At 40.2% G+C, this 283543-nt stretch overlaps 4 protein-coding genes, 1 long non-coding RNA gene and 2 other non-coding genes across 8 annotated transcripts; 3 read left to right on the top strand and 4 right to left on the bottom strand.

Moving 5' to 3' along the window:
* Window positions 1–10835: 10835 nt before the first annotated feature.
* On the bottom strand, window positions 10836–10907 carry TRNAE-UUC (transfer RNA glutamic acid (anticodon UUC)). The gene has a single exon. It is a non-coding gene; the product is annotated as a tRNA-Glu (tRNA).
* Window positions 10908–55925: 45018 nt separating this feature from the next.
* On the top strand, window positions 55926–151368 carry GLDC (glycine decarboxylase). The gene is made up of 25 exons (XM_005906907.3): window positions 55926–56427; window positions 56969–57047; window positions 76284–76419; window positions 84158–84322; window positions 87373–87450; window positions 88663–88810; window positions 89143–89339; window positions 91031–91127; window positions 94098–94203; window positions 95421–95560; window positions 96667–96747; window positions 99117–99214; window positions 99696–99780; window positions 99954–99995; window positions 100961–101103; window positions 121066–121141; window positions 126586–126711; window positions 128165–128314; window positions 130504–130616; window positions 131894–132035; window positions 134469–134580; window positions 141502–141597; window positions 144844–145016; window positions 146418–146498; window positions 146988–151368. Exons 1-25 carry the CDS (start codon window positions 56173–56175, stop codon window positions 147129–147131), a joined length of 3063 nt encoding a protein of 1020 aa, XP_005906969.2. The 5' UTR covers window positions 55926–56172; the 3' UTR covers window positions 147132–151368.
* On the top strand, window positions 94285–94391 carry LOC138989064 (U6 spliceosomal RNA). The gene has a single exon (XR_011465297.1). It is a non-coding gene; the product is annotated as a U6 spliceosomal RNA (small nuclear RNA).
* A 7486-nt stretch (window positions 151369–158854) lies between the features above and the next one.
* UHRF2 (ubiquitin like with PHD and ring finger domains 2) lies at window positions 158855–231694 on the bottom strand. 2 transcript variants are annotated; one of them, XM_005906908.3, is made up of 16 exons: window positions 231243–231691; window positions 224600–224833; window positions 215168–215427; window positions 195114–195332; window positions 185240–185349; window positions 183167–183353; window positions 177496–177619; window positions 176993–177100; window positions 174116–174220; window positions 172128–172234; window positions 168595–168757; window positions 167778–167918; window positions 165890–165983; window positions 165416–165573; window positions 160881–160979; window positions 158855–159874 (listed from the first exon to the last, which is right to left on the bottom strand). In XM_005906908.3, the coding sequence occupies exons 1-16, from the start codon at window positions 231393–231395 to the stop codon at window positions 159728–159730; spliced, it is 2409 nt and encodes an 802-aa protein (XP_005906970.1). In that variant the 5' UTR covers window positions 231396–231691; the 3' UTR covers window positions 158855–159727. The 2 variants fall into 2 exon arrangements, with proteins under 2 accessions (XP_005906970.1, XP_070231966.1); XM_070375865.1 differs by lacking the exon at window positions 158855–159874 and adding an exon at window positions 159894–160224 and having other exon boundaries at window positions 231243–231694.
* Window positions 231646–238862, top strand: LOC138988911 (uncharacterized). Its single transcript, XR_011465170.1, has 3 exons — window positions 231646–231784; window positions 235850–235991; window positions 236521–238862. It is a non-coding gene; the product is annotated as an uncharacterized lncRNA (long non-coding RNA).
* Window positions 238863–271082: 32220 nt separating this feature from the next.
* Window positions 271083–271566, bottom strand: LOC102287366 (DNA-directed RNA polymerases I, II, and III subunit RPABC2). Its single transcript, XM_005906910.3, has one exon. It carries the CDS (start codon window positions 271491–271493, stop codon window positions 271110–271112), a length of 384 nt encoding a protein of 127 aa, XP_005906972.2. The 5' UTR covers window positions 271494–271566; the 3' UTR covers window positions 271083–271109.
* A 4818-nt stretch (window positions 271567–276384) lies between these two features.
* Window positions 276385–279547, bottom strand: TPD52L3 (TPD52 like 3). The gene is made up of 2 exons (XM_070376123.1): window positions 279181–279547; window positions 276385–276389 (listed from the first exon to the last, which is right to left on the bottom strand). Exons 1-2 carry the CDS (start codon window positions 279545–279547, stop codon window positions 276385–276387), a joined length of 372 nt encoding a protein of 123 aa, XP_070232224.1.
* Window positions 279548–283543: the final 3996 nt, after the last annotated feature.

The raw sequence follows: 283543 nt of genomic DNA, 5'->3' as shown, positions 1-283543 counted from the left end.
GTTAACTTCTGGAGTCAGCAGCTGCTGGGAAGTTATCTGAGAGTTCTTAGATTAAGATTTCCTTTCGGTCAATGGTCAAGTTGGAGCTGTCAGTCTGCACTAAAAATTGGCCAGATGCTGCTCTGCAGACCGGAGCTGAGAGAGATGAATGGACCCTCCCCAGCAGTTAAGGTTGTCCTGTGCTTGGTATCAGTCCCTGTAGAAATCATGTCACCCTTTTACCAGTCCTCCCCATATCTTACTTACACCACACACCCAGACTTGGTTCCAAGGTGGCTCAGTAGAGTCTTCCTTATACAACTTCTACCACCTAGAAAATCTACAGTCCTCTGATAAACAGACAACACTAGGAGCACTGAAGCGTTGTCATCCCAGACCCATGATCATTATCATCATTATCTGTAATGGCCCAAATCTAGCAAGCTTAGCTGGGCAGCAAAAGAACATCAAGTTAGACTCTCCCATCTCCTGGCTTATCTTTGATACTCACAAATTCCAGTAGCCCACAGTCCCAGAGGGAAGACATGGAAGAAAAAGAGTGAATGAGTTAATTACACAGTCTATTTGCCAAGACCAGCCTGGTCCAGTGTCCCAGACTGTGTTCCAAGTTCCCTTTGCTACTTGACTGTGTTGTTAGCAGTTTGGGTATGTGTGCCAGGCTTCCTAGGTCTCAGATGCTGGAATCACTGGAGCTTATTTTTAGGCCCAGTTCTGACTTGTAGATGAATTGCTATGCCCTGCACAATAGTGCATTTGGGTGGTCCTGGTCCTTACCTGGGAAGCTCAGGTCAAATCAGCTTGTTTCCATTGATGTTCATCCTGTAAAAGTCCTTTTCCACAGGCATTTATATGATTCACAAACAGAGGGCATGAGCCTTCTGCAATCTTATGCCATGTTTGGCCCCTCTGAGCTGAGACTTGATTATCCAATTTTCTTGTTGCCAGGTACCAGACTACACTGCTAGCCCATAGCCCAATGCCATGAGTCAATGAAAATGTAAGAAGGCATATTTTGGGAGGCATTTTTAGATCCCTCCTTACAATTATGCCCAACGGGCAGAGTTCCCTTTTCCATGCATAGTTTTACACAGCTTTCTTTAGAGCTGCACAGCTGTGCCATTCCATTACACTCCTGTGTAGGGGGCCCCAAGACCACACCCAGGGTTCAATGATTCACTAGGCAGACTGACAACATTCAGCACATAGTTGTACTCACAGCTAAGATTTATTGCAGTGAAAGGATATAAAACTAAGTCAGCAAATGGAAAAAGTGCATGGTGCAAAGCCTACAGAAAACCAGACACAAGCTTCCAAGAGTCCTCTCCCAGTAGTCGCACAGGACACACTTAATTTCTCATCGACAGGTTGTGCCAATACAGGTGGAATATTGTCTACTGAGGAAGCTTGTTAGAGATGGTGTCCAAGGCTGTTATTGGGACCTGGTCATGTAGGCACCTTCTGCCTAACACATATCAAAATTCCAGACTCCCAGGAAGAAAGCAGGTATTCAGCATAAACCACACTGGTTTACAAACAGTTCATGTACAATAAGCCACTCTTATCAGTCTGTGAATGGTGGGAATCCTCCCCGAAACATATCCTCATAAGCAGGACTTTCCAAGGATATGCCAGCTCTTGGCCCTTGGCCAAGGCATCTTTATAGTAAAATTATCAGTAGAACCTCCTGCAACAGGGTGAGGGCAATCTACCATACTGATCTCAGTTACGCCCTTAGGGGTCCTTTACTTATCCAGTTAAAACAGGTCCCATTAGCTACACAGACCTACATAAAAAAGCCAGATGACTTCATCCTTAAGTTTCTAAGTTTCTAATTAACCTTTTTTCCCCTAGTGCAAGGCAACAATACAGGCACAGCCAGTAAGTTGAAGCTGACCTGAAATCCTTCCAGAGCTGAGGGAGTGTGATAGGACACCGAGACAAGCACAACCCCAGAGATCGCACGTAGTAACCAGAGAAACAAGGAGTTCACAAATATTGGGGCATGCCGAGCAAGACATACATTAGTTAGGCAGCACAGGTTATCAGGGCCCCCATGTGGCCTCATACTGTAAGACCTCCCACTCCGGGTTCTCAGTCCAGTTCAAATGATGCAGTTCAGTCCTTGGTTTCAGAGGGACGGCCTGAGGCAGTCAGTTCCAGTTTTACTTGTCTATAATTATCAGTTCAACAGCTTCACAAGTGTGGACAACATCTATAGGTGTTCTTCAGGAAAGTGCTGGCATTGGGGTCACCCCCTGCATCTCATGTTCAGTGCCTAGGCTCAGCTACCAGTTTAATTCAGAGTTCATATTTGAAAAAGCACATAATTATTCCTTTAGGAAGAGGGCAAGACTTCCAGGAACAGCTCTGAAAAGCAAAGATCATTAATACCCTTCCTTCTCCCCTGTTCCCAGGGCCTGGGCTTTTACTTTTCCCTCCATCATTACAAAATCAATTGTGTCCTATTCAGCAAGAGTAACAACATTTTTTCAAGTCTCCCCTACTCTCAGCTAGACCATTTGTCTGGAACAATTGTATGCAAGAGGTATAGAAGCATTTTCACAGAAAACATTTTTGTATAACTTAGCCAGAAAGGCACAACATATTCCAAAATGGTCAGACTGAAACCCCGAATTTTCAAAAAATAATTATAATGGACTTCCCTGGTGGTTCAATTGGTAAAGAATCTGCCTGCGATACACAAGACCCTGGTTGGATTCCCGGGTCAGGAAGATCCGCTGGCAAAGGGATAGGCTACCCACTCCAGTATTCTTGGGCTTCCTTTGTGGCCCAGCTGGTAAAGAATCTGCCTGCAATGCAGGAGACCTGGGTTTGATCCCTGGGTTGGGAAGATCCCCTGGAGAAGGGAAAGGCTACCCACTACAGTATTCTGGCCTGGAGAATTCCATGGACTGTTTAGTCCATGAGTTCACAAAGAGCTGGACACAACTGAGTGACTTTCACATTTCTTTTGTCCTAATCATTTATCCAGGGAGCAGTCTAGAAAATGTCAATCCCTTTCTGGGGACAGCTGCTTTTAATAATCAAACTGCCAGGTGAGAGAAGTAGAGTCAGGCTATCAGACTGCCATTGCAAACTGCAACTAATTTAGAAAGCTGAACACAAGTCAACAGCAGTGAGACAGCCTGAAATGGGGTCCACAGTCTGACCTTTAGTAGTGGGAGGTGTCACACTCCCTATGATGTGCCCTTCCCCAAATTGTAGCTTTTGCAGGAATCATGTTAAGAATGCACTGAGTCTCTGTATCAGAAATATAGAGCTGAGCAGCAGCTCAATTTCAGATGGCCACATCAGAAATAAGCCCTTTTCTGTAGACAGAAATGGTCTAGCAAGCATCCATGATGTTTCTACAATTTAGTCTACAGAGAAGTGTCCTCAATGTGTAACTATTCCAGATCTGAGTTTTCTTTTCTGAGCAGAACTTTGTTAGCTTTTAGTTTGTCACAGTTACTGAGGGTGAAATAGCCCAGACCAGGTTTCAGCTTAGAGTCAGGTGTAGGCAATTAAGCATCAGGATTCCAAAAAAGCCAGCAGCTTTTCTTTAGCAGCATATTCAAAGCCCAGATACCTCAAGGCCAGATAGCCTGTTCCAAGTGCAACTGACAAGTGAGGCTTCTGACACCCTTTTTATCTTGTCAACCTTAGAGTCCAAAAAGACCCATCCAAAAATCCCCATCAGGCTGGAAAATCATCAGCCTTAATGGGTCAGACATCTAATTTTACAAACACTCATTAGCTACTCAAATCCACTTTGTAAAACTCCAAAAGTGTATTTCATCTGAAAAGTGCCTCTCTTTTCATGTTGTTTCCTTTTTTTCCAGAAGTTACAGTAAGCAAAATGTATAATAAATATCATTAGTTACAGAGACTTATTTTATTTTCAATACTCAAAGGGAAAAAAAATTCAATCCACCTACCAGCGGCAAAAGACATTTATTTATTTGGGTGTCCCACTAACACTTTTTCTTTGCAGCTTTCTCTGACTGGGATGATCCATCCAGCATTTGTGAAATTACAGGCATATAACATACGTGTGTGCTAAGTCGCTTCAGTCATGTCCGACTCTGTGACCCTATGGACTGGGTCAGTCTCCTCTGTCCATGGGATTTTCTGGAGTTATTTGCTATTTCCTTCTCCAGGTGGTCTTCCCGAGCCAGGGATCAAACCCACATCTCTTAAGTATCCTCCATAGTCAGGGTAGGGGTGGGGGGGGTTGGTTCTTTACCACTAGCGCCACCTGGGAAGCCCCAAGCATGTAAACATATAACTTTTTCCATCGATTTTTATCCTACATCCAGATGCAATAGCCACAAAATATAAAGTGATTTAAACGCCCCCCACCCACCTTTAAATAGAAATTTACTCAACCCTCTACCAGTAAATTTAACATTTACAGGGTTAACATTTGCACTACCAAGGAAGACTCTTAGCTAGAATTGGACAGGGAGGAGGGACAGGACTACTGTAACAGTGATGGTAACTAGGCTGAAGAAACGGCTGGAATGGTTTTGTCCCTTTTCCCTCTCTGGTTCACTTTGCTCTAGCCATGGGAACTGAGCTAACATTTGTTCCTTCTACTTGGAAAAAAGAGCTATATGAATTTGTAATATTTCTGGGTCATCTAAACTCACCTTTGGGAATTTAGGGGCCCTTTCTCCTCCCACATGAAGGGAAGAACAAAATACAAAAAGGCATCACCTTTCCCCACTGCTGCACTTTCACACTTTTTAATACAGGCTGTACTTTCTGCCCTCACTTTAGCCAGCACAACCCAAAATAGCCAGGAGCTTCAGCAAGCCAACTCTTCTAGAGTTGGATCTATCATTTTCAAATTCCATAGGTAACTTCTACCTCTCAAAAAATACTGCTGTTTCATCTCATGCATGACTCAAGAGCCAGCCTAGTACTAAAGCTGTATTATCCCTCACTCTTTCACCCTTACTTTTCTCAAATAGTTTTTGCCATACCTCAGTGATTCAGAGTTGGGCTAGCAAATCCTATTTCTGACACCAACTGAGTTAAGGGTCCTTGAGACGACTCTCCTCCAAGGTTTGATGACTTAATTGGGAGGAATGACAATGTTCAGCATATAGTTGTACTCACAGCTAAGATTTATTACTGTGAAATTATACAAAACAAAGTCAGCAGACAGAAAAGGCACATGGAGCAAGAATATTAGAGCCCAAGACTTTACTGGGCAGGAAAGGAGGGTGGCCACTGGTCATTAGGCACCTTCTACCTAACACATACCCAAATTCCAGACTCCTAGGAGGAAAGCAGTTATTCAACATAATCCACACTGGTTGTACAAAGATTTTAGGTACAGTGAGCCACTCATCAGCTCTGTGGATGGTGGGAACCCTCCCCAGTCAGACACCAGCAAAAGGCCAACCTTGTAAGCAGGGCTTCCTAAGGATAAGCAGGCTTGGATCTGCTATGTTAACTCTTTCCTACACAACCCCGCTGACCCTTAATTTAGCTGGCATAACCATGAGGCTTAGGCATCCTTAGGCAACATAGTGTACCCAGGCCCCCAAAAAGCCTAAGGTGACAGCACAGCCCCCGAATCTGAGATAGCCACATCTTCACAGTAATTACCTGCCTACAAGATTCCATTAATGCCCAGTGTGATAGGTTGAATAACAGCCCCCAGAGATTTCCAGGTCCTAATCCCTGGAATTTGTGAATGTTCATTTATGTGGTAAAAGGGATTTTGCAGATGTGATTAGGTTAGGGATCTTGAGATGAGGATTATCCATCTGGGCCTAAATGTAATCACAGGTATCCTTTTAGAAGGAGCCCCGAGGGAGATGTGACTAGAAGAGGAAGCAGGAGAGGTAATGATGGAAGCAAGAGACTGAAATGATTGAGGAAGGGGTCGTGAGCCAAGGACTAGGGAAACCCGCCAGAAAATGGAAAACACAAGGAACCTGATTCTTCCTTAGACCCTCTAGAGGGAGGGCAACTGTGCTAACGCCTTTATTTTGGTCTAAGAACTGTAAGACAAGATTGTTTTAAGTCACTAAGTTTGTCATATTTTGTTACAGCAGTAATAGAAAAGAATACACCAAGTCTTGCTTCTTTTCTGGAAATATCATTTCCATTTAATAATGCATGCTTGCTGGGCAATACCCACTTTGTTGGCATTTTTAAATTTTTGACCTATTCCAGAATGGGCATGTCAGAGAATAACATATCATGTTATTACTTACTTAGTTGGCTTCTCAGTGTCCACCAGCACTCAATAACAGGTTGATAATTTTCCCTCAAATAGAGTATACCAGGCAGTGATGTTGGGAAAATGCTGTGTCCAAAAGCCCAGTGGGCACCTCTGCCTAGTGCACAGATAGAGTCTAGTAACTGTCAAGCACCAATACCTGAAGCTCAAAAGGCTCATTAGAACTAACCAGTCGAAACAGGAGAGCAGGCTGTATAGCCTACCAGATGGTTTTCTAAGTATCCTCTTACTACCACTTCCTTAACCTGTTCATCCCCTCTCCTCCATTTGCCTGTACAGCTCTACTGGTTTCACACAACTGGGATGAAAGAGCCAGGTGGGCTCCTCGTTGTAGTCATCCCACTAGCACTGTTTAATTTGTGGCATTTCCTCACTGGGAACATTCCTAACAATCAAGAGAAGTGTATGTTCGCAACACATCTATCTGTTCCCGCATTACATTCAGGGGTATCAGATACAACGACTTGGGTGTGTTAGCTTTCCAGTGAATAAAAGATAATACAGGTAAGTTTCCAGGGCCTCTTTCACCATAGATAAACAGGTCAACTCTTGACAGGAGTTACACATCTGCGAGGACATGGTAGCTTTATAAGAAACATAGTCCTTTACTTGGCAAAGGCATTATTTTTTCTATGACTGATGGAGGACTTCAGTGTGGTAAATTCATCTTCATTGTCCCCCAATTTTTTTTTTCCAAGAAGGCTCTAAATTTTGTCAATGTTTATTAGTCACACCTGCTGGCAAGCATCTGCTAACACTGCAATAAAGACATCAAATCAGAAACTTTTGATTTGTCAACCAGCAGACACGATTTACACGGGGAACACTTTGGACATCAAAAAAACTTTTCCCCTAACACTTTATAAGCATTCATAGCACCAAAAAGTAACATATCATTTAGATTATACATTTTTACAATGGTAACATTTAACTTGACTCAGAGCCTTCACTCACTGGTTTAGCCCAAATTCCATTCAGACACTGTTTAGAGAAACAAAGACTGAGGAGTTGAACATAGATACTTCAGGGATTATAACAGCTGCCCAAAGACCAAGTCATTTCTTCAGGGAGTTCAGGGCAGAGCAGAGGAGGTCAGCAGTAGCAGGATGGAAGTTTCTTAAAGCTTTAGAGGTCAAGGTTAAGAGGGAGGGAGGGACAGGTCAGAGGGTATGATGGGAGCAGCTCCACACAAAAAGCACAGGTTTGTACTTACTTTGAGATTTATGAAGCTGTCTGGTCAATTTCAACAAACAGCTAAGATACCATTCAGGAAACTGGCTTCAATCCTACCTCTGTAAGCCTCCAAATATTCACTAATAAGCATACACCAACCCATACAGTCTGTTTTCAAGTATGACAATAGGAAGAACCTTACTTCTCCTTCTTGTCCACCATTTAGGCAAGAGCATGCACCACCAGATCCTAGACAGTCGTCTTATAGCCCTTAACATGTCCCATGTACTCCATCTGCCTTTCTTCCAAAAAGACTTCCTAATCTTACACCTCCAGAATGAATGCCAAGTAACGCTGACAGAGTAACAAGGTTCGAGGCCACTGGGGAACTAGCATGGAGCAGTTCCCCCTACAACTACAAAAATCGATTTTAATTTGATTTAAACATTGCTTTTACTCTGATGACACCAACAATAATGCAGAAAGAGCTCCGGAGGTATGTTCAAAGTAGCACTCACCTATGGCTTTTCTTCAGTTCCACAGTCTCTGAGGCAGTCAATAGTGCTTTGTCAAATGCATCCTTTAGGTTTTTCTGTGTGAAACACTCCATGTATTTGACAGCCTTCAGGTCACAGGCATTTCAGCAGTCTGAGGAGTGAGGCATTTCAGCAGTCTGAGGAGTGAGACATTTCTGTTTTTGAAAAGTTTCTCGATAATAGAGGGTGTCCCATTTCTGAGATCAATTTTGGTTCCAATGAAGTCTTCAAACAATGGTGAATTATCTCCGGTATCCACTTTTCTCTCACATTTTTCAAATAAAGGCTGAAGACCACTGAAAAAGACTAGAAATATATGTTTGTGGATAACTGAGGTGTTGTTCTGCCAAGTATTTTTTGCCCTGCAGGATCAAAAAGTCCATAAGTGTATAGCTTTCACTAGTAACTGTGACTGCATAGTTATCAGAAACCACAGCATATATTCAGACATTAATATTTGTTGTCTGGCATACCAACAATACCATCACTCACAACACAAATTGTCTGCATTGCTGAAGTATTTTTTACTTCACTTGAAATATTCCAAATATAATTTTGAGTTCAGCTTTTTCACCTGATTTGAAGGACCTACCTGTTTTTATCAGCCTGAAGGGGGCCCAATAAAAAAGGGAGTGTAAGGGGGTTTACGCTTTAGTGGAGAGGTGGGCCAAACTGACCAGATGATGGTGGTAAGATCACATGCGGGAAGCACTGCAGAAAAAGTCTTAGCAGGAGTAGCAAAGTTCAGCTGGCAGCTCACTGCACCAGGCTGACAGTCCCAACAGGAGTGAAGGACAGTGGTGGAATCTAGCTGACCCGACTTCCCTAGCTCCAAAAGTGAGCACCTTCTGGTGCCTCCAGAGGCCTGCGTGAAAGAAGCAGTGTACATATGACTCCACCACCGTGACAGTAGCAATTGTCTGGGCGAACAAATCATGACCCCAGCTAAAAAAAGTGGGTGGACCATTGTACAGACAATGAAGGTGTCAACCGCCAGACCGTTGTTACAGAAACATTCCCCAGGGGCCCAGCGTTCTGTGAGTCACGTGGCGTGTACAAGAAAGGTGCATAAACGTTAATCACTTGACCATCAACGGCCACAGAGAGTGTCTTACCCCGACACCTGGTGCCACGTGAATCTCCACGGCCTAGAGTAGTACAGTCACGTTCCTCTGTCCAATTCCCTCCTTCCCGCTTCACTGAAATAAGCACTCCCTTGGCCTAATTTCCGGCACCTGAGGCCCGGGAAGCCCTGACCAGGTGAGTTGAAGAGAAGGGAGGGACAGACATGAAGGGAGCTGTGGGAGGCGCCTTGGCGCTGCACCTGACGCGTCCTCATAGCTACCTGGACCCAGAGGTGACGTGTGACGTCAGAGGCGCGACGTCAGAGCCCGCGATATGTGCAGTATCGCGGTATCTATTCTGGACTCGAGGAGTCCTACTGTCGTCTCCTTTGCGCGAGGAGATGATCTTCATTATCTCCATACATACGAATACATTAAAGACCCAGTGCATTTAAATTCTAAATGCCTTCAAGAATCACCATTGAAATTCGACACATCATGATACTTTTTGTTATTTCCAGAAAAACAGAATTCTTTGACGCTCTTTAATTGGTGTAAAAATCTGTAAGGAAACTCCTTGTAGTCCAATTTACCATTAGCTCCCATATTCTTGGAATATGATTTTTTGAGGTTAATATTACAATATTTTCAACCTATCCTGTGACAGATTAAACACCTAGCTCCGAAAATTCTGTGATTTTTAGTTCCAGTATCTTCCTGGTGTTTTTCAACTATACTTCAAAGCCCTATTTTTCCCCTAGTTTTATTGAGACATAGTTAACATATAACATTGTATTGGTTTAAGGTGTACAACACAATATTTTGATGTATATATAGTGAAATTATTACCTCACTCATTTTTATGTTATTTTATGTTATACATTTTTGCCAAGATGGTTTTCAATAATCCTACAACATGCAAAATAAGTTTGTTCATTTCTGTTAATTTCCAGGAGTAAATACTCAGAAATAACTGCTACATTGGAGCCATTCAGAAAAGTATTTTGTATAAACCAAAATTTATTGACTTGCTGAGAATAATTTCTTAAATGCATTTATTTGGGCCAGTGAAAGTTATATGAAGCTCAAGTTTTTTGGTTTGTTTCATGTTCATCTAACTAGTTTCTTTCTCAGATAGGTGAAGGAAAGTTAATAAAAAATCTGCAGAGCTCTATTTGAACATGATCCAAATTATCCCCTAAACATTGCTGCCACTTTTACTTTAAACTTCCATGTGTTTTTCTTTGTGATTTCTGGGTAATGATATATCAGACTGTATACTTAGGGCTTCCCTGGTGGCTCAGTGGATTAAGAATCCGCCTGCCAATGCAAGAGACATGGGTTCAATCCCTGATCTGGAAAGATCCCACATGCCAGGGATCAACTTAGCCCATGCACCACATCTACTGAGCCTGTGCTCTGGAGCTGAGGAACTGCAACTACTGAGCCCACACTCTGTAAACTACTGAAGCCAAGAGCCTAGAGCCTGTGCTCCACAACAAGAAAAGCCACTGCAGTGAGAAGCCTGTGCACCACAACTAGAGGGTAGCCCCCACTCGCCACAACTAGAAAAAGCCTGCAAGCAGTAAGGAAGACCTAGCACAGGTAAAAATAAATAGATAAATAAAATTATATATATATTAAAAAACCATATACTGGAGATTTAGAATTATTAAAATTACCCATGAGTGAATGAATCTTTGGTGAATGATGTAAACTTTTGAAAAGCACACTTTTTAATATAAAAGAGTTTCATTTGTTTGTTTTTGTTTTGGCTGCACCTCGAGGCATTCAGGATCTTTGTTCCCTGGCCAGGGATTGAACTGGGCCCTCAGCAGTGAAAGTGCAGAGTCCTAACCACTGGACCACCAGGGAATTCCAGCTTCTGTTTTTAATTTAATAATAGTGTTGTTTACCATTCTTTTATTTACTCTCTTGTATGATGGCAAGATACAAGTACAGTATCTAGATGACGCATATCTTTCTAAACCAATCACATACAAGTGATAGCATTCATTTTTCTGACACCAAATGTCTCTATTTAGTCCACACTTTGGTCACCTGGTTTTTATTCCTTCCAGTACTTCTCAGTTCAATATTTGTGCTTATTGTCACTTTATCATAATAGGTCTCTGTTCCCCACAAGTCTTGGAACACCTACCCCTCTCGCTGTCTGGAGCCTACATCATGGGTATCCCATTGACTTTCTTCCCTTTCTGCCAACTCATGCTTGCCATTCATTCCCATCCCACTGCAACATACCAACTAATATGTTTTTCCCAAACCTCACTCACCACTATACCTTGAAAATGACTATTCCCAGAGGTGTAGAAGAAAGAAAGCCCAACTGACCTCCATCTCAAGGCTGACAGCTGTTGGTAGATGCCAGCTGGAAGCTCAGCTTGGGCTGCTGGCCAAAAGCCTCAGTTCTCCCCATCTGGGTTTATTTGGACTTCCTCACAGCAGCAACTGAAGTCCAAGGAGGAACATTCAAAAAGGACAGGTTTTGAGGTGCCTTCCACTGTAGCTAATTCCATTTATAGCCAAGCCTATTCCTTTGCTTTAAGAATCAGATATGAATTGTTTGCTCAGAAGTGCATGATGCCAGGGCAGCTCAAAGAGAAAAATATTCTTTGATAAAATTGTTAAACCTAAATACCACAGGAGAAGTTACACCTGATTTTGAAACATGTTTTAACAAGGCAGCCTGAGGAAAGAATGCCAACCAACCTTCACCTTTTAAATATTAAGGTGAATGAATTCTGGCCCTAAGATGCATTGGTAATCAAGGACCATGAGGAAAGGACAAGCTAAACTGAAGGGTTAAAGGTCTAAAAACACATGGGGGTCAGTTCAATGTGTATTGTCTTAAGGGCCATATGGATGACCCGTTTTTTACAGGTGGGAGGCCTGCACTGTCTTAAGCCTGAGAGAGAGCCTACTAGAAAAGAGAAGTGGAAAAAAGGTCAGTGGATTTCCACAAATGAGGAAGAGTTCTAAATGACCACTTGGTGGTGAAGGTCCTCCTGGTAGTGAGATATTATGGCTGTAGACACTATAGAAATTATTGGCCACAGGAGGGGAAAATGAAAAAACTGGTCACAGGGTCTGGAGAATATTCTGGGGAACTAACTCTGGAGATGGTGGTTTCAGAAAAAGGACAGAACGGGCGAGGGACACGACTGAGTCTGGCACCGAAAGACCTCCATGCCAACGCTCCAATGGGCAGGGCCATCAACTTCTGACCTCCAGAGGACTGCCTATGGCCTCCTGTGATTGTGCATCCACCGAGGAAAGCAAGCACCAGTAAGCCCGGCCCTAGCCAGTGACTCGGAGAGGGCAATGGCACCCCACTCCAGTACTCTTGCCTGGAAAATCCCATGGACGTAGGAGCATGGTAGGCTGCAGTCCATGGGGTCGCTAAGGGTTGGACATGACTGAGCGACTTCACTTTCACTTTTCACTTTCATGCATTGGAGAAGGAAATGGCAACCCACTCCAGTGTTCTTGCCTGGAGAATCCCAGAGACGGGGGAGCCTGGTGGGCTGCCGTCTATGGGGTCGCACAGAGTCGGACACGACTGAAGTGACTTAGCAGCAGTAGTAGCAGCAAGTGACTGCCTGCATGGCTCAGGTTCTTCCGGGCCCGCTCTGTGCAGCACAGGGACTAAATCCACAGCCTGGAAGTTTCTTGCACCTTTGTAGCAGGACTGACTCAATCCTCACAGAAAGGAGAGCTATTCACAGGAAGGAGGAACCAATGCCCAGTTACCTGAGAGATGCCTTTAGAGAGAGCTCTCTGGAGTCAAGGTACCCACTCAGAAATAGGTTTCTGTTCCCAACACAGGCCCTCTGAAGCAGTGACATCAGAGGCGTGGCCTCTGTGCTCAGTTGGATCTGAGAGGTTGCATTGTGCAAAGGGACCCCCTTAGCTAAGCTCGAAGTCCTACAGCCTCTGTGAAATGGGAAGGTCCTGTTGTGTGAGTCACTCAGTCATGTCTGATTCTTTGAGACCCCATGGAGTATCCGGCCAGGCTCCTATGTCCATGGAATTTCCCAGGCAAGAATACTGGAGTGGGTTGCCATTCCCTTCTCAAGGGATCTTACCGACCCAGGGATCGAACCCTTGTCTCCTGCATTGCAGGAAGATTCTTTACCATCCAAGTCACCAGGAAAGCCCAAACATACTTGCCTAGACCCCTTAAGCAAAGACTGAGTCCTAAGCTTCAGGGTGCACAAGTGGTGTGTTTTGGAGGCACCTGTGTGGAGTGTGTTCTGTCCATATAGGTGTGAACCTTCAGATGGGAAACCTGAACAGGAACTTTTACAGGAACACTTGGACCAAGCTGAAATTGAGAAATTTGGAAGTGCAGGTGCATCCTGGTTCCATTCACTGTATCAAAGTCAGCCTGTTTCTGCACTTACAACATCCTCCAAGGTGTCAAGTTTAGGTCTTCTGTGCTGCCAGAGGCAGGTGGCACGATGTGCAAACGTTCAGCAAAGGTAAATTGAATTTTCTTAACTGCCTGAAAGGATCTCATTGCCAGTCCCAGTGGGACTTTCTTCTATAGTGTTTCCAGCTGAGAAGGATTAGCCCAATCTAAATGCTGGTCAATGGATTTGGGCAAAGTTTTAATTGCTGTTTCCTATTTCAAGCTATACTATACTTTGGTGAAAAGACTCAATTTCAATGCTACAAAACTCAGCTTATTTGAAAACCTCTGTGGTTCTAGTCCCAGATGTTTTCTTTGTTTTGAGGGGTACAGTGAGGATACAGGAACATGATATTGATGGCTGTTAAGACAAAAACATTGTTTATATACAAAACTTTTGAATTTGCCCCAGACTAGCACACAGTTGGGTATATTCCTAATACAGTGTACAATATCAGGCTTCTAACTCAGGAGGCAAAGCAACATGAGCAATAAACATAATGATGCTAGCATGGATAAATTATCTACAATCACTGAGTAAATGACTCATCTTCCAAGATCCCTCAAAGCCATTTCACTGGGTTTTTCCCTCCATCAACCTAAAAAATAAATTTCTTCTTCCTGACATGCTTTCTTGACCTCCAGGACACTCATTCTCTTGGTTTTCTCCTACTTCACTTCCTACTCCTTCTCAGTCTTTTTTTGCTGACTCTCTTTAATATTGCACCTGTTTAAGTATTCCATTGATGGACTGCTGATGTCTGGAGGGGTCATACAATTGACACATAATTCATAAATTTTTATTCCATAATATTAGTTTTTCTTGCCCTAACTTAAGCAATGTTACTAATTATGTATTTATAATTAATACTTTGCTATTACTTAGGTCTTATTGACAGTAATCATATAAATCAGGGGTCAGCAAATAATAGCCATGGGCCAAACCTGGTTTACCAGTCTTTGAATATAAAGTTTTACTGCAGTACAGCTATGTCCACTTATTTATGTATTATTTGTGGTTGCTTTTGAACTTTAACAGCAGAGTTGAGCAGTTGTCCTAGAGACTGACCCACAAAGTTTAAAATACTATTTATTGTCTATTCCTTAATGTTTTAATCATTTAGGCCAACCCCTGATCTAAATGATTAAAAATATAAAATGTAATAATTGTGTACTAAGTGTATAGATTGTAATGTATTTTCCCCAAGAGTAAATTAAATTACTGTATAACTTTTAAAATTGTCATACACTTTTGAAAAGTTATTTTTTCTTCTAAGTTTCATAATTATCTTCCAAAATCAAAAGGCAAAATATGTTATAATTAAAGAATATAAAGATTTTAAGTCAAAATTATTTAGACTTTTTATTTTAGACTTTAGAATTTTTGGAAAATATAATTAAATCTTACTAAATATTGTTCTGGAAATAAAACTAACATGATTTTAGTGTTCATAGTCCATCCAGTTGCCAATTTTAGTCATTAGCATATTTCATGTATATTAGGTCTTGACATTCATATATAGGACTTTAAAGAGAATATGAATTGTGTGATACTCCTAAGAGTTTCTCAGCCACAGCTGTTGCGAATAGTGTGCTAATAAGCTAAATCATGAGTAATTCTGGAACCACTCATTGAAACAGGAAGAGAAGCAAGAAATCAGTGCTCCATACTGTTATGTAGCTGTGCTTTGTAAGAATCCCTTGCATTCATGCTATCTGAAAGGATTTGACAAAGTAATTTGTTACATTCTCCTACTTAAGTGCTTCTTCTACTCAAAGCCTTTCCATTCTCTGAAGCAATATTCATCTCCGATGTTGGTCATACACAACCGAGGAGACTTCATAGTATTTGGACACAGTTGTATTTTCTTATGCTGGGTTTTTTATCTCCTGAGGCCTGAAAGGTAGCAGAATGTACCACCCTAAAATATGTCACTTTGGCATCAGGACTGCTTTTCGCCTAAGACAACTGAGAAGAAGCAGATATAAGGAAGGTTTTCTTTTGTCCTCCTATTCACCTAAAAGCAGGACATAAATTCATTTACGTGTCGCCCCTCTTCTCTCTACCAGCAAGGGCAAAAGCTAATTACCGGAGACAACTCTAGATGCTATGCTTTTCAGCTCCAGAGAGAGCACCAGAGGAATCTCCATAAACACATTTTACCTTCCAGTAGCCTTCCCACAATCTGCTGTCCTAGAAACTCAAAATCTTTTCCTTTGTCTTGTCATTTACCTAAAATTTATTGTTCTTTGGTTAAGACATTATATAGACTGAGTTTTAACTATTTCTTTGAGTATGCACGATGTGCATGTTAATACACTCTTTTTCTCTTCTTAGTCTGTCTCGTGTAAGTTACAGGGCCCCAGCCTGAGAACCTCAGATGACTAGAAGGAAAAGAAAAGTCTTCCCTCCTCTATGCTGCTGCTGCTGCTGCTGCTAAGTTGCCTCAGTCGTGTCCAACTCTGTGGGACCCCATAGACGGCAGCCCACCAGGCTCCCCTGTCCCTGGGATTCTCCAGGCAAGAACACTGTAGGCCTTAGCAATTTAGCATGTTTGTGATTATGTGGTGACCTCTGTAGTGCAGGGTCCTCTTGCCCAGGTCAAAGAATAAATACTGCCTTGCTGGGTACCTATGAAAGCCCCAAGCCAGCCACATCTTTCCAACAGACCATGGAGCACAAATGTGACCATGGTAAAGACATGGCCATTGGGGAAAAAATGAAAACCCTTATGCTGCTGTTAATTTAAAGTCACCCTGTACTGACTCACAAGACTGTACATTTCCTTCTTCTGGGAATACCAGGAACTATTTGATGGCAGGAATCTTCTACCAAATTGCCTACATATATGACTAATTACTTGATATATTATCACCAAAAGCCTATAGCCTTTAAGAGGGCACACCATAGAAAGGACATATTTAGAGTAGTCAGCCACTCCCCAAAAGATCTGTGCTCCAAAGAAAGACATATCTTCATGTTAAATGAACCCAAGACTGCTCCCTACATGTGGTTTAATGAATTTAACTTCTTTCTAACTTTTCAATAATTGTAAATATATTATAATAGTGTGTGTGTGCCTGCATGCTAAATTGCTTTGTCGTGTCCAACTCTGCAACCCTATGGACTGTAGCCCACCAGGCTCCTTTCTCCATGGAATTCTCCAGGCAAGAACACTGGAGTGGGTTGCCACGCCCTCCTCCAAGGGATTTTCCTGACCCAGGGGATTGAACCCGAGTCTCTATGTCTCCTGCATTGACAGGCAAGTTCTTTACCAATTAGTGACACCTGGGAAGCTTATAATAGTGTAATTTCACACTATTCAAAGGAAGCCTAAATCAAAGGCTAGGGAGCACAGTATCTGAAATAAAGAATCCTAGTCTAGCTGGAGGCACTGAATAAATATTAAAATTTAAATATGTGTAACTGAAAGCACATCTGTTTTAACATGTAGATAATATAATTTTCCCCTCAAAAAAAGATTGCAGAATGCTATAAATGTATTACAGCTTGCTAAATTACAAATAAATGTGTGAAAAAATAAATACATATGTGTGTATTTAAGGTTTCAAGAACAACTGCCCATTTGTCAATAAATTAAAACACATATATACAGATACATCTATATCTTTATTCTATATGTCTGTGTGTGTGTGTGTATATACACATGCACATATTTTCAAAAGTGCCCTCACGAAGTTTCAATTAATAAAAATGTGTGAAATGTGAAGAATTTATTCCTGAATATTTTGCCTGAGTATATTTGTGGAGTATAAGCCAGAAGACAACCTGATAGTGTGAATAACTGTGTCTGATGTTGAGTATTCTATAAATTTTTTAAAAGTCAACTTTATAAAACCACATCTTAGGAGTAAGAAAAGAAGCCTAACTCTGGGTTGATAAGAACAAATCACAGGCAAGAAATGGGTAAGACATTTGGCCCTGAAGCCAGACTCCTAAAAGGGGAAAAGTTGGGATTTAAAGATCTTAACGTGCCTGGACTTCCCTGGTGGTCCAGTGGATGAGAATCCGCCTGCCAAGACAGAGGACATGACTTTCATCCCTGGCCTGGTAAGATCACATGTGCTACGGGGCAACTAAGCCCATGGGCTATAACTACTGAGCCTGTGCTCTAAAGTCCATGAGACGCAACGACTGAAGTCCACGCACCCTAGAACCCGTGCTCTGCAACACGAGAAGTCTCCACGATGAGGAGCCTGCGCACCCGCACCACAAACTTTATTGTGTTGAATTCCATAAAATGTAGGGTTATTTGCAACACTAGTTTGCCTGGATAGCATACAATTATTACAGATTTTATAAAATTGTTGTTAGGAGTAAAAGAAAATCTTGGCTAAGAACAAAAGCTCAGGAACTAGACAGATAGGTGTCAAATCAATGAGTTCTTTTCTTTGATAAATGATTCATTAATGAATCATATCGGTGTTCTAAAATATTTATTCTAAACTTGGGAATTTTGCATTAAAATACCTGTCCAACTTAAAGAGGTAATTAAATATATTACATAATGAACCAAGGAAATTTAATATTTTTCTTTAAGAAATTAATTGCATGCATGTTTTTCTATTGTGATGAACACCATTTAGACACAAAACTGGAGTATTTGGGGGCTTAGCTTATTTTATTGAATCCATATAAGATTTTGAATTCCTGATGTAATAAGGAATAGCTAAAAGTTTAAATGAACATAATGTAAATGTTATATATGTAAATGAACATAATGTAAATGTGAGAGTCCCTTGGACTGAAAGGAGATCCAACCAGTCCATCCTAAAGGAAATCAGTCCTGAATATTCATTGGAAGGACTGATGCTGAAGCTGAAACTCCAATACTTTGGCCTCCTGATGCGAAAAACTCACTCATTTAAAAAGACTCTGATGCTGGGAAAGACTGAGGTGGGAGGATAAGGGGACGACAGAGGATGAAATGGTTGAATGGCATTACCTACTCGATGGACATGAGTGTGAGTAAGCTCTGGGAGTTGGTGATGGACAGGGAAGCCTGGCGTGCTGCAGTCCACGGGGTCACAAAGAGTCGGACAGGACTGAGTGACAGACTGAACTGAATGTAAACCCTGTTTACTTTTAGTTGAAATGTATTACAGTTAGATTATAACTAAAATATCTTGTACATTATAAGTATTTGCTCTAGTAAAACTCAAGAATAAAACCACTCTAGTGTTTTTAACTTAGAATTCTTAACATTTTGGTTCAGATCTCAAGAGCACAGTTTGTTTGGCCTCTCATCTTATGAGATGGTCCTGTCTGTGGAGTGTGTTTCTTTCTAAATAAATCCATTTCTTTCCAATTGAAAAAAGAAATTTTAAAAACTACAATTTGCTTTAAGGAAATGGTCCTGCAGAGCAATAGGTTTGGAGGGTCCTTTTAAGGCAGTGATTTTCAAACGAAGTTGTTTGGGCCTTCTAGGCCTTCTAACAGCTTACAAAACAGTAAAGAGGGGTGAGGGTGCAAACCTTCCCCTATTAAAAAAGTTTCCTAGGCACTGTCATTTAGATGAACGTGCATAAACTGAGAGTATGACAGATGTGAATTCTTTACCCAACTTGCTCTATTATAAAAGCCAGTTACTTCATCTCAACTTTACATCTGTAAAATGGTGTTCAGTTCAGTCACTCAGTTGTGTCCAACTCTTTGCAACCCTATGAACCGTAGCACACCAGGCCTCCCTGTCCATCACCATCATTTTTTTGAGTTTACCCAAACTCATGTCCATTGAGTCAGTGATGCCATCCAACCATCTCATCCTCTGTCATCCCCTTCTCCTCCCACCTTCAATATTTCCCAGAATCAGGGTCTTTTCAAATGAGTCAGCTCTTCACATCAGGTGGCCAAAGTACTGGAGTTTCAGCTTCAACATCAGTCCTTCCAATGAACACCCAGGACTGATCTCTTTTAGGATGGACTGGTTGGATCTCCTTGCAGTCCAGGGGACTCTCAAGAGTTTTCTCCAACACCACACTTCAAAAGCATCAACTCTTCGGCGCTCAGCTTTCTTCACAGTCCAACTCTCACATCTATACATGACCACTGGAAAAACCATAGCTTTGACTAGACGGACCTTTGTTGGCAAAGTAATGTCTCTGCTTTTTAATACGCTGTCTAAATTGGTCATAACTTTCCTTCCAAGGAGTAAGCATCTTTTAATTTCATGGCTACAGTCACCATCTGCAGTGATTTGGGAGCCCCCCAAAATAAAGTCAACCACTGTTTCCCCATCTATTTGCCATGAAGTGATGGGACCAGATGCCATGATCTTAGTTTTCTGAATTTCTGAATGTTGAGCTTTAAGCCAACTTTTTCACTCTCCTCTTTCACTTTCATCAAGAGGCTTTTTAGTTCCTCTTCACTTTCTGCCATAAGGGTGGTGTCATCTGCATATTTGAGGTTATTGGTATTTCTCCCAGCAATCTTGATTCCAGCTTGTGCTTCCTCCAGCCCAGCGTTTCTCATGATGTACTCTGCATGTACGTTAAATAAGCAGGGTGACAATATATAACCTCTATGTACTCCTTTTCCTATTTGGAACCAGTCTGTTGTTCCATGTCCAGTTCTAACTGTTGCTTCCTGACCTACATACAGGTTTCTCAAGAGGCAGGTCAGGTGGTCTGGTATTCCCATCTCTTTCAGAATTTTCCACAGTTTATTGTGATCCACACAGTCAAAGGCTTTGGCATAGTCAATAAAGCAGAAATAGATGTTTTTCTGGAACTCTCTTGCTTTTTCAATGATCCGGCAGATGTTGGCAATTTGACTTAACTCAAGTTTTAATTGTTAATTATACCTAGATAAAGGAGAGGGGGAAAATACTTAACTAAAAGGACTGTTTTAAGACGTATGTAAGATAATATTTGTAGAGTTGGGCACATTGGTGATACACAATAAATGATTCTTTTCTCCTTGTACTCTCTGCAATAAAAACTACTGGTAACATTTACTAACAATAGGATGGAAAAGATAACCTGTATATGATTTTTATTTTTTAACTGCTATATGATTTTTATTTTTTAACTGAGGTAATCTCAGTTCAGTTTGGGATTGTTTCTTTTAGAAATATTTATTCAAAGTCTTGGTTTGGCAGTATTATATGTATACAATTAAACAGAATAAAAACATAATTCTTTTCATGTTGTGTTTCTTTTGGTAACCAAATCGTCTTAAAATCTGGTGCATAATAATAAAATATCAGTAAAAACAGTCCTTGAGATAGAGAACCACAGAATTAGTACCTCAGGGTGTATTCTCAGAAATGAACACTAGATGGCAGCTTTCAGACATGATTGTCTGGGTCAATGGCCCTCTTTTCTTTCCCCTCCAGACAAAACGCAAGCCAAGTCTTTCCCAAATGTCTTTCTTTCCCAGTGGATCCCAGTTCCCCATGGACCCTCTCACTTGCCTCCATCAGAGCAGTAGTTACTAATCTAGAAAAGAAAGCATCTGTAGAGGTTTCTGGAGAGAGAAGATTAAATTTTTAGAGAAACCACAACATGAACTAACCTGCCAGCCTTTCCCTCTGTTATATTTTACTTGACTATTAAAGGAATAAACACAATAAAAAGTGATTTCATTTCTGTAGTGATGTAGAGGGTGGAACAGGGTGAGTAAGGAAGATTATTGAATCAGTTCTAAAGAACTCATTATGTAGTTCTTAATAACAGCTTGTTTTAAGAAAAAAAACAAAAACAAAAAACAAACCAAAAAAAAAACTCTCTACCCTCTACCTATTTTTCTTTCATTCACATCTTACAGTATTTATTAAATATTTATAGTGTACAACTTGGTACTTGCATCAGTCTGTTGCTGAGGGTGGGAGATTATAAAATATATTTGGATAAGGTCAATCCTCTATCCTTCAGACCACTACAGTCATTGGAGAAATAAGACATTGACATAAATATCAGCGTAAGGTACAATTTCTGGCAGGCACACTTTTGGTACCACAGCACAAACAAAGTCATATCAAGTGGCATTCTCTTTGTAATCAACAGATTTGTCCTTTTCTTTTGCAGATCTCAAGTATATTCAAAAGTTTTACTCAGCTCATTGTGGTTCTCTAGTACTCTTGCCTGGAGAATCCCATGGACGGAGGAGCCTGGTGGGCTGCAGTCCATGGGGTCGCTAAGAGTCAGACACGACTGAGCAACTTCACTTTCAATTTTCACTTTCATGCATTGGAGGAGGAAATGGCAACCCTCTCCAGTGTTCTTGCCTGGAGAATCCCAGGGACGGCGGGGCCTGGTAGGCTGCCGTCTATGGGGTTGCACAGAGTCAGACACAACTGAAGTGATTTAGCAGCAGCAGCAGCAGCATACTTTCTATAGTACTTTCTATAGCAACTGCTCTATTTTCCAAAGTCTAAATTTTTTCCCTAGCATTTGACAGAGCTCATACTCGTAGTCTCCTTAATGATTTTTGCCTCATTAATGTATTAATGTTTGTGTCCCCCACCAAAATTCCTACGTTGAAATCCCAATGCCTGATGTGATGGTATTAGGAGGGAGAGCCTTGGCAGGTGCTTCGGTCATGAGGATAGCGCCCTTATGAATGACAGGAGATTAGTCTTATAAAAGTGGTCCAGTGGCTCAGACTCCACACTCCCAGTGCAGGATGTCTGGGTTCAAACCGTGTCAGGGAACGAGATCCCACATGCCGCAACTAAGAGTTCAAATGCTGCAACTAAAGATCCCACATGCCACAAGGAAGATCGAAGATCCTGCATGTCGCAACTAAGACCTGGCACAGCCAGATAAATAAATATTTTTAAAGAAGAGAGAGAGAGAGAGACCCCAGAGGGCTTATCTGCCTCAACTATGTGAGAACAAAATAAGAAGACATAACTATGAACCAGGCAACCATTTTAGCACATTGATCTTGGACTTCCCAACCTCCAGAATGGTGAGAAATAAAGTTCTGTTGTTTATAAGCTAGCCAGTCTGAAGCATTTTGTTATGGCAGCCTGAATGGACTAAGAAAATGAATGACCCTTTTTATCTCTGCAAATTGTACTGATTTCTTATGTTTTATCTTCTCAGAAACTTGTAACATTTTTCGTATCTCTTCACTACTTCTTTCTCAAAGTCCATCTTAAATTCATTTCCCTTCACCTTCTGCCTATTTTATTAGAGCCCTAATTGTAATTTTAAGCTCAACCTTCTGAATAGTGAGTTGTATTCTAAAGTGACCATGAATCAAAAGATTCCTCAGCTCCTGTTATCTTCTGCTAATGTTTGGACACAGCCTTGGGAATTTCTGGTTGCTTTTTTTCTTTCAAGTGAGGTTTATTTTCAACAATCTGAGGTTTCACTATCTTATATATTCTACTTTTTACAGAAAGGAACTTTCTCCTGACTAAAAAATATATGCACCAAACCACATCAAAGCATAGTAACAAGAGGCTTCAAGGCCACTCCATGAATGTCAGGCCCAGCTGTTAAGTGTTACAGGAAGCTAGCTCAGCCTTAGTTGTTTCCATCTTAGGGATTTTTCACCTCAACTAACTTCTGTGTTATGAAATCACTGCAGATGGTGACTGCAGCCATGAAATTAAAAGATGCTTGCTCCTTGGAAGAAAAGTTATGACCAACCTAGACAGCATATTAAAAAGCAGAGACATTACTTTGCCAACAAAGGTCATTCTAGTCAAAGCTATGGTTTTCAGTAGTCATGTATGGATGAGAGAGTTGGACTGTGAAGAAAGCTGAGCACCAAAGAATTGATGCTTTTGAACTGTGGTGTTGGAGAAGACTCTTGAGAATCCCTTGGACTGCAAGGAGATCCAACCAGTCCATCCTAAAGGAAATCAGTCCTGAATATTCATTGGAAGGACTGATGCTGAAGCTGAAACTCCAATAATTTGGCCCCCTGATATGAAGAACAGACTCTTTTGAAAAGACCCTGATGCTGGGAAAGATTGAAGGAGTGAAGAGAAGGGGATGACAGAGGATGAGATGGTTGGATGGCATCACCAACTCAGTGGACATGAGTTTGAGTAATTGGTGTTGGTGATGGACAGGGAGGCCTGGCCTGCTGCAGTCCATGGGGTCACAAAGAGTCGGACATGACTGAGCGACTAAACTGAGCTGAACTGACTGAATTTCTATGTAGGTGCCCTAGTGGCCAAATCCACTTTAACCCTCAATTTTGGGTATGTGGCTTTGACAATGAATTCTAACATGAAACGCCCTTTCTCTCCATGCACTGTCTGATGTATAAAAGAGTTCCAAAACTGCTACTCCTGTGAGGGTTCAGGGTCAAAGGTGAAGAGGTAAGCAGAAAGAAGAGGGGCAGGCTATGATCTGCAGGATATGGCCCACTTCTTTGATTTCTAAGTGCCCAGGCCTCCTTTGCCCCTACCTCCCTTCCACCTGGCATGGCCTACAGCCTCCTCCCAAGTTCCTACAACTCTCCTGATTCCCCCGCTCTACTACCCCTGGAGCACTCCCAGTCCAAGGGCCTGGGACACTGTGCCTAAACTTTCCTCATGGACAGCAGAGATAGAGATAGCTTTACTGGAAAGGAAAAGGACTTATTTTTAATAGAATAGAACCTGGGACCCCTTGGTTTTTCTTTGCATGCTCAGTCGCTTCAGTCTTGTCTGACTCAGCCCACCAGGCTCCTCTGTCCATGGGGATTCTCCAGGCAAGAATACTGGAGTGGGTTGCCATGCCCTCTTCCAGGGGATCCTCCCTGGTTTTTCTCTAGTCAGAGCCAATTTACTTTGCCGTTATTTCCTGCTTTTTTATTTTTCTCATCTATGTGTTGGTTAGAAGAAATTCTATCTGCAGTTTTCCATATGTTAACTTACAGAACTGATTTCTAACATAGGTAATTTCTTCCTAATTGGAAATAAGTCTATAGCATTTACTTATCTAATGTGAGATACAACACACATGTGAAAAACTACAGAGAGCATCATACAGCATTAAAATAATCATAAAACAATAAAATAATCATAAAACAAAACCCCTTAAACAGTATCCACAACTATATTAGTTTTGCAAACGCCCCACAACTGCCCCACTCCCCCTAAGATCACAATCCTCTCTCCTCCAGAGAAAAATTCCACTCTGACTTCCTCCGATTTTCCTGTTTTACTTTCCTCTCCTCTCCATTTCTAGTATCACTACCTCAACATGCATGTCTAACAGTACACTCGGTTCTGACTGTCATCAAGGGTTACCTACCTAGATTTATATGCTACATATTTTATTTGTGTTTTGATTCTTTCCCTCAACATTGTGATATTTATCCATGTTGCATTTATCTGTAGTCTGTTCCTATTCATTGACATATGGTTTTCTATTGTATGACCGCAGTATACTTTCCCATCTCATGTTCACAGAAAATGGGATTGTTTCTGTCTGGGGCTATCAGGAACATTCTTGTCCATATATCCGGGAGCATAGGTGCTTGTAAATCATTGATGGATTTTGTTAAGATGCAAAATCTGGTTCTTAAGGTCTATAGTGACAAACTGCTGGGAGAGGCTAACGTTTCTAGTCTAGAGGCCACAACTGAGTAACAAGGCTCAGTGGACAGCTGGGAGTGAATGTGGTGGTCATAGGGTTTCTGGATCTTCAATGTTCTAGACAACGTGAAACTGTTTAGTACATTGATATATCTATTTACACCCTCCCTAGCAGTGTTTGGAGAAGGAAATGGAGAAGGAAATGGCAGCCCACTCCAGCATTCTTGCCTGGAGAATCCCAGGGACAGGGGAGCCTGGTGGGCTGCCATCTATGGGGTCGCACAGAGTCGGACACGACTGAAGTGACTTAGCAGCAGTGTTTGAGTGTTCCTATTGTTCATCATCCATGCCAATGTTGGTTACTGTCAGATTCCTAATATTTGTCAATCAGAGGGGTGATTTAAACTTGCATGTTCCTGGATATTTATGAGATTGAAGGACTTTTTAAAATTTATTTTATACAAAGAAATCCATTTGGATTTCTTCTTTTTAGAAAATGTTAGAGGTTCCCCTCACCACTCTTTCTGTGTTTTTCTCATTGAAAAAACTGCTGTCCCTTTGACCACCGCTGGGGAGGAAAAACTTTTCCTCCAACCAAACCTCCGAAATTCCAAAGAGGAACCTGAGAATTAAACTGACAAAAGACCATTCCTAAGAGTAAAAGGTTTATTCATACACATATGAAGGTAGCTAAGGAAGTAGTCAGCTTAGTGAAAGGTTCCAGTTAGAGGCTTATATACCTAACTTGGACTTCCCAGGTGGCTCAGTGGTAAAGAATCCCCCTGCTAATGCAGAAGTCATGGGTTTAGTCCCTGGATTGGGAAGATCCTCTGAAGGAGGAAATGGCAGCCCATTCCAGTATTCTCGTCTGGACAATCCCATGGATAGAGGAACCTGGTGGGCTACAGTCCATGGGGTCCCAAAGAGTCGGACACAGCTGAGCAACTAAACAACAGCAACAAGCATTTGTACTTTAGGTGACTTGTTAGAGAAGCTTTTCAACCATCTAAGTGAGAATGAACCTTGTAAGTATGTTGTGTTTGTTTGGAGGATACATTGCTTACCGTTCTGACAAGAGGACTCTTGAATTACACTTAAGTTGGTGAAATCAAGAGCAAAACATCAGAAATTCTGCCTCCATTTTGCTACCAATTTCTCCTGTTCTAGGGACAACAAAACACAACAAAATCAGGATAAGGATGTATTTTTTTCCCCTAAGCTTTACAGTTCTTTTAGAATTTTTAGAACTCACTAAGATTCTCTTTGGACTTCCCTGGTGGCTCAGATGATAAAGCGTCTGCCTACAGTGTGGGAGACCTGGGTTTGATCCCTGGGTCAGGAAGATCCTCTGGAGAAGGAAATGGCAACCCACTCCAGTATTCTTGCCTGGAAAATCCCATGGAAGGTTCTCTTTCTGTTTTGTTTGTTTCCTTTTGCCAAATAACCTTCCCACCGCCCCCCTTTTATTTTCCATGGCTGACAGAAATCTACAGTGAAATACACTCCATCACAGCAAATGAATTAAACTTGGAAGAAAATTTTCCTTTCAATTTTCCCAACCATACTGAAGGCATTTCTCCCTGCTGCAAGTCCTTTTAATAAAGATGTATATTAAAACTAATGAATACAATTAATCAATAGGAAAGTGAGCAAGGATTTGCAGTATGTTCCCAGAGAAGAAAATATAAATGGCTACTAAATATAAGATGCTCATTTCCCAACAGAAATGAAAATTAAAACTACTACGTGATATGATAACAATATTATCAAACCATTAAAGACAAAAAAAAGCATGCTAATATTTTGTTAATAAGTTTCTGGGAAAATATATATTCATTGCTGGTGGAAGTTAAATTAGTACAACCCTTACAGAAGGCAGTTTGACACTTGCCCATCAACATCTCAAATGCATATAACTTTTGACATAGCAACTAATTTCTAGAAATTTATATCATCATACACTTGCACAATTACAAAACAATTTATTTTTCATTATAGCATTGTTCATAATGGGCAAGACTGAAAAGATTCCAAATGTCCATCAATAGGGGATTGGTTAAAAAAAAATTATAAGCCTCCTCATAGTATAAGCAACCTGTTGCCTGTACAGTTTTCCCTAAAGGACATTGGAGACAACTGTTTCTAGTGGGCGTTCATGACTGGCCTGCTGTCCCCAGGGTAGGCTCCAGACAGGTATGCATGGTGCCTTTGGAAAGCCCCAGGGCACAATGGCCAGGGTCCACATTGGCCAAGTCATAATGTCCATTCGCACCAAGCTACGGAACAAAGAGCATGTGATGAGGCCCTCTACAAGGCCAAGTTCAAGTTCCCTGGCTACCAGAAGATCCACATCTCCAAGAACTGGTGATTTACTAAGTTTAATTAGGATGAATTTGAAACCATGGTGGCAGAAAAGCAGCTTATCCTGGATGGCTGTGGGGTCAAATACATCCCTAATCGTGGTTCCCTGGACAAATGGCAGGCCCTGTATTCATGAGAGCATTGGTGCTGTCTCCTCCTTAATCATGCTCACCAAAATAAATCCTACTTCCTGTCAAAAAAAAAAAATTATAGCATAATCCATACCGTGGAATACTATACAAAAATACAAAAAATTATAATATTATATACTCATATGGATCCCAAAAATGTTTTTAAATGAAAAAAGCAGCCTACAGAACATTGTGTAAAATGTACTGTATGTGTAAAATGGAGAAAAAGGAAAATAAGTGTATTTGTATTTCTTCCCAACTAGTTATTCCTGGGATAGGGTGCCTGGGGAACAGAGCAAATAGGTTTTGAGGATGTGAAACAGATTTTTCACTACATGCCTTTTTACATTTCAAGATTTGAATCATATGAATATAAAACCTTTTACCAAACAGGTTAAAAGTAGGTTAAATTTTTAAAAATCATTATAACTCTTACCTTTAGTAGCAGAAGTTCTGAGAGCAATTCCTTAGAATTAAGTTCGCTTAACAATGAAGAAACGGAGAAGGCAATGGCAACCCACTCCAGTACTCTTGCCTGGAAAATCCCATGGGCGGAGGAGCCTGGTGGGCTGCAGTGCATGGGGCCGCTAAGAGTCGGACATGACTGAGAGACTTCACTTTCATTTTTCACTTTTATGCATTGGAGAAGGAAATGGCAACCCACTTCAGTGTTCTTGCCTGGAGAATCCCAGGGACAGGGGAACTTGGTGGGCTGCCGTCTATGGGGTCGCACAGAGTCGGACACGACTGGAGCGACTTAGTAGCAGCAGCAGCAACAATGAAGAAAAAGCAGGAGGTTCGTTTACAACAACTTCCAATAATGTGATAAGAAGTACATTGAACACATTATTTCATGATTCAGAGTGACAGAAGAACACTGAACTGCAGCCCACAAACAGCATTAGCACAGGGCTACCAACATGTGTACTGGACAGATAAATCATGTATTTTATCTTTTAAATTTATATAGAGGAGTTACTCATTCAGTCAGTAAAACATATTCCACCATTTACTAGACTGGTTCAAAAAAGGATTTGCAACAAGATAAAGTTAAAGACAAACAGGAAATTATTTGTTTATATTTAAGCATTTTCTTAGAAATATTTTTCATGACATTTGAAATGATCAAACAGCCTCAATGGTTATTTGCTAAAACAGCAATTTTGGTGTTGCATGTCTGAAGCAGAGACAACTTCACTTTAAAATGGTCTGCTTACTACTAATAATAAAAAATACTCTTCTTCTTGAAGGATCAGGTTTGAATTATTTGGTTGGTAATCCCAAAGTAGCACAAAGATTAAAATATGTTTCAATAAAACAGCAAACCTAATAACCAGAGTAGAATATTTTTTTGAGATTTTGGAAGCATTCATTTAGATATAACTGGAGAATATTATGTCAAATACCATGAAAGGAGTAGATGGGATGTGACAGGTCCAATAGTAAGCATCCAGGGACGGTAGGTAACAGTGGACGGTAGTGAAGGATCAGTCCAATTACCATGGTGTGGAGATGGAAATCAAGGACTAGGAAGGGGTTTTTTGTTTTTGTTTTTAAACTTGGCAGCTAAAAATCTAAAAGATCAATTTATGTTTATAGTTTATATACACATAACGGCCATGGGGCAGGTCCAGTACGGGTGAAAGATCAGTTTAGAGTTAAGTCTCGTGGGATGCAGAAACTGATAGAAATCCAGAAAGAAGTCCTGTGAAGTCCAAAACACGTTAGCGGAGGAGAGGGAGATGGTTGTTCTTCGAATGAGGTAAGCCCCCGGGACACCTAGGGTGTCTAGGACTCTGACTCACTCCCAGGAAGTCCCAAAGGAGAGAGAAAGTAACAGTGACGTGGCCGAATGCACTGAGTCACTAGGATGCGCGCTCCCCGCTCCATCTCTCTTAGGAACACGGAACAGAAGCCCGAAATCCTGGGAGTACCTCCAGCCTAGGGCATTCTTCCTTCCACCCTCAGGATGGGGATCATGATAGTCTCTTAGCAGATGCGGGCGAGGACGTCTTATTGGATTCCCTGACCTCCAGTTCCATGACAACCTTCTCCCCAGCCCAAGAGAGGCAGACAGGCGGGCGCCCGCCTCTCCGCCCTGGAGAAAGAAATTCAAGTGTGGTTCGGGTGACAATGCAGGCGACAGTCGTGTGCTGCGTAGGACGTAATCCTGCGCTGCGCATGCGGCAAAGCAAGGGAACCAAAGCCACGCGGAGACAGAGGCGCAAATACCCCTGAGGTACCACTCTCCATCGCAAAGTCGCGCGCTACGCGGTATCACGTGACACCCGAGCCAGCCGTCTGTCACGTGATCCCTTGGTGGCGGCGGACAGTAGTAACACTTAGATGGTCACATGATCCTCCGATGGTTCTCAGGCCTCAGGTCAGCTTCCATTACCTTTAGGTGTAACTGAACTGGCACCGTCCTCTCAGTTCTCCTTGCTCCTGGGAGATGGGGATGCCCCTCTTCATGAATGGGAACGATGTTTGAGCAGGCGGGAGAAACAGGTGCATAGGGCAGCGAGCGGAAGTCCGCACCCACACTCTATGACCAGAGAGTAGCCACGCGTGTCCCACAGTGCAATAGGCTCCGTTGCGGTCCTGCGGGGACGCTGCCTTGTGGTGACTTCGGAACACGCTTCCAGGGCAAGGGAAATGGGGGCCCGACTCTGCCCCGAGTGGTATGTTGTTTCTCCCATGGCCGGCAGTGACCATGTATTGTGCGCCTTTGCTTCAGTTCTGTGGCCAAGGGCCTCCGCAGTCTGCTTCCCGGAATGCAGAAGTCTTCCGGAGGTACCTCTTTGTGCATATGCAGGAAAAAAATAGTTTGTAAACAAATTGAAAGAGTAGTCCAAAGCCTTACCTCTAAGACTCCAGGCCACCCAGGCTTCCTTGTCAAGTTAAACCAAACATTATAAGGAAACCATAATTGCCAATTATTTCCCCTGTTTTCTTTCTTTATTAAAAAAAAATGTTTTTAATTGAATTACAGTCAATTTACGATGTTGTGTTAGTTTCAGGTGTACAGCAAAATGATTCAGTTATACATCTATGATCTGTTCTTCTGAAAAGAATTGTAGGTTGTTATATACTATTGAATAGTTTGATGTGCCATACAGTAGGTCCTTATTGTTTATGTGTTTTATGTATGGTAATGTGAATCCCAGACTCCTAATTTGTCTTCCCCTCCATCCTCTTTGGTAACCCTAAATTTGTTATAGCCATAACTCCCACATTAATCAAATAATTCTAGAAAAATGGGCAAAAACTGGGAATACATTTTATGAGGGTTAGTATAACTCTGATAGGAAAACTTGACAAGGAAAGCAAATTTAAGGAAAATGACAGTTTCAGTTTTACTCAGAAATATAGGTTTGAAAACTGATAAGCTAAATATTAGCCTGATTTAGTATTGGGCTCCTAATTACATTAGGAGAATAACACATTCTCCTTCAGAGGGCTATGAATTTGAAGTGAAGTGAAAGTCGCTCAGTCGTGTCCGACTCTTTGCGACCCATGGACTAGTCCACGGAATTCTCCAGGCCAGAATACTGGAGTGGGTAGCCCTTCCCTTATCCAGGGATCTTCCCAACTCAGGGATCGAACCCGGGTCTCCCGCATTTCGGGTGGATTCTTTACCAGCTGAGCCGCAAGGGAAGCCCAACCTAAATTTATCCCTGTATAAAGAGTCTAATGCATGTAAAGTACTCAGATAAACAGTTGTGTTCTCCTCACTGCCCTCTGCAAAAGAAACCACATGTACCAGCAAGGACTATTCACAGGATAACCCAGATCTCTCCTTTCTTTGATTTTGATTGTAATCATATCACTTTGCCATGGGATCATTTATTTTAGAATTTTAGGAAATTTTCTAGTTTCTCAACTAACCCCTCATTGCTGCCAAAAGCTCTGTTGGATTTTTGGTAATCATAATTTCCCAAAACCTGAGATCCAATAACAAAACAGTGTTATAATGATCTTTGCTAAGAGGGAAGACACGGTTAACTAGAACCGCATCTAATGTTTCAAAGTGAACACTCAGTTCAGTTCAGTTCAGTCACTAGTGAACACTGCTGCTACTGCTGCTAAGTCGCTTCAGTTGTGTCTGAGTCTGTGCGACCCCATAGACGGCAGCCCACCAGGCTCCCCAGTCCCTGGGATTCTCCAGGCAAGAACACGGGAGTGGGTTGTCATTTCCTTCTCCAATGCATGAAAGTGAAAAGTGAAAGTGAAGTCTCTCAGTCGTGTTCGACTCTTAGCGACCCCATGGACTGCAGCCTACCAGGCTCCATCCATGGGGTTTTCCAGGCAAGAGTACTGGAGTGGGGTGCCATTGCCTTCTCCAGTGAACACTAGATGGCACTAGTTCAGTCGCTACTGAACACTAGATGGCAGCATTTAAGCGGGATTTTCAAAGGAGTACTTTTCTCCTACTCCCCCCAACCCCCTAAAAGAGAAGGGAACACATTCATAATATCATATAAGAAAGGAATCGCCAGTCCAGGTTTGATTCAGGATGCAGGATGCTTGGGGCTGGACCACTGGGATGACTCAGAGGGCTGGTATGGGGAGGGAGGTGGAGGGGGGTTCAGGACTGGGAACACGTGTACACCCGTGGCAGATTCATGTTAATGTATGGCAAAACCATACAATATTGTAAAGTAATTAGCTCTAATTAAAATAAATACATTTAAATTTAAAAAGAGAGAGAAGGGAACCAAAAACCCCAAAGCCCAGTGATCTTCCTGCTTGCCTTAGTTAGGGACAGTATTTGAGAATGTCGTTTGTCAGTAGCTAAATTAAAAGAAGGGGAATTGGGAGAGGAGAATAATCAATTCAGTTCAGTTCAGTTGCTCAGTCACGTCCGACTCTTTGCGACCCCATGGACCTCAGCACACCGTACTTCCCTGTCCATCACCAACTCCTGGAGTTTATTAAAACTCATATCCATCCAGTCGGTAATACCATCCAACTATCTCATCCTCTGTTGTCCCCTTCTCCTCCCGCCTTCAATCTTTCCCAGCATCAAGGGCTTTTCCAATGAGTCAGTTCTTCAAATCAGGTGGCCAAAGTATTGGAGTTTCAGCTTCAGCATCAGTCCTTCCAGTGAATATTCAGGACTGATTTCCTTTAGGATTGACAATAGTAAAAGGTTATTTTAGTATTTGGACTTCCCTGGTGGCTCAGTGGTAAAGAATCCCCCTGCAATGCAGCAGACTCAGATGGAATTCATAGGTTGGGAAAATCTCCTAGAAAAGGGAATGGCAACCCACTCCAGTATTTTTGCCTGGAGAATTCCATGGACAGAGGAGCCTGGTAGGCTACAGTCCTTGGAGTCACAAGAGTTGGACACAACTTAGAGACTAAACCACCACACCACCATCATAGTATTTACTTGTGCCAGGTACTGTTCTAAGCACTTAAGGTAAAACAAAGAGTAAATAAATTGGCAAGCAAAACTCTAGCCCATAAGCCCCTCCCACCTTTAAATTTCTTAGACAAAGTAAGCATGAAGTGATTCCCTCTTTCTCATATTGAATGGGCAGGTAGGTTTTTATCAATCTGTTCCTTCCTCCTTTATCACTTTCATTCATGCTTTTAACAAAATAAGTATTTCTCACAACATTGTAAATCAGTTGTACTTCAACTTTAAAAAATAGCTTAAAAATAAAATTACTTTTTAAAATTTAAATCTCATAATAAAACAAGTATTTCTTATATGTTGTATTTAAGGTACTAAGTGTGTCAGTTTGCAGCAGAAATAGGAAGGTAAAATAATTCACATATGATTAAGCCTCTAACCCTTAAGGGCACTACCAACTGAAAAAGAAAGCACACAGGTATGTTGATACTGTAGAAGAAGGTGGTGTGTGTGCATGCATGCTGTCGTGTCCATCTCTTTGTGATCCCGTGGACTGTAGCCCACCAGGCTCCTCTGTCCATGAGATTTTCCAGGCAAGAATACTGGAATGAGTTGCCTTTTCCTTCTCCAATGGCTCTTCCCAACTCAGGGATCAAACCCCTGTCTCTTTCATCTCCTGCATTGTCAGGTGGATTCTTTACCACTCACGCCACCTGAACAAGGTGGAGTGTGCAGCAAAGGAACTATGATTCATTTTATATTGGGATGAGCATAGAGCCAGAGAGAGAATTAATATTTATTGATAGCACACTACATGCCAGGACCTTGATAGGCACTTTATATCAGTTCAGTTCAGTTCAGTCGCTCAGTCATGTCCAACTCTTTGCGACCCCATGAATCACAGCATGCCAGGCCTCCCTGGCCTCACTCAGACTCATATCCATCGAGTCAATGATGCCATCCAGCCATCTCATCCTCTGTCATCCCCTTCTCCTCCTGCCGCCAATCCCTTCCAGCATCAGAGTCTTTTCCAATGAGTCAACTCTTCGAATGAGGTGGCCAAAGTACTGGAGTTTCAGCTTCAGCATCATTCCCTCCAAAGAAATCCCAGGGCTGATCTCCTTCAGAATGGACTGGTTGGATCTCCTTGCAGTCCAAGGGACTCTCAAGAGTCTTCTCCAACACCACAGTTCAAAAGCATCAATTCTTCAGTGCTCAGCCTTCTTCACAGTCCAACTCTCACATCCATACATGACCACAGGAAAAACCATAGCCTTGACTAGACGGACCTTTGTTGGCAAAGCAATATCTCTGCTTTTCAATATGCTATCTAGGTTGGTCATAACTTTCCTTCCAAGGAGTAAGCATCTTTTAATTTCATGGCTGCAATCACCATCTGCAGTGATTTTGGAGCCCCAAAAAATAAAGTCTGACACTGTTTCCACTGTTTCCCCATCTATTTCCCATGAAGTGATGGGACCAGATGCCATGATCTTACTTTTCTGAATGTTGAGCTTTAAGCCTTTATATACAGTGTTTCAATTATGAACATTTACTTTCATTTATTTTTAATTTATGTAAGTGGTTGTTAATATTTCCATTTTTGGAAGAGGACATTGAGTCTTAAGCAGGGTAAGTAACCTGCCTCCAGGGCACAAAGGAAGTGATAAAATAAGGCATCTTGAATGAATTAACAGTTGCTGCTCTTTGTTTCAATTTTAAAAGAGAATACAGATGTATTTTTCAGGGTATAAAGTAATAGATATGCATTACAGGATGATAGAGTTTTAACAGGCCAAGTGGAGATTGAAGGTCTAGGAATAGAATGGACAGAGACAGAGGAGCTGGAGGATTGGGGGCTGGAATAGCAGATAATCAGTCTGATAGGAATGTTTATAAACAGTGCCAATTTTGAAGGAGAAAAGAAGTTTAGAAATCTGCCCTGGGATCGAAGTTACCAGTGAAACCGATCATTTAGAAGAGTCCTCTATTTGACCCAGCACCTCTGCTCTAGTTTGTGTTTTCCCTGTTGCCTTCCTCATTCTTATCCACAGAACTCAGGTTGGTGAGGGACATCAAATTCTGGTCCCCCACACTTGAATAGTTTTGACTTTTTCACTCCGATACACACTTCTTCATTCTAAAGCCACCTTCCTGCCAAGCACTGGCCTGTAAGGTGAGTGTGCAGATGCCACTACTGGGTCCCTGCCTCAGGTCCTCCCCTCCAACTGTTAGACTGGCAGATCGTAGAGCATGGTAGGGCATATATGGGCTACCCCCTTTATATTTTATTGCACAGAGTGGTTAAAGCACAGACTTTAGACTCAGATCCACCTTTGATGAAACGAGGCAGGAGAAAAGTGAGAATCCTAGCAATAGAGCCCAGACTCTGAAGAGGCAAGTGCTCAAGTTGTCAGCAACATTGTGCTGTGGGTTTTCTTAGTCTCTATGTGCTTTGGGAAATATGGGGGCCCACCCCCAGGCTGGAAAGGATTAAGGGCAGGAGGACAAGGAGGCAACAGAGGATGAGATGGTTGGATGGCATCATCAACTCAATGGACATGAGTTTGAGCAAACTTCAGGAGTTGGTGAAGGACAGGGAAGCCTGGCATGCTGCATGCCAGGGAGTCACAGAGTCAGACACAATGGAGCAACTGAACAACACCAACAGCCCTCAGGCTGCTTAAGCCCCTAAAGGCATACGGTTTCTGCCTCTGGCTCCTCTGGAAGATCTTCAGCCTCTAACTAATGCCCTCACACAATCTGTTTTCATGCTGGGTTGATAAACACAGAGAAGATAGAGGAGAGTGAGTGGTTAAAGGGAAGACTGTATGCCCTGAATAAGGAAGTCGTGAAGTCCTTGGCAATGAAAAAGTTATAGGAACAGGACTCCGCTCAGGAGTGAATGAAATTGGGCAGCATGGAAGTGGAAATGTTAATTAAAAGGGAAGCTCTGATCTGTAGTGTCCAGGCTCTGGTCGTCCTTGTCCTCAGGTCAGAGGCTAACACTGTGTTTCTGCAGAGGGAAGACCTTGGGGAGGTGATCTTGGAGGCTTGAGTTAGTTCCTCGTAAGATTTGCGTAGGAGCCTGGTAGGCTGCAGTCCATGGGGTCGCTAAGAGTTGGATACAACTGAGCGACTTCACTTTCACTTTTCACTTTCATGCATTGGAGAAGGAAATGGCAACCCACTCCAGTGTTCTTGCTTGGAGAATCCCGGGGACAGGGGAGCCTGGTGGGCTGCCGTCTATGGAGTCACACAGAGTCGGACACGACTGAAGCAACTTAGCAGCAGCAGCAAGATTTGCATATTACTCCTCCAAGCTGAGGGGGAGAGAACCCAGGCCAGGCCCAATTCTCCTCCGACCCACCATCTGCCTTTGAGACCCACTTTATAGAACTAAAGTAGAATCCAAGCCCTGGGGTTGTTGTAGAGAAGGACCAATTCTAACTCCATGTTGGAACTTCTTCTTTGACTTGTTTTTCACTGATTTTGTTAAAGATACATAATGGCCTTCCTCAGAGGACCCTGCCCCTCTTGTTGTTGTTGTTCAGTTACTAAGTCGTGTCCAACTCTTTGCGACCCCATGAACTGCAGGACGCCAGGCTTCCCCATCCTTCATCATCTCCCAGAGTTTGCTAAAACTCATTTCCATCGAGTCAGTGATGCCATCCAACCATCTCATCCTCTATCGCCCTCTTCTACTGATGTCCTCAATCTTTCCCAGCATCAGGGTCTTTTCCAATGAGTTGGCTTGTTGCCTCAGGTGGCCAAAGTATTGGAACTTCAGTTTCCCAGTCCTTCTGATCCTTCATCAGTCCTTCCAATGAATATTTAGGGTTGATTTCCTTTAGGATGGACTGGTTGGATCTCCTTGTTGTCCAGGGAACTCTCAAGAGTCTTCTCCAACACCACAGTTCAAAAGCATCAATTCTTCAGCGTTCAGTCTTCTTTATGGTCCTGCTCTCACATCCATACATGATTATTGGAAAAACCATAGCTTTGACTATACAAACCTTTGTCAGCAAAGTGTCATCTCTGCTTTTTAATATGCTATCTAGGTTTGTCATAGACACAACTGAGTGGTTTCACTCATTTTCACTTTTCACTTCCCTGGTGCTGGCCATTCCTAGAGATGTTTTTCAAGACTGATGGCCCTCATTGCCTCTTCCTCTCTATTTTGCCTTTTGACTTTAGTTCCTCACCACTTTTCTCTGAGGTTCTATAAACGAACCTGGCATCTAGACCTCAACAAGATGGTGATTTTGAAACATTTGTCCGCTATCTTCACAGTCTGCCAGCTTTCCGAATAAAGTGGTATTCCTTGCCTCTACACCTCGACTGTCATATTTATTTGGCCTGTCATGTGGTGAGCAGAGCAAGCTTGGACTCGTTAACAGGGCGAGGACAATCAGAGGCCAGGGCTCTCCAAGGACTCCCAGCAAGATGTTGAGGAGTCAGAATGTACCTGTGACATGGCCCACTCAGATTCCATGTGAGGAGCTGTAGTAAATTAAGAAATACATTTGGTCTTTGTCCTCAGTTACTGGCATAAAGCTCCTAAAACTTTGGAGGAGTGTCTTTTAAAAGTTATTCATACCAAAGTTAATGCTGACCTAAGGTGGAGTCCCTAGATAGCCGTGGGATGGGGTTAGCCACCAGAAAGACCAAGTGATCAGAGGGCAGAAACTTTCAACCCCACCCACTGACCTCCAGGAGGGGAAGGCAGAGGGAAGCTATAGATTAAGCTCTATGAAAATTCTTGAACTACCAGGTTTGTTGAGCTTCTGGGTTGGTGAACACATTCACGTGCAGGGAGAAGGGCGCCCTGCAGTTCCAGGGATAGAAACTTCTGTGCTCAGGGCCCTTCTGGACCTTGCCCTGTGGACCCTTTCATCTGGGCGTTCATCTGTATCTTTTATAATATCCTTTATAATAAACTGGTAAACATATGAAGTATTAATAATTAAACTGTTTGAAATATCAATATTTTACTACAGATTTTATTTTCCTCCTGAATAAACTAGATAATCAGGAATTCTGTTTATTCCTCAGTTTTAGTAATCAAGATAACAAAGAAATGGCAAAGATAGATAGCAATGATCATTATTTCTTTGGACTGCTGTCTAGACTCTCCCCCCCACAGTGAGTCTCTCCCATTAGGAAGCTTCCATAAGCCACTTATCCTTATCCATCAGAGGGCAGACAGAATGAAAGCCACAATCACAGAAAACTAATCAAACTGATTACATGAAGTGAAGGCAAAGGCAAATGAAACAGGGCAAAATAGAATTTTGCCAAGAGAACTCACTGGTCATAGCAAACACCCTCTTCCCACAATACAAGAGAAGACTCTACACATGAACACCACCAGATGGTCAATACTGAAATCAATTATATTCATTGCAGCCAAAGATGGAGAAGTTCTATACAGTCAGCAAAAAACAAGACTGGGAGCTGACTGTGGCTCAGATCATGAACTCCTTATTGCCAAATTCAGACTTAAATTGAAGAAAGTAGGAAAAACCACTAGACCATTCAGGTATGACTGAAATCAAATCCCTTATGATTATACAGTGGAAATGACAAATAAATTCAAGGGATTAGATCTGATAGATAGAGTGCCTGATGAACTATGGACAGAGGTTCATGACATTGTACAAGAGTTAGTGATCAAGACCATCCCCAAGAAAAAGAAACACAAAAAGGCAAAATGGTTGTCTGAAGAGGCCTTAAAATAGCTGAGAAAAGAAGAGAAGCAAAGGAGCAAAGGAAAGATATACCTATCAAAATGCAGAGTTCCAAAGAATATCAAGGAGAGATAACAAAGCCTTCCTCAGTGATCAATGAAAAAAAAAATGGATAAAAACAATAGAATGGGAAAAACTAGAGATTTCTTCAAGAAAATTAGAGATACCAAGGAAATATTTCATGCAAAGATGGGCACAATAAAGGACAGAAATGGTATGAACCTAATAGAAGCAGAAGATATTAAGAAAAGATGGCAAGAATACACAGAAGAACTATCAAAAAAGATCTTAATGACCCAGATAACCACAATGGTGTGATCACTCACCTAGAGCCAGACATTCTGGAATGTGAAGTCAAGTGGGCCTTAGGAAGCATCACTACAAATGAAGCTAGTGGAGGAGATGGAATTCCAGCTGAGCTCTTTCAAATCCTAAAAGATGATGCTGTTAAAGTGCTTCACTTAATATGCCAGCAAATTGGAAAACTCAGCAGTGGCCACAGGACTGGAAAAGGTCAATTTTCATGCCAATCCAAAAGAAAGGTAATGCCAAAGAGTGTTCAAGCTACTGCACAATTGCACTCATCCCACATGAATACTCAAAATTTTCTAAGCCAGGCTTCAACAGTATGTGAACTGTGAACTTCCAGATGTTCAAGCTGGATTTAGAAAAGACAGAGGAACCAGAGATCAAGTTGCCAACATCCACTGCAGCCATGAAATCAAAACACACTTGCCCCTTGGAAGAAAAGCTATGACCAACCTGCTGCTGCTAAGTCGCTTCAGTCATGTTCGACTCTGAGCGACCCCATAGACGGCAGCCCATCAGGCTCCACCGTCCCTGGGATTCTCCAGGCAAGAACACTGGAGCGGGTTGCCATTTCCTTCTCCAATGCATGAAAGTGAAAAATCAAAGTGAGGTCACTTAGTCGTTCCCGACTCTTAGCAACCCCATGGACTGGAGTCTACCAGGCTCCTCTATCCATGGGATTTTCCAGGCAAAAGTACTGGAATGGGGTGCCATTGCCTTCTCCTATGACCAACCTAGACAACATATTAAAAGCAGAAATATTACTTTGCCGACAAAGGTCCATCTAGTCAAAGCTATGGTTTTTCCAGTAGTCATATATGGATGTGAGAGTTGGACTGTAAAGAAACTTGAGCACCAAAGAATTGATGCTTTTGAACTGTGGTATTGGAGAAGACTCTTGAAAGTCCCTTGGACTGCAAGGAGATCAAACCAGTCAATCCTAAAGAAAATCAGTCCTGAATATTCATTGAAAGGACTGATGTTGAAGCTGAAGTTCCAATACTTTGGCCACCTGATGTGAAGAGCTGACTCATTGGAAAAGCCCCTGATGCTGGGAAAGATGGAAGGCAGGAGGAGAAGGGGATGACAGAGGATGAGATGGTTGGATGGTATCACCAACTGGATGGACATGAGTTTGAGCAAGCTCTGGGAATTGTGATGGACAGGGAAGCCTAGCGTGCTGTAGTCCATGGTATTGAAAATAGTTGGACATGACTGAGTGACTGAACTGACTGGCTGATTGTCTAGACTGAAATTCATTCATTCATCCCTATCTCAAAAGTCTTTCAGGCACCCACTATTCACCAGATACTTCTCTAGGCACTGAGGTTACTGCAGATACTGAAACATGCCCAAATCCCCAGCTGTATCCCTGCCTTACATTTGTTAAGAGACTGACAAGTTTAAAAAATTGTATAATATTACATGGAAAGTTGGTAAATGCTACAAATAAGTAAGAAAGCAATTACAGAGAAGAGGGTATATGGGGAAAGGATGTAGTATTAAACTGTTTTCCCTGTGAAGGTGCCTCTTGAGAAAAGTACTGAAGGAAAGAGAGCAATATAAAGACCCTGTCATAGCAGCATTTCGGGTATGTTCAAAGAACATCAAAGAAACTTGTGCAGGTGGAATGGAGTGGAATGGGGGAAGGAGAAGTGGTAAAGGTGGTAACAGATGAAATAGGAAGTCAGATTTATAGGGCTTTGAAAACCACCGTGAAAACTCTGGCATTTTCACCAATTCACGTATGTGGAGTCATCTCGAAAGTCTTTATTTTTTTTAACCCTTTCTGTTATGAATTATGGTTTTCCCTGGTGGCTTAGGGGCAAAGAATTTGCCTGCAATGCAGGGGACTTGAGAGACATGGGTTCAGTCCCTGAGTTGGGAAGATCCCCTGGAGTAGGAAATGGCAACCTACTGGAGTAGAATACTTCAGTATTCTTGCTGGGAAAAAATCCCACAGACAGAGCCTGACAAGCTGCGGTCCCTGTGGTCACAAAGAGTCAGACAAAACTGAGCAACTGAACACACACACACATTGTGAATTATAATACACAATGAGAAATAATACACAATAGAGAAAAAAATGGCAACCCACTCCAGTGTTCTTGCCTGGAGAATCCCGGGGACTGGGAAGCCTGGTGGGCTGCTGTCTATGGGGTCGCACAGAGTCAGACATGACTGATGTGACTTAGCAGCAGCAGCAGCAGCAGCAGCAAACTAATTGAACTCGAGGAGGGGGTCATGGGAACCTTCACCATATAGCTGGTCAGTCAGAAACACAGGAGATAGATAACCTGGACTTGCAGTTGGCATCTGAAGTGGAGGCAGTGTTGTGGGGCTGAGCCCTTAACTTGTGGGATATGATGCTATCTTCAGGTAGATACTACCAGAATTAAATTGTAGGACATTCAGTTGGTATCCCCTGAGGATTGGAGAATTGCTTGATAGTATTGGAAAACACTGTCAGAGTCAATGGCCATAGCTGAACTGGTCACAGAGCTTTGGCAATGTTTGACCTGGTTCTGGCCCCAAGTCCCTCTCACTTCATCCCCTGCTGTAGGCCTTGACCTAGCCCAGATTCTGGAGTAATTCACTACTCTGGTCTCTAAACTGGGAAAATACTTAGCAGGTTAGTTTTCTGCTCAGCCTAGGGTGGGTATGGGTGGTGATTTACCTGGATCTTATTCCCTGGTTTTAGTAGTTGGGATTCTAACTGGAGTTTTAGTAACAGGCACTCTGTATCATTCAATGACCATGACACCCAAACTACCTTAAGTTCTAAGTCGATTTGTTTGTTCCCCTAGTGCCTCTATGGCCTCGCTGATTCCTTACATTATTGGAGTTTATCCTCAAATCTAAGTGACTGGGCCTTTCTTTGGAGTTACTGCTTGCTAGAACTTCTGCCTGCTAATAGCCTTAAAAAAAAAGTTAATTGAGGTCAAGCTCTGGCTGCTGGTGGTGAAAGATCCTCTTCCCACCCCACAGTGGCTATTGCTAAACAGCTGAACCTCTCAGATTCCAATCTCCTGAAGGCTCTGCACTCCCATTCTTATGTCACCCCCTGAACTGTGAACTGACCCCTGACCCTTCTCATCCCACAGGTTCTCCAAGTCCCCTCCTCGGGAAGCACCACCACCACCACAGCCAGTCCCAGTCTCCAATACCCACCCCCTCCCTTTTTTTTTCTGAGGACTGTATTTGTATGGGCTCTAACTTCTTCAGACCTATGGATGAGCTGTTAATCTCCCAATATAGTATCTTTATATCCATTGTACTTGCTTTTCAAAATGGATAGAGGAGATTCTATGTACTATCTCTGGTCATTTTCTCTGGAGACACTGAGATTTGAGGGAAAAAAAGAAAATGACCCATGATTTATTTGCTCTTTTCACAAGCTAAGCTGACCACCAAGTGGACTTTGGAATTGACTCTATGATACCTGTTGGTGTAAAACTCTGAACAGAGAGTGCTGGATTGCACCACTGAGGTCAGCAGTGGCCAGGGAAACCCATGTGAATGTGTCATTCAGTGCCAGAAGGGTCAAAGTCAGCTGACTTTTAAAATTTTCTCTGTCACTGTTCCCTCAAGCCACCCTGGGATTTTTCCTCCCCTTTATCATCAAACATCTCCAGCAGATGATTGGAATCTGTGGCGTACCTTCCCACGTACCTCCCAACTTCAGCCCTGCAAAGACAGGCTCTCAACATGGGGTAACTGCCTCTCAGCAGTCAGAGGGGTCTCCTCTGTGCCAGCTCCAGTGGATCTTTCTCCGGTTCCCTCTCCCCTGACCTCCCTGGGGCATCTGAGCACAGTACCCCTGATGTGTCTAATGTTTTTTCCTCTATGGTCTCCAAGACTAGGCCAACCTATGTCTCCTCTCTCTTTCTCAAGACTTTTCCTTCCTTCCTTCAGAGTCTTTGCTTTCTTTCCTCAAATGTGACCCTCAAGATTTGTTCTAATCAGTTTGGTTAAACATCTCCCCATAGAGCTTACTTGGACATGATATTTTAATATATCCCCCCACACCTGAAGTAGGTGGTTCTTAGGTCCAGATCCCTAGATGTGACCTCTGATCCTACATTATCACTGACCTGCTGTGTCCTTTTCTTGAGTACCCCCCCACCCCTCAAACATAAAGGCAAAGTCAGCTTCCTAGCCCCTGAACTCGCTTTTCCCCTGAACAGCCCTTTTCCCATTATGTCTGCCAGCATCCTCCCATTTTCTAGACCCAAAACTTGGGAGTAACCTTTTATTCTTTTTCTTTTGTCCCTTACCTACAAATTGTAAGGGTCTTCCTTATATCTTAATGATATCAAATACTATTTTTGTTTTAGGAAAAGATTTAAATATTTTCAGAAGTGTGTTTTTCCACCGTAATCCCCCTACACTAATATTAGGTTCAATTATATGTACTTACTTTATTACAGGGTCAATGTCTCCTTTTTAAATGATTGGATTATTAGTATTTAAATATAACCTTATGTACTTTTTATTTTGACTGTAAGGATGTTTCAAAGCTCTTCTCTTCTTTTCTACAAACACAGAGGCTGGAAAAGCAATGCCTTCCCAGTATACAGAAGTGCCATGAGACTGAGTCTGACCAATAAGATTTAAGAGCAAGTCTGCTGACTCATCTATTAGGTAAGGCTTTAAATATATGATGACTCAATTTCTTAATCCAATTTCCATATTTTCTTTTTTTTTAAATTGAGGTGTAATGACGTACATTATATTAATTTTAATTGTACAACATAATGACTTGGTATATGTATATACTGTGAAGCAATCACCACAATAAATCTAGTTAAGATCTATCACCACACATAATTATACTTTTTTTTTCTTATGATGAGAACTTTTAAGATCTACTTTCTTAGAAGTTTTTAAATATACAATATTGTTAACTATCATCACCATGCTTTACATTATATCCCCAAGACTTACTTGTTTTATAACTGGAAGTTTGTGTCTTTTGACTGCCTTTACCCATTTCTCCCACTTCCCTACCCCAACTTGTGGCAACCACCAATCTATTCTCTGTATCTATGAGTCCAGTTTTTTGAAGATTCCCCTTATTAGTGAGATTATATGGCATTTGTCTTTCTCTGGCTTATTTCACTTAACATAATGTCCTCAAGCAGGGGAGGTGGGAAGGAAAAGTAGCTGCTTCAAGGGTATGGATTCTCCTTTTGAAGTGATAACCATGTTTTGGATCTACTTGGTGGTAGCATTTGTAAACACTGTGAGTGTACTAAATGCCACTGAGTTGTTCACTTTAAAATGGCTAATTTTATGTTATGTGAACTTTGTCTCAATCAAAAGAAAAAGAAAAAGAGTCCCTGGACTTTCCTGGTGACGCAGTGGATAAGAATCCGCCTACCAATGCAGGGGGCACAGGTTTGATCCCTGGTCCAGGAAGATCCCACATGCTGCAGAGCAGCTAAGCCCATACTCCAGAACTACTGAGCCAGAGTTCTAGTTCCCTCGAGCCACAACTACCCAAGACCCCATGCTGCAACTACTGAAGCCCATGCACCCAGAACCTGTGCTCCAACAAAGAGTAGGCCCTGCTCACCACAACTAGAGAAAGCTTCTGCAAAGCTACGAAGACCCAGCATGGCCAAATAAATAAAAAAATTAAAAAAAAAAAAAACTGAGTCCCACTAGAAGAAACATCATCCGGCCCTACTTGTTCTCCCCAGGAAGAGGAGGGATGGGGAATGGTGCAGCAGTGGCATGTGGCTACGTGAGTCACAAACTGATGAAAACCAGGAATTCTCCACCCTTTTTGTTGCTCCTCTCCCATGTTTTACTTAGGGGGTCCAGAAGATACCCTGGAGAAGGAAATGGCAACCCACTCCAGTATTCTTGCCTAGGAAATCCCAGGGACAGAAGAGTCTGGCAGGCTACAGTCCATGAGGTCACAGAGGGTCAGTCACCACTGACTCTGAAATGGACTGGCCTCACATCAGACCCTAGAGAAAAGGAAAGCAGATAGTTGTAGCTGAGGGAAAGCCTGTCATAGAAAGATTTCCATTATTATAAAGGCAGACATAAAATACATATGAATAAAGTTAGTTATTTGATACAAACATAAAAGTTCATTGTTATATAGCTGTTTATAATCATTAAAAATAAAATTCCCACTGTTCTGGCTTGTGTAGTAATGATAAAGAGGAATTTCAGCAGTCTGTCCAGAAAAATCACTTCTGGACACTTGCAGGACCTCAGCTGAGAGCTGAGTGGATTTTCTGTTAAAAGGAATTCACACTGAGTTGTTAATGAGGCTTGGCATGGCAGTAATTGCTTTTAAAGGAGAAACTCCTTTACACAGATGTATCTCTAATTGGTATATAGTGGGAAAGGTTATTTTTGGACAGGGGCCACCAGTATTCCTCTGTCCTCTGTTCCTCTACCCCACCTTTAGTCAGCCAGGAAAGAAAATTCAGGTGCTAACTTTGCATCTAAATCCATTGTCATTTCTGCTTCTCTCAGACAACAAAGCATCATGTGGTGGGGGCGGGGGTGGGGGTGGGGCCGGCACACAAAGCAAGCATCTCCTGGGATCCTGTGAGCCAGGCCTGCTTGGCTCTCTTACTGGGAATCTATCAGTAGAATGAATATGTCTTAATCCTATCTTAAGTAAAAGAGCCTGTGATTTCACAGCACAACATTAAGCCTGATACCACAATGTCAGCATTCACAGTGCCATTATCTAGACCTTGTTTAGATGACAAGAAATACTCCACAGGTTTCCTGTCACTTACGACCTCATCTGTCTCTGGTGGCTCAGAGGTTAAAGCATCTGCCTGCAATGTGGGAGACCCAGGTTGAGTCCCTGGGGGGAGACCCAGGTTCGAACCCTGGGTCGGGAAGATCCCCTGGAAAAGGAAATGACAACCCACTCCAGGATTCTCACCTGGAGAATCCCATGGACAGAGGAGCCTGGTAGGCTACAGTCCACGGGGTCACAAAGAGTTGGGCATGACTGAGAGACTTCACTTTCACTATATTGTCACCCTGCTTATTTAACTTATATGCAGAGTACATCATGAGAAACGATGGACTGGAAGAAACACAAGCTGGAATTAAGATTGCCGGGAGAAATATCAATAACCTCAGATATTCAGATGACACCACCCTTATGGCAGAAAGTGAAGAGGAACTAAAAAGCCTCTTGATGAAAGTGAAAGGGGAGAGTGAAAAAGTTGGCTTAAAGCTCAACATTCAGAAAATGAAGATCATGGCATCCGGTCCCATCACTTCATGGGAAATAGATGGGGAAACAGTGGAAACAGTGTCAGACTTTATTTTTTGGGGCTCCAAAATCACTGCAGATGGTGATCACAGCCATGAAATTAAAAGACGCTTACTCCTTGGAAGGAAAGTTATGACCAACTTAGACAGCATATTCAAAAGCAGAGACATTACTTTGCCAACAAAGTCCATCTAGTCAAGGCTATGGTTTTTCCAGTGGTCATGTATGGATGTGAGAGTTGGACTGTGAAGAAGGCTGAGCGCTGAAGAATTGATGCTTTTGAACTGTGGTGTTGGAGAAGACTCTTGAGAGTCCCTTGGACTGCAAGGAGATCCAACCAGTCCATTCTAAAGGAGATCAGCCCTGGGGTTTCTTTGGAGGCAATGATGCTGAAGCTGAAACTCCAGTATTTTGGCCACCTGATGCGAAGAGTTGACTCATTGGAAAAGACTCGGATGCTGGGAGGGATTGGGGGCAAGAGGAGAAGGGGACGACAGAGGATGAGATGGCTGGATGGCATCACCGACTCTATGGACGTGAGTCTGAGTGAACTCTGGGAGTTGGTGATGGACAGGGAGGCCTGGCATGCTGTGATTCATGGGGTCGCAAAGAGTCGGACACGACTGAGCGACTGAACTGAACTGAAATGAAACAGCAACCTCCTCCAAAATGGCTTAATCATACAGAAATGAACAAATAAAAGGAAATATCCAGTTCTAATGACATAATGTGGGAACCTGGACCGTCATGGTCACCTGAGAGCATCCATGTAGAAATAGAAAAGGAGTGCACTGCTTGGGCTTGAGGGGTTTACAGAGAAGCATCTGGGGAAATGCTCTAAAATGTTTCTTTTCCTCCTTTCATCCACCACATTATACTTTTCTCTCAAATCCATAGAAACCACAAAGCAGAATAAATGCAGTTCAGTTCAGTTCAGTCGCTCAGTCTGAATATCTGCATATCTGCATATCTGCATATCTGAGGTTATTGATATTTCTCCCGGCAATCTTGATTCCAGCTTGTGCTTCCTCCAGCCCAGCATTTCTCATGATGTACTCTGCATATAAGTTAAATAAGCAGGGTGACGATATACAGCCTTGACGTACTCCTTTTCCTATTTGGAACCAGTCTGTTGTTCCATGTCCAGTTCTAACTGTTGCTTCCTGACCTGCATATAGGTTTCTCAAGAGGCAAGTCAGGTGGTCTGGTATTCCCATCTCTTGAAGAATTTTCCACAGTTTATTGTGATCCACACAGTCAAAGGCTTTGGCATAGTCAATACAGCAGAAATAGATGTTTTTCTGGAACTCTCTTGCTTTTTCCATGATCCAGCAGGTGTTGGCAATTTGATCTCTGGTTCCTCTGCCTTTTCTAAAACCAGCTTGAACATCTGGAAGTTCGCAGTTCATGTATTGCTAAAGCCTGGCTTGGAGAATTTTGAGCATTACTTTACTAGTGTGTGAGATGAGTGCAATTGTGTGGTAGTTTGAGCATTCTTTGGCATTGCTTTCTTTGGGATTGGAATGAAAACTGACCTTTTCCAGTCCTGTGGCCACTGCTGAATTTTCCAAAGTTGCTGGCATATTGAGTGCAGCACTTTCACAGCATCATCTTTCAGGATTTGGAATAGCTCAACTGGAATTCCATCACCTCCACTAGCTTTGTTTGTAGTGATGCTTTTTAAGGCCCACTTGACTTCACATTTTAGGATGTCTGGCTGTAGGTCAGTGATCACACTATTGTAATTATCTTGCCGTGAAGCTCTTTTTTGTACAGTTCTTCTGTGTATTCTTGCCACCTCTTCTTAATATCTTCTGCTTCTGTTAGGTCTCTACCATTTCTGTCTTTTATCGAGCCCATCTTTGCCTGAAATGTTCCCTTGGTATCTCAATTTTCTTGAAGAGATCTCTAGTCTTTCCCAAATGTTGTTTTCCTCTATTTCTTTGCATTGATCACTGAGGAAGGCTTCCTATCTCTCCTTGCTATTCTTTGGAATTCTGCATTCAGATGCTTTTATCTTTCCTTTTCTTCTTTGCTTTTTGCTTCTCTTCTTTTCACAGCTCTTTGTAAGCCTCCCCAGACAGCCATTTTGCTTTTTGCATTTCTTTTCCATGGGGATGGTCTTGATCCCTCTCTCCTTTGCAATGTCATGAACCTCATTCCATAGTTCATCAGGCACTCTATCTATCAGATCTAGTCCCTTAAATCTATTTCTCACTTCCACTGTATAATCATAAGGGATTTGATTTAGGTCATACCTGAATGGTCTAGTGGTTTTCCCTACTTTCTTCAATTTAAGTCTGAATTTGGCAATAAGGAGTTCATGATCTGAGCCACAGTCAGCTCCCAGTCTTGTTTTTTGCTGACTGTATAGAGCTTCTCCATCTTTGGCTGCAAAGAATATAATCAATCTGATTTCGGTGTTGACCATCTGGTGATGTCCGTGTGTAGAGTCTTCTCTTGTGTTGTTGGAGGAGGGTGTTTGCTATGACCAGTGCGTTCTCTTGGCAAAACTCTATTAGCCTCTGCCCTGCTTCATTCTGTATTCCAAGGCCAAATCCTATTGTATGTGCAGCTCCAACTCTCAGAGTCCTGGGCTGATTCTCTTACCTTAGCTTGATAAACTAACACGATAATGGAAACTAATAAATGTGGCTGGGGGCGTTTACTATTCCTCTTTGCAAGGCCCGTCTCCCATACCAACACCTGTGGCCCCGAAGTGGGGTCAACCCATCCAGATACATGGCCTGATAATGTGGGGAAACGCTTTCCCAAAGAAAACCATCATATTCTTACCAGAAGCAGAAGAATAGTTCAGGTAGGAACTTCAGCTATTCACTGCAGTGATTAAAAGATCTTTTTTATTTACAAGACTTGATGGTGTTGTTCAGTCACTTGGTTGTGTCAGACTCTTTGCAACCCCATGGACTGCAGCACCCCAGGCTTTCCTGTCCTTGACCATCTCCCGGAGCTTGCTCAAACGCATGTCTATTGGGTCAGTGATGCCATCCAACCATCTCATCCTCTGTCGTCCCCTTTTCCTCCTGCCTTCAGTATTTCCCAGCATCAGGGTCTTTTCTAATGAGTTGGCTTTTCTCATCAGGTGGCCAAAGTATTGGAGCTTCAGTATCAGTCCTTCCAGTGACTAGTTGGGATTAATTTCCTTTAGGATCGACTGGTTTGATTTGTTTTGACTGGTTTGACAAGACTTGATATGCTAGTTTAATGACGAAGCCACCTCCTCCAACAGAGAGGACCTAGGACTTAGGACCAGAAGACTTGTATTCTAGCCCTGTTTCTACTGAAACAAATTATCTAACAGTCCACTCTTTGCCCTCACTGTGAACCAAAGGACTTAAATAAATCACTTGTTTATAAATCAACATTTGAAGTTCCCTGCCATTTTAAATGAGCTTCCCTGGTCTTGCTCCCGACCCTCACTATGCTCCAGGCATATCAGTCTTTTAGCTGCTTATTTATGGCTGTTCTTTCAACTTTTGAACCTTTGTCCATGCCATTCTCTCTTTGCCTGGAAAATGCCTTTCCCTCTACTTGTCATCTGATTTGATATTCAGATTTCAGTTTACATATCACTTCCTCAGCAAATCCTTCCTTGCATTGTCTATCTAAATTAGGTTGCCCTTGTCATATCTCTCAGAACACTTTTTTTTTTCTCTTTAGATTGATTACCAGAATTTGTGGTCTAAATAATATAACATGCACATACTAGGAGCAGTGTTCATCATCCCACCCTCCCTCCCTTTCCCTTCTCCATGTTAGGTCCATACGTTTGTTCTCTACATCTTTGTCTCTGCTTTGCAAATAAGTTCATCTGTACCATTCTTCCAGATTCCACATGTATGCATTAATATATGAGATTTTTCTCTCTCTGATTACTTTACTCTATATGACAGTCTCTAGGTACATCCATGTCTCTGCAAATGGCACAGTTTTGGTCCTTTTAATGACCAAGTAATTTTCCATTGTATATATGTACCACATCTTCTTTATGCATGCCTCTGTTGATGGATATTTAGGGTGCTTTGAAGCCTGGGCTATTACAGTAAATATTGCTGCAATAAACATTGGGGTGTATGTATATTGGAATTATGGTTTTCTCCAGGTGTATGACAAGCAGTGGGATTGCTGGGTCATATGGTAGTTCTAGTTTTAGTTTTTTAAGGAACCTACATTCTGTTCTCCATAGTGGATGTATCAATTTACAGTCCAATCAACAGTGCAAGAGAGTTCCCAATTCTCCATACCCTCTCCAGCATTTATTGTTTGCAGATTTTTTTTCTTAAATGATGGCTATTCTGACCAGTGTGGGGTGATACGTCATTGTAGTTTTGATTTGTATTTCTCTAAGAGATGGGAATACCAGACCACTTTACCTGTCTCCTGAGAAACCAGGGTGCAGTCCAAGAAGCAACAGTTAGAACCAGACACAGAACAATGGACTGGTTCCAAATTGGGAAAGGAGTATGTCAAGGCTATATACTATCATCCTGCTTATTTAATTTATATGCAGAGTATATCATGTGAAATGCCAGGCTGGATGAATCACAAGCTGGAATCAAGATTGCCAGGAGAAATATCAATAACCTCAGATGTGCAGATGACACCACCCTTATGGCCAAAAGCAAAGAAGAACTAAAGAGCCTCTTGATGAAGGTGAAAGAGGAGAGTAAAAAGCTGGCTTAAAACTCAACATTCAAAAAACCAAGATCTTGGCATTCAGTCCCATAACTTCATGGCAAATAGATGGGTAAACAGTGGCAACAGTGGCAGACTTTATTTTGGGGGGCTCCAAAATCACTGAAGATGGTGACTGCAGCCATGAAATTAAAACACACTTGCTGTTTGGAAGAAAAGCTATGACAAACCTAGATAGCATATTAAAAAGCTTAAATGTTACTTTGCTGACAAAGGTCCATCTAGTCAAAGCTATGGTTTTTCCAGTAGTCATGTATGGATGTGAGAGTTGAACTCTAAAGAAAGTTGAGTGCTGAAGAATTGATGCTTTTGAACTGTGGTGTTGGAGAAGACTCTTGAGAGTCCCTTGGACATCAAGGAGATCAGACTAGTCAATCCTAAAGGAAATCAACCTGAGTATTCATTGGAAGGACTGATGCTGAAGCTGAAGTTCCAATACTTTGGCCACCTGATGTGAGGAACTGACTCATTGGAAAAGACCTTGATGCTGGGAAAGATTGAGGGCAAGGGGAGAAGGGGATGACAGAGGATGAGATGGTTGGATGGCATCACCGACAATGGAGTTTGAGCAAACTCTGGGAGATAGTGAAGAACAGGAAGGTTGTTAGCATGCTGCAGTCCATGGGGTCGCAGAGTCAGACATGACTTAGTGACTGAACAATAATAATTAGTAATACTGAGCATCTTCTCAGGTGCTTCTTAGCCATCTGTATGTCCTCTTCAGAGAAATGTGTAGTTAGGTCTTCTGCCCATTTTTTGACTGTGTTTTTTTTTTTCTTTTTTTTTTGAGCTGCATGAGTTGTTTGTATATTTTGTAGGTTAATCCCTTGTCTGCTGCTTCATTTGCAAATATTTTCTCACATTCTACGGGTTGTCTTTTCATCTTGTTTATGGTTTCCTTTGCTGTGCAAAAGTTCTTAAGTTTAATTAGGTCCCATTTGTTTATCTTTGTTTTTATTTTCATTACTATAGGAAATGAGTCAAAAAAGATCTTGCTACAATTTATGTCAAAGAATGTTCTGCCTATATTTTCCTTTTAGAGTTTTATAGCAACTAGCCTCACATTTAGATTCATTTGGGTTTATTTCTTTTTTGGGGGGCGGTATTTTTGTGTATGGTGTTAGGGAGTATTCTAATTTCATTCTTTTACACGTAGTTATCCAGTTTTTCTTTTTTGGGCATGAAACTTGTGGGATCTTAATTCCCCAACCAGGGAATGAACCTAGGTCCTCAGCAGTGAAAGCATAGTGTCCTAATTACAGGACCACCAGGGAATTCCCTCTTCTAATGTCTTTGGATCCTTTCTTTTCTATTAAGCCAAGAAAGTTCTAGTATCTTAATGTAATTTAATGAAGGCCATAACTGAGTTCCTTGGTGGCTCAATGGTGAAAAAACAACAACAACAAAAAACCTGCCTACTAATGCAGGAGACTCAGGTTCGATCCTTGGGTCAGGAAGATCCCTTGGAGAAGAAAATGGCAACCCAGTCCAGTATTCTTGCCTGGGAAATCCCATGGACAGAGGAGCGTTGAGTGCTACCATCCCCGGGGTTGCAAAAGAGTTGGACATGACTTATCGACTAAACAACAACAATAATAATTTGAGCCTGGTTTTAGTCAACGAACTCAGCAGACCCTTAGAGCCACTCCTAACTGATTGAATTAATACACTAAACTCAGAATATCTAGTGCTGCAAACACACGAATAATTTCGATTTTATATTCCTTCTTCCTTGGTCTAGAACTCACCCCTACAGAGAAATCCTCCAACACTAATGTACTTTAGCAATGTCTTACAACTGTTTCCCTGCGTAAGTGTCTCCTCTGGTGTCAGACATCTTACTCACCTTCCTAGAGTATGTTGCAATCTGACTTTCCCTGTGGATCTAGAGGTAAAGAAGCATTGGCATACCTCTGTAAGGTTGATTTTTTAGTGAAGCCATTACAGAATCTTCAAGCAAGGGATGGGAAGGGAGGCAAGGAATCGCCAGCATCTCAAAGAGGGAAGAAGGGAGTGTTTCAGGTTGCAAAGGGGACTCAGTGGGATTTGAGGGTTTAAGATAATCAAATTCAATCCAAATTACCACGATGTCCCCATTCCAAGTCTTGGGATTTTAAATTAATCCCAAGCTTTCACATATGAGCCCTAATAAAGCTGTGAATTCAACTTTTATGATAATTTGGTAATCAGGAGGATCAAACAGTGAGTCTGATTTGTGGTGGCTCAGAGGGTAAAGTGTCTGCCTGCAACACGGGAGACCTGGGTTTGATCCCTGGGTCAGGAAGATCCCCTGGAGAAGGAAATGGCAACCCACTCCAGTACTCTTGCCTGGAGAATGTCATGGATGGAGGAGCCTGGTAGGCTACAGTCCACGGGGTTGCAAAGAGTTGGACACAACTGAGCAACTTCACTCACTTTCTCCCTGAAGCTACAGAAGTTATAGAGCTTGAAATTCTCTAGTTCTCTGAGAAGTCATTTCATTTTTTTAAATTAAAAACAATTTTTTAAAGTCTTCATTGAATTTGTTACAATATTGCTTCTGTTTTTTGGTTTTGTTTTTGGTATGATCCTAGCTCCCTGTCTAGGGATTGAACCTGCACCCTCTGCATTGGAAAGCGAAGTCTTAACCACTGGAACTGCCAGGGAAGTCCCTGATCTGTCATTTTGCTGGATAGACTCTCCATGGCATTCAGAAGCAGCTATCCCTCTCTATAGTCCTTGTTAAATCATTCCCACTGGAAGGGTCTAACCTAGCAACTATTTGGTCTAGCAAAGACTTGTCTTCAGTAGGAAATTTATTCCCCACTGATATATATATTTTTAATTTATTTATTTTATTTTTGGCTATGCTGGCTCTTCGTCGCTGTGCGGGCTTTTCTCTAGTTTCAGCAGGGAGGGCCTACTCTCTGGTTGTGATGTGTGGGCTTCTCATTGCAGTGGCTTCTCTAGTTGCAGAGCATGGGCTCTAGGGCACTCAAGCTTCAGTAGTTTTGATTCCAGGGCTCTAGAGCGCTGCCTCAATAGTTGTGGCACAGGGGCTCAGCTGCTTTGCAGCATGTGGGATCTTCCTGGATCAGGCATGAAACCCATGTCTCCTGCATTGGCAGGCAGATTCTTTTATCAAAGCACCACCTGGGAAGCCCCAGACTGATAATTTAAATAACTTTCCATTTCTGCCTAAGACTATCATGATCTCATTCTCCAGTAGTGATAACATTATCATTGACTTCAAATAGAATTCAGCCAAATAGCTAATCCCTCTAAGCTTTAAGATTACTATCTTAAAACTACTTTTGGGCTCAGTTATAGTCTTTGTTAAAGTTTATTTAGGAAAACAAACAAAACACTCAAAATATTTCAAGCAATACCTGGCTTAAAGTATCAGGAATAGGTGGATATAGAATCACTGGAAGGACTGGAAAAGCAAGAGACAGGGTAGATAGAACACCATTATCTTCAGGTCAACCACTGAAGCTCTAGTCCAGGACAGCGAGAAACTTCTGCTGCTTCGTAGGTTGGAAAATCACAGAATGTTCCCATTGGCTTCCCTGGTGGCTCAGATGGTAAAGCGTCTGTGTACAATGCGGGAGACCTGGGTTCCATCCCTGGGTCCGGAAGATCTGCTGGAAATGGCAATCCACTCCAGTACTATTACCTGGAAAATCCCATGGATGGAGGAGCCTGGTAGGCTACAGTCCATGGGGTCACAAAGAGTCACTTTACTTTCACTTTTCCATTGGTTAACACAGCTGCCTTGCTGCACAAATGTGGATGGCTGGTAAGGAATCACTTCATGTCTGCTGCCATCCATACATCTCTCTGCTGCTGTCAGAAAAACAAGAAAATGGTTTCTACTTTTATTCCATTTTCCAATTCTCACACAAGTGTATCTTGTTGACAGAAGACTAACATCTAGAAGCCTGGAGCCAATCTGGGAATTATAGTTCTCTCGCTTCCAGCCCCTATGATCCATAGAGAATAGTCAGGAGTGGGGAATAAATGCACACTGCTTCTGTCTTATCCCATGGCAACTAGCACCAAGGATATCTCCCAACTTTTATGAAGGCTGTAATTTCAATTCCAAACTAGTGAAAAACTTCAGAGATATTCAGCCAGGCCTTCCTAGTTCATCACTCACCCCCTACCCTGCCTGCCACACACACACATTTTGCCTACAGTTTTCTGATTTCTAGTTTCCTGCCTCTCTGCCTACTCTCTGCGCCTGTGAGTTACAGAACCCAGGGTGTGCAGAATAAGACTGAAAGAGGAAGCTTAGAGGAGAAAGAGGACAGGTTCTGTTTTTCCCTAATCTTAGTACACCTAATGTTCTGTCCTTCACTCTTCCCCCTATTAGAGTTGGAATTCTGAAAGCTCATTCTGGTAAAAATCTCAAGAGATAGCTAGAGAGATTAGATTTCCAAAATATCCAGGTATAAATAATTTTTCAACTAAGGTGACAGTGCAAAATGTATACCTTTGTATTTTTTGCATTTTTTATATCACACACAGAAACACACAGCGCCCCCCGCCCCGCCGCGGTGGGAGGGAGCAGGGCGGGAAAGGGGGAAAGAGAAGAGTTCAAGGCTAGTGTTATGGTTGTAGTTTCAATGTACGATCTCTTTTTAAATACTATCCAGCTCTGTTAGATGCGGAGACCGAAGCTCAGAGGTTGGATAACTTGTTCATGATCCTACTACTATATAAGAACTCTCATCTGCGCATATTGGTTTCCACGAGGTATGACAGGGAGATACCCTAAAATTAACAGACTAACCAACTCTATGAGTTTGGCCTCCCTGTCGGAATCACCTTCCATTTCAGCTGAATCCCCCAGGCACTTCGCCTGTGGCCTCTGGCACCGAGCGCAGGGAGCTCTCGGTCCCTGCACCCACTAGAGATGGAGCAGGGGTAATTGAGGATGGAAGGCTCTGCGAGAAGAGCAGCAGGAGCCCGCGGAGGGCCTGAGGAGGGGGTAGGGAAAGGGGGCGGGGCAGGGCAGACCCTGCCCCGCCCTTCCGTTCACTCCCATTGGCCGTGCGTTCACTGGGCCTATCCCACTGCCCACCCCCAGAACGACGCTTAAAGTGTGCGAAGCAGGTGCTTCGAGAGGAGTAACAAGTTTGCGCGCCTGTCCGGAATCGGCGCGGCACCCATTCATTGCCTCTGAACATCCATCTGTCCCTTCGGTCATCCTTCGGGAAGGGGCTCCAGACACCTGGGAGCAGCCGCCACCCAGGGGACTACGACCAGAAAAAGAGCAGAAAGCCCGGCTGAGCCTCGCGGGCCCAGGCAGGGGACGGTGACGACCACCATGCAGACGTGCGCCAGGGCCTGGGGGCTGCGTCTGGGTTGCGGAGTCGGGGGCGGCCGCCGCCTGGCTGGAGGAGCTGGCCCCCGGTGGGCGCCGAGGGGCCGTGACAGAAGTAGCGGCGGCGGGGATAGCGGCGGGGCCGGGGCCTCGCGCCTCCTCGAGCGCCTTCTCCCCAGACACGACGACTTCGCTCGGAGACATATCGGCCCCGGGGACAAAGACCAGAAGGAGATGCTACAGGCCCTGGGGCTGGCGGTAAGGACCCCAACCCGGCTCTGCCGGGCCTCACCCCCGCCCCGCCTTCTGCCCTCAAGGCCTCCTGGCCCCCACCAGGAGCCCCGCTTCGCTTCGCTTGGGACCTGCACCCTGGTCCGGGGCTCTGGTGTGGAAGACAGCGCGCGTGCTCAGTCCGCGTTCCCCAGACTTCTCCCACCAGATTACTTTCTCCTCCACCAGCTCTTCGCGCCTCGAAATCGTGTATTTTACAACCTAGTTAGGCCCTGCTGATGAGCTCTAACTTCGCAAGAGAAGGACCTCCCGATTTATCCAATTATCTCCGATTGCCCACTGAAATCCAAGCCAGAGTGGCCGAATTACTACCCTAATTATTTTACCCCGCTCCGAGTGATTTTTGTTTGTTAAAGTTGTCCTTTTTAAGAAGAAACTCTTTTTAAAAATTAGACCATTTAAGTGAAGTCCCCACAAGCCTTTGTATATGCAAAATACAGAGGTGACTTTTAGCTCAGAAGCTCTTTCCTCTGCCTTCAGTGTTCACGAGCTTGAATTTTAATTTTAGAGCGTTGATGAACTGATCGAGAAGACCATCCCTGCCAGCATCCGCCTGAAGAGACCCTTGAAAATGGATGACCCTGTCTGTAAGTAACCGGGAGACTCCATTTGCTCTGGCCTGTTTGTTTTCTGTGGTCTCTGAAAGTCCATCTGTGGGTCAGGATTGCTCAGGAGGGAGAATGTTTATTAAGCTAAAACAGCGCTGGGTACCTACCGCACGGGGCGGGAGAGGGTGCAATATATTCGGCTCCCTGGAATAGTTCTCTGTCTCAGCGCTCCTCAAGGAGCCAGCAAACTTCCTGGGGCAGGGGCAGGGGTCGGGGTGGGGAAGGCAATGCACCAGCAAGTGCGGAGGATTCCCAACTCGCCAGGCACCTGTCCAGGTATGATTCTCCGATCCTTTGGCTTGGAAGATGTCCCCACTTCTCTGCAGATCGGGGTACTCAGAAGGGAGAAAAGACTGCCTACAGTCTTGAAATAGGAGAGTGACAAAAATGGGAGACCCAGACATCTGGCCTCCTACCCCAAGGTTATTTACATCACAGTAGCTTCCAATTGTTCCATCTCAGATCCAAATTTTATTATTTATACCCACTGAAGGGCACCATTTAAAGTCTGAATGATTTTTAAGAAATCTTAATTTACCCATAGACTCTCTTAGAATTTTATTTTATATTTTAAAATATTTTAATGGTCTCAAGATTATTTGACATCTATGACTGAGCAAGAATTCACACAACACACACAAAATTCAAGTGGGGAGGCAGAGCTGAAATTTTTTTTTTTTTAATAAACAGGAAAGTATTCTCCTGGTTTTGAATCATAATAATGCTATGTCTTCTGAGGTCAAGGGAAGAGAAGACAATTGGTTTGCTTTAGGTCTGGGGACAGAAAAGATATGTGGAAAGTAGGCTTTATTTTGTTTTCAAGTATACAACTTGAGTTATAAAGCAGGTCCAGCCCCCAGCTGACTAATGCTATAATTCAGGCTGTGCTGAGGGCTGCTCCCTTTATTGGTTTCAAATCTGAACCATTTCCCCTGATGGAAGGGACCTTGTTCATAGAAGAAAATATGAACTTTTTGTCCGCTTGAACTGATTGATACCTGGGGATGGCTGGAAGCCTTATCTATTTCAACTTTAGGAAATCAGAATCCTGATTCATTGGATGTGTAGTATAGTTATGTTTTTAAAGCAAGTCTTCAGTGAGTATTTTAACAAATAAATTTCTTCCTGAGTCTTTCAAAGTCACAAAATGTTTAGGTCAGCCCTTTTACTATATACTCTAAAATGTTCTTTGAGAGCATCAGAGTCTAGGAACCATGTCCAAGTTATCTAGCCTCTTGTAGTGTCACTGTTTGTTTCCAGCTGAATAATTTGAACCTTGGGAGATTCCATTTCTCCCCCTTCCTTTGGAAGCAGACTTCTGATAAGTAATTTATAATTTATGTGTAAACTTTAAACCCAGCTTCTGTGAAGTTTGGGGCTGCTTCCATCTGGTTAGACTGAAGTGACTCAGAAAATATTGCACTGGCAGGAGTCTCCCTTGCCCTGAAGTAGATTGGCTCTCCAACAAAGCTTGCTTCTTGGAAGTGAGCTGGGAGTGGGGATAGGGAGGATGGGGGTTCAGAATGCACCAGAAAGGCATCAGTGTTTTACTCTGCAATGGTTACTGAATGTGTTCCACGTGGGGAGGGCAAATTGGTGCAGGTAACCTCTAGTAGAAGCGTTTTCATTTACTCGTGGAGCATCGTGATCCAAACCTGGTTTCACACAAAAGCTGAGTGCCTGTGTTCTACCATAATCAGAGGAATCCTAGACCAAATATATGTTCACTGAGTAGAGAGAAAACTAAGAGCTAGTACATGTCTTAAATTCCTCATTGCTGAGTAAAAGAGGATTGTGAGAGCTGTAAGCAGTGTGGAGATACTTGGGTTCTTATTCATAACTTTATGATCTCAAACCATTATGTAGTACTTAGCATGTACTGGGCTCTTTTTAAAATGTTTTTCATATATTAATTTAATCCTTATTACAACCCTATGAGGTAACTATCATTATCAACTCTGACTTAAAATGAACATACCAGTCCTTCCCTAGTGGTCCAATGGTTAAGACTCTGCACTTCCAATGCAGGGATCTCTGGTCAGGGAACTAGGATCCCACATGTGTGTGGTGTGGCCCAAAATAAATACAAAAACCATGGCATACAGAGAGTAAGAATCATGCCCAAGGTCACCACTGGTAAGCAGTAGAGGCAGAATTCAACCCATACAGTGCAGGCCCTGTTCACACTCCAGTCCTCTTCATTGTCCCCTAAAGTAGAAAATCCTTGTCCTGACTCTTCCTCAGTATCCAGTTTACAGGTGTGCACAAGCCCAACACACTGGAAACACTCCACCAGCTACCCTAGTGGAAATGCCACAGTAGGCTGAGAGTCCAGGTCTGAGAACACTCAGGCCCACTGCCAGGGCGAGGGAAGGGGTAACAGAGGTGCAGGGTCAGAGCTGGGTGTTGAAGGATGAGTAGTAATGCTCTGTTGGATGAGGCCAGGGGAGACTGCTGTAGCCAGAGGGAACAGATTGTACAGGACAGAGTGGGCTGACAGAGTCAGGGAAGCATGGATGGTTCGGCTGTCATGCAGGAGGCTCCCCTCCGCCCTTGGACATGTAAGGAAGTGCCTTGAAAGAATGCCTTGATCTCAGCCTTGATCTTCACAGTAAGCCATACTTTAGAGAAACAAACAAAGCTACTTGTTCATCCCATTCAAGTGAACCCCACCCTCCACTGGCATACACAAAGGAAAAAAACTAGGATTTATGTCAATGGAAACATTCGTTTCTCCGGATGGTGCCATTATGAATGATTTTAGATTTCTTTTTATTCCTGTTTTTTCTAGATTTTCTACAGTAACTATGTATTTATTTTGCAATTAATACAAAACTTAAAATACTTTATGAATCACACCACTCACTTTCAGCTATGATATGTTTCTCTGTGTAATATTTTCAGTGAAGTCATATCAAGTGAACCAGACTGAAGTAGCCCATAACTTCACAGAAGCAGCAGGGTTTCAAGTTTACAGAAAATTGCACATTGCTTATTTTGAGCATGCTTATTAGGAAGAGAGAGGAGACACTAAACCCTTAGATGTTCAAGTTATTCGACCCGAACTGGGCAGCTGAGTTGTCAGAATGAGACTTTTGATGGACTTGTGACAACCTAATGTTCCAAGCAATATTGTTTAGAGTGATTTTGCAGTGAGCAAAGGGTGCAGTGTTGTGCAATGCAGCTGCAGGTGGCAACTCTGTCACCCAGGTGACCCACTCTTCTGAACTGACCCCAAGGACACTGGCAGGGCATCTGTTCTCCTGGCTGTGGACATCAGTTATCTTTCAGCTGGATTAAGTCTGTTGTCAGGTACAGCCTGCAGTCTGTGACAAATCTCTCCTTTGGCCATTTCTGGCTTCTTGAGATCCCAGCATATACAAATTATTATTTCATCTTTAGGATAATTCCAATGAATTCTTATACAACTGTGGAAATAAACAAAGACCAGCCAAATGAGAAAAGCAAAGGCTGTTTATTCTGAACTTGCTATAGAAGTCAGCCTTTTGTTTTACAGAGGAGTAGGAAGGCCTTCAGGGGCACCCTGGTGGCCTGAACAAGATGTAGGTAGGCCAACAAAAGCAAGTCTTCCATCTAAAGCAGGATTTTCCCTGTGATTGCTTAAGTCTGTTTGTTCAGCTTTGTCTGGTTGGTTCTAGATTGGAAGCAGGCACCAAGATTAGTGTAGTTGTCAGTTATTAATCAAGTCCTGGCTCTTTTGGGCTGATTGCTAGAGAAGTTATTGTTTATTTTCTGCCATTGTCGCTGGAGATAGCAAAAGACAGCTTTCTGCAAGTCTAGTCTGTAGCAAGCTGGCTCAAGGGTGGTTTATTGTGGATTAGGGGGTTGGTTTCCTGAGCAGGTTGCTGCAAGTGGTAGGTGAAAATGTTATAGTTATATATGGTCTGGCCATTGTCTGTTTGTATGTTTAGACTCTCATAGTAGTCTGTTGTCCTTATATTTTTGTCATTAATTCTTATGGGGCAGACCCCTACTGATCTGACTGAAAGCTTGTACAGTCAACCTATTGCCTAATTTTTAAGTGTTTATGACCATTTACTATTGGCAGGGCATTGCAAGGATAAATGTATGAATAAACATAATCACTATCTTCAGTGGGCTTACGTCTTACTGTGACTTGAGTTCAAAAGTTAAAATGTCCAAGATGTCATAAGAACTATGAATAAAATGCTGTAAATGTACAGAAATGATGTGAAATTAAATAGAAAAACTGGGATTTCTGAAAGCAGTGTAAAAAGTTGAAATATATCTTTTATAGATATCTCCTATATCTACAGAAACAATGATAATATCTTTATATTGACTATGTATTTTGTGTGTGTGTGTAAATATGTAATTATAAGAAGGAGAAAACTCAAAAAGGCAGTACCTTCAGTGAGAAAAATAAGATGGCAAAATTCAATGTGCTAGGCATGATTACAGAATATTTGAGTATTATTATAGTCTCATCTTTGATGGCATCTTAACAGAATAATTACACTGATGATTTCGGGGATTCTGGGATGTTTTTCAACACCACAAAGCAGTATTTCAATTCTCAGGGGACATCCTACAATTTAAATCACTTCTGACACTATCTACCTGCATACAGCATCAGACTTCACATATTAACCCCCCATGACTGCCCCCACTTCAGATGTCAATCACAAGTCAGGACTGTCACCTGTGCTTCTGACCTGTTGTGCTCAGTCCCTCAGTTATGTCCACCTCTTTGCAACCCCATCAACTGTAGCTCACCAGGCTCCTCTGTTCATGGAATTTTCCAGGCAAGAATATTGGAGCAGGTCACCATTTCCTCCTCCAGGGGATCTTCCCAACCCAGGGATTGAATGAGTCTCTTGCGTCTCCTGCATTGACAGGCAGATTCTTTACCACTGCAGCACTGACTAATGAGCTATGAGTTGGATCCCTTCCTCTGGTTCAATTAATTTGCTAGAGTGGCTCACGGAATACACAGAAATGTTTCCTTATGTTTACCAGTTTATTAAAAGGATGTTATAAGGGATACAGGTGAACACCTAAATGAAGAGATACATAGGATAGACAAGAGGAGCAGGGGGTGGCTGAGATGGTTAGATAGCATCACCAGTTCAATGAACATGAATTTGAGCAAACTCCAGGACAGAGTGAAGGACAGGGAAGCCTAGCATGCTGCAGTCTGTGGGGTTGGACATAACTTAGAGACTAAACTGCAACAACATAGGGTGGGGTCTGAAAGGGTCCCAAGCACAGGAGCTTTAGTCCCCATGGGTCTGGGGTGCATCCCTTTCCCAACACAGGAATGTAGTAGCCATTCTAGAAGCTCATCAAATCTGTTGTTTTTATAGAGCTTACTCTTCAGCCCTCTGCCCTTCCTACTTCTAGAGGTCAATGGGTGGCCCGGAGAGTTCCACCTTTCTAATCACTTGGCCTTTCTGCTGACCAGTCCCATCCTGAGGCTACTTAGGGACCCCACCCTCATCTATGACACCACCCTTATAGCAGAAAGTGAAGAACTAAAGAGCCTCTTCATGAAAGTAAAAGAGGAGAGTAAAAAGTTGGCTTAAAGCTCAACATTCACAAAACTAAGATCATGGCATCCAGTGCCATCACTTCATGGCAAATAGATGGGGAAACAATGGAAACAGTGAGAGACTTTACTTTTGGGGCTCCAAAATCACTGCAGATGGTGACTGCAGCCATGAAATTAAAAGATGTTTGTTCCTTGGAAGAAAAGCTGTGACCAATCTAGATAGCGTATTAAAAAGCAGAGATATTTCTTTGCCAACCAAGGTCCATCTAGTCAAAGCTTTGGTTTTTCCAGTAGTCATGTATGGATGTGAGAATTGGACTCTAAAGAAAGCTGAGCGCCGAAGAATTGATGTTTTTGAACTGTGGTGTTAGAGAAGACTCTTGAGAGTCCCTTGGACTGCAAGGAGATCCAACCAGTCCATCCTAAAGGAAATCAGTCCTGGATGTTCATTGGAAAGACTGATAGTGAAGCTGAAACTCCAATACTTTGGCCACCTGATGTGAAGAACTGACTCATTTGAAAAGACTCTGATGCTGGGAAAGATTGAAGGTGGGAGGAGAAGGGGACGACAGACGATGAGATGGTTGGATGGCATCACCAACTCGATGGACATGAGTTTTAACAAGCTCTGGGTGTTGGTGATGGACTGGGAAGCCTGGCGTGCTGCGGTCCATGTGGTCGCAAAAAGTCATACACAACTGAGAGACTGAACTGAACTGAACCTCATCTATTAGCAGATACTCAGGTATGCTCAGAAGGGCTTGTTATGAATAACACAAGATACTCCTGTCACTCAGGAAATACCAAACACAAAGACTAGTGATACTTTTTATTATATCAGATAATGTCAGACAAATATGTATGTGGTGGTGTGTCCAATAGAAGTGAAAAAGTGAAAATATTTAAAAGATGAATTCTACAATAAATTATAATCAGTGTTTTTCCCTTCCTTTTGAAATTAGAACACCAAGTGAGAAATCTCACTCTTTGTAAAGTATCATTTTAAGCATTAACATGTTTTGGACTATCAACCTAAATAAAGAGGTAAATTGAATAAAGAACCTAAATAAAGAGGTCAGAAAGCTCAAATTACCAGAAATTTGAGTTTATTTGGAAGTAGCAGAGGAATTACAGTTTGGGAGACACATGCTATAGAAGCTGCAAAGTTAGTTGAAGGTCTAGGGCAGGTTGTGTTTATGGGCAGGGAGCACAAAGAGAGGGCCATCCAGCTGGAACCCAGACAGTAAGTTTGTTGGCTTGATTATGGAGAGATTTTTGGTGGATGTTCATTGGTCTGAAGATAAGTCCCAGCCTTCTAGAAATCGGGTATTTACAGGAAATCAGTCTCTCAGTTCTCAAGTTCCATTCTTCTGAGGGAGCAGGTATGAGATTCTCCATTTTCATATCCTTAGATTCCATTTTGGATTGGAATCCTTTCACAGGACTTTCTTATTTTTTGACATACAAAGATACAAACATGCTGACATAAGGTGATGAGGCACCAAATAGGTCATGTGATTGAGACAAATAACTTAAAATATAAAACAGCTTTTCCCACTTGATCTTGGTAAAGGATCATGGAATCCAGCATCATCAAAGATTTTATATAAATGAAATTCTTTAACAATATTTTAAAGTATTGTCTCTTCTTTGGAAAAGTTGCTCTATTTCTTATCTCTTGCTTTATAAGAAATTACTACAAAACACTGGCTTAAAACAACAACAAACATTTATTATCCTCAGAGATTCTGAGGTTGGGAATCCAGAAGCAACTAAACCAGGGGGTTTTGGCTCTGAGTTACTCATGAGGTTGTGGTCCCACACTGGTGGATGCTCAACCAGAGCTATAGGAGCCAGTTCCAAGATGGCTCATTCACATGGCTGGCAAGTTGGTGCTAGCTGTCAGTGGGAGGCCCTGGTGCCTCCTCACACAGTTCAGTCCACATTCTGCTTGAGTGAGTGTCTTCACAGCATGGCAACTGGATTCATGCAGAGCCAGTGATTCAAGAGAGAAGGAAAGCCAGGCAGAAACTATCCTTTTTATAATCTCGTCTTGAAAGTCCTATAGTATCATTTATATCATATTCTGTTCATTAGAGTGAATCATTAAGATTGGTCCAAATTCAAGGGAAGGGGAATTAGTTTCCACCTTTTGAAGGGAGAAGTGTAAACAAGATTATAGACATGATTTTTAAAAATAGACATTCCTTTTCAGAGCAGTTTTAGGTTCACAGCAACATTGAGCAGAAAGTACAGAGAGGTCCTGTATAGCCCTTGCCTCCACATATGCGGAGACTCCATTGTCAACATCTTCCACCAGAATGGTACATTTGTTATAACAAGTGAACCTACAGAGACACATCATCATCACCCAGAGTCTATAGTTCATGTTAGGGTTCCCTCTTGGTGTTGTACATTCTGTGAAATTGAGCAAATGTATACTGACATGTAGCCACCGTTATAGTTAGCATAAAGGGTTTTTCAGTGCCCTAAAAATCTTCTGCAAACATATTTTTTAAACTACCACATTCATCTAAGTTAGCATATACTTAGTATTATAAATGATAATGAATCTTGCCTAACTTTAAAAAAATATTCAGTGCTATAAAAATGAAGTCAATTATACCATGTTTTAAATATGGCATTACTCTTGACTGTTAAAGTACATAGGGCCATTTGCTCATACCCTAAATCTCCCAGCCTAGTCCCCTTTGTTACCATTGGGTTATAAGCTACTGTCCCCAAATCTACATCTATGACCCTCTCCATCTACTTTCATTCCTCATTTATTGAGAAACTTCAATAGAAAATAAGATACTGCTTAGGCACTGAGAATGCAAGAGTCAGGAGGTAAAGGGTGATAAAGATATGATCCCTGACTGTAGGTTCAGATACTGAATAGCTCCTCAGTTCTACAAATAGGGTGAATGCTTGGGTTGAGGTTATGGCATGAACAGAAGGGTGAAAGTGTGGACACGTATGGTGAGTTAACTACGTATAGAATACTTAGCTGCCGAGACGTATAGAAAGCAAGGTATGGTGGGCCCAAAGCTGTGATAAAGGATTTGTTTTCCTGTACATAATGGGGAGACATTGACAGTTATGACAGAAGGAAGTATACATTCAAATTGTGTTTGGCCGAGTGCCTCTGAGATACAGGCAAGGAGACCAACTGGGAGCTTATTGGAGAGGTTAGAGGTGAAATTTAAAATGTGCGTTAGTTCAGGTCTACCAGGAAGCAGTCGCTACAAGGATATTAGATATGCAAAAGTGGGAGCAGGGGAAGACTGGGGAGCTTTTAGATTGTGATGCAGGTCTGACTCAGGTGGAGAAGGGGGATGAAAGGAGAATTGGGTAAGAAGAATCGGAGACTGCAACACAGATCTAAAAAATTTTGGTCAGTCTGCGTGGAGTCCTTGAGCCAAAGTCATCCACCAGAGGAGTCCCACATCTTTACAGAAGTGGGCCTGCATTCGTTCTACTGGGCTTAGTAAGTGGCTGGGAGTAGCCTGGGAAGTATGCTTTGGTACAAACATGGTGGTTGGCCCAGAGGGGCAGCAGGTTGGACTGCAGGTCAGTTTCTAGGCTGAGTGTCTTGGGGTGATGGTGATATTAACAGCATGAACAGGGAGAAGAGGAGGGTCCTGGAGGAAGACGAGACTGTGAATCTTGTTTGAGCAGAATTGAATTTGAGGTGTTGGTGGAATATGCATTTGAAGAAGCTGAAGCAGTAGTTGAAAATACAAGTCTAGAGCTCAAGAGAGAGACTAGAAATGGAGTTACAGATTTAGTGACTCTTCTGAATGAATTCATGAGAGTGAGCAAGATTTCCTAGTGATGGAGTATTGGGAAGAAAGTAGAAGCCATGACATGGGGAAATAAAGCATGGAAAAGGATGGATTGCAGAGTAGCCTGAGATGAAGTAATCCAAGAGGCCAAAGGATAAATCTTAAGTCAGGCCTTGTGGACTTAGTGTCAAATTCTGAACTTTTCTTAGGGATCAGAGAGAAGAAAGTCTACCTGATGACATTAGGACACTCTGTGGTGGGAGGAGTTTAGGGACTGCCTGTCTAATGATCTGAGTGAGAGACAGAAAGGGTGAGACTGAGTGATAGAAAAGTGAGAAAGTGACCATCTGAGTAGTGAGGAACCTAGATCACCTTGCATGGAAAACCTGCTGAGATTTTTTATAAGTTGTTTCTTTTTTTTTTTACTGTGTTGGGTCTTAGTTGCTGTCATGGGCTTTCTCTAATTGCAGAGGGAGGGGTCTACTCTAGTTGTGGTGCGTGGGCTTCTCATTGTGAGGGCTTCTCATTGTGGAGCACAGGCTCTAGGCACATGGGCTTCAGTAGCTGCAGCATGCAGGCTCAGTATTTGCGGCTTGCTGTCTCTAGGGCACGTGGGCTTCAGTAGTTGCAGCCCGTGGGCTCCTTAGTTGTGGCTCGAGGGCCCTAGAGCATGCAGGCTTCAGTAGTTGTGGCACACTGGCTTGGTTCCTCTGCAGCATGTAGGGTCATCCCATACCAGGGATGAAACCCCTGTCCCCTGCATTAGCAGGTGGCTTCTTATCCATTGCACCACCAAGGAAGTTTCCTGCCGAGATTTGATGCCTTGAATCTATAAAGTTTGCGAGGGTCCTCTCACCCAACATCATTTAGTGACAGGGGAGCAGAAACAGAAATGGGATGTCTGAGTTTAGCTGAGGTGGAGGATTGGTGAAGTCAAGTGGCCAAGGACTTCAAGGCCCGCACAGGCTGGGAGCTGTGAGGCACACTGGGGTGGAAGGTCAGTTACCACCTTATGGGAATGAGAGTGGGGGCCTGACTGCTAACCTGAGTCAACTCAGAGCCCTAAGGGGGCTGGTCAACAGTGAGGTTGTGAGCTGCTTGTCGGAGGGTAGGTGCTCTGGCTTCTATTCCTTATATCCTCTTTTCCCCCCACCAAATGACACTGTGCTTTGCTTTTAGAAATCTTAGATCTGGTTTTGACTACTGAGGTTTGTTTTACTTGTTAAATGTGCAGTATTTTAATAAAAATGCACACTGGGGATTTACTTTGTAAGGATTCTCAATGTCCATATCACCAATATACTAACTGATTAAACAATAAGGAAAGAAAATTTTGGAAAATATGAAATTATTGTACTCACTGCATTATTTCACAGAACTTGCTTCATAGCTGCAAGTTTCTATTTAGAAATGTTTTTCTGAAGCTTGTGCCTTTAGGGATGTGAGAACAATTTGCACATTGATTTGTCTTCGTGGATTCTGTAATGCATGACTTATTGTGAATATTGAGCTAATTATATGTGGGGATTTAGGTGAATTTTCATTCACTTGCATTTTCTGAGCACCTACTATATGCCTAGCAAACCATTATGCCCCTGCCCACAAAGAGGTTATAATTTAGTTGGTGAGATTCTGGGGTGGATTACAAATTTCTCCATATGCCTATACTCTTTGTGTATCTCCTGGGTGAGAAGGTAGAACTGTAGGGACAAAGAGCCATCAGAAACGTGGATTAGACATGCCTTGGCTCCTCTAAGCTGGAAGTACCTGACTGAGGGTTCTAATTTCTGAAGGTCATGAGGGGCTAGGTGAGGTTGGGTGTTAATTGGCTGAGCAAGGAGATGGGAAAGAGCCTGGCAGGATTGGGGGTGGGGCATCAGGCCTGTGTGGTGCTGCCCAGACCACGTCCTGATACGTGGGATGGGCTCCCCGCTGTCAATCTTGCAGAGTTTCCATGTCCTTCTGCAACCCACTCCAGTATTCTTGCCTGGGAAATCCCATTGACAGAGGAGCCTGGTAGGCTACAGTCCATGGAGTCGCAAAAGAGTTGGACACGACTTAGCGACATGCAAAATTCTGCATTATACAGAGCTTATGGGTTGGTTTACCTTCCTGGACTGAACAGATTCTAAGATTCAACAGACTGTGGTTGGGCAATTTCTTCACCAGGGAAAGAAACTTGACAGATAAGAGGGAGTAGCGTTTATGGGCTGAGTAAGTGGGGTTAAGCCTGGCTTAACCCCACTTATTTATGGAGGAGGGAGAAAGGTGACCTTAGAGAAAGGCTGCACATGGGGATGGAGTTAGAGGGCAAATTCTGGCTTCCACTTAGGAAATCAGAAAATCCTGATATATGCTATCATCCATGGTTTGTTTATGTTGAATTGAGAGCCCCTGACCCCACGCCATGGTTCCTGAGCAGCTTTGAATCCAGGGATCTACAAGTTGGCAAGAAAAATGCTAAGTCAGTCTCTGTCCTCACATTCTAGCCCCAACTTTTCCCTGTAGCCTCTGGCAGAAAAAGGCCTTTCTGGGCAAATTCAAATATGAGTTTGTTGGTTTTCAGTCCTGCTGATTTCCTTGGAGTCCTTTTCTGAGCATCTTGCCAAGCACATGAAGGGCAGGGCGTGGGAGGATGGCTCTTGCTGGTTGAGTGGCTGCTCCACTCTGGGTGCTGCTGGGCTACGTGGAAAATGCTCTGAGGACAGCCAGCCACTGCGGGGACTGTAGGTATCTTCACCAATTTATTTCACAAGGAGGATTTTGTTCTGTGCATAACATTTTAATTTACAAATTTTGAATAATAACACAGGCATATTGTCTTGAACTTAAAAGCGTGAAAACATACACAGGAAAAAGCAAGAAACTTTCTCATTTATCAGAGCTATTCTGTTAACATATAATATGCATAGACATTAATTTTTTAATATAAATGGTAAAATTATATATACTCTGTAATAACTTAGGCATATTAGTTTTAGATTGTCTAAAAAGCAAAAGAAAGCATTTTCCCATATGATTGTGGCAAAAACAATCATCATATTGAGTGTTTGGGGAATGGGTTAAGAATGGGGAATAATTTGTATGTATTTGCATTTGTGTGTGTGTGTTGGAGTGTAACAGGTATCTTGACCCATATAGCCTACCTGCTCAACATTTTCCCAGTTTTTGTCAAAGTTCACATATGTGGGAAATTAAAACCTAGACCTAGCAATTTAACAGCTAAATCAGCTTATTTTCTATCAGAAAGTATATTTGGAGTAGTGGTTGGTACAAAGTTCTCCTTGATATTTTAGGTGCAAGTGACAAAGGAAAGGCTCTTTTGTGGCATTATGGAAGGAGGAAGCATTCGTTCTGAATTCTGAGAAGCAGGAACAGTGAGAGACCCACCTACAGATTCTTGGGGAGTAGTACCCAGGTCACTGAACTCTGTTCCTGGTACAGTAGGACCAGGGCATTATGCAATGTGCTGAGGTAGAGGAGTAAACAAGGTCAGAAGCAGGCATTTATTCCGCAAGAAAAGAACTTACTGTTCAGATCGCTGAAGGATTGAGGCCTTTCATAGCTGGGAAGGCACAGGACTGGCTGCTCTATGAGGCCCTAGGCAGGCATCAGGGTGTCTCTACATAGTTTTGTATTTTTTTATTGGAGTATAGTTGGCTTACAAAGTTGTGTTAGTTTCTGGTGTACAGCAAAATAATTCAGATACATTTATATGTGTATATGTATGAATTATATTGTTTTTCATATTATTTTCCATTATGGTTTATTATAGGCTATTGAATATAGTTCCCTATGTTAAACAGTAAGACCTTGTTGTTTATCCATTGATGTGTTTTTTAATGGACATTCCCTTTCTCATTCTGTCTCATTTCCTCCCTGGTTTGTTTCATTGTCCTTCACATTCAGGAATATGGTTACTGGAATTGGGCCTGTTTACAGGAGGAAGCTGTTTTTGTCAAGTTGGAAGGACAAGAGTGAGGAATGTGCGCTGTTGTGGGGTTCACTCTGGGGGGAAGTTGATCTTGCTTCCTCTCCTCTTTGTCCACACAGCTTTCCTTGGGCTGTGCTGTCCAGCATTTGTATGACACAACTGCCTTTTAAAACTGCTTGTCTTACTATATGGGGGGAGAAAGCTGCCACTTTGGAATGAAGCATCCCACGCTATTTTCTCTAGAAAGGAATTCATTTCCAAGGAAGAAAGGAATGTATGTAATCTGTTGTAAAGTACAATGGGGTATGTTGCATGGTTAGGATTGGGGCTTTTATTTAGACCAATCATGACCCCGAACTTGCTCTTAGAGACTGTTTCTGCTGTGTTCCATTTCAGATAGGTTCAGCAGTAGACCTCTGATAGTGGACTTTCCCTTTTTCTCCCCTTTTCTCCATGCCTGTTGAATCTTGGCATCACTTAACATATTAACTCAAACCTTGGGATCCTAAATGCACTCACTGAGTTGGCTCTTGTGCTGATTGGACCAAAGTAAGATTTCATTAGTAGGTATGAGAAATGGTGACCAGCTAACAAACATTAGAAATAATTCAGACACTCACTAAGTTGTGTGTTTGGGAAGTGTTTTTTATTAAATGTGAATGGTAAAGTCTGAGGTCTAAATTTTTTAGATAAAATTGATTTTTATTGAAATACATTTGATTTACAATGTATACAGTAAAGTGATTCAATTATATATCAATACATATTACTGAATTCTTTTCCATTATAGATTATTAGAAGACACTGAATATAGTTCCCTGTGCTATACAGTAGGTCCCTATTGTTCATCTATTTTATATATAGGAGTGTATATCTATTAATCCCCAATTCCCAATTTATCCCTCCTTTCCCTTTTCCTTTTGGTAACTGAAAGTTTGTCTTCTGTGTCTGTGAGTCTATTTCTCTTCTGTAAATAAGTTCATTTGTATCATTTTTTAAACCACACATATAAGTGGTATCCTATAGTATTTGTCTTTCTCTTTCTGATTTAGTATGTTAATCTCTAGGTGAGGTCTTGATTTTATCATAGTAAGAAGCAGCTTAACTCTTCCTCAAGTCACAGACTGTCTTGGCTTCTATCTGGTCATGATGAGCAACGGATGAGTGAATGGTATAGTTTTCTCAGACCATATAACTTTCAGAAGCATGACCAAGTACTTGCCCTACTCTTGGTGGTTCACCAGTGTCCATTAGCTCGATGTACAAAGACTAATCATTCTATCAACTCACTGTGTTCCCAGTAGAATGTAAAATTGATCATCAAGACCAGGCTATGATGAGGACCAATCAAGAATACAGTTGTCCTCAGTATACAGGAGGGATTGGTTTCTGCCCCCGCCCACCACACCTCCCACCCCTAACGGGTACCAAAACTGTTAGATGCTCAAGTCCCTTATATAAAATGGTGCAGTATTTGCATATAGCCTACACACAACCTCCCCATATACTGTAAAGCATCCCTAGATTACTTATAATACCTAATACAATGTAAATAGCAAAGAGAGAGAAGAAAATTTTCTCAGGGATCAATGCAAAGAAATAGAGGCAAATAATAGAATGGGAAAGACTAGAGATTTATTCAAGAAAATCAGAGATACCAAGGGAACATTTCATGCACAGACGGGCACAATAAAGGACAGAAATGGTATGGACCTAACAGAAGCAGAAGATATTAAGAACAGGTGGCAAGAATGCAAAGAAGAACTACACAAAAAAGATCTTCATGACCCAGATAACCAAAATGGTGTGATCACTCACGGAGAGCCAGACATCCTGGAATGTGAAGTCAAGTGGGCCTTAGGAAGCATTACTACAAACAAAGATAGTTGGAGGTGATGGAATTCCAGCTGAGTTGTTTCAAATTCTAAAATATCATGCTGTTAAAGTGCTGCTCTCAATATGCCAGCAAATTTGGAAAACTCCACAGTGGCCACACGACTGGAAAAAGTCAGTTTTCATTCTAATCCCAAAGAAACGCAATGCCAAAGAATGTTCAAATGACCACACAATTGCACTCATTTCACATGCTAGCAAAGTAATGCTCAAAATTCTCCAAGCCAGGCTTCAATAGTATGTGAACCGCGAATTTCCAGATGTTCCAGCTGGATTTAGAAAAGGCAGAGGAACCAAAGATCAAATTGCCAACATCCGTTGGATCATTTAAAAAGCAAGAGAGTTCAAAAAAACATCTATTTCTGCTTTATTGACTATGCCAAAGCCTTTGTGTAGATCACAACAAACTGGAAGATTCTTAGAGATGGAAATCCAGGACCACCTGACCTGCCTCCTGAGAAATCTATATGCAGGTCAAGAAGCAACAGTTAGAACCGGACATGGAACAATGGACTGGTTCAAAATTGGGATGAGTATATCAAGGCTGTGTAGTGTCTCCCTGCTTGTTTAACTTAAATGCAGAGTACATTAAGTGAAATGCTGAGCTAGATGAAGCTCAAGCTGGAATCAAGATTTCTGGGAGAAATATCAATAACCTCTGATACACAGATGATACCACCCTTATGGCAGAAAGTGAAGAAGAACTAAAGAGCCTCTTGATGAAAGTGAAAGAAGAGAGTGAAAAAGCTGGGCTTAAAACTCAACATTCAAAAAACTAAGATCATGGCACTCGGTCCCATCACTTCATGGCAAATAGATGGGGAAACAGTGCCAACAGCGAGAGACTTTATTTTCTTGGGCTCCAAAATCACTGCAGATGGTGACTGCAGCCATGAAATCAAAAGACACTTTCTCCTTGGTAGAAAAGCTATGACAAACCTAGACAGCATATTAAGAAACAGAGACATTACTTTGCTGACAAAGGTCCATCTAGTCAAAGCTATGGTTTTTCCAGTAGTCATGTATGGATGTGAGAGTTGGACTATAAAGAAAGCTGAGCGCCCAAGAATTGATCCTTTTGAACTGTGGTGTTGGAGAAGACTCTTGAGAGTCCCTTAGACTGCAAGGAGATCAAACCAGTCAATCCTGAAGGAAATCAGTCCTGGATATTCATTGGGAGGACTGACGCTAAAGCTGAAGCTCCAATATTTGGGCCACCTAATGCAAAGAACTGATTCACTGGAAAAGCCCCTAATGCTGGAAAAGATTGAAGGCACAAGGTGAAGGGGATGACAGAGGATGAAATGGTTGGATATCATCACCAACTCAATGGACATGGGTTTGAGCAAGCTCTGGGTGTTTGTTTTGGACAGGAAAGACTGGTGTGCTGTGGTCCATGCAGTCAGCAGAGTTGGACATGACTGAGAGACTGAACTGAACTGAACTACATACAACCGCCCCATATACTTAATCATCCCTAGATTACTTATAATACCTAATACAATGTAAATGGTATATAAATAGCTTTAAGTACAATGTGAATGCTATCTAAATAGTTGTAAATATGATGTAAATGATATGTAAATAGCTGCCAACACATGACAAAATCAAATTTTGCTTTTTGGAACTTTCTGAAAAGTCTTTTTTCTGAATGTTTTTGAATCTTGGTTGAACTCCACAAATTCGGAAGCTGTGGATCCTGGAGGGCCTGCTATCTTCACATTAGCCCCAAGCTAGGTGGGGGCAGAGCCCACAGGAGCTTGGAAAGTTTGATCCTGTAGTGATTAGAGTATGTCTGTTACAGGATTAAAAACTTGTATGTCTCAAGTTTGAACATATTTATGCTTCTAACTCTTATCTATAATTAATTATTTTGCTCTTCTTTTATACTAATTGGCCTCTAAATTTTTTCAGATGTTTTATCCAGGTGTGTAAGATGTTGGCAACTGTGAGTGGTGCTGATATGTATCTGGAGGCCCTGAACTGATGTAGGATGTGGCAGTGGGTCCCTGGTTAGTATAGGGAGTGGTGAAGGCATATGTGCAGGACGGGACAATGGAAGTAGGAGGCTGTAAGAGGCAGGAGGCTGCAGAACCAATGGACAAGAAAGGCACTGTGCTGTCACTGAGGTTCTTTTACTGGACACATGAGCTTGCACTAACATCTTCAGCTCTGCTGGGAGGTAGGAGAGAATGTGTTTTTTTTTGCAAAAGGAAAAGTCAGATTCCTCCACCATTCTAGTTGAGAGTTTAGGGTCTCCAGATAAACATCAGCATCTCTCTTAGCAGCCCCTAATGTTTTATGTACTTGTCTAGGTTCTAGGGAGAGGATACAGTTTTACTTACAACACTCCCTGGCCCATCTCCCTCCTGGACTATTGTGCTGGCTTCTTACTATCTCTCCCTATTTTCAGAGTCTCCCCTCTGACCCATCCACACTACCAGTAGATTCATCTTCTATTATGTGGGGGAAAATTATATTATTCAATAATCTTTGTCACTCAAAGGTTAAACTCTTGATTTGACAAAGTCCTTCAAAGATTGCTCTCATTTGAGAGCTGGACCTTTTGTCCTCCTGGCATAATATGGAACAGGGACCTGTCCTCCTTGCACAGGATCTTAATTGAAGCTGGCTTTGCTGAGTTGGGTGTCTGCTAGGCACTGCTAATTAATCTCCCTTCCTACTGGGCTTCTCAATCACCGTACCCTAAGAAGACTTTGGAAAGTGATTTCATTTCTTACATGATTATTCCTAAGGATACTGTACTTGGGTATCTCCTCAGATACTGTTTTATTGTACATTCACTTTTATGTCCTAAACTTTCAGTGGAAGAAGGCAAGATTGTCCATTATAAGGCAATTGGGTTATATTTACTCATGAAATTGATACTTACAAACTGATACTTCTCTCTTGTTAGCCTAGTCTGACAAACTGACACATCTCTCTTGCATTTATTTACTGTGAAAACAAATGGGATGGGAGGGCATGGCCAAGGGTGAGAATGTTTTCATTGAGGATAAAGGAGGATTAATGAGAATAATAGTCACTTAGAGTTCAGTAGAATTAAAACACTGGGAAGCATTTTCCTAGCCAGTTTGCTATCTTAGATGGCTGTGCCTAGATTTATAACAATAAAATCAATAAATCCCAAGATTCAGTGACTGAGTCCCTAAGATCTTAAAGCAGGTAGACATTTGCCTAAGTAACTAAATCTCACTTAAACTTTAGCAGCTATATGCATATGATCTAACTATAAGTGCTATAAGTGTAGGAGATCTCAGTCTGGCCCATTGGGGAAAGTGTTGAAGTTGGAGTTCAACTCGGTAGTTAATTTAAAGCTGCATAGCCTTAGGTGAGTGATCCTCTTCAAGCCTCAGTTGCCAGAGCTACGTGGAAGACATTTGGTACAATTCCTGGCAAAGAGTAAGTGCTTAAAATGTCAGATGCCAATTATTATTTTGTTATTATATGAATGACCCAAAACAGGGTCTGGCCTGCATCTGGGAACTTTTATAATTACTCCTTAATTACCTTAGTGCCTTAATGAAAATGCTGGTTAAAACTGCATGTGGTTCTTTTATTATAATTGATATTTTCTTGGTTGAGTGAAGGGTCTTTTATAAGTTATAGCTATAAGTGATCAGCTACTTAAAAAAGATCCTTCATATGTGTTATTTAAGACCTACCAACTATTGGCATAAGGCAACTTAAAAGGGTAAATACTATTTACTAAGAGCAGAAATTTTATTTAGTGTAAATAAAACATGTGAAGGGAGCAGAAAAAACCTGGAATAAGGCAAGTGTTAAAAATTGAGAAATTCTGTCAAACAACACCAAAAAAAAAGAAGAGCCACAAAAAATTGTGAAGAGTAACTGAGAGCTGTATGGTAATTTTTTTTTTTTCAGATTTCTGCATCTAGTTCTTAGTGTTGCTAAGAAGATGATTCTTATATTTTCCATATAGCTGTTCTCGTGTCAATATTGAAAAAATTAGGGCTTTACACTATACCTAGAGCTCTCTTTGAGATATTTTCTCTCTGTAACATTTCTTTCTTTTCCGCAATCAGGTGAAAATGAAATCCTTGCAACTCTGCATGCCATTTCCAACAAGAATCAGATCTGGAGATCATATATTGGCATGGGCTATTACAACTGCTCAGTACCACAGACAATTTTGCGGAACTTACTGGAGAACTCAGGATGGTAATGTATTTCTTGATGAGAAACACAAGTGCCGTGATTTGATTTGCATGACTCTTCTGTTCCCCAGCTTCCTCCCACTCCCCACCAAAGTCCCAGAACTTGCCATTGTGTGTTGTTCAGGGCACAGGCTAAACTGGGTGGGAAGCACAATATCTTTTTGTCTTTTGTCTGCTTTTGCATAAGCACACAGGTAGTGCTGGTTGGTGAGGACATTTGTCCTAGATACAGTGATTCACGTCCCATCATTAGAGGAGCCAGATCTGGCCTAATCACTCCTGCATTGCTGTTAGTTTCAGTATGGTTCATTTCTTTATTAATAGGAGAGCAGGAATAAATTGTCAAAGAACTAGTGTTCTTGCTAAGCGTGTGTGTGCACGTGTGTATATATATGTGTATGTGTGTGTGTGTGTGCACACACGCATGCACACACGGAAGTATTTGTATTGCTGAGGGCTTCGTTTCCACTAGGGTATTGGTAAAAGTTTGCATGGTAAGTTTGATTTCAAAAGCAAATGGCCTGTCTCCTCCTCCTTACAAAACAAGCCTCAAGAGTACATGAATGGACTGCACATTCTAGCCGTCTGAATACTGGCCAGCAGTCTCGGCTCTTGGTGGCCGAACAGAACATTGACCATATTGCTTCCTGGCTGTGAGCGGATGTGTTCATTTACTTTAGAGCCACCAGAGTTTTGAGAGGTGGACAGTGCTGTTTGCTTTTCAGTCCTGGTTTTGGGGTGATTTTAAGTATTGTTCCTTTGTATTCTCCGAAAGCTGATCTGAACCAGAGGGTGATACCGGCCCTCGCCAGCCAGGACAGGGCGGGCTGTGCACATGAGGGTGGGTAGACTTCACATTATCACCCTTCTGAATGGTTGTCATAGAGATGGAACCAACAAATTCCGCTGACGTGAGGTGAAAATAAATGAGTAACGTAGCCTCCAGAGAATACAAACATTTGGGCTCTTACAAGAAAATTTACATTAGGCCTAGATTATACTTCATGGGATCTACTTTTGAAATTTTCAACTGCTGATAATATCAGTTAACTAATATCAAAACATTTACATTTTCCTTGTGACTGTTTCTGTTTTGTATAATGTTGGCACTGGAGTTGAATGAAAGAATCTCATGAATGTTTGTCCTACTGCAATCCCCCCCACCTCCATTTTTTTTTGGTCACAATCATAAAGAATACTGATTATTTTGGAATAAATGTTAATGCCATGTTGAATGTATCAAGCATCCTTTTTAAACAGGACAGAATGCCTTCTTGGATATGCAGATATTTTTTGTTTTTTAATATTCAGATACATCTAGGAACAGAAACCAATTGAGTTAAAATCAGTTGGAACATAGAAATTGTAGATCACAGACATTTTCTTGATCACTGGTTGCCTGAGGCAACTAAACCCTTCAATGTAGGATGGCCGGCCCTGTGCTAGCATTTTTCTCCTGAAATGAAGGTTTATTTAGTGTCTCCAGGCTTGAGACTCACCCATCTGAGTTCATTAATAAATGATTTTTAAGACTATTTATGCCTGTTTAGTAGTGTTAAAAAAAAGTGTGGACAATAAAAGAAGTTTCCAAGTAAAAGTAGTAAGATCATATAATTATCATCTTTGCAAGAAAATAATTTTAAAGCTTTCAGCCTAAGCTTAGACTTAGAGCAAGGAGAAAAAGGCTGAGCAAGGGAAGGGAAACATTAAATCCCAAAGTCTGTTAGCCAAAGGAGAGCACCGTCTTAGGTATGAAAGACTGTGTTTGGGAGGTTTAAGGCTTTTTCCAACAAGTAATTGGGAACCCATCCCCATTCGAGCAGGAAAGTTAAACATATATTTGCACCAGAAATATTTGATAATTTCCTGTTTTAAGAATTGTGCTAGGCTAGTAAGACAACAAAGAAATGGGTGGATATAGGATGACACAAAGAACATGTGTAACATAATCATCAAAAAAAAAAAAAGATTGTGAACATGTTCCTGACACACAGATCAGATCAGATCAGTCGCTCAGTCGTGTCCGATTCTTTGCGACCCCATGAATCACAGCACGCCAGGCCTCCCTGTCCATCACCAACTCCCGGAATTCACTCAGACTCACATCCATCGAGTCACTGATGCCATCCAGCCATCTCATTCTCTGTCGTCCCCTTCTCCTTTTGCCCCCAATCCTTCCCAGCATCAGAGTCTTTTCCAATGAGTCAACTCTTTGCATGAGGTGGCCAAAGGACTGGAGTTTCAGCTTCAGCATCATTCCTTCCAAAGAAATCCCAGGGCTGATCTCCTTCAGAATGGACTGGTTGGATCTCCTTGCAGTCCAAGGGACTCTCAAGAGTCTTCTCCAACACCACAGTTCAAAAGCATCAATTCTTTAGCGCTCAGCCTTCTTCACAGTCCAACTCTCACATCCATACATGACCACAGGAAAAACCATAGCCTTGACTAGACGAACCTTTGTTGGCAAAGTAATGTCTCTGCTTTTGAATATGCTGTCTAGATTGGTCATAACTTTCCTTCCAAGGAGTAAGCGTCTTTTAATTTCATGGCTGCAGTCACCATCTGCAGTGATTTTGGAGCCCAAAAAAATAAAGTCTGACACTGTTTCCACTGTTTCCCCATCTATTTCCCATGAAGTGATGGGACCGGATGCCATGATCTTCGTTTTCTGAATGTTGAGCTTTAAGCCAACTTTTCACTCTCCACTTTCACTTTCATCAAGAGGCTTTTGAGTTCCTCTTCACTTTCTGCCATAAGGGTGGTGTCACCTGCATATCTGAGGTTATTGATATTTCTCCCGGCAATCTTGATTCCAACTTGTGTTTCTTCCAGTCCAGCGTTTCTCATGATGTACTCTGCATATAAGTTAAATAAACAGGGTGACAATATACAGCCTTGACGAACTCCTTTTCCTATTTGGAACCAGTCTGTTGTTCCATGTCCAGTTCTAACTGTTGCTTCCTGACCTGCATACAAATTTATCAAGAGGCAGATCAGGTGATCTGGTATTCCCAACTCTTTCAGAATTTTCCACAGTTTATTGTGATCCACACAGTCAAAGGCTTTGGCATAGTCAATAAAGCAGAAATAGATGCTTTTCTGGTACTCTCTTGCTTTTTCGATGATCCAGTGGATGTTGGCAATTTGATCTCTGGTTCCTCTGCCTTTTCTAAAACCAGCTTGAACATCAGGAAGTTCACGGTTCACATATTGCTGAAGCCTGGCTTGGAGAATTTTGAGCATTACTTTACTAGCATGTCGGAGAAGGCAATGGCACCCCACTTCAGTACTCTTGCCTGGAAAATCCCATGGATGGAGGAGCCTGGTAGGCTGCAGTCCATGGGGTCGCTAGGAGTCGGACACGACTGAAGTGACTTGGCAGTTACTAGCGTGTGAGGTGAGTGCAATTGTGCGGTAGTTTGAGCATTCTTTGGCATTGCCTTTCTTTGGGATTGAAATGAAAACTGACCTTTTCCAGTCCTGTGGCCACTGCTGAGTTTTCCAAAGTTGCTGGCATATTGAGTGCAGCACTTTCACAGCATCATCTTTCAGGATTTGAAATAGCTCAACTGGAATTCCATCACCTCCACTAGCTTTGTTCGTAGTGATGGTTTCTAAGGCCCACTTGACTTCACATTCCAGGATGTCTGGCTCTAGGTCAGTGATCACACCATCATGTTTATCTGGGTCGTGAAGATCTTTTTTGTACAGTTCTTCTGTGTATTCCTGCCATCTCTTCTTAATATCTTCTGCTTCTGTTAGGTCCATACCATTTCTGTCCTTTATCGAGCCCATCTTTGCATGAAATGTTCTTTTGGTATCTCTGATTTTCTTGAAGAGATCCCTAGTCTTTCCCATTCTGTTGTTTTCCTCTATTTCTTTGCATTGATCGCTGAAGAAGGCTTTCTTATCTCTTCTTGCTATTCTTTGGAACTCTGCATTCAGATGCTTATATCTTTCCTTTTCTCCTTTGCTTTTCGCTTCACTTCTTTTCACAGCTATTTGTAAGGCCTCCCCAGACAGCCATTTTGCTTTTTTGCATTTCTTTTCCATGGGGATGGTCTTGATCCCTGTCTCCTGTACAATGTCACAAACCTCATTCCATAGTTCATCAGGCACTCTATCTATCAGATCTAGGCCCTTAAGTCTATTTCTCACTTCCACTGTATAATCATAAGGTCATAAGGTCAGGTCATACCTGAATGGTCTAGTGGTTTTCCCTACTTTCTTCAATTTAAGTCTGAATTTGGCAATAAGGAGTTCATGGTCTGAGCCACAGTCAGCTCCTGGTCTTGTTTTTGCTGACTGTATAGAGCTTCTCCATCTTTGGCTGCAAAGAATATAATCAATCTGATTTCGGTGTTGACCATCTGGTGATGTCCATGTATAGAGTCTTCTCTTGTGTTGTTGAAAGAAGGTGTTTGTTATGACCAGTGCATTTTCTTGGCAAAACTCTATTAGTCTTTGCCCTGCTTCCTTCCGTATTCCAAGGCCAAATTTGCCTGTTACTCCACGTGTTTCTTGACTTCCTACTTTTGCATTCCAGTCCCCTATAATGAAAAGGACATCTTTTTTGGGCGTTAGTTCTAAAAGGTCTTGTAGGTCTTCATAGAACCGTTCAACTTCAGCTTCTTCGGCATTACTGGTTGGGGCATAGACTTGGATTATTGTGATATTGAATGGTTTGCCTTGGAAACGAACAGAGATCATTCTGTCGTTTTTGAGATTGCATCCAAGTACTGAATTTCGGACTCTTTTGTTGACCATGATGGCCACTCCATTTCTTCTGAGGGATTCCTGCCCACAGTAGTAGATATAATGGTCATCTGAGTTAAATTCACCCATTCCAGTCCATTTAAGTTTGCTGATTCCTAGAATGTCAACATTCACTCTTGCCATCTCTTGTGCGACCACTTGCAATTTGCCTTGATTCATGGACCTGACATTCCAGGTTCCTATGCAATATTGCTCATTACAGCATCGGACCTTGCTTCTATCACCAGTCACATCCACAGCTGGGTATTGTTTTTGCTTTGGCTCCATGCCTTCATTCTTTCTGGAGTTATTTCTCCACTGATCTCCAGTAGCATATTGGGCACCTACTGACCTGGGGAGTTTCTCTTTCAGTATCCTATCATTTTGCCTTTTCATACTGTTCATGGGGTTCTCAAGGCAAGAATACTGAAGTGGTTTGCCATTCCCTTCTCCAGTGGACCACATTCTGTCAGATCTCTCCACCATGACCCGCCCATCTTGGGTTGCTCCACAGGCATGGCTTAGTTTCATTGAGTTAGACAAGGCTGTGGTCCTAGTGTGATTAGATTGACTAGTTTCTGTGAGTATGGTTTCAGTGTGTTTGCCCTCTGATGCCCTCTTGCAACACCTACTGTCTTACTTGGGTTTCTCTTACCTTGGTCGTGGGATATCTCTTTACAGCTGCTCCAGCAAAGCGCAGCCATTGCTCTTTACCTTGGAGGAGGGGTATCTCCTCACCGCCGCCCTTCCTGACCTTCAACGTGGGATAGTTCCTCTAGGCCCTCCTGCACCCGCGCAGCCATGGCTCCTTGGACCTGGGGTTGCTCCTCCCCGCCACCGCCCTTGGCCTCCGGCGTTGGGGCATGGGGTAGCTCCTCCCGGCGGCAGCCCCTGACCTCAGACGCGGGCTAACTCCTCGTCGCCGCCCCTGATCTCGGACTCTGGGTATCTCCTCTAGGCCGTTCCTGCTCCGTCGCAGTCTGGTACTCTTGGCCGCTGCCCCTGACCTCGGACGTGGGGTAACTCCTCTTGGCCGCTGCCCTTCGGGTATGGGGTCCTCCCGGCTTCTGCCCCTGACCTCGGACGTGGGGTGGCTCCTCTTGGCTGCGCTTTAGCGCGCCTGTCGCAGCCGCCTGCGCTTATGACCTGACACACAGAAGATAGTTAATAAATAGTAGCCAATGTCTTTAATATTTAGAACATAATAAATAAAAAGAAAGTAAAGATTACACTAATCTTTCCACCCAGAAAAAACTACTGTTTACATTTTGGTTCACACATTTCTACAAATTTACAAAACCAAGATTGTGGTATTTTATATTTTACTTTTTAAATTAATGTATCATGAGCATCTTCTGTGTCAGGAAATCTTTTATATATCATTTTCACAACCCATAGTATTATATGCATGTTCTCTTATTTAATCATTCTCCTTTTAGTAGACAGTTTGTTGCTCATTTTTCAATATTATATTCAGTGCTGTGATGAATTCTTTGGATGGGCTGGCTGATATATGTATATGCTTGGCTTTTTGTGTGTGTGTATGTGTGTCTAATTCTGTGTCTGTCTACATGTCAAATAATGATAGTGAGTAAAATGAAAATTTCATGTTAGCAGGCAATTTAAGCATATGTCTTTCTGTTGCAGACACATGTATGAAGATCTTGTCTGATCTGAGATCACAATTGCCCCTTGTTGATGCCTTTTGCGTGACCCCATTTCTGCTCAGATTCCCTTTCTACTTTGTCTACGTTACGTGTTGTGTGCCTCATTTATTCCAGTTCACCAGCCACTTAGAATCTGGCAAACTGATTTACAGTTGCTAAGCTAGGCTGTTCAAGGAATTAATTGAAGCAAAAATGTACTCTGCTGTACAAACAGTGTGTACAGCACACACACACACTACTATACCAATGAACATTTCAGGGAAATTATTTCAACGTCTTAATGTTGTACTGCTTGGTAAGGTAAGCTCCCCCACTCTCTCCTCCCTCAGAGGTAAGAAGACATTGATTTCAAAGCCTTACCGGGAAAAAAAAAAAAAAGGTGGTAATACACTGAGTGTGATTACCATCAGGAAAGAAAGGAAAACACTCTTCAGGCTTGGAGGAATGAAAATAAAAGAGATGAGAAACAATGCTAATCAGTCCTGGGAACATGGACTCCAGTCTGACACACTTCGATAGTACAGTGAATGGATTCTTGATGAAAAGATCCCTCTGCCCAGGTCTTCAGCCATCCTCTCATCTCATTATTTAAAATGTTTATCACTCTAAAATGATTTCATGTATTTTATCTCTCCCCACTATAATATTTTCCTTGAGATCAGAGACTGTTACTCATCTTACTTTTGATGTGTCACCTGAACTTATCATAGTTTTTGGCACTTAGTGGGCATGTAGCAAATATTTGTGGGATGAGTAAATAAATGAAGGAATGATAAAAAGTGATGAAGGCACTCAGTGGATAGACTTCTAATAACTGGAGAGTGACAATTCTTAAATTGACCTCTATTAATTTTTTAGGCGCACATAGGACTTCTGATTAGTATGAACAAAACTGCTCTCCGCCAAAGCCAAAAGTCTTGAGTATTAGATATTAGATTCTTGAACCATGATTGAGGTGAGCTTTTTTCTAAAATTCTGTTTCTAATACCATAGATAGGCTCCAGTGGATTTTAAGAGCCAGTTTACAATAAAATACGTACTTATGATAAGATCCTTGAAATGTAAATGTAAGATGATACAACTTAGAGGGATAGAGAAGTATGTACTGATTATCCCCAACCAAAGGATAAGTATTATTGCCATGATTTAATTCCAAGCTTCCTTACAGAAGACAACAAGTAAGCTTATCTATGTATTATATCATTCTCAAGAGGGGAAAACTTAGTTTTCAGATACCTAATTCTAAAATGAATGCATATTGTGAACTTTTTATCAATAGTGGATTCACAGGTTGGACATAGCCTTTTGTGTCCCTTACAGGATCACCCAGTATACTCCATACCAGCCAGAGGTGTCTCAGGGGAGACTGGAGAGTTTACTCAACTACCAGACCATGGTGTGTGACATCACAGGCTTGGACATGGCTAATGCATCCCTGCTGGATGAGGCCACCGCGGCTGCAGAGGCGATGCAGCTCTGCCACAGGTGAGAGGCCCAGAGCAAGGGACATTGGCCAGTCTCACCACTGCTGTGTGGGTGGGGCTTCCCCTGCCCCCCCCCCCACACACGTGTATGAGATATATTACATCAGTATCATTATACAAGTTAGTTGAGATAATAAAAGATACAAAATATAGTGCCTTTAAAAAGCCACTGCTGTTCATTGTTTAACATTATGTTCTTAAAGATGTTTTGCTCATCACATACATAGTGTTGCTCAGGGATGTTGCAGCAGCTCTGAGGTAGCATCATGGACTGATACCCACCTCTCTGCCTCATCTTCAGTGTGAGGCTTTCATCCTGTAGATGGAAGAAAAGGATACAACCTGAAAGTTGCAAGTTAAGTTTTATCCAGGGATCTTACTGAGAACAATAGTCCCAGAGACAGTCTTTCATACAGCTCTGAGGAACTGCTGCCAAGAGGTCAGGGAGGAGCCAGAATATGTAGGAACTTTTTGCTGGGGGAAGAAAATCCCATGTAGTCCAACATCAAAAGATTACTGCAAATCACAAAGAACAGACATCTCAGGTTAATGATGTTAATGCTTTTTAGTGTATGGGAAGATGCAAGAATCTGGGCTCATTGAAATTATTCCTTAGAAGTGCTTCTTAACTATCTTAGGTATCTCCAAAGCGTATAATACTTCCTGTTTTTCTCCATCCTGAACTATCAGGGTACACCATCAGTGGGCAGCTACAGTGCCGAGTGGCTTTATCCTTGCAGAACTGGAATGGCAGGCAACATTCTTTGTTTACTGCAATGGTAGGCAATGGCCCCTGTCTACAGTCCTCCTGATCACAAGATGACTTGCTGGAGCTCTAGCCATCATGTCTGCATTCAGGAAGAAGTAAAGGGCACTTTTAGCAAAATAAGCCAGTAGTATTTTGGAAGCCCCTACTTAGCAACTTACTTATGTTTCATTGACTACCCGTACCTACAAGTCACCTGGGGAAATGCAGTTTTTTCAGATGGGCACATTGTTGCCCTCTACATACTGGGTTTCTGTTATCATGGTTAACAGGGAGAATGCCTAGCAATCTGTAATGTAACGTGTAAATAAGTATCACTCGCTTTTATGATGAATTTCTTCTCAGGTTTTATTTAATGTTTTATAGCTTGTTTTCTTTTTCTACTTTACAATATTTGGGGGAACATTTCCCATTTCTTTAGTGAGTTTTCTAAACTATGGTTTTATTGTGGGAGTTTTACGTAACCTCACCTCTATTGTTACACACTGTCCCCATTTGTCACTGTTATTAGATTATTTTTATGCATCTTTAGGATAAATCTTTGTCAGAAATTCTGATTATTTTCTGAGGACACATTTCCAGAAGTACAGTTGCTGGGTCATGGTTAACTTTGGTTAACATTTAGTTAATAGCTATTCTCCAGCTCCTCGCCTTCTTTCATTCTTTGTCTTGTGAATACATTTGAGTTTAACTTCCTTCTGGGTAGATTCTCATGTGGATTGTCGTAGGGAAATGTGCCCACATTGATGGCGTGTCTGTCTGAGGTTTTGGGGTGCTGGCCCTAGTCCACTGGTAGACTACAGTGGCTGACAGCTTGATCCTAGTAGAACTGAGGGGCAACATTCTTTGTTTACACTCTGAATGCCCATGTAAGTTTCCTTCTTGGCTTCCAGAGGCTTGAGGAGTGGTTAAATTGGTTCTGGTACCAATTCCAGTCAGGGAGGGGGTTTCTTCTCACACCAGCAAACAAATACCCACTGGTGTCTGAGAATTCAATTCTCACACCACCTACCTGGAGATAGTATCAGATTCCACAGGTTCATGGATCAGATTTATAAGACTGCACCCCACTCGTCTGAACTGAACTGAAGTCGTTCAGTCGTGTCTGACTCTTTGCGACCCCATGGACTGTAGCCTACCGGGCTCCTCTGTCCATGGGGTTTTTCAGGCAAGAATACTTGAGTGGGTTGCCATTTCCTTCTCCAGGGGAACTTCCGACCCAGGGATCGAACCCGGGTCTCCCGCATTGTAGGCAGAGGCTTTACTGTCTGAGCCACAAAGGAAGCCCCCATCCCTCTGCCCCTGCCCAAATTCAGATGCAAGTCATAAGCCCAGGTTGTTCTTTGTTCTCTGACCAGCTGGCTATAGATGAAGGTTCCAACAGCCCCTTTTGACTCAGGATGCCAATCTCAAGTCCAGGTTGTATTCAACCTATGGGGTTTTCATGATCCCCTCCTAAGGTTCTATTAAATTTACTAGAGTGGCTCACTGAACTCAGAGAAACATTTTACTTACTAGAAACAGTGTATTAGCAAATGATATAACTCAGAAACAGCCAGACAGGAGGTCTGCATAGGCCTGGGTATGTTGAAAGGGCTCAGAGCTTCCATGCTGCCTCAGAGTCACCCATTCTTCCCAGATCTCCGCATGTTCAGTGATTCAGAAGTTTCCTGAATTCCATCCTTTTCCTTTGAATGAGGACACTTGGTTTAGATAATCTGTAAGTACTCCTTTGGGACTTCCCTGGTGGCTAAGTGGTAAAGAATCTGCCTGCCAGTGTAGGAGATGTGGTTTTGACTCCTGGGTTGGGAAGATCCCCTGGAGAAGGAAATTACAACCCACTCCAGATTCTTGCCTGGGAAATTCCATGGACAGAGGAGCCTGTCAGGCTATAGGCCATGTGGTCACAAAAAATCCGACACAACAGAGCAACTAAACAACAACAAATGCTCCTTTGGCAATAAAATTCACAAATGTTTTTATTTAGAAGACTTGGTTTCTTGTTTCTACTTGTACCTAATTACTACCCATTTGTTTCTTTTTCCTCATAGTATATTTAAAAAAATTTAAACCAGTTCAAGATTGATTTTGCTAAATGGGGTTAGAATTTGAATTGGATTTCAGTGAAATTCTGATCAGGAAACATCACCGTTAGTTATTAGTGACTGATTATTTTTTATTCTATGCTCAGACTTTCATTTAGTACCATCTCTCTTTTTGCATTCTTAGAAGATACTCTGATCTCTTTAATGTTCATGTTTGAATGCAGTTTTTCTTTTCAACAGGCAGAACAAAAGAAGGAAGTTTTTTGTTGACCCCCGTTGCCACCCACAAACTATTGCTGTCGTCCAAACTCGAGCCAAGTAATTAATTTTATTTGTATTTTGAACTCGGGAATAATATTATGCTCACCTCTGTTGTTTCTCCCTCTTATTTCCAAAGTGATTGGAGGTGAAACTGGTTTAAATTGGGGTTGTTGAGTTTTATTTTCCCTCCCACTTTCTTCCCGTGATCTTACTGGTAAGTAAACCATGTCAGAATTCAGGGGAAAATACACAGTGGATTTGATTGCCTTTGCCTTTTAATAAGTTACCACCTTGTTTTGACTTCTTTTTGTAAAAAGAAGATTAAGAATATCAAAATAATTTCAACAGTGTTTTGAAAAGTTTGAAAAGCACAGACTAAAAGTGGAACTCTCACACACTGTCCTAATTTTGTATATACTCCTACAAACATGGCTCCTGTCTGAAATTCCTACAAACGTGGCTCCTAGGAATCTACATAATACCTAGGTTAGTACAATGTAGATGAAAGCACATTTTTTTAAATTGCTGTAATCAAATAAAACAAACACAGCACAGCTGCCACATGTGGGTGTGTTTATTTGCTTTCTCCTTGTGAAAGCCTTTCCCCTGAACCCATACCACCATTCCTTCAGAAGTGGTTTTCTAACATGATAGAAATTAGATAGTTACAAGAACTAAGGAAGGTTTTCTTCCTTGTCTTACTGAGATTTCCATTCACCTAAGGCCCATTTGGCTCAGCTGGTAAAGAATCTGTCTGCAATGCAGGAGACCTGGGTTCAATCTCTGGGTTGGGAAGATCCCCTGGAGAAGGGAAAGGCTACCTACTCCAGTATTCTGGCCTGGAGAATTCCATGGGCTTTACAGTCCATGGGGTCGTGAAGAGTCAGACGCGACTGAGAGACTTTCACTAAGACCCATCTAAGGTCAACGTAGCGACGGCTCTTCCATTACCGGTATTGGTTCTGTAGCCATAAGAAGGCATGTTCCTGCTCTTGTCCCAGGAGCATGTCCTGATAGGAAAGCGGGAGAGGAGCAGAAGGATAGAGGACAGAAACAAGCTGAGCTGTTGGATGCATATGAGCCAGTGAGAAGCACTGTTAGTACTGAAGGGCCAGATGTGGAATGGGGGTGTATGTGTGCATGTTGGGATGGGGTAGGCAGTGGGGCACTGAGGAAGACACCGAATAGGAATCTCTTCACGGAGAAGAAACTGTAGGTAATTGGATTTTCCCTGTAAACCAAAAACATGGTTGTTCTTTATCTTTCCAGGTATTCTGGAGTCCTCATTGAGCTGAAGTTACCCCATGAAATGGACTTCAGCAGCAAAGATGTCAGTGGAGTGCTGTTCCAGTACCCAGACACTGAGGGGAAGGTGGAGGACTTCACAGAGCTCGTGGAGAGAGCCCACGAGGCCGGGGTAGGAGAACCTTTCCTTGTGGGGGTCCGTGGAGGAGTGTCTCAACTTTGAATGATTATTGTTATTCTTTTTGGTGTGTTTCACACACCTTTATCACCTGGTATGGTAAAGCTGCCTCCTTCCTACCTCCTTTCTTCAAGTTTGCTTTCTTCACTGGCTCCTGGTACATAGTAGACACTCAGTAAATATTTTAAATGAATGAATGAGTAAACATATTTCACAGGGTACAAACCAACTCTGCCAGTCTGCCTGTAATGGAGATAATTTGATACCCTCCCACTATTCTCAGGGAAGGCCACAACCTTTTCCATTTTCTCTTATTTCCTTTCTAGAGCTTGGCCTGCTGTGCTACTGACCTTTTAGCTCTGTGCATCCTGAGGCCTCCTGGAGAATTTGGGGTAGACATCGCCCTGGGCAGCTCACAGAGATTTGGGGTGCCACTGGGCTATGGTGGACCACATGCAGCCTTTTTTGCTGTCAGAGAAAACTTGGTGAGGATGATGCCTGGAAGAATGGTGGGGGTAACAAGGTAAAGCAGCTCATGCTTCTTCCCTTTTACTGTGGTTGTGGCTTTCCCTGCTCCTTCTCTTGCTCACAAAAGTTGTTGATATCTCTTGGAATTTAACAGGGTCGTTTTGGGTCAATTAAGGAAATATAGAACATAGAGTCAAAAGAGAGAGTGTATTTAGGATACTAATGTTTGGGGTATCAGTGCCCTATCTACCCCCTAACCCATCCCAACAGACACACACACACACCATTCTCCTATATTTAGCCCTCAAATGCCATGAATTTGTGCATATTTGGAAAAGTATGCATGCAATGTATAACACATTTGTACTGAAGTTATAGAAATGAATTTATTTAGGTTGATGAAAGCCTTGAAAGACTGAATATTTTAGGTGTGTTCTATATCTAATTAGTCTCTTTCTTGAAAGGATTAGCTTGCCATGTGGCTGTGTAAAGACAAGTGCAGTAAGAGAGTATTATGCACACATTGAGTGTGACCCACATTCTTTCCTAGAGGCCTGCCCCTTGGCTCTTTGAGTAATTTCCAAATGTACTTCCTTTTACAGTATTTTTCAAATATATCTATTTATATATCTGGTTGCGCCGAGCCTTAGTTGCAGCACTGGATCTCCCGTTGTGTCATGTGGGATCTTGTTGCGGTGCGTGGGGTCAATAGTTGTGGTGCATGGGTTCAATTGCTCCATGGCACGTGGGGTCTTAGTTCCCCAACCAGGGATTGAGCCCAAGTCCTCTGCGTTGCAAGGCAAATTCTTAACCACTGGACCACCAGGGAAGTCCCTCCAAATATACTTTATTGGCTGCTTCTCACAGCTAAAGATCATCAGGTTAAGAACTTAGATGAGTGCCGTGATTATTACTGTGGAGATTTAGCATATTATTTTTGACCTTTCATAAAAATTGGACTATTAATGTAAGTAAGTGAATAGTCTGGAGTAGTGCTTGATGTGATGGAGATGAGAAGTTCTGAAATACTTTATTTTTGTCACATGATAGCAAAAGGCACTTTGCTTTTTAATGTAAAAATGATATTTTCTTTAGATATTTTTACATTAGCTTCTTTCAATGATGTCTCTTCACCAGATAAGATAAGGCAGAGGTTTTTCTGATTTTAAAAGAATTTCATATATCAATTACTACCTTCTAATTTTTGTATTGAACTTCCGACCTTTTTGGAAAGTGGACCAAGGAGTTGATGAAATAGAAAATAAGATTGATGAATCTCTGTGTTTATCTAGATTTTTAATTGCATTAAGAAAGAAGAGATTTTATTAGAGACAAGTGGTAAGGTTATTAACTTTATTTATAACCACATAGTTGCTCAGATTTCTGGTATAAAAATTGTTTCCCTTGTCCAGTATTTCCCTGTTCTCTGAATCTCCCAAGAAGCTCAGAGTGGAGTTTAATCCTCAATTATCATCATTATTTTAGGCAGGGAGATTACCGGGAAATTTTCTTTTAAGGTTTCCAACTTATTGTATATATCTCAGTGCCTCAAATCCTCAGGGTGCAAACTGAAAATTAGTAGTCCCATTTGGAAGAAGATAGTTTGGAAATTGCTCTTTATGGACTAGCACCTAAGTAACATTGCTGAATTCACTTCAAGGTGGGAAGGAAAGAAGCAGTTCTGTTTATGGCAGTTCTCAGTACTGTGATGATCTGTGCTGACTGAATGTTTTATTCTTGGTCCAGAGATGTCAGTGGAAAAGAAGTGTATCGTCTGGCTCTTCAAACCAGGGAGCAACACATCCGGAGAGACAAGGCTACCAGCAACATCTGTACAGCTCAGGTAGGTCACAGACCTGACCTGCTCACTGAATGCCTTATGGTCTACAGAAATGATCTCTTATTCATTTTACTGAGTTGTTGTTTCACTCATTCATCATCTACCGAGCAGCTGGCACACCAGAAATGACAAGGTCTTGTTGGTAGAGAAGCCTTGTGGTCTTGTCAGAATGCCAGTCTTGTATTTTACTGGGGTTCCATGTATGTACATACTTCACCCGTTAGGGTCTCTGGCATTCTTGGCTGCAGGGCAGCTCTGTTATGTGTAGTAACTCTCTTAAGGCTGAGATGGAGGCGCTCCAGGTTAGTGTGAAGAAGGCGAGTAAAGATACTTGAGGTGACTGTATTGAGGGGATGGTTTAGATTGGCCAGTCAGTGGTGGTCATGGGGTATTCTTACTGAGAAATCATGAGAGGTATTCCTGAAATGGATGGGATGAAAGAGGAGGAGTTACTTGAACATTGCCCAAGAGCTCAGGTTAAAGGGAGCAGTATTCATTGACACTCAGCCAATTCCTAGGATCAGGTGGATGACCACACCTGAGCGTATGATCCATTTTAGGTTCATCTCTTCTATTCAGGGCCAGAGAAAAAGATCTTGTAGATAACTCAGCAGTCAGTACAGTGTTCTTCCCCCTCAGGGCTTTGGCTCACGATACCACCACCAGATTTTAGAAAGCCTCTCCAGGGATGCAGTTGACAATAAGGTGGTCTTACAGCTTATTCTGAGTCTTCCCTGGTGGCTCAGCAGTAAAGAATTTGCCTTACAATTCAGGAAATGTGGGTTCAGTCCCTGGGTTAGGAAGATTTCCTGGAGAAGGAAATGGCTACCCATTCCAGTATTCTTGCCTAGGAAATCCCATGGACAGAGGATCCTGGCGGGCTACAGTCCATTGGGTTTCAAAGAGTCAGACACAACTTAATGACTAAACAACACCAACAGTAATAGCTTGTTCTATAGTCATTGGTCATTGAAACAGTATCCTCTGTTGGTTTGCTTGCATTATACTTTTTGTCTCAGGGAAATGGCTGCTTTTCAGGGAAGAGCTCCTTTAGTATCACAGGTAGGAGCCAGTTGTCACAAGCTTGTCCTCTGTTGACAGCAAATTGATCTTTATATGATGCCTTTACTTTCTATAGTTTACCCTTCATTTTTTGCTGAATTCTCTGCTAACATATCTTCTTTTCCTCTACTGCTTTCTGCTCATATTCTTCCAGAAGGTATCTCTCTGGTCATTAAGTACACTAAGGGTTTTTTGCTTTAAGGTTTGAATTAATTTTCCAGGTTAACTTGAGCTGTCTACAGTGAACAGAAGTTATGTTCCTACTTCTTTTTTTTCTTCTAGTTCATGATCTCTAGTTTAAAAAGGAACATGAATCAACCTCCACAAGACTTCTGTGATGGGAGATTTCCAGAGTATTCTGTGAACTCTAGCCTGAGTTTTTATTTCCAGGCAGCATAGCCACGAGCCATGATACTCTATTCTATGGATATTTTATTTCAGAAATGCACTCTCTGTAGCTATAAGGTGTTGTGATTCCTCCGTATTTATTTCTAATTGTTACATGGAGTCCACAAGAGTGTCAGTACTGTCTCTGAGATTTGGTCCAAGAAAGCCTACTGCTGTGTTCTCTGATGTCTTCTTTTCCTCATTTTCTTTACTGACTTTGATTTCACTTTATGACATTTTTCAAGAACTCTTTCTTGTTTAGAAGTTGCCACAGAGATATTCCTTTTAGCAGCCTCACAGAGGAAAAGTGTACCTAACACAATAGATCTGATACTGAACATCATCCAACTTCAAGGCACTATGTTTCTCAGCTGAGTAGTGTTTCTACTTCATGAAGTGCCCCTTCCCACCTTGGGATGATTGGCCATAAAGGTGGATCTTGAACTACTGACCTAGTATGTTAGGACAAAAGTAACATTAGTGGGACTGGAAACTTCAGAAAGACTGTGATGCTGGACTGATGAGATGTTAGGAGATGTGGGAGAATTGAATGGACTAAAGCAAATGAGGAGTCTCCTACCTCACCCGTTTGGACCAGATACCATGGATGATATTGCATGGTTAGAAGGTAGACAGGTGAGAGAAAGAGCCAGAAGGAGGAGAGTCAGGAGGTGGGCCTCCATTATTTTCCCCCAAGTTGGCACTCATTTTGGTATCTGACCCAAGCCACCCTCGTTTTATCCTTCTCCATGATCCAAGGTGCCATCACAGTGGTCCCTTCCTTGCTCCCTATGCTGGACTCCTTCCCCGAATCTCTGAGAGATTCAATGCCCGTTCTTTCCCATTTTGTATCACACTAGGATACATCCCTGTAAGTACTTCTATGAAACCTCAATCAACAGTCAAAAGAGATAACTTACCTGAGAAGGTGACCTTACTGTCAGCAGGAAATAAGCCATAGGTTCTGGTTTTCCCTTTCTAATATATCTCCTGCCATCTCATTTTGGTTTTATTCTCTGTGTCCTGCATTTTTATCTTTGGTGGTCCTTTGCTGTAAATTTACCATTCACCTCTTGGTTGGCCGCAATTCAGTTTTTAGTGCTTTATTTGAGACTTCAAGAGAATTATGCTCCCTGAGTTCTTGTGTGTTTAAAAACTTTTGTTGCTTTTATCTTTGAAGAACCATTTTATTGAGCCTAAAATTCTTAGATCTCATTTTGTTCCCCTGAGGTCTTTGTTCCACTGTTTTCCGGTGTTAAATATCACATATCTGATGGCAGTCTGATTACCCCTTTACAAGTGACAAAATTATGTTGCGTGAATGGAACCTCTTATTAATGGTCACATTCAAAGGTTTAGTGTAGTGACTCAAAGGCACCTTAGATGGCAGGCAGGTTATAAATGGTTCCCAACTGCATAGAGAAGGCAGGAAGTCTGATCATTTTGCTTAGTCCCTGTTTTCAGTTTCAGTATCTGTCTTCTATCACATTGCTGAACATCATTCTTTAAACGCTCTTTGTTTAGGCTCTCTTGGCGAATATGGCTGTGATGTTTGCAATCTACCATGGGTCCCATGGGCTGGAACATATTGCTCGGAGGGTACATAATGCCACTTTGATTTTGTCTGAAGGTGAGTCAGTTGTCTATTTTAAAAATTTTGGTTGTAACAAGACTGATAATTGTGAATAAGTAAAATTAAAAACTCACTGCAGTGCTCGCTTCGGCAGCACGTATACTAAAATTGGAACGATATAGAGAAGATTAGCATGGCCCCTGCGCAAGGATGACACGCAAATTCGTGAAGCGTTCCATATTAAAAAAAAAAAAAAAAACTCACTGCATGGCCAATGTCACATGCAAAATAAAAAGTCAGATAAAAACCTGGGAAGAATATTTTCAGCATCTGTGATTGACTGAGTGTTAGTATATTTAGTATACTGAGCTTTTGCTTTTGCTTTTGGTTTTGCTTTTTCCCCCAGACCCCATATACAAGAAGGATGAACACCCTGAGAAAAAACTGAGCAAAGGACATTAAATGTAATTTTAAAAGAAAGCACATAAATGAACATACATAATTTCAACCTCACTATTAATTAAATAAATGTAAATTTAAAGAATAAAATAATGTTTCTCCCATTACATTGGCAAAGATTAAAAAAGAATACTGATATTGGTATGACTTTTATGAGGGCACTTAAACAATTTGTATCAAAAACTTAAAAAGTGTCTACAATTTGATCCAGAAATTCTAGGAATGTTTCTAAAGGAAATAATCAGATAAGGATGTAAAGGGTTTCCACTGAAACATTATTTGCAATATTACAATCTTGGAAATAGCCTAAATGTCCAGTAATAAGTAATTAGTTAAAATTATGGTACACAATTTAAGTTTTAATATTATATAGCCATTAAAAATAATGATGGGGGTTTTGATCTATTGAAAAGCCAAGTGTTCATGATATGTTAAATACTTTTTTCAGGATAAAGAAGTATATATATGTGATATATTACAAATAGAAACACATACATATACACCCTTCTGGGAGGAATCTGTACAGAGGAATCTGGGAGGAATCTGATACAGAGGAATCTGTACCAAAAAGTAACCATTAGTTACTAGTGGATGGTAATTATGGTGATTTTTCCTCCATTTTTATATGTATTTCACAACTTTCTACAGCATAATAGTGAATATTTAATTTTTTAAAATTTGAAAGCAGCAACCAAATCTCTGGGTATGACCGAAACAGACTGTTAGTAGGATTTACCCTTCAGTTCTCTGTGAAGTGTCTGGGGCAGAAGGTCAGGTTTCTCTGTAGAGACCGGTGGCTCTCCTGTTTTGTCTAGGTCTCAAGCGAGCCGGGCACCAACTCCAGCATGACTTGTTCTTTGACACTTTGAAGATTCAGTGTGGCTGCTCAGTGAAGGAGGTCTTGGGCAGGGCCGCTCAGCGACAAATAAATATTCGGCTCTTTGAGGATGGCACCGTAAGTCAGACTTTCAGTTTCATTTTACAAATTCTATAAATTTTCATGACTTTCCTCATTAAAATATCTTTTTATTTAAAAAAGATCTCAGTATTGGACCTTTGGGCGCAATCTGTTTCTTTGTAAACAATTTTCATTTCCAGTTTGGAACGCTGTGACTTTTTAAATGGTAATTCATTGTCAACTTTCCTTAAGGTGTTGTGTTTTCATACATGGAACTCTTAGGCACATATTTTGCTCACACTACTCCTTTATTCACAATATGACTGTTCAAGGTAAAGGCTATGATAAGCAATAAGATGAGGCAAGTTAAGGGAAAAAAATGGTGAGCTTATCTAGTACCAAAAGGGGTGCCCAGCAGCCCTCAGACGAGTTCAGATGTGGCTGTAAAACTCTGGATCTTGTGGAGTTTGGGACTGTACTAGACTGCTTTGCCAAAGAGTCAACCTGGACATAATGATATTCTGTTTTTTTAGGACAATGGAGAGTTTTGTCCAGCAATTTCTCCCCTTGGACTTCTCTTATTAGAGTTTCAGCCCTGATTTGTGTGTGTGTGTGTGTTCAGTTCTTTTTTTAAAGCTTATTTTTAACTGGAGGATAATTGATTTACAGTGTTGTGTTGGCTTCTGCTGTTCAGCAACATGAATCAGCCATAAGTGTATATATATCCCCTCCCTCGTGAGCCTCCCTCCCACCTCACCCCGCCATCCCTCCCCTCTAGATCATTACAGAGCACTGAGCTGAGCTCTCTGTGCTATACAGCATCTTCCCACTAGTTATCTATTTTAAACGTTGTAGTGTATATATGTCAGAGCTCCTCTCTCAGTTTATCCCACCCTCTCCTTGCTGCTCTGTGTCCACAAGCCCATTCTCTAGTCTGCATCTGTATTCCTACCCTGAAAGGGGTTTATCACAACCATTTTTCTAAATTCCATATATATGCGTTAATATAAGATACTTATTTTTCTCTTTCTGACTTCATTCTGTAAGACAGTCTCTTAAAGTTCATCCACCTCACTACAAATTCTCAAATTCATTCCTTTTTATGTCAGCCCTGATCTTGACATTTAGAGCTGATGTTTTCCCTTTCATTTTCATTTCTATAGCTTGGTATTTCTCTTGATGAAACAGTCAATGAAAAAGATCTGGATGACTTGTTGTGGATCTTCGGCTGTGAGTCGTCTGCAGTAAGTAAATTAAAATACACACTCCTCATAAGGACTATCTGGGGAGATGTCAGAGATGGCCTTGCCTCTTGTGGGCCTGAGTTGTGAGGGAGAGGGGGCCCAGGAATGACCTTGGTGGCCTGCTGTTAAAATTAAACTACTGATTTTTCTCTTGCTCCCATGACTGCTGATAGTTAGAGGTCACTGCTCTGGGCTCCAGCCAGGACTGATTAGACAGGTTAGTGGGAAGGACTGTTAATCGTACTTAATTGAAGCTATTCCTAATACAAAGCTTCATAACGTTTACATCTTGGTTATGTTGATTCTGGGAAAACTGACCTAATATGTGCCAGGTCGTTACTATGTGTTATGTCCCCAGAGTGAAAGTGAAAGTGAAGTCGCTCAGTTGTGTCCGACTCTTTGTGACCCCATGGACTGTAGCCTCCCAGGCTCCTCTGTCCATGGGATTTTCCAGGCAAGAGTACTGGAGTGGGTTGCCATTTCCTTCTCTAGGGGATCTTCCCGACCCAGGGATCAAACCCAGGTCTCCCGCATTGTAGGCAGACGCTTTACCATCTGAGCCACCAGGGAAGTTGTTACATCCCCAGGATAGTGCTACATCAGACATATTTCCTGCCCTTATGGAGCTTCTAGTCTGTTGAGGATCTGAATAAGCACAAGAATGCAGTCTAGGTGAGGTATTATGATGGGCACTGTCTGTGATGAGCACAGAGGAGGGGCTTCTCACCAAGACTCAGAAGAAGTTCTCTTAAGTGGAGACCTGAAAGATAAGTAGGAGCTATCCAGACACAATTGCGGAGGAGGATGGAGCTACAGGTGTTCCAGATGCTGGGAAAAGCCGCCACAAAGGCTAGGAGGAGAGAGAGAACATGAGAACTAGAAGCAGTGTGGGGTGACTGAGTTGGTTTCTAAAATGATGAAATAGCTGGGACATGTGAGGATGAGATTCTGTGACATGGAAGAGAGGCATCAGTAGCTACCTACACCTGTAGCAAGGTGTTAATCACAACACTCTGCAAGGCTTATAGCATAAGAGCCACTCAATAAATATTTGCTAAATGAACCAATGAAAGGAAGCAGAAATAGGTTCCAGAGTGTTTATCAGTGCTGTTCTGGTTGTCTAAGTTTTCTTTGAGACCTGACTTCAAATCAGAAAACAAATGTAAATGATCAAAGAAGTATTACACTGTTCTCTTTTAAACTAATTAATAAACAAAACTGAATAAGTATCCTCCCTCTAGAATTCCACAATTAATTTAAATTTAATCACAGTATTTGTTCCATGCATTTGAGGAATTTAGGGAATACCCACTGAGGGCTCCAGAGAGCCATTCTATCAGCCTGGAGAAGAATGAGGAGCAAGCCATGTATTTAATTATATGTTTTGGATATTTTATCAGACATATGGTTTGAAAATATTTCCCCTGTTCTGTGGGTTGTCTGTTAATTCTCTTGATAGTGTCATTTAATGCACAAAAGTACACTTTTATCTATTTTTTTCTTTTGTTGCTCATGCTTTTGGTGTCATAAAGACGTCATTGCCAAATCCAACATCATGCAGATTTGCCTCTATACTTTCTTCTAAGAGTTTTGTAATTTTATTTTATTTATTTATTAATATTTAATTTATTTATTTTGGCACACTGGTTCTTAGTTGCAGCATGTGGAAATCTTTAGCTGCAGTATGTGGGATTCAGTTCCCAGACCAGGCATCAAACCTGGGCCCCCCTACATTGGGAGCGTGGAGTCTTAGCCACTGAGCCACCAGGGAAGTCCCAGATATCATAGTTTTAGCTTGTGGATTTAGGTCCTTAATCCATTTTGAATTAGTTTTTGTGTATGGTGCAAGATAAGGGTCCAATTTCATTCTTTTGCATGTGTCTATCCAGTTTTCTCAGCATCATTTGTTGAAGAGCCTGTTCCTTATCCTACTGAATGGCCTTGACATTTGTATTTTATTAGAATTGTTCTCAAAGACAAAAGAGCAGTGTCAGATAAGAATCCTTACTTGAGCTTTATCATAGTAAATTTTTAGATAGCCCTTTAAAATAATTTACTGTAACTTGCTTCATTATCCATGGAACATGCAGGAGATGTCAATTTTTGTTTTGGCAGTAAAAATTGTACAGCTTCTATTTACTGTCGCTAAGTTCAATGGAACTTAAACATGGTATTTTGAAGAATTTGCCACACTGCATGACCCTGACCTCTGTCTTTGCACCATGCCACATGTCCCTGATGGGGGGTGGGAGGTTGGGTGGTAGGGAATTTCCGGTGCTCTATCACAACACATGCTTAATGGAAGCCTGCTTCGCATGTGGTTCCAGGCCTGATTTCCGCGCTTCAGTGTCTGTGATCTCTCCGTGCAGGAGCTGGTTGCTGAAAGCATGGGTGAGGAGCGGAGAGGTATTCTAGGGACTGCCTTCAAGAGGACTAGCCCATTCCTCACACATCAAGTGTTCAACAGGTTTGTGTGGCTTGTGTGACTTCTGCATTGGGAGCACAGTGGAGAGTGGCTTCCACTACAGTACAGTTATTGTGGTTCAGCCTGAGTAACTGCTAAATCCCAGTTCTAACCTGGGCACAAAGCACATCATATTTCCTGATGGCTCTGCTTCCTGGGTACCATAACCCATAATTCTACTCCTGATAAGATGGGAGTTTGGATGTGAGGTTGCCAGGCTGAAGATCATACCCAGGGACTCAGCAGCGTCTTCTTTCCAGCCCTTTCTCTCATGCCCATGGGCAGCTTCTTGTCCTAGGGAATCCTCTGTGGTCTGTGGGGGGTGGTCCATGCTCTCTCTCTGATACTCTGTGGGCATGTTGCTCATGGCCTAATTTGACCTGTATGTTGAAGGTAGATCTCAGTGTATCTTAACCTTTTAGAAAGATGTGTGTGGGCTCTTATTTAATTATATTGGCCTAAACCTTGTGTTCTATGTTCACAGCTATCACTCAGAAACAAATATTGTCCGATACATGAAGAGATTGGAAAACAAAGACATTTCCCTTGTGCATAGCATGATTCCACTGGTAATTACTGCCTTTATTTCCATTCCCCACCCCACCCTGATTCCACCTCTTTGGGTCACACCTAATATGCTGCAAGAGAGGTGAATGGTTGGCCTTTCAGGGAGATGGGAGGACTGATGAGATGGAACATAGGAAGTCACTAACGTAATACACTTTGGCTGTGCTTCTTAAAGGGATCCTGTACCATGAAGCTCAACAGTTCATCTGAACTCACGGTAAGTAGGTCATGTCTATTAAGAGGGGACTTACCAGAAGCAGTGTCTTGGCTTGTGCATAAGTAGATAATGAGAGAAGCTGCCACTGGGACTGTGATTAATAACTACTTTAGAAATCCCTTACCTCACTCTTAAACAATCTTGGCAGAAACCCTAACTTTATCACAACCTGATCATTTACATTTATGACTGAAATTATTTTTAAATGTTAAAATAAGTAAAAATATAGCATTTATGTCTTCCTACCTCTCCTACCCCAGACTCCCTTTTAAATCTGCCATGTTAAAAGCTTTTATCAATTTGTAGTTGTTAAGCTCAGGTGGAATTAAGCTTTCTATAAATCATTTCTCGGTCCCAAAGGGTTGAGATTGAGGTTTTAATTTATTACTTGTATCAACAGTAGGTTTTTGTATCCTGCTGTGGTGTTTGGTAAGTATCTGTACTAGGCCAGCATGTTTATTTTTTTTTTTTCTATAGGATTATTCTGATATGACAAATCACATTAGGAAAAGAAAATCATTTTCTATTATAATAGGATTTTCTTCATTTACTTTTATGTTGGCTTTTTATTCTGCTTAATGAAAAAAAGAATAATATATATGCTATGCAAGAGTTTGAATAAACCATGCTTGAAACAACTCATTGAGTTTCATGGATATAAATCAATTTGGGGGCCTTTTTGTTCCTCAAAAAATAGGAAAAGGTTATATTTTTGTGTAAGTGCCCTTTCCGGGGCCACTGTGACTCACTTGTACAATGAAGACAGTAATAGTACTTACTTTATAAGATTGCGGTAAGAGTTAAATGAATGAATTTATTTAAAGTGCTTAGATTAGTGCCTGACACATAGTAAGCAATTTCTGTGTTAGCCATTGCTATCATTGTTATCATCATTATTAAAGTTAGTATTGTTATTACTATTACAATGTATACATATGCATATGCTTTCTCCTCTTGCTCTTCAGCCTATCACATGGAAAGAATTTGCAAACATCCACCCCTTTGTGCCTCTGGACCAAGCTCAAGGGTACCAGCAGCTTTTCCGAGAACTTGAGAAGGATTTATGTGAACTCACTGGCTACGATCGAATCTCTTTCCAGCCTAACAGGTAAAGGGATTTCTTCTTCTGTCTTTTTAGTTATCTTTTGTAGTATAATACCCCCTGGGATGGATGACTAGACGATCCAAAGTGGCCTCATTTTCAGAGCTGGGCAGGTAGTGATGGCTGCTGGCTTGGAGTCCAGTTGAGTATGTGGACCTCTCCAGTGGTTGCTGAAGCTCCCTCACAGAATTGGGTCTGGGTTCAAAGTGGGGTGTTCCAAGGTGGAAGGATGTGGAAGCTGCAAGCCTTTTCAGGCTCAGCCTCTGGAGTTACACAGCATCCCTTCCAGAGCATTCTATCCATCATAGCATTTTCAGTTCACTTTAGTTCAGTCACTCAGTCATGTCCGACTCTTTGTGACCCCATGAATTGCAGCACGCCAGGCCTCCCTGTCCATCACCAACTCCCGGAGCCTACTCAAACTCACATCCATCGAGTCGGTGATGCCATCCAGCCATCTCATCCTCTGTCATCCCCTTCTCCCCCTGCCCCCAATCCCTCCCAGCATCAGAGTCTTTTCCAATGAGTCAACTTTTCGCATGAGGTGGCCAAAGTACTGGAGTTTTAGCTTCAGCATCATTCCTTCCAAAGAAATCCCTGGGCTGATCTCCTTCAGAATGGACTGGTTGGATTTCCTTGCAGTCCAAGGGACCCTCAAGTGTCTTCTCCAACACCACAGTTCAAAAGCATCAATTCTTCTGCGCTCAGCTTTCTTCACAGTCCAACTCTCACATCCATACATGACCACTGGAAAAATTTAGGGCAGCCCAAATTAAATGTGGAAGGGGCCAACATGTGGTTGTGAATGTGGAAAATCCTGGTTCACTGTGGCCATCTTTGAAAGGTAGTTACTACATCCATCTTACCGTTTAAGAATCAGAATTGAGCTCCTTATAAGCAGCAATGCCTCAATCTAGTAGGACCAGGAGAGTCTGGATCCTAGTTTGTTATGTCAATAACCTTGAAAGATCCTTTCCCCTTTTCTGGCCTTAGTCTCTGTAAAATAAAAAATTTTGAGCAAAAGTGATTTTCAAAAACAAGCAAGCTCACAGAAATGTAGTGGCCAGTCAAGTGTGACTTTGACACTCCTCCCAGTGAGTACTGGGGTCTACAGTCCCTCTTGTATCTGAGTGGAAGTTTGTGACTGCTCCAACAGAATGCAGTGGAAATAACTAACTACGCATGGCTTTGGAGACTAGGACTTAATGGAAACTTTGAGACTCTTGACCCAATCATAGAAGAGCAAATCTCTTGTCTGGTGCCTTCCTCCCTGCCATGGACTCTCTGAATGGTTTCTGTAGGCATCTTTTGATACAAGTTGACAATGGCCCTTCTGTGAGCTTGATGGTAACAGAAGAGACGGTAGACATTAGCTCTTCTCCCAGCACAAACCTCTTAACTAGTCAGCAAGTCTCTCCTATGTAAGATGCTTAGCAGAACATTGTATAAGATGGCTCTCTGTAGAGGATGAGTGGATCCTCCAAGGTTGGAGGATCCAGACTTATTTGGAGGCTCCAAATCAAGTTTCCAAACTTCATTTGGAAAAGAAACAACAAGCATATAAGATACCTTATTATGTTTTGCATGGAAAGGAATGGAATACATTTGCCTTTAAACATGAAAACAACAACAAAAACAGAAGGACATCATAACATCTCCTGGGTACTTGTTAAAAAATATAAATTCCTGAGCCCTCTTCGAGACCTACTGGTTTTCAGGGGTTGAGACTAAAAATCTTTGCTTTTAAGAAGCAACCAAATGATTCTGATGCATATCCAGCTTGGATCCACTGGATCTGTGGTCTTTCTGTCTTCATGGGAATAGAATGGCAGGCAGACATGTCATCAACATCTGAGGATATCTTCAGAAGAGTAATCTTGTGTCTGCCCCCAGCTTCTCTACCTCCCACTACTCAGTGTGGTTTCTCCACCAGCAGTCACAACATTGGCATCACCTAGAAGCTTGTTAGAAATGCCAAATTTCTATTTCAAGATTAAAAAATCAAGTGATTTTAAAACTGAGCCAATTTATCGGCTCACTTTCTGAGACAGAAAGTAATCAGATCTTAGTCAGATACTATCACACCTTCCCTCCTGTTTTGGTAACATAGGTAACAGCAGAGCCGTACACTTTATGAAAACAACATATCCCATACAATACAAACCCTTTAGGAAGAGGGCATGTGACAAATAAAAGGACACAAAACCTTTTTAATATTAGACTCTCAAACACCCATTTCATAAATAGGACGGAACTGACGTTTATGAAAGTCAGGTGGTAGTATACCTTCATTAAAAAATCATCATGCAGCTTTTTTTTTTTACGAGAGGAACCTGAGTGAATTCACGTGAGGCAGTACCTTAATTAAGTATTGACAATGAAGAAACTGCCCTCTAGTGATGGAATATGATCACATCTTCTGTGTCTTATTGGAGAGCTATTTTGCAGGACCACTTTAACATGTTTTAAATCATTAGCTCTTGCAAAAAATTGAGGTCCTCTGAAGAGTCTCTAGAAGACTGACTGAAGGATGAGGAGGTTCTCCTTTTGTAAAGCAGTGGTTCCTAGGCCTGGGCTGGAAACTAGACTTATATGATGAGTCTATAAAAAATCCTTTTGTTCAGCTCACAGTCCCAGATAGAATCAACATCTTGATGGGGAAAGAGTACGAGGAGGGAAGGGATGCACACATGGGTTTTTCTTTAAGAACCCCCAGGTGATTCCAGCTTGCAGCCAAGGTTGAGAACCATCATCTTACAAGTTTCTCTCTTCTCAGTTAACCTGATGCTCTTTCTCTCTCTTACTCTCCTCATTTGTATGATTGCCAGTGAGACCCCATTTTCCATGGAGGAGGAAAAGAAATCATTATTATTTTGTAGTTCTGGGCAGTGATGCCTTCTCCAGCTCAGAACTTCCTGGACACACCACCCATTTCCAAGAGCTGACTTCAGAGTTACAGAGGCTCCTTTGAAGCTTAGTAGATATTTCTGGTCCTAAGCAGAGGCTGCTGTGACAGATGGGGAAATGCCTCCTTCTTTGTTGGGAAAATACAGGGGCTATGTTTCCAGTGAGTTAGGAAATTTGATGTCTCATTCGGGAAAAGAGAAAGGCATCTACCACGTATTGTATGTGAATGATTTTATTTTTAGCTTACTACAGCCTCCATCTTGGTTTATTTGTGGTAGTTTTTTTTCCCAGGTCTTATAATTCTGTGTTCCAGGTCTCAGAGTCAGTCTACCACAGGGCCAACTACTTACAGTTTAGTTCGTCACGATTTACTGCTGGCTAGTGAAATCTCAGGGGCCAATGTAAGCTTTATAGTTACTGTAAGAAGAAACACAAGTTTCTTGACCACTCTGCACAGAAAAAGAATTTAGTGTACCATGTTAGCCACCGAAGTTACACTTGTAAAACAGGGGGCTTAGTAATCTCTTATTATCAAGGGACCATTTCCTGGTGCTTTTATTATGCCTGACTAGTTGGAATTGGTTAATGTGTCTATATAGTTCTAGAGTCCAGTCACTGAAAGTTTAGAATCTGAATATGTTTCCCTTCAGTTTTTGTTACTGCATGATATTTAAAAGGTAAGTATGGCATAATTTTTAGGAAATAGCATCAGCTGCTACTTCCTAAAATATTTTCTACCTTAGTTTTTCATTGTGGTGAAATATCCAGAGCATAATTTATTATTTTACCTGTTTTTTAACTGTCAAGTTAAATGGCATTCATTACCTTCACATCATTGTAAAACCATCAAGTTCCAGAACTTCATCCATTTCCAGAACTTCTTTACCTTCCCAAATCGAAATTCTGTACCCATTAAGCAATACTTCCTCACTTAGCCCGTACCCCAGCCCCTAGCAACCATGATTCTACCTTCTGTCACTATTAACTTGGCTACTCTAGGTGCATCATATGAATGGAATCATACAATATTTGTCCTTCTATCTGGCTTATTTTATTTAGCATAAGATCTTCAAAGTTCAACAATGTTGTGGCATGTCAGAATGTCTCTCGTTTTTTTTTTTTTTTTCTTTTTTTTTTTTTTTTTTTTTGCACATTTTTAATTTTTAATGTCAAGCTTAAAGAAAAGTTCCAAAAATAATACAAATAATATCCATATAACCTCTGCCCAGATTTTTCACTTGTTCTTATCATTTCACCCCATTTCTTTATTATTTGTCTGCTCCCCACCCAAAAAGTTTTTTCTAAACTCTTGGAAGGCCTGCTGCAGATATCATGGTTTTTATTCCATGAAGTATCCCACATACTTCAGTACATATTTCTGAATTTCCTAAGAATAGGGATATTCGGTTAATAACTGTAATAGTACAGTTGTCAACTTCAGTAATTTAACATGGATAAAATACTTTTATTAAATCTACTGTCTGTATTCTAATACTGTTAACTGACCCTCAGTGTCCTTTTTAGCACTTTTTTCCTTCTAGTACAAGATCTAGTCCAGGATCAGATATTGCATTTCATTGTCATGTTGATAAAGTCTCTTTTAATCTGGAACACTTTTACAGCCTTTCTTTGTTTTTATGATATTGTCATTGTTAAAGAATACTGCCCTACTTTGTTTTTTTTTTTTTTTTTTTTTAATTTTTTCAGCACTTTATTTTTTTTTTTTTGATAAATTTAACGCCTTTTATTGCCATACCTCATTTTACTGTGCTTTGCTTTAGTGAGCTTTATAGATACATGTTTTTTGTTTTTTTTTTTTTCCATTGTTAATTTTCTGTTTAGTTGATCTATCCATAAGTGTGAGTGGGGTATTAAAGTCTCCCACTATTATTGTGTTATTGTTAATTTCTCCTTTCATACTTGTTAGGATTTGTCTTACATACTGTGCTCCCATGTTGGGTGGATATATATTTATAATTGTTATATCTTCTTCTTGGATTGATCCTTTGATCATTATGTAGTGACCTTCTTTGTCTCTTTTCACAGCCTTTGTTTTAAAGTCTAATTTATCTGATACTGAGTATTGTGACTCCTGCTTTCTTTTGGTCCCAATTTGCATGGAAAATCTTTTTCCAGCCCTTCACTTTCAGTCTGTATGTGTTCCCTGTTTTGAGGTGGGTCTCTTGTAGACAACATATGTAGGGTCTTGTTTTTGTATCCATTCAGCCAGTCTTTGTCTTTTTGGTTGGGGCATTCAACCCATTTACGTTTAAGGTAATTACTAATAAGTATGATCCCGTTGCCATTTACTTTATTGTTTTGGGTTTGAGTTTATACACCATTTTTGTGTTTCCTGACTAGAGAATATCCTTTAGTATTTGTTGGAGAGCTGGTTTGGTGGTGCAGAATTCTCTCAGCTTTTGCTTGTCTGAAAAGCTTTTGATTTCTCCTTCATACTTGAATGAGATCCTTGCTGGGTACAATAATCTGGGCTGTAGGTTATTTTCTTTCATCATTTTAAGTATGTCTTGCCATTCCCTCCTGGCTTGAAAGAGTTTCTATTGAAAGATCAGCTGTTATCCTTATGGAATTCTCTTGTGTGTTATTTGTTGTTTTTTCCCTTGCTGCTTTTAATATTTGTTCTTTGTGTTTGATCTTTGTTAATTTGATTAATATGTGTCTTGGGTGTTTCTCCTTGGGTTTATCCTGTTTGGGACTCTCTGGGTTTCTTGGACTTGGGTGATTATTTCCTTCCCCATTTTAGGGAAGTTTTCAACTATTATCTCCTCAAGTATTTTCTCATAGTCTTTCTTTTGTCTTCTTCTTCTGGAACCCCTATGATTCAATGTTGTAGCGTTTAATATTGTCCTGGAGGTCTCTGAGATTGTCCTCATTTCTTTTAATTCGTTTTCTTTTATCCTCTCTGATTCATTTATTTCTACCATTCTATCTTCTAATTCACTAATCCTATCTTCTGCCTCTGTTATTCTACTATTTATTTGCCTCCAGAGTGTTTTTTTAATTTCATTTATTGCATTATTCATTATATATTGACTCTTTTTTATTTCTTCTAGGTCCTTGTTAAACCTTTCTTGCATCTTCTCAATCCTTGTCTCCAGGCTATTTATCTGTGATTCCATTTTAATTTCAAGATTTTGGATCAATTTCACTATCATTATTTGGAATTCTTTATCAGGTAGATTCCCTATCTCTTCCTATTTTGTTTGGTTTGGTGGGTATTTATCCTGTTCCTTTATCTGCTGGGTATTCCTCTGTCTCTTCATCTTGTTTAAATTGCTGAGTTTGGGAGTCCTTTCTGTATTCTGGCAGTTTGTGGAGTTCTCTTATATTGTGGCGTTTCCTCGCTGTGTGTGGGTATGTAGAGGTGGCTTGTCAAGGTTTCCTGGTTAGGGAAGCTTGTGTCGGTGTTCTGGTGGGTGGAGCTATATTTCTTCTCTTTGTTCAGTCAAGGGAGGGAGGGATGCTGCAAACAAATGACACTGGCGTGCGCTTGCAGTGCTTCAGCCACACTGGGTCTGCCCCCGCTCACGGCGCGTGTAGCCTCCCTGCCCACACTGCTCAGGCTCTAGGTTGTTCTGCCGGGAACAATCCGAGGCTGGGCCTGGGTTGCATGCACCTCCCAGGTCCAAGCCGCTCAGGTTCAGGCACTCAGGTAGTCCTCAGAGGCGCAGACTCAGTTGGGGCTGCGTTTTGTGCTCCTCCCAGGTCCGAGCAGCTCAGGTGATGAGGTGTTTGGCAAGCGCCAATGCTGCGACTTATCGCCTCCCCACCACTTGGTTATCTGGGTGTAAAACCGGCACACCTTCTCAGGCAGATGTTGACCGTCCAGACCCCCAATAAGTTTTAGTTAGCAAAGAAGCCAGTTTTATAGATAATGTCTCTCTGGGGCTGCGATTGCCCCCTTCCGGCTCTGGCTGCCTGTCACCGGAGGGGGAAGGTCTGCCGCCGGCTATCTCTGTTTAGTCCTTTGTTCCGTCGCTTGGCTTTTCGCATGGTAGATATCCCACAGTCTGGTTTGCTAGCCCAAATTATTTCGCTCAGATAGTGCTCAGGGTATTCAGGCCAGATTCTTACTCTCAGCGATGCAGCCCGCGCCGCGCCTCCCTGCCCAGCCCCTGCTTGCTAATGGCGGATGCAGGCGTCTGCGCTGCTTCTCCGCTGGAGGAGTTACCGTAGGGCTCGCAATCTGCGAGTTTTAATTGTTTATTTATTTTTTCTCCCTGTTATGTTGTCCTCTGTGCTTCCAAAGCTCGGCACAGATTCGGCAGTGAGAAGGTTTCCTGGTGTTTGGAAACTTCTCTCTTTTTAAGACTCCCTTCCCGGGACGGAACTCCGTCCCTCCCTCTTTTGTCTCTTTTATTGTCTTTAATATTTTTTCCTACCTCCTTTCGAGGAGTTGGGTTGCTTTTCTGGGTGCCTGATGTCCTCTGCCGGCATTCAGAAGTTGTTTTGTGGAATTTACTCGACGTTTAAATGCTCTTTTGATGAATTTGTGGGGGAGAAAGTGTTTTCCCCGTCCTACTTCTCCGCCATCTTGGCGCCTTCCCCATGTCTCTCGTTTTTAAAGGCCAAATAATACTCCATTGTATGCGTATACCACATTTTGTTTATCCATTCACCCATCAGTGAACATTTGGGTTGCTTTGACCTCTTGGTTATAGGGAATAATGCTGCTGTGAACACTGGTGTACAAATACCTATTTGAGCCCTAGCAGTTCTTTTGGATGTATACCCAGACATGAAATTATTGGATATATGGTAATTCTATGTTTAATTTTTTGAGGGACTGCCATACTGTTTTACAGATCTATGCAGAGGCATAGATGGAAAGAGGATCAAAGGATGGACACCCAAATAATTATCTCAAGGTGATAGAATTTCAAATGATATTTACTTTTTGTCTTTATGGTATTTTATATTACTAAATTTTTTTTTAATCATGATATATATTTTTAATACAATTCAAAAATGTTATTTTTATTGTGGGGGACATGCATATGGCAAAACACTTAAATTCTTAATAAGATGCTTACAGATTCATTTTCACTCTGGCACTCCTGATCTCAGGGGAACCTGCCCTGGGGTTGAGGCAGACCACCTGTCTTCCTTTGCAGCAATGCAGTACTCAAACAAAATGAGGCAGGCATGCAACAAAGGGAAAAAGAGCCAAGCTCTGTAGAATAGAGGAATATTTAATACCAAGTGGACTCGAAGTGCAACTCTACGGTTCTAAAATGCCTAAGCAGGAGAACTGCAATTTTCAGGCATAAACCTGAGTGTTTCTGCATGTTTTCCTGATGACTCTGCTGGACTCCACTTCTGGGCCCTCATAATGTCTTCCAATCCGGCGCAGTCCGGTGTTACGCTCACAGAAGGCATTTATTCTCTCTTTCGCTAGTAGTTCCTGCCTGGATGGAGGCTGCCATATGGCCTTTCTCTTCAGTGTATTTTTTTTTCTGAGGGGAAACCAGCAGCGTAAAGGAAAGGTTAGCACCCGGAATATGTCAGGTCCCCAGAGCTCTGTTATGTGGCTTCCTCCCTAGAGCTAGGTGTAGTTTTGTCTCCTGTACAGCAAGCAAGGAACACTGCCTTCTTGATTTGACTGACATTTCATTGAGGTATGGCTGATAAATGTGGATGATGAAGGATTTTATAACCATAAACTGTGGCATGAAATCTTTGCTTCGAGTAGCCAAGCCTTCACTTGGTCTATTTCCTGCAACAGTTAGATCCCAAAGTTGTTTAAAGAACTTAAAACACAAATGTCAAGAAACTTGTTCCCATTTCTCTTATTTATTTGCTCAGTCTATGAACCTAGAGAGTATTTCCAGCTTGGTGGAGAACATAACCAAATAATATTTAATTACCTTTCCATTTCCTACTGTGCCCAGGACAGCTTGCTTCAGCTTGCTCCCCATACCACGGTGACACTCTGAAAATCATTCAGCAGCACACAAATAAATACTCTGGGAACTGCTAGGTTAGAATTATGATGTACTATTTGAGGCAGACAGAAACAGTAATTAACACCTTCCATGGATATCTAAAGTGAAAGACAAGCTGGAATTATTATTCGCTTACTTGGCTTATAATAGTGCGGAAGTTGTTTTTGTCTTTAAAAACTGCAAACTGTGATCTTGAGTGTAGATGGAACTAGCAGTTACTTTCCTGGAATCTCCTCCTGGTAAGGTTCTTAAACGAGATGTGAACAGGACACACTCAATGACTCTCCAACTTGATTATACATGAGAATCACCTGTAGGGCTTGTGAAATTGCTCAGCCCCACCACCACAGTTTCTGATCTAATAAGTCTGGATTGAGGCCTGAGAATTCATATTTCTAATATAATCCTGGATGGTGCTGATGTGCTGGTTTGGCTACCACACCGTGAAAACCACAGGGCTGCAGGGCTTTCAGTCCTGGCTTTATATTAGAATTACGTGGGGAGCCATGTCCTCCCCACCTGTAAACTAGCTACATTGGAATCTCCTCCAGGGGCAGTACCCGGGCTCACTGAGTGTTTAAAGAGCCCTTAGGTGATTCTAATGTACATTATTGGGTTGGAAAGTGTGTTGCCCTGGAGGAACCCCAAAGAGGGAGGTTTAGTTAGATGACTCATATCTTCCGGTGGAGTGAACTTTAAAACTGGCCTTTGAAGGCTAAGTCATGATCACAAGATCATGACTGTGGTGTGCAGATCACTGTGTGCTGTGCTTAGTCACACAGTTGTGTCCGACTCTTTGTGACACCGCCCCCCGCCCCGGACAGTAGCCTGTCAGGCTTCTCTGTCCATGGGGATTCTACAGACAAGAATACTGGAGTAGGTTGCCATTTCCTCCTCCAAGGGATCTCCCCAACCAGGGATCAAGCCCAGGTCTCCCACATTGCAGGCGGATTCTTTACCATCTGAGCCACCATGGACAACAAAGAGCATCAAACACTTGATATTGGCCATCTCCCTCCCCTTCTTTCCTAAGTTCATGGTCCGTGTCATTGAGCAGACATGTCATTGATCATTTCTGACTTGCTTTCCTAGAGGGCCTAGGGCTTCCCTTGTGGTTCAGCTAGTAAAGAATTCACCTGCAGTGTGGAAGACCTGGGTTTGATCCCTGGATTGGGAAGATACCCTGGAGAAGGGAAAGGTTACCCACTCCAGTATTCTGGCCTGGAGAATTCCATGGACTGTATAGTCCATGGGGTTGGGAAGAGTCAGAGATGACTGAGCAGCTTTTACTTTCATTTTCCTAGTGGGCCTAGTGCAGCTTCAGAACCCTGCTACAGAGAGCTCTGGGAGGCCAGATATCAGAGACCCTCTCTGATGAGTGACTGATTTCCAGGGAGATACTCAGACTGCTAGAAAGAGAAAGAAGATGAAGGATGAAAAGAGCCATCTTTGGGGAAATATAAAGCAATGAGAAGGATCTCTTCTCCCCAGTTTCTTGACTCTCAAGAGTATATTTGGATTTTTTGCAGTTTGTAAGGTTTTGGAGGGGTTGTTGTAGTTCTTCACTCATTCAGTTGTGTCTCACTCTTTGTGACTCCATGGGCTGTAGCACCCCAGGCTTCCCTGTCCTTCACTATCTTGTGGAGTTTGCTTAAACCCAAGTCTAATGAGTCAATGATGCCATCCAACCATCTCATCCTCTTATGCCCCCTTCTTTTCCTGCCGTCAGTATTTCCCAGCATCAGTGTCTTTTCCAGTGAATCGGCTCTTCACATGAGGTGACCAAAGTATTGCCACTTCAGTTTCAGCATCAGTACTTTCAAAGAATATTCAGGGTTGATTTCCTTTAGGATTGACTGATTTGATCTCATTGCAGTCCAAGGGACTCTCAAGAGTCTTCTCTAGCACCACAGTTTGAAAGTATCAATTCTTTGATGCTCAGCCTTCTTTAGGGTCCAACTCTCTCTCTGTACATGACTATTGGAAAAACCATAGCTTTGGCTATACAGACATTTGTTGGCAAAGTGATATCTCTACTACTTAATATGCTGTCTAGGTTTGTCATAGCTTTTCTTCCAAGGAGCAAGTGTCTTTTAATTTCGTGGCTGTAGTCATCATCCAGTAACTTTGGAGCCCAAGAAAATAGTCTGCCACTGTTTCCATTTTTTCTCTATTTATTTGCCCTGAAGTGATGGGACCAGATACCATGATCTTAGTTTTTGAATGTTGAGTTTTAAGTCAACTTTTTCACTCTCCTCTTTCACTTTCATCAAGAGGCTCTTTAGTTCCTCTTTACTTTCTGCCATAAGGATGGTGTCATCTGCATTGTCTGAGGTGATTGATATTTCTCCTGGCAATCTTCATTCCAGTTTGTGCTTCATCCAGCCCAGCGTTTCACGTGATGTACTCTGCATAGAAGTTAAATAAGCAGGGTGACAATATACAGTCTTGATGTACTCCCTTCCCAATTTTGAACCAGTTCATTCGAGGGACGGTTCTTGCATTTGGCTGAACCCCTAGAATTCTGATTCAGTACACTTGGAGTGCGAGCCAAGACTTTATATTTCTCCCTAGTCCCCCAGGGATATTTGGGGATGTTGAGCTTGAAAACCACTGCTTTAAGGTGCTCTTGAGATATCAGAAAGGTTAGGTTAGCTAGATCCGTCCAGATATTTTTTGCCCAGAATTCAAAGGTTAAGCATAGAATTTATAATTTATGTCAAATTAGATAGAGATTGGTAAGAACATGTTGAGGGGGTTATATTTAAAGCTAATTGAAGCAGAGACCTAGATACTGTTGGGAATATTTGAGTTATGCAACAGAGAGTTTGATTGAATTCCTTCTGAGGTATGGAAGCATATCCTCTTTATCCTGCCTGTTTACCATGTTTTCTCACTTTATCATGTTTTCTTGAGAGTGGTCCTCTGAGGTTGCCATGTACTGATTCAGATCATTTTGACACAGTAGCTGTTTTGTTAATCCTTTTACTGTGATTAGTTTTACCATAATGTCAGTTTCTTAGCTAACATTTCACTTGGGTCATTTTTTTTATTCCTAACTACTTGAGGATGGTATTTTTAAAGTAAAGAAGGGTTTAACGAGGACCGTTTGGCATTAAAATGTTGAACATCAAAACATTATTTGTCACAAGACACTTCATGTAGTCTTCATACTCTGGCTCCCAAGCGCAGTGTGGTTCTGCAAGCCTTTTGCAGAGTCATGGTCCTATGAAATGTCCGGTTCCTCCGAGAAGGCCACTCCTGTGGACCTCAGATGCAGGCAGGACAGGGTTCTGGTCCTTCTCAATGTTCTCCTGAAGAGGACCTTGCAAGACCTCGGGTTCTTTTCATTCATCAACTTATCAAGACCACAACAACTAACTGCAGGCAATAGAGATCAAGCCCCGAGCCTTTGGAGTGGGTGCACTGACTTCAAGACCCTAGACTACCAGAGAACTAACCCTAGGAAGTACCAAATGGTGAGAACTCACACAAAAGAAACCACTTGAATACAAGACCCAGCATCACCCAACCACCAGTAGCACCCTGTGCATGACCCCTCATCTAAACAACAAACAAAACAAAAATACAAATCCAATCATCAGCAGACAGGAGTGCCACCTCACTCAGCCTTGTCCATCAGAGGAAAAACAAACAAACACAAACAAAAACTCAGCACAAATCTCACCTTATACCAAGCTTACACAAACCACTGGACCAACCTCAGGAAGGCAGAAACCAAAAGGAGGAAATAATTAAACCTTCTTCAAGGAAAGAGTTCAACTTTCCTTGAAGCTTGGGAAAAGGAGACCCCAAACACAATAAGTTAAAAAATTAATGAAAAGGCAGAGAAATACTACACAAATGAAGGAGCAAACTGGAAACACAGAAGTCCAAATAAATGAAGAAGAAATAGGCAAACTAGCTGAAAAGGGATTCAGAATAATGATAGTAAAAGTGATTAAAAAAAAAACCTGGAAAACAAAATGGAGACAATGCAAGAATCAATTAACAAAGACCTAGAAGAATTAAAGAATAAGCATACAGAGACAAACAACACAGTTGCTGAAATTAAAAATACTCTAGAAGGAATCAATACCAGAATATCTGAAGTAGAAGATTGAATCAGTGAGCTGGAAGATAAAATGGTGGACATAACTTCTAAAGAATAGAATAAAGTAAAAAGAATGAAAAGAGCTGAGGACAGTCTCAGAGACCTCTGGGACAATATCAAATGTACCAAGATTTGAATTATAGGGGTCCCAGAAGAATAAGAAGAAAAAAAAGGGTATGAGAAAATTTTTGAAGACATTATAGTTGAGAATTTCCCCAACATGGAAAATGAAATAGTCAAGTCCAAGAGGGGCAAAGAGTCCCATACAGGATAAACCCAAGGAGAAACATGCCAAGACACATACTAATCAAACAAAGACTAAACACAAAGAATATTAAAAACAGTAAGGGAGAAGCAACAAGTAACATACAAGGGAAACCCCACACATTTAACAGCCGATCTTTTAGCAGAAACTCTGTAGGCCAGAAGGGAATGGCAGGATATATTTAAAGTACTGAAAGGGAAAAATCTATAACTAAGATTACTGTACCTGGCAAGGATCTCATTCAAAATTGATGGAGGAATCAAAAGCTTTTCAGACAAGCAAAAGTTAAGGAGAATTCAGTACCGCCAGACCAGCTTTACACAAATGTTTAAGGGACTTATATAGTGAAGAAATACAAAAGAAGAAAAAAGATCTATAAAATCAAACCCAAACAATTAAGAAAATGGCAATAGGAGCATATATGTCAATAACTACTTTAAATGTAAATGGATTAAATGCTCCAACCAAAAGACACAGACTGGCTGAATGGATTAAAAAAAATAAGACATATATATGCTGTCTATAAGAAACCCACTTCAGACCTAAAGACAAATACAGGCTGAAAGTCAGAGGATGGTAAAATAGATTCCATGCAAATTGGAAGCAAAAGAAAGCTGGAGTAGCAATCCTTATATCAGACAAATAAACCTTAAAATATAGAAAATTACAAGAGATAAGGACACTACATAATGATCAAAGGATCAATCCAAGAGGAAGACATAATGATTGTAAATATCTATGCAACCAAATAGGAGAACCTCAATACATAAGACAAACACTAACAAACATAAAAGGAGAAGTTGACAGTAACACAATAACAGTAGGAGACTTTGACACCCCACTCACACCAATGAACAGCTCATCAAAACAGGAAATTTATGAGGAAATGCAAATCTTAAGTGATACATTAGATGAGATGGATGCCACTGATATCTTCAGGACATTCTATCCAAATGCAGAAGAATATGCTTTCTTCTCAAGTGGATATGGAACATTCTCCAGGATAGACCACATCTTGGGTCACAATCAAACTTCAATAAATTTAAGAAAATTGAAATCATATCAAGCATCTTCAACTACAAGGAAAAAAACCTGTAAGAAACACAAACACATGGAGATTAAACAACATGTTTCTAAATAACCAACAGGTTACTGAAGAAATCAAAAAGGAAATCAAACAATTTCTAGAAACAAATGACAATGAAAACATGACAACTCAAAACCTATGGAATGCAGCAAAAGCAGTTTTAAGAGGGAAGTTTATAGCAATACAATCCTACCTCAAAAAATAAGAAAAATATCGAATAGACAACCTAACTTTACACCTGAAACAACTGGAAAGGAAGAACAGAAATAACCCAAAATTAGTAGAAGGAAAGAAATCATAAATATCTGAGCAGAAATAAATGAAAAAGAAATGAAAGAAACAATGGTAAAGATTTATAAAACTAAAAGCTGGTTCTTTGAGAAGATAAACAAAATTGACAAACCTTTAGCCAGACTCATCAAGGACAAAAGAGAGTAGAATCAAATCAACAAAAGTAGAAATGAAAAAGGAGAGGTTACAACAGACAGTGCAGAAATACAAAGGATTATAAGAGACCGTTATGAATAACTATATGGCAATAAAACAGATAACCTGGAAGAAATGGACAGATTCTTAGAAAAGTTCAACCTTCCAAGACTGAACCAGGAAGAAATAGAAATTATGGACAACCCAGTCACAAGCACTGAAATTGAAGCTGTGATCAGACCCTGAATAGCCAAAGCAGTCTTGAGAAAGAAGGATGGAGCTGGAGGAATTAATCTTCCTGACTTCAGATTATACTACAAAGCTACAGTCATCAAGACAATATGGTGCTGGCACAGAAAGAGAAATACAGACGAATGGAACAATATAGAAAGCCCAGAAATAAACCCATGCACCTATGAGTACCTTATTTTTGATAAAGGAGGCAAGAATATACAATGGGACAAAGACAGCCTCTTCAGTAAATGGTGCTGGGGAAACTGGGCAGCTACATGTAATGAAATTAGAACACTTCCTAACAACACACACAAAGATAAACTCAATGGATTAAAGACCTAAATGTGAGACCAGAAACTATAAAACTCTTAGAGGAAAACATAGGCAAAACACTCAGTGACATAAATCAAAGCAAGATCCTCTATAACTCACCTCCTAGAGTAATGAAAATAAAAACAAAAGTAAACAAGTGGGACCTGATTAAATTTAAAAGCTTTTGCACAGCAAAGGAAACTATAAGCAAAGTGAAAAGACAACCCTCAGAATGGAAGAAAATAATAGCAAATGAAGCAACTGACAAAGGATTAATTTCCAAAATATACAAGCAATTCATACAACTCAATACCAGAAAAACAAACAACCCAATCAAAAAGCAGGAAAAAGACCTAAACAGACATTTCTCCAAAGAAGACATACAGATGGCTAACAAACACATGAAAAGATGCTCAATATCACTCAGTATTAGAGAAATGCAAATCAAAACTACAATTAGATATCACCTCACACCGATCAGAATGGCCATCATCAAAAAGTCTACAAACAATGCTGGAGAGGGTATCGAGAAAAGGACACTCTCTTGCACTGTTGATGGGAATATAAATTGACACAGCCACTATGGAAGATGGTATGGAGATTCCTTAAAAAACTAAGGATAAAACCACCATATGATATGACCCAGCAATCCCACTCCTAGGCATATACCCTGAGGAAACCAGGGCTGGAAAAGGCACGTGTATCCCACTGTTCATTGCAGCACTATTTACAATAGTGCTAGATGCCCATTACAACAACCTAGATGTCCATCGACAGATGAATGAGTGAATAAAGAAGTTGTGGTACATATGCACAATGGAATATTTCTCAGTCATAAAAAGAAACACACTTGAGTCAGTTTTGATGAGATGGATGAACCTAGAACGTATTATACAGAGTGAAGTGAGTCAGAAAGACAAAGATAAATATCGTATTCTAACGCACATATACAGAATCTAGAAAAGTAGTACTGAAGAATTTTACTGGGCAGCAATAGAGAAACAGACATAGAAAATAGACTTATGGACATGGGGAGAGGGGAGGAGAGGGTGAGATGTATGAAAAGAGTAATGTGGAAACTTAATTAGCATATGTAAAATAGATAGCCAGTGGGAATTTGCTGTATGACTCAGGAAACTCAAACAGGGGCTCTGTAGCAACCTAGAGGGGTGGGATGGGGAGGGAAATGGGAGGGAGGTCCAAAAGGGAGGGGATATATGTGTACCTATGGCTGATTCATGTTGAGGTTTGACAGAAAACAAAATTCTATAACGCAACTATCCTTCAGTAATAAACAAACAAAAAACATTATGTATCACAAGAAATTAGTAATAGTGCTTCTTTTGAGGGAGTAAAACTGGTAAGAATTAGGGGCTTTTTTTTTTTTTTTTTACCTTAAGCTTCATCCCTTTTTTCATTGACGAAGTTTTTAAAAAATCAGAATGTATTACTTTTATAATACTAATTTTAAATTCATCTGTAAATTGGGTGGCATTATCCCCATGTGACGGATGGAGACTAAGATCCAGAGGAGCTTGTTGTCTAACTACTTGAAAAGGGACATCAGGTCAAGGAGAGCTTTGACATTAGAAGCAGGACTGATTCCTCTTTTTTCTTTTTCAGAATGCTATTTCAGTTGCTTTGTCTTTACATATAAATTTTAGAATAATCTTATATCTACAAAAATCTTGGTTTCATTGGATAATAATGCATATTTTAGCTTCCAAATGTTTCAGTTTTTGCAATGGGCTAGGTGTTAGATATTATAGATGGGAAGGAATTCACTTCATATTTAAATTTACAGTTTATCACTCAAAAAATCTTTTTCACAAAAATGTCTTTTTAAATGTAATATTTTTTAGGGACATCGTGTAGAAAACTTAAGAATTTCAGATGTTGTTACAAATAAAATAGGCCCACTGACTTATAGACAGCTTAAAAGAAAACTTCTCTGAAACTGCGCATTAAATGTGGCCATTGGTGTGTGAGCTACAATGGTGTGTTGACCTATTTAATGATTTTCTGAAGGATATCTAGAGAAAATTAAAACAAGAATAATTTAAAAAATGTATAAACCTGAAATTATAAGCACCTAAATTTTCAGTTATGATCCGTACATAACATGATCATTTTCTCTAGAGCACATTTTTAATACCTTTTGACTTGTATCAATACAACATCCCACTTTGACTATTATAAATAAAACATGCTACTGTTTTCTCAGTTCATGAATAGTATAATTCAGCTTGAATTTGGGTGACTTCTAGGATTCACCCTAAGTCATGAATTGTAGCATATTCTGCAGTCATGCAAAATGGGTTCTATGTTAACTTTTTCATAAGTTTAAAAACCATGCAGAAATTTAATTTTTATTTTATAGTAGATTTACAATGTTGTGTTAGTTTTGGGTTTATAGCAAAGTGGTCACTCTTAAGATTCTTTTCCTATTTGGGCCATTACAGAGTATTGAATCGAGTCCCCTGTGCTATGCAGTATAATCCCTTGGTTTTGAATAGGTGTCAGAAAACCACTATCCTAGCTGCCCTTCCACATGTAGTACTTTTCTGATGAGTTCTCAGTCTGGGTTATGCAGATAAGCAGATACTGTTCATAATGCTTTTTCACCAACAGGTGGCACTAATAATTCCCTTTATTTTCATAGTACCCCAGGAATAATCCTTATGTAGGATTTAGAATATATCTTTTGCAGTTTTTTGGAACATGACTGATTTTAAGAGTATCTAAGCCAGAAAACATCCAGCATTTCTGATCAAGTCTTTGGTATACTGCCTTTCTCTTAGATTACTGGCTCCTAGCTCCAGTCTCTTCTTTCCTTCTTTGATTGATCTTCCAACACAAGATGAGTAGAAGTCATGAGAAAAACACAGAAGGAAATACAAAATCCATTTTTAAATTAATTTTTATTGGAGTATAGTTCATTTACAATGTGTTAGTTTCCACTATACATCAAAGTGAATCAGTTATACATGTAAATATATCCACTTTTTTAAAAAATTCTTTTCCCAAATATTCCATTACAGAGTATTGAGTAGAGACAAAGTCCATTTGTTGAAGTCCTTTTCCATGGGCGAAATGATGACATTAATGTCGTCTGGACTGAAGAAGAACTCAGTTTTGAACAGATTGACTAAACATTTATTGCAGAGCTGCTCCATGCATAATAGTAGTCTATACATTTCCTGAGGTCAAAAAAAAAAATTATAAAATGCTTCGTGGTGACAGCAATAATGGTTCTCATTTACCTGTGTTTTGTCTGTGCACCATAGTGCCTGGCAAATAGGAAGTGCTTAATTCTGGAGCAGCTTACACTTATCATTATTCCTTAGCTCATCTAGTCTCTTCTGTTGCTCTGTGGCACCCACACTGTGGATTCACCACTTTGCTTTATTCCTCAGCCAGACTCCAAGCCTTGCACCTCCAGATGTTTTCCTCTGCTCTGTCCTCTTCTCATGCTGAGCCCTAAATTGTCAATTCTGCCATCTCCTGACACCGAGCCATCAATGTCCCTATACTAGTTTGCAGATATTTCAAATTCAGCTGGTTCTATCCCACCATTTTCTCAAAAAATGTTTTCTAGGGCTCAAGCTTAGCTTTTCATTTAGAAATTAAACAATTTATCTAGTTTATTCTTAAGCTTGTTCTTTTTTAGAGTATGATCTCATTATTACGGGGTGACCAGGAGGGATGGGTGCCAAAACCACTGGGCCTTCCACAGAGTCAAAAGATGGTGTAATTTTTTGAAATGGAGGAAACATGCATTTTGAATGGGATTAAAAAACCTATTACTCACTTCCTTTCCTTCCTGCAGAGAGTACTGAGAACATTAAGTAACAGTTTATGATTGACTCAGCACCCCTCCCTGGAATGTTAGTCATTAAGTGTGCTCTAAAAGTGGTGCCTTCAAGGACTGCTGAGATGGGTATGGCCAGCCTCTAGCTGCCGTGAGTATGTGGGGCTTAGGAAAGCTGACCCGAGTCTGTCGGGAATGGTACCACACTCAATTACACTCAATTAATTGTACTCAATGTACTATTCCTTTGCCGTATAATCGGATCATTGACTAAATATTTAGTGATATTAAGAAATTATTGTTCCTCATTTTAGGTGTGATAATTGCAATTATATTTTAAAAAATAATTCTTATCTTTGAAAGATACATATTGAAGTTTGAATTGATGAAATGATATGATGCTTGAGTTTTGCTTCACAATAATCTAGTTCAGAGTGAGAGGGTTAGTGAGGGATGTAGGTAGAAACAAGATTGACCATGATCTTTTAATTTTTAAAGCTGGGTAATAGGCACAATGTGGTGGTCCCTTACATTCTTCTCTCTACTTTTGCACAGTTTTGGAACTTTCCATAATGAAAATGATTTTTTTTAGATGTATGGTCCTGAGTGAGAGTTGAAATCCCATCTCTGAGTAGGAATGGGTGAGCTATAGTGCACAGACCAGGTGTTGTTCTGGTTGTTCAAGGCTTTAGGCTCACGCAGGGGTCCTAGGCGAGCTTACTGTTTTCTAGGAGGGACTTTGTGTCACATGTTGGTGAACATACAGCCCATACCTGATGAATACTGAATGAGTACATGAAGGCAGAGAGGCATAAAGCTCTGACCCTTTTCTTCGTGTCTTTGCAGCGGAGCCCAGGGGGAATACGCCGGGCTGGCCTCTATCCGAGCCTACTTAGATGCGAAAGGAGAGACACACAGAACGGTGAGCATCAACCACGTGCTTACCACTGGAGTGGGGTGCGGGGAGGTCAGTGGGTTCAACTTTAGGGTCCCTTTTGTTCTGAGGGACACTCCCTCCAAGTCTTCTTGGAAGAAGTTGGGGAAACACATAATCAAGAAACAAATGTCTATGGAGTGGCTATTACGATCCTTGCCTCTAAGACGTTTCACTGGACCATTTTGAGGAAAAACATTTTGAGATAAAAGTCTTCTTAAACCCAGTCTGTAAAAGTTAGCCAGTTGGCTGCAGAACTGCTGCCCCCAGGGAGCAAAGGGTGTAAGGGGAAGGAATGTTGCCATTCCAAGTCTCCCTCCTTGGCTCAGCCCTGGCCCCAGGCCTGGACAGAGGGCAGAGACCAAGCTTTCATTCTTCTATAACTCCTACTGTGCCTGAGCACAGTTCTTGCCCTATGTATGCTCAAAAAATATTTGTTGAATAAATAAATTCCTTATTAGTGATTCTCAGCTCTCAACAACAAAAGAAGGCATGGAGCAGAGTTCACGGTTCTGTTTCATCGTTTGCTGTGAGTTAGAGTCTAGTCTCCAGGGTCCAAACTGCTTTTGGAGGCCCTTGTGGGACCAGCAGGTGCTAATGGGCACCACAGACCTCCACTAATCCTGAGGCAGTGCCCTTAGCCGATGACCTAACAACACAGGCTTCAGATTGCGGCCAAAGGAGGCCTGTGTTCCTGGTGGTGGCCACGCTGACCTTGAACTTCATGAGCTGTGGAGATGGCATTAGTGGGTAGGAATCAGGAGCAAGTCACAAGCATCTGCCCAGCCCGGGAAGTTTAGAGAAAAGGGGGCTGGAGTCCTTCTGGCTGCACACAAAAGTAGGGTGCAGTTGGTGGTAGCCCAGTCTTAGTCCATTCCTAGTTTTATTAAAGATGGAAGATTATTTATGGCTAGTTACCTGGATTTTGCAGGGAAGAATTTAAATACTATTTTACTTTCACAAAATGGGAGGAAAAACTTTTTTCTCCCACCTTCTTGATATCTCAACTTTTTATTTTTTTTAACCTGGGTTTGAATTCTTCGATTTTCTAAGGAAGGGTTTTGGAATTAAAGTTGTTCTTTGGACCTCAAAATGTCAGTGCTTTCATAGAGTCAGAAAGGAGATGTTGGGATTCTGGTTATCCAATGAGAGGCTGCCAGATGACTGACATTTAGAGTTGCCTTTTCTATTTTTCCTCTGTGGCTTCCTTGTACTGAGTAGCCCCTGGAACTCTTTGTTATTCATGCTCTTTAACCATGAAGTTTCTGGGACTCCGGGAGAGGGAGCCATTCATTCTGTGTTACCATCTCCATGTTGTTCCTGCTTTATGGGGAAGCTGCTGGGATCTACACTGTGGTGCTTGTGGAAGGCCTGTGACCAGCTAGAAAAGGCCAGCTAAAATACAGGTTCTGTCTACTCTGTGACGCTTCCCATCCTGCACTGGTTCCTAGTTCTCCAGGCTGACCCCAGGAACTGTTTGTTAATGTCCAGGAAAGTGAAAGTGAAAGTGAAGTCGCTCAGTCATGTACGACTCTTTGCGACCCCATGGACTATAGCCCACCAGGCTCCTCCGTCCATGGGATTCTCCAGGCAAGAGTACTGGAATGGGTTGCCATTTCCTTCTCCAGGGGATCTTCCCCACCCAGGGATTGAAACCGAGTTTCCTGCATTGTAGGCAGACACTTTACTGCCTGAGCCACCAGGGTAGTCCAGTGTCCAGGAGCTGGGGGCCAAACCAGAAAGGTCACAAAAAAAGGATGAGAGACTGGGCCTGGGCAGAGTTCTCCTAGGTTTCCCAGTGGCTCAGAGGTAAAGAATCCACCTGCCAATGCAGGAGACCTAGGTTCGACCCCTGGGTTGGTTAGATCCCCTGGAGAAAGAAATGGGAACCCACTCCAGTATTCTTGCCTGGGAAATCCCATGGACAGCGGAGCCTGTCGGTCTAAAGTCCATGGATCACAAAAGAGTTGGACACTACTGTGTGACTAAACAACAGCAACAACAGAGTTCTTCTATGACACATGGATTCTTTTTAGCTCTTTTTCCTTCTTTGTTTTTTCCAGTCCTCCCTTCTATCTCAGTCCCCTTGTGTGTGATGCTTCTCCTGGCTCCACTGTTCACACTGCTATCACTGAAGTGTTAGGAGAGGTTATTCCACTGAAGGACAGAGAGGAGTGGGATGCTGCATTTTGAGGGTGGGTGAGGGAGGCAGGGACGACTACCCAGTCATTGAGCTTGTAGAAACAGAACCCTCAAGTTTGGAAATGTTGGCATCCTAAAGATTTTAATTTAACCTGACTTTTTAGTTAGAGAAGAAGAAAATGATTTATTATTCAAATAATCATGGAGGATTTTTCTGTATCAGAGATGTCTAAGACAGCTGCTCCCATATAATAGACTATCACAGAAACTAGTAAAATATATGCTGTTTTGCAAAAAAAAAAAAATGTGTGGGGAAGTCATATGCTATGGAACCTCCTGGATTCCTGATGATTTTTTTTATTTCAAACTGTTTTGGAAGTTATTTTCACATTTGCTCTTAGGTTAAATTTCAGAGGTTCCTAAAATGCAATGGCCAAATTCTTGATTTACCAGTTTAATTTGGGAGACTACAAATTATTTAACAAACACTTATGTAAAAATTCCATGTGCCAGGCACTATCCTAAGCACTTTATAATTATTACTCATTTGTTAGTCAAATACTAATTCAGGTTTGCTGATCAGTGATTGAATTTCCTATACAAAGGGCATACATTGACCCAAACAAACTAAAAAAGCACCACCAAAACCTCCCCCAAAACCTGTATGTATTTTTCTTTTCTCAGTTGCCTGGGCAAAGTAGTGGCCTTTGGGTTTTGGATTTGACCAGTGGTAAGAAATTGATTTCCCTTGCAAAGGATTTCTTCTCCTTAATCCTTCGCTCATGCGGCAAGTCTTTTGAAAATGAGCTATGTTGGGTCTATGCCAGGCACACTAGGGAGTTAGAAAAACACAGAATCCACCTAAATTGGCATAAATGAACCAAAGAGAGTTAGTGTTGGCTAAAATATCAAATCTAGGTTCTGTCCTAGAACCTAGGACATTGTCCTAGAACTTAGGTATTGGAAGTCCCTTCAGTACCACAAATTTTAAAGTGAGGATCCACATAGAAAATCACAAATGTCTAACAGCAACAAATCATTGAAAAAATGACTGAGACATTTTCTTCCTGCTAATCCTTATATCCCTAGACAGAGTATTAAAAAGCAGAGACAACATTTTGCCAACAAAGGTCTGTATAGTCAAAGCTATGGTTTTTCCACTAGTCATGTGCAGATGTGAGAATTGTACCATAAAGAAGACTAAGCGCTAAAGAATTGATGCTTTCAAACTGTGGTGCTGGAGAAGACTCTTGAGAGTTCCCTGGACAGCAAGGAGGTCAAATCAGTTAATCCTAAAGGAAATAAACCCTGAATATTCATTGGAAGGAGTGATATTGAAGCTGAAACTCTAATACTTTGACCACCTGATGCGAAGAAGCCAACTTACTAGAAAAGACCCTGATGCTGGGAAAGATTAAGGGCAGGAGGAGAAGGGGGCAAAAGAGGATGAGATGATTGGATGGTATCACTGACTCAATGGACATAAGTTTGAGCAAATTCTGGGAGACAGTGAAAGACAGGGATGCCTGGTGTGCTGCAGTTCATGGGGTCACCATTCAAAGAAGCGCTAACTGTCCACAGAAGAAGAACAAAGTCATTTCATCTTTGCCTCTGTTGATAGTTCTCTTTGGGTCACATGCATTTTGCTTAAATAGATGGCTTTGCTGTTTTTGAGGAAACAGCTGTTAAGTTAAATTTCCCCTTCATAAGCCCATTTTTATAATGCCCATCCGTTTTTCTTCACAGGGTGACAGTATTGGTTCTGGAATTAAAAACAAAAACAGAATTGTTTTCAGGGTTGACGTTGCTTCTCCTTACCGCTGTTGGAGGGAACTGCAGGGCGCCCTTTCCTGTAGTGTGGCATCATCAGATCACACAGAGCATGTGTCTTCACCTCTGCTCACACGATTTGGGGGCAGGAAATGAAAATGATTTAAACCTGGGAATTTTAGTATTATGCCCACCAGCCATTTTCCATAAAAATTCAACACATCTTTAAGCTCTTGAAATACTCTTTCTTGATCTCTTCAACTTGAGGTGGCACCCCCTCATTCTGAGTTCCTTTGGCACCTGTGGGCACTAGACTTTTTTTTTTTTTTTTTTTTTTTTGAGAACTTTCATTTCCCTAATTATACTGGCAACACCAAGATCCCTTTAGAAAGAGAGGAGTAGTCTCCTGACAAAGCAAGAAATGTTTCCTCCCAGCCAAGGAGTCTTATTTGACATGATGTAGTCCCTGTCTCGGAGAAGGCAATGGCACCCCACTCCAGTACTCTTGCCTGGAAAATCCCATGGACGGAGGGGCCTGGTGGGCTGCAGTCCACGGGGTTGCTAAGAGTCCGACATGACTGAGTGACTTCACTTTCACTTTTCACTTTTATGCATTGGAGAAGGAAATGGCAACCCACTCCAGTGTTCTTGCCTGGAGAATCCCAGGGACGGGGAGCCTGGTGGGCTGCCGTCTATGGGGTCACACAGAGTCGGACACGACTGAAGTGACTTAGCAGCAGCAGCAGTCCCTGTCTAAAGGGTCCTTTTATTTATTTATTTATTTATTTAATTTTTTTGATCTGGTTGTGCTGCACAGCATGTGGGATCTTAGTTCCCCAACCAGGGATCCAACCCACATCCCCTGCATTGGAATTATGGACTCTTAAACACTGGACCACCAGAGAAGTCCCTCTAGACATTTATTTATACAGATGCCACCTTCTCAGTGAATGCCTTGTGTGAGCACAGGGCAGAAACTGATGGGCATTTGTGCTTGGCTATTCTCATGTGAGCAGAGAATCTATTGCACAGAGTAAGCATCCAATAATGATGACATCACTGGTGTATTGTCACTGGGAGGCCTTGGGATAATGTCTACCATTATCTCTCCTGGGTCCCAGCAGAGCCAAGCAGAGCACTGGAGCTGTGATGTGTGCATTTGAGTCCTAGAGTTTAATTTCTAATCTCATGTTCTTGTAAGGTGCTTTCTACATATTATTGCTGAGGCAAGGTTAGAATAAGCCTAGGCTTGTTTTGGTGTTACTGGGATAAGGAAGGAGAGTATTAATATTCTGAAAGTCTTTCGGGAACAGTATTTGGGGATCCAGGTGTCAACTCCTCTGTTGGACACTGTTTTTCAATACAGTAATCATGAAGTTGTAGCAGATATTAAGGCACCACCGGTCAGTTTAAATAGAGTGTATGGCACCTATGTATTTATGCTCCAAGCATTTCGTAGGACTTTTCTGCCATTATGAACAGCCTGGTGATTTCTCTCTTTCCTTCCTTTCGTTCGTAAGGTTTGCCTCATTCCAAAATCTGCGCATGGGACCAATCCTGCAAGTGCCCACATGGCAGGCATGAGGATTCAGCCTGTGGAGGTGGATAAATACGGAAACATCGATGCAGCTCACCTCAAGGCTATGGTACTCAACTTCCGCTTACCAGATGGGGGAGGTCTGGGTTGGAAAGAAGTGGCAAGGATCAGGGATGGTTTAGGTCAACGTTATCTTCTTTTGCATCCTCATTAAAAGACTGCAGTTCCTTCTCCGAATGGGTCTAGGGAAAATGGCATAAAATCAGAAAACCTAGCCATCTCTATAAGAAAAATAAAAGCAAGAGTCACATTTTTGGTCCAGAGTAAAAGTGACCATAGTTTCTTTCACCTCTTCCTTCTTTAACAAGGAGAAGGTCCTTTAAACTGAAATTCCGTCCTCTAATATGTGCATGTGTAAGAAACTGAATGAATTATTCATGGTGGTAGTAAGACTAGTCCTTGCAGAATCTGCCTGCTTCTTCCTGCCCAATCTTCCTCTCCTTCCCCCGTGAACAAACCTATGATCCTGGAAGTCATAGGTATTCTCAATCTTTGTGTTGGGGATTAAAACAGAAATGTAGATTTTGCAGATGTTTGTGATGGTCCCAGCCATTACTTGCTGAATTTCAGGCAACATTCCATCCTCCTTCCTGCAACACCAACCCCCACTCCCAAACTCCCAACCTCCCAACCTTCAGGAAGATGTTGCCTAGCAACCGTATCTGCTTTCCACTGGTGGACTGTAGGCTGCATCTTAAGAGGAAGGAAATCACTTGAATGGCAATGTGATTTTGTTGGGGTTATTAGACATGGAGACTGAGAAGTTCATGTAACAACCTTCAAAAGGAAGATAAAAACAAGCATTTTTTAATCTCTCACATCCACCTCCCCACCTCCCATTGCCCCATAAAGTTTTTACCAATAAATATTCTGGGTCAAAAAGTGTAATTATTAAGTCTCTCCAATATAGGATATGATTTAAAATTTTTGTTTGTTTGTTTTGTTTTCACGTGGGCCTCTTCTCTGACTTGCTGGTCAAAAAAATAGGAACATGTCTTTCATATATGCTTGCCTTCTGTCAAAAGAAAAATGATGTTTGTTTGTTTTTTAAATCGGAGCAGAACATTCCTAGTGGGAATTCTAATTTCAATAGAATGGGAGGGAAAGTGGATAGGATGGATTTGGCAAGATGAGCATAGCAAGATGAACTATGAGAATTGACTTGTCTGGAACCAGAAAAAATCTGAAATAATTATTGAGATGATTTGAACCAAAGGAAAACCACTTTAGAGAATTCAGCCCAAAATATCCAGAAATCTTCTGAACAGTTTTTTGGTCTTGACCATGGAGACTTAGTCTAAAGGAATCTTGTTATTTCTTTAGAATGATTTATAAAGGCAGAAATGGCTATGGACCTTCTATTAGTGTCATCCTACATTGAGACAGTTTGAGAAACGAAAAGACCAAGACTTCATCTTTCTTAATCCTTTTAAAAAATGAGGAATTGGTTAAGAAAGAAACATTTCCTCTCGTTAGCTCCCTCTGCCACTTTTCTGTCTCAGGTGGATAAACACAAGGAGAACTTGGCAGCAATCATGATCACATACCCATCCACCAATGGAGTGTTTGAAGAAAACATTGGAGACGTGTGTGACCTGATCCACCTACACGGAGGCCAGGTCTACCTGGATGGGGCCAACATGAATGCTCAGGTGGGCAATGTGAGAAAATGGTTATGAAAAAAAAATTGTTTTGTCTTCTTGACAGTTGTCTTAAAACATGACACCGAATTCAGAACAGAGACTGACTTTCTATATTGCCAAATCAAAGTATGTACTATAATTTCACTGAGATTGCAGATCCTGGTGCAGTGGTAAAGAATATCTACCTGCCACTGCAGGAGACACGAGAGACATGGGTTCGATCCCTGGGTTGGGAAGATCCCTTGGAGTAGGAAATGGCAACCCACTCTAGTATTCTTGCCTGGAAAATTTCATGGACAGGGTGGCCTGGTAGACTACAGTCCATGGGTTCGCAAAGAGTCAGACACGACTGAGTGACTGTGCTCATGCACGGGTACGTGCACACGCGCACACACACACATACACACACTCCTCCCAAGGAGGTCATGAAGTCACAGGGGATGCTGAGGACGAAGTAAAAAGGTTGAAGGGAAGCAGGGAGTGAGCTGAATTTTCTTAGCTTATTGCAGGGGAGGGGCGGGGGGTGACCCCTCTTCCTGAGGGAATTAACACCCAAGGTTTGGCCCCTGGTGGATACTGAACTCCCGGGACCTTGGACTAGCTTCAGTTTCATCAGCGTAAAACAGCTGCACATCTCTAGCTCTGAAGGGCTGATCCTGACTACCTACTGGGCTGTGTGTGTGTAGGGGGTGGTCTGTGTGACGTTTTGCTGCTGTTGTTCAGTCGAGCAGTTGTTTCTGACTCTGCTACCCCATGGACGGCAGCATGCCAGGCCTCTCTGTCACTCAGTATCTCCTGAAGTTTTCTCAAGTTCATGTCCATTGCATCGGTGATACCATCCAGCCATCTCATCCTCTGATGCCCTCTCTCCTTCTGCCCTCAATCTTTCCCAGCATCAGTGACTTTTCCAATGAGTCGGCTGTTAGCATCAGATGACCAAAATACTGGAGTTTCAGCTTCAGCATCAGTCCTTCCAACAAGTATTCAGTGTTGATTTCCCTTAAGATTGATTGGTTCGATCTCCTTGCTGTCTGAGGGACTCTCAGGGGTCTTCTCCAGCACCACAGTTCGAAGGCATCAGTTCTTTAACACTTCACCTTCTTTACAGTCTGTGTGACACGTGCGTTTAAGGGAATGCTTTAGGGAGACTTTGGAGGGCAGGGACTCATCATCTTTTAAAGAGTCATATCAACTCCCTCTCCTTTTTTTTTTTTAAAACCATTTCAGACTCTTTTCATTAAAATTTTTTTTTAATTTGTTTTGTTTTCAGCCCCAGTGAGGGGCATGTGTGGTCTAACCCCAACCAGGGATTGAACCAGTGCCCCTTGCATTGGAATTATGGAGTCTTAACCACAGTCCGTGGGGTCGCTAGAGTCAGACACGACTGAGCGACTTCACTTTCAATTTTCACTTTCATGCATTGGAGAAGGAAATGGCAACCCACTCCAGTGTTCTTGCCTGGAGAATCCCAGAGACGGGGGAGCCTGGTGGGCTGCTGTCTACGGGGTCGCACAGAGTCGGACACAACTGAAGCGACTTAGCAGCAGCAGCAGCAACCACTGGACTGCTAGGGAAGTCCCAATTTCAGACTCTTTTTGTTTTTCTTTGCTTCTATCTGATCTCTTTTGAGCAGTCCAGGGATTGTCTATTGATTCAATAGCATAAATGAGTCTTGTAGTTTTTATCACATCCACAATTAGCTCAAATGCCAAAGTGACAGGAACACCTGTTGAATGTTGTGGCTGGTACCAGGATGGTCTCAGGAAAACTGTCAGGCTCCCTCCCTCTCTCTCAGCTCAGTATTCTCTCAGATAGCCTTCCAGCCCTCTATATCCACGTGTCCTAAGGGGCCCTTCAGTAAAGTGCATGATATCCAAAGCTGGGGTACTAGACATGCTGGGGTGAAATTGCCTGTTTCAATAGCAGGGAAAGCCTATACTTCCCCTCCCCTTTCTTGGGGGTGGATAATTAGGAGTTGATGGTATATTCAGATCATACTTTAAAATCTAAATGGTCAATTGCTGTTTCCATAGAAACTGCAGGGCATGCTGCCTGTGGGATATCGGGTTTGAGCTGCCGTCTAAGGACGTTTCTGTGCACATCTCCTGCCTCTCCTCTCAGGGGAGCAGGATGGCTGTCTCTCCAGAGCACCCTTTCAGCTCTTGACTTTTGCTTTTGGTTCTTTCCCTTTGTGACAGGTGGGACTCTGTCGTCCCGGAGACTTTGGGTCTGATGTCTCACACCTTAATCTTCACAAGACCTTCTGCATTCCCCATGGAGGTGGCGGCCCTGGCATGGGGCCCATTGGAGTGTGAGTTCTGGGCCCTGGTTTCGGGATGGCTTTGAAGACTGAGAGTTGGCCCCACACTCTGTTCTTCTCATCGAGGACTTCAGGTGTCAGGATACCTTCACATGTAGTGTGCCTTTAGGGGCTGGGTGATGAGCAGTGAATGGGGTGCTTTCAAGGAGCTTTCAAGGGGAAGCAAACAGATTTTATTAACCACAGTGTGTATGGCCACACTCAGCTCCTAGTCATGTATAGACAGAGCAGGTTTATTAACAGAGAAATGAATAGTAAGCTTTACTGGAGCATTATGAGTAAGAACTGGTATATTAGCACCTAGAAGGGTCTCTTGGACTTTAATTTAGACTTCCAAGCAGCTTTGTTTTTAAAATCAGCTTATGGTTACATCTGAGGATCTATCATATAACATGGTGGCTAAAATTGATAACACTATTGTATAATTAAAATTTGCTAAAGGAGTAGAACTCAAATGTCCCCCTGCCAAAAAGAAATTGGATGTAATATTTTGGACACTTTACAGCCTGAATTCTTATTACATCTGAGATAAGTAGGAAGGAAACAAACCTTATTACTAGAAATAATTGGATGAAGTCAGAATAAGACTAAAGCAATATCTCGGAGCAGTTGGTAACTTTTTAAACTGAAATCAAATCATCTCATGGAAATGATGCTGAGCAACCATTTCCTGAGCATCTTCCTTTTTCCCAAAATGTGCGGAAGGGGCCAGTCTTCAGGGATATGGAGAGCCTGGCCCTCCTTGGGTTTTTCTTCTTTCCTTTTTGATTCCTGTTTTCTGTAGTAGGCAGCAGGGTCGCAGTGGCTCAGCTCTGGGGAAGATGGGGCAACTGATGTTCACAGGCTGGCCTGTGATTGTCACCCTATGGGGCATCTCAGCAGCATCCTTCTATATCCCTTAGATGCCTTGGGAAAGAGTGTGGGGCCAGGGCAGGGAGGGAGAGGGTGTGAGGGGCTGGGATGTCCCCACATCCTCATGAGCCCATAGCTCTGCATGATGTTCCAGGCTGCCTGTCTCTCCCCAGCTCTCCACCATGGTACTTGTTTGAGCTGCTAGGATGCTGATGGCTGGTGAGCCATGCCTCCAGCAGAGGAGGAAGGAAGGGAGACTTCCTGAACATCTGCCCCTTAGCAGGTGCCGGGTACCTTCCATGTCAGAGTTCCTTTGCTAGGAATAGAGCTTCCTGAGAGGGCCCAGGACCTGCCTGTTTGGTTAGACCAGATCTTTTTAACATCTTCTAAATTTGTATTAAAAAATATATATACAGGAAGAAGCATCTTGTTCCTTTTCTGCCTAATCATCCCATCATTTCGCTAAAACCAAGTGAAGATGCCCAGGCTTTGGGGACCGTCAGCGCAGCCCCGTGGGGCTCCAGTTGCATCTTGCCCATTTCATGGGCTTATATTAAGGTGAGGCCTGCTAATGCATGTTAGATGGTTTGGGGGAGTGATGTATGGATGGGGACCTGAGACTGCAGATTCCTTCTTAACTTAAAAATGAAGAAATCCATGATCGAGATGTGGTTCAGTGAAAATTGCTGACAACTTGAGTGGAAGAAACCATCCTAAAGAGATCAGCTAAAATTCATTTTATCTTTTCTTCATCAGGCTGTTTTCCTTTGGGTTCTCACAGTGGGTTTAACACCAGAGAAACTGACATGCCAGATATATTTTTCCAGACAGAGCTAAGTACCATGAGTCATATGGATGTTCTGGCCACGTCATTTGGTTTCCTGTAGGATTTGTACAGCCCCTCACAAGCGAAAAACAGTGCATATACTAATTATTACACTTGGTTGAGATCCTGGGATAAATTTTAGGAATACATCTCATTTCGCTTTATATTTCTTGGGAGCCTGGAGGGTAAGATGAAAATAGCAGAAATTCACTTATGTAGAGGTTTTCCCGAAGCTCTTTGCCCTTTAGGGCCTGTGGAACTATATTCTCGAAGGTAATTAGACTTTGTCATAGAACGGGCTTCCTTCTTTTGTGTTTTTCAAAAACAACAACAAAAACAAACAAACAAAAAACCCAAAACACATTAGGGTCAGAGTTTATTTTATACAGTTCGTATTCAAACTAGCCTGCCCACCTCCTGAGCTGACTAGATCGCACACTGGATAGGAGCACTTCTTCAGCCGGTAATTAGAGCAGTCTTCCCCAGCTGGTTCCCCTTCTGAGAGAAAGCGAGGATCTGGTGAAATAAACCCAAACTCAGCTATGCACATCTTGCCGGATGACTCTCTGGGCTGGTTGTTATTCTTGAACAGTGTGGCATTTATGATTCTTAATGAAAACTTTCTGGGAAGCTGGGACAACAATTCTGTACCCCAGAGACTAAAACCTGCGTTTTCAAATCATACTCGAGTTGTTTTGCAAATAGCAACAAGAACAATCATCATAAAGGTCTGCTTCTTTGCAAACAGAATCTTAATTCCCAGCTTCCTTTTGGTCTCTGTGAACCTGAGTCATTTGTTATGGAATGTTATTTGGGTTAGAGATGATTTTCCACATATAGAAAATAAATGCCCTAGGACTGGTTTGGCTGTGTGCCAGATACACCAGACAGACTCAGTTTAAGAATGAAATAAATATGGTAGGGTTTCAGCCACCCCTCCTACCTTGGGCTCTTTCTTTTTTCAGGCTGTTGTTACTTATTACCGAGACTCTAGAATTATCGTCTTCTCTCCTTTATACAGTTCTTCTCATATACTCCCTACCGAACTGCTAGATTTCTGCTAAGACTGTCCATCCTCTCCTGGCTTCCCTTGGCCTCTACCACTGGATGTCCCAGCCCACACAAAATCTTTAGGAGGTTCTCCCCAAAATGCACTTTCCCAGGCCCCATTCCAGAGAGAATCAATTCAGTATAGGCAGGGTGGAACTGGGGCCATAAAGTTGCTCAGACTCTGATGCACAGGTCCAGAGGCAGAGGCCAGGTCCAGGTCTTTCCCAGCAAGGATTTGAAGCTTGTGCGAGTGGTCACAGCCCACCTGGCTCTCCAGCAATGCCAAGGCTGCAGCCACGGGCCTTCCTTCCACACCTTTGTTTCTGCTATTCTCACCTAGAGTGTCTTCCCCTTTCTCTTTGTCTGTCCAAATTCTACCCATTTTCAAGTTTCTACTCAAGTTCTAATTCTCACTCTGGAAACCCTTCTTTGGCCAACCTGGCCGAGCGTGTCCTCTCCAAGGACTTTGGTATCCCTGCACTGTTATTTCATTTGTTTTACATCATTTGTGTGTTAACATACATCAAGCCTTATCATCTGAGGTGTTCTGGGAAGAAAGTAGGCAGGACAAATTGGTACAGTCTTGGTTTTAAACTCTTTGCTGGTGATGCTATCCCCATAAAATCATAGGGACTTATGAACCACCAGAAAAGGATAAGATTGAGAACCTTTCAGTTGTTAAACATAGAAGCCTGAACTATGGACACGTGAAAGACAAACCATACAAAATGGATTCAGAGGGGATTTTGGCCAAGAGCCCTCAAGATTCCTGGCAATTATCAAGGCATCTCAAATTCACAATGAACAACCAAACAGAAACTTCTCAAATACAGTTCTTTTTCTTGGGTAAATAAGGCAATAGTCAGCAGTCAGTTTTTCCCTGTTCTAAGCTTTCTAACTACAATAAAAAACATAAAATTACTGTTCAAAGAGGGAAACCAAAAGTTATTTTAGGCTTAGAGAAGACTGAGAGATGTCTTAGTTAGGATATTTCACTCCCCTGCAGTCCAGAGAGTGGTGGGGAGCTGACTTCCTTTCATCTGGGGATGTCTTTGGTTAGTGTCCATTGGATCTCTGTGTTCCGTGATTGATGAGTATTTTTTCCTCTATTGCAGATGATGGGAGGCAAGGGCCTTAAACAGGCCACAGAGATTGCTATTTTGAATGCAAACTACATGGCCAAGCGATTAGAAAAGCACTACAGAGTCCTTTTCCGGGGTGCGAGAGGCAAGTATGAACTTCAGCCTATATTCACTTTGGCTTTTTTTCTTGGCCAAACCAAGTTTGACCTAGTGGATGTGACTTGCAGAAGTGGGTGGGAAACTTCTATTTCTCAGCATATACCAGAGTAAAGCCTTGAGGTACTGGAAATAACTTCCATCTAGTAAACAGCTTAGGGATATTGGTGGGGCTCTGCCATGCACTTAGTCTCAGGACAACTCACAACAAGGACCACACCATAGAGAGACATATACGTAAATCCCATGAGCTTCTTACCTGCCCCTTGGCCATGAGGATGAGTGGAATAATTCTAGTTGGGAGAGCCTTCTGAGAGGAGCCTTTTGAGATAAGCCTTGAAAGGAAGCACAGCAGAACCCCAGTAAACAGAGATACAGGAGCAAGCTAGAGAGAAGGGAGTTGTCTGAGTCTTGGGTGGGTTGAAGGATGGGATAGGAGGAGAGGGAGCAGACTATAAGGCGGGAGAGGTAGCATGGGCCTTGAGGGTCTTGGAAGGCTCTGGATTCCACCCTTGGGCCAGAAAGGTTTCTGAGCAGGGGAATGACAGGATTAAGAGGATGTTAACATCATCAAGACAGTGGCAGAGGATGAGCATGCTGTTAGAAGTAGAATCAGAGGACTTATGTACTAGTTAGTTGAGAGTGAAAACCTTTTAGAGAAGCCTCTATAGCTTATCATTGGAGAAGGAAATGGCAACCCACTCCAGTGTTCTTGCCTGGAGAATCCCAGGGACAGAGGAGCCTAGTGGGCTGCCGTCTATGGGGTCACACAGAGTCGGACACAACTGAAGCGACTTAGCAGCAGCAGCAGCTATAGCTTATCATAGGGCGTCCCTGGTGGCTCAGAGGTTAAAGTGTCTGCCTGCAATGTGGGAGACCTGGGTTCAATCCCTGGGTCAGGAAGATCCCCTGGAGAAGGAAATGGCAACTCACTCTAGTATTCTTGCCTGGAGAATCCCATGGACGGAGGAGCCTGGTGGGCTACAGTCCACTGGGTTGCAAAGAGTCAGACACAACTGAATGACTTTACTTTCACTTTCTTTAGCTTATCATGGAGGGAGGGAGACAGGGATGGAGGGACTAGGTCTCCCTGGAAGTGACGGGAGGGGCTGGCGCAGGTGGACTTGCAGAGGTGTGGCCCTGGGCACAGAGTCTGAGAGCAGACTTTTCTTTGGTGAGACCCAAGGAAACCATATTGAGAAACCAGAGCGAAACCTCTCAAGCAGATGGCTGCACGGAACAGGTGCAGGAAAAGCAGCACCTGGTGAGGGGGCACCTGCACTGAGGCAGCGTCAGGCTCCCCACGTCCCACCCCCGGCGTTTCCCTGGCACCCATCCTTCCTGCCTCTGCTCTGGCCACACCTCCTCCCTGAGGCTGCCCTTTCCTTTCCTGGTGGCGAGAACTACTCCTCTTGGCTCTTTCCACCACAAGGAGTCTCCCACTCACTCATCGTCGGCTCGCTCCTGCAGACCTTAAGCTCCTGCAGGGGGAGGCTGTGGCTGCCTCAGTCCTTGGCGTCGTGTCAGCACAGCACACACAGTCAGCACACGTGGGTGGTCCTGCGTGACATGGAGGCACAGCTGAAGAGCAGGTGGTGGCCTCTCAAGTCTTAAAAAGAACCCATGCCTTTCACAGTAGGAAGCCTTCTGTCACCTTTGAAAGCAGTTAGGGCCAGCAGCAAGGCAAGGGCCAGCTGGAAAGGGGCTGAGACATGGACTGAGGTCAGGAGAAGGCAGACACTTTCATGGTTTGGGGGCTTTAGTGTGAAGGGGGCAGGAGCTGCTGCAATAGGATGCAGCTTCATTATTTTTAAATAAGAGAATAAGGTGATTTCAAGCTGCCAGGGGAAAGGCTGTGAAGAGGTGAGAGTGAAGCTACTGTAGAGGGAATAATAGGAGAGGCATCAAGTCACCCTGGAGGTGGTAGGAGGGGTTGCCCTGAGAGTCAGGCGGGCAGGACCTGACGGTGGGTGTGCATCGGAGAGCAGGGACCGCTGTATGTTGAGCCTGGGGCAGAGAGGGCAGCGAGCAGTCGGTAACCAGTGTTCAGTCCCAGGGTCACAGCAGCAAGGCCCTGCTTGTCTCTTGGCCTGTGTGCATCTCCATCTGTGATCTTTAATTTAAAGACCAATCTTGCTTTGTGAATATGTATCCACAAGGGTGGTTCCAGAGTTTGAAAATAGAAAAGAACTAAATAATCAGCTCTGGTTAGCAATTCTCCCCAGAGAGGAGAAAAGAACGTTGTGGGCAATATGTCTCTAAGCAACACAATGAAATGCTTCTGAAGTGGGTATTAAAGAAGCTACAAGAGCTACTAATTAATTCAAATATAGCTCCTGTGCTGTGAGATGCATCCTGCTTCTGTATTGGCCTTCAGGATAGCAGCAGTCTTGGTTTTGTCTGGCTGTATAAGTCATGTGCATGTGCTCAACATGGAAAATTTGGACAAAGAAGTTTGAGGAAGAAAATGGAAATGACCCATGGTTTCATCAAGCAGACATAACAGCTTAATATTTTGTTGTATTTCTTCCCACCGTACTTTCAGACAATTGAGCTTGTATCTTGTTTTTTTAAACTTTATTTTATATCATGATCATTTCCCTTGTCATTAAATGTCCTTTGAAAGTGGCCATATCCATTCTATGGTATGTATCATGTGTCAGATTCTATGGGGTTCCCTCAGCACCACCACATTATTTTTAACAACGCTGCAATGAACATCTTTTACTTAGTTTTTCTTTTTAACACCCCTGATTATCTACATAAGTTAGAGTTGTAGAAGATAAATTATCTCAGGATATGAATGCATTTACGCACTTGACACGTTTGACCTTGCCTGCCCCCAGATCCTTAATTCAAACTTACATCACACTAGCAGTCTGTGAGTGACCATGGCCCCAGGGCCCAGTGAACACCAAGTGCCAGGCTGGGAACACAGGCCAAGCCCAAAATGTTTTTGCCAATGTGATGCATGGAAATAATCTTTTTGCTTTAATTTACAAGGTATAGGGTACTTTTTCCCTAGTTGTTAAATTATTTTTTATTTAATATGTCCTTGGGATTAGGTTTGACAACTTCATTGAGAAAGGATTCACGTACCATGCACATCACCCACTGAACTTCAGTGGTTTTAGTGTGTTCACAGAGTTGTGGGATGCAAACCTGAGTTCCTTGGAGCGAGAATGAATGTGGTGTGGACCGCACGGGGGGAGATGGTACTCGAGGAGAGGAGAGTGAGCAAGTTAGTACCGATCAGGCGCCTGCCGTGTGCTTGGCAGCGAGCAACTGCTTTAGGCAGAGGCTGTCCCAGGAGGCTTGTAACACAAAAAGATGGATGAAATTTCCATTTGTTTTGACATTTTATCCCAGAATGAAATAATGAATTGTATTTCTCATCCCAAGCAGAAATATATTGGTGATTACAGACTTTATTACCCAATCCCAAAGTTCATGAAACAAAACTTGTCTCGTGTTTGGTCTGGTAAACACATTCATTACACAATCAGAGGTTTGGTATTTTAGGGCCTAAAAAAGAATGATCACTGTACCTCCAGATGGCCCAAAATAGAAATGTCCTTAATAAACACTTTGTATTCCAGAATGTCTAATGGCGATATTAGAAGACCGTTACTCATCTTAATCATATTTACCAGCTCTAAATAAGACTGGAATTATGGACGACTGTGAGGCAGTAATTTTAGTGAACTACAGGCCTTCCTCCCCCACCCATTTTTTTTTGCAGAGCGGTAAGACTTGGCGAGTCTTAGCTCTCCAAGCAGGGGTAGGGTCCATGCCCCCTGCGGTGGTAGCATGGAGTCTTAACCATGGGACTACCACGGAAGTTCTCAGGCTTCCCTTTATGAGCCATTTCTTTGAGATTTGAAAATGCCAGCCTAACTTGTTGACGCTTAGGGTTTTGTGAAGCAAGGAATTTATAGGCAAGAATTAGGATGGGGAGCAGCGGTAGTATTTATTGTGCAAGGATGAGGAAAGGAATTGACTCAGGTAAACAGAGGCATTTTGAAAGGAGGAATTGAAGATGTTTACAAGTGTCTGCTTATGTGGGAGGCTAGGCTCACTGTCTGGTCTAAACAGAGTTCTTGTCAGGAACAGACCATTTTGTTAGTGTCCCAGTGTTTTCTTTATGTTTCAACTTCTTAAGTGCTTATCCCTTTCTGATCTTAGACAAATCTTAACTCTTAACAAGGAAATTCTTGTCCTTGAGGAGTTTTCCTGGTGGCCTTTATAGGCTGGTGGACATGGGCTTCAGAGGCTGCACCCTTGCATGGGTGGGAGGGTGCACTTCCCTGGCTGGGAAGTGACCTCCTGAGGCGAGGGGCCCCACCCACCTGACCTCATTCCCAGGAAAACTGGCCTCTTGATGCTGTTTGTTGTGGTCCCTGGATTGCAACTGAAAAGCATGACTGAATGTAGATTGCCCACCCAAGCTTTCTAATTAGCTAGTGAGTTCCATTTATTTCTAGGCACTCACTCTGAGGATGCAGGAAAAGTAAGTTCCAGTTTTGGGAAGTCTTATCTTTCTGTAGCACTTTCCCAGGTCATCCTCAGCCTTGTAAGATAATTCATGAGGGGTTGGGAGAGGGATGTTCCAAGCGTAGAGCCAAGCCACTTCTATTTTGCTTTTCTATCATCTCCTACTCCCATCCCTGGCTTCTTTCCTTGCTCCGTTGACTTGTTATCTTTTCAGACTCTCAGTTATAGTCATGGTTAGGCCCCGAGGAAACACCTACTCACTGAAAATTAAAACTTGCACTAATCAGTTTATACAATTTCTACTTCAGATTCCTCTGACTCACCGTATGCCATAGAAGATTTGTATATCTTTTCTCCCTAAAAACTGCAAACAAAGATGATCATCTAGGGGTCTGCTGCTGCTAAGTCGCTTCAGTCGTGTCCAACTCTGCTACCCCATAGACGGCAGCCCACCAGGCCCCGCTGTCCCTGGGATTCCCCAGGCAAGAACACTGGAGTGGGTTGCCATTTACTCCTCCAATGCATGAAAGTGAAAAGTGAACGTGAAGTCGCTCAGTCATGTCCGACTCTTAGTGACCCCATGGACTGCAGCCTACCAGGCTCCTCCGTCCATGGGATTTTCCAGGCTGGCCCCCAACAGACATGAAGTTTAAATGTCACCCCTTTTCAGGCTCAAGTAGAGACAGACAGAAGAGAGAGATGCTGAAATCCCACTAACAGTTTCCATTTGAACATATTAGAATATGGATTTAGAAAATAACATCTGAACCTCATTTTGGAAATGGAACTCTTCCCAAACCACTTGGCTGTGGCAGGGGCCTCTGCAGATGAAGTCTTGCTTTAGCAGCGCTGGGCTGGGCTGGGCTGGGCTTGATGGGGCCTTTCAGTAACTGAACCTTTGCTTGAAAGACTGTGCTGTCTGCTGGCCAGCAAAAGAGACTCCTCCCCATCATGAGCCTGTCTCCTCCTCCCCTCCTGCCAGCTGAGTGTTCCGCAGAGCAGAGCAGAGCAGTCAGCTCCATTAGCCTTTTTCTTTGAGTTGTTGTTACAATGCCAGGGTGGCTGCCAGAACCTCAGAAAAGAAGGGTTGAAGCTCAAGGCTTGGCTCCCCAGTTGCAGTAGCATAGTGGGGCATTTAGGATTCCTGAAATTAATAGTTGATGAGGAGTTAAATAATTTCACAGTTTTCCCCCTGAATATTCCAGCTGGTCATTTCTTTAAGGCACTTTTTTTTTTCCCCTCTAGATTTATCTACCTCTGAATACATTTTTCTCCTTTTGAACCATACTCCTTACTATTGAATCCTCATCATTGTTAGAAAGCTTGTTTTAAAGATATGTGGTGACAGTATATTCAAAGTCTTAGGTTCTCATACTTTTATTTACAAACAAAGCTAACCCCTTCATATGTATTCATCACACAAGAAGCAGAGCAGTTCACAGATTTTGTCTTCAGGGTCTGTTAATGACTGGAGCTATTCTCCTCAGGATTGAGAAGTTATGACTTCTCCAAGTATATTTAAGTAGATTCATTGTTTGCTGAGAATCAGGATGGTGGGTTAAGAAGGAGTGCATTATTTTTTACTGAGTAGATACTTTCCTTGAAGATAATTCATCAGTTATGTAGGCCATGGCATTTGGGAAACTCCCAGGAATGTTGTTCTATTTAAGAATGCTGAGTTAGTGGTTTATTCTTGATGTTGGATGGGTGGTCAACAGCTTATAATGGGGAGATGGTGGCCTGAGCCTAGAGAAGCAAAGTGAACTGACCGCCGCAAGACTTCAGCCTCTTCAGCTCCTTGCCACTTGCGGTGTGCTGTTCAACAGCCTTATTTCTAATTCTCAGTCTGAAGCCTGAAACTGAAACCTCATAAGCCCCTTTGAAGAATCATATAAAATTGTGTCTTATACATATACATTTAGTATACATTTACCTGCCCACGGAAGAAACCATTAATTGGATATTGGTAGCAAACTTGTTGAAAAATGTATCAATGGAGTTTTAACACTAGAAATATTTTATATAAAATAAAATATATAATAAAATAAAATTTTGTATAAGGACCAGGCATGATGACATGTTAAACTGTTGCAAGTAGATTTTTGGTCTTTTGAGTAAAAGTGGTCTCATCCCCAGGGACCTTAGTAAGCCTTCCAGCTCCTGTCCTGCCTGCCACCCGCTTCCTGGTTCATGGGTGTGTAGAACACTGAGGATGGAACAAATTGGCATGACATGTTAACAGTTTTTATATGTAATAAGAGCAGATGAAGGCTTTATTGTCAACTATAACTTACCAAGTACCCATTGTTCCTTGGTCCTCAATGATATGCATTAAAAAGCTGATTTATTTGTTCATTTTCTTGGGTAAAACAACAAGCTGATGTTAATCGTGAATGGAAATAATTTTTCTCAACAGGATATGTGGCTCATGAATTTATTTTGGATACAAGACCCTTCAAAAAGTCTGCAAATATTGAGGCCGTGGATGTGGCCAAGAGGCTTCAAGATTATGGTGAGTGGTCTCACAGGAAAGACCCCCCTTAAGGAGAACTTGGGTTTCTGACATTTATGCAGCTGCCCATCTTGGTTATGGACCACAGACTGAATGTGTTTGCACCACAGTAAACTGATCCATAGGCTAAATGGCGAGCCGTAGACTGTGGGTAAAAAAAAACAAAACTATGGCCCTATGGCCCCACAGATTCTGTCCTTTGAAAGATATTAAATCACGTATCTTGAATCCATCAACAGCTAGGAAAGGAGTCTTTGTTGTTAACAAAATTTAAAATCCCAAAGAAAATGACTGCTGTCTTCTGTCCATGTTTCTGGTAAATTATTTGACCTATCCCACTCCAAGCAGACAGAGAGGGCCATGAAGAGGTAAGTTGCTGTGATGGTAGAGGCAGTGGAGAGCCTACAACGTGTAGGAGTATTGGATGAATGGCATTTGAGATTCATGGCCTTTGAGCCCCCTCAGCCGTGGCATAACTGTTTCAGCTGCTGCTAGAGATGAAGGAATAGGTGCACCTTGTTTTCACAGAGATGATGCAGTTTTCTTTGAAGCTTTTTTTTTAAACTGTGTATTGTTAGTGGATGTTCACTCAGCACAGGCTTTATTAAAATGTTTTCTTAGTGACATTAATAACATCAAAGACTCTTCATTTCTCAGGAAGGCTAAGTTGGGGAGAACTTTGCCTTTTGATGAATGTGGAGTCTATCTGAATTTTAAGATGATTTGAATGACTTCTTTTAATAAGGAATGTGAAAACTTTAATAATTTTATAGTTTTACTACCATAACAGGAGTCCCACATAGTCACATAGTGACTCATTTCCTCCCATGAATGAATGATCTTATTATGCAGAGTTACCCTGATAATAAATGGGAAAACCAAAGATGGTTTTCATTAATGAAATTAGCAGTTGCTTAAGAATCTCCTCTTGACCACTCCTGTGACCTGACTTAACCTCCCGTCCAGTAACTGATTCAGGATGAGGCTTCATTTCTGGGGTGTGTGGTCTGTTTCCCACATCTGACTGCAGCAGCATTTGCAGGGAGGGAGGCAGGGGATGAGGGGTAGAAGAGAAGCGATATTTGGAGTTACTGCCCAGTATTCCCAAATTCGGTTCTATCTACAACCTTGATATTTTGATGTTTAATAGAGTGATGGCTACACTTGCCATAGGCTCAGGATGGTCTAGGTGTCTGGCACATAGGAAGCACTCAACAATTGTGTTTAACAAGTGAGAGAATAAGTGAATGGCTCTAAAAACAAACAAACAATGAAGATGATAACACAGATTCTGGGTCTTAATCACACCTATTGAATCAGAATTCCAGGGATGAGGCACAGTGATCTGTATTTACAAGTACTTCATGGATGAATCTTATCAGGTGTGTGAGGGGCACCCTGCCAGAGGGCAGAGATTTCCAAACTTAACTTTGTTTTTTTAACTTTTTAAAATTTTTATATTGGAGTATAGTTGATTAACAGTGCTGTGATTAACCTGATTCTGAGTTTTTAAAGGCTCATACCTTGGATTTCCTGAATCAGAGTCAAAATCCAGGAATCTGTGTTTCCATGACAACTCAGATGGTTCCAGATATGAGAACCACTATTGCAGAAAATATTGGGCTGAATTTGTTCACTCGTGGAATTGAGGTTGGACTTAATGGGTAATGAGATCAGCTTGTTTAAAAAGAAGACTTTCTGATTTGGGTGACACAGTTATATGCATTTGTCAAAATTAAATGGTACTTAAAATTTGTGCAAACTATCACAAAAATATGGAAACAGATATTGAATTCAGATATGGAACTCTAGTTAATAATATGCATGCTGAAATGTTTAAGGGGGAAGGGTATAAATGACTGTAACATGCTTGAAAAATGCATCAAAACTAAGGCAAATGCTTTAGATATGTGATAGGAGTAGATGACTGTGTTTAGTCACTCAGTCATGTCTGACACTTTGTGACCCCATGGACTGTAGCCCATCAGGTGACTCTGTTCATGGGGGTTCTCCAGGCAAGAATACTGGAGTGGGTTGCCATGCCCTCCTCCAGGGGATCTTCCCAACCCAGGGATTGAACCCATCTCCCACACTGCAGGTGGATTCTTTGCCAGCTGATATGTGATAGGAATAGATGACTAGATACATGATAAAGCAAACAGAGCATCATTGTAGAAGCCATATAGGTGTACGGGTGTTCACTCTATAGTCCTTTCAACTTACCAGTATATTTGAAAAATTCTATAATAAAATGTTGAGAAGACAATCCTTTAAACAATGCAGGCATGACTCTAAAGCGCCCCATGTAATGATGCACACCAGAATTTGGGAACCATTGACCTCCAGGGCAAACTTAGTTGACAGGAATATCAACCTAGAGGCTGTTCTTCATCTTTTAAAGTTTCACAGGAAAAATTGTAAGAATTGGGGAAAAGTTCTTTTTGGCTTTTGTCCAGGAAATCTCTCTCTCAATCATATTTTGTAAATTCATCTTAACATGTGAAAACTTTTGGAAACATAGAAATACCTTCAGCCTGTATTCAGTGTAAAGACAAAGACTTTATACATCCTGGCCAAGACTCAGTTTCCTCATCTGTAAAATAAGGACAGTAACACTCACATCAGGGTCCTTAATGCTTGTTACCTCATTATTTAGCTTTTGGTAGGCTATAATATTTTAATTTCTCTTAATTGCAAGTAATACATGAACATTATAAAAAGATTCTAAACACAAGGTAAAATAAAAACCCTCATTTTATGCCAATAATCCTGTTTAAATTTTAGTATTTATTCTTCTTCGAAACAGCTTCCCTCATAAAATATACACATATATATAAAGTATGTATAATACACACATGCAAATATATGTGTGTGTATATATATATATATGCATATATAATATACTGTCATTTTAAAAACAAGACAATATCGTTATGTAGCCTGCCCTTTTCACTTAAATTGGGTAAACATTCAGAGCCATTAACAAATATAAATTTAAATACATGGAATGGTTGCATATTTATTGTATGGATACCCAGGAAGATTTGCCTACCTCTGCTGTTGGATGTCATGTTACTTCCTAAGCTTTTCTTCTATAAACAGTGCTGAAGTGAATCCCTAGACATATACAATAGCAAAATTTTCAGATTGTTTTCCTTGGAATACATTTTAAGAAGGGGAGGGTCTCTTCTTCCAAACTGGGGAGGTCAAAGTTAAGTGACACAAATTCCCCCATCTCCTTGGCAGGATTTCATGCCCCCACCATGTCCTGGCCGGTGGCAGGCACTCTCATGATTGAGCCCACCGAGTCGGAAGACAAGGCGGAGCTGGACAGATTCTGCGATGCCATGATCAGCATCCGACAGGAAATTGCCGACATTGAGGAGGGCCGCATCGACCCCAGGGTCAATCCACTGAAGGTACACAGGCACTGGTACTTTATCTAAAATATCCCAGAGAGCAGAAAGCAGTGTCTGGGTGGGGTGCTGGCAACCTCTGAACTCGACTGGAAGATGACATCCTTGCCTAGAATAAGACTGTTCTTCTGAGAGGATACCTAGAATAAGACTGTTCTTCTGAGAGGATAAATTCATTACCTGAAAGTTTAAATCTTGAATCAACACAGCAGTGGTTACTCAAGTATAATGTGGTTATTTCTGATATGTTCTAATTTTAAATATCTATTTAGTGGGCACTTGTTGGTTTTATGTATCTGTTTGGTGCTGTTCATCCCACAAGGACCCAGTTGGCTGTCAAAGGAGGGAGCAGAGACTGATGGACTTTATAGTTAGAGAAGTCTTACCATTCTGTATCTCTGTTTGATGCTCTCTACTGAGATTATTTACCTTTTACACTCTGGATAAAGATATTCTCATATTGGAATAGTTACCTCTTAGAACAACCAGACTGGTACTTGGCCTGAATATTTTACCATGTTTACGGCCTATATTGGAGAAAAATTTGTTAAACATTGCTTCGCCTCTTCAAAACTGTTCCTTTTATATCTGGTCAGAGCCCTAAGAGTTCTGTATTAGGTCCAGCCACTGTTAAGCTGAGGGATCGTGAACTGAAAATACCGCAAAGGCTATGGTTGTGTCGTTACGGCTCCAAGCCAGAGAAGCAGTCTGAGATGTACAGAGGAGCTTAGTCCAGAGCTGCCCGGCTGAAGGTGAAGCACCGGGGCCAATGACCGGTGGGAAAAGGCTGGTCCCGTGCGAGTCTCCTAGGATAGTGGAGGAATCTAATATGATTTGCTCTCATCGTTTTTTTCTCTGGATACTGATGATTCTTTCAGGATTTAGACAATTTTTAAAAAAAAATGGCAACAGATGTCTAAAAAATATAATACTGAGATACAAAAGCAAGTGGAGGATAAAACACACACAGGATACTATAAGGTTTAAAAGTGTACCAAACTAAGCTCTATGCAGTTTATTAACATATACAGTAATAGTATAAAAATATGAGAATCATGACAACAAAATTCAAGATAGTGGCTGGCACTGGTGAAGAGGACCAGCAGTAAGATGGAGAGGGGATAGGCTGGCATGGTCAACTGTATCTGTAATGTTTCTTGTTTTAAAAGCTTAAGCAAACATGACAAAATGTTGATTTCTGTTGGGTGGTAAATGTGCTACTTTCTGATATTCGAAATATTTCACAATAAACATTTTCCTACCAAAATTTCCTTCCCCACAAACTGAAACAAAACCACCACCCTCCATCCGTGGGCTTTCATCAGCTCGCTGGCAGATGTGAGGAGCAGAGGGAAAGGCAGGCGTCTGCTCTGACCCCTCTCCTGTCCATTGTCTCTGTCTCAGATGTCTCCACACTCCTTGACTTGCGTCACATCCTCCCACTGGGATCGGCCGTATTCCAGAGAGGTGGCAGCATTCCCGCTTGTAAGTTCTCCTCTGAAGCTGGACGTGCCAGCTGGTCCAGGTTCACGTGCGTATGAGGGGCCATCACCCACTCCAAGGGCTCCGCTCTTGCCGCCTCCTCACTATAGTGACCATATGTAGGTTACCTTTGCAGAACGACACAACACAGAAATTGGCTTTCCAAGTTCTGAGGTCAGGGTGCCAAGCACACAGTGCCAACCTGCGCACAGTGCAGGAAGACCAAATAAGGGTCTGTCTAGTGGGTCAGTGTTTTCTACCATCATCCTTTTAATTATGTGAAGGTGCTCTGCAGTCTGGCGGAGCAGGGGTGGGAGATTTGGAGGGATGGTGACGAAGGAGGCTAGATTTTAGCTTCTTATAATTTTTGAGTACTTTCTGGGCCAGTGATCTCTCAGGTGTGGGAGCAGCATTGCAGTCTCCTCCCCACCCCACCCCTCCAAGAAACTTCTCAGGATATCCCAAGTCATTTCTGTCTTTTGTCCCCTGCAGCCCTTTGTGAAACCAGAGAACAAATTCTGGCCAACCATCTCCCGGATTGATGACATCTACGGAGATCAGCACCTGGTTTGCACCTGTCCACCCATGGATGTTTATGAGTCCCCATTTTCTGAACAGAAGAGGGCCTCTTCTTAGTGTTCTCTCCCCAAGTTCAAGTGACTGACTTGATGCGCTTTGGAGCATCTCATGAGATATTTCATTTTCCACCACAGACTCAAGTAGGGGTTTTATATACTGTGTATATTCTCTCAAGGTAAATGTAAATACAGTTAGCACAGTGCGTGGAAGCTCATTGCTGGAAGATTGATTTGCTCCGGTGTCTCTGCTTTCACACACAGCAGTTGCCTTGATTGGGCCCATTTAGTTTTTTTGCATAGAAGATTCAGAGTGTGCTAGTAACTTTCACTTCAATATAGCAAGTTTGAAGATGTTATAGAGGCTATACTGCAGATCCAATAGGTATTTTTATTCCAAATAAGTCCTTGTGGACTGTGCCATCTGTGGGAAACCCCAGGGCAAATGTTTACATTTTGTATACACTGAAGAAATCTTTTTCCTCCTCCTAATTTACTCAATCTGTAATAGCATTTCTGAGTGTTTTCATTTTTCCATATGTGTAGTTTTAAGTCTGCAATTAATATTCTAATAAAAGCATTCCAATTTGAAGAATGCCTTTTTGATCCAATTTTCAGCATTAACTCCCTCATAACCCTATGCTCAGAGGGATTTGCAGGGTAATGAGATGATCCAGCCCAGTAGAACTGTTGCATTATCAGTTGTGTCTTTGGCTAAAGAACCCATTTGTATGTCTTAGCAGTGATTGCCACTTTAGCCCTGTTAAAATTGTGTTTGGCTGCATATACCTGAAAAGCAAACACAGCAGTTTAATCAAATAATTTATTTTTTCTCATGTAACAGTAAGTCCAGAGGTAGTAAGTCAAGAGCTAGTCTTCAGTCTTTCTATTCTGCCTCCTTTGCATATAGTCTTCATCCTCATGGTCCTAGGATGGCTGCTGTGTACCCAGGCATCAGATACCCAGTTCTAGGTAGGGAAAAGGAAGAGAAACGAAAGATAGAGTCTATCCAAGTTGGCTTCTTCTGGAATGTTTTTCCAGAGGTTCCACCCAATAACTTCTGCACTTTTACTGGCCAGGCTTGGTTCAAGTTGCCACTCTGAGCTTCAAGGGGATATGCCCAGGTCTTTCACCTGGGCATGTTACTATCCCTAAGAAAATCAGAAGTTTGTTAACTGAAGAAAAGAAGGAGTTTCAGGTAGGCAACTAGCATGCCTGTCACAAATAACTTTCCTATGGAAATAGCAAATTCTTTGGATGTTCTTCTCCAATTGTTCCTGAGTATCTGCTTTAATTCTGACTACTTGGGTCCTTATTACTCAAACAACTGTTATTTGACCTGTTATGACAGTGATCTGGACAAAAGGTCTGAGCACTCTACTGAATGCTCTGCAAGTGGTCTACTTAATCTCACACTTAAAAGGTCTGTAGAACTCTTCATTTTGGCCAAAGCAGTAGAGAAGTGATGGGATCCATGGTTCCTTTCTTACGTAATAATTAAATGAAAAGATCTGTATCCTTCTCAGTCCGTATTCCCTGGAGTATGTTTGGGGCAAAAGCAGGTGATTCAGAGGTTGAAGTAAACTGTTTGTCTTCACTGCTCCTGTGTTCACCTGCGTTTCTGCTCGTGTGACGTCCTCCACCTGGAACACTTGTCCCGCCATCTTCCTTTGCTGGCTCCTGTTCTTCATGTTTCAGCAACTCTTCAGGTCTTCCACACATCTCTGTGAAATGGGCTCTGTTATTTTCTAGTTTGGCACTCAGTCTGTTATCCTACACTCTCTGCACAGTTAATAATTATTCTATTTGGTTTTTATCTGCCTCACTAAATTCTCTGAGAGTGGGAATCGTATCTTATTCATCATTGGATTCCCAGTGCCGAGCTAGGGCTTTCCACACAGTATGTGTTCAACAAACAGCTGTGGTTTTAGATCGTTAGCTGGAAGGACTTGCTTCTCCATTTCTTACCCCAATGCTTTACCAATCTAAGTCTGGGGACACCCCACTGGAGAAAAGCTTGAGTCTGTAGAGCAGATACACTCATCCACAATCGCTGCCCCATGCTGATCCCAGGTAAAGGGGGGGTGATAAAAAGTGGGGTTTCCCCAGTGCTAGTGGAGTGTCATCATCCATCACCTCTTCTACGGAGAGCAGTAAGAGGTAGGCTGGAGGCAGGAGTGTGACGTCAGTTAGGTCATTCTGCAGAATGTCCAGAGACAAGAATCCAGGAAGCAGGAGTTGGTGTCCAACACGCAGCACACACCTTTCGTAAACAGCACAGGACAGCAACCAGAGTACCTGCTCTGTAGTCAGACTGCCTGGGGTCATTCATATCCCGGCTCCCCTGCATCTCTCCAAACTTCAGACTCCTAGTCTGTGAAATGCTATTATTACCTACCACTCATAGGTGGGAGAGAATATATTGTTTGGAAGTGTCTGGCACAAAGAAAGTGCTCTTCAATGTGAGCTCTCATATCCTCATTCTAAACTTAGGGTCTGGTGTCCTATACTCTACACCCTATACTCCTTGACCCAGCTCAGGAGCCCAACTCCAATTTGACCTACCTTGCATTCAGATCCACCTTCCTTTCCTTTCCTAACAGCCCCTTTCCTCTGGACCATCAGAAAAATAGAAGGAACATGAGTTGTGACTTCATACAGATTGAATTCAATTCTCAGATAAGCCAACTGTTTTGAGAAAACAGACAAATTCACTTATCTTTTCTTCATTTCAGTTATTTAAGGTATAAAATAGCAATAATAAAAATACTTACCTCAGCCTTGTTGGAAAGATTAAACAAGACAAAGTGAGCACTTGACATAGTGTCTGGCACTCAGAAATCACTAACTTATTCAGCAGACTGACTCATTATGTACCAGGTACCATTCTAAATGGCTTCCCTGGTGGCTCAGCAATCAAGAATCTATCTGCAATGCAGGAGATACAGGTTCGATCCCTGGATCTGGAAGATCCCCTGGCAACCTATTCCAGTATTCTTGTCTGGGAAATCCAGACAGAGGAACCTGGTGGGCTACAGTCCCCTTCCAGCCTCTACAGTCCATAGGGTCACAGAGAATTGGACAGGATCAAGCACGGACACACACACAGCATTTCAGTGACCTATGGATACAAGATGAACAAGATAGTTAAGGCCTCTTTCATGGGGCATCAATTCTAGATGGACAAACACAAAGATTTCACAGGATTAAATATTCTTTAGAAAACAAAAACCAGTATGGTACGTGGCTAGGGGTTTGGGACTCCTTTATATTGGATGGCAGGGAAGGAAGGATTCTCTTACAAGGTGACATTCAGCCTAAAATCTGAACAAAATGAAACCAGCCATGACTAGATGTGGGGAAGAGGGATTAGGAAGAGGGAGAAGCATGTTTGAAGATGTTAGTATATGTATTTTCCATCTTTAAGCATTTGGCTATTTTCAGTCTCATATGTAAAGGGTTTAAAGAATCCCTGGGAAATAGGGTAGGAAGAAAGAAGATGAGGAATAAAGGCTGGGGTTGAAGAAAGGTGTTGGAGTATTTCTGAAATCAAGAACGGGGAGGAGGGATTTGAGCCTACAGTCAAGATCACAGGGGACGAAAATGGGGCCCAGAAAGGAAAAAATGGGGACTTGGCTCAGGATGGAGGGAAAAGGAGAAAATGTATTGGGGTGAGGGGTTGGGCTTGGTCCTTAGGTCAGGAAGGGAGGGAAGGATTTGTAACTGGGGAAGTGAGGAGAGAGAAATGAAAATGGGGGAAAGATGCAGGTTAGAAATAGAAGGAAATGGGGGAGGAGGTGGTAAGGGCCTATGGTGGGGACAGGAAGGATTTAGATGCGGAAGAGGAAAGATCATCATTAGCTCAGTGACAAGACAGGTGACTGACTGACAGGAAAGAAAGGTCAGATGACGGGGTGGGGGAGGGGGGTAAAAGTGCTCCAGGGTGAGAAGGGAGTCGAGAGCATGAGCACAAGGCCCAAGGAGGCAGGCGGGAAGAACTCCCTCAAATTAGGGAGAGGAGAAGAAATCGAGAGAATGGGCAGGGGGACAGTGAAAAAGCTGACTTGAGAGCAGTCTCACAAAAGGGAGGGGTGGAGGCAGGAGGAGGCCCAAACTTGGGAGGGAGGCAGGCTGGCAGGAAGCAGACCAGGAGAGGCACAGTAATGAGGGGCAGGCAGCACATGGAGGTGGCAGAAGAGACCGAGGGTCTGCGTTCCCTGGGTGAGAAAGAGCTGGGAGGAGGGCCCAGATGCAGTAGAGTGGGGAGGCCCTTCGATAAAAAGGGTAGAGGGAGGACCCCATGATCAGGAGGGAAATGTGTGTGGGAGGGAGGGCCCTGAGAGAAGAGGAAGGGCAAGAAGTCTTTCTTAGAAGCCAACTAGGCAGCAAGATTTCTGAACTGAGGAAAGCAAGTAAGAGCCAAACCTCAGGACAGAGGTAAGGAAGTGAGCAACAGAGGAGTGACTATCTTAGGGTTAGAATATCTGTGAAATTGAAAACTGAGAGTCCAGAGAGTGGCAAAGCCCTGAGGCCAGAGCTAGTGGAAACTTCCCAGGGGCTTCCCAAGGGGCTGGTTGTGGCCGCAGTAGACAGGGCCCCTGTTGCACCTGTGTGGGTGAGTGATGCTCTCCTACTGCTGCCTCTTCATTCTGTTCAGGTGTAATTCTTACCACTTGCTTCATTCACTACTTGATCTCCTAGTCCTCCCCATTCAGAAGGGCCTCCCGGCTGTGGCTTTACCTGGCCAACTAACTTCAGAGCCTTTGTACACATTGTTCTTCTGGAGGTTTTTCCAGGTCTCTTCCCCACCTCTCATGTATAACTCCCTGGGAATGGGGACTAAGTCCCTGATATTAAAGAAGATACAATCCCTGTTCTCAGATGACCTGTCTCAAAGTTTTGGAACACATGGTCAATCTGGGGGAGGGGGCAGTCTCTGGTGCCTGGAACCAGGAAGGGTTACTAAGATACCTTTTCTGTAAAAGCAGTGCTGTTTAACTATGGTTTAAGAGGCCTTTGAAGGCTAGCCTGGAAATCTACCTCTTTCCTCTGTATCATTGTTCCTACAGGAAATATTTATAAAATTCATCAAGAGATTTCATTTTCTACTTACATTAAGCTACAGGTTATGGCCATCATTCTTTTACAAATTAAGTTCTAAAATGCAGGTTGGAGAGTGCCTGCAACTTCTTCTGAATTCAAGGGAATCAATGAATAATGGAAGGCTGAAAAATCAACTACAAATTATTTTTTTTTAATGGACCTCCATGGCTCTCTGTGGGTCTGGATCTCTTATAGAGGTCTAGGATTTTCAGAACCAATGCAAGAGAGTTTAAGTGTGCTTTTGATCCACTTATTGCATTGTACTTTAACCTCACCAGTAAAAAAGCTTTTATATAGTTGGGAGTATGACAACTGCAATTTCCTACAAAACCACGTCTGAGGAGCATTTGAAAAAACAAAACGAAAACCTTGGTGAGATTCAGAAGATTTAAGTGTTTTAAGTCAGAGCCACAGTCATAAATTCCCAGAAAACAGGGTGGAATCCAACAGCACCAGGAGTGATGTCAGTCATTCCCCAAAAATGCAGAATTTCCCCCAACAGTGCTGCCACTGGGAACTTGATCCAAAATTGCTACTCACTGCAGTAGGAAGCAGCCAAAGCAGAATTAGATACAAACAGATTCTTTCTTAAAAGTTTGGCATAAAGAGTGGAAAAAGATAACTTGCTTGCATTCAAGACATTTTATCTAACGTGAACTACATAAGAATATTAAAGTTCCCTAAAATAGAAGAACTAGATGTTTTTATTGGTTAAGAGAAGTGGCTTCAAATGCATTCCAAAAGACAATGAAGAAAATACTTTCCATGGAAGGAGACAGTTGGGTAGGCTGTTAAATAAACTCGCAAATAGCAAAGGAGTGAGTATAGTGTGTGGTGCTAGCCATGTTGTGGGGCGGGGGAGCGGGGGAGAGTCAGCACTATTTCTGTATTTTGTCAGAAAGACTGCCTTTAGCCTGGGACAGTGCCTGCCATTCACAGAAGTGCTGTCAGACTGGGGTCTAATTCTCCTGAGGAGCAATAGGCAGTTTGGAGACAAGAGGCTGAAAGACCATCCTTACACAACTTACAGCCTCAGTACCATCCTTACACAACTTCATTATTTCCCAGAAACTAGTTGCATTTAGGAATGAAGTCCAAGGTTTTTATATGAAAATGAGAAGAGTCTCTAAAAAGAAACAAGTGCCATGCAACAACCATTTAGACATTTTCAGATGAAATTCAGTCAGGTTACACACAGGTTCTCTTTAGTGTCCAAACCTGGTTTTCGAAGAGCAAAAGGATATAATATAAAAATACTGGAGTTAATAGTCGATACAGTGAAGCAGATAAAGTAGTGGTTAAGTAACACAGCAATGAGTTTCAATTCTAAGTCTGCTCCTGACTACCTTTAGTGACTAAGGATGAATAACTCTCATCTCCAGTAAAGTGGAGATGATGCCACTCGCCTCACAGGGTGTGTATGAATAGGAGTTGGAATGAACACTACCAATGGTGCTCAATTCTTTTTGGACACAGAATGAACACACATGGGAATAGCTGCTATCCCTGCTCCAAAGACATGGATATGCCAGTGAAAACCTTCTCTTCCCCCCGTTTAAAAAAAAAAAACAGGTTCAAGGAAGAAGAGGAAAACTCCAGGTGGCAGAAATGAAGAGGGAACCCAAAGGACCTGACACTGCAAGGCCAATGGAGGTGGCTGGACTGGATGTGTCTTAGGAACTGGCGTTCCAAAGATGCCAGGGCAGAGAGATGTTAGGAATTGAGGCTGCAGGTATAATGGATAGTAAGAAGTAGAGATGGGGTATGCTTAGAATGGGGAAAGTTCTGTCCCAGTAGGAGGACTGAAAACTTGGTATCTCTAGTTCAGGGTCACAGCAGGAAAGCAAGCTTTCCCTCCCAGGCCATGGGTGGAAACAAAGTCACCAACAAGAATCTTTGCTGCATGTGAACACAGAAGTCAAATTCATACTAGCTGCATTGTGAAAGAGTCCCATTCAACAAAATTAACAACTGGTTCAGTTAAACAGTGGACTAGACTCAGAAAATTCAGTGAATTGGAAGATCTAAGGAAATTACCAGACTGTAGCACAGAGTGGGTAAAGAGATAGATGTAAGAGATATTAAGGTATGGAGGGTAGACTGCTGCAAACTTCTAGGAGGCTGAGAAGGAGATAAAAAAAAATGGGAGGAGCAATTATTTTTAAAGGAAAAATTAAAAATTCCAGAAATGCATTTTCAATTTAAAGGAATACAGTGAATCCCAAGTAAAGCAAATAGAAATTAATCCACACCTAGATAGATTTTAGTGAAACTCAGAAGTTATTAGAGAGAAAAATGTACATCCTTGAAAGAAATAATCAAAATGACATCCAACTTTTTTCAGCAATAAAAGATGTCAGAACACAATGGAATACCTACAGGATGCGACAGAAAGATAACTGGGAACCTACAATTCTAAACCCAGACAATTTAGCTTTCTAAAATCAGTGTGGAAAAAAGACACTTTCAGCCCACAAAGAGAAAACTTACTGTTCATAGACTCACTGAAAAGTCTGGTACAAAAACATCTTGAAGTATTCAACAAGAAACAGTGAGTAAATAGACAAAACTTATCAAGTAAATCAGTAAGTCATGTTTAAAATAACGAGTTTTAAAAATAAGTTATAACAAATATTAAACATTAACATGGAAAATAGGTCAGAAAAGATAATTTGAAGGGAAATAAAAATATACTTGTTTTATTCAGGAAAAAACTGAGCTAATTGGCCATTTTATAAATATCAGTATCAATATGCTCTCATGTGTAGGTATATTGAAAGATTAAGGATGATCACAGAATGATAGAAACGTTACCTTTTGGTCATGGGTGTGTATGTTGGGGGGTTGGGGGAAGATAAAATCTGCTTTAAATGTAAGAACAAGGAGGAAAGAGAAGATTCGTTCCTGCATCCTCCATAACAACAACTGCAATGACAGGAATATACATGCCAGGATAATAAACATAGAGATACTAAGTTTATCTATTAAGAGAAGACTATCCCAAAGCATAAAGTCCAATGAAATAAGTGTCAGATTTCAACATCTGAATGACTATATTTTGTTTATGAATACCTAAGTATAAAAATAAACAGAAAAGGCAACACTGAACTCATAATTTCTTAGGGAGGGGAATGGGCAAGGTGATTGATTAAAGTATGTCTTTGTTTATAGTATTTTATTTAAAATCTTAAGAATGATCCTAAAATGATCAATACTAGTTAGCTTGTGTATATACTACTTTTATACTTTTTCATACTTTAAAAACAAACAGGAACTTCCATGGCAGTCCAGTGGTTAAGAGTTTGCCTTCCAATGCAGGGGGTGCAAGTGCGATCCCTGGTTGAGGAACTAAGATACCATATACCTCAGGGCCAAAAAACCAAAACATTAAAAAAAAAAAAAAAAGAAACAGTATTGTTAACAAATTCAAAAAAGACCTTAAAAATGCTCCACATCAAAAAATCTTCAAAAACAAACCCCAATAGGCATAGAACATAGCACAGATGTTACTTTCCTTCCATTTCCTGAGCCAGTTTCTTTGTAATAGAAGAGAAATGTCTTCTTTGTTGGGTTGCTGCAAAGTTTCAGTATCAGTCATAATGTCTGACACATAAATGCTTAACAAATGTGAGCTTCCTCTCAAGAGTTCCTTTATTGTTAAACCTGTTTTTGAAAGGCTTCTTGGTGGGTATGGCATAAGCCCTCTTGAAGGAGGTCGTCATTAACCCCACCATAGAGCAGCCAGAACTTAAACAAGACTGGGAAAGAGACTCTTGGAGGGCACAAACAAAACCTTGTGTGCACCAGGACCCAGGAGAAAGGAGCAGTGACCCCACAGGAGACTAGCCCATGAGTGTCCAGAAGTCTCTGGCTGAGGTGTGGGTCAGTGGTGGCCTGCAGGTTTGGGGGCACTGCGTGCAGCAGTGAGAGCATGGGACCGTTTGAAGGAGGTAATCTTCATTACCTCCACCATACTGTGGCCTCAGGTCAAGTAACAGGGAGTGAAAACAGCCCAGACCATCAACAGATTGGATTAAAGATTAACTGAGCATGGCCTCACCCATCAGAACAAGACCCAGTTTCCCCCTCAGTCAGTCTCTCCCATCAGGAAGCTTCCATTAGCCTCATGTGTATGCAGGTCAGGAAGCAGCAGTTAGAACTGGACATGGAACAACAGACTGGTTCCAAATCCTGAAAGAAGTACGCCAAGGCTATATATTATCAACCTGCTTATTTTAACTTATATGTAGAGTACATCATGAGAAACGCTTGGCTAGAGGAAGCACAAGCTGGAGTCAAGATTGCCAGGAGAAATATCAACAACCTCAGATATACAGATGACACCATTCTTACGGCAGAAAGCGAAGGACTAATGAGCCTCCTGATGAAAGTCAAAGAGGAGAGTGAAAAAAGTTGGCTTAAAACTCAACATTCAGAAAACTAAGATCATGGCCTCTGGTCCCATCACTTCATGGCAAATAGACAGGGAAACAATGGAAACAGCGACAGACTTTATGTTTTGGGCTCCAAAATCACTGCAGATGGTGATTGCAGCAATGAAACTAAAAGATGCTTACTCCTTGGAAGGAAAGTTATGACCAACCTAGAAGCATATTCAAAAGCAGAGACATTACTTTATCAACAAAGGTATGTCTAGTCAATGCTATGGTTTTTTCCAGTAGTCATGTATGGATGTGAGAGTTGGACTATAAAGAAAGCCGAGCACCGAAGAATTGATGCTTTTGAACTATGGTATTGGAGAAGACTCTTGAGAGTCCCTTGGACATCAAGGAGATCCAAACAGTACATCCTAAAGGAAATCAGCCCTGAATATTCATTGGAAGAATGAAGCTGATTCATCATCATTCATTGATGCTGAAGCTGAAACTCCAGTACTTTGGCCACCTCATGCGAAGAGTTGACTCATTGAAAAGACTCTGATGCTGGGAGGGATTGGGGGCAGGAGGAGAAGGGGACGACAGAGGATGAATGGCTGGATGGCATCACTGACTCGATGGACGTGAGTCTGAGTGAACTCTGGGAGTTGGTGATGGACAGGGAGGCCTGGCATGCTGCGATTCATGGGGTCGCAAAGAGTTGGACACAACTTAGAGACTGATCTGATCTGATAACTTACTAAATGTAACAGAATCCAGTAAAAATCTCATCTTTCAAACTTATGCCTAAGAGACAATCAAATATTATGTCCCACCTTCCTGATGGACAACTACAACACTTATGAAGAAGTCTTGCTGCCTACCCAGCCACACTTTTAAGTCTAAATCTGGTCACTCTTGAATTCTAACTACCAATTTAGAAGAAAATAGGTTAAACTGTACCACATGGTTACAACTGGCAAAATCTATTCTGTTTGAAAGGCTTTTGACATTTCAAAATGCAAATTATAAAAGGCAAAGAAAAAAAAAAGATTCAGGAGATATACACAAATTAAAGATACGAAGATAGCAAGTAATAACAATTTAAAGTCTATTTGGGTCCTGATTCAAACAAACTTAAATATCCATTTATGATATTTGAGACAAGAGAAATTTGAACAAAGATTTACTAGATTTGAGGATATAATTACCATTAAATTTTTTAAACTTCCTATGCTTTATGTTAAAAAACCTTGAAGTCTTCAAAAAAAGCTTGAGCAACATAAAATTGTTTAGCTTTGAGACATTCTTGACACTTCTGAACATGTTAAACTGTAATCAGTTTTTTTATTCACAGTCTATCATTTTATAGCAAAGTTAAATAAATAGATACCATAAATGTGGGAATCTTTTGTTTTCCTAATAAAAGTAGTAGAACCAGTTCAAGTAGTTGAAACTGGAAGGTATTCCCCACTCTTCATGCATCAATATGGCCAACACCAGATGATGCAATTTAATGATTCATTTTCAACCTAATTTATTCAAAATAAAAACAATTCCAATGTTTAAAACTAGCCCTCGCTGACAGTAGCTCCAATCACTGTGTTTGAGCTTAACTGAATGCAGGAAAAGTTCTGAAACCAGTCTGGCTTATATTCAAGCGTAAGCCTATGTAGCCCAAAGTAGACTGCCAGGTGTAGACTCAGATGGCCTGTGTATAGCACAGCTCTGTCACTCCCCTGTCCAGTGAACTTTGGCCAGTTTCCTAACCTTTCTATGCCTTTGATATTCATCCATAAGAAGGGGATAAGAAGTTCTGCCTATTAGGACTGTCAGTAGGGTTAAGTGAGTACACATGAAAATGAACAAATGCAAAGCAAATATTCAATAAATATAGCTATATTTCTGACTCTGTATTCAAGGGCAGGAAAACTGACTCAATAATATTAAAACTTTTGTGAAAATTTAGTTTCAGAAACTAGAACTGTTTTAGAATATTCTCATGTCTGTGAAACAAGTATCACTGATTATGCTAAAATTGAACATAAGACTGAGTTGTTATAGATAAAATAGTCACTAGGTTCTTAATTTGAAAATTTCCCCCATTTAGTTAAAAAAAAAAAAAATTCAGGGTGAAATCTATCCTTTAGTACTTAAGATTTCATACCAAAAATTAAGAGTAAAAAATTGTGCATAATGTCTGTTTCAGTAAAAACACACACTGAAATACTCTGGAAGTGACTGATTCTTAAATATACCTACAAATATAAGCCATACAAATGTAAAAAAGTGAAGCAAGATGAGCTTTTTTCTGATCATAAAATATTTATTAAGGTATACTTTAGGGAATATAGTGAATATAAAATTTAGGATCACAATATGAAGCAATTTCAATCCTCTCAAAAAGTCAGCCCAGTCCTCAATGCTCTGCAGATGTAAAACCACTGGTGAGACTCACTAAAAGCAGTTTGACTAGTACAGAAGAGGCTTTTCATGAAATTTACAACTAGATCATCTGAATACCTCTTTTAAGTGCAAAACCACACCACATTACACTAATGCAGCAACGATGCATTCATATTGTTCTCATTAGTAGTCAACTTGCATAAAATACCAGAAAAAAGCACAATGGAGCTCACAAAATGGGCTAAAAAATGAACCTGTTCTTGCAAAACACACACTGAAATGGAAGAAGACATTAAAAATGTATTATGCACACTACAGAAGCTGCGTTCATTCCAACAATCTCAAGTGTCACTTCCTTTTCTAAAATCAAATTACATGAACCAGGCACAACTAATATTTGGGAGGCAGTGTGTAGCTAAAATTTCATTTAACTAATTTCTCAATGATTTAAAAAATCCCCATAAATCTTTTCTGTCCTGAGGTAGTTGCAAAATAAATCATAACTTGGATATCAACTAGAGCTGAGGCTTTGACTTCTTACTCCTTAAAACTAGTTGTTAACTGACAAGAACTACCTTTTGATATTTAAAAGACAGTTGAGAAATGGGCCTCTCACTACACACACAAGATGATGGCTATGTAGGAAAGAGGATTAGCTGCTTCAGAACGTGAGATATGGTCCACCATTGCTTCCACCCTCCCAACCACCCCCAACCATTTTAGATTCCTTATTGTCCAAAAAGCCATGGGGAGCAACACAGTAGTAGACAGATCATCGTCCTTTGCTGTAGCCAGGGAAGAAAAGATCAAGTAGAGTCTGCAGAACTGCATTGGGAATCATGATGTAATTCTGGCCAAGATCATGCCGGCAAGCAGGACAGGAGAACACTTGAGCCTTAAAGGAGCGCTGCAAACAATCCTAAGGCAAAACCAAAAGCAAAATGAAAAGTAAACACACCTGATTTCATCTGAGGGTAAAGCACATAGAAAATACTCAACAATTTAGGCTTTTGAATTGAACTAGAAACTTACTGTTTGGCAACAAGAGAAACATAAAAGATGAACAACTGTCAAAGCCTGAACCTGCAGTAGAAAATGAACTTACAAACAAGGCTTCAGTTTCACCTCTAACACACACTGTGAGACTTCAGGCAAATGACAATTTTTATATAAATTTCCTCATTCAGTGAATTGAGTGTTAGAATTCTGCATGGTTCCTACTAGCCTCACCCAGATTGGATTTTAATCCTTATCTTTCCTGATGGGGCACTAAAGAAAAAAAAAAAAAAAAAAAAACTCAGGAATTCCCTCCTTAAAACTACATTATCTATTTTATATAATGTGTTTTCCAAAAATATACTATTTAACTGACTCAAGGTCAGATAAAAACACTTATGTGGAAAGTCTGTTTCCATTTTACAAAAGAAACTAAACCTCAGAAGTTAGGTCAGGACATATAACCACCAAGCAGTAGAACAAGATTCCAACCTTGGTTTGACTGAAATTCAAATTCCTTTTATACCACACTGATAAGACAATACACAACTCCTCTGGGTATGCTGCCAGACAGAATTTGTTCTAGATTCTGTTAAGTACACAGACTTATTTCAGTTTGCACTATAACATATGAGACATACATAAGTTTTAATAGAAAACACCAGCAACACCTAACTTTCTTTTCCATTTCAATTCATCTTCAATAATTTCAAACATGGTAGAATGTGGAGACTATATAGATTTGAACTGTTGTAGAATTAAAATATGCATTCACCACCAAGATGAAATTAAATGCTTCCTATCCAGCAAGGTTCCTTATCTATTCTGCTTCATGAAAAAAAACTGCTTTTTCATGAGCTAAAAACAGGTTTGGAGGTTAGTGTGCCTCCTTGCCTAATAAGGGAAAATGAGAAAGGAATTCTACTTACTTTACAGACATTGTGCAGGCAATCTGTTGTCACAGGCTGGTAAACTAGCTCCTGGCAGCATACACACATAAAAGATTGTTCCAATTTTTTCAGAAAATTCTAAAATGGTACCCAAGCAAAAGAAAAAAAGGTTAGCATTTCATAATATATTAACAGAATTCTAAATAATTGGGGGGAAAAGTGTCAATCGCGTTTAGTATATACGCTTTCTATCAAGAAAAAAAAATCAAGTAGTGGTTGTAACTACAAGCAAATGTGTAATAGGAAACTGCAGAAATCTCATCCATAAGATAAACATATTAGTTTTTAAATCTTAGGATTCAGTCACAAAGTTTGCAAAGTCAAGATATGACTTTAAAAAGAAAACATATTTCAGAGATTACTACTTTTCACTTGAAAAAATCATGAACAACTTGTCTCAAGGTCATTACATAAAGATTTTCAAAAAGCTCCATGTTATTCTAAATATATCTATATATATTCTAATATATCTATTCACCCTTTTCTCTTATAAAACTTCAATACTTATTTTTTATGCTGAAAAAGATGAAACCACTTGGCAATAATACTCTAGTATAAAAAACCCCAAAGAATCAATGTATTTATATTCCTAGGATAATTTTCTGTGATATTTTGCCCCAGTCCAAAAATCCCCTATTTTCCTATTGCTAACATTTACTCAAACTGGGATTAAATTATAGAAGGTCAAGCTTTCTAAAGCAAACATGATCAAATGAGTACTCTTTAATCTTCAAAAGCCATTATTGTGTTCTATTTTATCCAAGCTGTTTAACCTAGAAGGAAAAGTAGTTTTTTGAATAGTCACCAGGATAATCCTCCACTCAGTTATTTTTGGGTAGTGGGGGAGTGTATTTTATATTTGTTCTTTCTGTTAATAGAAAAAGTAGAATCTGCAAGAATTTCAGGTAAAAAAAACCCAAACAAAGAAGGATTACATTTCATATTTATATCTTGATACTAACTTTTAAAGTATTATCCAACACACTAGAAGAATATACCAGTTCCAGGGAGATGTGGAGAAAACTTTAATACTAAGTCCGTCTCTCTGTCAAACGACTTTATTTCCCCAGTACCTTCACAGTGCAATATAAACATATGTAGCATCAACATTTTGAGTTCCTACAATGTGCTAAGTACTCATCTACAGAGAGTAACAAAAAGGCCAAGTCTCTGTTCTCAGAGAACTTTATATTCCTTTAGGAGAGCAAATGTTTAAAAATTCAATTTCAGATATTCATAACTGAGGAAACAAAGCAAATTAAAGCAACAGTAAGGAGGGTCTATTTTAGAAAATATAGCCAGGAAGTGTAGTACTTCCCTAGTACTTTGGGGAGTGTAGTACTTTGTAGAGACTTACAGGATATGAAGGAATGAGCTACATGAAGATAAAGAGAGGAGAATGCCAGTCAGAGAGACAGCATAAAGGTCCAGGAATAGGAACAGGTTCAGTGTGTTTAAATAGCACAAATGTCACTGTGGCTGAAGCAGTTTGAGGGGGAAGAGTGGCAAGAGGGGAATGCAGAGGTTGGTAGGGATGCCAGATCAGGTAAGGCCTTGGGAAGGTGTTTGGATATAAACATACATATGTAATATATGTACTTATTTAAAAGTCACAGCTGGCTAAAATCTGATTTTTTGTTCTTGGTTTATCTGAAGAAAATGGGCATGAAGCCTATGCAGGGTAACCACTAGCAGCAAGGTTACAGTCACCTGACCTAGGTATGTAAGATCCTGCCACTAGAGGGCAGGGTTTTATTGTTTGTTTGAGAACTGTCAAGTGCTGACTTTCATATAAAAGTTACACTGAAAGAAGAGATTGAAAAGTATACTTGATTTGCACATATCTATCAAGTCTTGCAGGATTTGATGACTTTGATTTTTTTAATTGATAAACAGGATATATTAAAAGCCTCATATTGAAGTCTAATACATAAGTTCCACCCAGACAACAAATGTGCAAAAGAGAACTTTCATGTGCACCAGATGTCATTATCCTTCACCTGTATCTGCTACTCTGTCTTCTGCCCACTCATAGCTAGGACTCACCTGAGTTACCAACTAACCCAGCTGTATCCTCTCCAACCAGAAAATTAGACCATAATCAACAACTGCTTGTTGTTTCTTACTTGCTCTAAGTGAAAATGACTCTTACATACCAGAGTCAAGACGCTCTATGCCTGAGACTCTAGGCTAAAAAGCAAGTTAACACTTCTCACAGAGTTAACTCACTTTTCTCTGTTCTCCAAACATGTAAGTCTCATTCTACCCAAGGACAACCCAAAATATTATATTTATAGACGAAACAAACAAAGAAAAAAACTCTCCAATATCAGTCCAAAGGGTATTTCATAAATCTCCTTCACTCCAAACAGTGAACTTCCAGATATTCAAGCTGGTTTTAGAAAAGGCAGAGGAACCAGAGATCAAATTGCCAACATCCGCTGGATCATTGAAAAAGCAAGAGAGTTCCGGAAAAACATCTATTTCTGCTTTATTGACTATGCCAAAGCCTTTGACTGTGTGGATCACAATAAACTGTGGAAAATCCTGAAAGAGATGGGAATACCAGACCACCTGACCTGCCTCTTGAGAAACCTATATGCAGGTGAGGAAGCAACAGTTAGAACTGGACATGGAACAGACTGGTTCCAAATAGGAAAAGGAGTACATCAAGGCTGTATATTGTCACCCTGCTTACTTAACTCATATGTAGAGTACATCATGAGAAACGCTGGGCTGGAAGAAGCACAAGCTGGAATTAAGACTTCCGGGAGAAATATCAATAACCTCAGATATGCAGATGACACCACCCTTATGGCAGAAAATGAAGAACTAAAGAGCCTCTTGATGAAAGTGAAAGAGGAGAGTGAAAAAGTTGGCTTAAAGCTCAACATTCAGAAAACTAAGATCATGGCATCCAGTCCCATCACTTCATGGGAAATAGATGGGGAAACAGTGGAAACAGTGTCAGACTTTATTTTTTGGGGCTCCAAAATTACTGCAGATGGTGACTGCAGCCATGAAATTAAAAGACGCTTACTCCTTGGAAGGAAAGTTATGATCAACCTAGAAGCATATTCACAAGCAGAGACATTACTTTATCAACAAAGTTCCGTCTAGTCAAGGCTATGGTTTTTCCAGTGGTCATGTATGGATGTGAGAGTTGGACTGTGAAGAAAGCTGAGCACGGAAGAACTGATGCTTTTGATCTGTGGTGTTGGAGAAGACTCTTGAGAGTCCCTTGGACTGCAAGGAGATCCAACCAGTCCATCCTAAAGGAGATCAGTCCTGGGTGTTCATTGGAAGGACTGATGTTGAAGCTGAAACTCCAATACTTTGGCCATCTGATGCAAAGAGCTGACTCATTTGAAAAGACCCTGATGCTGGGAAAGACTGAGGGCAGGAGGAGAAGGGGACAACAAAGGATGAGATGGTTGATGGCATCACCGACTCAATGGACATGAGTTTGGGTAGGCTCTGGGGGTTGGTGATGGACAAGGAGGTCTGGCATGCTGCAGTTCATGGGGTCGCAAAAAGTCAGACATGACTGAGCAACTGAACTGAACTGATTCATTCTTTAGTCTAAAAAGCGTATCAGGAAGATTTTTCCATAATGATGACTAAAAGAAACACAAAAACTATGAGAGTTTCCTCTAAATCCACATAAAAGGTGCATATAAGATATGCATTAACCCCATTTCAAACACACAGAAGTTCTGGCCAATGCCCTCAGAAAATGAAGAAAACATGGGAAGGAAAAAACTACTAAAAGGTTATCAAATGGAATTTCAAGAGAGGTTACTAGAGTTCACCCCCAACAGCTGCACATCACATACACAGGAAAGAAAACAGAAGAGTAATGCACTATACCTGACAAAGGTCTAATATCTAAGAAAACTGAAGAATCAAATTTATAAGTAAACTGAGAGACAAAAACAGTGAGCCAAGAATGAATGGACAATTTACATTTGGAACCTTTACCTTTTGGGATTTGATAATAAAAATTCATTGCAAACACAGCTTAACACAAAACCCAGACATCAGTTAAACTTGAAATTCCTTTTCACTTTAAAATGTTATGATTATCAAAGAAAACAAAAAAATAAAAAACACAGGAAATACTTAAATGCTGGTTTTTATTTTACTCCTAGGCTAAACATACGAGCACTGAAAATTGTGCTGAACTGCTTAAGACTTATTCTATTAGGTAACTTGGAACAAAACTTTCCTGATGAGGTTTAGATTAAATTGAATGTGTTTCACAACTGAAAATGCTCCCTATGAACAGTACCTCATACAGTTTAAGCACAAAGTAGTCAAAAAACCAACATCTAAGAGGCCTAAAATCAACTTAAAAGCATTTGAGTGCTGCCTCATTTCTGAAAGGAGCAACTGAATGAGAAGCCTGGATAAAAGGATCAAGTTTTAACTGCCTTGTGAAAATGATAATTCATAGGGAAATTATTTTTCATCATTTATTAATATTAGAAACTCTTTAAAAAATCTTTACATACTGGTCCTTCCACAAGAGATGCAAGAACTTCATCCCATAGCTTCTGGTTTTGATGATCTTCTCTGATTAGATGTTGCTGCTGAGGGGTCAGTTGGAAAGCCTCAACTGCTTCTGCTGAATCTGATGGTTTGAGGACTTTGGAGGCACTTGGACAATCATCTAGATTTATTTAAAAATATATCAGCAGACTACAAGTGGTTCTAAGCAGATGAGTTAACCGGCACCAGTTATGCTTAACATGAAGATAATAAGCATAAAGCAGCATCTAACTTTCCCATAGTTTAGGATACTTTGCTGTTTAGGCTCTGACATTTTTCAAATACACAAATATCCCACCCCACTCCACCCCCACCATACACACACACACACAAAACCCCTTTTCTTTTAATTTCTTATGAGTTTTCAGCTTACTCTTAGTATTTCCCTTTATTAAAAACTAAGTTATTTGTATTTACATCCTTAGATCATTACCTACCATCTGCAGATGGCCTTTTTGAGGTTCCTCTGGCCTTCTTTGACTGTCCTTTGGTCTTCTTCCCTTCCTTATCAGAAGGGTAACCTACTGGATACTGATGAGGGGAAAAAGCGCAATGTAGATTTAACCTTCATAGAGAAGAGAGGTTAAAGGGGAATGGGGAGGGATCTATACTTTCCCTAAATTAAAAGGATTTATATAAAGGACACAGACATTGAAAGAAACAGAATTCAAAGGACAAAAGATTATTAAAAATACCCCAATTCAGTGTAAGAATATAGTTCTGACTGTAAAGATATTCTATTTTATAACATCATGATCTTAGTTTCAGACTGAAAAGAGAAAAGAACAGTCTACAAGTTTTGACTAGGTGGCTTAAAAAGTTTGAGGAAGAAAGTAGAATTAGATAGAAAGGTAAGTCTCTGCCTCCGAAAATTAACAGGCAGATAGGGTAAGGCAGGAGAGCTTTTAGAAGACCTAAAGCCACTACACTACTGAATCCTTTATCAACTAAAAGGTAAGACTTTAAGGAGTAAATTCTACCCAATTACCCTTGTGTTTTATTGACTATACATTTTTTTGGACATGCTTTGTGATAACACTCATATTTAAAGCTCAAAATGTTACAAGTCTCAATGATATTAACTCATCATAGCTGATTGGCTTACATGCTTCTTTCTGTTCAACTGTTTCACATTTAACCTATCTAGAATACTGCTCTGCTGAACAGTAGACCTGAAAAAAAAAAATGTTTTGAAAATGGATTTAACAATAGGTTTTAAAAGTATTTATAAAAGGAATGATTTTGGCAGTTATTTTAGCAGCTGACGGATCTCATTTAAACAATTCCATGAGTTTAAAAAGAAAAAACTAAACAAAACAAAACAAAAAAACAGACTTGCACTAGAAGAGACACACTCACCTGCCTGTGTGGTCAGACACTTGCCCATAGTTCAGCCCCTACACATGCAGTGTGGGCAGAGCCAGGGGAAATGACAAAGCTGGTAGTCTTTACGAGAAGCACAGTGATGGGGAATGATGGAGGATAAACTCAAACCATGCTCTGAAGTCAGTGTCAGGGACAAAGTCTAGGGTGTATAGGCAGTGGAGGGGGAATGTAGCCATACCATCCATTATGCACACAAAACTGACAAAGTCTTACATGGGTTAACAGCTAAGCATGGGCAAAGAGAAAAAAAAAGGCAAAGCACTAAAGGTGGTGACAGGACAAGGAAGCAGCTTGGAGGGGGGAGAGAGAAAAGGGGTGAGGAAAAGTGAGAAGGGTAGAAAGCAGACCACTCTTATAAGCCACCTCCCCCCTTCCCCTACCAGAGACACACCCCCTGTGCCCTCTAGGATAAAACTTCCCTTCTCAAGGGCTCCTATACCTCAATTTCAGGTATCCCTTTCCCTCATACTTAAAGTCCAGAGTGAATTGGAAATACAGTTGACCCTTGAACAATGCAGGAATTTAGGGTGGGGCCAATTGTACGGAAGTCAAAAATGAGTAACTTATGGTTGGCCTTCTGCATCTGGGGATTTAACCAACTGCAGAAATGTACTGCAATATTTGCTATTGAAAAAAAAATCCGTGTATAAGTGGACCCATTTAGCTCATGCCTGTGCTGTTCAAGGGTCAAATGTATTTTACTTTTCATTGTCAAGCCCAGTTTTCCCCAAGCACAATTCTTGGTCTTAGGGCAGTTTGATACCTAGGAGGCTGTTTTTTTACTTCTTTTCCTTTCCTATACTTGTGTGATCTCATTCCTCACCCCTTACAGTCCACTGATCAACTGCTGTGGGTTATATCCAGTGTTAAGGCACACAGATAGTACACAGGCATACATTTTTATGAACATACATGTAGCCTAGACAAATGTAATCTAACCTGTAAACGAAGACATAGTCTCCTTGACCGTTCTATTCCTTCTGAGGTCCAAGGAGCAGGTTCAACATCATCTCTCCTTAAAAGATAGCGCCAAACCAAGAATCCATGGCTTGATGAAATCTCTGGCCAGTATTTCACCACCTAAATCATAATATTTCAGCTAGTTTGAGATGTACAGTTTAGACTTAATCATAATGTCACGTTAGTGTTTTAAGTAAACTTGGCAGAACTAAATGCAACTTTGAAAGATACTGGCTTTGCTGGAATAGTAAGTAGAAGTATGCACTAAAATATTGTTTTGACTTTATTTCTTAATTATGATAATTCCCATAAGAACAGACTGCTATAAATTTCAAGTTGTAGCAAGATTATGTTCATTAATATAATTTTACATAGTAGATTAAAATGGTGGCAGTAGATGCCTTCGTTTTTAAAACAAAGAATGCATCCTATTTTAAAATTATAATGTGCTCTACTTTGAAAAATCTATTAGTTAGAATCATTCTGGAAGATACAAGAATTCAATATTTACAACGGCCAAGTTATTTGAACAGTTTTATCATAAGAGAATATCACTTATAAAAAACTTAACCCCAAATATAACTTTGCCTTTAGGGACTTTAGGTAAGTCTTAAAAGACAAGTATCAAAATTAAGAGCTCATTTTGTGCCTGTTTTATTTCTAGAAAAAGTAGAAAGACCAACTAAGAAGCTCTATTGTTTCCTTTAGCCCACCCACAGTAGAGCAGTTCCCTGTGGCAACCCTGTCTTGAAAGCCCAGAAGAATGACTAACAAGATGTCATGCCAGATAGAGCACCTTATAAATGCCATCATATCTGTTGCCTTCTTCAGGAGCATATTTGCTGATCTTCCTCCCTTTAAAACTGCGTATCACTCTGACTGGCTTACCAGCTCTCCAATTCCGAGACTCTGCTCCAATTTTATCATCCAATGGAGCATCACAGTTTAGGGCCAATGCCCTAAAAAATAAAACAAAGTCTTTATACCAAGTAATCTTTCTTCAAGTATATAATCACATCATTAGCTAACTTAAAAGGTGAATTATGCCTTACCTGATGGTTAAGATTCTATGATTCTTTCCATATTATTCCAGATAATAGGATTATGCTTTCCCCCACCAGCAGAGAAGACAAATCAGTTTTCTGATGTCACCCCCAAGCCAGGGGATTGGTTCTCAGATAGCCTGTAGGGTTCTTCTGAAAGTAATAACATCTGTGCCACGTATAATAGAAAACAACTAGAAATACATGGAATTTTCTTTAAATAACGTTGTTGAGGGAAGGGAGAAAGTTGGAAAACTAAAGCAAGTTGACTGCTGTAACCATTATTTTTGATAAGGGAATAAGGTTAAATTGTTGGAATAATGTAGAAAGAAATCCAGAAAAATAAATTTGTCTGCAAGGTACAAACGACCTTTCTTGGTCTACTTTCCATATTCCAGACAGAGATTCCTTAAAGTTTACAAGATAATAAAGAACAAGTTTAATATGAAGATATCCTTTAAAGATTTCCAGTAAAAAGATAAGTTTAAATAAAACTGAAGCATTCAAATACCTGTGCTAAATCATGACAATAAAGATTTTTGGCTGCTCAAGATCACTACATTTTACTGATGACACATGAACAAGGAGGAACCCTGAGCTGGAAGCAGCACTTGATTTAGCTGAACCTTCCTTAGTATGTGTACTCATCTCGTAGTAACTAATCAGTAAGGTTATTAGATGTTATTCTTGGGGAAACATAGTCCTGCCCTCCAAGACAAACTAGAACTATTTAAAGTTAGTATTTTTCCTCTAAGATAGTGGTAGCCAACCTATTTGGCACTAGAGACCCGTTTCATGGGACAATTTTCCCATGGAATGGGGGTGGGGAGGATAGTTTCAGGATGATTCAAGCACATTCCATTTATTGCACACTTTATTTCTATTATTATCACATCAACTCCACCTTCAGATCATCAGGCATGAGATCCGTGAGGTTGAGGATTCCTTCTGTAAGACACCTGTATCCTAACTTAAGTGCAAAGAATCCACTGAGAACACTTAAGGTTAAAAATATACAGACACCCTCCCCTGAAATCTGAATCAGATATGAACAAAATACTTTTTTCCAGGGTATAGTTCTTTTTATGCAGGCTCAAAAAAATAAAATTAGGACTAAATGACTCATTTATTATAATCTCTATCATAGTTAAAGTAAATGAACTTAAGTGTTTTGTTGTAAAAAATTTTTTAGGTGTCATTAAAACTCATCAAGTTATCATTTTTTGGTTAAAATCTCATATGGGAAATGCATTAAAACCCTGTCAGGTAGAAGAAACTGTAGCCATCAATTCCAGCATTGGTATTATTTATGGAATATCTACTGAGATACATATACTTCATCCCCTAAAAGAACTGAGATAGAGATATGTACTATCTTCCTGTTAATGAGTAGAATGCTTTGGTGCCACAGGTACCTTCCGTCATAATGACTGCCACCACTAACTGGGATTATTAACTCACTTCCAGTTTCACGTAAGTGTGCAGTCTGTTCAAGTCTGTGTAAAGAGTCCAAGAGGATGAAACTAGGCAAAACAAAAGGCTTTTCCAATACTCTGTCCACAGCTCAATCGGTTGCCTCTAATTGTCCCGATAAAGGATGGTCAGGTTACCTGCTGCCCTTTTCAGTTTCATAAAGTGGAAGAGCTGAGAAGAAACAGGAACAAACTTCTTAAAACCAAGGAGCAGGTATCAAACTACCTCTCAGTAGAGAAGCAAAAAGGAATTAGACCATATACACTCCAGGAAAGAATATACTATGGTTCAAAGCTAAGGGTCTTTTACTCCAGTTTTCATGTTTATAGTAAGACACATAGGTATCTTTGCTGAAGAGGTCTTTACAATCACAAGGCATACGCACAGCTCAGTGTATAAGTTAAGTGAAAGAATGTTAACATCTCTGTGATAAGTTAATCCTGAATTGTTCTCTGAGTTACTATTTCATTTTCACTACCTTCTTTATTAATATAGACATTTTTACTGTCTGTCAATTATTTTCTGAGATTGTAACATATGATAAACAGGGTATACTTATTAGATTTTTCCAAGCTTGAAAAGAAACTCTCATGTACAAGTGCAGGTAGTTACAAAGGAAGTTTCATTCAAGTCAAATAATCTTATTATTTTAAAAAATATATAATTTTCAGATTTGACATGAAAAAGCCTTTTTGCAAATTCAAGATACATTGACAATACACATCAAAATATTTCTAATTCTTTTTAAGATCATTCCTCCTAAAGAATTGCTTCCTCATTAGCAAAAGACTGCATAGGGACTAGACTTCTACCTCAACAATGTTTTCACCAGCAAATCTGACCTGTCTCCTCTGCTGGTTCAATATAATAATCCTACTGTCAGAAATAATATAGAAGGAAGACATAAAAACAGATTCTATATAACTTGGTATACAATAAAAGTCTTGAAACCACAAAGTATATTCTTCACATAGTAATCAGAAATTAAGGGCACACTACTTAAAACTGAGTGATTTAGACTCAGGCAAGCAAAACTCACTTTTATTCAATATTTCACAAAATATTCTTAATAATAAAACACAAAAAATTTCAACTTTATCATTGCAAAATTATCACTATGACAAGTTACAACGTGGTCATTGCTATCTGATGGTTTGGGTCACTTAATCTATTTCTGGTGCTAGCATGCATTTACAGAATACAACATTTGAAGTTAAACTTTATATTCCAATGAAGCTGGAATATCATAAATACTTCTATACGATAAAGTTGGCACAAGGTGGCTCTTTCATAATGATTTTTTTTTAGACACTTAAAAGACATAAATTTTAAAAGCACCTTGTGTAGTTCTGATTAAGTTATCTGATGTTTCATGCACATAAATGTGGCTCCCAAACATAACCCTATTTCACATTAGTCTCTTCTAATAAGAAGTCTGTCACTTTAAAAGATAAATTTGTGTTTAGTAGAACAAAATTTGACCTATGTGGTAGTAGGCAAGCCATCTTCTCCTTAATTTCACTTAAATTATATAGGTTTCTTTTCTTCAAAGTTTTCAACATGTTTCCGAATGCAAAGCACACGTATTAAGACTGGGAATTACGTCATTTAAAAAAGAGTAATAAAAATAAGTTAAAAGCTTATAAGTATTTATATACTAATCAGTTAATAAGATTTTTATTTTAGCTATATTAACTTACACTTTAGGATTCTTCTCTACAGTGTAAGTTATAAATTATAGTCCTATATTCCAACTGTTAATACAAAGCCCAAATTCTAAACAATTTTTATAAACTCCAACAATAAAGAGTACCTGTTCATGTTTGTTAATGTTTGATCAGCCGATGGTGCACCAATTCTTTTATTACCAGCAAGATTTTTACCACCACTCCCAGTGTATGTGAATTCATCACCTCGGTCCTGCAGAAGAACATTTTTGGCATTAAACATCTAAATCCAGGTAGGATTTCACCCATTCTTATTTCATAGCCAGAACTTTGGTTAGGATGTTATAAGCTGACATGTTCTCTCAAGGTATCTACCAAAATAAGGGAAAATTCAAATACAGTCTTGTGTGTAATATACCGTCAAGGTGTATCACTTGATCTAAAGAGTTCATTTTAATATTATAGCTTCCAACACCTCCAGGCATAGCTATTCTTGTGATATACAAATAATCTATAGAATGTTACAAAATAAGGTCTTATAGGTTGGGAATATTAATTCAATGTTATTAAAATAAATATATCAATACTATGTTTGTAGGTTCTTTACAGGGCATCATTTTAATAAATACTCCAAAACTGATTTCTCAACATTAATCTATACCATATCCAAGTTTGCTGATAACTTTCAAATTTATAATCCTAATAGCATTGTAAGTTCCTCACATTTCAAAATCTATGGGTTTACCCAAGTTATATTTGGGTAAGACAACTGCATATAATTAAGAAGAAAGTTAGAAAAGAATTTAACTACAATTTTGTATCATTATTGTTAAGTTTCTACCTGATTCAGTGCTTAAACTAAGAAAACCATCAGTATGTAAATGACTTCTACTAACGCTATCTTAATAGTCGTTCTTCAATGCAAGATTAATTAATTCAGACTGAATATAATGATTTTATTTACTTCATTCTTGCTTGTAATAAAGGTTTTTCATCTAATTTTTCCTTTGGACTAAGAATCAGAACTAGAATTTCATGATTTTAAGTGTTTTTATATGTCCTAAAACTTTTGGGACCCTTTGCAGATCCAAACTGAGGTTTGGGTTAAACACTGTTGATTCAACACTGAGGTTTATATTTTAAGGAATAAGGCATTAAGGAATTCATCTTCAGTGTATACATCATTTGAAGAAAGTCTAATAAAAAGTACATATTAAAAAGTCCAGAATACTTCTTCAATTGATCAGATATGGTCTTCCAGATGGTATCTGGATTGACTTCACAATGGCAGTGTGGCAGGTCTTTTTTTCCTCCCCATTTTTTTGAGGGGCGAGCAGTTTCTTAAAGAACTAATCATGCAACTACCATACAACCCAGCAATTACACTTCTGGGCATTTATCCCAAAGAAACAAACACTCATATTTATACACACAAAACCCCCTGTACACAAATGTTTATTGCAGCATTATTTGCTGCAATGGATGAATGGTTACACTGTGATACACCTATATCAATGGAACACTACTGAGCAATAGAAAGGAATGAACCATTGACACATGCCACAATGAGGACTATGCTGACTGAATAAACCTAATTCCAAAGATTATACACTAGAAGATTCCATTTATAAAAAATGTTTAAGTGACAAAAATTATAGAAATGGACAACAAATTAGTGGTTGTCTAGAGTTAAGGGATATTGGGGAAGCAGAAATAGTATGATGGCTAAAGAAGGGCAATGTGAGGGACCTTGCAGTAAGGAAAATGTTGTCCTGAATGTATAGCAGTATCAGTATCCTGGTTGTGATATTGGGCTATAGTTTTGCAAGATGTTACCATTGGCTGAAATTGAGTAAAGGGCACAGACATTTTTGTATTATTTCTAATAATTGTCAATCTACAATTATCCCCAAATTAAAATGAGCTCTAAAGAAAATGTGACTATTTTCATTGCAGTAATCAGCACAAGAAATGATTAAAGACACTGACTGATTTACTATGTTACTTGTATAGAACTGACCACTTCAACACAAAAGTGATGCTAAAAGAGATGGGATTTATCCTGGACAAAGCTTCTGTATTTTACTGAATAATCAAGACAGGTTCTAAAGAACAAGGTTGCATCATGACTTACTACTTCATCTGCAAATCCACCAGCCAGGACGAGAGAGTAAGCACCATCATTACTCCGACCATGAATTCCACCAACATGGGGTCGATGGACACCTGCTTCACTCACCTATAACATCAAGTGAGACTCAAAATACCTTCAAACAGTTCATTAAGTTACATTTACAAAATGGTTTCACATATGTTACTGTATCCTAAAAGCTTCCAACTAAGAACCAAATGTCACCCAGAATTCCATGTTTTGCTCAGACTTGACTTCTCCCCAACTATATATTCCTCAGGTACTGAAGTAATGACTCGTAAAACTGCTCAGGCCTAGAATTTTGAGTTTCAAAATAACTATTAAATAATCATCATCCTGTGTAATTCCAGCTCAATTCAGGTGAAAAATAATTTACTATCAGTATTCCAGAACTCCTCATTTCTCATCTTTCATTATGGTACTGTTCCCTAGTCAAGTCAAAGTGAAACTGTTAGTCGCTCAGTCATATCTGACCCTGCAACCCACGGACTGTAGCCCACCAGGCTCCTCAGTCCATGGAATTCTCCAGGCAAGAATACTGGAGTGGGTTGCCATTCCCTTCTCCAGGGGATCTTCCGGACCCAGGGACTGAACCCAGGTTTTCCTGCATTGCAGGCAGAAGCCCAGTTAAGTCAGACAGGCAACAGTTATTTCAGCCTCATTTTTCTGTATTCTTCAAACCCATCTGGTTGTAAATATTGCTCATTTGACTTCCTAATCTTCTCAAATCCATCATTTTCCACATTCACTGATATAATTCTAATTTGAGTCATGAATACTTAAAAAACATACCCTTTTTCACTGCCTCCAGCTTTGTTCCTTCAAATTCCTTCAACCCATCAAAAACAGAATAACCCTTTAAAGAACAAATCTGCTTTTAATTTTCAACTGCTTAACATGTATTAAATGGTCATAATAGTATATCAAGCCCAAGTTAAGTATTATATGTTACCTTCTCTCAACTGGGCTCCTACCTACTTTCTCATCCTTATATCCAGTTTCTTCTTTATGGAATTTATACATCTAAGCCCAACTACTCAGTAATACTCAAACATAGCACTCATTTTTAGTTTTTTGCAATGGGCTTACTACATTTCCCCAAATACCTTTAATTCTGCCTCACTTAAACTAAGTGTCACTTCTTCATGTACTTCAAACTCCCCAAGAGAAGTATTCTATTCATTTGTTTATTACACAACTGTTCTCAGAGTAAGGGAAACTGAAATTCAAGCCTGTATAGTGTGCTGGGTAAAGAGGTACATTAGAAGTCAATGAGAAGATGATAAAAACAACAGAACCTGGATTTAGGCCTTGGAAATACCAAGTACTTTAGAAGCAAAGACCATCTGATTCTCAGCTTTATGAACAACCCAAAAATATATCTGTGCTGAATCTTCCCTATTTCCTAAACTGCAAATCTATCCTTCTAGTTGCTCAAGTCAATGGCTTCAAAGTCATCTTAGACCATATTAATGAGGTTTTTAGAATTTGGGAACGAATGACAGGTATACAAAAAGAAAAAAAATTAAAAACAAAACAAAAAAATAACCAAAGAACAAGACAATTAAGTGGGAGTTGGTGATGGACAGGGAAGCCTGGCATGCTGCAGTCCATGTGGTTGCAAAGTTGGACTCAACTGAGCAACTACAATGAAGTGTATTTTATAACTTTTATTCTATATTTAAATATTATCAATAATGCATAGTATAAAAAATAAATATTATTGTACAGGCATACCTCAGAGATACTCCAGGTTTGGTTCCAGACCACTGCAGTAAAGGGAATATCACAACAGAGCAAGCCCCATGAATTTTCTGGGTTCCCGGTATATAAAAAAGCCACTATTTACACTATATTGTAGTCTTAAGTGCTTGATAGCATTATGTCCAAAAAATGTACATACCTTAATTTTAAAATGCTATCAGAAAAATGGCACCAATAGACCTGTTGGACAAAGGGTTGCCAAAAACTTTCCATTTGTAAAAAACACAGTACTTGTTAAACTAAATGCCTGTCTTCCACAGAAAGAGGTTAACAAAACCAAAATACAGACAAAAGCCATATATTATTTAGATATAAGGAGGTAAATTCAGAAGTAACTTTAAAGTGACTGTCTTTTAGAAACAGAAAATGGGTGAAGAGAGTAGGTTTTTAAAATATAAATCATACACTAGTATTCAACATTTCAAGCTAAGTATATGTATTACATTATTTTAATCATAGAATTTCATCAAAGTTCTAAGCACCAGCACTATTCAGCTCTTGAAAGTTTAGAACCCTGTCTAACTGGAAACTAAGAGATTTTTTTTTCCCCACATTAAATTTTCCACAATGAAAAAATTATCTTTCTAAAGAAGTAATTAGAAAACTACAAGAGTCTTCTTTAAGATAAAAAGGGAAGTAATCGAATCCTTGGACTGTCTGACATTTCCTCTGACCAGTATCTTAATATTCACTGAGAAGAATAATACTATCTAAGGGAGCTTTCTTGCAGATCAATAACATTAAATGAGAACTTACTGCATGACGGAAGATCTATTTCAAATATTGCATTTTGGGCAAGGAAAATTCTTCAGAATACTGAATAATAACTTTAACGAGTATAACAATAACAGAAAAATAAAACAAAGTGATACAAAGGCTAAGATGATGCCCAAGTCCACGATGTTATGTTCCTCTGTCTGCTAAGCTATGAGGAAGTGCCTAATTATCCTACAGGAAATTGTTCATTTTAAAAAGTGAATGCCATATGATACTACCTACTAACGTTAGTTCACTTAGAATCAACTAATATTAACACTGCTACAATGTGAGGTATACCCAATTTTACTCTTTTGACTAAGCCAATCAGAAACATACCTGAACTCTGAATCTCCAAGTTGATCCAACAGGAACTCCAGGAATAGGTCCATAATGATTGGAAGGAACAATAGTACATTCTCTAGTGCGACCAACACAGGCCATTCCCTACAAGGTACCAAACAAGTTGTTTGAGAAATCAGTTATTTTAAATCTTAAAGAAAGCCCTCAATCCCCATAAAATGCAGATAAAATAAAACTCTACAATTAATGATTAATATTTAACAATTTTTTTCCCCTTTTTTGGGGGCCACACTGTTCAGCATGCAAGATCTTAGTTCCCCAACCAGGAGTTGAATTCATACCCTTTGCAGTGGAAGAGCAGAGGCTTAACCACTGGGCCATTAGGCACATCCCAACAATGTATATGATTAGTCAATATTGTTATTTGTTAACATTTCAGATTATCACTTATATCATTACTACTACTGGAATCGAAACATTATAACTTGCACTACAATTATAAACATTATAGCTAGGAAGAAAAAGACTTCCTTCTTTACCCTGCCCCAATCTCTTCGGCTTTCAGTACTAGCTGATGGCATCTTGGCTTTCTTTTTACTCATCTTGAGCCTTTCACCAGCCTTTACAACTTCACTAGAATCAGTTTTACAGGAAGGACAATACCTTTAAAAAAAAAAAAAGAATTTTGATAATATATTAATGTCAATAACAAATAATGGCCTTTCTAGTTTAGAATAACTTTTAAGATGTGTAATACTTAGTGGCTGGATGGCATCACTGACTCGATGGACATGAGTCTGAGTGAATTCCGGGAGTTGGTGATGGACAGGGAGGCCTGGTGTGCTGAGATTCACGGGGTCGCAAAGAGTCGGACACAACTGAGCGACTGAACTGAATATTCAGTGCATATTAGAGTTTCAGTTGGCATTTCAGTACTAAACTTTCCAAAATATTTACATGATTAAGCTTTCCATTCTTTTAGAGAACTTAATATTTTATTATCAAATTCAGTACACAAGCCAAACAAGGCTGTCCAATCCAAATGACACCATAAACTCTGATCTTATCACTAATTCTCAATGTAGACATCGTTCATTTCAATTTTTTACCATTAAAACAAAAATGGTAAGAATAGATGATTCTAGACTGAACAATGAACGATGGCAACTGATACATCTCCCTATCTGAACTGGTTATTACAATTTTCAAAGTAAAAAATCTATAGCCAATTATAACAAGTATACTGGATTAAAGGATGTTTGTCTCTAGCTCAATTTTAATTCTCTACAGTTGTTTATCCTTTAGCCTATTTGTGGTTGTCACTGTACTGTAACTTGGGTTGTTTGTTGTTTAGTCACTAAGCCATATCCAACTCTGAAACCCCATGACTGTAGCCTGCCAGGTTCCTCTGTCCATAGGATTTCGCAGGCAAGAATACCAGGGTGGGTTGCCATTTCCTTCTCCAGGGGATCTTCTTGACCCAGGAATCAAACCTGTGTCCCCTGCACTGGCACGCAGATTCTTTACCACTGAGCCACCAGGGAAGCCCACTGTAACGTATACACCATTATAGGCTGCCTTGTTATCATTTTTGAAAAGCAAAGAATAAGTATATATATAGAATGAAATGGGGCAATTTTTGAGTCACAAAGAAATGGAAACTTCGGGTATATCCAAAGATCAACTTGCCATTCCACCCATTAATCTTAGATTTCTTTTTCTATATTTTCACAAAGATGATGATATCTATACCCACTAGTTAATTGTGAATACCTAATTATGAGACGTTACGTTTAGTACTATAGACAAGATACGTAGACAATTCAGACCTTGAGAAAATTAGCTGGGCAGTGAGATAAGGCAATGAATATTATCAAGTAAAATCCCTACTAATCTGGAAATCAGGAACACTTCCAAAAATTAATTTGTTTTAAGAAAGACTGCTTTACCTGATATGCCAACCTTCTAACTATAATTTTATCAAAGATCTTATGGTGAAAGCAGGTATCATCTCTAATGAGAAAATGAGTTCAGAGACTAAATATCCAGACAATGTGATTTGGAGAAGTAGAAAAGATGTAAGGTTAAGGACCTCAATATGAATGTAGAAATACTTCACAGAGTAATCTAAGAGTCCTCTAACTACAGTCATCCCTGGGATCCATCTCTTCATCAGGTTTGTTATGAATCTAGGAACTATTTTAGCACTGGATAGGGATAAATGTTTGTGATTAAAATATTTGTAAATAGTTAAGGAAAACTAGTACACACAAGGAATCAATTTCAGAAAATGGTAAGTGCTATAACGTAAATATAAAGGTATAAAAGAAATACCTGGAGTAACAGGCAAATTTGGCCTTGGAGTACAGAATGAAGCAGGGCAAAGGCTAATAGAGTTTTGCCAAGAGAATGCACTGGTCATAGCAAACACCCTCTTTCAACAACACAAGAGAACACTACACATGGACATCACCAGATGGTCAACACCGAAATCAGACTGATTATATTCTTTACAGCCAAAGATGGAGAAACTCTATACAGTCAGCAAAAACAAGACAGAGAACTGACTGTGGCACAGACCAGGAACTCCTTATTGCCAAATTCAGAGTTAAATTGAAGAAAGTAGGGAAAACCACTAGACCATTCAGGTATGACCTAAATCAACTCCCTTATGATTATACACTGGAAGTAACAAATAGATTCAAGGGATTAGATCTGATAGAATGCCTGAAGAACTATGGATGGAGGTTTATGACATTGTACAGGAGACAGGGAGCAAGATGATCCCTAATAAAAATAAATGCAAAAAGGCAAAATGGTTGTCTGAGGAGGCCTTACAAATAGCTGTGAAAAGAAGAGAAGTGAAAGGCAAAGGAGAAAAGGAAAGATATACCCATTTGAATGCAGAGTTCCAAAGAACAGCAAGGAGAGATAAGATCACTTCCTCAGTGATCAATGCAAAGAAATAGAGGAAAACAATAGAATGGGAAAGTCTAGAGATCTCTTCAAAAAAATTAGAGATACCAAAGGAACATTTCATGCAAAGATGGGCACAATAAAGGACAGAAATGGTATGGACCTAACAGAAGCAGAAGATATTAAGAAGAGGTGGCAAGAATACACAGAAGAACCCTACAAAAAAGATCTTCATGACCCAGATAATCATGATGGTGTGATCACTCACCTAGAGCCAGACATCCTGGAATGTGAAGTCAAGTGGGCCTTAGGAAGCGTCACTGTGAACAAAGCTAGTGGAGGTGATGGAATTCCAGTTGAGCTATTCCAAATCCTAAAAGATGATGCTGTGAGAGTGCTGCACTCAATATGCCAGCAAATTTGGAAAACTCAGCAGTGGCCACAGGACTGGAAAAGGTCAGTTTTCATTCCAATCCCAAAGAAAGGCAATGCCAAAGAATGCTCAAACTACCACACAATTGTGCTCATCTCAGATGATAGTAAAGTATTGCTCAAAATTGTCCAAGCCAGGCTTCAACAGCATGTGAACTGTGAACTTCCAGATGCTCAAGCTGGATTTAGAAAAGGCAGAGGAACCAGATATCAAATTGCCAACATCCACTGGATCATCGAAAAAGCAAGAGAGTTCCAGAAAAACATCTACTTCTGCTTTATTGACTACGCCAAAGCCTTTGACTCTGTGGACCACAACAAACCGTGGAAAATTCTGAAAGAGATGGGAATACCAGACCACCTGACCTACCTCTTGAGAAACCTGTATGCAGGTCAGGAAGCAATAGTTAGAACTGGACATGGAACAACAGACTAGTTCCAAATTGGGAAAGGAGTACATTAAGGTTGTGTATTGTCACCCTGCTTATTTAACATATATACATGGTACATCATAAGAAACGCTGGGCTGGATGAAGCACAAGCTGGAATCAAGATTGCCAGGAGAAATATCAGTAACCTCAGAAACAGATGAAAGAAACCTTATGGCAGAAAGCGAAGAACCAAAATGTCTCTTGATGAAGGTGAAAGAGGAGAGTCAAAGCGTTGGCTTAAAACTCAACATGGAGAAAACTAAGATCATGGCATCTGGTCCCATCACTTCATGGTAAATAGATGGGGAAACAGTGGAAACAGTGGCTTACTTTATTTTTGGGGCTCCAAAATCACTGCAGATGGTGACTGCAGCCATGAAATTAAAAGACGCTTGCTTCTTGTAAGGAAAGTTATGACCAACCTAGACAGCTTATTAAAAAGCAAAGACATTACTTTGCCAACAAAGGTCTGCCTAGTCAAAGCTTTGGTTTTTCCAGTAGTCAAGTATGGATGTAATGCATGCTAAGTCGCTTCAGTTGTGTCCGACTCTGTGCAAACCCATGGTCAGCAGCCCACCAGGCTCTTCTGTCCATGGAATTCTCTAGGCAAGCATACTGGAGTGGGTTGCCATTTCCTTCTCCATATGGATGTGAGAGTTGGACTATAAAGAAAGCTGAGCACCAAAGAATTGATGCTTTTGGACTGTGATATTGGAAAAGACTCTTCACAGTCCCTTGGACTGTAAGGTGATCCAACCAGTCCATTCTAAAGGAAATCAGTCCTGAATATTCATTGGAAGAACTGATGCTGAAGCTGAAACTCCAATACTTTGGCCACCTCATGTGAAGAACTGACTCAGTGGAAAAGACACTCATTGCTGGGAAAGATTGAGGGCAGGAGGAGAAGGGGACAACAGAGAATGAGATGGTTGGATGGCATCACCAAGTCAATGGACATGAGTTTGAGTAAACTCTGGGAGTTGGTGATGGACAGGGAGGCCTGGTGTGCTGCAGTCCATGGGGTTACAAAGAATTGGTCACGACTGAGCAACTGAACTGACTGATAAAGGAAATACATCAGGGTTAGTGCTATTCCAGATGAGATTAGAAGAGCCAAACCTATCAAGAGTCCAAGCAAAGAGACATTAAGTGTAAAGGTCCTGAGGCATAATAAGGAACGGTATGTTCTGAAGAACATTAGAAGTAGGCAGAAGTCGGTTCACAGACAGCAAGGGTTTAGATTTTATCCTAAATTCAACAGGAAGACATTAGGGGTTTTAAACAGGTGAGTATTCTGATTCAGGATTTAGATCATTCTGCTGCTATGGCAGGAAGGATAGCTGGTAGACAATGTGAAAGCAAGACGACTAGCTGTGCATTTACTATAGAGTTCCTAGTGACTCAGCTGGTAAAGAATCCACTTGTCAATGCAGAAGATGCCAGAGACTCAGGTTCAATTCCTGGGTTACAAAGATCCCAGAGAAGGAAACAGCAACCCACTCCAGTACTCTTGCCTGAAAAATTCCATGGACAAAGGAGCCTGGCAGGCTATACAGTCCATGAGGTGGTAGAATCAGACACAACTGAGCATACATGCACACACACATACAGTTCAGGGTACAGATGGTGGCTGAACTGGGTAATGAGAGTAGAACTGTAAGATTTGCTAATGTTATTGGATGTAGAGTATGTGACGAAGAAGAGAGAATTGAAATGAAATTCAGCTTTTTCCTCAACAGGTGGATGAGACAATGATATTATTTACTGATGATTGAGTGAGGAGTAGGATTTCAGTGGACATGTTTGTGGACATCAAGATCTCCACTTGGAGTCACTAATTTTGTAATACTAGTCAAGTAAGCAGTTGAATATAGGAACATAAAGTTCAGGTAAGGCTGGGTCTGAAAATATAAATTCTGAACCATTTGCTTGGTATTTAAAGTCTCATTATTGCATGAAGCCATCTAGGGACCACTTGGGAAAATAAGAGAGGAAAGTGGTAAGAGATACAGTGGGAAAAATTAACTAAAAAACACTGTGCAAGGCTCTCTACAGTAATGTAAAGCATCTGAAGCAAAGGAGTAATTACCAAATCTGCATTTTTGAAAGGACACAGACTCATATTGGAGAAAGGACTGGAGGGATTAAAAAAAGGAGTGAGAGATCAGTTTAGAAGCTGTTGTAGTAACTGAATAAAGGTACCAATGCCAAATAACCATTAGTTACACAATTTTAAGCACTTCAGTATACATTATGCAGGCCACTCGTCTTCTGAGATGGACCACATCTCTGCCAAGAGAAGACATGTATGTCTCTCAATAAATCCACCTCTTACACTTTGTATCTTTAGAAATCTACTTTTGGGGTTTCAAATACATATTGCACATTCAATTCTTACATAGTAACAACAAAAATCCCCTGATAATCATACCAGTATTCCTCTTCAGGGACCTTATCCAAAGGAGGATTCAGGCAGTAAATATGATAGGCCATGTTACATTCATCACATAGAACTTGCATGTTGGGTTCCTGTTTTCCACCACATACATGACAGGAGCAAGAACGGCATTTCTTATTTGGGTCTCCACCACAGGAGTCACATTCAGGGTCATTTTTCCCTATTAAGAACAAAATTATAGCAAGCCCAGTCTTAAAATCATTTTTATGTCTATGAATCTTATAAAGAAAAACCCATGAGAATAGCACACAGCTTTTTTTTTTTTTTTAAAACAAAAAGAACCATATGGAATAATTCAGTGCAAGACTTTACTATTTCCCAAATGTGCATCAAGATGCATAGGGGTAATGCAGTTAACTCATGAGGCATCATTAGATATATTAAAATTTCCAGTGAAATAACTGAACAAAGTTGTTCCGAAATGGAAGTGTTAGGTATCATCTGTTCTGCAGATCCAAATCTTTCCCCAAGTGGACTAAATTAGGAGGGGTATACCTGTTAGAAGTCAGCAAATCCATTTTGGTTTTGCTATGCCCCCAACATACTCTTTATTAGTAAATACAGTACTAACAGTTGATTTTTTTTTAATCTTACTTATCAGTTGGTTCAGAATTCTGGCAACTAACAGGTTCCACTTATTGCCCACCCCTCCTCTGCCAGTCTCTCCCATCTAAATCCAAAATACTTTTTGCCAAAATGTTCATTTGAAATTATAAAATAAACATATATATACACAAAAGTCTTATAGTAATGCTCACTAACATCAAGTTAAATTTAAGTATCAAAAGAGTAACAGTTGGATAAATTTTATGAAAAATGAGGTAAATTTATAAGAACTATAATATAGATAGCCAAATATATTAAAAAATGAAACTGCAGAATAAATTTTTTATACAGAACTGTATAAACACACAAAGATGAATTATACAGATACAGAAAGATGTCTAGAATGACATGTTGCCAAAGGTATGTTTAGATTTCTGGTTTAGAGTGATCAATGGCAGTCTGGCTGTGGCTCTGAAATGGTTTCCTTACACAGAAGTTCAAAGTCGTAGCTATAACATGATTAGCATTAGGCAAAGAACATATACATGCAGATATACTGACAGAGAAAACACAAGAAAAACCTAGTCAATTTTTCTTTTGTGTTTTACTGAGAGCAAATCATATTAAACAAATTTACTTAACAAGTTACCCTCATTCCTTGAATATAACCATACAATCATACACAGTATGCCTTAAAGTTCTTAATTCAAGTCTAGATGTATTTAGCATTGCAGTCTCCAAAAACGAGTATGGCTTAAACCAGTAACATGGAAGTCTAGTTACTAATCTGTTAAAGGATTTGTCTTGCTCTAATTCTGCACAACTGTGGTTAAGAAGAGGATAGGCAGGATTCTTTAATCTTGAATATTTCTTTTGCCAGAATATATGAGACATTGACATCGACACATGGCAAAAGCTCAATGAATTGTTCTCCACACACACACACACAAATTAGAATTAACAGAGTATGAGACACTGTAACCTATTTGGAAAGATAGAAATTGAACTATGAAGGAAAAGACTTAGAATTTAGTCCTACCTTTGTTACCAACTAGCTGCATGAAATTACGTTACATACAATGAGGAGATGAGGCTACATTCTAACAATTACATAAATCATTCATTACCTCCCAGAAATTCAGGGCTCAACCAGCATTATTCTTCTTAGGCTCTACTAGTATAAAAATAAGCCTCATTATTAACTATTAATCTTAAATGGCCACATTACCAAAGTGAGTTTTTTATCTGGACAGACTATAATAAAGGAAACAGCAAGAAAATGGCAATAAAATGCCAAGATGAGAAAATACTCTTTGGAAACAAATTTTATCATTTGATAAAAATCCATTAAACCAAATTGATCTTATATCAAAATGGTTGTCTTTAAAATCAATTTGTATGGTTTTTAGTTTTGTACTTCCTCAAAAGTCATTCCCTGGCTAGTCAAAACGGCAATCCTGAACAATACATGCAGTCTTGGCCCATAAGAAAGATCCATACTTAAAAACTTTCCATCTGCCAATGAAAGAGGATGGGCTCCAGGTTTCTCGATCTTGAAGATTTCATTTATGAATCTTATCTGACAGTCATTTAATTTTCCTTCAGAACCCCTGTTTAAAAAAGGAACAAAGGTCAGCAAAATCTAAACCATATGCAAACAGTAATTAAAAGTCAGTTTCAAAACTCACTGAACACTACTAAAAATGGGGTAATAGCTATTCTAATCACTGAATTACTGTTTCCAACAGTAGGAAAAGTCCAGTGATTAATATTTGAAGTTAAAATTTAACTTTAATATTAGGGAAAAAAAAAATCAAGACTTAGATCATTTGGTGAGAAGACACCTATCTTGTAAATTTAAAGATAAGGTAAAATTATACTCCCAATTAAAACAAAAGATTTAAACATATTTCCAATAAATATGCATGTTTCTGAGTAAACAGATGACCTCATTACAAAGAAAAGTCTTTCAAATACTAAGCCATATTTTTCACAGACATATTTATAGCTATTTGCATATACTTCAAAGTTTCTTGCCATAACTATAGATTTATATAATTCTTTTAATCTACCAAATTTTGCTTTATATTTTTGAAGATATATTATTAGGTACATACAGACTAAGAATACTTAAATGTTCTTATGAAAGTTATTTCTATCTCTACTAACGCATTTTGTATCAGAAGTGTACCTTTGGTTTTTTTGGTTACTATTTGCTTGGTGACTTTTTCAAATATTTCACCTTTCTTTTAAAACTTCTAATGTAGAATGCAAACAAATGCAGAAAATTTATAGACAGATGTATAGTTTAGCCAAGTAAAAGGCACATATCCTTGTAATCAACCATGACAAGAGACAGGACTATCAACTCCCTCAGCACTTCACATCCTCCCTCCAAGTCAAAACCTCTTCACTCCATCCCACGAGTCACCTTTACCTTAATTTTCTTCACTCTTCTCACCTGTCTTCCTCCCTAAGTATATGATATAGTTCTGTGTTTCAAAAACTAAATTCCCAATCTTTTCCCTTATAACTTGTTGATGAACCCCCACCATTTGTCCTACAGTTTCCCATGGTTTTGATTTTGATATCTGAATTCCCTAAGTTCATTTCAGTTTTTTCTGTCATTTGTGTTTCCAGTAAATCAGTAGTTGGTCTGGTGAAAAGGTCAAAAACTGTGGCTTTGAGTGAGGCATGTTTTAAAAAATGTGTTCCAGTTTTACTGGAATACAGCTATGCCTATTCGTTTATGTATTCTCTATGGCTGGTTTCATGCTACAGCAGCAGAGCTGAGTTGTGACAGAGACCATCTGGCGGCCAAAGGTTAAACTATTCACTATCTGGCTCTTTACAGAATAAAACCGCTGACCCTTCCTCTCAATGTTTACTCAAATAGGTTCATTTTTTGAGTAAAATCATCTACAGGTCTATTTTCATCAGTAAGCACCTAATTATTTAGTTGTCTTTTCCTATGATGATAGCAGCCACAGACGCTCAACGACTAGATTAATTCACTGGGGATTGGATAATGTTGATATTCTAGTTCTTTCACTCCCTTTTCACTTATTTGCTGAAATAATTCCATAAAGAAAAACATGACCACATCAATTATTTGGTAACTCAGTGGTATAGCTCATATAACAAAAAAATGGAATACTTTCTTTAGCAGTTAAAAAAAAAAAAATAGCTCTCAAACATTCTATGTAGGTGACCAGTTTCCATATTACTATGAGTTTACATATTTGAGGTGTTTCAATCCACTTTAGTTATTATCTGCCTTAATGATGGTCAAATTGTCTCATCTTCAGCCAGTTGACTCTCATATCTTTCTGACAAGAGTTTAGCAGTCTTTGTGGGCTTCCTTGTTATCTGCGAGACAAGATGTCCCTAGTTCTTCTGGTACATTTCTGCCTGTAGCCTGTCGTCTTATCTCCAATGAAGCCTGGTTTTTTAGGGGGGTGTGTGTGTGTGTGCACTTAAGTCGCTCAGTCATGTCTGGCTCTTTGCGACCTCATGGACTGTAGCCTGCCAGGCTCCTTTGTCCATGGGGCTTCTCCAGTTAAGAATACTGGAGTGGGTTGCCATGCCCTCCTCCATGGGATCTTCCCAACCCAGGGATTGAACCCAGGTCTCCCACATTCCAGGCAGATTCTTTACTGTCTGAGCCACCAGGGAAGCCCAAGAATACTGCAATGGGTGAGCCTAACCCTTCAGAGGGGAACTTCCCAAGCCAGGAATCGAACCAGGGTCTCCTGCATTGCAGGTGGATTTTTTACCAGCTGAGCTATCCGGGAAGCCTTCTTTTAGGTGGAAATGGTTATTTCAAGACCACAATTTAGGTGCTAAAAAGCTTACTGCAACTGGACTGATTGCTATTTTCAGGTCTTTTTAGTGGACAAACCTACAAAATTGAGACATACACATTAATACATATACAAGATACCTCATGAGCTCATGCAAACAGTTTCTGTTCAAATTCAGGACTGAAGGGTAAGTTTGCTTTTGACAAAGCAATTATTTATCTGTTTCTCTTTTCTTTCACAATCAGAAAATCCTAGTTCTCAAAGACACCAGGGATGCCTAAATGAGAATGCTATAAGTACTTCTTTGCTTTATTCCACGTTACACATAAGACATTTTCACCAGTTATCATTAGGATTATAGAAAATACTTTAAAATTTCTGTGTATATTTCTTCCATGTATTACAGTTATAGCTATAGTGTCAGACCATAAAGCTGTTACATACTATCCATAAAGCCATTACATATTATACTTTCTTCTTTAGTCCTATTTCTAGATATAGAAAATTTAACTTCAAGTTAGATGGCACTCCAAGGTAACTAGTAGAAGTAAAATCAAGTATCTGAAAGAACCCAACTTTAGTCAGTCCAATAGCAATTTTAAGATACACCCTAATTTCATAGATGTTAAAATACAGAAAAGTTAATTTCAGATTCTATGAAATACTGTATCTCCTGAATATCTATTTTAACTAGTTCTTAGAACAGGGTCTGACACACAGCAACAAAAACAAAAATCAAAGCATTAACATTCTAGTGGTATGACTAGCAAAATAATATGCCCCAAAGATATCTGTTATCAGCCCAGGAACCTATGAATATATTACCTTACATGGCAAAAGGGACTCTGCAAACATTATGAAGTTAATAACCTTTAAATAGGATTATATAGATAGACCAAAGGTAATCATGGGGGATCTTGAAAGTAGAAGAGGGAAGAAAGAGCCTGAAGGAAGATGTGACTAAAAACGAATAGTCAAAGATACAACTTTGTTAGCTTCAAAAATGGAGGAAGTAGGCCATAGGCCAAGGAACTGGGAAACCCCTAAAATCTTAAAAAGGCAAGGAACTATATTTTTTTTCAGAGTGTCCAAAAAGGAAAACAACCCCCTGCTGATACTTTTAGCCCAGTAAAATTTGTAAGTCTTCTGCCTTACAGAACTGCAAAATAATAAGTTGTATTATTTAAGCCATTGCTGCTGCTGCTAAGTCGCTTCAGTCATGTCTGACTCTGTGTGACACCATAGACGGCAGCCTACCAGGCTCTGCCATCCCTAGGATTCTCCAGGCAAGAACATTGGAGTGGGTTGCCATTTCCTTCTCCAATGCACGAAAGTGAAGTCGCTCAGTCGTCTCCGACTTCGCAACCCCATGGACTGCAGCCTACCAGGCTCCTCAGTCCTTGGGATTTTCCAGGCAAGAGTACTGGAGTTGGGTTGCCATTGCCTTCTCCAATTTAAGCCACTAAAGTCTGTGATAATTTGTTACAGCAATAATAAGAACCTAATACAAGTAGGGCAAGAGAGAACAATAAATGTCAGGTGATAATCAGTATCATAAAGAAATTCAGTTAGACTAAAGGAGAATTTAAGTAACCCATGCCGGGTGTGTATGATTTTACACAGCATGATCAAGAAAGTTGTCTTTCAAAGTGATGTTTGAATAAAGAATAAAACAAAAGACAAAGCCAGTCAAATGAATACCGGTGTGGAGTAGACCAGTAAGAGGAAATGGTCAAGGGCAAAGGCTCTGAAACAGGAGCATGTTTGTATGATTAAGCAACATAAGGAGGCCAATACGGTTGGAATACAGTAAACTTTGATTTATAACTTGATATGGACATCAAGTTTATATTCTGTAAAAATGGTACATTCAATAATAAAATCACCACTAGCAATGTTATGATAAACAAGTATAGATAAAATTTAGTAAATGAAACCCTATAAAAAAGATGCAAAATACGTTAAGTATATTCATAGTTTGAGGTTAAATTTTTTTTTTTTTTGCTAAGTAGGATTCAAATTCTACTTAGGAAACTCTAATCTAGTATAATTTTATATAGTATTAAGTAAACAAGAGTAAGTGAACAAAAGTTGGAAAAATGGATTTAAACCCTAGACTTCTATTTTCCTCAAAGCTCAAATAGAAATAGAAATGACAAGTGAAAAATACAATGTGTTAACTAGGTAGTTTAAGCATATTCACCTTTTGGTACTCACATTAAAAATTAGAAACAATAATGAACTTTAACTCCAAGTTCCCTTATCAAATCTCCAAGGCAGATTAAAAATCATGTCCTCTATTTGCTTCTTCCTTTGCACCTTATAGTTCTATATAATCATTACAGGGGGGAAAAAAAAACAACAACTTTGTACAAAGAAAAATCAGCCCCAAAGACCTTAACTGAGAAGTTCTAATAAACATTCAAGAAAAGGACACAAAATTCTACTATAAAACAGAAAAATATTACAGCACACTATTTTTATAAAATCAACATAATTTGTAAAGGATAGCTAGATAGGAAAGATAATATACAGATTTCACTCACTAACCCAAATGGAAAAATCCTACACAAAATACTGTCAAGCCAAATCCAGGAAAGCATACCTACAAAATACCTGTCAAACATTGTAAGTATTAGTAAAATGTTCAACAAAGTTTTTTCTTGGCAATCAGGGTGGGGGAAAAAAAAAAGATACCTACTCTCACCACCTCCTTCTAACAACCAAGTGGCAACTGGTGAATGAAGACAAAGTTAAAGATCAAAGGAAAAAGAACACATAAATGTAATTCATGGAAAAGGGAATGGCAAACCATTCCAGTATTCTTGCCTGGGAAATTCCATGGACAGAGGAGCCTGGCGGGCTATAGTCCGTGGGATCGCAAAGAGTCGGACATGACTGAGTGACTAACACAAACATAATTCACAGATTATGATTACAAGCATAAAAACCCCAAAACTACCTACATGTAAATTAAAATTAATAACTCTAGTAAAGATAATGGATCCAAAATCAAAGGTTATTTACATACCAGTAAGAAAGAAAAATGAAATTTATTTACTTATAACAACAAGTGGTACCTGAGGCTAAATAAGAATAAAAGACACATAAGATCAGACCTCTGGAGAGAATTCTACCAGGCTGAGTCATATAATTGTCAACATTCAAATATTTTGAATCTATAAAAACATTTCATACGGTCCAATCTAATAAAAAGGGCTTCCCAGGTGGCACCAGGGGTAAAGAATCCACCTACCAATGCAGAAGACACAGGGACCTGGGTTCAATCCCTGGGTTGGGAAAATCCCCTTGAGAAGGAAATGGCAACCTATTCCATTATTCTTGCCCAGAGAATCTCATGGACAGAGGAGCCTGGGGATGGCTACAGTCCATGGGATCACAGAGTCAGACACTACTGAGCGCACATGCCTAACCTAATTAAAAGCATGACAAAATCATATTAAAGACCTAAATAAATGCAAAGAAATCACACTCATAGATTAGATTTAATCCTGTACTTATCAAATTCCTAATGGTTTTTATGTAGATGTTACCAAGATGACTAGAATGCTCTGTCATATTATGAAAGTATGAAACTTATGTAAAGATATACAAAACAAACCAATGATACAAAATAGAGATCAGATGGATGAATGGCCTTTTAAATGATGATGCCAGGAAAAATGATTATTCACATGTATTAAGGCAAGTCTAATGTTTACCTCACATTGTACCAAAAAACCTACTTCAAGTGGATTAAAGAGCTAAAGAAAGCTGGTATTAAGCTTTTATAAGGTAATAATGGAGAATATCTTTATGTTCTATGAGTAGGGAGAAGTTTCTCCCCTCTGCTCCACTCCATGTTTTACTGAGATATAACTGACATACAATTGTTTAAGTCTAAGGTGTACCAGACCACCTGACCTGCCTCCTGAGAAATCTGTATGCAGGTCAAGAAGCAACAGTTAGAACTGGACATGGATCAACAGACTGGTTCCAAATAGGGAAAGGAGTATGTCAAGGCTGTATATTGTCCACTCTGCTTATTTAACGTCTATGCAGAGTACATCATGAGAAGTGCTGGGCTGGATGAAACACAAGCTGGAATCAAGATTGCTGGGAGAAATCTCAATAACCTCAGATATGCAGATGACACCACCCTTATGGCAGAAAGTGAAGAGGAACTAAAAAGCCTCTTGATGAAAGTGAAAGAGGAGAGTGAAGAAGTTGGCTTAAAGCTCAACATTCAGAAAACGAAGATCATGGCATCTGGTCCCATCACTTCATGGCAAACAGATGGGGAAACAGTGGAAATAGTGACAGACTTTATTTTGGGGGGCTCCAAAATCACTGCAGATGGTGACTGCAGCCATGAAATTAAAAGATGCTTGCTCCTTGGAAAAGTTATGACCAACCTAGATAGATTATTAAAAAGCAGACACATTACTTTGCCAACAAAGGTCTGTCTAGTCAAAGCTAGACATGAAGCTTTTCCAGTAGTCATGTACAGATGTGAGAGTTGGACTATTAAGAAAGCTAAACACCGAAGAATTGATGTTTTTGAACTGTGGTGCTGGAGAAGACTCGAGAGTCCCTTGGACAGCAAGGAGATCCAACCAGTCCATCCTAAAGGAATCAGTCCTGAATATTCATAGGAAGGACTGATGCTGAAGCTGAAACTCCAACACTTTGGCCACCTGATGCAAAGAACTGATTCATTTGAAAAGACCCTGATGCTGAGAAAGATTGAAGGTGGGAGAAGAGGATGACAGAATGAGATGGTTGGATGTCTCATCACAGACTCAATGGACATGAGTCTGAGTAAACTATGGGAGTTTGTGATGGACAGGGAGGCCTGGTGTGCTGCAGTCCATGGGATCATAAAGAGTCGGCCACGACTGAGCGACTAAACTGAACTGAAGGTGTACAGCATAATGACTTGATATACAGAAAAGTTTACCACAAAAAGATTAGTTAACATCCAACACCCCACAGTTACAAATTTTTTCCTTGTGATGAAAAGTTTTAAGATCTACTCTCTAAGCAGCTTTAAAATATACAGTACATTATTAACTATAGTCACCATGCTGTACATTATATCCCTAGAACTTATATATCATATAACTGGAAGTTTGTACCTTTTAACCACTCTCACCCATCTCCCACCCTGACCAACCCTCAGAAGGTTTCTTAAATCAAGACACAGAAAGTATAAGCATAAGGGGAAATTTTTGATAAATTTGACCACCTAAAATTAAGACTACTATTCAAACATAGGGAAAAAAGATAAGCCACAGAATTGAAGCAGGTATTTTCTCCACATATAACTGAAATGGTCAAGTTACCATAACTAGAACTCCTAAAAATTCAATGAGAGACTACCTAATTAACTACAACATATACCAATGCTTGAAACAGGATCCTTAACGCTTGAAACAGGATTCTTACAAGAGATATCCAAATGGCCAATAAACATATGGTTCTCAATCTCATTAATAGTCAGGGAAGCGTAAATTACCACCACAATAGTGTATTATTAGAAACTCACCTGAGTACCAAAAACTCAAGTCTGACAAAATTAAGTGTGGTTAAGAATGCAGAGCAATTTGAACTTACTATGGTCGAAGTGGAATCTGGTATAACCACTTAAATATTTGGTTCTATCTACTAAAGTTAGAGATGCACAAGTTCTACAATCTTCTTCTAGACAACACTCACCCAACAGAAACTAACACACATAAGCAGCAGGACAGAAGTATAATGTCATGGAAGCACAGTCTGTAACAGCACCAAACTCCTTCCAGTGAAGGGAAAAGATTTCTAACAATGAAAAAAAATTCCCATCCACAAGCCAAAGTGACTCCTTTCTTGGCTCCTGTATCCTTAACAAGTCTAGTAAAAACCTAAATGACAGCAAACGTAAGCCTTTATAGGACAGTGTGTTTTATTTTGGGACAGCCCTCAAATACCACCATTTTCTCATGAGTCAATATTTGCCTATCTGTAATTTCCACTCAATCTTTTCTCTAGTCCCTAAAGCCAGAGTGCTCCACTCTTTAACTGTACCTCAAAATTACTCAGGAAAACGTTTTAAATAGCAAGCTTTTTTAGCTCAATGTTACAAGTACTGCTGTGTATACATGCTTTTTTTTTTCACTTCCTACACCTATGTACATTATAAGAATCTCTATATAACTAATTTATGTAGATGCTTTCTCCTTTCCTTCATGATTTGTATCCATGTCAGAATTTCAAGCTACTTAGAAATCTGTTAATTGCGTTATTACATCCTTAGCCTGACAACAGAATCACACTTGTGTTTGCACTAAGTTCTGAAATGGTTTTCTAAAATAAAAGCTCACAATCTTTTTCTTTATCTTAGGAGTCAGCAGACTTTTTCCATGAAGGGTCAGAGAGTAAGTAGTTTAAAATTCGGTAAGGTTCATTTTTGCAGCCACTCAACAATGCTGTTGAATACACAGATAAAAAAGCCAGTTTTAGCTAAAACATAAATGGGCACTGCTGTGTTCCAATAAAAATTTCTTTCCATAAAACAGGTAGCCAACAGGCCACAGTTTACCAACTTCTGTATTATATTACTCATCATAAGCAGATGCTTAATCTTAGATTTGTCATCTCAATATTAAACTAGATATATATGTATCCCTTATATATATGTACAATGCATAATCAGTTAACCAGAACTTAACAAGTATGTTAGTTTGGCTGCTTCTCTTAAGTAAAAGAAAACTGTCAGGGTCGTTCTAGTATCCGCAATGCTCAACACAACAAATGTACTCTTAAAAATTCATTCTAAAGAAAAATGCACAAAAGTGCATACACAAGATTTTTACTTAAGCATCATGATAAAGAATTGGAAATACTTTGGCAGACTTTTTTAAAAAAGTAAATTAGTGACTATTTCTCATTTTATTCAGAACTGAACACAAAACAGTGTTGACAACATTTTTCCAAGTGTAAAAAGGTAGCTTTGAAACAATGCATAGTACTTGTATCATTTGAAGGAAACATACAAGAGTATTTCTTAAAGAATTAATGATGGAAGTATCTGAGTGATATGAAATCTTGGGTGACATTTTACGTTTTGAATTCTTTTCAAAGGTGGTTTTAAGTTCCTAAGTTAAATAAAATTACTATAAAGGAAAATTTTTGCTAGTCTTTCAAGTCCAGCAGACAGCTGGCTAGGTAGACAGTCATTTCTATTCTATCAACACATCTTCAGAGCAAACATAGGTATTGAAACACATCTGTATATTATTGGTTTAGCCTAGTAGAATCCTGGACAGTAGACAAAAATTTCTCTAATAACATGTTCAATTATTTCCAAGGTGCTTTCAAATACTACTTCCAGCCTTAAAGTAGCAATGGAGATTTAAGGGTCATTCTTAATAAAAAATTCAAGAAATTTATTAAAAAGTTTTCCTCGAGGTATGGAAATTTCCATCTTTCATGGATTCCATCTTTTTTTAAATTAAAGAACATGTGCTTAACACTTAAAAATTACATTTCTTAATTCAGCAATTAAATGGCATCAGTGAAGAGAATCTTACCCCAAGAAAACAGTTACACGAAGTTCTTTTTTGGTCCTTGAGATTGTCTTCAATGTAGTGATTTCTGCATCAAACCAAAATCCTCTATTACTAGGACTTTCTACATTGTAATTAACCATTACCACATCACCAACATTTAGTTCATTCCATCTCAAAGTGGTTCTAGCTCGTGGTCGAAGATCCTTGACATTTATTTCTACAGTACCACTTTCCGGATATCTGAGGAAAAAGAATCACAGAACACTGCTTATGATTATGATTATCAGCATGGAAGACTAAAATTATATGCAATATGTATAAAAGCCTAATAATTTTACTCTTAATGGCACTTAAGTAAATTATATTTATTTCTGATTTTAAATGCCAGAATAAACAAGTCTTGTTAAAATCTTAATAAGTCATTCTTAATTAGCTTGGGGAGGGAGGTGATGGGGAATGATGAGTAGGGGTAGGCAAAAAAACCAAGTTCTTCTTTTCTACATTTTCTTAACCCACATTTAAAAATTACTTTAGTAAGACTAGATGCTGATCTCTTCCTGAACTTGGAATTAGTTTATCCAGCTCTGCCATTTGCTTTATGACTAATAAGAACATGCGTGAATGCTAGGTTGCTTCAGTCATGTCTTACTCTGTGCGACCCTCTAGACTGTAGCCCATCAGGTTCCTCTGTCCATGGGATTCTCTACGCAAGAATCCTGGAGAGACATGCCCTCCTCCAGGGATCTGCCTGACCCAGGGATCGAACCCACGTCTCTAAAGTCTCCTGCACTGGCAGGCAGGTTCTTTACCACTAGCGCCACCTGGGAAGCCCATGCGAAAGAATTCCAGTAGAATCTTGATCTTATTTGAATTTCTAAAGGTTTAACAAACCTAAACCTGATTTGAACTTAAAAGAAGGTTCCTCTATTTTGGGCCTAACATCTGGTATCCATAGGCAAAAATAGCAATGTAACAGTCCATAGTGCTTTCTATAACATTAATAAGATCTGTTGTCTTTATGTATTGCTCGCTAGTAGAGGGATAAGGAAACAAGTAATTTCTGGTTCCTGCTCTTGGAAAACTCAATCTCCTGGGGTAGGTCAAACTAATATAGCATTGGTTCTCTAAGCAGTGGTTCCGTTTGGGAACATGCTATAAATGCAAACTCCTAACTCCACTTCTGATCTGACTCAAACTCTGGGAGTGAGGCCCAGTGGTCTATTTTCACAAATCCTCTCAGCAATTCTCAAGCATACTCAAGTTTGATAAGCTACTGTGCTATATAGAAACACAAGAATAGTTAAATATCACAGCATTTTGTGATGGCATTAACAAGGTAGTAACTAAGGGAAAAGACCATTAACCCTTAACCAATTGGGTGGCGTACTCAAAATGTAAGTGAGCCTGAAGTTGGAAGCAGCTCTAGCAGCTTGTCTTGGTTCTTCCAAATCAAACAAGTACTATGCAGGCCTAGGACTCTCACCGTATGTCTAACTTATTTATAATAAATGGATATTAATCCTGGTGGGATTTTAGCTAATCACTCAATTTAATCAAACTTCTTCAAATTTTAGTTAAGCAGAGACGAAAAAAGAAAAAAAAATCTCAGACTCACAAGGGGCCTTAAAAAGGATTGGTCCATTCACCCTCAGTGCTACAACGCCCCTTTACCACAAGCCTCCGAGCAACCTCTGTTTGGACAGTGAGTGAGAAGAGGGCAGCTCTAACTCTAAAAAAAGTCACTTTGTTTTCACATAGCTCTGACATAGGCAAGAGAATATACTTGATACTGGACCAAAGATAAACACAATGAGTTCCACAGCTTAAGTGCCAAGAAGAAATATACATAGTCTCCACTAAAGACCTAATCCTTGATAGTCTAAGTTGGTCACCCTGCCACCCTTTAAGTATAAAACATTATAAATGAATTAACATAAAGTTTTGAATCCTTTATCATCCTGTCTCTTCACTCAAAATATGTTGTATTTTCACCCTGCCTGGGTTTAAATTCCATTTTAGCTTCCTACTACTGTGTATCCTTGGGAAAGTTACCAAGCTTCGCTGTTTTAGTTCTACCTGTGTTTAGTTTACACATGACTGTCTCTCACGTGTAAATACCTAATGGTTAACTAACTAGCCCATATGGTTGTTTTGAAAACTAAAATGGTGAAGACTTTTAACTAGCTATTTTAGGGCTTTTCTAATTCTGAAGTAGTGAATGTGTTTCCTGACTCAATATTCTTAAGGCCATAAATGATAGAAAACTATTCTTTTATATGAGATCCTCTTCTCAGCTATAACATGATTTTTACATCCTGACATTATCATATACTCCTGTATGGTTAATATAGGAAAAAAAGGGTATTTCACTGGCAAGAACTCTCCATTTGCCTATGATTGCCAAAGTTAGATACCAAGAATGGAAATATTTTAAAAAGTTTTAAAATCATATATAAAATCATGTTTACTGGAGATGAGTCAAAATAAACCATTCCCTATATCAAAGGAATTTAAGCTGTTTGCCCTGAAACTAAGTTTGTATGACTTCAGAACAGAATTACATTGTAGAGCATATGAATACACAATCTTTATGTATAGTGTGTAAAAGTCATGAAAATGAAGTATACTTTTTCTAATGCCACCCAGAGGTGTTAAATCAGCTGCTAAGTAAGAAGACATAGAAAGGACCCATAAAACTATTTTTACCAAAGTCAAGAACACGCTGAGGCTCCATTATCACTTTTATTCTTTTCCTCAGCATCTTCATTTACACATATCACACAGGGATGACTTAAATGCTCTAACCCAAATTTCTCTTCAGGTTCATATATCCAACTGCATCTCTAACATGTATTTCAGGAGCACCTCAAATTCAAGAAATTCCCCCATCCTCTAATCTGCTGATGCTCAGTATTCTTTAATTTTTCATACTCCCAGAAATTGAAGTTACCCCCAATTTCTCCATCATTACTAAGTCCTCCTTCTGCATACTGTCAATGCTTCTTTAATGTAACTCTATATCCTCAGTAAAGGCTTGCATTTCTCTGAGGCTGTCAAGGCCAACTCATCTCCCTGTTTTAGACTCCTTAGATGCCACCATACTTTGGCCAAAGACTCTAAAACACAGATCTACTTAAAACATTTTGTGAAGCCTGATAACAATGTGTTCATAGGCTGTAGAAAAACAGGCATTCTCAAACACTGCTGATGGGAATACAAACTGATACGGTCTCCTTGAAGAGGGGAATTTGGCAATACCCAGCAAAACTGCCTATGTATTTACCTTTCGATCCAGGAATTCTATCTACTCTAGGAATCTGTCCCAAACATTAAGAAGCAAAACACCCCATGAAAAGACACATACACAAGGCTGCACTATCTGTAACAGCAGGACTAGAAATAACCAAATGTCCACAATAGGAAACTACCTACTACATGATACAATTATATAATGGAAAGGAATATGACATTTGCTGGAGTGATACATATATATGGAGAGATATATTAACTCAAAAAACACAAGATGCAAACAATATTTATCTTCTATTAAGTATGTGTTGAGATAAATATATTTGTACATGGGCTTCCCATGCCATGCTAGTGGTAAAGAACCTGCCTGCCAATGCAGGAGATACAGGAGACTCGGGTTGAATCCCTGGGTTAGGAAAATCTCATGGAGGAGGGCATGACAACCCATTCCAGTATTTGTGCCTGAAGAATACCTTCCCAGGTGGCTCTGTGGTAAAGAATCCACCTGCCAATGCGGGAGACATGAGTTTGATCCCAGGGTTGGGAAGATCCCCTGGAGGAGGAAATGGATACCCATTTCAGTATTCTTACCTGGAAAATTTCATGGATAGACGAGGCTGGTGGGCTACAGTCCACAGGGTTGCAAAAGAGTCAGACACGATTGACTTATATTATGTACATATAGAAGTGTGTATATATGTGTGAGTACACATGTAATCACACACAAATACTTATATTTTGACATAAAAGGATAAACCAAAACTCATTTATTTACCACAAAAAGAGATAAGAAATAGGCTAGAAGGAACCAAGATGGATACTGTTTTTCTTAATGTACTTATTGACATTTTTCCTTTAGAACCATGTAATGTTTCACATGATCATAAATTTACAAAATGTGATAAATCACTAAAAATCAAAAGCAAAATGAAAAAAGTGGCTTAAATACAAACTCTTAAGTGACTTGAAAATACACTAAATTAACTCTATATTCCCAGTGGAGTGATACTTATCTACTAAGGAGAAAGTAAAAAATACATGAACTTTTCACTAATATTGTTTGCAATAGTAGCACTGTTAGTCTGAAACCATCTTATGAGTAGAATACAGCAAGGTAATGCTGACATTATCAGAACTATGATTCTCGGGTAAGAGAAAAAATAAAAGATTAAATGATAGCCCTTCAACTCTAAAATTAATTGGAAGTATCAATACAAACATTTCTTAGCTGTTTCCAATGTGAAGACCTAGAAACACGATCAAAGTAAGTATCAATCAACAGCCGACTATACACTCTAAAGAACCAAAGCTCTTTAAAGAAATGGCTGAATCCAGTCCTCGGCAGGAAACAGGAGAGCTTGGGACATCCTGTTGTACCTGAGTGTAAAGAAATCCTCATTAAGTCAGGTTCAACTTGAAGGAGCTTCCACAGGCTAGAGATGAGACAACTTGGGCACCACAAAGAGCTGAGTTAAATTAAAGCAAGTATTAAAATCCATTAGTTCACATGATACTTAGTAAAAATCTCACTGACCTTGGAGGATCCTTTGGAGGATGCTAGGGAATTTACTCACTCTGAACACTGAAAAAGTTCAACAATTGACAGTTTATTCTACCTTTCGTATATGAATCAACTGTTAAGGAAAGTTCTTTATGAAAGAGCTATATAGCTAACAAGTGAAGGAAAGAGAAATATTACCATTGTTACCACATTTCATTACATAGCAATTCTAGGTAAAGGTTGTGTGGGTGCTCAGTCACTCAGTCGTGTCCAACTCTTTGTGACCCCATGAACTACAGCCCCCCAGGTTCCTCTGTCAATGGAATTTTCCAGGCAAGAATACTGGAGTAGGTTGCCATTTCCTACTCCCAGGGGGTCTTTCCTGGCCCAGTGATCAAACCCGCATCTCCTGCATTGGCAGGCAGATTCTCTTCCACTGCACCACCTGGGAAGGTAAAGGTTAATGGCTACTAAAACCACTAAAAGCTGGCAGCAAATTTCACAATGGATTTATCAGAGTGACAATATCCAAATCTTCCCACAAAAAAAGAAAGGGAAAGCAGGTATTATATGTTTCTCAATGTCATGCAATAGGTAAATAAATGGCATCTCTAAACTAGCCTTATCAAATGATGAAATTTAAAACCAATCAAACCTCTAGGTACATATATATGGATGGTTCTGCATCCATAGAGTCAACCAATCACTGTTGGAAAATAACCAGAAAAAATTTCCAGAAAGTTCCAAAAAGCAGAAGTTCAATTTGCCAGGTTCCAACAACTATTTATACAGCATTTTTTTTCAAATGTTTTATTTTATTTATTGGACACACAGTATGTGGGATCTTAGTTCCCCAACCAGGGATCAAACCTACTCCCTCCATTGGGAGCTCAGAGTCTTAACCACTGGACCATCAGGGAAGTCCCAATACAGCATTTACATTGTATTTGGGCTTCCCTGGTGACTCAGACAGTAAAGAATCTGCCTGCAATGCGGGACATGTGAGTTCGATCCCTGGATTGGGAAGATCCCCTGGAGAAGGGAACAGCTACCCACTCCAGTATTCTGGCCTGGAGAATTCCATGGACAGAGGAGCCTGGTGGGATATGGTCCATGGGGTCACAACGAGTCAGACACAACTGAGCACTTTTACTATATAGTATTTACAACTATTTACAGAATATCTACATTGTATTAGGTATTACAATTAATCTACACATGATTTAAACACGAGAATGTGTATAGGTTATACCCCCAAAAGTCATTTTTTTTTTAAGAAACTTGAGCATCCATGGATTTTGGTATGGACCAGGGTCCTAGAACCAATGCCCTATGTATACCAAGGGATGACTGTATAAGCTTTCAGGAAACTAACATTAACAGAAATGTAATCAGTGAAGTCCCAACTGTGGGAAAACTGAATAAACTGTCACTTGCATAAACAAATAATAAGGAAAAAAAAAAAGTAGGGGGGATCTGTAGGTTGAGACTTAACCTAGCAACAACATGCAATGGATGAATCTTAATTTTATCCTTATCTGTACATTCCAAGAATACATTTTAAAAACAAATAAGTCTGAATATTGACTGGTTATTTGATTTTAAGGAATCATTGTAAATTTCAGGTGTGATTTTTTTTTTTTTTTAACGTGCTGGGGTCCCCACGTCAGGTTCAGTGATTTGTTGGGGGAACTCACAGGTCTCATTCTCACTGAAGAGCACACAGTTCTTCCCATGGCTATGATTTACTATAATGAAAGGATACAAAGGAAATTCAGCAAAGAAAAAAAAAACATAAGGTCAAGTCCAGAGGAAATCAGGTACAAGATCAAGCAGTCCATTCCCAGTAGTCACACAAAATGTGCTTAATTCCTTCAGCAACAAATTCTGACAACATATGTGTTATAATGTTGTCTACCAGGGATGTGCAGTAAAGAATGCTCAAGAGTTTTATTAGGAATTGATCACATCAGCATTCAATGCCTAGCACATACCAAAATTCCAGACTCTCAGAAGCAGGTATTCAGCATAATCCATATTTCTTTTGAAGAGCTTATGCACAGTCAACCATTTTTATCAAGGAATGAGAATCCTCCTGAAAGTTAGCTCCCCAACACCAGCCAAAGGTCAACCAGACACCGACCTTTCAAAAAGTAGTAAATCTCTGGCTTGATGTTAGCTCTCTTCTGCACACTTTAAAAAGAATCCATTTAGCTATTTTCTCAGTTGAATGCTCTTAAGATGTCAACAAGATGAACCAGGAAAGAGTGTGGCCTTGGCTCAAACACTGTAACAGATCTCAAAAGTGCTGTGATTAAAAGTTATCAGTTAACCGCAATCATTCCCTGTAGGTCAACAAGTTGTCTTGAAGATCTGAGCAGTGTGCCCACCATAGCTGCTAAGGCTATTTCTGGTTGAAAACACTTAAAATTTGGGACTTGCTCCAAAATAATCCAGTGGTGGTACCTGGGGATGCTGGCAGGGATTGAACAGGATTGGCCAGGAGGTCAAAATGAGTGAAGATAGGTGATGAGTTCATTATACTTTCTCTCAACCTCTGCATAAGTTTAAAGATTTCTACAATAAAAATAAAATGCTTTGTTCTTGAAGTTCAAACGAAAGGATCTTCCCACTTTTTTTAAGTTTTCCCACAGGTGTACGAAACTCAAAGTTAACACTCAAGGCTTACAATGAGGACAAGCAGCCTCTGGTTCCAGCCCACCACACTTCTGATTTCTATTCCCCAGATGAAACTGTTTAACTTTTAGCTATTTTTGTTCACCTCCACATTTACATTTAAGCAACATGCTTACATTGCTTTTTACTTCAAACTTATTCTACCCACCCCTCATGTACAGCTCATTTGCCTGCCTGCATCCTCCTCTTCCTTATACTTTACTAACACAAGGCACTGCTCTAAGTGTTAACATTATTTACCTCTTAGGACAGAGATAGATATTATTCTATCCCCATTTTACAGACAAAGCAGAGAAGTTATTTGGAAAGAAGTAAGAAGCAGAGGCATGACTTGAATTGATCACCTGGCTCTAGACTCTTGCAATGATTGATGAACTTGCTTGCTCTTAAGCACATTAAACAAACTGAGTTGTCTGTACATATCAGTATTTTTTTCTTTATATCTTGACTAAATATTAATAACTCTTCACAGCTAACTAATGAAATATGCTTTAATTATACATCCACTCTTCCACAGCTTTGTTTTCTATTGTGTACTTAAGTTTTCTTTTTGGTTGCTACTTGCTTAGTTTTCTATTTACATATGGTAAAGAATCTGCCTGCAATGCAGAAGACCCAGGTTCGATCTCGAGGTCGGTAAGATCCCCTGGAGAAGGAAATGGCAACCCACTCCAGTATTCTTGCCTGGAGAATTCCATGGACAGAGAAGCCTGGTAGGCTACAGTCCATGGGGTCACAAAGAGTCAGACACAACTGAGTGACTAACACTTTCACTTTCACCATTAATTACCCCCATTCTGCCATAGCTGTTAAAACTCCACTGTGTTCAGAAATTTCAGGTATTCTACTAATCTTCTGGGTTGCAAAACATTTTCTAGATACCTCTGTCCTATTCTTATCTGGACAGCTTGATCTTCATTGATATCACGCTGGGATCTCCTATCATTACTTCCTGTGTTGAATCCTATTTCCCAAATACCATGTTTTCTTCTTTCTTGACTTAAACCTTGAATGTGATAGAAGTGATTAAAATGCTCTTTCATATAAATAAATCTTTTTGTTCTCAGTTTTTTCCATATGTGTGTGTGTGCTTAATCGCTGTGTCCAACACTCTGTCACCCCATGGATATGCCTACCTCCAAAGTACCTGGTAAATCCAAGATCTGAATCTTCCTAAGGTTTTTCAACACTAATGTACTTGCTTGTTGTTGGCTTACACTCAGCTCTATGGCCTGCTAAGTTTGGCATCATTTACCCATTAGCTTCTTACCTTTCAAAAGTTTGTTGTTTTCTCTTCTGTGTTTTACTTCTACCACATTATTTTTTGTCCTCAGGGGCTTATGCCTTTATTCTTTTACTATCTTCTAGGAGGGTTTAAGGAGTGGAGACAAACATGCATCTTAATCTGCCACATTTAGCTGGAAATCTTTATTCACCTTTAGTTTGGTTTCTTATTACTCACCATGTATCTTCTACACTCCACCCATACTAGTCTACCCTCAGGTAACACCTTATCTCCTTATCCTGGTATCCTAGCATTCTCCTCCTTCAGGAATACAGAATTATCTTCTCTACCTTATATTCTCAGAACTTAAGGTATTCTGAAAGCTAGGTGTGCATACTTCTATCACAACTTACACTGTAAAATACCAAGTTTTCATTAAGAACCAGGTACCATGTTCAACCTTTGGTGTGTTTGGGATATAACAGGCTGACAAATGTTTGGAAACATGCAACTCATTAAATAAAAAAATCTTTTATATAACTAAAGCTCTTGAAAAAAATGTAATAAATCAACTATGACCACTGTGTTTTAGGATAGTTAAGTGGCAATGAAGAATTCTATACAAAGATAAGAAAAAGGTACTTTAAAGATTATGTTTTTGGCGTTCTTAAAAAGCAATCTCTAACACAGCATTCCTTGCCTCCCATGGCGTCAAAGAGCTGAAGATAAGCACTACAAACTGGTCCAAGCACTGACTTCTTCCAGCATTGGCACTGAGGAAGACTGCAGGAGACTGCATGAAATATTTTGGAAAGTGCTGGAAGCTTAAAAAAAAATTCTAAAACAGGGCTCAAGACATCCCTCAAAATCTGAAGCAGAGAGGTAGGAACTTATCAAAGCTGACTTTATCTAGACTGTGCCATGAGCTTACATACAGATATGGAAAGATGAGACTAGGGTCCTTTTTTTTGTAATTACACTTCGTGCATTCCTGTTCTCAGAACCTGAAGTCAAGTTATTACCCTAATAGAGATGTAAGACAGACTATTCTAGTTAGCTACTTTGCATCTTTGAGAGTAGAGAAACACTTTGGTGTTATACAGTCTATATTCTCAGATAAACCTTAAATATCCCTAAGTCTTTTCTTCCCAGTAACATTTTCATTGCTCTACATACTCTTCAGGTATCTTTTAGAGCTATCCTTCAGTATATGCTTTTGATGATCCTGAACTATGTGACATTTTAACAAAATCCAACTGTGTTCTCAATTAGCAAATCATAGAGTAAAACCTGGGGAATTAAACTACAAGGAAATTGATTAAGCACAATTTTTACAACAGGTTTGTTATAAGAAAGTAAAAGTACATTTCCTTAGGTGACTTGTAAGCTAACTAATCATTTTACAAGATTCAAACTGTATTAAGCAAAGTACTATCACTGCAACCTTCTTTCAAAACATGGCTTCCTGGGGTTAAAATGCTTAAATAAGGACAACATTCATCTGGAGGCATGTTCTAGTTTAGCCAATCTTTAATGTCATACTACATGCAAAAAGAGAGCATTTTTTAATCTAATAAGTAGCACTACTAACTTTCACACCTTAAATGTAAAGCTTACTCACAAAAATAACTTACTTAAAACTGCTTACAGTAGGACTTAAATACATACATGGAAATAAAAATTTATACAACATGTTAACAATGGTGTATAACTTTTAATTGTTAAAACAATGTAATTAGGTTTAAAAATACCTATGCCAAAGGTAAATATTTTAGAGTACTTACCAAAATAACTTGGTCTTATTAATAAATTAAAAGCAGAAAATTGGCTATTATTACTGGATACTTTTCGAGGTTGTTAGGGAAAAAGAGAACACAGTCAAGTAGATATTTACAAATGAGGAAATTATAGCTGAAAGTTTAAAAAAAGCAAAGCAAAAAACTTAACCAAGGACCTAGAATTCAAACCAAATTTCTGATTCTAATGCCTGAAAACTATGCAGCCTATAACAGAACCAATGATCTGTATACTTAATAAGGCCCTGGCTGCCTGTTTGAAAAGCAGATTCCTGGGCTCTACTCCAGGCCAACCCAATGCATGGAGTGGGGCTTTGACAGCCCTCAGGAAACTGCACTATAGACACCTTACCTGGGTCAATCCACAGTTTTGCTGACCATCTTTGAGAAATACTACTATAAAGGAATGATGTATAAATTTGAAAAAGTGAAATGAACTGATATCTGTAGTTACTTTTTTAAGCACTAAGTTATCTTTTAACACAAGAGAAGAACAACAATAAGGTTAAAGATCTAACATCTGCCCTCCTTTTGATTTCTATCCATTCAGAACACTGCAAGTCATAGAGGAAATATTCTAAGTTTTTGGCAAACATGTCAATAACAACCAAGAAACAATGAAGCAGACTTGTCACTGCACCAGGGTTCTGAAACTTAACTTCTCATTTATAGCTCCCTACTCAAGATCAACATGACACGCTGACCTGATTTTTAAAAATCATACTCCTTTCCTCCCGTGAGAATACAGAAATCATTCAAACATTTTTGACAGTCCTTAGAAACAGATCATATCAATACATTCAAGAAAATCAGTTTTGTTACTTTATAGAACTTTTACTTAAAAATACCACTTGATTTTATTCAAAATTGGCTCACTGACTTCTATTTGTGGTAATCATAATTAAGGCTACTCAAAAGCATGCACCACAGGCTCAGAATAACTCAAAAAAAAAAAAATCTTAAAAAGACTGCTGGTGGCAATGACAACATTATTCTAAGACATTCACCAGATGGGCTTTTAATTGTAGCCCAGCATAAGCTACCCTCCAAGTCCTAAGTGATGCTCTAACAGTTCCATCTGATCTCATTCCCATGGGTTGAGCCTTGACACTGTGTTAAAAACAGCAGTTTAATAATCCATTTTTCCTTACAGAGAAAAAGAAAGCACACAGGTATTTGTTTATTGATTTAAGGTTTCTGTTCTGTAAAAGTATAACTGGAGAGACTGACAGAAAATTTAAAAATATGTAAAGGCAATGGCACCCCACTCCAGTACTCTTGCCTGGAAAATCCTATGGACAGAGGAGCCTGGAAGGCTGCAGTCCATGGGGTCGCTGAGGGTTGGACACGACTGAGTGACTTCACTTTCACTTTTCACGTTCATGCACTGGAGAAGGAAATGGCAACCCACTCCAGTGTTCTTGCCTGGAGAATCCCAGGGACGGGGGAGCCTGGTGGGCTGCCGTCTATGGGATCGCACAGAGTTGGACACGACTGAAGTGACTTAGCAGGAACTGCTTTATAATATTATATATATTTATTTATATATTAAAATATTTTATAAGCAGGCTTCTCTCAAAGTGAGAGGTAGTCTGGTAGTATGGTTCTAAGTATGTGCTTTTCCAAATCTCGATCTACCTCCTATCAACTATTCAATACTGGGTATGTTAGCTAACTTCTCTAAATCTCAGTTATTCCTTCTTTACATTTAGAAAAGTATCTACTCCATCGACTGTTTAACAAGGATTACATGAAATAATCCAGGTAAAGTACTTCTGAGTGCCTGGCACATATCATTGTATTAAAAAGAGAATTATTGAACTATACTTTTAAAAGGGTACTTCAGAATAATTTACTAAAAATTCAAAATAAGAAGTTTGTTTCCAAGGTAAACTGACATTTCTATTCTAAATGTGAACACTATGGAACATGAAAGCTTATATGGTAATTTTCACATCATTATGAAAACTCTTAACACTTATTCATGTTTCAAGATTTCAACTTTGCCTAGCCATTGACAGTTATTAAGATATAGAAATAAAGTAACTTTCATAAACATTTTCCCTCTTTAGATATATACTTCCTTGTTCAAACTACTAGAGGTTTCTAACTTACATTTCTCTTTATAGAAATTAGCTCCAATTTATAAACCAAGATCTCTAAATTAAACCACTAAATTTAACAAAGCAATTTTAAAAAGCCACTAACATGACTAGTATTCCCAAATTCACCTTTTCAAATGACCTATAAAGGTACATGTTATAAGGATGTACAAGCAGGAAAGCATGTATGTGGGAAGATTCTGAGATCTAATTCAACATGAAGCCAAATTCAGGAAGCTTGTCTTAAAACCACAGATGCATTTTAGAGTGTAATTCAAAAGGAAAGCCAGGACTAGATCTCAGAGCAAATATTCAACTACTATATAGAGTGTTATCCCCCACTCCAGAATTTACCAATACTTAATGGCTGATGGAACAGAGAGAAGAAATAAAGTATACTTTTAAACAGTCATTCTGGAGCTAATTCTGCAAATACTACTACCATGTTCCTTTTATATGATCTGGGTTGAGTTCTTAAGAGGAAGTGCAAGTTTGGGGAATTCAGAGAAATTTTCAAGTCAAAAGAAACAGTATGTGAATGATGTTAACATACTAAAATTGTCACAAAACTCAAAACATTGACTGGCTAAAAAAAATTACCAGTGGAGAAACAGACAGAGAATAGACTTACAAACATGGGGAGAGGGGAGGAGAGGGTGAGGTGTATGGAGAGAGTAACATGAAAACTTACATTACCATATGTAAAATAAAGAGCCAAGGGAAGTTTGCTGTATGGCTCAGGAAACTTCAAACAGGGCCTCTGTATCAACCTAGAGGGGTGGGATGGAGAGGGAGATGGGAGGGAGGTTCAAAAGGAAGGAGATATATGTATGCTGCTGCTGCTAAGTCGCTTCACTCGTATCCGACTCTGTGCGACCCCATAGATGGCAGCCCACCAGGCTCCCTTGTCCCTGGGATTCTCCAGGCAAGAACACTGGAGTGGGCTGCCATTTCCTTCTCCAGTGCATGAAAGTGAAAAGTGAAAGTGAAGTCGCTCAGTCGTGTCCGACTCCTAGCGACCCCATGGACTGCAGCCTACCAGGCCTCTCCGTCCATGGGATTTTCCAGGCAAGAGTACTGGAGTGGGTTGCCATTGCCTTCTCCGGGATATATGTGTACCTACAGCTGATTCATGTTGAGGTTTGACAGAAGACAACAAAATTCTGTAAAGCAATTATCCTTCAGTTAAAAAAATATATACATATATATATAAAGAATAAACAAACAAACAAAAATTACCAATATACCATAAAAGATAAATTCTCCACAAACTTGTTATGGACATTGCTTCCCTATGTTAGCCAAGCTGGCACAAAGACTGCATAGTGGAATATGGGCCCTCATTTAAATGATATAGATCATTCAGCTTGAATGAAATACAATTCTTCTATTAATAGAAAAAAGACTTAACAATTTTATCTACATAAAAACAAAAATGGAAAAATCAACAAGCCATATGCCACCTATATAGGTACTAAAAGATGAACACTCAGGTCCCTCAGGTATAGTATATCATCTCCAGTCTTTATTTACTATATTTAAATTGTCATATCAAACCCTTTCCCTCATATTGGTCTTTAGAGGCAGGTGTGTGATAGCAACTGATAAGGCTGGACAAAAGGCAATGAGTGAGTGGTTCTTAAATTTGAGTATACATATGAACCACCCAGAGGACATATTAAAACCCAGACTGTAGGGCCACCTACAGAGGTCAACTTATTATATCTGGAGTAAGTATAAGGAATTGGATTTCTATCAAGTATAATGCTGACATTCCCAGCCAGGTCTACACTTTGAGAACCACTGTTCTAAGCCCATAGTTCTCACTATGGCTACATATTAGAATCCCAGAGGAACTTTTTAGACACCGATGCTTGGAAGTCCCAAAGATCAATCATACAGGAAGTTCTGGGAGTAGGTCCTAGGGATTGATATTTTTAAAGCTTCTTAGACAACTAACATGGAAGTAGGGTTGAGAACCCCTAGCCTAATTAAAATGAATCTAAACCAAATCCACAAGGAACAGATGTTTCTTAATACAAAAGCAGGGTAAGGACTTAAGCCTTTATCTGTTGATAGAGCAGCCAAGTGATGAGTATAGATCAAACTCAGTAGTGTGCCCTCAGTTGCTTATATACCCAGGATTGAACTCAAAGTTGTGAGTGCTATCTGCTTTAAAACCCTGGCAGAGTCGAAAGCCAGTTTTTAGGTCATACAGAATGTTTGAACTTTGAAGTCACGTAGGCTACTACCAATTACATATACCATGTTTAGGAACAGTGGCAATAATGCATATTGGTTAACGCTTAAGCTCTGGAGTTAGACCATTTAACATATGTGACCTCTGGCAAGTTACATAAGTCTTGGTCTCTTCATATGGGAGTTAACATAACATTATAGTTATGTTAAAGATTATATGAACATTCAAGTAAGAAGTTAGCTCAGAGTCTGGTACATAAGAGTTAGTGTAATTAAGTAAACCTAAATTTAAAAAAGACTTAATGTAAGTACCTGTAAGCTACACTATAGACATATTAAACTACTAGAAATGCTAAGGAACTGACTGCCCCTTTTCATCTACTTCCACATCAGTCAAGGTCACAGCTCTTCATCACAATAGCTTTGGGATCTCTACTCTCACAAGACTGCAGTTATAGCTTTGTGAACTTAAGTCTTTAGGACCCTTAAAAATTTTAAACCTTCAATAACTACAGAGAGTAACTAATGGGAATAAACACAACTTTTAGAAAGCTATGGAAATATACAGCACAATATTACTAGGAAATAAAGGAAGTTTTTCATGTTCTCTTTCTTTGACCATAACGACTTCATGCATTTTTAATTTCCTGTATTACTTTCCTTTTATTTTCTGCCAAAATATACTAGGGAAAAAAAGTTTCGATCAGGCACAGTCCTTCTCCAACAAACACACTTTGTATAAAAATACTGAATCACTATTCAACACCTGTAGCTGATACAGTGTTGTAGGTCAATTATACCTACAATACTATAAAATGACATATATATATACACAACATGCAAATATATATAAATATATACATATAGTATAATACAGTTATACTCCAACACTACAGGATGGCTCTAATCGAGAAGTGGTTGAGCTTTTGGTGAGGATATGGAGAAAATGGAACTTCCATACATAACTCATGGGAATATAAAATGGTGCAGCCATCTGGAAATAAATCTGGCACTTCTTCCCAAGGTAAAACATAACTGCCATACAGCCCAGCAATCCCTCTGCCACATACATACCCAAAAATTAAAATGCCCCCACAAAAAATAGTACATGAAGGTTCATAGCAGCAAAAAGTAGAAAACACCAGTGCCCATAAACTGATAAATGGATAAGTAAACTGTGGTTTGGCAATAAATTATTTGGCAATAAAAAGGAATAAAGTACTGATACACAAGCTCCAACATGGATGAACCTTTTTACTTTTACTAAGTAAAAAAAGCCAGTCACAAAAGACCACATATTAGAGGGGTCCATTTATATGCAATGTCCAAAATACAAACATCCAGAGTCAGAAGAGTCCTGATTGCCTGTGGCTGAGAGGGGTTGAGAAAAGGGCCGTGGGCGGGGGGACAGGAGTAGGCGAATGGAGAGTGACTGCTAATGGGTATGAGGTTTTTGGAAGATGAAAATGTTCTATATTAGATTGTGGTGACTGTTGTACAATCCTGTTAATATACTAAAAAAAAAAAATTGAATTTTACACTTAAATGGGCAAATTGAATGCTGTGTGATTTGTCTTAACATAGCTGCTTTTAAGAATTTTAAAAACTTTACAAAAGATTTAAGAATCCTTTGGATCTAAATCTCTAAAGTCTAGATTTAATATTTATACTGCCAACTCTTTCTCCCAAAGTACTTAATGGGTTGGTTTAACTCTAGAAATACAAAACCCTTGCTCAGACAAGGGTTATGCTAGATGAGTCAGAACAACAATCATTAAACACACACACACACACACACACACACAAATAAGTTTTTTGAATCAGGCACTCTGATGTTAACTCCATGATCTTGCTTTACATTATTTGTAGTAAGAAGCTCTAAATTCAGTCTATGTTCATTGAAGAATCTATAGAAAAGGGACTCTTACAAACAGTAAAACTTTCTTAAACCTTAAAACAGTTCAAATAAATCTCTTATTATAACCTGCTTTTTATGAACTAAGAATATTTGTAGCTATAATTTTGAGGAAAAATGAAGTAAGATTAGGAAACAAATGATTTCATTTAGATTCTATAACAATGTTAACTACTAGATCTGGCTTTTGGGGCTAGACTGGTGAAACCGTGGACCTTATATCATAATTCTGTAATGTCTGTCACTTCTCATAGATTAAAAATTGTTTTAAACTCTGATCTGGTTAATATGTTAGAACCAGTAGGTCACCATAAAACTAACTTCTCAACACCACCATTTTAAACTTACTCCCAAAGAATTCCTCTGACAGGTTCCTTGGTCCCAAGTACCATATCCCTCTGCTAAGGCTAAATGACAAGATGTTCAAAATGCACTGTTGCACTCAGAGTTTGGAAATAATCAAGCAGATTACTTTCAACTTATTCTATGAGAAAAATGAATTAATTCACTGATAAATGATAGTACTAGATGAGAAGCATAAATGCAGCCTATATGTACTTAGAATTTATCAAGTTTAAGTACAAAAAAATTGTCTGACAAATACTGTTTTGAAAGTGAAAATTAAAGTTAGAATGACTGGATTATTCGTTTGCAATGTACATATTTAGTAATCCCCCATCTAAGATTGAAGCTGGTCAATGCTTATCTTTGTCTGCTTCTCAGGGCAGATCATTCTCTATCTTTAGAGATCTGGCTGGTAGGAAGTTTGTTATCCTAAAGTGCACTGTGTGCATGCTCAGTCGTGTCCAACTCTCTGTGACCCCATGGACTGCAGCCCACCAGGCTCTTCTATCCATGAGTTTTCCAGGCAAGAATACTGGAGTGGATTGCCATTTCCTCCTCCAGGGAATCTTCTCGACCCAGGGACTGAACCCATGTCTCTCACGTCTCTTGCACTGGCAGGCAGATTCTTTACCACTGCACCACCTGGGAAGCCCAGGGTATCCTGAAACCTACTTTGTGCATTGTACAGAACTTCCTCCCAGAGCTTTTAAAATATGAAAGGTATCCTGATCCCAGTCTTTTCAAGCTAAATACTTAGTTCTTTCAGCTATTCTTCATGATGGCTTTACATTTTACATTTTGAGTTCTAAAGATATCCAAGTAGAGAATAATCAGCCCAGTATAACAGGAACACCAGTCTTATTCTAGGTATCTTGTTTCTAATCAAACACCCTACAGTGTAACTATTTGACAGCTACATTCTGCTGACTAAGTTGGAGCTTACTACTCATTAACAATCTGTATTACTATTGCTAAGCCATATATGCCCATCTCTTGTCAATGCATCCTCCATCCAAGAAAGTAAGAACTTGTTTAATAAGTTATTGAAATTAACATAAACTTGACTATAGTTTTTAACTTTTCTGATAACCATCAAGAACGAAATTTTAACAAGATTTGTCATCACATCCATATGAGGTCATGGGTCTTTCTAGGTGCTTACACCAGCCTTTTGTTATTTGGGACTCTTATCCAGAAACTCATCTATTTTCATACTTTATTTCATATAGTCCTTTGTTCTTTTTGAAGATGTAAGTGATATTTACCACTAAGCTTCTAACACTTTATTTCTCAAAGAAAGTTCAGATACTGTTTTCCTTGTCAGTACTGAAATAATTCCATCCTGTGAAATTATTTTGAACAGATAATTTTAGTCTTCTCATGCATTCTGGGTTTACACTTCCTTTTACTAACATTCACTCTAGTCAAGATAAATTTCTCCTACATTAAAAAATAGCCAGGGACTGTCCAGTGGCTTATGCTACCAAGACAGTGGGCCCAGGTTCCATCTCTGGTCAGGGAACTAGACCCCCACATGCCAACCTGGTGCAACCAAATAAATAAATAGTCAAATAAATGCAAAGACACTGTGATTTATCCTTTAACATTATACCAAACTTAGGCCTATCGCTTGGAAAGTCTTATTCCAAAACCAACTAAGAGCCCCTAAACCTGTAAAAATTTAGTAAGCCTTAGTTCACTTAGTGTTTAAAACTCACCCTATTTCCACACTGTGCCATTTATACAATTATTAATTTTTGGCCAAATAACAACTCCTTTATGGGCCAGAATCAGGTCCCAAGTAGCTGGTTTCTGAGTTCTTTTCTCTAAGAAATAAACACTCAAAACAAATCAAGAACTCTACTTGTTGACAACAGATACACAGATAGCTGAAGTCCCCCACTAATGCAGTATCTTGCCTCTTTGCCATGGTACTCATAAACCCAGAGACTGGTTACTGTTAACCTACCAACTCCATTCCCTTCCTATCCCAGCCTTGATTTACCAATATTTCAAGTCCTTGCCAATCCCACATTTTAATACTCATTTAAACTGTCGGTTCTATTATCATCTACTATGGTAAAAAAAAAAAAAAAACAGTATGATGGCCCATTTGAAATAAGCCATGTTGGCAACTTAGTCAGAGCCATAAGATGTATCAGAAAAGATAAAAGGGATCTACTTTTAAGCCCTTTCCAGGTATCCTGGAAACATGTGTCAACACCAAAGTCTTTTATACCATTTTTGTAAGAAAAATTACAACTGTTTTAGAATCTTGAACTCACACTTGATAAAAGATTTGGTTGCATATTTTCTACATATATGAAGATGTCACTTGAGTGAAGACTTAAAAGTTTATGTAGTGTTGAATAAATACTAAATCTTTCACCATAGTAAATTTTATAGTAGGATTTTAAAAATAGGTAAGGAAGATGACAATTCAGTGTTAGAGTCTAGGCCCTCAAAGCAAGTTCTTCATACTGCTTTCACATGAACATTTAAATACCTTTGGTTGGGAGAGGGAGATTGGGAAGTAATTGCTGCTTATACAGTTTTTTGGAGGGAAAATAAAAGTGTTCTAAGATTAGTTTGCGATAATGCTCAATCCTGTGACTATATTAAAGACAGTGAATTGTATCCTTTATATGTATAAATTTTATGTGAATTAACTCAGCAATAGCTTTCAGAAAATATTTCAACTCCATTCTAAATAACATCCCACGTTATTATATATTTTCTAAAATATTCTTAAAATGCATAGCAAAAGCCCTAACATACCAGAGGACCAGACAGAAAACCTTACATATTAAATTAAGCTAGGTATTAGGATACCAAACACAAACTACTTATGAGCCAAACGCTGAATGTTAAGGAGCTCTTATTATATTATAACCACTGATCAGAAAGAAAAACAAATGGTACTAGACCAAACATGACTCCTAGATGATCTCTTCAGAAAGACTTATTTGAAAACAATCTTGAAATGGGAGATTTTGCTTCTGCAAACAAAAATATGAATGAAGTCCTCAATATCATGAGCACTTACTCATCATACTCGATATGATAAATAACGTCTTCATCAGCAGCAACAGAATCTGAATTAGATGTAGAGGGTACATTGTCCAATTTTTTTGTGTTCTCTTTGGAATTATGATTTACATTTCCATTAGTCCTTTTACAAGAACTGCCATTCTTCAGTGGAGTTTTGCCACGTGAGTGTCCATCAGAAGCTCTAGTAACACTATGTATACGTGCTTCAAACCAAGCACCAAGGGCGACATCTCTGGCATCCACCAATTCATTTACCTAAAAAAGTTTAAAATTAGTTAATGAAGCGTAACTTCATCTATTGCTTCAAAAACCTTAATATAACTCAAGTTATTTTGAGAGTTATCACGGTTAATATTTGCAGATACAAAAGCTTAAAGTAATTTCAAAGATTAGAACAAAACTATTCTTTTGGATTATACTGTCAAATCTGTTATTTACTAATATGAAAATTAACTTTCCTCCCAATATTCTTCAGTGAAATAGGTATTTTCTTTTACTATTCCTTATCCTTATCTATATTAGACTTTTAAAATATAATTCTTGTGTACCGAAGCGTCATCCTGGCATGTTATTCATTAAGAATGTCACTAACAAAAAGCCAGAACTTTAGAGTATTGTGATTGTGAAACTAATTTGCTCTATTAATTTCTTTAGAATCCTTTGGATAACTTACAGTCAGACCAACCGGAAAACAGTGTATTAAGCCAAAAATAAAAGAGGGACTTGTGCACATGTACAAAGAAAAGTATTTAATGAACCTACCTATACAAAATGGGGTTACGTTTCACCAAAAGTAATTCACTAGCAAATGCATTATTTACTACCTCAAAGGACAAATATAAAGAGAACAGAGCTATAAAGATGCAAAATATATGTAGTCAACTCTAGCGGATGTTCCAGAACTAAATCATACAATCTAACAAAATGTATAAAACAAGGTGTAAGTAAAACAGGTACATCAGAGAAATTTAGATTTACCTAAAGAAGCTGGTTTTTAAAAAAATTATGTCGTCAAAAAGCTGAAGGAATTGGTCTAAAGAAGTTCCTTCAACTTTTAAGTCTTTAAAAAGAAAAAAATGACATGACTAATACAAGCTGCTGCTGCTGCTGCTAAGTCGCTTCGGTCGTGTCCGACTCTGTGTGACCCCATAGACGGCAGCCCACCAGGCTCCGCCGTCCCTGGGATTCTCCAGGCAAGAACACTGGAGTGGGTTGCCATTTCCCTCTCCAATGCAGGAAAGTGAAAAGTGAAAGTCAAGTCGCTCAGTCATGCCTGACTCCCAGCGACCCCACGGACTGCAGCCTACCAAGCTCCTCCACCCATGGGATTTTCCAGGCAAGAGTACTGGAGTGGGGTGCCATTGCCTTCTCCAGACTAATACAAGATCATCACCCAATCAAGCTAGCTCTTTCTGAGTCTAAGACCACTTTAAGGTATCATACAGGGTGGGGTGGGGGTGAGTATATAGTAGAAGTTAATACCTATATACTAGATATTATGCAAGGCTAGTTCAGTTAGGTTTAACAATCTTAATAATTAATAAATCGTATTTTACAGGATAAGGAAACAAAAGCTCTGACAAGTTAACTTGCTCCAAATGGAAGTTAATAAAATGCAAAACTAGGATCTGAAGACACCTTAACCTTAAAGCTTATGTTCTTGCTACTGCACATTGCTATACATTATGTAAGGATATAGCTACCATAGTGATTCCTCCTATGGATCTCAGCATCAGCAAAGTTAACTGAAAACCTTCTGGGAAGGACTGACCATTCTAGATGCCATTAAGGACATTTGGAATTTATGGGAAGAGGCCAATATATCAACATTAACAGGATTTAGGAAAAGTTTATTCCAACTCTCATGGATGAACTTGGAGGAGTTCAGGACTTTAGTAGAGGAAGTAACTGCAGATGTGATGGAAACAGCAAGAGAACTAGAATTAGTTCTACAAATGGATACTGAGGATGTAGGTGAACTGCTGTAATCCCACAGTGAAGCAAATAGATAAGGAGTTGCTCCTTATTAATGAGCAAAGAAAGTGGTATCTTGAGATGGAATCTATTCCTGGTAAAGATGTGGTGAAGACTGTTGAAATGACAAAGGATTTAGAATACTATATAAACTCAGTTGATAAAGCAGTGGCAGGGTTTGAGGGGGTTAACTCTAATTTTGAAAGAAGTGGGTACAATGCTATTCAAAGCCTTGCATGCTACAGAAAACTTGTTTGTGAGAGGAAGAGTCAATTAATGTGGCCAAACTTCATTGTTGTCTTATTTAAGAAACTGCCACAGCCATGACCACCCTAATCAGTCAGCAGCCATTAACATGGACACAAGATCCTCTACCTGCAAAAAGATCATGACTTACTGAAGGCTCAGATGATGACTATTTTTTTTAGCGATAAAGCATTTTTACATTAAGGTATGCACATTTTTTAAAGAAATTATGCTATTATACACTTAACAGACTACAGAATAGTGTAAATGTAATTTTCATATGTACTGGAAAACCAAAAACCTGTGTTACCTGCTTTAGTGAGGTATTCTCTTTTTTGCAGTCATTTGGAACCAACCTTGTATTATCTTTGAGATATACAGATAGCCACATTTAGAAAAGAGTCTTTCATATCGAAGTATTTGATTTAAAAAAACACCCCAAACAAAAGCTCCACACATGAGAGGAAAGGAAAAATCATTAAAAAATAAAATAGCGCCAACAGCAAATACTTGAGGATTTACCATAGCTAGCTAGTTTTGTATGTTCTGTGGAAAACACACAAGCTCTGCACATAAACCTAGGTTTAAGTCCTTGCTTATCACCTACTAAATGTAACCTTAAACAAATTCCTTAACCTGTTCCAGCCTCAGCTTCTTTTACAAAGTAACATACTTTGCAGTGTATTGAGATTAGGTGACAATTTGTATAATGTGCTAACTTAGTAAACATACAGTAGCAACAAATGAAAAAACTCTCCTTCCACTAATTATCAATATATGTTCAATGTTAAGACTTATTAAAGCTCATAGTTTAGTCTTATTATACCATGCTTAGGAAATACATTATCCATTTAATGCTATATACATTGTCTCCTTTAAAAATTACAATACAAAGTCATTCTTATTTCTTAATTAGGCTCAGAAGTGAAAAACACTTGCCCTCAGGAGATATACAGCTAGAAGTGAAGTGAAGTGAAGTTGCTTCGGTCGTGTTCGACTCTTTGTGACCCCATGGACTATAGCCTGCCAGGCCCCTCTGTCCGTGGGGTTTTCAAGGCAAGAATCCCGGAGTGGGTTGCCATTTCCTTCTCTAATACAGCTAGGACTGGGAGCTAATAAAGGCTTCTCAAACTCTGAACAGGATTCCTCTTTATATCATGTTTCTTCAGAGTTACAAATCAAAACACAATATGGTTCTATTTATTTACATAAAGTTCAGATGGAGAAAAAATAGGGATGTAGACATAGGTTAAAAGTTATTATCAGGCTGTTTAACGGTAATAATAGGATAAAGTTAATAAAAAGCAAAGAAATGATTACCATAGAAGTTTGGGTAGTAGTAGTAACTAGGGAGGGGGTAGTTTAATCAAGAGAGGATACATGAGAAGTTTCTGGGGTACTATTATCTATTGCTTAATTTGTGTGGTATTTATGGACAATGACTTTGTAATAGGTTGTTAAGTTCTACTCATATTTGTATTGTCTATTACATTTCATGACCAAAAAGATTTTAAAAAGCAGCATAGTACTTTGGACAAAAGACAGGAAATACTAAGAAATCCATGATGTTTACTTAGTAATTATTGATAACTTTCCTTTTCCTTTATTTGCTACAATGAGCACAGACATATAAAAATGTTTAACAGTGCCACACACTTAGGTAAACCCCAAAAGCTTACTATCAGCAAGCTAAACAGTCATTATTTAAGCCAGAATGAGTCATTTCAACAGCGAGACCTGATATGAGTCATACAAAGCTTCCAGAAAAACCAGAACACCAATTTAGGCATCAGTAGTCCACCTGGTTTCGGAAAATAAACTACTTCCTAGAGTCAGCAATTCAACGTGTTGTACAAGGGGAATAATTGGACCCCTGCCCTCTGCACTATTTTCCAAAGGTTCTCCAAACATGATAGTGATAACTAGTTTCTTACTACACATGAAAAGATAGCTACAACTGACCAAATACTGCTCAAAGTTACTAAATAAGGCAAAACAAGACTGCTATTAGGTAATAACTTCAAATTAAAATTGCATCTTAAGGTTTAAATGTTATAGTCTGTTTTATGTATGCTTACCTGAAAATATTTAATATACTTTTTGTGCCTGCTAATCGTGAGGTCCAAAAATATTTTTAGGCAAAAGGGAAAGCCCCTAAATCTGTTTGTGCATCCATAAAGCAAAATCTTTATAAACCAAAAATTACATAGGTAAGAATTTATGAAAAGAGAAAAAAAAATTTCCCAAATTTTAAATAATTCAGACACAACAATGAAATTTTTATATACTTACTATTCAGAGACGTGCTCTAAGGAAAACAGACAAAATTCAAAGCAAACAAATCAAAAGTAGCAGCCTCTAAGCATTTTCAGGCTAGCCCAAAAAGAAGTTAATATCTAGTATGATTCCATGAATTCCATGCAATGGCAATATCATCTGTTTACCCATCATTTCTAGCACCTAGTACAAATACATACTAATATCTTAATATTCAGTGACTGAATTATCCAGAAATAATTCCTTCTATATGAAAGTCCCTAGTCAAAATTTCAAATTCCTATAACAATTACTGAGCTTCATCCAAAAAACCAAGTAAATCTGTACTGGCACTCTTTAACTAACAAGGAAGGTTAAATGTGGCTTTGACTAAACTTTGACTAAATATTACTTTACAAATAACTAGCCTTTTGAGAGTTTACATGCCAGATTCCAAGTGTATTTCTAAATGAGGAAAGGGAGACAATGTACTTACTTGCCAAATTTGTCCAACTCAGAAGATGGCCGAGTTGAAATATGAAACCAAGTCTGATGAAAGTTGAAAGCTCAAGTCCTTAACATCTATGCTATGTATTAATATGAAATATAAGAGATGTTTAAAAAAAAAAGCAAGTATGAGGAATAGTTGACAGCAAAGTGCTAACACTGAAAATAAAATGCAAAAATCTGCTAAGAGAAGTAGTTTCTCATGATGCTCTTCTAAATTAGATTGCGGGAAGGGACACAGTTGGGTATTGAGAAGTGTGCTAAATAGAGAATTTAAATTGACCATAACAGTTTAACTTTGATTAATCTCAGACCTGCAGATATATAAGCTGGTCTTCCTATGAAAACACATTTATACTTATATGGCCCAAAACAAACCTGGTCAAAAGTAGCAGCTTCCAAACGGTTACATTATAAAAAGTTAAAATGTAATAATGTAAGCCTAATATATACAAAGATGGTTACATAAATATTTATAGATATGTGCTTCAGTCGTGTCCAACTGACTCTGAGACCCCATAGACGGCAGCCCATCAGGCTCCACCATCCCTGGGATTCTCCAGGCAAGTACATTGGAGTGGGTTGCCATTTCCTTCTCCAATGCATGAAAGTGAAAAGTGAAAGTGAAGTTGCTCAGTCGTGTCCAACTCTTAGCGACCCCATGGACTGCAGCCTACCAGGCTCCTCCATCCATGGGATTTTCCAGGCAAGAATACTGGAGTGGCGTCCCATTGCCTTCTCCGGGATATACAGAAGTTTTGCACATACATACATGTATTTCCTTGCTGTCAGAGGCTGCTGCTAAGTCACTTTGGTCATGTCCGACTCTGTGCGACCCCATAGATGGCAGCCCACCAGGCTCCCTTGTCCCTGGGATTCTCCAGCCAAGAACACTGGAGTGGGTTGCCATTTCCTTCTCCAACGCATGAAAGTGAAAAGTGAAAGTGAAGTCACTCAGTCATGTCCAACTCTTAGCAACCCCATGGATTGCAGCCTACCAGGCTCCTCCGTCCATGGGATTTTTCAGGCAAGAGTACTGGAGTGGGATGCCATTGCCTTCTCCACTGAGGATCCTATAAACAAGGATATGCCAGAAGCAAGGAGCATATCTAAAGCCTAGGTATTAGCTTCCAATATCATTCTCCAATTAAAGAACTAAGGCTCCTTAGAGAAATGGTTGACTGCAGGACTGGGGCAGAAAACACACAAGATGAGCCTGCAGCACCTTCTAGTGCCAGAAAGAAACGTTTTAACAAAACAAAGATCAAAGAAACCCCAAATGGGGGCATATGGAAAGGACAAAGGAGAAAAAATATCCATACTAGTGTAAATATATGACCAAAAAAATGAAGGGCAAGTCTCCCATGTAAAAGAATTCCTAATAACTTTTGTAGATAATCTGACCTTAAATATGGAGGATTCTTAACTCTCCATTCCGTAACAACTTACTAAACACAGATGCAGAATACATTTTTTTACCTGAACGTTACTGACCACAGCAGAGATGTTTCAATATTCACTTGCATAACAAATTGCCGGTCACAGGCCTTAGTTGCTGCAAAAATCCCCCAGTCAATAACGTGTTACGGAGAAGGAAATGGCAACCCACTCCAGTATTCCTGCCTAGAGAATTCTGCAGACAGAGGGACCTGGTGGACTGCTGTCCATGGGGTCGCATACAGTCGGACATGACTGAAGCGACTTAGCAGCAGCAGCAATAATGTGTTAAGAGTGGGCTACATATATATAGTCACTTAATCTCAAAGAATACAGTATGCAAAAGGGGATGAGGGAGAATAACTTGACAGTGAAGAAACGTGACAAACACCATCTTAGCCAGGTGATTAAGGTTCACAATGATAAGTTACTATTCATTTAAAACTTAAATAATTACAAAATAGAACGTTAACAGTACAATGCCCTAGACATGTCATTGAAAATAGCACTTTACCTCTGAGCATTGAAAATAGCACTTTATCTCTGTGTTCTTCCTCCCCAAGTATTTAAATTCAGTCTAACAATGAAGAAAACATATTCTAATGTTGCATTTTACAACTACCTGACCAATACACCTCAAAATTGTCAAAGTAATCAAAAACAAAGTCTGAGAAACTGCCACAGCCAAGAGGAGCCTAAGGAGATGACTATTTAGTATAAACTAATGTAAATGTAATGTGGTAACCTAGATGGGATTCTGGAACATAAAAGACATTAGATAAATGCTAAGGAGATATGGTTCATTAATTGTAAAAATATGCCACACTAATGTAAGATGTTAACAGGGCAAACTGGGTGTAGGATATATGGGAACTCTGCAGTATCTTCCCAACTATGCTGTAAATCTAAAACTGTTCTAAAGTAACAACTTTATTTTTAAAATAATGTGAAAAATTATCAAGTAGAAAGTTTTGGTAAATGAAAGAGGGATGAAACCAGTGAGTGAAACAGACAATTTGCCAAGTGCACTTTCAATATTAATAATTTGATCTGAACTGAGAACATTATATGAAAGCACTAATTTATATGTTTTGTATGTATCATGTCAGTTTATTCCCAGACTTTTGCTTTGTTACTATAATTTTTTTTCTTTTACTAAATGACCATAGTAAGGAAAGCCATTGATATTTAAACAGCCACTTTGCTGATGGCTCATAATGCTCTTATGTATTTTCTCAGCTTACCAGGTATTCCTAAGTATTAACTGCCTTCTCCAGGATTTACAATATTTTGTTTTTTGCTTATCTGTATTATCTAGAACTTCTAGAAAGATGTTAAACAATAGCATTAACAGGCTTCTTTGTCTGGTTCTACCTTTAATGGGAATGTTTGTGGCTTTTCCCCACCATTAAGCATGATGCTGGGTATGGTTTAAAATATTCATCTATTCCATCTGTTCCTCTTACCAAGGATTTTTTTTTAAGTCAGAAATAAATTCAAATTTTTATTTAGATGCAGAAAACAGATTAGATCATTTGTTTTCTTTGGTTATATTAATATGATGAATTATATTAAAATGTTTCCTAACAATAAACTATCCCACTTCCTGACAAACCACACTTGATCAACGTATGTTCCTCTAATATATAGTTATTACTTTATTTGCAAACTATAACTTAGATTTTACATCAGTATGTAGTGATACTAATGTGCTTTTATAATCATGTTTTCAGTATCAGTGTTATACTAAATTTATAGAACAAATGAAAGCTTTCCTTTTTTTAAAATCTTGTGGCTCAATTTAGATATCATTATTATTTTTTATGGGTTTAAAGCAATTCAGTGTAGTGTAGCCAGGCCAGGTGCTTTGATACACCTCTTCACCAGTTTTGATTTTTTCCTTTTTTGTGGATCTGTTTGCATTTTTTCATAGATCTTGATTTGCATTTCTTAAGTAATTCATTTTGTCTACCAACCTTTAATTTTTAGCCTTGAAAAAGCTCTGAAAAATTAAGTTTGGGTCCCAGTTTACCTCAACCATTAAGAATTATGAAAAAATATAAGGCTAAAGATGAAGCAAAAGTGTTAATTATTTCTACAAAATTTATTAGAATTTGAAGAAGTTGCTAGATAACAAAGGTCAATAAATCAATCACATTTCTATATAGCAAACAAACTAATTTTAAAAGGTAACCATTTATAATAGCATCAAAAACAAAGCTACTAGAAATAAATCAAAGGTATGTAAAGAGGAAAGTAATGGAGAAAGATGTCAAAGATCTAAATTAATGGAGACATCTATCATTTCAATAATGAGGGACTCAACACTGTAAAAATGTCAATTCCTCAAGGTGGTCTACAGATGTGGTTTCCACTGAAATTCCACCAGTATTTTTATTTCTAGGTAAAAATTCCTAAAGAAATTCTTGAACATGTATACCAGGATACACATAGTTGGCTCAAAACAGCACTGTGTATAACAGCTAAAACTGGAAACAACCCAAATATCTATTCATCATGGGTTAGATAAATGTATTATGGTATGTTAATAAAATGGAATAATACAAACAGTGAAAAAATATAGCCACATGTGACAAATTTCAAATACAGGCAATACAAAATGTTGTTTAGAGATAAATAACTAGTAACACTAAAGAAAAATGGAATGATCATGGATGTCAGAACATGTAGTTTACTTCTGAGGGGGAGAGAGTAAGATGTACTCTGGTATGGGCATACAAGAGGCTTCAGAAAGCAATTACGTAACCTTCATGGAATTACACAGGTGTTTGCTTTTATGCTCTGAACCACTCAGTATAGTTTGTCTACACAACTTTCACTGTTTTTTCAATATTACTTTTAAAAAAGTTAAAAATAAAAAGTTAAAATATTAACAACTCAAATCTTTACTTTCAAATGGCAATCAATGTTTACTTATCCACAACATCCTGAAGAGAATACATCTATATTCTCACAATTAACAAGAAGTCTGAGGAAGACAACATACCTTATATAGTCCAATGCCAGGATCAATAAGAAAATCACGAGTTGATGTAGACGGCTGACTGGAAGGTCCCACCCTTGGGGTTTTCTTTACTTTAGGTGGACTATTAGAATAGGGTTTGGCCTGTATATCAGTCTGTTTTGATGTGCTAGGAAGGTCAGGGTCTGGGCGAACTAGTAGCTGAATTATATCATTAAGTCCAACATCATAGTCAAATAAAGTATATCCATTTTCCAACTGGAAAAAAAAAGGACAGAAAAAGATTAAAATGCTTCTCTCAAAACTCGGTCTTTTTACATCCTTAGTTACCCAAATGCCCTAGTCAAATTATTAATATAAATTCCCAACATTACAATTTAGTGATCTTGAAGCCATTCCTATGGCCTCTGATGTCAGCATCTTCTCAGTTTGCCTGTGTGTGCACTCAGTCACGTCCGATTCTTTGAGACGCCATGGACTGTAGCCTGCCAGGCCCCTCTGTCCACGGAATTTTCCAGGCAAGAATACTGGAATGGATTGCCATTTCCTATTCCAGGGGATATTCCCAACCCAGGGATTGAACCCTCATCTCCTGTGTCTCCTGCATTGGCAGGTGAATTCTTTACTACTGCGCCACGTCGGAAGCATCTTCTCAGAACCTCAATAAATGTTTAGGAATCATTCTATGTCAACTATAGGGAAAACAGACAGCCACTGAAACCAAATATTATCACTGCTGCTGTGATATCATCTAGGCAGAAAAACTCATCTTCAACAAGTTCCATGTATTTTAATGAATCCACTACAAGAAACAAAAGGTGAATTTTCAAAGTGAATTGTTTTATAACTTTGTGTTCATAAAGACATTTAACAACAATTTTATCTCTCTGAAGCAGTAACTTTAAAAACTAAGTAGAAAAAAATTTAAGCATGAATGGTAACAATGCTTATTCATGCTACTACAACTTGCTCAAAGTTTTCTGTAAAGGTGATCAAGTTGAATTATACAAAGTATTCCAGGATGACTAGTGAAATATTTTGTAACTTATCCATATTTTGGCAAGGTTTCTATAAAGGACTGAATTGCATCCACCATTCCCACTCTCACTCCTCCCAAATATGTTGAAGTTCTAATCCCAAGTAACTCAGAATGTGAACATATTTATCTGGAAATAGGATCTTAACAGAGGTCATCAAGTTAAAACTAGATAAGGGTGGACCCTAATCCATTATGATTAGTGTCCTTATAAGAAGTTGAAATTTGGACAGACAAACATGTGGAGAAAACAGTAACATGACTGGAATGATGTATCTACAAGCCAAGCACACCAAGGACTGCTATCAAAACATCAAGAAGCTGTTTGAAGGAAGCAAGAAAGGATTCTCCCCTAGAGGATAGCACGGCCCTGCTGACAAGTTGACTTGGGGCGTACAGCTAACAGAAATGTGGGACAAAATATATCTCTTAAGCCACCTAGGGTTTGATACTTTGTTATGGAAGCCCTAGGAAACTAAGTCTCCATTCTGTTTCTTTATACAATTTAGTTGGCCATTTCACTAAACTCCTTAAAGCTCAGAACTATCATTTCCCAGGAAACACAACCAATTTAATCCCTAGTCATTTTCCCCTTTGTATGTAATCTCTGTCACCATCCACAGCTCTAACACAATAAGGCCATATGTGAGAAGTCAACCAAAGAGACAAGAATAAAAATCTGTCTTTGAATGACAAACTTACTAGTGTATTAAATAAGTACCTTTAATTCAAGCAATCCAAAACATACTTAGAACAATCCTACACATTACAGGACTGCAAAGAGATCAAAGCAGTCAATCCTAAAGGAAATTAGTCCTGAATATTCATGGGAAGGACTGATGCTGAAGCAGAAACTCCAATACTTTGGCCACCTGATGCAAAGAACCGACTCAATGGAAAGACCCTGATGCTGGGAAAGATTGAAGGCAGGAGGGGAAGGGGACAACAGAAGATGAGATGGTTGGATGGGAGATGGTTGCATGGCATCACCGACTCGATGCACATGAGTTTGAGCAGACTCTGAGAGTTGGTGACGGACAGGGAAGCCTGGTGTGCAGTAGTGCATGGGCTCTCAAAGAGTCAGACACGACTGAGCAACTGAACTGAACACATCACAGGTGTTCCCAACTGTTAAACAGAACAAGGGATTGAGAAATTAAAAGTTCCCAATAGTGGAATTAAACGAGATATTATCTAACAGACTAACATGCTTCTTTCAAATAAGTCTAAGGAATCTCCCAAGTCAGTAAGCAGATAAGCCCTTATCAGGATAGGATGTTAACATGGCTTATCTGATTAGAAAAACAAGAACTCCTAATCCTCAACTACTGGGAAAACCTCAATAAGCAAAAAACTACATGTTCACACCTTCATTTTGCCTGTCTCCAACAGCATCCCCACCTCATCAAAAAAAAAAAAAAACAGCACAGAACATGAAAATTAACTGATAGGACATTCCCCCAAATGAAGATACCCATATGAAGGCATAAAATAGAAATCAGGCCCATATGAGTAACCTGTAACCACTGTTCCTCAATCAGTTATGCTAGCTAGAATAGCCACTTTTACCCAGATGATGATGAGTCCTTTCCTAATTCATAGGCACTCTCAGAAGTTTTTCTGAAACAGTGATTATCCATCCACTGCACAGCAAGTTCCACAGAGTTTTGCTATTGTGCAGAGTTGTGAAGACTGTTGGAATGATTTGTTACTTTAAAAGTACCAAGAATTCCCTGGTGGTCCAGTTGTTAGGACTCTACTGCGGAGGGCAGTACACTCCCTGATTGGGGAACTAAGATTCTGAAAGTGAAAGTCACTTAGTCACGTCTGATTCTTCAGCACCCCATGGACTGTAGCCCACTAGGCTCCTCTGTTCATGGGATTCTCCATGCAAGAATACTGGAGTGGGTAGCCATTCCCTTCTCCAGGAGCCATGCAGCCAACTGAATAATAAAAGTACTAAAGTCCTCCCAAATTTAACAAAAGTATAGACTGAAAATTACCTGCACTTAAACTATGCTGAGTAGGGGAGAAACAGATTGGTAATTTGAAACTTACACTTATGAGTTTCAGGCATTTAACTAATGAATGTCTCATTGTAGAATATGTTTGAGAACTGCCATTCCACAAGATGTGGCTGAAGAACTTATAATATTAGAGAGGCAGGGATAGTCCTATAATTTTTTTCTTTGAATTGGGTTGAAGAAATTATAGGTAACAGTAAGAATTACAACTGTGATGCAAGGGAAAACTAGGAAGCAAACACCAAATGGCAGTGGCTCAGAAGGCAGAGAAGTCATTCCCAAGAGGCTACTGATAAGGGCTGCAGGTGGAGACCATTACTAACTTTCATCTATCTTTCACAGCATATATACTACAGAACACACACACCTACACCCACACCCCCACCCCCAACCCCACTCCCCCACCCCCGCTCCTTCAAGTAGGCAAACACTTTTACTTTGTACTGCACGTGAAAACTGAGTACAGGGGCAAAAGAAAACTTTCTTCTGGTTCATGCTTCACATCTACAATCTACTCTAAGAGTTCCTACAGTGGTACAGGGAAGAGAAGAGGGAAGAGAATCTTTTCAGAGTAGGAAAAGCTCTGGATTCTCAAAGATTTAGAGATCCACCAATACAACTCCTTAAACAAACCCCCAGGAGCAAACTCAACCTCTCAAAGAATATCTAAATGAGGTTACCCTACTTTAACTGGAACTTACAGCCCAGAATTGCTGCTCTCCCCATTTTGACTCTCAAAAGTAGAGTCAATCACACAATTACAGTGCTGCTCAAGCTTCATTTGCATACCTACCACCTGGGGACCTTGTTAAAATAAGGATTCTAGTTCAGTGGGGCTGGTCAGGTGAAGCTAATGCTGCTGGTCCTGCTGATCCAGGACCCATACTCTGAACAGTAAGAAACTAGTATGAGGCTGACTTCCTACAAAATGCATTTTCAAACTCTGATGTTCATCAGTATCACCCATGGGGTCTTGTTAAATTCAACCACTTGCAATTTTAGGGTGAGGTGAACATCTATAATAAATATCTACTAAGTGATTCTGATGTTTTATCAGAGATTAAAAGCAAGAGACCAAACATACAAAGGTGGAAGAGGAGGCAATTTACATCATGGACACTGTGAATGTTTTTTTATTTATGACATTTTTCACTATGTGGCAGTAAGGTATCTTGAGGAAGGAGTGTATTTTCCTAATAAGCACAAAACTCTGACTTCTCAAAGATTTAGAGATTCACCAATATAACTCTTCCTTAAAAAAATTCCGACCTCCAGGGTGCAAATTCAGCTTCTCAGAGAAGCATATCCAAATGAGGTTACCCTACTTTACCTGGAATTTACAGCCTTGCTCTCTCTCCATTTTGACTCTCAAAGGTAGCATCGATCTATTCTGTCCTTTCTCCTTTTGACTCTCAAAAGAGCATTTTACAGGATAAGGGCAGGTCTTTGACACCAATCCAGTAGAAACCTACTACAGACACACTATCTTGTCCAAGGACTGTAGACTGTATTTCCAAAGGAGAATAGAGATAATAATCACTCCCATGGCTACTTGTCAGCTTGTAAATAAATACCTGGAGCACTATCTTTCTTCTGTCTCCAACTAAGTAGGAACCCAAGGTCCATTCCTAATTCCTACTTGTCTACCATTAAAGAGAAATGAAAGCAGAGAGTTGTCAACTGTCCTGGGCTAAGAGGTACATAAGGTTGTTATCCTCAACAGTTTTCCCATGAGCCTGGAATCACTTCGTGGTGTCCTGAAAATGTACTCTGATGCCTTGAATTTATCACAATCCCTTCCTTTCCCTCAAGACAGCCAGGTGCACATTTTCTTTTTATCGTATTTTTATTATTAGACAGTAAGAGGTGTTGCCTGAGAATACATTTTCATTCTTCATTTCTATCTCTAGTGAAGTTAAAAAGTATCCTGGGAATTTATGTACTATTGTCCCTAGCTAGAAAATAAAATTCAATAGACTTGATTACATGCTTCTCACTTTTGATCAAAAGATAAAAAAGGTATTAGCCACAGGAGGCACAGCGATATAAAGTTGCATAAAGTTTAATACACATACATTTATTTCTAAAGCAAAGTTTAACTCGAACAGCTGTTTTTGTTAAGTCTAACACTAGAAGATCAATATAAAACTAACTACTATCAAAGATGCCATCTCTTGCTGTTGTTGTTTAGTCGCTAAGTCCTGTCCGATTCTTTGTGACCCAATGGACTGCCAGGCTCCTCTGTCCATGGGATTTCCCAGGCAAGAATAGTGGAGTGGGTTGCCATTTCCTCCTCCAGGGGATCTTCCCCATCCAGGATCAAACCGTGTCCCCTGCTTTCCCTGGGAAGCACATGATATTTCTTACTTAAAACAATCCCTGGCTCTTTCTTTCTCAGAGTGTAATCTCATTACTCTAAAATTTCTGGACAGTTTCAAATGGTAAGCCTACGAAGGGGAGAAAAATATTCCTTTCAAACAGTAAGCTGTAGGGAAAAAAAAAGGCTTCTTCTACCAAATCAAAGAGAGTTACACTTATTTCAAACAACAGGATTGGAGCCAAACTATGATCAGCTGGAGGATGCCAACTTCATTAGTTGATTAACATTTTTTAAAAAAGAAAAAGATAAAGATAGGACGGGTCTGAGTGTCTTGATACAGACCATGTGAGTAGGAAAAATCTTCAATGGGCCAGACCAAGGCCATACCGTTCAACTACCAGCGACGCCGACAGGCAACCTCACCGCCAAAAAACACTTTCAGCCTTCAAGTGTGTACCGCTGGCTATGCTCCAATTACTGTGTCAAAAGCCTGAGTGAGGGTTCTATTAGAAGGTGAAGGATAAGAGCAAAACAAATCTTTTGTACTGCTTTTCACTCTTCGAACAACCCCCTTGGCCCAAACTGGGCAGTTTAAGCCTGGTCCCGGGTTACACCAACAGCTTCTTCAGCAGGTCTCTAATCTCCCCTACGACAGATTCGATTCTAGGAAAGGAGGTGGGGTGGGGAAGCAGAAGTTCTGGAAACCTTTCGAATCTTCAGTGTATACAAATCCCTTCCACAGTGAGGAGGCGGACTTACAATCCTGTGCCCCATAGGGAGCAATATCTAAGTTTCCCCTCCCACTTGGGAGTCGGCAGCCCGTCTGAGGTACGGAAGCGATACGAGCCGTTAGCCGGGTCAGCACGGCCGGGAGCCGGAGCCTCCTGCCCTCCCCACCCGCACTTTGGCATGGCCGCCAGAGCCCGCTGCCCTCCCCGCCCTCCAGGGGCCACGGACCCCACCAAGCGCGGGAAAGGAGGGACCCCAGGCACTCTGGCGGGCTGTGCCTGCGGCTGCTGCCCGGCTTGGCAAGAGCGGTAGGTCTCGGCGCTCCGGGGCGCCCCCGCCTCCGACCCCACCAAGCGCACCTGCAACTCCGGTGGCCGGGACCCCGCTGCGCCCCACAGGCGGGCCCAGGGCCGCACTCTGAGCCTCGCGGGCTGCCCATCCGAAGTGGAGCCAGGTGCGCTCTGTGCGCGCGGTACACCAAGCCCTCCGGCCCGCCCAGCCCAAGCATCCCGCTGCCCTTGCTAGGGCTTCCAAAGAAGTGCGTTGGGCGCGCCTTACCTGCTTGCCCCGGTAGAAGAGGCGCTGGCACTCGGGCCGTACGTCGAACAGCGCCCACACCCGTTCGCGCAGTTCCTCAATTGTGGCTTTCCGAGACACGTCCTCAATGGTGCGCGTCTGCGAGCCGTCGATGGTGCGAACCTGGATCCACATCTCGGCGCCGGGAGAAGGGGCCGGCTCCGCTTTGTCTCCCCCTGCGCTCCGGGCGCCGCGCCCCGCCCGGCCCGCGCCGCTTCCCCGGCGGCTCTGGCTCTCAGCGGCTGGCCGGCGAGCGCGCGCACAAGGGAGGAAGACTGACCAGGCGCCGGGCCCGACAGGCGGCGGTGAATCCTAGACCGTGCGCCCACCCAACAGAGCTGGAGAGGGAAGGAAAACGAAACCAGTCGGAAGCTCGGTTGCTATTGCAGCCCCCGCCTCACAAATAGGAAGCAGCCTTGTCTGCGCTGCGCGGAGTGTTTACTTATAGAGCTCTAGCTCCCACATGGAGGTCACGGCGCCAACCCGGATCTCGCGAGATCTACGCCGGGCTCCGCCTTAAAGAGGTAGCGACTAGGGAAGAGGCTGTAGACCAGAGGGAACTAAAATGGGAGGGTGCCGAGAGGACGCGACAGAGGGGCGGGGCCGCCGAGAGCCGTTACTTGCGCCTCGGCCTGCACCTGGGCCTTGGACACGCCCTCTAGCCTTGGGGTGTCTGGCGGTTACAAGGCCGCCCACTCGGATTCCCGCTTTGGTCCAGGTTTCGGTACCCAGGGTGCCAGCGACTCCTCAGGCTTAGCGGGTTCGGTTCTATGGTCTCAAAAACACACCAAAGATAAGAAATTCTGACGTGCACTTGTATGATCAAGAAAAGGGGAGTGGGTGCGTGCGGGTGCAGCCTAAATTTGTGAGAAATCACGTCAGGATATGAACCCGCTCCACCGCTCTTTGCCAGACACTGTCAGCCACGCGGCCTGGCTGGGCCGGCCACCCAGGAAAGACCCTGGGGACCCTTCTGCTTCGCGAAGTCGTTTCCCGCCAGGCCCGAATGCTGCCTTCGCGCGGAAACCCGCATCCTGGGGTTTCCCGCCGCTGAGCTGAGGTGGCGGCCCTAGGCGGGCAGACTAAGGGCCTGTTGGGATCGTCCTCTTCCGGCCCGCTGCGCTCGCAACCCTACCTCAGGCCTCGGAAGTGTTGGTGCCGCCGCCCGGAGGGCCCTTCGCAGTTACCGATTGTGGACCTGAGTTAGCCAGCATTTGGGCTGAGGGATTGCAGGGTCGTGGATAATGCTTTAAAAGGATGCAAAATTACACATCTCTGAAGAAGTCCAGAGATCCTACTAGGAATAAATTATCAGAAATAGGCCCAAAGCACGTTACTTAAGACATCAAACAGTGCGCTTACTTCAATTAAGAAGGAAGAGAGCATATGAAGGTAGAAAAAATTATACATATATAAAAGATTTGAACTTAATATTTGCCAAAATCCATAACTTGACTATTCAGACTGGTGCAGATTATTAGCATAAAGGCAGAGCAGCATTTTTGTTATAACCACTTGAAATAATTGCCAGTACAGAGATCCAGTAGTAAGATTGAAAAAAAAAAAGATGGCCCAACAGGGGAGGGACAGAAAAAAAATGGAATACCTATACAGACTTGGTCTCTGCTCTTGGAAATTTTACATTCGCTGTATCTTCTAGATATAATTCATCTTGTCTGTTCCTAAGTAAAGCAAATACTGAGTATTCATTACAGGTAACTATTAAGCACGCTTATAACCTGTCCCAATAAGGGATAGCTATTTGCTATTATAGGATATCCTATGCCATTGTGGAAGCATATTAAGAACTTTTTTTTCTAATTCTCTGCTTACAAAGAATTTACAATCCAGTTGAGATAAGATTTAGAAAGCATGAAAATATTAAAGAATAGTACTAAATAGTCTGCTTTTGATTAAAGCAACAATTAGACATGAGAGACTAGAATTAGAGATGAGGGACTAGAATAATCTGTGAGCTTAAAGACAGGGGTACACCTTGACCTGAGTTAAATGGTATACTGTAAGGAAGACGGTATTTAAATGATCAGTTCGCAGATTGAGATAGGCCTGAATTGTAAACTCAGTTTCGCTCTTTACTTAAAATACGATCTTGGAGAGATTGTTTACTTCAGTTTCTTCAGTGTAAAATGGTGCTTGTAATGTCTAAAGAGTGTAGAGGGTTCAGCATAATGCCTATCCTTAGCTGGTACACAATCATTTTTGTGCTCTTATGGAGATTTAGTTAAGTACAGAACGCCCTCAGAGGAGAGAGTGCTTAAGCAAAGACTGAAGGTACGCATTTTTGCAGTCCAGTAGGAATTGCATGTAAGAGAAAGTTTGACTAAATGGAGAAGAGCAGAGTGTGAAGCTTAGCATTCAAAGCAGTAGATTTTGTGGGCCCCAGGGAGAAATTAAGGTTTTTACTGGAGTCCACTGATGTGATTAAATAGGCCTTTGGAAAGACAGCAGAAGGAATGTGGAAGGATGCCTTAGGGAAAAACTAAGTGGGGGTTGGGGGTGGAATGCTGTCAGAAAGCTTACTGAAGAGGTAATTGTGTCAGTTTTGGTGAAATTTGTGGCAGTGGGTGAGAGAGGAAAGGGTAGATTCTAGAGTATTCTAGAAAATCAAGCCTATCAGGCTTGCAGAATGTGTGGATATGAGGAATGAAGAAAATACTAAGAATAATTCTCGTTTCTAGTTTCAGTTCAGTTCAGTTCAGTGGCTCAGTCATGTCCAACTCTTTGTGACCCCATGAATCACAGCACGCCAGGCCTCCCTGTCCATCACCAACTCCCAGAGTTCACTCAAACTCATGTCCATCGAGTCGGTGATGCCATCCAGCCATCTCATCCTCTGTCATCCCCTTCTCCTCCTGCCCTCAATCCCTCCCAGCATCAGGGTCTTTTCCAGTGAGTCAACTCTTCGCATGAGGTGGCCAAAGAATTGGAGTTTCAGCTTCAGCATCAGTCCTTCCAATGAACACCCAGAACTGATCTCCTTTAGAATGGACTGGTTGGATCTCCTTGCAGTCCAAGGGACTCTCAAGAGTCTTCTCCAACACCACAGTTCAAAAGCATCAATTCTTCGGCGCTCAGCTTTCTTCACAGTCCAACTCTCACGTCCATACATGACTACTGGAAAAACCATAGCCTTGACTAGACAGACCTTTGTTGGCAAAGTAATATCTCTGCTTTTCAATATGCTATCTAGGTTGGTCATAACTTTCCTTCCAAGGAGTAAGCGTCTTTTAATTTCATGGCTGCAGTCACCATCTGCAGTGATTTTGGAGCCCCAAAAAATAAAGTCAGCCACTGTTCTGTTTCCCCATCTATTTGCCATGAAGTGATGGGACCAGATGCCATGATCTTCGTTTTCTGAATGTTGAGCTTGAAGCCAACTTTTTCACTCTCCACTTTCACTTTCATCAAGAGGCTTTTGAGTTCCTCTTCACTTTCTGCCATAAGGGTGGTGTCATCTGCATGTCTGAGTTTATTGATATTTCTCCCAGCAATCTTGATTCCAACTTGTGCTTCTTCCAGCCTAGTGTTTCTAGTTTGGGAGACTTAAATGATGGTTTTGGTAGATGGTAATGCTCATAACTAGGAGAGAAAGCAAATTGGGAAAATAGGGTGAGTTCTGTTTGCACTGTATAGCATCTGAAATGCATCTAAAATATACCTAGATGGAGATATCTATGTGACAGTTGGAAATACAAGGCCAGAGTTTTGAAGGGAAGTAAAGTTCTGAAGGAGGAACTGGTCAAGACCTCTGGTACTCACTTCCATGATACAATTTGTCCTTCTTAATGTGGTGGGTCTTCTACGGAGAACTCTTGGTGGGGATGGGGAGAGGAGGAAATTTACTGTCAAAATTGGTTATCTACAGGGATTATATAGGATATGTGTTAATCTAGTCAGTATAGATCCCAAATGATTGATAGGATAGGGCTTAGAGATGTTAAGACCCAGAAAAGATATTATTTGTCCTGTGCAGATCAAATGAATTACATCTGGAAACATAGATTTTATGTATACTAAGTTACTTAGCCTATAAATAACCACAAACAGTGATTTTATGTGTAACAAAATACATCCTTTTATGTTTATTCACACAGTACGTGTTGTAACTAAGATTTTCTCTCTTTCCTTGCAATGCTGTTGTCTACTTAGGAAGTTGCCCCATTTTAAAAACAAGATAGAAGTTCTCTGACAAAAATCGTAATATGAGACAGTTCTGACATACCATACCTTATTATCCGATGTGTAGCTGAAACAACCTGGATGTGAACAAGGAAAGAAAAGAGGAATTATTTACATGGATGCAAAGCAAATACTAAAGTTTATGCCATCAGTCATGATTCAATATTCGTTCAAATAAAAAGAGGCAAAAACAGAAAATAAAAATTGATTGTAGAACTAATTATTATAGAATCTTATCACCCCTCAGAATATCTCCTTTTCTCAACTAGTCAACACACACATACACACACACAGACACGTAGAGGGAATTTTATTCTGGTCTCTAAAGTTTTTATTACCACCTTTTTATCTGCACATTTTTGTTGATTACCTTCCTTTCACTCCTCCAGGACCACTCTCTACCTGCCCACTGTTCTGAAGTCCAAAGACAGAGAATACATAGATGGGGTCAGTGCTTTCACATTTCCAACTGAGTTTGGCCAGTGAAGAGGAAGCACAGACAGGAACACTGCAGAATGGGAAAAGAGTGAGGTCAGTATATTTATTCCCCTGGTTTTCTCCCTGAAAGGTGTCTTAGCCTTCCTGGGAAGTAACTGTTTCTCCAAAAGTGACTCACTAAGCATGACTTACTTATTCATGTTCTTGAAACTTCTCCCTTCTTTTGTTGCTTTGGGTCTAGGAATTGTAACATTTTTACAGTCCTAGATTCATATATATTCTTTCAGTTCCCTATACCTTGGCCCATAGTCTTTCTCCCCTTTTTTCTTCCAATTGAGGTATAGTTGATGTACTATGTAAATTTCAGATGTACAACATAGTGATTCACAATTTTAAAGGTTCTAGTCCATTTATAGGTACTATAACATATTGACTATATTCCCTGTGCTATAAAATATACCCTTGTAGCTTATTTATTTTATAGTTATAGTTTTAGTAGTTTGTATCTCTTAATCCCCTACCTCTATTTGCCTCTCCTTCCTACCCTCTCCCCAATGGTAACCACTAGCTTGTTCTCTTTATCTGTTTTGTTATACTTACTAGTTTGCTTTATCATTTTTAGATTCCACATTAGAAAAGGCAGAGGAACCAGAAATCAAATTGCCAACATCCACTGGATCATCGAAAAAGCAAGAGAGTTCCAGAAAAACATCTACTTCTGCTTTATTGACTACGCCAAAGCCTTTGACTGTGTGGATTACAATAAACTGTGGAAAATTCTTAAAAAGATGGGAATACCAGACCACCTGACCTGCCTCCTGAGAAATCTGTATGCAGGTCAGGAAGCAACAGTTAGAACTGGACATGGAACAACAGACTGGTTCCAAATCAGGAAAGGAGTTCATCGAGGCTGTATATTGTCACCCTGCTTATTTAACTTATATACAAAGTACATCATGTGAAATGCTGGGCTGGATGAAGTACAAGCTGAAATCAAGATTTCTGGGAGAAATATCAATAACCTCAGACATGCAGATGACACCACCCTTATGGCAGAAAGTGAAGAAGAACTAAAGAGCCTCTTGATGAAAGTGAAAGAGGAGAGTGAAAAAGTTGACTTAAAGCTCAACATTCAGGAAATGAAGATCATGGCATCTGGTCCCATCACTTCATGGGAAATAGATGGGGAAACAATGGAAACAGTGAGAGACTATTTTGGGGGCTCCAAAATCACTGCAGATGGTGACTGCAACCATGAAATTAAAAGACGCTTTCTCCTTGGAAGAAAGGCTATGACCAGCCTGGATAGCACTGAAAAGCAGAGACATTACTTTGCCAGCAAAGGTCTGTCTAGTCAAGGCTATGGTTTTTCCAGTAGTCATGTGTGGACGTGAGAGTTGGACTGTGAAGAAAGCTGAGCGCCGAAGAATTGATGCTTTTGAACTGTGGTGTTGGAGAAGACTCTTGAGAGTCCCTTGGACTGCAAAGAGATCCAACCAATCCATCCTAAAGGAAATCAGTCCTGGGTGTTCATTGGAAGGACAGATATTGAAGCTGAAACTCCAATACTTTGGCCACCTGATGCGAAGAATTGACTCATTGGAAAAGACCCCAATGCTGGGAAAGATTGAAGGTGGGAGGAGAAGGGGACGACAGAGGATGAGATGGTTGGATGGCATCACCGATGCAATGGACATGAGTTTGAGTAGGCTCTGGGATTTGGTTATGGACAGGGAAGCCTAGCTTGCTGCAGTCCATGGGGTCACAAAGTGTCAGACATGACTGAGCAACTGAACTGAACTGAACAGTAATTGTGTTTCTCTGTCTCACTTATTTCACTAGCACAGTACCTACCAAGTTCATCCATTTTGTTGCAAATGGCAAAATTTCATTCCTTTTTGTGGCTGAGTAATATTCCACTATGTATATGTATGTATGTATGTGTATATATATACACACACACACACACACATATATATATACACACACACTTCATCTTATTTATTCATTCATCCATTGAGGGACACTTAGGTTGCTTCCATATCTTGGCAATTGTATATAATGCTGCTATGAACATTGTTGGGATGCATGTATCTTTTTGAATTAGTGTTTTCTTTTTTTAAAGAAAAAAAATAAGAGTGGAATTGCTGGGTCATATGGTAGTTCTGGGCTTCCCTGGTGGCTCAGTGGTAAAGAACCCAATGTGGGTTCGATCCCTGGGTTGGGAAGATCTCCTGGAGAAGGAAATGGCAACCCTCTCCAGTATTCTTGTCTGAGAAAACCCATGGATAGAGGAGCCTGGCAGTCTACAGTCCATGGGGTCATAAAAGAGTCAAGAGTAACAACTTAGCAACTAAACACAACAACACAACATGTTTGTCCTATTTTTAATTTTTTGAGGAACTTCCATACTGTTTTTCACAAGCCCATACTAATTAGTCCCTTGTGGAGAAAATAAACATTAAAAGTACCTCAAGCGGAGATTTTCTGTTATAGTTTCTAATGCTATTTTATCCTGTATGGGACTCTTTGTGCCTCTTGGACTTGACTGACTATACCCTTTTCCTTGTTGGGGAAATTTTCAACTATAATCTCTTCAAAAATTTTCTCATACCTTTTCTTTTTCTTTTCTTCTTCTGGGACCCCTATAATTCAAATGTTGGTGCATTTGATATTGTCCCACAGGTCTGAGACTATCCTCAGTTCTTTTCATTCTTTTTACTTTATTCTGCTCTTCAGAAATTATTTCTACCATTTTATCTTCCAGCTCACTGACTCATTCTTCTGCTTCAGATATTCTATTGATTCCTTCCAGAGTATTTTTAATTTCAATAATTGTGTTGTTTGTCTCTTTATGTTTATTCTTTAATTCTTCTAGGTCTTTGTTAATTGATTCTTTTTTTTAAATTTTATTTTATTTTTAAACTTTACAATATTGTATTGGTTTTGCCAAATATCGAAATGAATCCGCCACAAACGCAGAGAAATACTACACAAATGAAGGAACAAATTAGAAATACAGAAGTCCAAATAAATGAAAAAGAAATAGGCAAACTACCTGAAAAAAGAATTCAGAATAATGATAGTAAAGATGATCAAAACCCTTGAAAACAATTCTTGCTTTTTCTGCATTTTGTTTTCAAGGGTTTTGATCATCTTTACTATCATTATTCTGAATTCTTTTTTCAGGTACTTTGCCTATTTCCTTTTCATTTATTTGGACTTCTGTATTTCTAATTTGTTCCTTCATTTGTGTAGTATTTCTCTGCCTTTTCATTATTATTTTTTTAACTTCTTGTGTTTGAGGTCTCCTTTTCCCAGGCTTCAAGGTTGAATTCTTTCTTCCTTTTGGTTTCTGCCCTCCTAAGGTTAGTCCCTGGTGGCTCAGAGGATAAAGCATCTGCCTGCAATGCAGGAGACCGGGGTTTGGTCCCTGGGTTGGAAAGATCCCCTGGATAAGGAAATGGCAACCCACTCCAGTATTCTTGCCTGGAGAATCCCATGGACAGAGGAGCCTGGCGGGCTACAGTCCATGGGGTTGCAAAGAGTCAGACACAACTGAGCGACTTCACTTTCACTTTCTAAGGTTGGTCCAGTGGTTTATGACTCTAATGCTATTTTTAAAAGAACTACATGTTACAAGAATTGAACTAGAATTTCCATTGACTAAAAAACACTTCATATTGTGATTCATTACTTAAATTAGCCATATTTTAAAGAATCACTTATTTTTACTAGATTTTTTTCTATTTTTAATAGAATCACAGATTTTTACTATGGAAATATATTTCATAGGTCATTTTGCTCTTAGCTCTTTAACAAATGAGAAAATGACTTGGACAAGGACATAAATCAATGACTGACAGTGTTAGAACCCTAAATTTCCCATGTCCTTCCTCTTAGTCAGAGTTCTTTATCCTTCAGCTGTCCCTCTTGTTTCTCTGGGGTCCTGCCCATCCACTTTGTCCAGAGAATAATCCTTGTTTTTCTTGCAGTGAGTTCTCTGGTTCTTTGGAATACCTGATGGTTCAAATAGGAGTGAGGACCTGAGATTCTCACTAAACACCTGCAATTTATTCCATTTTCAGTCACATTCCTTCTCTTGCTTTGTGAGATAAGTCCTTCTTATTGTTCAACCTCTCTGAGGGTTTGGGGTCAATCTGCTTGGATTTCTTCAATGAAGACTGTTAGGGTTCAACTTCCTGATAATGGGTCCAAATTAGATTCTAACAGTGACAATACCAGCCTCAGTCCTTCTAATGAATATTCAAGGTTGATTTCCTTTAGGATTGACTGGTTTCATATCCTTGCTATTCAAGAGATTCTCAAGAGTCTTCTCTAGCACCACAGTTCAAAAGCATCAATTCTTCAGCACTCTGCCTTCTTTATGGTCCAACTCTCACATTTCATATATGACTACTGGAAAAACTATAGCTTTGACTATATGGCCCTTTGTCAGTAAGGTAACTTCTCTGCTTTTTAATACATTGCCTAGGTTTGTCATAGCTTTTCTTCCAAGGAGCAAGCACCTTTTAATTTCATGGCTGCAGTCACCGTCTGCAGTGATTTTGGAATCAAGTGAATAAAATCTGTCACTGCTTCCATTTTTTCCCCATCTATTGGTCGTTAAGTGATTGGACCAGATGCTGTGATCTTGGTTTTTGAATGCTGAGTTTTAAGCCAATTTTTTCACTCTCCTCTTTCACCCTCAGGGCTTCCTTGGTAGCTCAGCTGGTAAGGAATCCACCTGCAATGCAGGAGACCTGGGTTTCATCCATGGGTTGGGAAGATCCCTTGGAGAATGAAAAGGTTACCCTCTCCAGTATTCTGGCCTGGAGAATTCCATGGACTGTATAGTCAGTCCATCAGGTCTCAAAGAGATGGACATGACTGAGCAACTTTCACTTTCATCATCAAGAGACTCTTTAGTTCCTCTTCACTTTCTTTCATTAAAGTGGTATCATATGTATATCTGAGAATGTTAATATCTTTCCTGATAATCTTGATTCCAGCTTGTGATTCATCCAGCCCTGCATTTCTCATGCTGTGCTCTGCACATAAGTTAAATAAGCAGGCTGACAATATGCAGGCTTGTCATACTCCTTTCCCAGTTTTTAACCAGTCCATTGGTCCACCTCTGGTCCTAACTGTTGCTTCTTCACCTGCAAACATGTTTCTTAGGATACAGGTAAGGTGGTCTGGTATTCCCATCTCTTTAAGGATTTTCCACAGTTTTTTGTGATCCACACAAAGACTTTAGCATAGTCAATAAAACAGAAGGATATGTTTTTCTGGAATTCCCTTGCTTTTTCTATGATCCAATAGATGTTGGCAATTTGATGTCTGGTTCCTTTGCCTTTTCTAAATCCAGCTTGTACATCTGGAAGTTCTTGGTTCACATACTGTTGAAGCCTAGCTTGAAGGATTTTGAGTATTACCTTGCTAGCATGTAAAATGAGTGCAATTGTATGGTAGTTTGGACCTTCTTTGGCATTGCCTTTCTTTGTGATTGGAATGAAAACTGACTCTTTCCAGTCCTGTGGCTACTGCTGAGTTTTCCATATTTGCTAGCATATTAAGTGCAGCACTTTTACAGAATCATCTTTTAGGATTTTAAATAGCTCTGCTGGAATTCCATCACCTCCATTAGCCTTGTTCATAGTAATACTTCCTAAGGCCCCCTTGAATTCACTCTTGAAGATGTCTGGCTCTAGGTGAATGACCACATCATTGTGATTTTCCAGGTCATTAAGACCTTTTTTGTAGAGTTCTTCTGTGTATTCTTGGCACCTCTTCTTAATCTCTTCTGCTTCTGTTAGGTCCTTGACATTTCTGTCCTTTATAGTGCCCATCTTTGCATGAAAAGTTCCCTTGGGATCTCTAATTTTCTTGAAGAGATCTCTAGTCTTTCCCATTCTACTGTTTTCCTCCATTTATTTACATTGTTCACTTAAGAAGTCTTTCTTACCTCTCCTTACTATTCTCTGGAACTCTGCCTTTAGTTTGGCATAGCTTTCCCTGTTTCCTTTGCCTTCTGCTTCTCTTCTTGGCTATTTGTAAGGCCTCCACAAACAATCACTTTGCCTTCTTGCATTTCTTTTTCTTTGGGTCGGTTTTGGTCACTGCCTCCTGTGCAATATTATGAACCTCTGTCCATAGTTCTTCAGGCATTCTATCTACCAGCTTTATCCCTTGAATCTATTCATCACCTCCACTGTATAATCATAAGGGATTTGATTTAGGTCATACCTTCATGACCTCGTGGTTTTCCTTACTTTCTTCAATTTAACTCTGAATTTTGCAATAAGGGGCTCATGATCTGAGCCATAGTCAGTTTCAAGTATTGTTTTTGCTGACTTTATAGAGCTTCTCCATCTTAAGCTGCACAAAATAGAATCAGTCTGATTTTGGTATTGACCATCTGGTGATGTACATGTGTAGAGTCATCTCTTGTGTTGTTGGAAGAGGGTGTGTGCTATGACCAGTGCATTGTCTTGGTAAAACTGTTAGCCCTTGCCGTGCTTCATTCTGTACTCCAAGGCCAAACTTGCCTGTTAATCCAGTGTCACTTCTACCATATTATTTTGACCAGAACATTCACAAAAGCCCGTTCAGTTTCAAGGGGTGGGGATAGAAACCTTGCCTCTCAATGGGAAGGGTTTCAAAGCTACATAGTAAGAGTGTACAGGACGAAAGATTTTGCAGCCATTTGGGGGCAACAGAATCTGCAACACAACTCCTCCATCTGATTTTTTCCTATTTTTTTTGTATGACCAAGAGTTTTTAAATGATGAAATGCATCAGTCATTCAAGAAAAGTACAGAGAATAATATAATAGACACTTTTGTATTCACCACCTTGCTTTAGAAATAAAACATTTAAAATAGTTAAAATCCCTCTGTTTACAGTCCTCTTTCCATTTTCCAAAGAGATAAACATTATCTTATTTACTATGTTATGCCCATCTTTACACTTCTAATATGTGTATCTCTAAACAATAGTAGATTTGGGGGTCTTTTAAAGCTGTTTATGGGCTTCCCAGGTGGCTCAGTTGTAAAGCATCCACTTGCCAAGCAGGAGACATTGGTTCCATCCCTGGGTGGGAAGATCCCCTGGAGAAGGAAGTGGCAACCCACTCCAGTATTTTTGCCTGGAAAATCCCATGGACAGAGGAACCTGGCAGGCTACAGTCCATGGGGTCGAAAAGAGTTGGACACGACTTAACACATGTGCGCGCGCACACATACACACAGCTTTACACAAAATGATTATAGCATTGAAACTTATTTTTGAACTCAGTATTATTTTTCTGAGACTTACTCATGGTGATACGTAGCTTTAATACAAAGTTTCTTAAAGGCTCAGATGGTAAACATTTTAGATTTTGTGGGCAGACAATCTCTGTTGCAACTACTTATTCTGCAGTTGTAGTACAAAAGCAGCTCTACTCAATATGTAGATGTATGGTGTACCTGTGTTCTGATAAAACTTTAGTTATAAAAATAGATGATACAGTACAGAATTTGGCCTGTGGATCATAGTTTGCTGACCCTAGTTCTAGTGTACAATTTATGACATTTTAGATATCTTGTGTTCACTGAAAGCTATTCCCAACTCCATCCTTATCATGCTTCTTTGCCTTAAGAAGAAATTTTGAGAAACACCAATTTAGGAATAAAATTGACAGATTTACTAAAGTTTTGATTTATGAAAAGCCACACTGGACTCCACTTTTCATCATTTATTCTTGAGAGTAAAGGTCAAAGAACATCTACCTTTAGACCCTCTCTGAAAGTGAAAGTGAAGTCACTCAGTCGTGTCCGACTCTGCGACCCCATGGACTGTAACATTTCAGGCTCCACCGTCCATGGGATTTTCCAGGAAAGAGTGCTAGAGTGGATTGCCATTTCCTTCTCCAGAAGGAAAGACCCCTCTAGTCACCCTCTTTTGAACTCAGACTAACATCTTCCTACCATGCCTTCTCTGCCTATATGAATATATTTAATTCATATATTAAGATTTTTCACAAATGCCACTTGCTCTAGTATGCCTTTCCTGATACCTCCCAGCTGAAGGAAAGACTGCTTCTGTGTTCACATACTTAGTTCATGCGTCTAACACTAAATTCAGAGCTGTAATTATTTGTTTACATGATTGTCTTCTCCACTGAGACAACAAAGACTTGTTCTATTTAGCTTTGTTTCCAACACAGAATTCAGTGCTTGGTACCTAGTTGTACTTAACAAGTGGTTGTTGCAAGATGGAAGGGAGGGAGGAAGGAACTAGTATTTAGGTGTCTGCTTGGAAAAAAACAAATTTGCATAATATGCAATTCTCTAAAAGTAAAGAATGTCTCTTCATCATTCTACCCCACCCCTCACCTGAGAGTATTTCTTCATGCCCTCTCACTTCCTCTTTGCAGGGAGGCAGATAAATGGTGTCCTTTATGCGGTTATAATTTTTGCATAGAAAAAACTTGCCTGTACATTTTCTCATGGTCTTAATTCCTAGGTTCTAAGGTACTGAACACCCTAAAAACTATTACTATTTATGAAGGGCAAGAAAATTAAGATAATAAAAAATGGATTTTCTTTCCTAGACTATTTTGGACAAAAAAATAATAGTCTTTCTGTCTCACTAATATAATATTTAGCTTGTTATAACAAGCAATAGCTTGTTATTGCCTGTGAAGAAGAAAAGTTATTGACCTTAAATATTGATACTTTCTATAAAAAAATATGTCCCCTCCTCATTTCCAGTTAAAAATACATGTTAAATTTATTTTGCAGATTTGCATAAGTAAGAAATACTGTATAACTGATCTATATCCATTTAGTAATCACATTTGTTTAATACAGATTTAATGAAGTTATGTAGCATGATGCAAACAACAGGGGCTTTAGAGTTAGATAGACCTGAATTTGAATCTGGGTTCTGCTCATTACCAGTATTATGGCATTGGGTGACTTATTTAATTTCTCTGAGCTTTGATTTCTGTATCTGAAAAGGGTATAATAATCCCACTCATGCTTCCTGAGTGGCTCAGTGGTAAAGAATCTGCCTGCCAATGCAGATGCAGGTTCAATCCCCAGGTCAGGAAGATACCCTGGAGAAGGAAATGCAACGCACTACAGTAATCTTGCCTGGGAAATCCCAGAGACAGAGGAGCCTGGCATGCTACAGTCCATGGGGTGGCAAAAGTGTCAGACCCAACTTAGCAACTAAACAAAACAAACTTCTAAAATGCTATTTATACAATGTGAATAAACCAGATAACTCTAGCAACTCCTTCCCAAACATTACTATTAAAATCACATTTTATAAAGTTTCCATACAGTGAAGAAATTTTGTTATCCCTTGTAGGTTTTTGAAGAGAATTTTTCTAGAATATTTAGCTTACATATTTTGTTTATAAACTACCACATTTTTTTTAATCATAAGCATTAATGTAATTTATAGACAACAAAGAATTTTAGCAAAAGACTATATTATACTGGGAGTTGGAAGGAACTGCTTTGGGCAAATCATAGCTTTTCTTGGCTATCAGTTTCCTATATGTAAATCAAGATGAGCAGAAGAGGTAGTATTGGGTTAAACTACTTACTCTTAGCTGATGATGCAATGGTTCAGAACTTAAGCTTTGAGTTCAGGTTTGGAGTCAACTGTGAGGCAAACTTCAGTTTCCTCAACTATAACTGATTAGGTACCTAGTAGATCTGTGGTGAGAATAAATAAGATATCATGTAATAAATAAGATACATGTAATACTTAACATTACCATTTAGTGAATGTTGACTGCCACTGTCAGCAGCAGCTGTTGGCAGGGTTCAGAAGTGTGAGTTTCTTGGAGTAATAGTTAATAATAATTAAGAATTCCTTCCCCATAAAGTACTTGAGATATACTTCTTGTATATCTCTTGTATTTGTTATATTTTGCTGCCTAAGAGACCATCTCAAAACTTTGGGCTTAAAGCAAAAGCCACTTACTAATATTTAATTCATTATTCTGTGTGGTAACAATTTGGTCTAGGCCAGTTGAGCAGTTCTTCAACTCTCAGATGATGGCTGGCTGGATCTAGGATGGCCTCACCTGGGATGATCTGTCACTGCACCATATGGGTCTAGCCTGGGCTTGTTCACATGGTGGATGTGCAGGGTTCTACAAGAACCAATGAAAGCCACCAAGGCCTCTTGAGGTCTAGACTTGTAATTGGTGCAGGGTCAGCTCATCTGTTTTATTGACTAAAGCAAGTCATATCAGCCCAAGCTAAAGGAAAGGGAAAATTGACTCCTTTTCTTAAAAGGAAGAGATGTAACAACTCATTGCAAAGGGATAGAGAGGGAAATAATTATGGCCATTTTAAAATTAATCTGAAACACCATCTCCTACCAATCCTAGTCAAAATAGATTACCCATTAATAATATTTTATGGCTTTAGTAATTTTGTTACTCTGCTTCTCATAATCTTCCAGTATTTCGGTCTAGCACAGATTATTACTATAAGTGTGCACCTATATGTGCTGGTACAGGCTGAAATTTTTTGTCACATTACTGGGTGATGCTTGTAAACTGATCTATCTGAAATTTGTGATCAAGTATCATTTTATCTAATTGTAAGACAAAATTATATAATTTCTTGAGTGACCTCTCAGAATATATTATGATAAAATCTAAAAGATTTTAGAAAAATTTTTTTAGTTTTTAATCCACAAAAATAAAAACTTCTTTTAAGAATATCACAATATTTAGTTTCTTAAAACTTATCACAAGTCTTGGTAGAATGGACTCAAGATAAAAACATTGAAAATAGTGTTAGCAAGAATATAGAGCAACTCGATTTTCATACATTTCTGGTGAGAGTACAAATTAATTCAACCAAATTTGAAACCTGAGCATAGAAATTAGTGTATCGGTTTAACAAAATGTGTACAAGAATGTTCATAGTAGCTTTAATTATAATAGCTCCAGATTGTAAATTGCCTGAATGTCTATAAATAGAATGGATGAAAAAAAATGTAGTTTATTCATACAAGAGAATACTACACAGCAATAAAAAAGAATTAACTGCTAATATATGTCAAAATATGAATGAATCAAAAAACTATTGATTAAATGAAGCCAGACACAAAAAGCATATATTATATGATTCCCTTATATAAAGTTCAGTTCAATTCAGTCTCTCAGTGGTGTCTGACTCTTTGTGACTCCATGGACTGCAGCACGCCAGGCCTCCCTCCCTGTCCATCACCAACTCCTGGAGTTTACTCAAGCTCATGTCCATTGAGTCAGTGATGCCATCCAACCATCTCATCCTCTATCATCCCCTTCTCCTCCTGCCTTCAGTCTTCCCCAGCATCAGGGTCTTTTCCAATGAGTCAGTTCTTTGCATCAGATGGCCAGATTACTGGAGTTTCAGCTTCAGCTGCAGTCCTTCCAATGAATATTCAGGACTGATTTCCTTTAGGATGGACTGGTTGGATCTCCTTGCAGTCCAAGGGACTCTCAAGAGTCTTCTCCAACACCATAGTTCAAAAGCATCAATTCTTCGGCACTCAGCTTTCTTTATAGTCCAACTCTCACATCCATACATGACCACTGGAAAAACTACAGCTTTGACTAGACGAACCTCTGTTGGCAAAGTAATGTCTCTGCTTTTTAATATGCTGTCTAAGTTAGTCATAACTTTTTTTCCAGGAGCAAGTGTCTTTTAATTTCATGGCTACAGTCACCATCTGCAGTGATTTTGGAGCTCCCCCCAAAAAATAAAGCCTCTCACTGTTTCCACTTTTTACCCATCTATTTGCCATGAAGTGATGGGACTGGATGCCATGATCTTAGTTTTCTGAATGTTGAGTTTTAAGCCAACTTTTTCACTCTCCTCTTTTACTTTCATCAAGAGGCTCTTTAGTTCTTCTTCACTTTCTGCCATAAGGGTGGTGTCATCTGCATATCTGAGGTTATTGATATTTCTCCCAGCAATCTTGATTCCAGCTTGTGCTTCATGCCCTCAGTGTTTCCTATGATGTACTCTGCATATAAGTTGAATAAGCAGGGTGACAATATACTGCCTTGATGTACTCCTTTCCCAATCTGGAACCAGTCTGTTGTTCCATGTCCATTTCTAACTGTTGCTTCCTCACCTGCATACAGATTTCTCAAGAGGCAGGTCAGGTGGTCTGGTATTCCCATCTTTTTAAGAATTTTCCACAGTTTGTTGTGATCCACACAGTCAAAGGCTTTGGCAGTCAATAAAGCAGAAATAGATGTTTTTCTGGAACTCTCTTGCTTTTTCGATGATCCAGTGGATGTTAGATCATATAAAGTTCAAGAAGATGCAAATTTAGTCCATATTGTTAGATGTCAAACCTTTGGGGAGTAACAAAATTTGTAGTGTTAACTGGTAAGAGTAAAAGCAAAACTTCTGGGTTTTGGTAATAGTCTGTGTTTTGATCTAGGTAGGAGCCACAGCAGGGTTTAGATATGTAAAAATTTAGTGAACTATATACTCATGATATATTCGCTTTACCATACATGTATAGTAAAGTATACACATATTTATATAGATGTCCGTTTTAGAAAAAGTGGATTTTAAAATTCTATGTAGTGGTGTTATAAATGAAAACAAAAATCTTACTCACGGCCTCAAGTTGATCTGTTTATCGAAATTTAAAAGTTTTCTGCTATTCCTCCTCCTCTTTCAGAGATTAATTAGGGGGAAGTCCAGTATAAGAATTTGATCTAGTCAAAATTATAAGACAAACGAAATTTAAAAGCTTCTTAAAAGATAAAAACACCCCCCAAAAATAGCATACACACAAAATAAATAAAAGCTTCCTAAGTGTTCCACAGTTTCATGAATTAAGAATATTGATGAGAGATTGGTTGTTCTATTTATTGGGAAACGTTTGGCACATATACACATGTATGAATATGTATGCATTTGTGTAACCATGTGTGTGCATATGCTCTGTGCACACTAATGTGTACATGTGTGCATGTATATTTTCTACTAAACTCCCTTAGGAAGTGTGAAGAGGCATAACTGTTCTCTAAAATAGCAAAAGTTTCATGAAAGGGTGTAGGCTTTGAGTCCCGAAATTCTGCTGAAGATCCCAAGGGCTATTATTCTGGATAACAATGCTGCTGCTGCTGCTGCTAAGTCGCTTCAGTTGTGTCCGACTCTGGGGGACCCCGTAGACAGCAGCCCACCAGGCTCCTCTGTCCCTGGGATTCTCCAGGCAAGAACACTGGAGTGGGTTGCCATTTCCTTCTCCAGTGCATAAAAGTGAAAAGTGAAAGTGAAGTCGCTCAGTCGTGTCCAACTCTTAGCAACCCCATGGACTGCAGCCTACCAGGCTCCTCCATCCATGGGATTTTCCAGGCAAGAGTACTGGAGTGGGTTGCCACTGCCTTCTCTGGGATAGCAATGCAGATTTGGGGAACTGTTCAGCTTCAGATGAATTGCTGTAGATGGAGGTGGGATACAAGGCAGAGAGCCCAGGACTAGGAAATCACTTGTGTGTTAGGGACTAGAATATTTCTAAAGTAGGGTTAATACCACACTGTGAAGAGGAAAGGAGGGTAAAAGTGAACTATGACAGAGAGTAGTCAAAGCAAGTCTAGAACTAAAGTGCTGGTCCAAGGGGACCTTTATTTCTGTTCTTTTAGACCTATAGCATCCAGTTCTATGTTTTTTCCTATATTGTAATTCACTCTATATTTCCCACAATGTTTCAGGAAAGCATAGCACCCATTTTGCAGCCTTATGTGCTTGGTGTTGTGGGGACAGTGGGCAGGGAATTAAGAAGACAAGGCAGTAAACAGAAGAGCAGCCTTACCACCGCACTTCTCCCTGGGGCCAATGTAACTAGAAAAACAGGATGTAGTGAGGGATGACGGTGACCCTAGACTTCACAAAGCCACCAGGAGTGAAGTGAACCAAACCTCACTGTGGAGGCAGTAGTTAGGAGTTATGTGACCACAGAGAAGCTGCTATAGCATGGACAAATGCAGGAGGGGACGAGAGACCAAGCTCCTGAGGTGAGGCGGGAGTGAAAAAGCTGGGGGAGAATGAGCAGACACTTGGCTCACAGTGTGGTATAGGATCTTTGATAAAGAGACTGGGATGACAGGTGAATGAGAAGAGATGAAAGAATGAGAGCTACTGGATTTTTTTTTTTTCATATGTTGAGATACTCCATGCATATAGTTTTAAAAAGCCAAAAATTAAAAGCCAAAATACGTTTGCATTTAGCTTCCTGATATCATGATTATGGGGACAAACTGAAGAAAAGTGTGAATTTTTAAGAGCAGGATCATATTAAAAATATATTCCTTGAGGTTTTTCAGCTATTCTGAATTAGTCATAGATTGGTGGTGGAAAATAATGGATTAGGAATGAATGTGACTGAAATCATTGCATTGAAATTATCTTCAACAACTTTATCCAAAGTCAGCATATATGCTGAATAAATTATAATTGTCAAAGAGGTCAAAAGAAACTCAAGGACAGTGGATGTAATTGAGATAGGGTCATGGCCTTGTCAGATTTTGTATTCAGTAACTTTAGCAAATTAACCGTTAAAATATTGCTTGAGGGTTTTTATATGTCCCATAGTTTGGAAATCTAAGTAGAAATAGAATAGATGCCCCTGAATGTCTCCTTTGAAGAAAGAAGTCCAAGCAAAACAATAAGAGAGGTGCACAGAGGAAGTATGATTTCTTTGTATCTTTTCTGGGCTGAGTCCCAATCCATATATGGTGATTAAGTTGGTTACTCTGAAAGTAGCCTAGCTTTGGAGCAATCAGTTTAACTGTGGTGTAGTCATTAAAGCATCTAGACACATGGTCTTTCTATTTGCTATTGTGTATAGAACCAGTTTATTATTTTTCTGTTAAATTATTTGCAAGATTCCTGTGGTTCTTTTTTCCTGTTATCATTCATAGACATTTATCTGTGGTTTAAAAATACTTGGTGATTTAAATGCCTCAGATTTGTATTAGTTTTCTAAGGTTGTCATAACAAAACACCACAAACTTGGGTAACTTAAACAAAAGAAATTTATTTTCTCACAGTTAGGAGGATGGCAGTCTAAGATCAAGGTGTCCAAGGTTTGGTTTCTCCTAGGCCTCTCTCCCTGGCTTTCAGATAGCTGCCTGCTCACTGTATGTTCACATGGTCTTTTATTCTGTTTTGGTGCATCCCTGGTGTTTCCTTCTCTTCTTATAAGGATATCATGTTGGATTAGAATCTTACCCTTATGACCTATTTAACCTGCTGCTGCTGCTGCTAAGTCGCTTCAGTCGTGTCCAACTCTGTGCGACCCCATAGACGGCAGCCCACCAGGCTCCGCCGTCCCTGGGATTCTCCAGGCAAGAACACTGGAGTGGGTTGCCATTGCCTTCTCCAATGCATGAAAGTGAAAAGTGAAAGGGAAGTCGCTCAGTCGTGTCCGACCCTTAGCGACCCCATGGACTACAGCCTACCAGGCTCCTCTGTCCATGGGATTTTCCAGGCAAGAGTACTGGAGTGGGGTGCCATTGCCTTCTCCCGCCTATTTAACCTCGTCACCTCTTTAAAGGCTTATCTCCAAATATCATCACACTGGGGATTAGGACTTCAGCAGATAAATTCTGGGGATCGGGATACAATGAATCTATGGGATGATACTATACCCATGAACTTAAAATTGTCTTGTTATCCACTTTCCTTTTAATATTACAACTTGCTATTAATTACAAGCAGTAAAATACCTTAAATAAAGGGTGAATTGCTATTTATAAAACAAACAAACCAATCCAGAACTAATTTAGGAATTGAACATTTGCTTCAGCCAGGTAGAAGTTCAGATTGCTAACAGCTGAATGAATTATAGCCACATAATCAATATTAATCTTAGAAAACACAATTATCTAAAAATGTTAGTCAGCACACTGACAAATAGATAACAAAAAAACCACTGCATAGAGAAAACACTGTGAGAAAGAATGCAATGGACTTGTCCTTTTTACTTTGTAAAAAAACTCTAGATGAGATTATTTTCAGAGCTCCTTTTCCTTTTAATAAATCAGATTAAATCCTAAAATAGCTTAAATAAAGAACTTGTTTTCTAAAGCGAGATAGTTAAGACAAAATGTTTTCCTGAAAAAACACAGAACTCAATAATTCAAACTAATAATTTCTAAAAATAGATGGTAAGAAAAGAAAGAGTTTTGTATACATAACCTAAAGAGATAGAATCTATATGTATGTTTTATCTTAAGAATATCTTAGGAATAGATACTGGCTTTAGAAAAATAAGGAAGAGTGTACTGAATCACTTTGAAAAATAATTGTTTCGATTTGGCCTTCATTATGTGCATACAAGCAAAGAAGCCTGTGGTTGCTTGGCTGGTTTGTCCACAAATCTGGAGTGGCTCTTGTGTGTTGGCAGGTTTTGGTGTGCTTGTTCTCAGAAATTCTCCCTATTTTGAAAATCCAAACCTTTCATTGAGGTTTAAAATATGATATAATGATCACATAAAGTTACAGATATAAAAGAAGTTTTTAATTTGCTTTTAAAAATTCAGGTTAGAAAAATTTACAATCTGTTCCTTTTCTCCCAGCAACTATAACCACAGATATTATCTACTGTAAATATTGTAATTTTGTTGAAAATCATCCAGGAAAGATATTTTTGTTATTGCTGCTCAATGATGTTTTCTGAGGCAAAGGAAATGGTTATATACCCATATGCTTCACTGTAATAGCTTCTAGAATGGCTTATGAAAATCAGGAGAAAGTCATTCCCATTTCATTTTTCCCCACTCTGACACTGGTAAATAAATGCACTTCAAAAGCCTATAAAGCAACAATAAAAACCTATTGCAGGGAGTAGCACGATATGTCAAAGTCCTGAAACGGGAAAACCTGCAAACCAGGGTGCTCTATCCTAAAAGATTAACATTTAGAATAGAAGGAGAGAGAAATAACTTCTCAGACAAGCAAAAAACTGAAAGAACTCAGCAACGCTAACCCTACCCTAAGAGAACTATTGAAGAATCTTTGTGAAATAAAAAAGAAGCAAGATTCCATAGGAAAGCGAAAATCATAATGGGAAAGACATGTATAAGAGGATTGAAGATTATTTGAATAAGCCATTACACAGATTAAAAAAATAAATTGTAAAAGCAAATTATAGCTACAATTAGCAGTGAAAAATAAGCATGGAGATGTTAAAATATGACACCAAAATCACAAAGTGTGGGGGAGGGGAGTATAAAAGTGTAGATAATTTAGAATGTTTGAACTGGAATGATTATCAGTTTAAAGGGAGTAGATATAGTCATGAGTCACAACACACTTGAACTCCATACTATGGAGTTCAAAAATATGCAATAGATTCACATAAATAATAAAGAAAGGAATTCAAGTATACTACAAAAGAAACCCATCAAACCACAAAAGGAAAAACAAAAAAGGGAATGAGCAAAGAAGAATTGGAAAACAAGGATTAAAATGGCAATGAGAATATACTTATCAATAATTATTTTAAATGTCAATGAACTTAATATTCCAATCAAAAGACATAAATGGCAGGTTGGATTTTTTTTTTTTAAACCAAGAACGTACAATATACTGCCTACAAGAGACTCACTTCAGGGTGAAAGACACACAGACTGAAGGTGAGGGTATGGAAAAAGATTTTTCGTACAAATAGAAATTACAAGAAAGCAAGGGTAGCAAAACTCATATCAGACAAAAGCGAGTTAAAACAAAGGCTATGAATAAAGACAAAGAAGGGCATTATATAATGATAAAGGGACCAATACAAAAAAAGAATATTACATTTGTTAATATGTATGTACCAGAAATGGCAACCCACTCCAGTATTCTTGCCTGGAAAATCCCACGGACAGACGAGCCTAGCGGGCTACAGTTCATGGGGACGCAAAGAGTTGGACACAACTTGGAGACCAAACAACAACAAAAATATAGGTACATCTAAATATATAAAACAAATACCAAAAACCAGAAAAGGGAGGAATCGACAATAGTATAATAGTAGAAGACTTTAATCGGAGAAGGCAATGGCACCCCACTCCAGTCCTCTTACCTGGAAAATCCCATGGGCAGAGGAGCCTGGTAGGCTGCAGACCATGGGGTCGATAAGAGTCGGACACGACTGAGCGACTTCACTTTCACTTTTCACTTTCATGCATTGGAGAAGGCAATGGCAACCCACTCCAGTGTTCTTGCCTGGAGAATCCCAGGGACGGGGGAGCCTGGTGGGCTGCCCTCTATGGGGTTGCACAGTCCGACTCGACTGAAGCGACTTAGCAGCAGCAGCAGCAGCAGCAGAAGACTTTAATACCTCTCTGATATCAATGGGAAAATCATTCATAAATAAAATCAATAAAGTAACAGAGGTCCTAAATGACACAATAGACCAAGTAGATGTAATCGATATCTACTGGACACCACAGCCACCCCCTTCAAAAAAAGAAAAAGAAAACAACCAGAATACACATTCTTTTCAAGTACGCATGGGATGTTCTCTAGGATAGACCACATATTAGATCATAAAATAAACCTCAACAAACTTTAAGAATAGAAATGATTTCAAACATTTTTTCTGACCACAACTGTGTGAAACTAGAAATCAAGCAGAGAAAGAAAAACAAGAAAAGAATGAACAGATTGGAGACTAAACAACATGCTAGTAAAAAACCAATGGGTCAATGATGAAATCAAAGAAGAAATGAGAAAATACCTTAAGACAAATGAAAATGAAAACACAATCTTACAAAATCTATGGGATGCAGCAAAATTAGTTCTAAGAAGGAAGTTCATAGTGATACAGGTCTTTCTCAAAAAAACAAGAAAATAACCTAATTTATCACTTAATTAGAAAAAAGAAGAGCAAAAACCAGCAGCAGGATGAAATAATAATCATGCGAGAAAATAAATTAATTCGAGATTAAAAAACAATAGAATGTGAAAAAAAAACAATAGAAAAGGTCAATAAAACCAAGAACTGGTTTCTGAAAAGATAAATAAAATCTTATTTTTATAAATAAGCCTCTAGTCAGACTCACCAAGAGGGAGGACCCAAATAAACAAAATGAGAGAGGAAAAATAACAACTGATACCACAGAAATACAACAACAACAACAAAACACAGAAATACAAAAATAAAGGAGAATACTATGAGCAGTTATATGCCAAAAAATTGGACATAGAAGAAATACACAAGTTTCCAGAAACATACAGCCTGTTAAAGCCAAACCACGAAGAACAGATAATTTGAACAGATTGATCACCAGAAGTGAAATAGAATCTGTAATAATAATAAAGAAAAACAACTATCTACAAATGAAAGTTCAGGACTGAATGGCTTCATTGGAGAACTCTATGAAACATACAAAGAAGAACTTACACCTATCCCTCTCAAACAATTCTGAAAAACTGATGAGAAAACAGTCCCAAATTCCTTCTATGAAACCACTGTCACCCTGATACCAAAGCCAAAGACACTATAAAAAAGAGAATTATGGGCCAATATCTTTGGTGAATATAAAAGAAAAAATTCTAAACAAAATATTAGCAAACAGAATCCAACACTACAAGAAAGTACCATACACCATGATCAAGTCGTGATCACCATGATCAAGATTTATTCCGGTGTCACAAGGATGCTTCAACATATGCAAATCAATGTGATACAACACATTAACAAAAGGAAAGACAAACACACGATCATCTCAATAGAAGCAGGAAAAGACTTTGACAAAATTCAACATTCAGTTCAGTTCAGTCTCTCAGTCGTGTCTGACTCCTTGCAACCCCATGAACTGCAGCACATCAGGCCTCCCTGTCCATCACCAACTCCCAGAGTCCACCCAAACCCATGTCCATTGAGTCGGTGATGCCATCCAGCCATCTCATCCTCTGCCGTCCCCTTCTCCTCCTGCCCTCAATCTTTCCCAGCACCAGGGTCTTTTCCAATGAGTCAGCTCTTCGAATTAGGTGGTCAAAGTATTGGAGTTTCAGCTTCAGCATCAGTCCTTCCAACGAACACCTAGGACTGATCTCCTTTAGGATGGACTGGTTGGATCTCCTTGCAGTCCAAAGGACTCTCAAGAGTCTTCTCCAACACCACAGTTCAAAAGCGTCAATTCTTTGGCTCTCAGCTTTCTTTATAGTCCAACTCTCACATCTATACATGACCACTGGAAAAACCATAGCCTTGACTAGACGAACCTTTGTTGGCAAAGTAATATCTCTGCTTTTTAATATACTGTTCAGGTTGGTCATAACTTTCCTTCCAAGGAGTAAGTGTCTTTTCATTTCACGGTTGCAATCACCATCTGTAGTGATTTTGGAGCCTAGAAAAATAAACTCAGCCACTGTTGCCACTGTTTCCCCATCTATTTGCCATGAAGTGATGGGACCAGATGCCATGATCTTAGTTTTCTGAATGTTGAGCTTTAGGCCAACTTTTTCACTCTCCTCTTTCACTTTCATCAAGAGACTCTTTAGTTCTTCTTCATTTTGCCATAAGGGTGGTGTCATCTGCATATCTGAGGTTATTGATATTTCTCCCAGCAATCTTGATTCCAGCTTGTGCTTCCTCCAGCCCAGCATTTCTCATGATGTACTCTGCATATAAGTTAAATAAGCAGGATGACAATATATGGCCTTGACTTACTCCTTTTCCTATTTGGAACCAGTCTGTTGTTCCATGTCCAGTTCTAACTGTTGCTTCCTGATCTGCATACAGGTTTCTCAAGAGGCAGGTCAGGTGGTCTGGTATTCCCATCTCTTGAAGAATTGTCCACAGTTTATTGTGATCTACACAGTCAGAGGCTTTGGCATAGTCAATAAAGCAGAAGTAGATGTTTTTCTGGAGCTCTCTTGCTTTTTCCATGATCCAGCGGATGTTGACAATTTGATCTCTGGTTCCTCTGCCTTTTCTAAAACCAGCTTGAACATCTGGAAGTTCACAGTTCACGTATTGCTAAAGCCTGGCTTGGAGAATTTTAGCATCACTTTACTAGCGTGTCAGATGAGTGCAATTGTTCAGTAGTTTGAGCATTCTTTGGCATTGCCTTTCTTTGGGATTGGAATGAAAACTGACCTTTTCCAGTCCTGTGGCCACTGCTGAGTTTTCCAAATGTGCTGGCATATTGAGTGCAGCACTTCCAAAGCATCATCTTTCAGGATTTGAAATAGCTCAACTGGAATTCCATCACTTCCACTAGCTTTGTTCATAGTGATGCTTTCTAAGGCCCACTTGACTTCACATTCCAGGATGTCTGGCTCTAGGTGAGTGATCACACCATTGTGATTATCTGAGTCATGAAGATCTTTTTTGTACATTTCTTCTGTGTGTTCTTGCCACCTCTTCTTAATATTTTCTGCTTATGTTAGGTCCCTACCATTTCTGTCCCTTATCGAGCCAATCTTTGCCTGAAATGTTCCCTTGGTATCTCTAATTTTCAAACTCTCCTTTAAGTGGGTTTAGAGGGAACATATCTCAATACAATAAAAGCCATTTATGACAAACTTACAGTCAACGTAATACTAACTGGTGAAAAACTAAAAGCCTTCCTGCTAAATTCAGAAACAAGACAAGGATCCCTACTTTCACCACTTCTATCCAACACAGTATTGGAAGTTTTGGCCATAGCAGTCAGACAAGAAAAGGAAGTAAAAGTTATCCAAATTAGAAAAGAAGATGTAATTGACACTATTTGTGCTTAGTCACTCAGTTGTGTCCAACTCTTTGCAACCCCATAGACTGTAGCCCCCCCAAGCTCTTCTGTCTATGGGGATTCTCCAGACAAGAATACTGGAGTGGATTGCTATGCCTCTCTCCAGGACACTATTTGTATATGACATGATACTCAGAACCATAAGGTCTCCACACAGAAAGTAAAGTATTAGAACTAATGAACTCAGCAATGTAGCAGCATACCAGACTAAAAGCACAAGTTTGTACATTTCTTTAGACTAATAAAGAAATATCAGAAAGAGAAAGTTAAAAAAAAATTCTGTTTAAAGTCACATCAAAAAATACCTAGGAATAAACTTAACCTTGGAGATGAAAGACCTATACGCTGACAATTGTGAAACACAAATAAAGAAAATTGAAGATAATTTAGAGAAATGGAAAGATTATCCATGCTCTTGGATTGGAATAATTAATATTATTAAAATGACCGTACTACCCAAAGCAATCTACAGATTTAACACAATCCCTATCAAATACAACATTTTTCACGGAACTAGAGCAAATCATGCTAAAATTTATATGGAACCACAAAAGACTTAGAATTGCCAAAACAATCTTGAGGAAAAAGAGCAAAGCTGGAGGCATAACCCTTCCAAAGACATGAAGTCAATGGAGCAGAAGAGTCCAGAAATAAACCCACACGCCTATGGCCAGTTAATCTATGACAAAGGAGGCAAGAAGATACAATACAATGGAGAAAGGACAGTCTCTTCAACAGGTGTTGTTGGAAAATCTGGACGTGTGTGCATGTTCAGTTGCTCAGTCATGTCTGATTCTGCAACCCCATGGACCGTAGCCCACCAGGTTCCTCTGTCCATGGGATTCTCCAGGCAAGAATGCTGAGATGGTTTGCCATTTCCTCCTCCAAAGGATCTTCCTTACCCAGGGATCACACCCATGACTCCTGTGTCTCCTGCATTGGCAGGCTGATTCTTTACCACTAAGCCACCTGGGAAGCCCTCAGAAAAGTTGGACAACTACATATAAATCAGTGAAATTAGAGCACTCCCTCACACCATATAAAAAAAGAAACTCAAAATGGTTTAAGACCTAAACATAAGACCTAAAACCATATAATCCTAGAGGAGAACATAGACATAACATTATCTGACATAAATCATAGCAATATATTCTTAGATCAGTCTCTAAGGCAAAATAAATTTTAAAAAATGGGACTTAAGCAAACTTAAAAGCGTTTTCATGGTAAAGGAAACTACAAACAAAATGAAAAGACAACCTATGGATTGGGGAAAAAATATTGTAAACGATATGACGACAAATATACAAACAACTCATATAACTCAACACTGAAAAAACAAACAACCTGATCAAAAAATGGGCAGAAGACCTAAACAGATATTTTTTTCCGAAGAAGACATACAGGTGACCAATGGACACATAAAAAGATTCTCAGTACCTCTAATTATTAGAGAAATGAAAATCAAAACCACAATGAGCTATCACCTCATGCCTATCAGAATGGCTGTCACCAAAAAGTTTACAAATAATAAATGCCATAGAGGGTGTGGAGAAAAGGGAATCTATCTACGCTGTTGCTAGGAATGTAAATTGGTACAGCCACTCTGGAAAATAGTATAATAGGCTCCTTAAAAAACTAAAAATAGAACTATCATATGATCAAGCAATCCCATTCCCAAATATATATACAAAAAGACAAAAGTTCTAATTTGAAAAGACACAGAAATGCTGTTTATAATGGCCAATACATAGAAACAACACAAATGCCCACTGACAGACAACTGGTTGAAGAAGATGTGATATATATATATATGTGTGTGTGTGTGTGTGTGTGTGTGTGTGTGTGTGTGTGTATAAAATACCAACCAAACATTTCTTAGGTGGGCAATTAGTCCAAATATTTAACTCAAGGATAAATCAAAATATTTAACTCAAGGATGACTTAAATATGAGCAAATGGGCAAAATTTCTCATTGGCCCACAGTCTTCTAGCAAAATTTGGTTGAAATAACCTATTTAGGTTAATAGACAAGGATTAATAGACAATTATTATTGTTATTGACAATAGATTATTGTCAATAATCTATTGGACAATCTATCTGTCCAATAGATTATTATTAGAGAAATAACTCTTTGGAAAAGAATTCTCTTGGTCCAGGTTTTCTATGATAGAGATTGACAATCTAATATTCAGATTTATTTTAAAAATTTGAAGCTAGATTTTTAAAAAGTCCAAATGCATCTTTGCAATAGGGAGTTGCCACAATAGGTAGGTTTTTCACAGAGTTGAATTAGAATTCAGAGGTAAGTCTGATTGCTGGCTCTATATCTGTATTAAACAATTTCAGAGGGGCAGCCTCTCAGTTTTTACATAAGTTGCTTTGCCGTTAAACTGACTTTAAATATATAAACCAGCAGCCAGTTAAATGAAGTCAGTGAGACTAAAACATGAATTTATAATAGATAGGCAGTAATGCCTGATATCCCGCCAAACAGCAGCAGCAACAACAGCAACAAAATGCCAATTTCTCTTTGAACAATAAGAAACCAGAGTTATTTTACACCTTTGGAGGTTTAGAAGCTTAATTAATCTTAATTGCAGTGTCTTTCAGAGAAGAGTCAGGAGTTGAGGAGATGTGTTACAGTTTTTCTTGCTGTTTTTTCAGGGTTGAGGAGATGGTACTTTTTTTCAGGATTGGGGAGATGGTACTCAATTGCAAAGGAAGATAATTTTCTTACTGGGATTTCTGAACTTTTTTTTCCCAACTAGGGCTCTGGGACACTGAGCTAGCTTGGTGAGTCAGGGCTGGCCTGCTGGAGTCAATGGATGTCAGAAGAGAATACCTAGAGGTCTGGACAGTTGAAAACTGAAGAGACTACATGTGGCTCTAGAAGGCAAAAGCAGGGGTCTTATTTTAAGGTGGCTGAGGTTTCCAGCTGTAAGTCAGGCAGGAACTATTAAAACCTCCAGGCTTCTTAGAGAAGTGTGGGACTAAATGTACACGTGTTTGTGTGTGCTAAGTTGCTTCCATAGTGTCTGGCTTTTTGTGATCTTATAGACCAACCTCGCTACCCATTTTTTAAACACAATTTTCTTCTTGCCTGACTCTGTTGAGCTTCTACTTACTTTCTCCCTCTCTCCAGTTAATCTTTCTCCCTTTAAAATGCCCAGTCACCTCTACATGGATCAAAGTTGAGCTTAGTTTACATTGGACTCTCTTAACTATAGCAGTAGGTACCGAATAAATCTGTTTTTACTGCTTTAACTCATATCCAACTTTGTTTCTCTTTGAGAGTTTTAACAATAACTTTGAGTGGCTCAAAGTTGTGAGATGACATTTCTCCCTACTTGTGCTATGGCTATCCAAGACCTAGATTATATATGTCTTCATAGATCCATCATGTTCCAAGGTTCTTCGCTGCTTATCACAGTAACTCTATGACCTCTTTGATCAATCTGGAACCAGTAGATGTTCAGAGGGAATGTGGAGGAAGGGGCATTCATGCTACATGAGGCAAACTTGCCTGAAGAGAGTAGGAAACACAAAGCAATCAGTAGATATATTGCCCACCTTTCTTTTCCCTAACAGGTGATTTCAAGACACTGTAGCTTTTATGGCTTTTCTAGAGAGGTCCCATGATGACTGGACAGTTCATTGTATGCATTATGGAGCTATGGTCAACTTATTAATGCTCTACTTTGTATTTACTTCCTCTCCTTCCCTGGCTGACTTCTCTTTTTTCCTCTTTTTTCTGTAGAATTGCACTCCCAATAAAACAATGGCACAAAAGCCTAGATTCAGTTGGAACTGAGGCTAAGAAAACAGATCCCAGTGCATGTGGGTGTGCGTGCCAAGTTGCTTCAGTCAAGTCTGACTCTTTGTGACTCTATGGACCACGGTCTGCCAGGCTTCTCTGTTCATGGGATTCTCTAGGCAAGAATACTGGAGTAGTTGCCTTGCCCTTCTCCAAGGGATCTTCCCAACCGGGGGATCAAATCTGTGTCTCTTATGTCACCCTGTGTTGGCAGGTGGGTTCTTTACCACTAGTGCCACCTGGGATGCCCCAACAGATTCCAGGATTGGTCCCAAAAAGCAAATTCTCAGGATGGAATTTTAGAGTTGAATTGCCTACTTGACTAAAGGCAATAGAGACCCCACTGCTCAGTGGTAGTGGGGGTAATAACCCCTGGCAGTGAGGTCACAATTAATGAAATTTCACCCCTGATTGGTTGGAAGGAGATGCAAGGCAGAAGGCAAGACACTGTGAGATTATAATGTGGTAAATGGTAATTATGAGATTTGTTATGTGGGGTGGCTGCTTTTGGTGGCAGTGCAAGTCTTATTAAAAGAAAATGATAGACTCAGGGCAGCTCCTTGCTAACTTAAATGATCCTCTGAAAACCAAAGGTGTCAATAGCAGTCTGGTCTCAGAGTAGAATGAGTTGAAAATCAGATACAGATTATAATTATAAAGACAGTAGAGAGGTAAAGGAAATTAAATTTGTAGCATCCATTAATATGCTATATGAAAATCTCAGGACCCAGGTGGGAAAGAGGGCAGGAAGACCTGTCTGTAATGAAGATATTTGAGTGGTTATACCTAAGAAAGAACTAAAAAAATTTCCTGGAATGTTTCTGGGCCAGTGGAATCTACCTGCTTTCTTTGCTAAAGGAAAGCAGCCTCCTCTTTCCTTTCCTAGAGTCTGTGCAGTGATCTTACGTAAATGTGCCTAACAAGATAATACTTGTTCTCCTCAAAGACTGCCTCTACTACACCTCATTGGCAGCTCCAGATAAGGAACGTTAGAATGGATTTACTATGTACAACCAGAGAGCTTATCACTGATTATATACCCTGGAAGGGTCCAGAGCTCACTCCCATCTCTACAGCAATAAGAAATATACTAGTGCTAGGTACTCCAGTTTCTTTAGGAAGCTTGGTGGTGCCTGTTCTCTGCTGGCCGTGACTGTATACGTGGCGTAAAAGTTAGGCTGCCTGATATTAATAAGGCTGGTAGGGTTTCAGAATGACAGAGACCAGTGGCAGGACTTAATTCTCAGAGTCACAATGGACACAATTACAGCCATGGGCATCAAAGTCAGAGTAGAAATCGGAGTGACTAGGCCTACATGGATTTATGGTGATTTTAGGGGTAAGATAGATGGAGAACTGACCTGGGCATTGTTTGATTTGTGTAATAGAAAACTGAGAGCTGGAAAGCTGACATCAGTGCTATAGTGAAAAAATCACCCAGTTTCTAGAACTAAATGGGATTATAGACCTAGAGTTCATTTACTGATAGGGAGACCTGTCCCCATGAGGAAGAGTCTGTCAGTGCCACCATAGATATATATGATAAATGTCTTTTCTGATTCTTCCCTAAGGGGACCTTCAGTCATTTACCAGAGTAACTTCCAGAGGAAAGGGCAACTACTCAGGCTTTTCAAATCTGTTAGATATGAGGTTTGAGCTGGCACTGACACTGATATTGTGCTGTGCTGTGCTTAGTCATTCAGTTGTGTCCGACTCTTTGCAATCCCATGTACTGTAGCCCTCCAGGCTCCTCTGTCCATCGGGATTCTCCAGGCAAGAATACTGGAATGGGTTGCCATGCCCTCCTCCAGGGGATCTTCCCAACCCAGGGATCGAACCCAGGTCTCTCACATTTGCAGGTGGATTCTTACCATCTGAGCCACTAGGGAAGCCCGACACCGATATTAGGAGAACCAAAATGCTATCCTGGTCTTCTAGTTAGAGCATAAGTTACAGTAGCCAGATGATAAGCGGGGTATTAGCCCAAGTCCAATTCACAGTAGGACAATGAGTCAGCAGACTTGCCCTGTAGTCTGTAGTTACTTTCCTAGTCCTTGAATATATAAATGGAGTAGGTGTCAACTGGAATAGATATCAGAACTCTTATATATGTTCCCTCCACTATGTAGATTAAGGACCATTATTTTTAGAACAGCCAAGTGGAAGTTCCAGAAACTGACCATTCCCACCCTCCCATTCAAGAATGTAAATTAGAAACAATGTCTCACCTGAGGAAAGATTGCAGTAATTAGTGCTACTATTGGACTGGAAGGATGTGGGGATGGTGGTACCCATCATATTCCCTTTCAGTGTTCACTTCTATATTCTCTCAAAACCATATGGATCATGGTTCTGGATGATGGTGAGTCCCCATTCATCCAGTCTGGTGACAGTCCCAGTAATGGCTAGTGGGCAGGATATGGTTATCTTTACAAAATCATATCAATTTATCCTCTGGCATTTGCCATGCAAGTATCGGTTAATAAAAGCTTTTCTTCCAGTCCACAGTAGGAAGTATCAAAATCTCTTTGTCTTTACATGACAGGAACAGCACTGAGTTAATGCCATATGGGAAACCAGACACGGAAAAAAAGCTGAAAGATGAATTTCTTGCCCTTCAAAGATTCCAAAATGCAGTAATTCCAAAAATGCCTTTCTGGAGATATCCTACATTACCAAACAACTTGTGAAGTCTCTTTTAAAGGTCTAGTGAGCTCAGTAAATACAAGAAAGTGTCTATTTACCTTTTTCTTCTTTGCCGTATTTGCTTTTTCTTCCTTCTTGCCTCCCTGGGACTGAATCCTCAATGAAGAATTAGCGGAAAGTTTTGCTTCATGTTGTTTTCTAGTAAATCTGAGTTAAGAAAATGGACCTCCACACACTCCAAGCGGTTGAACTTAGAAAGAGAAACATAAATATGTAGATAAGCAGAGGTAAGTTTTGAAAGACAGCTGCACTTCTCTGAATAGCCATATAGCATCTGAATAGCCATATAGCATCTGGTCATTTTAATTTACATTTGTCATTTAGTTTGTATCAGCAAGCCAGTGTCCATGAGCAATTATTTTAAGATTGCAAGTGCTAAATATTCTAATCTCTGCACCACAGTCCGAATATGATTGACATTCTGACTTGGAAAATATTTTTAAAAGACAGTCTTTACTGTCAATGATAAAGTTTGTGTTGTAGCATTAATTTGGCAATGGACTTGTGAAATGCTGGGTTTAATCCTCAAACCTTGAAGCACTGCATATATTGAAAGACTAGGAGCAAGTTCCTGGATTTTCATCAAAAGAGACAAGAACTAAAGTTGTCTTGGGAGTAACTTGAGCTCTGAGTTTCCCTGACTCTGGTTTAATGAAATTTTAGTGAGTTGACGTTCAGGCAGGGCACAGCTGAAGGCACTGCTTTTAATTTAACTCTTCATATTTCTAACCAAATATGTTGAATAATTTGATTTTTTGTTCAGTAACTACATTGTGTCACTATATTCCACGATATGCTACATAACAGAGAATCTAGATGTGGGGGGGGATGGTTCTCTCAGGAGGATGAAGGAAAACCTCCTTGCAGGTTCTAGGGGCAGGTTCGAGGCTGTTTGGTCAGAGCCTTCTGTGGTCCTAGGAATCCCAAGTGTGATCTAAAAGGGTGGGAGGTACTGGGTCTCAGTGGCATGGCCCTTGTCTTTTGACCTCACCCTACAGGGAAGGACATGAATGAAGGAAAGGTAGATGGAACCCTATAAAGTACAGGACTTGAGGCAGGGCCTGGGTCTAGGAGTGGAAGGGGAGCTTGGAATGATCAGGGAACAAAAAGATTGGTGAAGCTAGAAGGAGGTAAGCATGGGAAGCTATAATAAGTTGAGACTGATGATCTAAGCTTTGAAGACCATGAAAAGGCTTTCAGATTTTTGTTTTATCATATCTTGTTTGCCAGTCGACCTGCAATTAGGTCTGCAAAGCTTTAAGTGAGAGTTGATTGGGACCTTGAGACTTATCTGCAAAGCTTTTAGACAGAATATCTGAAAGAGGGGACTTGAGAGTTCAGCTGGTCTGTGATCAAATATAGGTAAAAGTAGACAAAAATATTCAGATGGAGCCAAGGTAATATCACAGCTCTGAGGAAGGAGCTTTTCTATAGTGTAACTCACTGCTGCATACCCCTGGGCCTGAAACTGTTCCAACTCATTTGGGCAGGAGCAAGAAGTATGCACACTTTGCTGTAAACCTGACAAACCTGCCTGTATATCCTTTGGCTCAGATGGTAAAGCATCTGCCTACAATGAGGGAGACCCGGGTTCAATCCCTGGGTCGGGAAGATCTCCTGGAGAAGGAAATGGCAACCCACTCCAGCATTCTTGCCTGGGAGAATCCCATGGACGGAGGAGCCTGGTGGGCTACAGTCCATGGGGTCGCAAAGAGTCGGACACGACTGAGTGACTTCACTTTCACTTTCTTTTTCACTTACGAACACTCTAAGGTTCTTTACAAGAGTGCCCTTAGACACCTTTCTTTGCTCTTTACCTTCCTTTGTAACAAACTGAACTACAGTTTGTCTGATTCTCAAGTCTGTTTTGAAATACTAATTACTGGCCTTTGGGTTATATATTAGCTATTTGTCTTGCCAGCTTTCAAATGTAAGATTTCCCTACTGAATTGTGACTTAACTGGCTCAATTGACCTCCTGACATCACATGGCAAACACTGTTCCAGTTCTGATCACTTGGAATCTAACTTCTATCCTAGCTAGATCAACTTCTGCTGCCAAGCAAGGAGAAATCGAGCATTTTGTTATGAACCACTGGATTCAGAGCACCTGTTTGTTCGCCCTGGCAAGAAGGCAATGTCTCTGCTTTTCTTTACTCCCTTGTTGTTTAGTCACTAAGTCATGTCCAGCTCTTTTGTGATCCTATGGACTGTAGCCCACCAGGCTCCTCTGTCCCTAGGCATGGGGACTATGACTACAGAAGGACAATTCAAAATCCTGAGGACAGATTTCTGCTGGGTCCATCCAGTCAGTGGAGGTTGAGATGCAGATTCAGACCCTGCTTTCATGGGTACTGAGTCTAACAACTGTTCTGAGCAGCTAAGCCTTTCCCTATTCACACATCCAGAGAAATTTAGAGGCAATTCAGTAGAACTTGCTGGGATTAAGTAGTCATAATGATTCATGAATATCCGGAGCTTTGGTTGAGAATTGGTGGGGAGTTGGGGTTGGTAATACTGTTGGGTGCACACTGATTGCAATTCTGACATACTACATTTTAGGAGATGTGGAGGGTGATAGCTTTAGAAGCCCAGCAGTCATTTCCCAGGAGGGAAGAGGAAGCAATGAAGGTCTACCCACAAGAACTGATAGACATTGATCAGCTGCCAGGAGAAAGAATTGACAGCTCTTAAGCTTTATGGGCTCTCTTGGGGGAAAGGATCCAAACTTCCACCACAGTTTAACCAGAGCCTCAAGAGTGGGTTATGCAATGAACTAGTTCGGGTTACTAGACTTGAACCTCCCAATATTAACAAGCTCTGTATAAGGCTAGAGATAGAACAGACCATGACTCCCTTTTTCTCTTAGATGATAACAGAACCATGCCTCAAGGTGCACACACATGTAAACACACTTGAGCCCCTGTGTTTGCCTGTCCACCTCTGTTTGCCAGCTCCCCCAAGCAGGGCATCTATATCCCTCCAAGACATTATGCTTATTTTTATGCAGATTGCATTATTCATGGTTTATTTCTAAAAATGGTACTTGTTTAGATTGTTTATTGCCCAAAAAGTATAGATTAAGTTTAAGGATTTTTTACTGATAATGATATTCAGAAACACCTTCCTCTGGCAAGTGTACTCTCTTCTAAAGAGAAACCCTATGGGAGTGTTTTGCATATGATACTTGAACTATAAAGATCCCAGTGGGGCAATTCTTGGTAATAATGGCTAATGTTTAATAGTGGCACTTGGACTTCTGCCATTCGTGAAGCAGCACAGTAGCTGAGAGCCTGGCTGTGAGTTATCTGCAACTGGATTCAAGTGTTCACTCTGTTATTTGCAGACTTTGAAGACTTGGGCAAGTTCTTTAGTCTCTCTGCCTTAAGTTTCTCATTGATGAAATGTGAGAGTTAATTTCTTCCTTTAGTGAGGATTAAAGAACATAATAGAAGTAAAGCCCTTAGCACATAGGAAGTGCTCAAATGCATGATATCAAGGTTTACTGGACTTTTTTTTTTTTCATCTCTGTCCTGACACTTATGAATGCTCTTTAAATATTTGTAGGACATTTCTTTTATGCAAAAATGTTAATTACTGAAGAATCATTTTTAAAAGCCTGTTTCATCTCTTGCATGGGGTTTCTTTTACCAGAAAAAACGCTTGCAAATGTAAAAATATTTCCATGTACTAGAAGTTAAATGTCTTGTTTTGCTAAGGGCCCCCAGAAAGGATACATGTGGTCTGGTGGCTAACTTGCACATAAACAATGAGCTATAGCTCACTTAATAATGGCATCTTTTCAGGGTTAACTAAACTTTCAGTTTCACTAAGAAGAACTGCATGAATCATTTTCTCCACTTCTCCCTAATCTGTGTGTATGTGCATGCACACATACAATTATACTACAGTGGTTAAAGTACAGTTTAATAATCTGAATTTAGATAAACTTAATTTACTGATCTCACTTTTATTTGGTATGCTTTAGTAGTTTTCATTATCAAAATACCCAAAGAAGCTAAAATTAGATTTTCTTCTGATTTTTACCCATTCTCTTATATTTCGCTTGTTCTCTGATATTTCTTCATCTCTAGAATGATCAGGAGGCAATATAAGAAAGCTCTCAAGCAAAAAGGACACAAAGTCTTTCCTTGTCCGATGAAGTCAACAGTCCCAAAACACATTAATTTATCTTCCTCTCTCATTTGAGAGCTGCACAGGCAGTCCTCCTGTTGGAGTGCCAGAATTCCAGTGGTTTGTTTGTAGAAGTGAGTTATGTGGAACTCACAACGCATTCTCCATAGAAACCATATTATACATGGTGGTTAATTATATTTAACCCATAATACTTAGAAGTAAAATTCCAACAGAACTATATGATGTGGCCATTCAATGAGCAGTATTTTTACAGGGAAATATGTTCAGGGATCTAACTATGGATGCCAGGAATGGAGCCTCTTCTGTCCTTCCCATCCTCCATTTCTGAGCCTCTGTTGCCTAGGGAAAAGAATTTCCCTAGGAGATGATTGAAAGCAGGGTAATGAGGTGTGGAGCTGGAGGCTCTCAGAGTCTGGGGACCAGAGGATGATATGTTGTGAGAATTCTCCCTTGCTTAGCTTTGGAGTAGCTCCTGATGTACTTCCTTTCTTTTAAAAAACATTTTTATTTTATACTGAACTATAATTTATTAACAATGCTGTGTTAGTTCCAAGTGTACAGCAAAGTGATTCAGTTATACATACATATGTGTCTGTACGTTATTACAGAATATTTAGCAGAGTTCCCTATGCTGTACAATATGTCATTGCTGGTTATCTATTTTAAATAGAGTAGTGTGTATATGTCAGTCTCAGACTCCTAATTTATCCCCCTCCCCTTTCTTTCCCCTTCGGTAACCATGAGTTTGTTTTCTAAGTGTGTGAGTCTATGTTTTGTAAATAAGTTCATTTGTATCATTTTTTTAGATTCTGTCTATGTGTGTGCATGCTAAGTCACTTCAGTCATGTCCGACTCTTTGCAACGCTATGGACTATAGCCCGCCAGGCTACTCTATCCATGGGATTCTTCAGGCAAGAATACTGGAGTGGGTTGCCATGCCCTCTCCAGGGGATTGGCAGGTTCTTTACCACTAGTGCCATCTGGGAAGTGGTTTTTTTTTTTTTTTTTTTTTTTTTAGATTCTACATGTAAGCAATATTATATGGTATTTGACTTTCTCCGTCTGACTTAGTATGATAATCTCTAGATTCATTCATTTTGCTGCAAATGAAATTATTTCATTCTTTTTAATGGCTGAGTGGTATTACATTGATATATACATACTACATCTTTTCTATCCCTTCCTCTGACAATGAACGTTTAGGTTGCTTCTCCCACTCATTCCCATAACTGTCACCAGCTCAAAATAGCACATGATACTCCTGGCCCACAGCACCCCGGCCAACTGGAAATACATGTCCAAGGCTCCTAGGCACAGGTGGCCCTCAGATCCCACTGTGCCTGCACTCCATCCACCCCCAGTCCTCAGCCTGCGTGCCCCTCCTCTTTTCCTTGCTTTTGATCCACCAACCCCAGTAATTGATCCTGTTCCTTCTCCCTCCACTGCCACAAACAACCTCTTTCTTCAAAGAAGGATTTCTCTCTTCTCATTTTGCATCAGAACAAGGAGTCCCCTCTGCTTGCGTAGTCCTGAAACGAATACACAGAACACACGGAATCAGATACTCTATGGAGTTAGCAAAGAAACTCCCCCCTGACCTTATTCTCAGTATTTCAAGTAGGTTCTACAGATTAAGGTCAAAACCCTAGTTAATGGTAAGTCCTCTTCTATCATATAAGGAATAGGTGCAAGATTTATCCATATTTCAAGAGGGGCCATGGATTTGGTATTTAGTGATAAACATATCATCAAGAAATATAACTGATGGTTGGAAGTTTAACAGGGTAAAATGACAGTGTGACTAGCACCCCCTAGTGTTGAGGAGAAGCTGTGCGTAGATGGGAGGTGGCTGAGAGCTGGGGGTGTTACAGAATTTCTCTTTGTTGGTGCTAAGGCTCTCAGTCATGTCTGACTCTTTATGGCCCAATGGACTATAGCCCGCCAGGTTCCTCTGTCCATGGAATTTTCCAGGCAAGGATACTGGAGTGGGTTGTCATTTCCTACTCCAGGGGATCTTTGTGACCCTGGGATTGAACCCATGTCTCTTGTGTCTCCTGCATTGCAGGTGGGTTCTTCACCACTAGTACCACCCGGGAAGCTCCTCCTCTCTATTGCTTTGCTTTAAATCCACTTCTTCAGGAGCAGAATTCCAGGATGCTGGGTTCATCTGCCAAGAGACTTCTGGGTAAAGTGCTTAAGGCAATTCAAGAGAAGCATCCAGGGATGAAACCAAAACTAAGATGCCATCCCGGAGGTGAAAATCAAGTGGCCAGGAATGAGCTATAGACAGTAGCGAAGTTAGGCAGAAGCAAGAGATTCCTGGTGGAGCCTGGAGAGACTCCTGGCTGCTACCTGAGCAAACACTATAAGCATTTGTTTTTCTAGGACTCTCGAGCTTTTAAGGGAAGGAAATTTTTGAAGACCCTGGGTAAACTTGCATATCATTCCTCAAATCACCACCAATCTTGCCTTAGCTAAGGACGAGAGTGCTAAAGTAAGAGTGAGAAGGCTTTTGGAGGCAGAAGCATTCTGAAGACAGATATCTGAGTAGGTAAAATAAGCAGAAGTAAAAGTCACAAGCCTTAACAAGCAGGTATAGGGTAGAGTTAGTCATTGGTCGCCTAGATGCCCTTAAGTTTTTAGCAATTTTATTTTTTTATTTTTATTTTTTTTTGAGTTGAAAGGTTGAAGAATTTACTATTTACACGTATAAAGACTATAAAAAGACTATGAGACGAGCCACGGGCGGAGGCCCAGTCCAGAGGTTGACTCCGGCTCAGTCGGTGATGATGAGCTCGTCGACGCCCCAGTCTTCGTAGCTCCCGTCTGGCAGGTAGCGGCGAATGATGATGGGGATCTTCCGGGCCTTGAGCTCCTTCATGGCGATCAGTAAGGGATCTGTCTCCCCCTCCAGCTCCACCATCACAGGGGCGCACATCGCAATCTGAAGGGCTCGGGTGCCCAGCACACGGGCCCGCTCATACTTGGTCATATATGGTGTGGTGATTCGTTTCTGGTTGGCCTGCGGTCGCTCTCCAGAAGGGAGAATCTCAACGTTCTCCTGGCCCTCCTCCTCGGCATTCTCCAAGTCATCGAGCCCTTCATCCTCCTCCACGTCATCAAAGTCGTCTCCATCAAAATTGTCCTCGTTGTCTGACATGACGCCCGCACAGCAGCCACCGGGTTCCGCGACCCAGACCCGCGCGGAGACCGGCTAACAGCGTACCTCCGCCTTGCGCCAGTTTTTAGCAATTTTAGATGTCTCTTTGGCTTGCTTTTCTGACTCTAGCTCCTCTGTTTGTAGAAGTTGGTATTTGTCATCATGCTGAAACCATTCTACATACAGACAAGGTTTCATTTATTGTCCCAGCCCTGCCTCCTTTCTGTCCTGTGGAGTTTGGTGATATGAGGAGAATGGAGCCAGTCAGCTCCTGGACTCTCTTTCCTCCTGTCATTCATTTGAACACTTAATTTATGCCAGACACTTCATTATACACAGGGAATATACTAGTGAACACTAGTGAACTAGTGAACTGACACAAATCTTGCCCTTATGAAGTTCACGTTCTAGTGGAAGAGGCAGACAATAAACAGATTGCAAAAATATAATGTGACATATGATGCTAAACCCAGGAACAAGGATACAGTGGTTAAAACTGTACATAGGGTGGCCAAAGGGGTTGTTTTTGAGTAAAAATTTGAAGGAGATTAGTCTGGTAGGGCTATAATAAAAGGATACCACAGACTGGGTGGCTCAAATTGAGGACATTTGTTTTCTCACAGGTCTGGAGGCTGGAAGTCTAACAGCAGGGTGTTGTTAGGGTTGGTTTCTGAGGAGACTCCTCTTTCCTGGCATGCATGTGGCTCTGCCATTTACTAGCTGTATATTTTTTGGAAAGTTGCTTTACTTCTTTGCGTTTTGGTTTCCTAATCAGTAAAATTGGAATAATAATCTACCTCGCAGAGGTATCGTGAGGACTAAATTAATAAAATGAAATGAAATTGGGAAAATTTATGGTCCATAGTAAACAGTATATAAATGTTTGCTCTTATTGTTATAAATGTTTGTCTTCCTGGCAACTATATACATTACAAACTAGCTAATCTCATTCCTCCAAATGTGTGCCTATCTCCTCTCCTATAAGGTTCAGGTGGGCTTATCAGGCTTTCATAGGCAGCAACACAAAGTCACAGATTGAAAGGTAAACTAAGTCCACTGGGAAAAGATAAGGGCCATTTGATGAGAACACTTGATTTGAATAACAAATCTATATAACCAAAGGTAGGCTTAAAGTTGGGGGTATAGAGTCAAAAGTTGGGAGTCAGAGGTGGGGAAGAGCATAGAGGAAGGAGGAGAGTTCAGTATGACAGCATGCTAGAAACAAATGAGATGGTGTTCAGGATGGCTGCTGCAAAGCTTCATCCCACTCCCCTAGACTCCCCACCCAACCCCATCAGGAAAGCCTCGTGAAAGGCCCTGGCCAGGGTCTAGGATAATTTTGCAGTGGGAGACTGATTTCCATTACAATTTTTTTCTGGCTCCATAAAACCCCCATGGTATTAAGTACCGTAGAAGAGGGAGCCAAGGTACCAATCAACAGGTGTCTAATATTTCTATGTGCCCTGGCTTCTCAGCCCAAGTTTTTAGGACTAGGAGATAATATTTAAGAGTAGGTAAAGATTTAGATTGACTCGGCTCAGCAAGGATTGATGGAAGGCAGGATGAATATGCAGAGATGGGAATAATTAGCTATCTTCTTCCATAGGATAGATAAAGATAGATAAATATGCTAAGGAAGACATATTTAAATTTTATGCAGGAATGAGTGGAGTAGATGTCTCATCTCTAGTATAGCCTCAATCCAATGGTCACTGGTGCCTTTGAAGGTATTTTATACATGTCCACTGTAGTCTGTGTCTTTTCTAGGTGCTGATCATTGGGGTGTTTCTAATAATCAGGAATTTGGGGTAAATAATAGTCTGGAAGCTGTAAGAGTTATGGAATGATATATGTTGGGTGGTGAAGCAATGCTGTGAATTACATGAGATTTTTGTGGCAGTTAGAAACATTGACCAGCTAAATTATTTCTAAGAAGTGTTTACAGGCTAGCACAGAGGCACAATGACTTTTGCTTGTGTTTGTGGAGATTGAGGGACCATTTTGTAGAGCAGCTTCCTATTGCTTGTTTTTCTGTATAATAAAAAATATTGGCTGGTCTTTGTCTCTGATTCCTTGTAAGGAGCCTTTAAATCCTTGGAATTTCCCAAGTGAAAGGACTGTTGTCGTTATTCATGATAGGTCCCTCAGTAGTTTCAAGACCGGGGCTAGCAGTGCTGGAAAGACCCAACCATGTGATTAAGGTTTGGAGAGTTGAGTCACATTATATCAGCCTGTCCTCCCAATCTCTGTAGAGAGAAGAGGATTGAAGATTGAGTTCTATCATGTGGCCAATAATTCAATCAATCATACCCATGTAATGAAACCCCAATAAAAACTCTGGTCACCTGAAACTGTACAACTGAGCCTGCCAGATTGGTAATCATATATTTATGTGCTGTCAGGATGATGCATCCTGAAGACATGGAAGCGTCAGGTTTCCTCTAAGGACTCATTCTGGTGCTTATTCACTTCGTCAATCCCAATTTATACCCTTTATAGTAAAACTTTAATCACAAGTACAGGGCTTTCCTGAGTTCTGTGAGTCATTCCAATTAATTATGGTATTTCAAGGAGTACTAAGAAATTCCTGAAGGTTTGTAGCCAATTGGTCAGAAGTGTGGGTGGCCTGGGTTACAATACAAGTTTCTAGGTCAATACTAGGATATTTAAAGCCATACTATGAAGTTAAATATGAAAAATCTATATGACTGTATAGACCATTTTCAATGTAATTGAATCTTTTAATTTCTTAGTTCTAATGTTCTAGAATGAAAGTTTGGCTCAGCTAAGTCTATGAATTGTTCCTCTAACTTAGATAAGCATTTTTTATCCAATTAGCTGAAAGTTTTAGTGCCATGGGCCTGAGGTAAGGTAGCCAGGATTGGGGTAGAGGTGATGGAAACCTTCAATTTCCAGAAGAACCCACTCCTTTTCTTGAGGTGATCATTTATTTGGGTTGTTGTATAGTTAAACAGGGAAGGAACTTTTAAATTACCTGGTGAATTCTCAGGAATTTCCAGATATTTTTGACTGTTCTAGGGATCTGCTTAGTAATTTCTGAAAGATGACCAAGTGCCATGATAATGTGTCACAGTAGCTGGCCAAGCTGCATCATTTTGAGGGCATTCTTCCACTTTTCACTTGCCTTATGTGAATCAGGCTCTAGGCACTGGAAGGCATGGCATCATTGAGCCTCCCAGCAATAGATCTGGTCAGAAGGAGTGGGACATGGTCAGCCCCAGTAATTTTGATAGCGTGGCACTCATCATTTTTCTTATGTTGGAATTCATGGATAAGAACTGAAATTCCATGACCCAGAGGCAACTGATCTCATTCCTTAGCAGAATTAACAAATGGCATCATTGTCCCCTTAATGGGGAGGGCCATCAAGCACATTGGCTAGCACTGTAAGAAGACCTACACAGTTCTAGATTACTGCTGACTCCTCTGCAGTTCATGCAATTCATGAGAGTAGGTATGTGATATATTTTCTCTCAAATATGAAGATAAGAATAAAGTAGATTCCATAAGTGCAAGTGAATTTCTCTGGGAGTGATGCTTGCAATATGCTGGTGTATGTATGATGCTAATGAACAAGGGTTTGGTACTATACTCCCATCCTTGCTAACTGCATGGAGAGTGCCATCTGTGGGAGTTAGAACTTTCAACCTTGTCTCTATCTTCTACTCCAGCTCTTCACTCATATGAGCAGTGGAAGACCAAGAAAACCAAGAAACTCAGGGAATTTTGTTCCAATATCACTCCCAATCGAAGGTTCTCAGAAATTGAGTCAGATGGGGCATCTTTGAGGGTTCACATATTCTGAGCACTATTGCAAACTGCATCCTGAAGTTGCCTAAACTGAAATAGACTGATGCTGGGCTACAAAATCCAGATGTGGCTAGATGAACAGAAGTGATCCAATTATAAAGGTTAACAGGCTAGAAAATGAAGGTCAGCAGTGTATGGGAAGGGTAGAGGCAAGTGGAAGAAAGAAAATCTGGAGGAAACTTTTGATGCAGAGTCCACATGCTCATGGAGGCATTTTGTTTGGTGTCTGTGGCTGTTGATGCAGGTATGCTGGAATCAAAAGAGTCAGAGCAAAATGAATGTTCAGCTCCAGCATTATCAGTATCAAGTCTTTTCAATTCTACATCTTTATCAACTTGCGAATCTATCTGTCCCTCTCTCCTATGCAGTTTCTTCCTAAGTTTTAGAGATTATATCTCTTAAATACTTAATCTATTTCTATGGTGACCAGAGTGATACATCTAAAATATGAATTTGACTTAAGCACCTTCAACTCATTTCCTACAGAATTAAATACTAATGTCAGATAGTATATAAGACTATTTATGATCTTGCCCTTTGCTTATTTCTCCATCCTCATCTCTCACCACTTCCCCCTCTCTCTAGCCACAACGACCTATTGGTATTTCCTGGAACATACTATTCTATTACATTCCTTCATGACTTAGTTCCTCTGGATATTGTCTGGAACGTTCTACTCTTTTATACCTTATAAATTCCTACTAGTCCTCTAAGACTTTGACTCTGAATTCTTTTCTGATCTACCAAGGCAGAGTTGAACATTCTTTCTTTATAGGTATCTTCTATTTTAGCATCTACTGCACTGAGTTGCAATGATTTGAAAATGTTTCTAGAGAGCAGGGGCCATGACTAATAAATTTCTATGCCTTCAGAGCTTGGCACAGTGCCTGACACATAGTAGGATCTCAAATTATCTCTGGATAGGGAAGTGAAATGTTTTAAAAGCAGGAGGAACTTGTCAACGAGTTCATGTTGTTGATAATCTCTTGGATTCAAGATTTGATGTCTGAAGTATGTGATGTTGATTCCTTCATTTATGCAACAAGTATTTATTAAACATCTACCCTAAGCCTGGCATGGGAATACAATGATAAACAAAAATAGTTGTGTTCTTCACTGCTTTCAGGAGTTGAGGATTTATTGGGGGAAACTATTGTTCCTGTGGTCATGTATGGATGTGAGAGTTGGACTGTGAAGAAGGCTGAGCGCCGAAGAATTGATGCTTTTGAACTGTGGTGTTGGAGAAGACTCTTGAGAGTCCCTTGGACTGCAAGGAGATCCAGCCAGTCCATTCTGAAGGAGATCAGCCCTGGAATTTCTTTGGAGGGAATGATGCTAAAGCTGAAACTCCAATACTTTGGCCACCTCATGTGAAGAGTTGACTCATTGGAAAAGACTCTGATGCTGGGAGGGATTGGGGGCAGGAGGAGAAAGGGGACGACGGAGGATGAGATGGCTAGATGGCATCACTGACTCGATGGACGTGAGTTTGAGTGAACTCCGGGAGTTGGTGATGGACAGGGAGGCCTGGAGTGCTGCGATTCATGGGGTCGCAAAGAGTCGGACACGACTGAGCGACTGATCTGATCTGATCTGATCTGATTATAGCATTTGTATAAATTACTAAATAAAATAGAACATATCCTGGGTTTGGCCCATCATGTTAGCTGGAGATTTTTCTCTAACACAAGGTTTTCTGTAATATGGGATCAAAGACTTTGCCTGTTGGGCTACTTTGGCTTCATGAATTCTGCAAGTTTCTCTCTAGTTCTTCAACTTATAAAACTACAACAAATTGCACTTCTCCAGTGGTCTGGTGGTAAAGAATTTGCCTGTCAATGAAGGGGACACAGGTTCAATCCCTGGTCCAGGAAGATTTCACATGCTGCAGGGTAATGTACCACAACTACTTAGCCTGCACTCCAGAGCCCGTGAGTTGCAACTACTGAAGCCCAGGTGCTCTAGAGCTCATGATCCACAAAAAGAGAAGCCATCGTGATGAGAAGCCCATGCACAACAACAGAGTAGTCCCTACTCACTTCAACTAGAGAAAGCCTGCAGATAGCAACAAAGACTGAGCACGGCCAAAAATAAATAAATAAGCCCCAAATTTAAAAAACTAAAACATATTAAAACACAACTTGTAAGACAAGGTGAACATCTTGTTTTAATCCAAGCAAAACTTTGTTTTCAGGAATATGTGGGCTTTATATCAGTGACTTTATAGTTTACCAAATGCTTTTGTATTTATAGTGGTAGTTGGTTTTGCTTATAGTCAAATCAAAGGAATATAGGGGAAGCAGTCAAAAATCAACAAAACAGGATCACTTTATTACATTGTAGGGACTACCTTTAGGCAATGAGATGTTATCAATATATATATCCAAGAAAATAAAGACTCTAGACCCCTGCTAAAAGCCAATATAAAACTCAAGCTTTTAATCCAGGCAGTGTTACTGGAGGAATGAAAGAAGCTGCCAGATCCTGACAGTTGAAAATAGAAAAAAAAAAAAAAAAAAGAAGTAGCTCCTATGAAAATCAGATATGAGAAAGTTCTAATAAACCCAAACCAGGTCCTACAGGGTCCTGTTATCTTGATATCCCCTGAGGGCTGGGTTTTGTCTCCTTCTCATTTCGGATTAGTACAAACAAGTGCTTATAAACAAGTACAAACTTGGGGTCAAAGTGACCAGTGATGTACAATTGGTTAGGTCCATTCAAAGGTATAAATGGCCAGAATTTCAGGGGTAAGAGTCTGTCTTAAATGTCACTTAAGACAGGGGTTTACCTTTCTTGAATTTGGCAATGCTCTTTTCCCTTCAGTCCCTCAACTGAAAATGATAACTAGGAATTGCTGCAGAACAAAGAAACTATTCTTTTTTTATAGGTAGCATGCTGCTGTGGCAGAGACACATGGCCACAAGGATTAAATTATAAGGCCCTCATTTTCATATATAAAAAGATTATAAACAAAGCACAAAGCAGAATAAAGTTGCAATTTCAGCTTGAATCCAAAGTAGTTGACAATCCCTAAATTGAAGCTACTTTGCTTAATTAGCAGTTTAAAAAAAATCATTTTATAAAAGTCATAGTATCCTGTACCAATTAGTCTATTAATACTTTCCCCCTTTCTGAGGGCCTCAGAGAAAAATAACAGTTTTCTTTATCACCTTTAAAAAATAAAAATCATAGGCCAGGCAGAGCTTTCAAGGTTCTTTCTAATATTAGGGAAAGAAGGAAGGAAACTTATAGTTCTTTCATACTTTGTTCCTGGATCTAAACAGAAACCTATTTTGCCCTTTTTGTACACTAGTTTTTCCAAAAAAGAAGTTTTGGCTTTGGCCTAAAACCCCTCTGGAACCAAACTCCTGTCCATTTAAATCCAACCCCAGGAAGGCTAGTATAGTGATACATTTCATCTACAAACTTCAGTGTAAAATAACTGGGTACAAAACGTTGGATATTTTTATCTCAACAGTAGCAAATATCTATGTACAAACGGGGATTGCTTTTCTCAAAACCGGACTCTCTCCATTTCCTAAATTCACTTTACCATTGTGGTTTGGTTACTTGTTTTTGATGGGCAGAGTTGCAGTTGGGATCATGGAAGGGAGTTCTTGCACTGGTTAGGTGGCCAGGCAAGTTAACCAAGGAGCTCATTCTGGCTCCAGAAAGGGAAGTAGGTCATCCCTACTTGCCAGAACTGGATCATTCCCACTCCCTGACACCGGGAGCGGATCATCCCTACTCCCAGAAACTGGGAGTGGATCATCCCCACTCCCCGCTGAAGAAGGAAGACAGTCACGGCCAAGCTCTCTGCCACCTGTGACTCTGGACTTGATTGTCCCCATAAGACCTTCAAAGGATCTGAATGTGACTGATTTCTTCATATCTCCAAGCTTCCTGCAGATGGCAGAGCCCATCGTGGACAGGGCAGCTGACGTCTTTTGTTTCACGTAGGCGTTGGAGACCTGAACGTCGTGCCAGCTCTTGGACAGATTCTGCCTCAGCCCCCCGAAGGCCGTAAGGGCCAACTTCTTCTTGAGCTCCACACAGCGTCTCTCTTTGGCTGCCAGCGCTTGGCGTAGCATTACAATTTCTGCCTCCAGTTTAGCGAGCTCACATTTGAGCTCCTTTTGCTCTGCCTCAGTGAGATCCTCTGGTTCGGCAGTCAAGTGGGATTCACAAAGGCCTGTAGAGGTCTCTGTCAAGGCGTCTGGCATAGACTGAGAAAGAAGATCTTCATTAAGAGAGTCCAGGTCCAGTTCTTGGTAGAGAGAATCGAACTCGTGACCAGAAGAGAAACAGTCTTGGCCAGCAGAGTTGAAGTCTAGGCCCTCGGGGTCAGACTCTAGGGTGGGGTGGGACTCTAGGCAGGAAGGATCCATGTCTTGTCTGGTAGAACGGACACGTTGGCCAGTGAGTGAATGTCCTGGCTGCAGAGTAGATTTAGGGTCCACTTCCGGCTAGGGTTGGCGGGGTGGCTGGAGGGTAGGGTGGTTGGAGGGTAGGGTAGGTTGGGTTGGGGTTGTGGAGGTCGGACTTCCGGCCTAAAGGTGGCGGAGGGCGGAACTTAGGCTCAGTGCGTGCGCCTCCATTATTCATAGTGGTTTCGACATCACAACGTCACTGTGAGGTAGGTACTGCAGCAGTTGTCAGGGAGAGGTATTTTCCCTCCTACCTCAGTAGGTGACTGGTTCTGGCCTTCAAACCAAATCTGACTCCGTGTACGGACCTCTTTCCATCAGAGCAGCCATTTTAAAAACTCTGAAAATCAGTTGAACTTTTTTCTACTAACAGATTTATAAGCCTCATACATGAAATAAATAAAAACCGTCTCAAAGTGGGACAGGGAGTCTAGAACTCCAATTGGTACCCTCCCAATTTTCCCTTCCCAAGTTCCCAAAGGGGCCTGAGAAACTTCTGGCACCACTTGTAAAGTGTATTTGAAGGGCCCTCAAAGCTCTTAAATTTAACATTGCCCCCATGGTATGAAGTATCAACAGTGCCAGAGGCTTGGGGTGGTGGAGCTTAGAAAATGAGCCTGACCAGTCACAACTGTCTGTTATTTTGAGGAAGGAAAGGGAGGGAGAATTAATAAATTTATAACAGTTGTGTCAAGTTTAAGCTTAAGAAAAGCAAAGGTTACTGTATTATGAGAATTTAAGAGAGAAGAAATATGATATATGTAGATATATTTATGGGTTTTCAGTTTCTTTTTTTTTTCTTTTCCAAGCATCCACTTACATTTCTGAGGGCACGTCTGTCCACATACACCGTTATCAGTTGTGGGAGGTGGTCCGCACAGAAAAGTAGTAGTAGTAGTAGTAGTAGTAGTTGAACAGGTTCTATCAGGGTGCCGATCTACTACTTCAATCAGAGCTGGTAACTTATAGAGTGGAAAAATCAGGACTTCAGTCCAGTGAGGGCAGGTGGTTAGGCATCACTTAGCTCATTACCTGGCTGCCCATTCCCAGGGAATAGCCTTGAGCAGGTCTTAGTTTCTAGTGAGTGGTTTTGTTGGATATTCTGGTAATTCTTACAAGCATGATCTTGTGGAAGGTGATACAATCCTCAGCAGGTTTCAGCAATTTGCCATACTCATGTCTATATAGCTACAGTGAAGCATCTAGCTGGGCATCCAAACCAACTACAAACCTTTGGCTTTATATTTAATAATCCTTTCATATAGCTCAGTAGTGTTTATTATTGGCTTACCTTGAAGCATGTGTCTCCCTAGATTGAAAAAAAATGAGGATTGCCCTTGTGGAAACATGAAGGCTGATAAGAGATTTTCCTATATGTATAAAGGCCTGAAAAGGGCAGTAAGGACTGTTTAAAAACTGTTATGTTCCAGAGGGTAGACTCTTCCTCCATTGCCTGCAGAAACACTAGTGGTTTCAGGAATGTTCTGACTCTGAATCAGTATTCTCCTTTCAAAACTGAAGGTGAAGGGCAAAGAAACCTCTGAATTAAGCTAAATAATGTGGAGCACACATTTGTCTATTCCAAGCTGAGATTCCAAATCACTGGATTTGAGCTTGCACTTGATTATCCTCTGAATTGTTGCAGCCACCAACCTCATTGCCTATTTTCTTATTTTTCTATTTCCTCACCCTTTAGTTTAGTGTATGAAATCTTTTGTTAAGTTTGATTCTTTTTGTAGAGTAATGATTTCTCTCATACAAAATTGACCTGACCTCTCTGAGCAACTTTGTTTCCAGATTCCAAATCAAAATATAGCCTCTGGAAGGGGGCCTCCTAACTAGTAGTAATGTTCTGACCTGAGTAGACCTGGAAAAATAGGTAACACAGTGAAATAATCCATTTTATTAGGCTTATGCATAACTACATACAAAAAACTCATGTATTTTGGAAACAGATCTTTCAAATGAAATTTCACTTGATTTATAGTGATTCTAAGAAACTATTTGAATAAGCTGTTTTTTTAAGATGTAAAATACTGAGCTACTGCCTCATGACTTTAGAAGCTGATATCTCTATATTAGATGATGAAATAATCTGTATTATACAGCAAGGCATACAAAACTGTTCATCTGAAACTGAAAGCTTTCTGATGCTATTATGCGCTAAAAGGGGCTTCCCTGATGGCTAAAATGATAAAGAACCTGCCTGCAATGTGGGAGAGCTGGGTTCAATCCTTGGGTCGGGAGGATCCCCTGAAGAGGGGAATGGCTACCCACTTCACTATTCTTGCCACTGCAGTATTCCTGCTTGGAGAATCCCATGGACAGAGGAGCCTGGCAGGCTACAGTCCATAGGGTTGCAAAGAGTCAGACACAACTAAAGTGACTCGGTATGCACACACATGTACTAAAACCAGCCAAAATATTTGATTCAGTAATTTCTGAAAAGAGATCTTGAAAGTTATTTTTATTTCTACAGTGGTTTGCTATCTTTTGTTGCCAAGGAACACATTATTGACCCATTTTTAGTAAAGAATAAAATTTGAATTATTTTTCTAGTAAGAGTGGTGGATTTATACTAATCCTTTGTAAAGGTAAGTGATACAACAAAATGATTGTTTTTCTTTTACTGTTTAGAAGCCTATATGTTATCTTTTATAAATGAATTAGTAAAACTTGAATGTAAAAGCAGAGTGATACCACTCACCAGGTCTGGGTTTTTGGGGATGAAAGGAGCGAGATTGTATTAATTGATACTTGAGTCTAGAAATGGTTCGGGACTTGCACCAGTGTCAGCGATTTTCACTACTTCTTTTGTGGCACTGTGTTATAGGCTAAGTCACTTCAGTCGTGCCTGAATCTTTGTGACCCTGTGGACTATAGCCTTCCAGGCTCCCCTGTTCATGGGGTTCTCCAGGCAAGAATACTGGGGTGGGTTACTATTTCCTCCTCCAGGGGATCTTCCCCACCCAGGAACTGAACCCACATCTCTTAAATCTCCTGCATTGGCAGATGGGAAGTGCCACCTGGGAAACCCCTTTCATAACTACTTTTGTTATGAAAGGTCAATATAGAGCTTCCTGATTACATCAAGTCTTGTAAAATAATCCACATTGGTGGTTAAGATTGCTTCTAAAGAAGTGATAATTCACCCTGTAGTCTGATTGTTTGCACTGCTAGATTTAACCATAGTGATTTCCCTAGGGCTTTATTTCTATGATGACAGAACTATAATACTATCATGAATATTTTGTTCATTTTAGCTGAATACCAAGAAAAATGTTCAAATATTTAATTGGGCCTTAAAATAAGACATATAGTTTAAAACCTAATCTAGTCAGAATGTTTCAAGAGTAGGAGGAGAAAATTGGTAGTTAGGCTTTTCTTGTGGAAAGCCATAATATTATATTTGATTTCAGTTTATAAGTTATTTTCATAACTATCTCAAATCACAGCCCAGCTTCATCAGTAATGTAGGTAGTGAGTCACCCTCCCCATAGATATTCTCCAGCATGAACTGATTTATTTGCTGTGGTTTACAGCTGCTTGAGTTATTGGTAATTATCCTCACAGTTCAGCAGTTGAGTTGGTCTTCATTTAGAACCAGGATGGCATTTCCTTTCAGTAGCCTCTCTACATGGACTAATTAACTAAAAAAATAATGAGGTATATTACAGAGTAGGATTTTCCTCTCTGAAGCCCAAACATACTCTCAGGAATTAAATAAGAGCTTATTTTACTTGGAGAGTTATTCACTCTCTTTGGTGGTATATATAATTGTAGCAAGAATCC

The sequence above is a fragment of the Bos mutus genome, chromosome 8 (assembly GCF_027580195.1).
Source record: "Bos mutus isolate GX-2022 chromosome 8, NWIPB_WYAK_1.1, whole genome shotgun sequence".
In the NCBI taxonomy this organism is placed as follows: Eukaryota; Metazoa; Chordata; class Mammalia; order Artiodactyla; family Bovidae; genus Bos; species Bos mutus.
This window is presented reverse-complemented; position numbering and strand designations above follow the sequence as displayed.

Bases quoted from the DNA above. Each gene is read 5' to 3' on its own strand.
- UHRF2 (XM_005906908.3), bottom strand. From the start codon at position 231,395: ATGTGGATCCAGGTTCGCACCATCGACGGCTCGCAGACGCGCACCATT. The intron at 185,350-195,113 runs GTAAGATTCTCT...TTTTTTAAACAG, and splicing joins CGTGTAACTGTTTTCTTGGG to GGGTTCTGAAGGAAAATTAA. The intron at 172,235-174,115 runs GTAAGTCATGAT...GTTCTTCTGCAG, and splicing joins GTGGATTTGCAGATGAAGTA to GACCGAGGTGATGAATTCAC.
- GLDC (XM_005906907.3), top strand. From the start codon at position 56,173: ATGCAGACGTGCGCCAGGGCCTGGGGGCTGCGTCTGGGTTGCGGAGTC. The intron at 99,996-100,960 runs GTAAGTAGGTCA...CTTGCTCTTCAG, and splicing joins ACAGTTCATCTGAACTCACG to CCTATCACATGGAAAGAATT. The intron at 126,712-128,164 runs GTACTCAACTTC...TTTCTGTCTCAG, and splicing joins CAGCTCACCTCAAGGCTATG to GTGGATAAACACAAGGAGAA.
- LOC102287366 (XM_005906910.3), bottom strand. From the start codon at position 271,493: ATGTCAGACAACGAGGACAATTTTGATGGAGACGACTTTGATGACGTG.
- TPD52L3 (XM_070376123.1), bottom strand. From the start codon at position 279,547: ATGCCAGACGCCTTGACAGAGACCTCTACAGGCCTTTGTGAATCCCAC.